The following is a 288,358-nucleotide window of genomic DNA, read 5'->3' on the forward strand; positions in this document are numbered from 1 at the left end:
AACATATCATCAATCAGGATTGGCGTTCTGAGCCACGTACACCCATCATATACAAATGGAAATAGTTGGTGCACATAGATTGTGTTTATGTTGTTGCACCCAAAGTCTGGAACATAAAACATATTCAGCAACCCAACGTGTTGAATCCTTGCTACCAACTTCATCAGGTCAACCCTTATCATTCCTGCTTCTTCGTAATAAATAGATTGGATGTACTTGCTAGGATCATATTAGGGATATTTGTTGCAGTCATCAAAATCCTAGTCCTCCATGCATAGTTGTGGAACCCTAGCCAACAACTCTCCCTTAATCGTCACTTCCTCTGGTAATAAGGGTGTAAATATCTTGTATTTGATAGAATATGGGTCCTTTGACACTTTTGAAGTTGGCTTCCTCGGTGGCATATAGGGTGGCAACTCGGAGATTGGTTCTACCTCGTCTACGCTAATATCCTCAATTTTGCCAGCTATTTCTTCCTCATCCAAATCTTGGGGCTCCATTGGTTGCTTTTGTTTATCCATTTTCTCCTTATTACATTGTTCTATGGGGATTTTCTTTGGTGATTTCCTAGCCAGGATCCTTTGGGGCTTCTTCTGCTTCTTGGCTGCTGCTACTATGGGAGTAGGTTTAGTTCTTGGTGATCTTGGTGTTGTAGTATGCACTGGATGATAGATTCTAGCCCTCCTCAGAAACTCTTATTCAGGCTCCTTCCAAATCCAACCAGACATGCAGTAGAATGCTCGGCTCACACTTAGGCGAAAAATCACACAACTACTTCTTAGTAAACAAAGTGTCTGAATGTGGAGTAGGGTGCCATATTTATAACCTTTTTCAAATTCAAACCACTCAAACCCCTCTTGATCCTCCTCATAAATACAGACTTGGTGGAAGATTTTCCCAGATATGCTCCTTAAATGCGTTTCCTCCATGCCTTTTAATGGAAAATTCCTTGTCAAATCAACCCCAATGGTCATATTCTGGATGAACTGCGTTAGAACCCTCCCTGCAATGCAGTTACCCCTTCTTTGTCGCACCTTTCTCCATCTGTGCCATCCTCCTGAATTTCATACAACTCTCATTCTTTGACAAGGTCCTTCATTGGCAGAGTACTTTATAGTCCTGTGCTTCCTTCCAACTTCCTGTAGCACTAAGACTGTCCCCCATTCATATAGTCATCATGCAGCCCCAAGGACATAATCGTCCCTATAGAGTTTCAACCTAGTCCCATTTACTTGCCCAACAAATAATTCTCCATTCAGCTTCGCGAGATGAACTGTGCCACCATCTGAGATATCCCTGATAACATATGGGCCTAGCCAATGCATCTTGAACTTACCATGGAACTTCACAAACTTACTATTGTACAACAAAACCAAATATCCATTCTTAAAAGTTCGCTTCTTAACATGTCGATCGTGCAAGGCCTTTTCCAGGGCTTTCTAGACTTGTTGGTGACATCCTGCAATAAAGCGATATTCTTCTAGTGCGAGCAGTTGTTCCAATCTTTCTTCCATAATATTGTTGTTCGCCATATTTGTGACTGTTGTAATTCAAAGAATTGGTACTATATATTCTGTCGACATTACAACTTCCTGTCCATACACCATTCTAAATGGAGTCTACCCTATCAAATTCTTGCAAGTAGTCCTGTATGTCCATAACTTTGTAGGTATGCACACATCCTAATCATTCTTGTTGATGTTGCACACCTACGTCAGAGCATTCTCCAAAATTTTATTAAAATCCTCAACCGTGCCATTCGCCTGAGGGTGATAATGCGTGCTCTTCTAGTGATGTACCTAAAACTCTTCTGTTAATGCTTCAATGGTCTGGTTGAATAAGTGTGTTCCTCTATCACTCATTAGGAACTTTGGTCACCCAAACCCCAAGAATATATATTCAAAGATGAAGTGCACAACAATGTTTTCACTGCAATCCTTTAAGGGTTGTGCCTCAACCCACCTGGTTAGATAATTCGTCGTAGTAATGATGTATCACGCACTAGTTTTCTTTCTTGGCGGATTGATTGGCCCCACAAAATAATTTCCCACTTATCAAAATCCTACAAAGTAACTTGTGGATTCAGCATCAATTCATCTCTCTGTGATGGCCTTCCGGTCCTCTGGCAAACATTGCAAGCACTACAATACTCATTAGAATCCTTGTGCATCGTGGGCCACCATATTCCTGCCCTCAAATTTTTTTGCGCAGTTTCTTTCCCTATGTAGTGCCCTCCCGTGACACCACCATGCACTTCTACCAAAATACTATGTCTTTCATGCTCAGGGACATATCTGTGCAATATTTCATCAGGGGCCATTTTATACAGATTCTGTAGAAATTTTGAATAATATAACACTTATTCACAGAGATTATCCTGATTATACACTTTGTGGAATGCATGCATAATACATAACCTCCTCTACTATTGATCATCAATTTGCAGTATTTAGAAACAATCGCATGCGCACATTGAAGCATCAATCACACATATCAACACAATATATCACGGGGAAAGCATACAGTTGAAAACCCTCAACTATCTGTATATTATATTGATTGAGAACATGTAACAATACATAGTACAATACTCCTCGCAAGTACTCAGTACTATCTCCACCTGTTACACACAAACTAGCTCAGATCTGAATCAATCACTGGTTCAAATCTCCTCTGCTACTTGCCTGCCTCCACTGCGCAATCCTGCATGAGAATGGCTGATCCAAACTCGTATTCCCTTGGCTGAACCACGCAATCCTCATTGGCAATACTTAATCCATTGATTGTGCAAATCTCATGCACAACTATAGTCACAACTGAAAATTGTCTTGCCCTTTCACTCACCTCTAACACTTATCTCCACTGAACTGTCCATGCATTGAGTTAACTGATGTATTCTTTAGTTGCTTTATGAGTTAATAATTAGTGAATTAATTATTAATTTAATTCACATCACTCATCACTAGTGTATTCTGCAGTTAGACTAAATACAACTAAGTCAAACTGAACACAACTCCATCAACTCCTCAATCAACTCCACCAAACTCAACCACTTGAGTTCTAACTAAAGTCCATCATGCAATAGCTCAACTGACCCATAAGAAAAGCGTATTTCCTTCTAGCAGTTGCATGTGCCACATCCGTAGCTCGAACTGAAGTGCTCCAAGAGGATAAGATAATGTTTATAGTCCAAATATTATTAAGAGCTAATAATATTCGACTGTTCTATTTTTAGCCTGGTAGTATAAAAATAGACTCCGCCCATATGTCTAAAAATAGAAGTCCATCTATTTTTACAAACATGACCAATCATCCACAAATAGCATCCTGCAACTCATAGACCATGATCCATATGTCTAAAAATAGACATAGTCTAAAAATAGACTTTGCGCCAAAAATAGCCTACGGGCCCACTTAGTGAAGGCGACTTCTTTTCACTAAGCTCCATCATCTTGTTGCATTTTGAACACTCCCTCTCAACAAGATATGGATTATCTGCAACCCCTATCCTACAACTCTGGAATGTTCTGCATGCAACACATTTGCCCGGTCCACTTGCTCCAACAACACTTGGAACAAAAACACTCCCAATTGACCACTCTGTTGGGCTAGGAACATACTCTGATGATGAAGCTCTACCTGCTGCTGACAAGTGCTCCCTCTCTGACATCTGCGCTACTGCAACATCTCCATGCATCTCGCACCATTACACACCTCTCTGTGCCACCTAGCACTGTGCAAAACACTTATGCCTCTCGCATTGCTGCAGCCTGCTAGCTATGCGCTGTCCTAGGATTCCCTACACTGTCGCTCTCTCTGCTTCTCCATCCGCATCTTTCTCTACCCAATCAGTCAGTTCCTGCTACTCCACATCGGGGCTCGCGTAGCAAGGTCTCATCCAAGAGGTTGGGTACCTCAAGGATCCTGCCCCTCCTCCTTGGGATGATCACTCTATATCGCCCCACCTCCTACCTGGAGGTATGGCTGCATGTGATCCCTCAGCCCACCAGGCTCGAAGTTTCCCCCTACTGGAGGTCTCTGCATGAGTAGATGTCTCTACTTGATCTCCTCTCAGCTTCCCTTGTTGTGGCTGCTCCACAACCTCCTGAAGCTGCTGCACCAATCGTGGCTCCTCCACAATCGTCTGAGACTTCTTCTGGCTCTGCATGTTGAGAGGTAATATACGCTCCCTCTCAACCACCAAGTTTCCATCAGTTGCCTCACTGCTCAAGGCTTTGCATGCATCTTGAACCTCAAGAGCATACAGGTTCTTGACCCGTGAACCAATCTGCTTCACATGTCTAGTGATGATGTGTCCAAGGAAAACCTTTCCCTTACTGAAGACTACATCATAGCCTCCGTCTTCCAGCATCGCGATTGACACCAAGCTTCTCTTCAGTCTTGGTACATACTTGACATCGGTCAAGGTAAGGTGAGCTCCATGCTCCCTCTGAAAAATAACCATGCCTACACCTGAGACACTATACTTCTCATCATTACCCATCGCTATGAGTATCTGGAGATCTTTCTCCTCCAAAGTACTGAACAAACTCTTGTCACCGGTCATGTGGAAAGAAGCTCCACTGTCAAGAAACCAACCACTTCCCACCATGGATGAAATCATGCATGCGAAGAGTGTGAAATCCAACTCACACTGTGAAGCAAGTGCCTCACCTTCAGATCCTTCCCCAGATCCCTTCTTGGATTTCCTCCATGGACAACTTGCAGCATAATGGCCCACCTCATGACAACGAAAGCATCGCACTTTCGATTTTTCAACCTTCTTCCCATCATTGGAAGAATTGGATTCAGAAAGAGAAACCTTCTCCTTCCCCTTCTTTGCTTTGGCAGCTAAAGCGCAATTTTCTTCATCAGATTCCTTTGATGAAGATTTGTCCCTGGTATTCCGCCTGATCTCCTCTTGCACAAGATCTGACCAAAGTCTCTCCCATCTTGGAAATTTCTCTCGACCATTGACAGAGTCCTGATAGGAATTCCAACTCTTCGGAAGACCAAGGAGAGCCAAGCTCACCAAGTCCTCATCATCTATAGTCACTCCCACACTTCCCAGCTCATCCCAGCATTGGGTGAACTTCGTGAGATACTTGGGCCTACTGTCTCCATTCTCACACTTAATGTTTCTGAGTTTATCCTTGAGTGCCAACTTCCTCTGGTCGCTCTTGCTTTGGAATAAATCTGTCAACGCTTTCCACATCAAGTATGGAGAAGCCTTTCCATGTAGGCTGGATACAATGTGATCCTTCATGCCCTCCAACAGAATCCTTCAACACTTTGCTGTCTTCTTTTGCCAAGCCTCAACGTGAGCAGCATCAGTAGGCTTTGGGACCTCAGCATCTATGAACTCCTTCATCCCATTGTCATCTAACACCGCCTCCATCCTGTCTTTCCATGCAATATAATTTGAGCTGCCTTCAAGTGCATACTCCAATCGCAATCCGTTGAAAGACATTTCAACTTTGACACCAAGAAAACCTACTGCAAATTCGAATTCCACCAGCTCAAAACTCAACCGCTTTTGATCTAAAATTCGTGAGAAAAAATTATTTCTCGTACAGAGATTGACTGTATGGGCATTCACCAAATATCTCACCTTCCAAAAGAAGGATGAATCCAGAGGCTACTTGGCCCGGTTACAGACTCTGCCTGAAGAAATAAAATGTAAACACTTTCTGAATAATAGATCTGATGATCAACCTGGCTCTGATACCATGTAGAAATTTTGAATAATATAACACTTATTCACAGAGATTATCTTGATTATACACTATTTGCGAAATGCATGCATAATACATAACCTCCTCTACTATTGATCATCAATTTGCAGTATTCAGAAACAATCGCATGCGCACATTGAAGCATCAATCACACATATCAACACAGTATATCACGGGGAAAGCATACAGTTGAAAACCCCCAACTATATGTATATTATATTGATTGAGAACATGTAACAATACATAGTACAATACTCCTCGCAAGTACTCAGTACTATCTCCACCTGTTACACACAAACTAGCTCATATCTGAATCAATCATAGGTTCAAATCTCCTCTGCTACTTTCCTGCCTCCACTGCGCAATCCTGCATGAGAATGGATGAGAATGGCTGATCCAAACTCGTATTTCCCTTGGCTGAACCACGCAATCCTCATTGGCAATACTCAATCCATTGATTATGCAAATCTCATGCACAACTATAGTCACAACTGACAGTTGTCTTGCCCTTTCACTCACCTCTAACACCTGTCTCCACTGAACTGTCCATGCACTGAGTTAACTGATGTATTCTTTAGTTGCTTTATGAGTTAATAATTAGTGAATTAATTAATAATTTAATTCACATCACTCATCACTAGTGAATTCTGCAGTTAGACTAAATACAACTAGTTCAACCAAGTCAAACTGAACACAACTCCATCAACTCCACCAAACTCAACCACTTGAGTTCTAACTGAAGTCCATCATGCAATAGCTCAACTGACCCATAAGAAAAGCGTATTTCCTTCTGGCAGTTGCATGTGCCACATCCATAGCTCGAACTGAAGTGCTCCAAGAGGATAAGATAATGTTTATAGTCCAAATATTATTAAGAGCTAATAATATTCAACTGTTCTATTTTTAGCCTGGTAGTCTAAAAACAGACTCCGCCCATATGTCTAAAAATAGAAGTCCATCTATTTTTACCAACATGACCAATCATCCACAAATAGCATCTTGCAACTCATAGACCATGATCCATATGTCTAAAAATAGACATAGTCTAAAAATAGACTTTGCACCAAAAATAGCCTGTGGGCCCACTTAGTGAAGGCGACTTCTTTTCACTAAGCTCCATCATCATGTTGCATTTTCAACAGATTCCTGATAATTAGAGAAAAAAATGTCTCTTTGACTACTAGTTCTTTCTTCTGTTGCATTGCATACTCCACAGGGGCTACTCTACTGGTCAAAAAGTAAATAATATGTGCAAAATGTTCATTAGCAACCCTTATCATGAAGAGGTGCACATTAGGCAATCCTTCTTCAGTGTTGGTCGATTCTTCACTAGTCTCAATTCTAGATAGATGATCTAGTTCGACGTTCAGTCATCCTATCTTGACTATTACTTCAAAATCATATTCTTAGAACAAAAATATCCATTTTCAAATCTCCCCCCCCAACACAAGCTTGTTCACCAAGTATTTCAGCGCAGAATGGTCCATGAACATCCTGAAGTATGCACCCAACAAGTAGTGTCTAAACTTCTACAATGCATACACCGTAGCCAAGCCTTCTTGCTCCGTCGTTGAATAATTCCTCTCCGCCTTAGACAATTTCTAACTCACAAATGTGATGGGGTGATTGATATCCCCCTATCCGGGCTGTGCTAAGACAACTCCCAAAGCTATACACAATGCATCCACATGAACGTGGAACACCTTCTTCCAATCTAGAAACACCAAGATCGACATATTGACCATTTTCTCTTTTAATACGTCAAGGCTCTTCTAACACTCATCGTCCCAACAGAAGGTGGCATATTTCTTGAGTAATTTCTCCATCGGTGCAGTGATCTGCACATACACCTTAATACATTTCTGATAATATCTAGTGTGTCCAAGAGTTGCGCATAGATGCTTCACATTCTTCGGTGGATCCAAATTAATAATAACAACGATTTTTGCAGGATACACTTCTTCAGGTTTAATGAGTTTTGCTTCTTCCTGCAGATATCCAACATCAATTCGAGGCTTGAGACATGCTTTTTCAACAATCCAAATACTGTCTAGCCATCAAAGTAAGCCTCCAAAAACTTGTGAATGAATTCTTTAAATGTTGTGATGACAACTCTAGAAAATATCATCGGTGCATTATTCAACCCAAATGACATGACTGTATATTGAAAGGAACCCCATTTTGTAGTGAATGTGATCTTACTCCTATCTTCCGACGCTATCTTAATTTGATGGTATCCAAAAAACCCATTTGTAAAGGAGTAGGCCTATTTTCCTCCTACATTTTCTAAAACTTCATCACTGAATGGTGTTGGGAACAAATAATGCATGCATGCATCATTCAACTTCTTCAAATCGACATAGATCTGTATTTCTCCCTTGTTCTTTTTCTCCTGTACTACCATTGGGCTCACCCATTCAGATTCTTCCACAGGTTTGATTATGTCAGATGTGACCATCTTCTCAAGTTCCTCCTTCACCTTCTCCTTGTATTTTTGGTTGAGCCTATACAGTCGCTGTTTTACAAGCTTCACATCAAGCTTCAAAGTGATTTTCATGATGCCCAGATCTCCCACAATGCCTTTTAACTCCATGAACTTTGATGGGAACAACTCATGGTACTCATGCAATAACTCAATGACCTTTCCTACTATATCTTCATCCCAGTAATCTCCTATGTGCGCTAACTTGGGCTCCACCTCTAAGCCTATGTTGACCTGCCATGTTTTAATAGGTTGCGCTACATTGGGTATTTCAACATCGGGTCCTACCACTACGCGTTGTCCTTATGACTTAGGAATATTAATGCTGCACGAATATTCCTTACCCTCCTCATTAGTCATATTATAGCATTCCAGTGCGTGCTGCAACTACGCGTTCCAGTCCAGTTGTACCCAATTCATTGGCTCATTGGGTGTCCAAAAAATTGTTACTTTAATTTCTTGAAGGGTATCATCTATACAATGAAAACCATCTTCAAAGCTAAAGGTCAATATAAAATTGTCCTTCATATCATTCCATTCGGCGGTACCATGGCACAACTTCATTTCAAGGTACCAATTCATTGGTATTGCATCCAAAGTGTGAACAAATGTATGTACCCATTTCGGTTGAGGTTCTTTGCCCCATGAATTAGTCCAATGAGACAAATGAATGACCAAACCTGAGCCTTGTTAACTTTCGGTACTCCCTCCAATCTCCTATATTATCCTTATGTGTGCTCCACCATCATGTAGGCATAGCCCTCAAGGCTATATCCAAGGCCTGGAATCGCTATTCTTCCAGTACGTTCCTTTCGAATTCATCTAGAAATAAACTGACATCACCTATTCCATCATAATATGGTAAATTGCATACCTTGGTTGATATGCAACGAAGATATTTTGTCATTCTATTACAACACGGAGTAAAAAATCCATGCAACTGGTTCTACCAGTTCTCCAATTATTCATCCAAGTCTGAATGACATGAACTATCCTTCTCCAAGCTTATCCATCTGTCTACGGTGGGGTTGATCCAATCCCCGTCGCATGCAGCTAACTTGTAAATGTGGTCAATATCTTCATCATTGTATTCTTCACGAACGAGTTATGCATAACACGCTCCTTCAAAGGGATCTAAGGGAATCATGATCCTGGTACTGTTCTTTTCAAATACCATAATCCTCCTTTTTAGATTGATTATGGTGTCCATATAAAAATCCCAATTGATTTCGAGAAAAGTCAGATATGGATTACTGTCGTCGACAATATCAATGACTTTGAAGTCTGCCTTCATACTTGCCCCTTCAATATCCACCATAACGCCCTACAACCGACCCATCGGGATAATCTTTTATTAATTGGCCATGCACAACTGAATTGGTGACCATTGCAGCTTTGGTTTCCCCATCTGCTCCGAAGTCTACTTCAGAAACACATTTTCATTCGATCCAAAGTCTGGAATCACTTGATCCATTTTAAATTCGCCAATCTGCATAGTTAATTGCATTTCCCGGCTAGTCCTTTTCTTATTTGTTGACTTTATTTTCTACACTTTGTTTAGGTTATGGCTTCTTTTTACTGGCATAGTTGTCAATCAGTTCTTGTAACCCTTCCACTACTTTTTGGTCTCTTAGAAACTTCATACATGTCTGTAGAAACAACTTCAGAACAGTTGAATCAGGGTTCTTCGCCGCAGTACCTACTTCAGGAGTGTCGTTTTGAGGTTCTAGTTGCTTCTGCATCCTTCATTTCGAAGCTCCTCGGTCTATGAAACTCTTTTTCACCTCTAAGAAAGTTGCCTTTTCCTTCTACAGATTGAACCCAATATTCTTCTCTCTTGCCTTCCTAACCCATGTATCTACCACAGGCTTTTTACCTTTTACTCTATCTTTGCCTGTAGCCACACCACTTCGTGTCACAATATTAATGCTTGGGTTATCTTCACATGACTCGGATCACATCATTTGTATATTGTGTGTAGGTTGCTGATTCTTCTTTCCCTACATCTTAGCCATTAAAATAGGGAAATCTTCTATCACATGGTAAAACTGTTTACAATACTGACATGAAGGGTGATTGGGATTCTAAAAATCTTGTGCATAATGTCCAGCTTCGCCATAATTATAGGATATGATCTAACCTCGCCCTCATCTAGCACCTCCTCCTCGACCGCGTCTGCAACCTTGGAATCCTCCACAAACTATAGGTGACCCATTATCTTCGTGCTCGCGACCTTCAGCTTGCATCCTATATGTTGGAGTTCGATCTACCATCAAGTCATAACTGCTATAATGGCTCTCACCATGTCCTACCGATCGACATAACTTACAAAATAATTGTTGCACCGTCTGCACATATTTCTGTAATAAATAACAATGATCGGTCGGGTGCTGGCCTGCAACTTGGAAAATACTACACCATACGCTCGGCCTAGTACTTGGTCCAACACTAAGCTCTGGACTTAAAGGATTGATACCTCTGCCAACCAAATAATCAGGATAGACAAGACACTGGTCCTTATAGTGAACTTCCTTTTTACACTTTAGGCACCATACTTCTGAGTGCATCTCAGACCAAACATCCTTTCCTTTCTTCAATTCTTGCAGCTCCATATGCAAGCTTTCCAACTGTGACTATCGGCGAAGCTTCTAATTGCATCATGATTTCTAATGCTTCCACTTGTGTCCCAATCTTTTGCTGCAATAGTGGTAATCTCAAGTCTGGCAATAACACAACTATATACCACTCTTTGTGCAGTTCATTAGAGATCTGGGAGTTGGCTTGTCCCATAAAACATTTTAACCTCTGATCTACATCCCAGGTAGTCTCATTGACAACTTTCTTAATTTCTTTTATTTCTGTAATACATTGTGACTATGACTTGGGCTTCTTAAACTCCATGTTCAGTGTGTTCTTCATCACAGCTAGTGAAGCAGTTGGATTCGACGTACTATACTTGATATACCACGACAATTCTCTATCCTGTAGCGTTGTGACAAGCTGCACTTTCTTCATATCATCGTCATTGATCTGTTGCACTTTCCGCAAAACTTTTGTGTTAGCCATGTCGAATAGTGGAGGTGGAGGTGGAGGTGGAGGTGTGAGTTTCCGACTGCGTCGCACCTCTAGGTGTACTAGGGTTGCTCCTTACTTCTTCACTTTCTGATTCACCCAATAATGGACTATACTCACCCTCAATAAAGTTGACATGATCTACTCTGAATATTTTTCCGCTTCGCGTAGATCCGGTCTAGCTTCTTTTAAAAATCAATCTATAGGCATAACACCCTTTTCACATAACAACATCTTAATCTAGAACGTTAAGGAATTAAGATACTTACATCATGGACTTTTGAAAAATTTGCGCTCAGCTTCACTATAGGATATTGTTGTGTCAATTGTGAATTCAGTAATGAAGCCTCCGAGGATACTATCGATCCAGTAATCAACAGCTTTTGCGACCTTATTTTCATACTCCTTAAGTTTCTTAATCATCTCTGGGGTCCATACAATAGGATTGTCATGTTTCCAACATGGCTTTTTTACATCTAGCTTTGAAATCCACCCATGCATCTCTTTAGTGAACGATGTGAAATAGATCTCATGTCATTCCATATAGATATACCTATGTAACCACCTTTCTGTGGACTAGCACAGATTTCTTCTTTCCTGTGCTGCAAATTTGTGCAACTTCCAATCTACCTAAATTTGGATCTCTTTTATAGTCAGTCGCCACATCACACATCTCTCAAATAGATTTTGGTCCTGGTAACATAACCATTTGTTGGCTTGAGGGGCTTAGACATAGGTTAAGAGTTCGCTACGCTAACTAGAAAAACCCTATACAACCGACCCTTTCGGAAACGAGTTGCTCGAACAAACCATATTCAATCTTGAGGCAGTATTGGGGGATGATAGAACCAGGTTTCTGCATCTAGACAGACTATGCAGTGTGGATGTAAGGTTTTTATCAATTTAGGGCTTAATCCAACCTTTGCAAACCGTTAACCTTATTGGTACAATCATAAAAAAAATTCCTACTTAACAGACTTGTGAGTTGTGCATAACTATTATAACATGTATTATTCATCATATAAAATAGTATTTGAAACTTCGTGATGCAATTGCAGAAGAAATGTACAAAACGAACCATAAACAGGCTAAACCACAAAAACTCGTGAACATAAGAAAATACACATATTTGTCTCAATTTCTTCTTTATTAGTTCAAGTCTTCATATATACAATATTCCTGACCCTGCACACACAGCTACAGGGGCCTACACATATAGCTACAGATTTACCAAGGTCTTTGTGCACATAGCTGCAAGAGCCTTCCCCTTCACACAAATACATAAAGATCTCATAGACTAAAACATATCATCTCATCAAATTGATTCCTTCCCTTAGACTTGCTAAAACATCCCTTTATATATTATTTTACCCTTACAGTACCATGGTCTGCAAACCATGGGTGGAGCTCAAAATACTCTAGATAATCCCATTCCTTTGCAAAAGAAGGGGCTTTAATTTGCCCTAAAGTCCCTTTGACTCTTAATACCCTGCATTAATCGCACTCCGCTTCTCAAAATGCGGAGTCTTTACATGACTCAGACAAAACTTAGACCTGGGGGAGCCCTACCCAACAGTGTGCCAGTGTCCAAGGACTAAAATGGCCAGTTTTGTGCCAGTGTCTAGGAATCAGAAAGCCTTAGATCAATGTGATTTGCACCCTTATGATTTCAGACTTGTGTGAACCAAGACAAAAGAGAAGAATAGAAGATGGCTTCATCAATGTGATAAAATGACCTTGAGGTCACTTCTATTTATAGGCTTTCTTGAGGGTCCAATTGGGGTTGAGGCTGACCTAACCAATTTCACATGTGCTTAGGGTCGATCCATTCCATAATACATGTATGAATAAAATAATTCAAAAATCAACTTCCGCTTGACAAAATAGGGTGATCTTTACATCAATTTTGGTCCTATCGAAAAGATAAAGTTAATGAAAGCTTCATATCAGTGATCTAAATTTTCCATGGTGTAATTTGACCCTAGTTGTAAAAATTAACACTCCCTCTCAACTAGGAAGAATTCCACCTGCCAATATCTGTGAGTTGATCTTCACATCATCCTGTCATGTTTTAACCATGCTTTGGATGTCTTTGCTTAACTCTATCTACTAAAAATTTCTCAGATATAAAAGAATATGAATCAGGGAGAAATAGATTCCACCCATACCAAGCAATAGGATAACTCATCATATAGGGGATCACATCTTCGACCATGAAACATCATCATGATGCTCATTCTCAACCCGAAACATCAAAAGGGGAGGAACTCTCAACCCAATCCTATTGCCTACCGATATTACCAATAATGACCCTCAATAGTCATGTGGTAGAACACCTGCATCATAATTGACTTGGGTTGTACACCCCAAGTACACTCTCAACTTGTTGGCAAAACGAGGAGCGGTATTCCCGACAAGACCTACTTGTGGTTATGATGCCAACTGGGGTATGCTCTGCAAATAACAGATAGGGGAACATCATTGTTCAATCCTATGAAGATAGGGGAGAAACATCTTCAACCCTATGGTAATAGATAGGGGAGTACCCTATTGTCCAGAGATCCCTCAACCCCAGGAGCTCTATATCTCCATTCCTCACCCTAGGAGCTCAAACAAGGTAGGAAGAGTTGGCTTAGTGTCCTTGATCAATGTTTCCCCTTATCTAGAGGGGCTACATCCATCAATCTAAGCTGCTCTTTGAAGACCAACAATTTTCCTTTTAGTAAGCCTTGGTCAGAATATCTTCAATCTGCTCATTTGTCGATATGTGATGGGAGTCTAACAACTCCTCTCTGCTCAGTCATGAATTGAATCAATGTGTTTACTGCATAACATATATATGGATAGGTGTTCACAAGGAACATTAGAGCCCCAATCATTTGTCTATACTCAGATGGATTTTCCAAACCGGGTCCTGCAACCTCTCCACATAATTTCTTGAAGTTCATTTCCATCAGTGTAGCCATGTATTTGCATTCATTCATCCCAAATATTTCCAACAACTTCACAAATATTTTCCTTGAGAAAGGAAAATCTCACTAGGCCTTTGCCACACCTCAAGGCCTAGAAAGTAGTGCATGAGACCAAGGTCCTTCATTTTGAATTCAGAGGCTAGCTCCCTCTTACATTCAATTATCAGAGTCTCACTACCTGTAAATAATAGATCTTCAACATTTAAAACCAAAATCAATGGAATACCTTGGACTACCTTGAAGTAGAGGTTGGGATTGACATTTCTTCTTGTGAATCCCAACTTCATTAAGTAACTTTTAATGTGTGCATACCAATCTCAGGGAGCTTGTTTCAAACCATACAATTCCTTCTTCAACCCGCAAGCATGTTTCTTCGATCTTCCACTTCAAATCCATGTGGTTGTTCAACATATACTTCTGCCTATAACATGCCATGTACGAAAGTGATCATTACGTCCATCTGATGAAGAGTTCGTCCTTGAATCGCAGATAGGGAAACTATTGAACAAACAGTTGTATATCAGGCCACAAGAGAAAATATGTCATCATAATCTTCTCCCTCTTTCTGAGAGAATCCTCAAGATACAAACCTTTCTTTGTATTTCTCAATGTTGCCATCAATTCCATGTTTGATCTTGAATAGCCACTTTGAAGTCACAACAGACTTCCCATTCGGTCTTTGGATGACACCCCATAGATCATTTTTCACAACTGATTCATATTCCTCAGCCATAGAATCCTTCCAAACTTGTTCTTATACTTCTTCTTCGAATGAGGATGGTTCAGCTTGAATCATAGTGCTCATGGCTGCAACATATACCTAATACTTGCATGGTTTCTTCCTTTCTCTAAATGATCTACGAATGGGAACATTTCTTTGAGCATTATGTAGAGTATCCTAGAGGCAAAGTGGTCCCTTCCTAGTAGGAGGATCACTTGGAGGAGGATCTAACATATCCATAGGCTCCATGGGATCATCATCCATGTCAAACTTGGGCACGGAAGGACCATCTAGAATATCATAGTCATCATTCTCTTCCTTGGGAGGAGGAGGTGGAGGAGGATCTCTTTCTTTTCCAAGAGTTGCATATTCATTGAAAGTTACGTCCCTGATAATTTTGACCTTCCTCTGACCAGGAATATATATTCTATATGCTTTAGAATTTTCACAATAACCCACAAACATACCTTTTCTTCTTGTATCTTCCAATTTGTTCCTTTGGTCTTTCGGCACATGAAAATATGTAGGGAATCCAAATACACAAATATGACTAATATTGGGCTTGACTCCTGTGAATATTTCTTGAAGGTTCTTGTTTTCTAACACTTTATTAGGCACCCTGTTTTGAACATATACAATAGTAGATGTGGCTTCTGCCCAAAGGAACTTTAACACCTTTTGATCATGGAGCATGGTACAAGCAGCTTCTGATATAGACCTGTTCTTCCTTTCAGCTAAACCATTCTATTCAGGAGTATATGGCACAATTATTTCCTTATTGATCCCTTATTTCTTGCAAAATGATATGGATCCATTTGACATGTATTCTCCTCCATTGCTAGACCTGAAGACTTTGATTCTCTTTCCTATTTTATTTTTTATCAAGGCTTTCAATTTCTTGAACATTTCAAAGGCTTCATCTTTGTGCTTAAGGTAGTATATCCATGTCTTTCTTGAGAAGTCGTCAATCAAGGTGATGTAGTAGATATGACCATCAATATAATGCACAGGCATCAAACCACATATATCAGGATGAATGAGATGGAGGATGTCATTTGTGTTGTTCTTACTAGAGGGAAGTGGTCCCCTTGTTTTCTTTCCACTTGAACAACTTGGACAAACTTTATCATGATGAGTTTTAACAATGGGTATACTGGAGACTAGTTTCTTCAATTTCGGAAGAGAATCATAGTGTAAGTGAGCCAGCCTATGGTTCCATAACTCGCTCAGATGATTGGTACTATGAGCCAATGCTAGAAATTTCCTTCGAGTGACTTTATATAGTCCTTCAAATCTCAATCCTAAGGTGAATGCATCTCTCATTATTGAATCAATAGGCCAAGTCAAAAAATTCCCTTTGATGAAGGAAACCCTCATCCCTTTATCTTCCAATGCAGATATCGATACCAAATTCTTCATTAATCCAGGTACATACATAACATCATGCAACAACAAAACTGATTCCCCAAAATTTAGCTGAAATTTGATGGACCCAAAGCCTTTCACGGGATGAGTGGAGTTGTCTCAAAGAATAATATTCAGCGTAATCTCTCTCTCTACCATATTAGAGAGGACTTCCATGTATCCAGGGAACTGATGAGTGGTCCCATTATCAACCAACCAACTATCCCACGAATCCGGTGGAGAAGAACTAGTAAGGGTAGAAATAAGAATGTATTCATATTTATTTACAACATTACTTTCATAAATAGGAGCCCTTGACTTCTTTTGAGGTGGATGATCTTCTTCACAGTTGCTTGAGGGGTCTCTTCTTCCTCTTTCATATCTTCTATCGTGATTATTACTTTGATTTTATTTTCTTCTTTTGTTATTATTATTGCTTCTGGTGTTGTAACGTGGCCTCTTTCTCTTCTTGGGACAGTTTCAAGAATAATGACATTTCTTCTGGAAATTGATGCATTTAATATGAGATAATGATCTGTCATTCCTTCCTTTTGTATTTTGAGAAGGAGGCTTCCTTGATGGACCTCCTTTTGCCTTCTTCCTTTTTTCATGAGTGATATATGCAGAGGGCTCTCCCTCTTCATTCTTTTGAATCCTTCCTCTTGCTACCATCCTCGATTCTTCTTGAGTACGCTTCCCAACAATTTAATCAAATGATAGAAGGACATTTTTATTGTTGATTGTAGTAATGAAGGTTTCCCAAATAGGAGGGAGACCTCTAAGAGTCACAACTACTAGTTCCCTGTCAGACACATTTTCTCCAACTCTCTGCAATTGATCTCTAAGGTGAGAGATCCTCATGATTTAATATTGAACAAATTATCCTTTGTTCATTTTGGTTTCCTTGAGTTGATCTTTCAAGGTGATGATATCATTCAAGTTGTTGATTTCATACATGCTGAGTATCTTATCATACATCTCTTTAGACTTTCTTAAATTCCCAACATATCAAGTAAATGATCTTGTAAACCATCAACTATAATTTGTTTTGCTTTGGACTCACCTTTATTGTACCTATTCTTGAGGGAAGCGGAAGAATTTTCTGGAGACTTAGGCATCCTTCCCTAGATGTATTCTAGAACATCATTGTTCTCAGCTATGATCTCCAATCTGACTTTCCATGCGGAAAAGTTTGATGCATCACCCAACTTTTTATGCTCCTTGAAGGTAGAGGAAGACATCTTGACCTTGACTAGGAAATCTTCTTTCTGATAAAGAGGGCTTCAATTCTTGTCTTATTTTGGGCTTACCCTCCATCTCAGATCTAATACCATGTTAATTTTTGTGATTGTCCTATGTTGTATCAATTACTTTAGCCCAATTTACTTCTTCATTAACAACTCATCCAATTAATAACAATGTAACCAATCATAAACTGTAACTAAAGATAGAATAATATATGCAGTGACAAAGAAGATAACAACACAACCATAAGAGACAACAAATTGGTCTAATACCAGGGAAAAACCCCACAAGGGGGAGAACCTTTCAAATCTTCTTCTTTAATAGATCATCATAAAAAGTTTTCAGGCAAGAGTACAATGAGCACAATACATATATTTGCAGTGGAGATTTACAAAACAAATCTACAAATCGACAGATCTATATACCAGTAGAGAGAAACCCAGATCTACTAGATCATTGAAGCCACCTGAAGCCAACTGTCAAAATCAAATTCAAAACCCTGGACGGTATCAACAAAATTGACTGTGTGCATCTGAAACTCATTGGACGTTGTCTCTAACACTGTGTGAGGGCATCTGTGACTACTTGGACGCTCTCAGAAAGACACTGTGCATGCATCCAGGGTCAAACTCACCCATATATGCTCCAAACCCTCAGACTCTCTCTTCGAGTTACTATTCATGCATCTGGGGTTGCTTGGATGCTCTTAGGACCACTCTGTGCGAGCGTCTAGGGACCGACACCTTAAGATCTGCTTCTAAAACCTTGGACACTCCCTTAAGATTTTTTGCTAACATTCAGGGTTCTCTGGATTCTGTCTTGACCACTGTGTGCTAGCATCCAAGGACTAACATTCCCATTTTTGTGCCAGCGTCCAGGAATAAAAAAGCCCTAGATCAGTGTGAGATCCACCCCTCTGATTTCAGACCCTTGTGCAAACTCCTTTCATCAGACCTGTGAAAACCAAGATAAAAGAGAAGAATAGAATATGGCTTGATCAATGTGATAAAATGAGCTTTAGGTCACTTTTATTTATAGGCTTTCTTGAGGATCCACTTGGGGTTGAGGCCGACCTAATGAATTTCACATGTGCTTAGGGTCAACCCATTCCATAATACATGTGTCAATAAAATAATTCAAAAATATACTTCCGCTTGACCGAATAGGGTGGTCTTTAGGTCAATTTTTGTCCTCTCGAAAATAGGAATTTAATGCAAGCATCATATTGGTCATCTGAGTTGTCCAAGGTAGAATTTGACCCTAGTTTCAAAAGTTAACAGGTAGATGCCTCTAGATCTCATTTGTACATTCGATATTGGATCTCTAACATTCCCAAGGAGATCAAGGAACCTTCGATGGAGTTTTCATCACTTTCCCCGATGAGTTTTTCTTTTATCGTTTTTTTGTTTGTTTTCTATCTCTTTTTTTCATTTCGCTTCTATGAGTGTTGTTTTGCTTGTTTCTCTTCATGGTTGCTGTAATTTTAACTTGTTTTAGCTTGTAGAAGTGTTGTTTCAGTTTTTCATTTTCCTTTCATAAGTGTCGCGTCGATTTTATTGTTTTTGCACACTGTCGATCGTCATTTCAGTGAATCTCCTCAAATATTTGTTTTTCCTTCTGTTTGCTAAGTTTCTATAGTTGATTCACATTGATCCATCGACACTTAGTTAAATCTATGTTTTAACTTTCATTATCTTTCATATTTCCTTGTTTCCGATACTTCCACCGGGAAAATTTGCACTTTCCCTTGGCCAGTTTTCACATTTCCCAACTAGGAATTATGCAATTCAGAAGCTCAAGTTGAGGCTTAGCCTCTTAGACTACACAATGTGAAGTACAAGCTAGCCCAACTATGCATTACGCAGTTCGAGAGCTCAGTTGGCCACCTTGGCCACTGAGACTACGTAATGCGCAGTTTCCAGTCATTGCCTAGGCTAGACTATACATTTCACAGTATCAAGCCTCAGGCTACACCTTGGATGTTGGGACTGAAGAATGCACAGTTCTCACAACTTGTCTCCCTCACTTGCTCAAAAACATTTCTCAATATTTCTCACTAGTTCACTGGTTTGCTACCTAATATTGATGTGAAGTTAAGATTGCAAAAGAGAATGTTTTAGTTCCATGACTTCCTTTTCTATCCCATAGGTACCACAATTATTGAGCACTTATCTCCAACAGTCACTTTTACTATGGCACCCAAGGGAACTACTTCAAAAGATACCACCAAAAGCAGTACCAGGGAAGCAGTTGAGCAAATGCCAGTAAACTTACCAGTATACTCAGACACTCAACTGTATGTAGAAAAGGACTCAAATCTTACATTGAAGAAAATTAACAAAGCTTTTTCAGCAAAGGACTTCACAACAAATCTAGAGGACCGACAGGTATACATTAATGTACAAATATTAGGGCTACACAGGGTTTCATGCAGATATCCAACCATCCAATGTGGAGATGTCATCAGCTAGATTGTCTCACATATTGATGTGAAGACGATGAATTTGAGGAGGGCCAACAGACGGGTACTTGCTACTTTTATGGTAGCATATTACTAACGTATGTACCATTTTCTTGAGCCAGAAACACTCATGGATTCACTATTCTATGGCACCAAAAACTATGTGGGCACGAAGGATGTTGTTAAGATATAGGTGAAGGAGCCATCAAAATTTTGACAAACACCGACCAACTCATATAAGACAAGGTATCTTAGGAGGGCCTATCAGCGACTAGTCATCTTAGCTTATAGAATCCATGGTCAATAGAGAAAAGAGACCTTTTCGGAAGGGTGGGAAATATTTCTGAACCAGGTTGTGAATGAAGGGAAGTTTCCCAACTGGTCAGACTTGTTGGCTCGACAGTTAAAGATCCATGTAGGTAATGCCCTGAATCCTCCCAATAGTGGGAAAGTGAGATTCTATCCTTGAAGATAGAGGAAGAAATCTTGACCTTGAATAGGCAATCTTCTTTATGATAAAGAGGGCTTCAATGCTTGTCTTATTTTGGGCTTGTCCTCCACCTCAACTCTGATACCATGTTAATTTTTCTAATTTTCCTATGTTGTATCAGTTACTTTAGCCCAATTTACTTATTCATTAACAATGCATCCAATTAATAACAATATAACCAATCATAAACTGTAACTGAAGATAGAATAATATATGCAATGACAAAGAAGACAACAACACAACCATAAGACACAGCATATTGGTCCAAGACCAGGGAAAAACCCCACAAGGGGGAAAGCATTTCAAATCTTCTTCTTTAATAGATCGTCATAAAACGTTTTTAGCCGAGAGTACAATGAGCCGAATACATATATTTTCAATACAAATTTACAAAACAAATCTACAGATCTACAAATCTATATACTAGTAGAGAGAAACCCAGATCTACCAGATTACTGAAGCCAAATGAAGCCAACTGTCAAAATCTAAGTCAAAACCCTGGACGATCTCAGCAAAACTGACTACGTGCATCCGAAACTCATTGGATGATGTCTCAGACACTATGTGAGGGTGACTGTGACTGCTCGGATGCTCTCAGGAAGACATTGTGCATGCGTTTGGGGTCAAACTCACCCATATATGCTCAAAACCCTCATACTCTCTCTTCCAATTACTATGCATGTGTCCAGGGTTTCTTGGACGCTCTGAGAACCACTCTGTGTGAGTGTCTGGGGACCAACACCTTCAGATCTGCTTCTGAAACCTTGGACACTCCATTAAGATGTTGTGCCAGCATCTAGGGTTCTATGGATGTTGTCTTGACCACTGTGTTCTAGCGTCCAGGGACTAAAATGCCCAATTCTGTGCCAGTGTCCAAGAATAAAAAAGCCCTAGATCAGTGCGACCTCCACCCCTGTGATTTCAGACCCTTGCACGAACTCCTTCCATCAAACCTGTGCGAACCAAGACAAAAGGGAACAACAGAAGATGGCTTGATCAATGTGATAAAATGAGCTTTAGGTCACTTTTATTTATAGGCTTTCTTGAGGGTCCACTTGGGGTTAAGGTTGACCTAACCAATTTCACATGTGCTTAGGGTCAATCCATTCCATAATACATGTATGAATAAAATATTTCAAAAATCAACTTCCGCTTGACCAAATAAGGTGATATTTAGGTCAATTTTGGTCCTCTCAAAAAGAGGAATTTAATGCAAAAATCATATTGGTAATCTGAGTTGTCCAAGGTGGAATTTGACCCTGGTTTCAAAAATTAACAAATAGATGCCTCTAGATCTCATTTGTACATTCGATCTTGGATATCTAACATTCCCAAGGAGATCAAGGAACCTTCGGTGGAGTTTTCGTCGCTTTTCTCGATGAGTTTTTCTTTTTTTAGCACACATTAGTTTTCTTTCACCTTGCGACATTTTTATTGGCAATGTGTTTTTGTTTGTGCTAGAAGAAAATCTTGCACACATTAGATTCCTTTCAAAATGCAATTTTGTGATTGGAAATATGGTTGTTTTTTCCTAAAAGTAAATCTAACATTTGTTAGATTTCCTCCACCTTACAATGTTGGTATTGGCAATATGTTTGTGTTTGCGCTAAAAGGAACCTAGCATGAGATATATATTTTTTTGACAAACAATGTTGTTGTTGGTAATATGTTTATGTTTATGCTAGAAATAAATCTAGTATGCATTATATCTCTTTCACCTTACGATGTTATTATTGGCAATGTGCTTGTGTTTTTGATAGAAGGAAATGTAGCATATGGTAGATTTATTTTCCCCTCCATATCATTTTTGGAAATATGCTTATGTTTATGCTATAAATAAATCTAGCATGCACTAAATTTATTTTAGATTGTTAGATTTGTTATGTGCTAGAAAAAAAACTCTAGAAAGTGTTAAATTTCTTTCAACTTGCAATGTTGTTATTGGCAATGTCCTTGTATTTATGCTAAAAGGAAATCTAGTATGCTCTAAATTTATTTTTCCCTAAAATGTTTTTGTTGATAACAATAACCTTATGACTATCGTAGAAGTAAATCTAGCATGCATTAGATTCCTTTAACCCTACAATGATTTTATTTACTTGTAGTGGTGCTAGAAGGAATGATATCGCACAGGTTGTCTTTTTTTCACCTTACAATGTGATTTTGTTTGTGCTCGAAGGAAATATGGCATATGCTAGATTTCTTTTTCCCTATAATGTTGTTGTTGGAAATGTACTTGTGCTTGTGTTAGAACTAAATCCAAAATGCACAAGATTTTTTTTACCCTGCAAAGTTGTTATTTTCTTATGTTTGCACTAGAACTAAATTTAAGATATGTTAGTTTTCTTTCACCTTGCATTGTTGTTATTGGAAACTTGGTTTTGTTTGGACTAGAAGGAGTTCTACCACATGCTAGATTTATTTTGTCCTGCAATATTGTTGTTGACAATGCTTGTGTTTGTGCTAGAAGGAAGTATAGCAAGTGTTATATTTCTTTCACTTTGCATTTTTTTATTAAGAATATACTTGTGTTTGTGCTAGAAGGAAGTATAGCAAGTGTTATATTTCTTTCACTTTGCATTTTTTTATTAAGAATATACTTGTGTTTGTGCTAGAAGGAAATATAACACATGTTAAATTTCCTTCACCTTGCAACGTTGTTATTGTAAATGTGTTTGCTTTTTTTCTAGAAACAATCTACCACACATTACATCACTTTGACCATGCATTGTTGTTATTGGAAATGTGTCGGTATTTGTGATAGAAGGAAATCTATCATGCGATAGATTTCTTTTGGCCTTCAATATTGTTGTTCACAATATGCTTGTATTTGTGCTAGAAGTAAATCTAACACTTGCTAGATTATTTTTATCCTACAATGTTGTTATATGCTTGTGTTTTTTCTAGAAGGAAATATAGCATACTTTAGATTTCTTTCACCTTGTAATGTCGTTCTTGGAAATGTTCTTGTGTTTGTGTTAAAAGGAAACCTAGTGTGCACTAGATTTCATTTTCCTTGCAATGTTGTTGTTTGCAATATTTTAGTGTTTCTACTAGAAGTATATATGGCATGATAGACTTATTTAACCTTACAATGTTTTTATGTACTTGTTTTTGTGCTAAAATAAAATCTTACACGTGTTATATTTCTTTCACCTTGCAATGTACTTATGTTTGTGCTAGAAGGAAATATGGCTTGCACTAGATTTATTCACCCTACAGTGTTGTTGTTGGAAACATGTTTGTGTTTGTATTAGAAATAAATCTAGTACACGTAAGATTTCATCCACTATAAGATTGTCGAAACATTGGTCACCGAAACCAAAGGTCTTCGTTGAAATCCCTTCCCATACTTGTGATAAATTTGACAAAGTTTGCATCGATCTAGTGACACCAAGCATAAGGCCATTGTCACAAAAACCTACACATCTTTGTAAGATGACCGAGGGCACGTGGGTCAAGTCTACCAATGTGAGGTGCTTTTCTCCAATCGTGACGCCAGCAAAAACGTATCAAGAACTGAGTAGTATCATCAGATGACTGACTGAAGTTAGTGGTAACGTATTGTGTCATCAGAACCAACATCGGAAGACTGTCATTGTCACCAATTTAACAAAAAGAAAAATTGAAAACAAAGCGCTACACATATCAGTGCGAGACTGAGATGATTTGAGAGGGCCAAAAGGGATGGGACATATGGCCATGTGCCAAATTGATAGTAGGGGTTAATCGTCAATGGAAAGAGAAGCCCCCCTCCTTTCTTGATACTGAAGTGGGGGCAAGGCCCTCACATTTTGTCAATACGGCGGTGAACTATGGGGTCGATGGATGAGATCCATGGAACTGAGCATGGGAAGTTTGAATGTGCCTTCCCCCGGGTGATGTCAGCAAGGGGGGTTCGCATTCCAATCGTGATCATCAAATCTTAGAGTGGACACCATTAGATCATGGGATGGGTCAATACAATTATATAGATTGGTTATATAAAAAATTATAATGCGTGGGGAAATCGTAGAGGGTAGGGTCCCAACCATACATAATAGATTCATTTATATTAAGTTACAATAGTTATTTACTACGGTGCGAGAGAATAATGGATAGGTTGGGTCCAACAATTTGAGGTATTTTACTAAATTTCTATTTCTTTCCTGAAAAATGTGTTGTATTCACATTTTTTTCCTAAAAGTTGTTTTCAAGATAAACAATTTGAAGGTGCAATGAAATAGTACCCCAAGAGGGTATTGAAGAGATAGGTTTTGTTATTTCTTCATTTCCTTAACTAGAGGAAAAGGGGGTTTCTACATGCAATCTCCTCATCTACATAATGTACTTGGCATAGTAGAAAACATAACTTGGTTAGATGATTTGAGTACCTAGACATAAATTTATTACTAAGAAATAGAGTTAAGAAATCTATATTTGGGGGTTATGACATAGGATCTAGGTTCCGTCGAGCACAATTTGTTATGGAGCACACTAGGCATGCTAGGTGTTGTAGCACAAATATCCTTTTGTTTGTTTTGTGGTGAAGAGTTTTTTTTTTAAATGCTAAAAAGAAAAGAAAAAGAAGCATGATTTTATGTTATGTATTTAAAGGTCCTAAAAGTTCATTGGCCATCAAATATGTTTTGACTTATAGCTTCACAAGTGTAGCTTAAAAGCTTTTAAAACTATATAAAAGTGGGCTCTATGCCAAAATTATTCTAAAGCATAAGGAGTGCACAAGTTTTAGCCCTCATTTCCCCGCGTGTTTGAGGCCCACCATCTGACAACATGTGAGGGTTCATACATATTGGAGTTTAAAACAAGTCGAACCCCTGCACTAGTGGTTTGTTGACATTGTTGATCATCAAATTGATGGTTAAGATTGAATGCAAGACCCCCCCTCTTCTATTTGAAACTACCAAAGCTAGTCCCCACGTAGTGGTTTACGGTTTTGAGAAAACCACTAGTCAAGCAAGCCTAGAGAAACAACGTTATTTTCAAGCATTCAAAGGGCAATTGAGCCTCTAGTTCAAATTATTGCATTATTATCTATGTTGCAGTGTTGTTCTAATTCTTAACGCATATCGAGTATGTTTAATTCTTCCTATATTTTCAAATTTTCAATCCTTGGTGCATTAAAAAATGATGAAAATTAAAGAACCCTGGTCCTATGAATCATAAGCCCCGGGTAAAATCTCTCTTATAAATCGAGAACCATACCTTTATGATTGAAAATTTCCACTTGATCTTCTAACCATTCATCAAGAAGTTGTGGGTTGTTTTAATAAATCAAAAGACCTCTTTCATTTTGTCCAGTCAAGGTTATATCAAATAATTGTCCCCAATATTTATGATTTTCGAGAGTTTATTAGTTGGTTGGGAGCTACCTACATCCCTCAATAGGATGTCATTATTTCTAGAATGGGAAATAAGGTCTTTCAAGTTACCCTAACCCTTGTTCAAGATGCTTTCTAATTCCTTGTTGATGAAAATATCCAACAATTCACTTATGAAGAGTTGGTCCAGATCTATAAGTCTTTTTCTCAGGGTGATAATGAAAACCTATTTAAATTTATTCTACCCTCAAAAATCCCAATTCCCTAACCAATTTCTTATTACCCTCTTCATATATTTTTTGAGGTTGCTCAACAAACCCTGTGAGTTATTTTATGTGTTCTTGGGGAAGGTAATAGTAAGATGGTCAATAAAAAAGAACTCAATATTCTCAGTCTGACATTATAGCTAGAAATTAACTTAGATTTCCCTACTTACATATCTCATGAATAAATCATTTTTCAATTACAACACTTTTCAGAACATTAGATGTTTAAGATATCCTTTGTATTTCTAGTTCACTTGTTTCTATATCTACATGCATCTAATTTTTCTCATATCAGCTTGAATATGTTGAATTTACAAAATCAACCCCAATCAGTTATCGATTGAAAAATGTAATCAAAAAGAAGGGGGAAAATGAAGGGTTCTCTTAGTTCCTAACTTATTTTATGTTTATTTCCTTCACTCTCCTAAGTGATCAACTTCCTCCTAGAATTTGGCTAGAAATGAAAGAATGTTTGCAACTCAGTGTTGATACAAGGGTAGGAGACTATTTTATTTTCAAAGATTACACAAAATGTAGATGGTATGGTGTAGAAACTCAACCCTAACAACTCCCAGTTTTTCTGGCAATGAGGATCTTCTCTTTGGAGTTTATAAGGCAAAGTTTAATGGTGGACCAAACATATTTTTTCTCTAGGCATAAAGAACATATTTTCAAACTTGAAAGAGACATAGTGGGGCCATTTATTGTGAATATAAGAAAGTCTATAACAAGTGGAGTACATGTTGCAAAATATGATTTTTCTAAAGGGAGAGACATGGAACTATGATCCTCACCATGTCATCTTATATAGGAGACTCAAGGTTGGTTTAAGACCTTACATGCATGACAATAGACCTGAGCTAGAAAAATTAGTCAATCAAGATGATTGGATTAGTGATTAATTTTTCTAGGATCCATCCTTAGATGAAACTAAAGAACAACAAATTATTGCTATTGAGACCCCTTCTTTGAAGGAGAAAGGCTTGAAGAGAGAAATTCCAGAACAATCAAATATTGAGATGGAAGATCAACATTATAAAAAGAGGGCTAAAGTAGGAGAAAAATCCCAGAGATTTAGTTAGACAATTACCTTCACAACAACCTGGCTTTGAAATGCATTTTCAAGCTCTTAAATGGTCACTTCCTCTCTCAAGTGCAACTTAAATAGTAGAACAGTCTATTGGGAGAGATCAACAAGAAATAGAAGCCTTACAAGAGGAGTACAATCAAATAAGAGAAAAGAGAAACAAGACGGAGAAGGATATGATGATACAAACATGGATTCATTCAACCTAGGATTATCAAACCAAGTTACTTTCAGGCATGGATCTTAAAAGGAATCAATTGAGATTATCATTTAGTCATCCTACACAATCTATTCCAGTAGGCCCATAGTTTAAAGCTATGAATGTGTATATTATTATGAATGAGGTTCCTCTACCAAATAATTTTAATTTACATAGACAAGCTGGAGAAATGATTTATAATGATCTTAATAAAATTTCTTTGACTATAAGTTAAGAAAAAAACTACTTCAGAAAATGAAAAATCAATTAAAATAAGGAAGATCAAATTAAATGCAAAGCATATGCAATTAGAAGAATATAAGAATTTCATAATGAAGTTGGGAGTGGATCCAACAAACAAAGAAGCTATCAAGGTTCTTCTACAAAACATAGAAACATAAATGCAATCATTGAGGAAAAAGACGAAAATGTCGAGAATTGAACATGTAAAAACAACATGAATTTTACAGGTAGAAAAAGAAAAGGAGAAACCGCTAGAAGAGCTTATACGTAGTTATAGTGAAATTACTAAACTATAAGAGAAGATTCAACATTTAGAACTATCTAAGAAGATTCATGTGTGTGTCACTTCCACTTCAAATGTCATAGATACTCAGGATCTTGTGAAACAAATGTCCAAAACATTATAAGATCTTAGATTATCTGAAGTAAAATTGGAGAAAACATAGGGAACCCTAGTAGAAGCAAAAGAACAGTTGAATATCAAAAAGAGGCATCTAAATTTAGCAAATGAAAGAAACAACAAATCGATACATGAAAAACAAGTTGCTCAAGAAAAAATCAATAAACTTAAGGCCAAATTGAAAGGGAATGCCACCCTGTTAGAAGCAAAGTGGATAGTTTGGGAAGAAATCATACAGGTGATGCAATCAATTTGGGAATATATTTGTATTTCGGAAAATAAAATAAAATAGAAAACTCTAGTAGAAAAGCCAGATCCAGTCATCAAAAGAATTAAAAATGAGCTGCAAGATAAAGTCCCAAAAGAAAAACAAATGATAAAACTCCAAATGAGCTCAAGGCACTAGATGTGGTTGAAATAACATCTTTCATCATAGAAGTAAAAAAGGTTATGAAGAAAAGCCTTCTTTGCATCTAATCCTCTAACTAACAAAAAGAAGTTCAGAATGTGATCTAAATGTTTAGCAAAAAAATTGACCAAAGAAAAAGAGTTGGAATGCCCAACTGTTGGGATCAAAATGGAACATTTATTTCCTAGGAATCATATGAACAGGAGTTAAAGAATTTGAAAAATGAAGTTAGCGGGCCTCATGAATCATTTAATCTTTAAAGGGTCGAACAATTGTTAACTATTTGCAATGTGACTTTTATATTCTATGGTTGGTGAAGACCCTATTCGTGTCCAAGCCAATTATACTAAGCACTCAAACTTAAAGATAAATTGATAAGAGATGCTTGATTATCCACATACAAAAAAGAAATTTGGCAAAGATGTGAGAAGATGATCTCACCTCCAGTTGTGGAACTAGAAGCTAGTTTATGATATTGTTGGGAAAAATAGTGAGAGGGGGGGAGGGGGTGAATCAATATTTTAAAACTCACTAAAAACTTTCAAATTATTATTCATATTTCTATACGTGACTTTAATTTAGTGAACTAGCATATGTAGGAGACTATGATGAGGATAAGTAGCGTATATCCAGTTAACTAACTTTTCAACTAATTCATCATTTGTTTAACTTGAACTAGTGCATTAGTACTTATTTAGACATTAATTACACAATAACAATGTGCAGTAAAAATAGAATAAACCATCACACATAAGCAATACATCAACATGCATGAACACCAGGATTTTTTAGTGGAAACCCAATGTGGGAAAAAACCACTGTTATTTTGGTCTTCGTCTTCATCTTTTATTATAATGAAAAACTTCTTACAATATTGTACTGGTCAAAACTCATACCAGCACACAAGAACCCACTTTCAGAATTCTACAACCTTCTCTCATTCTCCAACACCCACTGGAAGGGAGCTCCAACCCCCTAATCTCATTTACTAGCACCCATCGAAAGGGAGCTCCAACCCCCTAATCATATTTACCTGCTACCACTAGAAGGAAGCTTCGACTTCCTCACTGAAGGCTCTAACCCTCAATACCTTTGTGGACCACGTTTCATAATATTTTATACTGGATCCACTTGAACCAAAACATAAAATTTGTAGGCTCAAATCATTGTATACCCAATCATCAAAATAACAGACCACATATTGTTAATCACTAAAACCAGATCCTGTCACTACAACCACTGATCAATCATATGTCAGAATGTGTATGCTACTATTCTAAATAATATCCACATATATACACACTTTTCCTTAAGAAAACCTGCGTACAGATCTCAAAAGATTGAACCCCGAATCTATATCACTACACTACATATTTTTGAACTACACACATATCATCACATAGCAGTGTCATCTTTAGTCAACATATCATTCCATAAACTAGTCAACTCGACTAGAATTGTCTCACACAGATTATCATGAAAGAGACATCATTGACATATAGCAGCAAACATAACATAACAAGTCAGTCATAATCATCAACTCAGACTACAAAACCCTAGCATATGTATGTCACATTTATAAGACACTTCCACAAATGTACGTGCCTTTTAATCAGCATACCTACGTACATATCTATAGATACTACAAAATCGATATGCGACTACCCAGAAGCAGATCCGCGTATGTACACGATATTTCTGAAGAAAACTCAAGTATAGATCTATAACTACCGAATCATACCTTCTCTGCACAACAAAACATCATTAAAACCCTAGATCTCAGCATATACTGTAAAAGGCATACATCATATCATCATCACAAATCTATCAACTCATAAGAAGATTATTCAACGGGTAGTCATTTCAGATCTATAAAATTTGGTCCATCATCACACTCTCGAGTACACACTTATTTCAAAATAAAAAATTAATCAATAACCCATTACATGCACACACAACACTTTGATCTCCATCTGCTTATATAGCTTAGGCCTTTGCCAATACCTTAGGCCAATTTCGTAGTTATACCGATGATGTTCTTTGATGGGATCAAATGTTTGTTATCGTGCTCATTACTATGGGTCAATACTGTTATAGACATTTTTGTGCCTTACAGCTCTAAGCATGAAATGTCCATAATCCAAGGGATCCAAAGTCCCTAAAAGTGTTGTTCCTGCCCCTAAAGGAACAAGGTCAACCAATGACAGCTTCTCCCAGAAGTTCTCCACCAAAAACCACTCAGAACTAGTCAAATCAGGATCAATTCAGAAGCTCCACTAGCTGCCTGCGTTGCAAAGCACCCAAATTCACTGGCTAGGTGCGTTGCAACGCACTTGAATGCACTACCCAGGTGCGTTGAGCAGGAAATGACAAGTGGCAGAGTCATTCAACGAGGTGGAGAGACAATGGAAGCTTCCAGAATCTTCTCCAATGACACTTGCCTCACTGAATTCGACCAGTGATGAGTAAGAGGCTCTCAGTCTCCAAGTGGAAGCAAGAACTGACAGAGAGAAGCCACAAGTCAAAACATAAGCTAACTCATCCTCTCTGCTTACATCTATATATGGATCCCTCATCCCAAAGATCCAGAGGCTGGAATTTTGTACTTTGCAGAGAATTGTTGTTGGTTTGAGATTGAGATTAGTACATTGGGTGATTTATGCTTTGTTGGAGGTGAGGAAGGGATTCCTTTACTGGGAGGTAGATGCTGGATCGGGACTCACTTGGTTGTATCTCCTCTTGGACTTTCTTATCATATCAATAAAATTATTTGAGTTTCTCCTACATGCTGTGTATCAATGATGCTTTGTTATATTTGCATGTATAGCTTAGTCTGATCCTGAGCTTTTTATGAATGTAAATCTATATCTTCGTGTAGTTTCTCTCTTCTGTGATCTTGCAGGAATTCGGTGAAGCTGGGCCGGTAAGGGAGCAGGGAGCTGGGAGCTATTGAAGAGAGGAGCGATTGGATCAACAAACTAGCGAAAGACACAGGTTAGTTACATCCTTCCTCTTCATTTACATTTCATAAAGAAGAATACTCAAGTAGTTTTCCTTGTTTGTTGCTAAGGCACTATCACACCTTAGAGTGGGATAGGGGCGTTCTGAATAGATACTTTTCCCAACAACAAATTGGCGACTCCGCTGGGGATCGTATCTAGTTAGTTTATTTGTGTTTCTATTGTTGTTCTTCTCATAAACTTAGGAGTGGCGAATCGAACTGCATTTGCCATTTACAAATGCAAAGTAGAGATCTGCTATTCTAGTCCATTCACTGGGCCTGTTTATGATCTGAACAGCTGATCCACAAATGTTCTAACTGCCCTTTGTGATAGCTCTTAGTCCTCCTTTAAATCATCCTGCTAATTGTACCTTATTGATAGCTTTTATCCGGCCAAAAACCATAGATTAAACTGCAAACCGTGACCCAAAACCCAGAGAAAATTCTTGTTTCTGCTTCAGCGCAGGCTCTGTGAAAAGGTTCTGCATTTCAACGCAGGTCCCAAGAGGGCTACCTGTGCTGCAATTCAGTTTCTCTGTGCAACAGGTGCGTTGATCAGCCTTTGCCCTGTGCAGTTGTGGTTCTTTGCTTCATTTTGTTCAGTTTCATCTCTGATTTTTGCAGCCTGTTATCAGTGGGTGTACCTATCTGAAAACCCTTTTCTTTGCCTTAATTCCGCCTCAGTTGTATAAAAGAAACTGTACTTGTTTTTGTGTATTTGTTACATCATTTGCAGTTTCCCATTACAAAATTAAACTAGTCATACTGTCGCCCTTAGATCTAGACCTGTCGTAAGTGTCGTTTTGATCTTAGGAGTAAATTTGTTTGCTGTTGACAGTTGATTGCGCTTTTACTTTTGTCTTTTGGTTTGAATTTGTGTATTTCTAGTGTTGAAACAAGTGTTTACTTCAAAATCATAAAGTGTCGTAATCGTCTTTTTGATTTCAAAAAGAAGCTTGTTTGTGTTTTCACTTGAAATTGAATTCAAATTTGTACAACAACTTTCTTTTTAGGCATCAATATTAAGAAAGTGAAAACAAATACATGCATTTGTGCATTTGCATATTGATAGTTTGTATGGTTTGATTTAGGAAAAGTGCATTTACAGTGTGCTCTATGCTCTTTGAGAAAAGATTGTGTCTTTCTTTTCCCCTTGTAGCTAGGATTTTCATTGTTGAAAAGAGATAAATGCTTGCTTATCATCTTTAGACTGCATTTAGGAATTGTATCTACATCTCGTGGTGATCCAAAAAGGCAAACTTCTAAGAAAGATCAACCTAAAATAAATTGAATGAACTTAACAACGCATTGGAACTTAACGCACAACGTAGAGGTCTAGGCTAGAGACGTGTTCCGGCGTCGTAAAACCTGGTGACTGTCGGCCTCACTGATGGTTGGGTGATTCCTCCTGAGAGACGATAAGTGCCAGTACGGATTGTGCTCCCAGGTACCATCGAGTATATATTGGGAGACCCCTATAGGCATAAAACCTTTATCCATAGGAAGCCGTGTCGGCCGCCCTACTGATCGCAATGCACTGAACACAGCATTCGGGAAGATTGACCGCCCGTACCTTAAAAAGTATTCTGCGGTTTTGCGATTGGTTTGGCACACCCTCTACCTCAAACTCCAGAGCAGTCCCTTTCATTCCTTTTCAGACTCCTTAACGGAAAAGGTCCATCTAAGCACTTGTCACTTCAGGCTCATTAAAAATCGAAGGAGACTAGAGTCATCTTTTGTTTTTTCTCGACTCTTAAAAACTGAAAAAACAAGTTGTGTCTGAAGCGTCTAAAATTCATTTAATTCGGAAACATATTTCCCCTTTTGTATTTTAGTTGATCGAGTAATCCGCAATCGTGGAAGAAAGTCAATTGAAACCCCGTCGTTCGCGGAGGCTTACGAGTCAACCGTCTTGGTCTCCGGAATCGAAAACAGTACGGACAAAGCGAACTCGTTTAACCGGTTCGAAATCTCATATTAAGGTTAGAACAAGTGTTCCAACAACATCCGAGATTCCGGTTACTCCAAACATTTCTGGAAACCCTGCCTCTACAGAAGAAGTTCAACAGCCACAGAGGGACAGTGATACTGATCCTAGTCTGAGAGTAAACACTTGTGTTACTGAACCAGTTCCATCTGCAACCGGTTCAGAGAGTCTTGCTCTTCAAACATCTGTCTTTGTCAATTCAACCCCTTCTTCGGCACCAGAAATATTTTACGGACCTGACGGTCTTCCCCTTCCACCTGGTTTGATTGCGATAGAGGAAATTGTAGAAGATCCGCAAGCAAGTACTCCAACACATTTTGGAGTCGGGATCACTCTATTTCCTTCGACATCAGAAGTTAGTCTACCACCAGTGGAAGTTCCTGTAGAATCGCTAGGTAATCTTTTGGATAGACTCAAAATGTCTGAACAACCGTCAACATCTAGGACTGTGTCGACTGACACAACGACAACAGAACTCCCTGCAGTCACTCCGACAATGTTTGCCGGCGTACCATCTGTCCCGACTAGCTCACAACCGCTAGAAGGAGTCCATCCAGGGGCTATTTCGATAGTATGGTCCGTTCCTGTTTGTTCCTCCGGAATAATATCCAACAACTCTTATGTTGAAACCCGCGAAATTGATCCATTTGGAGGTCAATTTGGGCAATCCAGTCCCCAAGGGCAGACAATCCCCTTGAGTTCCGGATTACCACCGTATGGGGGGTAGTATGCCCTTTCATTACCTCCTGTGGGAGGATATCCATACGGGAGTTCACAACAGTATTCAGGTTATACTGGAGTTACATCAAGTGGTTGGGTACCTATACTACCCCAACAAACAAGAGTTGTGTATTCTATGCAACAATGTGTACCTATGTCGAACATCCCGACTACGCCAGCTATTGTGACAATGTCACAAGTTCAAACGCTGCCTGTTGTATGTCAACCTCAGATTTCTCAGGTTGTAATGCAACAACCCCTTGACCCTGTGACTCAACCACAATCGCCGACTGGTGGGGCGACAGGGGTCTAAACGGGTACAATTACCCCACACCTTGGTCCAACAGTTAGTATAGCGCAATAGAACATGGCTTCACAACCGTGGCTGGTGTAATACCAGCAACCACAATTCCAACAAGTATACCAAGGTTCTGAGCAGCAGATCTTTGCGAACAGTTGACAGCCGTACATTCAAAACGGTCAAAATCAACCACTTTACAATGGTCATGTCCACCAACCGTATCAGTCATACCAGCATCAACTACATTATGCTGGTATGCAAAGGCCAACTGCTCAGGCAATTCCATCATATCCTGGGTATGCTTCATCAAACCTAAATCAACAGTTACCATTCGTGGCAACTTTAGAGTTACCTGATTTACACCGTTTAACAAACGATCCAATTGCTTACGCCCCTTGGTGGCCAGCGATTCCACACAAACTTCCATCAGATATTCCTAAATTTAATGGAAATTCGGGTGAAGATCCATCGAATCACGTGATGACATTTCATCTATGGTGTTCATCAAACACACTGAATGATGATTCGACAAGGCTTCGCCTCTTTCAGAGGACGTTAACGGGTCCAGCGGAAAAATGGTATATTGAATTGCCTAGAGCTTCGTTCGACAACTTCAGTACCTTAGCCACAATCTTTCTAACCCATTTTCAATTACCGATAAGGTATGAAACGGGAACAGAACTCCTTACCAACTTCAAACAGACAACGGCCACTCACATATCTGATCATATACATGAGTGGCGACGCCGTCGCAGGATGGTAAAAACGTACGTTCCCGATCAGCTATTAGCTGAATGGTTTATCAAGTCTTTACTTCCTACAATCACGGAAGATGTGGCAAAGGGGGGAGTCGTAACAGAAGAGCAAGTCATCGCTCGTGCGCAATATCTGGACTTGGTCTATACTCAGTCTGGCACGTTGTACGACAAAATACCTGACGCACCTAGACCAGAATTCTCAATTCCTCCTCCTCCTAAATCAAACAATGACTCTCACGCCGGTGATGGCGTGATTGGCACGACAAACGCGAAATCGACAAAGGCTACGTCCAAGAAAGCCCGTAAGATTTTAGATCAAAATGCAAAATACGAAATTCTTGCTTCGGAAGTAAATGCCGTATCGACAGATAAGGGCAAAGAAACCAAACAACCAGGAAGCAAGAAGAAACAAAGCAAAGGGAAGAAGAAGAAACAGGGTGAGTCATCTCCTGAAAAAACTTCTTCAGACCCTCCTAGAAATAGGAAACCCCCCGCGGGATGTCACATATGTGATGAGGATCATTGGACCTCACAATGTCCATACAAAGCTGAGCTTAAAAGATTCTTTAAGAGTTCGAAAACCTCAGCTGTGTTAACTGATCCGTTTCCAAATCCAGGAACAAATCTGGTTGATAGTGGAAATGCTTCCCCGTCACAAGTGCTGATGCTGTCGATTTCGAAACAGCAAAATGATGCTTTGATTTCGACAAGGAACAAAGATTACGGGAATCCGCAGCTGTCGAACGACAAGGATAAAGATCAACCAAGTAGTTCGACAACAACTTCGACAGAAGTTGTACCTCCCATCATTCCTGAATTAACAATAAAACCGCCGAAGGGAGTAGTACACAAGTCGACATTTAATCCCCGCGCTAGAGCGGCGCAACATTATAATATAGTGGAAGATTTGGCCCAATCGCCATCCGCTATGTCGACTCTTGAAGTACTACAAAATTGCCCATCCCAAAGGCAGGCCTTGTTATCAGCCATTGGTGGGGTTGATCCTAAGGATTCCAATCTTGTATCCTTCGACCACAAAGGATACGATCCTCAGTTACCAGCCCAACTAGCTTTCCTTATTCAAGTGAAAGCCCTCAACAAAACTGTTCATCGAACAATTATTGATGAGGGGGCATCTAGATGTATTATGTCGATGAGTTGCTGGAAAACTTTAGGATCTCCAACCTTGTCGCGATCTTCGATGACATTAAAAGCATTCGACGGAAGGTCATATACCCCATATGGTATCTTAAATAACTTGAAAGTTGAACTAGGGGGAAAAACAGTAGAAATAGATGTTGAAGTCATCGATGGAAATCTTGATTACAACATCCTACTAGGAAGACCGTGGATATATGCCATGGCAGCTGTTATGTCGACCTATTTTAGAAAGATTGCATTTCCCTTTCAGGGGGGGATTACAATCGTCGACCAACAAAACTTCCTCCCCAATGGCTCACAAGTTACAGGAAGCATTCCCATGATCCATGGAAGCCCCCATTCGCTTCAGAATATCAGAGTAGGCCTACTAAAAGATCCTATACTAATGGGAACTTTCGCTCTTCCACCTCCAATCAATCTGGCGGAAGTAGCATCGATAGGAACCTGCAATATGATATCTTCCACAAATATTTCAGAAAACGATATCAACATGGATCATACAATGGTGTTGCCCCCAAGCCCAATAGAAGTATTATAGCAATCAATGTTTCTAGCATGGGAGGCAAACCCAAATCAACGCTCATCAAGCGTTTGGGTAGATAGGTCTAGAGAATATGGTACCCCTTCAGATCCTTGGTCGCGAGTGCATGGAACCGACGAAGGAATTGCTCAATCAATGTTGATTGAAGGGGCACCATGGAATGATCACCACCATCGTTCCCTTCTTCCGGATTATGAAGAAGATACTCAAGATGACCTTTATCATCCTTCAGTTTTTGAATTCCTATCAAATACTGTAAATACGGTGGATTCCGAGCGAAACTTATCCAACATTGAAGAGACTATAGCCATAAATATCTTGACTAAAACAGATGTTGTAGAGAATATTTATGTTGGCAAATGTTGTTCTCCTTCAGAACTGGAAATATATAACGCTCTTTTTCGCGAATTCATAGATGTCTTTGCTTGGTCATATAGTGAAATGCCAGGCATCGACTCGAGTATCGTTGAACACGACATTAAGATGTATCCAGATGTCAAACCGGTATGACAACGGCTCGGGCAGGTGCACCCCAAGAAAGCCGCTGCCATTAAGGCAGAAGTTGAAAAACTTCTCCATGCTGGTTTCATCTACCCAGTTCCTCTAACCGATTGGGTATCGAATATTGTCCCTGTTATGAAAAAACAAGGGACCATTAGAGTGTGTATCGATTATAGGGATGTAAATCAAGCTTGTCCAAAAGACAACTACCCTACACCCTTCGTCGACCAGATAATTGATGAATGCGCCGGATGCGAAATCTTTTCATTCATGGATGGATTTTCCGGGTATAATCAAATAAATATCCGCCCACAGGACCAGTCAAAGACTGCATTCATTTGTCCGTGGGGCACATTCGCATATCGAAAATTACCCTTTGGTTTAAAGAACGCAGGGGCGATGTTTCAGAGGGCAATGAATTATGCCTTCCACGACATCAAAAACATCGTTCAACCATATCTCGACGACCTTCCGGCTCATTCGCGAAAGCGGACTGATCATCCGCAGCATTTAAGAGCGATATTTCTACGTTGCCGACACTACAAGATACGACTCAATCCGCACAAATGTGTATTTTGCGTCAGTTCTGGTCGTTTACTTGGCTTTGTAGTCTCCAAGGATGGGATTCGTCTCGACCCGTGCAAGGTACAGGCAATCATAAATTTGCCTCCACCTTCAAATATGCTTCATATTCAGAAACTCGAAGGGAAAGCAAACTTTCTGAGGAGGTTCATTCCAAATTACGCCGAACTTGCTAAAGGTTATACGCGTCTTTTGAAAAAAGAGGCACCTCCAAAGCTCCAACAAACCAAGTTCAAATGAAATGGTAAAATCAGAGGTAAAAACACTTTTTAATTGCTTTTTACGTAGTTCAAAGTAAAATATTAGCGTTTTAATCTCATTTTCAAGCAAATGTTGTTCATTTCTAACTAGTTTGATGAAGCAATTGAAAGAACAAGTACTGTCTTTGAAAAAGCAAAGCTATTTATGGTAAAAAATCAAAACAAGACCATGTTATCGAGCAGTTTTAGTGCATAGTTCATGCTCGTTAAAAAATAAACATAAGATCGAGCAAATGTTTCAACCCGCGTTTAAGCTCGTTAAAAAATGAACTATCCTTCGGTAAATAACCACCGTGAATGTAACATTATCAGCCATTAAAGCCTTGGTCATGTTTGCACCGTCACCTCCACTTTTCCATTGGCCGATCATTCACCTCCATCTGATTGTTTACCCATTTTGAGGAACAGCTGCGAAGAGGGATTTCACTAGCCATCCTTGTGACACTGCCGTGATTGGAAAATTCCAACCCTTACCTGGAATCAGCTGCTACCCATTTTATCACTCGTTCCTCAAAAGACGAGTCTTCTTTAAGCTCTTTTCATCTGACTCGTAAAATATGAAAAGATTGCCGAGTTTTGGCCTTCCAGCTCGTTAAAGCGACCGGAAGTGCTATCCCTCCTCTAGATTTTAATCTTTTTGGACCTGAGGGATTATTGCACAAAAAGATCGAGCGCTTGTTTTGTTCGGCTCGTTAAAGCTATCGAAAATTCATCCCTTCTGTATTGTTTTATACTTTTTCGGACTTAAGGGATTAGATGACGAAAAAGGAACTCCGAAGTTAGCTTTACGTACCTTTTTAGACTCTCTAAAAATGAAAAGGACCGAGTTATCTTTGTCGTTAGACTCGTTAAAAACATTAATAGCGACAAACTTGTCTTTAGACGAGAACGAGTTTCACTATCGCTAGGCTCGTTAAAACATAGCGATGGGTTTGCCCGAAGGGAAAATTATAGAACAAGCATATGTTATCCTCCTCAAGCTTGACAAAAATAAAGAGGTACTGGTCAGCAATGACTGGGGAAAAATTGGGAAGAAACTCAAAGAACCTTTATTGGTAGCAAGTCGCTCTTGAACATGACACTTCCACTCCGTGCCTGAGTCGGGTTGGGTTGTTTCATTCACCGGTCACATCACCATGGTCTCGCCATACCATCCAACTTTGGGGTAAATGCTACCAATCCATCATATAAGTTTCGCCGATATGTTCAAGGGAAGTCATCCAGAGAAGTCAACCGTGTCCCATCCACTACCATACATTATACTTCATTCTTTCATGACCGCCACCCTGAACCATATATCATCAGATCGTTTTCACCTCCATCAAAATCATTTGCTCCGTTCCGTGTCATTGATGTGGGATTCATTAAGGCCCTCCTTTGACGGATCGCTTCTTGTCGACATCAGCTCATTATCCAAGAAGTTGATCTAGGAATACCCCCTTCAGTACTTTGAAGCTTGCATGCCTCAATGGCAAGTTTCTCACTTCTGGCGACAGGTATACATCAATGACCTAAGACTGAAAGATTTTGCGTGGTGTTCGACGCCAAGTCCTTTATTCACACCACGTGAATTGTACTTTAGTACCTTGAGGGTCATTATCATTATCGGTGATTCCTCTCGCGCTTGTTAACAGTTTACATCATTGACTGGTAATCAAGCGATGTCTTTCCATGTTCGACTTCAAAACATTTCTCACATGGATCGACTTGTACTTAGAGTGAAAATCGGACGAGATTGAAGACCCCGGATCTAGTTTCATCCATTCGGGCTGCGATATATATTCAAGAAAAATAAAAACATTGACATGTACAGCATTGCAGAACAGATAATCATCCTACCAAAAGGATGATGATTTCATTAGAATCGTCAGTCTACCATCAGACGATTGTCTGTCCTATGTACATAAAAAATGAATTTATAAAGCTGAGCATGGGAATGCCCGCCTCAGTTAGATCATGAAAACAGTATGAAAAATAATGTATTGTATTGTATCTTATTACAGGTCTCCTCCCAGCATTGAAAGAACTTCGGATCCTCCTAATAAAGCATTTCACCCGATAAACGGCCTCATACTTTAGGGGGCAACTGTTATAGACATTTTTGTGCCTTACAGCTCTAAGCATGAAATGTCCATAATCCAAGGGATCCAAAGTCCCTAAAAGTGTTGTTCCTACCCCTAAAGGAACAAGGTCAACCAATTACAGCTTCTCCCAGAAGTTCTCCACCAAAAACCACTCAGAACTAGTCAAATCAGGATCAATTCAGAAGCTCCACTAGCTTCCTGCATTGCAAAGCACCCAAATACACTGGCTAGGTGTGTTGCAATGCACTTGAATGCACTACCCAGGTGCGTTGAGCGGGAAATGACAAGTGGCAGAGTCATTCAACGAGGTGGAGAGACAATGGAAGCTTCCAGAATCTTCTCCAATGACACTTGCCTCACTGAATTCGACCAGTGATGAGTAAGAGGCTCTCAGTCTCCAAGTGGAAGCAAGAACTGACAGAGAGAAGCCACAAGTCAAAACATAAGCTGACTCATCCTCTCTGCTTACATCTATATATGGATCCCTCATCCCAGAGATCCAGAGGCTGGAATTTTGTACTTTGCAGAGAATTGTTGTTGGTTTGAGATTGAGATTAGTACATTGGGTGATTTATGCTTTGTTGGAGGTGAGGAAGGGATTCCTTTGCTGGGAGGTAGATGCTGGATCGGGACTCACTTGGTTGTATCTCCTCTTGGACTTTCTTATCATATCAATAAAATTATTTGAGTTTCTCCTACATGCTGTGTATCAATAATGCTTTGTTATATTTGCATGTTTAGCTTAATCTGATCCTGAGCTTTTTATGAATGTAAATCTGTATCTTCGTGTAGTTTCTCTCTTCTGTGATCTTGCAGGAATTCAGTGAAGCTGGGCCGGTAAGGGAGCTGGGAGCTGGGAGCTATTGAAGAGAGGAGCGATTGGATCAACAAACTAGCGAAAGACACAGGTTAGTTACATCCTTCCTCTTCATTTACATTTCATAAAGAAGAATACTCAAGTAGTTTTCCTTGTTTGTTGCTAAGGCACTATCACACCTTAGAGTGGGATAGGGGCATTCTGAATAGATACTTTTCCCAACAACAAATACCATGGCAAAGGCCCCCGATATTTAGAATTCCATGGTACAGAAACTATACACAACTTTGCTTCACTAAACCGGCGTATGTACGAGGTTGTGCTTCACAGAACCCACATACACTTATTCAAAATTTATCTTTATCATTCCTCTTTCTTTGAATTTACATTAAATCTATACTAGCCTGAATACTCATCCTGCTACCATCAGGTCAACATCTTTATTAAGTAGGGTTCCATCAAGGATAACACATTTGTCATAATGCCAACAATCTCCCCGTTTGAACTTATGGCAACCACTTTGGTGTTTGATCACCACACCTGTAGATACTTGTAAACACATATGTAGATATGCCAAGTTTCTCTCCCAAGTCACCAAGCATTCTCCAAACACCAATCTTCTCTCCCCCTTTGACATCAAGGGAAAAGGGCTAACCAATGCTAAAGGAATTCTTCTCTCCCTTTGTTGACATGAGCACTGTAGATCTGATTTGTTGATTATGAACTCAGAATACTAACCATTCTCCCCCTAAGCACATGCTCAATTTTTTGAATATATACAAAGAATTTCATGACTCTATTACTCAACTAGACATGACCTTTCCTATCACCAATGACTCATGCTTACGTTGATCACCCAACACAGTGGGGTTACATATTTGATTCAAGATTACATCACATGCCCAAAAAGATGGGATTACATGACTTGACCACAATAGTCCGGACATGATTGAATTTTACAGTGATTTATATCATAGGTCTTTACATGACCTTTACATCAAGAGACATATATGTAATTTATAACAAATACCAAATACCTTTAAGACCAAGATAGTCTTCAACAACCATCATATACTATGTAGGATCTGTACCATAGATAGAAACAACAACAACTCATCATCAATATGCAAGATAAGACAATGTAGCTTCAATATCATCAACCTATGACCAAGTATGCAGCATCAACAACATAAGTGAGAACCAATCATGCCATCATAACATATGGCAGTGAAGCATCATTCTTCAACAACATTAAAGTATGCCTTGTTTCCAAGTATCATCCAACAGATGTAGCAGTAGTATATCAATAACCAAGTCTTTATGAAACCTGCAGCAACATCATTCTCTTGGCCCATTATCTTTATAAAAGAATTGTCACATCAAAAACCATTTCACTAATATTCATCTCAAGTATTCATCCATAAGACCCCTTTCTGAAATATGTATGAACTCATCATCATCAACAAATCATAAGAATGTGAAATCAACCCATCTCCTTGATCTCATATCAACAATATCAACATTGTGTTCTCATGTCATGTGTATCACCATATACATGCATCACAAATTTGATCAACAACATTATTGACATTTTATATGCATCCCTTCAGGAAACATATAAGAATCATCCATATTTCACCATAAGCAACTTATACAAAATGACGACATCAACATGTAGTTATCATTCAAAACTTCAGCAAAATTACCAACATAAACACCATTATTCAACAAGGAATAATAAAGAAATCATAATGCCAACAATGCATTTATTAGAAGCATAGAAAATTCTCCCCCTGAACCTATGCCGATTGTTCACTGTCAGATCTAATCACGTCAGGTCATCCATCAGTTAGGTCATAAAGCATCTTCATCTATCAGCAAATTGATCAAAGCATCAATGTCATATTGTAGAAATTCATAAACCATCATTAGTCAATACCACTTCTAAGTAGCATCCTCAGACTGTAACCATCAACATCAGAACATGAAAGAAAAATAATAACTATATGAAGCATATCATAGCTTTTCCCTGAGCATGTCTTAATGTTTCTTCATTATAGGAAAACATATGCGACTGTCTATACCAGAAATCATGTAGGTACACTATTGTCCTTCATAATATCCTCGTGCATAAATTAAAATTTTGAAATTTCATAACCACAACTCCCCTTGAGCTTGTTTTGTCTATACCCTCTCACTGTTACTGCATAGATGCGCTATCATGAATATAAAAAATAGTCACGGGAGTCATCATTAAGACAACATATGTATTACTCCCCCTGAGATTACACATCTTTGATCCTGAGGACCTAATAGTCATATTCTACTCTTGTGAGGTTATGTACCTCACATCACTTCTACAGTCACTGTGAGAAGTAAGATTTAAGAACCAATGGACTACAGTAGGGTCAATCTTCCCTATGTTTATGACTGAGATTCCTTCTTCCTCCATATCTGTTTGCAATTTCTAATTATGTGCTAGAACTTATCCCATCTCTTGGTTATATTTTTTAACTACAATCAGTGGCCTTATGCTCAAATGAGTTACAAGAGAAACAATATGCATAAAACCATCCTTTGTGCCTAGGGATAGATCTTGACCTTGGTCTAGGAGATGTGTGACTTGATTTAGATTTCATTGAACAACACTATGATGGTTTTTGTGATCATATTGTGTATGATCATACCCAATGTCTCTCTTGATCAAAGGAGAGTGTTGTTCATTAATAATATTCTCTAGAGACTCATATACTTTTTCCCATTTGTTGATATTCTCATAATCTTCCTTTAGGGTCATAATTTCATATTCTAATGTTTCACAATGTTTTTCCTTTTCTTGAAGTTGTTTTCTTAGGATTTCTATTCTTCTATTGGTTGCTTCTAATTCCATATTTAACATGTTTATTTCCTCAATCATACTGTTTCCTTTTGATTCCAATTCTTTCTTAGCATTCCTGAGTTTATCATTCTCTTTTAGGGATTTCCTTGAATAATTTACCACACAACCATCTGATTCATTTAATGAATGATGTTTTAGAGCCAGAAGTACTTGATAGTGACTGTTAGAATCTGAATATGAATTTTCTTGGTCATCAGATATGCTACCACTATCTTCATTAGAGTAAAATGTTTTCTTGTCAAAGAACTTCTTTTTAGAACCATTCTTTCCATTTTCTTTATGATTTTATCTATAAGGACATTTGGATGCATAATGGCCTACTCTTCCATAAGAAAAACATTCAAAGGGAAGCTTACCTCTAAATTTTCCCGTTCCTACTTACAAATTTCTCACGAAGTTTGTTTCTTCCTCATCTGATATGTAGCTTGTGTCTTTGGGTGCTTCCTTCTGTTTTCCTTTATATGTGGCTTTAAAAGTTGTTTCTCATGTTTGAAGGACCAACTTTCCTCATCTCAAATGATGTCAATATTCCATGGAGTTGAACAAGGGTTAGACTTTTTAGATCTTGTATTTCTTCAATAGCAGAGACTTTGGAATCAAACTTCGGAGTTAGTGATCTCAAAATCTTCTCAACAATAGTAGCATCTTTTATTTCGTCACCAAGGTTTCTCATGGAATTAAAAATTTCATCTACTCTAAAGAAAAATGTTGTAATGCTTGCATCATCATGCATTTTCAGTGTCTCATACTGTATTCTAAATGATTGGAGTTTAGCACTTTTTACTTTGGTGTCACCTTCATAAATTTGGATAAGCTTATCCCGCCTTGACTTTGCTATTTTCAGTTTCATTACTTTCACTCATTTGGACTTGGCCAGACTTCCCAAGATGGAATTCACAACCTTTGCATTGCATTCATATTGTTTCTTTCCTACAATATCTGTGGGAATGGAGGTTGGATATTGATATCCATTTTCAACAATTTCCCATATATCAGCTCCCAACGTCTGCAAGTATGCTCTCATCCTAAATTTCCAAAAGACAAAGTTAGTTCCATTAAATAAATGTGGCTTGATAGAAAATACTCCTTCTCAACTACTCATCTTGATGGATCTCCTTCAAGTGATCAAACTTCTTCTTAAGGAACTCCTCTGATACCAATTGTTGGGAAAAATACTGAGAGGGTGCGGGTGAATTAGTATTTTAAAACTCACTAAAACCTTTCAAATTCTTATTCATATTTCTGTACACGACTTTAATTCAATGAACCAACGTATGTATGTGACTATGATGAGGATAAGTAGTGTATATCCAGTTAACTAATGTTTCAACTAATTCATCATTTATTTAACTTGAATTAGTGCATCGGTACTTCTTTAGACATTAATTAAACAGTAACCATGAGCAGTAAGAATAGAATAAACCATCACACATAAACAATACATCAACACACATGAACACCAATATTTTTAGGTGGAAGCCCAATATGCGAAAAAACCATTGTTGTTGTCTTCTTTGTCTTCATAATTTATTATAATGAATAACTTCTTACAATCTTGTACTACCGCTGACTCATTCCAACACGCAGGCACCCACCTACAAAAGGCTACAACCTTCTCTCATTCTCCATCACACACTAGAAGGGAGCTCCAACCCCCTGATCTCATTTACTGGCACCCACTGGGAGGGAGATCCAACCCCCTGATCATATTTACCAGCTACCACTGGAAGGAAGCTTCAACTTCCTCACTGAAGGCTCCAACCCTCAATGCCTCTTTGGACCACGTTTCATAACATTTCATTCTGGATCCACCTAAACCAAAACATCAAACCTATAGGCCATGTTTCATCAAATTTTCAGACTGGACCCACTACCATCATTTAAGCCCAATATCAAATAACAAACTGAAACCAATCACTGAACCAACTTAATCATTAAATCATTGAATAAACCAATTTTCGAATCTCAAATAACCAAAGTAGCTATATCATATCAAATCATTGTATACACATTCATCAGAATACCAAAACACATATTGTTCATCACTAAAACCATATCATGTCACTACAAACACTGATCAATCACATGTTAGAATGTATACGCTATTGTTCTGAAGAATATCTATGTATATACGAACTTTCCTTTAAGAAAACCTGCAAATAGATCTCAAAATATTGAACCCTGAATCTAAATCACTGCACTACAGATTTCTAAACTACATACAGATCATCACATAGCAGCATCATCTTTAGTCAACATATCATTCCAAAAACTATTCAACTCAACCAGAACTGTCACACACAGATTATCATGAAAGAGACATCATTGACATACATCAACAAACATAACAGAACAAGTCAATCATAATCATCAGCTCAGACTACAAAACCCTAGCATATGCATGCGACATTTATAAGACACTTCCACATATGTACGTGCCTTTTAATAAGCATACCCACGTACAAATATTTACATACTGTAGAATTGATATGTGACTACCAAGAAACAAATCTGCATATGTATGCGATCTTTTTGAAGAAAACCTGCATATAGATCTGTAACTACTGAATCATACCTTCACTGCAAAATAAAACATCATTCAAACCCCAGATCTCACCATATACTGTAAAAGACATACATCATGTCATCATCACAAATCTATCACCTCATAAGCATATTATTCAACATGTAGTCATTTCAGATCTATAAGATCTGATCCATCATCACACTCTTGGGTGCACACTTATTTCAAAACAAACAATTCATCAATAACCCATTACATGCACATGCAACACTTTGATCTCCATCTCCTTATATAGCTTAGGCCTTTGCCAATACCTTAGGCTAATTTCATATTTATACTGATGGTATTCTTTGACGGGATCAAATATCCATTGTCATGCTCATTTTATGGGTTGGTACCACAGTAAAGACCCCTGGTATTTAGAATACCATGGTGCGGAAACTGTTTACGATTTTTCTTCACTAAACCTGCATATGTACGCGACTATACGTCACAGGACCCACGTATACTTCTTCAAACTTTATCTTTATCATTCCTCTGTCTCTGGACTAATATTCAATATGTATTGGCCTAAATACTCCTCCCGCTACCATCAAATTGACATATTTATTAAGTAGGTTTCCATCAAGGACAACACATTTGTCATAATGCCAATAAGCATACCATATTCAATTTTGTCTTTATTTAGATAGTATTTCCAATTTCTCATTTATGAGAAAAAATTTGTATGTAAATAGTTTAAACACTCATTTAGTGAAAGTTAGTTATAGTAGTTAAGAGTTTGACAGTTACTTGATAACTGAAAACTAAATTTTTATGTATTATTTAAAGAGAAATGAATCTGTATTGAAAAGTCAGATTATTCTCTAGTTAGTTGAGAGTATAATTCTGATAGGTTAAGTCAGTTATGGCAGTTCAATTTCTATAACTGTCTCGACTGAGTGTATGTATGTATGTATATATATATATATATATGATAATGGATGTATCAATGTACTGTCTTTTATTGGCTTCTCAAGAGATCATAATATATTATACTGCTTTGTTGGTTCTCTATTGTTTTGTGTGTCTTCCTTTATTCTTATGTTGCATATATTCATGTGAGTTCTTGTGTCCTTTCTACTGGCAACCAGTGTGCACTATCTTCTAGAGTACTACAAGCCCATTGTACATAAATAGCTAGAGGGGATATTACTAGCTAGCATCATATACCCTATTGACAAGTTAGAATGGGAAAGTCCAATGGTCATGCAACCAAAAAAACATGATCCCACCATATTGAGAATATGTGTCGATTTTCGTGGGCTTAAAAAATTGACAATAACTAATACATTCTCGACTCCTTTTGTTGATAAAATAATAAATGAAATAGACATACCTCACTGGAGTAGAATAATTAATGAGAGAGAAAACACATCTAATTATGTCATGGGAAACAATAATAGACAACATGGAAGCTGGAGCACTCGAGTGGACAAGTCCAATCAATGCATGCCATACAATACTAGGGTCACATTGCAGTCAAAACCATGTCATCCATCAATTCAAATTATAACGAAATGAACCACTAAATTTTTAGAAGCAAGGAACCACATGGTTTACAAGAATCAAATGACATGGAAAAGTTAAATTAGCATGTGAAGAGATGCTTGAGGAGGGTGACAATAGTTATAAATTATGACACAATTAATTTGATTCCTATAAAATCAAGCAAACTATTATCCTTGCTAATTATTCTTTTGGAAGTCTCCCCGATTACACATTTTGATCTTGCAAAATTCTTAGAATTTCCAAGTCCTATTATTATACTAAGCACTCAAACTTAAAGATATCTTGCCAAGAGATTCTTGATTATCCACATCCATACAGAGAAATTTAGCAAAGATGCGAGAAAATGATCTCAACTCTAGTTGTGGAAGTAGTGGAGCCAAGAGCTAGTGGAATCGAAAGCTAGTTTATGATATATCATATTCAATTTTGTCTTTATTTAGATTATTATTTCCAATTTCTCATTTATGAGAAAAAAATTGTATGTAAATATTTTAAACACTTATTTAGTGAAAGTCAATTATAGTAGTTAAGAGTTTGGAAATTACTTGATAATTGAAAACTGAATTTTAATGTATTATTTAAAGAGAAATGAACCTGTTGGAGGGGTTGGTCGACTTAGTTGACTAGCCCTGTTATCACCCTAAAATCTTTGTCTCTAAGCTTTGGAAAGTTGCCTTGTTTCTAGTCCTAGTCTTATAATTTTTTAGTCATCTCATCACAATTAGTGTCATTCTCATTTACAAACCCTTCTTCTAGTCATGGTGTTAAAGGGTCTCTAGGTCATTTCATGCTTTAAGGGTTAGGTCATAAGGTTAGAAGTCTTTTAAGGTCATATCTCTTTTCCAGATAATGTTTGACAGCTTCATTCCATGTTATAGAAGCCTTACCAGGTGTTTAGAAGTCATATCTCACATCATTTTGAAGAAATTTTGAAACTAGCTACGAAATCACTGAACTAGGAGTTTTCGTAGCGCGCTACGAAATCCCTGAAAAAGCCTGTTTCAGCATAAAAAACTCTGCTTTCTGTGTTTACTAGTCAACTTCCAGAAGGGGTCCTGAGCATCTGAGAACTCAATTTTGAAAACTGAAAGAGGCTTTTCTTCCTAACATACCAAAATACAAAAACCTCTTTCAGTTTCTTCAAATCCGTTCTGAGGTGGAAGGAATTTATGGTTAAACTTGCGCTACGAAACTGCTGAAAGTCAAGCTTGGTCTTCTGGTTTTAGCAGTCTTTTTAAAGATCCGTTTATGGTCACTTGAAAAGGTATTTTGGAAAATTGAAGGATTTTTCTCTTCATCAACTCTCCCGCTACAATAACCTATCTCAATTTCTTCATAAGTGTTTTTAGTTGGGAGATAATAAGCTTTCTTTGAAACCCAAAATTCAGAGAATGGATTTTTCCTGTTTGACATGTGTGTTTCAAGGACAGATTCTGGACATCTGGAGAAGTGTTTTAAAAAACCAAGAGAGGTTTTTGTTCTATACAGCATGGAATACAAAAACCTCCTTCAGTTTCAAAAAATGTGTCATGTATGAGGAGATAAAGGCTCTGTCCCACGTGCCATTTTCAGGGATCCTAAACCTAAAAACAGGGAAACATGTTCCCTAATTTCTAGGGTTTGTCTTCAGCAGTCAGATGACCACGTGGGAGGCTTCATAAAATTCGACTTCTTGAGGTTGCAAGTTGTCAAGAATGCTTTAAATGCTTAGATAAGCTTTTTGTAATCATGATAAGGAGTTACACTCCTAGTTGTATTAGGTCTCTAGGACTGCTAGTTAGGTGTCATTTGCATTTAATAGTTAGTTTTAAGTATCAATAGGTGTCATAGTAGGATGAATTCGAGTTCCCCTCATACTGGAGGAGGAACCTCAGTTATTTAAAGAGCTCTATATATAGAAGAAGATCTAATGTACAAAGGGTTGAAGATTTTTCAGAGAAACTCCCTTATTGTGCTTTGGTGTAATACTTTGTTTCTAGTAATACAGTACTTGGCTTTGCTTCTCAGGAATAAGAAGGGATTGAATGTTCAGAATGTCTTGTGTTGTTCTTCTATCTTTATCTACAATGGTATGAATGTTTGATTACCTAGAAATCATTGATAGTGCTCTAACTTGGCTTTGCTTCTCAAGAATCAGAAGGGATTGAATGTTCATAATGTCTTGTGTTGTTCTTCTATCTTTATCTACAATGGCATGAATGTTTGATTACTTAGAAATCATTGATAGTGCTTAGCTTGATTAGCTTGACCTAGAGCGAATTTGAACGTTGAATCTCACTATTTACATAATACTTCATAATACATGATTATATGCCCCTTAGGATAGTTTAATTCCCCTAAAAGTGGTTCCCATCCTCAAACACTTTCCATGAGATTTGAACTTATAACTTGGTAGGAACTAAACTCCACACAAACAAATTAGTTTGCACTTCATCTTTCCTTTTAATTAACTTAACCTATAAGAGATTTGGACTTTTAATCTCCCTATTTATATAATACTTCATAATACCACCATCACCGATTAAACAACGCGAAAACCGGGAACTAAGAAAGTTTGAAAATTAATGGAATACCTAAATAATAATATAAAAAAAAAATATGAGAAGGCTTGCCGACGTGGGTATGGGTGTGAGTATTAATTAAAAATATACAATTGAGCAGTTTTGAACGTGGCGCCTAACTATATGTTGAACAGCTAGCTATATATGTGCATTCTTCGTCCTTCAAGATCAAGATTGGACAAGAGAGTGGATTCTTCGTAGATCAAGATCAGGCAAGGGAGTGCAGCGTTCGTACTTCAAGAAGATCAAGATCAGCAAGACCAGAGCAATAGAATTGTGAAGTGGTAATAACAACGAGTTGAGTGTGCGAAGAACACAAACATAATTATCATGGCGGCTGCTAATGGTGACGATGGGCAAACACAGATACACATAGACGAAGATCTGCACAGCAGACAGCTGGCAGTTTATGGAAGGGAGGCTATGGGACGCCTAGCCGGTGCAAATGTTCTCATCTCTGGCCTTCGAGGGCTTGGGGTTGAAGTCGGTATGTTTTTTCGTTAAAATCCTCGTCTTCATATCAATGAAATTGAAATTGGGAATCGTATTTTCATATCTGACATCAATGAAATTTAGATTGAGATTGAGGGGAAGTTTTTATAATTAAATTTTGGGTTCAGTCCATTTCATGACATTCCCTCCTGTTTCATGTTTTGAAGCCAAAAATGTAATCCTGGCGGGAGTGAAATCAGTGACCTTGCATGACCAGTCAAATGTTGAATTGTGGGACTTGTCTGCCAATTTCTATTTTACCGAAGCTGATATCGGCAAAAACCGGGCAGTTGCTTGTAGTAATAAGTTGCAGGAATTAAACACTGCCGTTGCAGTTTCAGTTTCCACTGAATCTGAGATATCACAAGAACACCTCTCTTCATTCCAGGTAAGTTGCTACCCTGTAAATTAAATTAGCCTGAAATCAAATTAAATGATGGAACTTCAATAGTAATGAATTGCATTTGCATTTGCAGGTGGTTGTGTTCACAGACATAAGTATTGAGAAAGCCATTGAATACAATGATTTCTGCCATAATCATAAACCGCCAATCGCATTTATCAAAGCTGATGTTCGGGGAGTGTTTGGCAGTGTGTTTTGTGACTTCGGGCAGGAGTTTACTGTGTTTGATGTGAATGGTGAGGAAGCACAAACGGGTATCATTGCTTCTATTAGTAACGACAATCCTGCTCTGGTTTCCTGTGTGGATGATGAGGAGAGGCTCCAATTCGAGGATGGGGATTTCGTTATATTCTCTGAAGTTAAAGGTATGAGTGAGCTCAATGATGGCAAGCCAAGAAAAGCGGTGAATGTCAGACCATATTCTTTCCACCTGCAGGAAGACACCAGTAACTTTGGACGCTATGAGATGGGTGGGATAGTCACTCAGGTAAAGCAGCCCAAGCTCCTAAACTTTAAGCCACTAAGGGAAGCGCTTGAAAATCCCGGCGACTTTCTTCTCAGTGATTTTGCCAAGTTTGACCGCCCTCCACTTTTACACTTGGCCTTCCGGGCTCTAGATAAATTTGTTAATCAATTTGGGCGCTTCCCCTGTGCTGCATCGGAGCAAGATGCCAGTAGATTCATTGATGTGGCAAAGGCTTTAAATGATACTGACAGCTGCCTGATTAAGTTGGATGCCAGTGCCATTGATGAAAATGTAAATGTATTCAAACATTTTGCAAGTGGTTCCCGTGCAGTGTTGAATCCCATGGCAGCTATGTTTGGTGGAATTGTCGGGCAGGAGGTTGTGAAAGCCTGTTCCGGCAAGTTTCATCCACTTTTCCAGGTTTTATTTCTTTGACACCCTACATACCTTTTTTATGTATTTCTCTTAAATATAAATGGAATTGTACCCTTTAGGCAGGGCAAGGCAGCGTAGCATTCAATTATTTATGGTCTAATACAGATTTCTATATTCTTGCCTGTGCAGTTCTTCTATTTCGATTCATTGGAATCTCTTCCTGTAGAACCCCTTGGGCCAGAGGATGTTAGGCCTTTGAATAGCCGTTACGATGCCCAGATTTCTGTATTTGGAAAAGAGGTGCAGAAAAAGTTGGAAGATGCAAAATTATTTGTTGTGGGTGCTGGTGCTCTGGGATGCGAGCTTCTAAAGAACTTAGCTCTAATTGGAGCCTCATGTGGGAGCCAGGGAAAGCTGACTATAACGGACGATGACGTTATTGAGAAGAGCAATCTTAGCAGGCAATTCCTCTTTCGCGATTGGAACATTGGGCAGGCAAAGTCAAGAGTGGCAGCATCAGCAGCCACTGCAATCAACCCACATTTGCAGGTTGAAGCAATGGAGAATCGCGTGAGCCCAGACACCGAAAATGTCTTTGGCGATTCCTTCTGGAACGGTGAGGTTGACGTTGTCATAAATGCTCTGGACAATGTCAATGCCAGGCTGTATGTAGATTCAAGGTGTGTTTACTTTCAGAAACCATTGCTAGAGTCTGGAACACTGGGAACCAAGTGCAACACTCAAACGGTTATCCCTCACTTGACAGAGAACTATGGAGCATCACGAGATCCCCCTGAAAAGGAGGCACCCATGTGCACGCTTCACTCATTTCCACACAATATTCACCACTGTCTTACATGGGCAAGGTCCGAATTTGAAGGTCTCTTAGACAAAACTCCAGCTGAAGCAAATGCTTTTCTTTCCAAATCACAAGAATACATAGCAGCAATCAAGTCTGCAGGGGATGCTCAGGCCCGGCAACTGCTGGAGTCGGTTGTCGATTGTTTGGTTTCCCACAGGTGTCTAACATTTGAAGATTGCGTTTCTTGGGCTAGAATCAAGTAAGTAATTAAATCCCCTTTCTATAATTATATATTTTTCATTTGCATCTTGCATTCCAGTAAATCTCAGCACAGTTTACAAAATGATCAAATTTCACTAAACTACATCTACAAATCACTGACTCATTTGAGGATTCAGGTTTGAAGATTATTTTTCAAATCGTGTGAAGCAGCTTACTTTCAACTTCCCCGAAGATGCAACTACAAGAGAAGGTGCACCATTCTGGTCTGCTCCCAAGCGTTTCCCAAAAGCCATCGACTTTTCTTCCCATGATCCCAGTCACATCTCCCTAATTCTTGCAGCCTCAATTTTAAAAGCTAAAACATATGGCATTCCCATTCCTGACTGGGCTTCAAATCCAAATTCAAGCATATTGGCGCAGGTGGTTGACAAAATGCATATTCCTGTTTTCGAGCCAAAAGAAGGGGTGAAGATTGTCACAGATGAGAAAGCTACAGATGTGAACCATTCTTCTACATTATATGATGATGATGCTGAACAGATTGACAAATTGATCACCACACTGCAACGTGGGGTTCAAAATCTGCCCTCAGGCTTTCGCATGAATCCTATTAAGTTTGAAAAGGTTATATTCTCTAACTTTGCTCATTAAAGATTCCTATTATGCTCTACTAATTACACAGGTTCTCCTCTGTCACAAAAATATCATGTTGGGAGGGTTTTGATGTTCCAATTCAACACTATCCATGGCAAGAAAACTGTGTCTAAAATTTTGGTTGCTTCCTTGCCATGCAGGATGACGATACAAATTATCACATGGATCTTATCTCTGGACTTGCTAATATGCGAGCAAGGAACTATAGCATACCTGAAGTGGATAAGCTCAAGGCCAAGTTCATAGCTGGACGAATAATTCCTGCTATTGCAACTACCACTGCCATGGCCACTGGTTTAGTGTGTCTGGAACTTTACAAGGTTATATTAGGCCACGACGTTGAAAAGTATCGCAACAGTTTTGCAAACTTGGCACTCCCTATATTTTCTATGGCTGAGCCTGTTTCCCCACAGGTAATTAAACATGGGTATCTGAGCTGGTCTCTATGGACCCGATGGGTCATACGTGGAAATCCAACAGTGCAAGGCCTCTTGGATTGGTTCCAGGATAAAGGCTTGGATGCCTACAGTGTGTCATTTGGCAAAACATTGATTTACAACAGCTTATTTCCCAACCACACACAAAGATTGGATAAGAAAGTGATAGACCTGGTAAAAGCCATCCCAAACATAGAGATATCTACGGATACTCATCATTTCGACGTTGATGTGTGTTGTGAAGATGATGATGGAGATGACATTACTGTCCCTATAATATCCATATATTTTGCATGAGCATTATTGGTAGAATTTTAAATTACGACTAAGCATTTTGAATTATAAATTTGGATTACTTATTGGTTCCTGCAAAGGATTGGAGCAATTGATTCATCATTATCTACCGATACTCATTATTTCAACATTGAGGTCTCTCATGAAGATGAAGATATATTTTACCTAGGCCTTTAGTTAACCCATAATGGCATAATTAGTGATATTCTTTGGTTGTGTAATACATTTTGGTTATTTATACCTAGTTCACTCACAATGGCATAATTAGTGATATTCTTTGGTTGTGTAATACATTTTGGTTATTTACCTGTGACAGATATTCATCATTTCAACATTGATGTGTGTAATCAAGATGAAGATATTTTACTCAAGTCTGATATTCTCTGGTTGTGTAATACATTTTGGTTATTTATCTGTTACCTATACTCATCATTTCAAAATTGATGCCTGTTATGAAGATGAAGATATTTTACGGAAGTTTTTAGTTAACCTACAATGGCACAATTAGTGATATTCTTTGGTTGTGTAATACATTTTGGTTATTTATCAGTTCTTGCGGAGGTTAAGGGATTACAGCAATGGATTTGTTATTGATTGCACATCAGTTACCAATTGATTTATTATTATTTTTGTATTAGTTATAATTTATCAGTATTTTTGTATTAGTTATAGTATAAATTATTAAATAAATATATTTTATATTTATTTTTTTTAAATATATTTTTATTATTTTTTTAATCTAAACTTTATTGTAAAACTGATTTGAAAATTAAAAAAAATAATAATAAAAAAATAGAAAGATCAACATTAAATAAATTTACTAGTCCCTCATTATCTATATATTTTTCAGTGACTATTCTTTAGTTGTGACTTTCTCTTTCAAAATGAATATTTTAATTTAACAATCTATCGTCACATGATACATTTTCATCATTTTTTTTGTAAAAAAATAATTTAACTTCTACTTGATGGCAGTTGTTAGTTGGCCATTTATACACCTGCATTCTAAGTTTTGCAAACACTCATATGATGAAACTACATGTTATGCCTATCCTAAGTGTAAAAATCAAATTTTGACTCATGTTTTCTTGCAACTTCATGGAGATTTTGTTTATGAGCAAGCATTAGTGAGAAATTCATTCTCAGATGATACATTTTCATCATTTATTTGTTTGGCAAACGCTCATATGATGGAAGTACATGTTATGCCTACCCTAAGTGAAAATCAAATTTTGACTCAGGAGATTTTGTTTATGAGCAAGCATTAGTGAGACATTCTGGAAACACTTTGTCAAATTTTGACTTATGTTTTCCACCCAACTTGATAGAGATTTTGATTATGAGCGGGTGTAAAGTTGGCTATTTCCAAATGATATTTTTATTAATATTAATTGATAATAAAAAAAATTAATATAAAAACATTAAGTTATAAATATATATATATATATATATATATATATTTTTTTTTTTTTCTTATTATGGAACTTAATTGAATGTTAGTAGATAAATTCAGTTCACAATTATATGGAACATCCATATCATTTACATTACTTGAATTTGAATTATCTTCATTAGACTAATCATCCAACCTAATGAGGACAAACACTTTCAAGTGTTTTTAAGTCATTTTGGACCTTCCTATGATGGTTTATGTTTCTCCATTGATTGAGATGGTTTTGCATTCCCATTTAGGTTTAATTTTTCAGTACTCCCAATCACATTGATGAATTGAACTCCTTATTTTGATGAACTGGTTGGATATTCTTCATGAGGGGAAGATGGTACTCAATACGTGGAATCTCATCATCAAACTCATGATATGCATTTATATCATGGTTGAATATATCCAGATGATTGTTTCCCATCTTGTAATTGTCACTATGAATTGTAATTCATGTAAATAATGTTGAAACATTGATTGGGTTAGAGGAGTGGAAATAAATCAAAGTTTGAGGAGTTGCTTGTAAAAGTGATTAAACTCAGGCTATTTTTTGGATCTTCCTATGATGGTTTATGTTTCTCCGTTGATTGAGATGGTTTTGCATTCCCATTTAGGTTTAATTTTTCAATACTCCCAATCACATTGACAAATTGAACTCGTGGAAACAAATCAAAGTTTCAGGAGTTGCTTGTAAAAGTGATTAAACTCGGGCTATTTTTTGGACCTTCCTATGATGGTATATGTTTCTCCATTGATTGAGATGGTTTTGCATTCCCATTTAGGTTTAATTTTTCAATACTCCCAATCACATTGACGAATTGAACTCCCTATTTTGATGAAGTGGTTCGATATTCTTCATGAGGGGGAGATGGTACTTCAAAAGGATATTTTAGAGATTGATCCAATATAGCGAATCCAACTTCAATGTGTGGAATCTCATCATCAAACTCATGATATGCATTTATATCATGGTTGAATATATCCAGATGAAATCCCATCTTGTAGCTGTCACTATGAATTGTAATTCATGTAAATAATGTGGAAATGTAAACATTGATTGCGTTAGAAGAGTGGACACAAATTAAAGTTTGAGGAGTTGGTTGTAAAAGTGATTGAACTCAGGTTATTTTGTTTCCCATCTTGTAATTGTCACTATGAATTGTAATTCATGTAAATTATATGGAAATGTAAACATTGATTGGGTTAGAGGAGTAGACACAAATCAAAGTTTGAGGAGTTTCTTGTAAAAGTGATTGAACTCAAGCTATTTCTTTATTTCTTTTATGTGCTACGACACCATGGACTATGATTGCATGAAGTATTTAGCAGGTGGAGTCATGGTATGCTATGGAATCTTGTAAGTAGGTGGAGAGATTGTGAGCTCTAGATCCTTAGGTGATATGGTTTATAGGCATTGGTGTGAATTCCCTTGAGCATTTAACTCCTTTGACTTTGAATTTGGCTCAGGGGTGGTTAGTTGCAAGAAATATTCTAGTGCATTTGGCCTATGGTTTGGTGGAGAGTTTAAGTCCCTCCTTATGTTACTAGCCTCTGAAGTTATTCAAATAACTATATCTACCTATATATGTCTGCCACTATGAATAATGAATGAAGTTGTTATGTGTTATAATGATTGTATCAACATTGTTATGGAAGAATGTGTTGTTGTTAGTTGTTCATTAGATGGTAATGTGCATGTTCACATGGTTTGAGAATTGTAGATCCCCATGGTTTCTAATATGTTCCCGAGTTACAGAGCTAAATACATGGTCTTGTATGAATGCTTGACGTGCTTAATTAAACCATTACTATGTGTGTTTTCCATTGTTTGACACAACCATGGATATCTGACTAATTAATATTGTTAATAGTTCTTATGCTATAGTGCACGTTTCATAAATGGATATGATAGTACTATGTGAGATCTATGATGTGGTTTAATATGATGTAGTTACATATAAGTTCGCGGAGTAGTGTTAGCCATGGCTTGGCTTGTTTTTGTGCTTGTTAAGGCAAATGGTGTTGAGCATTGGTCAAAATGAGCCCTATTAGACTTGTGATAGTTTCAAAGTCTACATAGATGAAGAAATGTCTGTCCCAGAGAGGGGGAAATATATGTCCTTAAGACAACGATATATCTCTGCGGGATGGGAAACTGCAACATTTGGAGACAAACATATGTACATTATGGGAGACAAAGGTATGTCTCCATGGGACGTGAAACTGTGATGCTAGGAAACAACAATATGTTTGTCCCGGGAGATGAAAAAATGTCTATACTAGGGAATGGAGACATAGAATGTTGCATGATAACAAATATACAGTTAGACCCAAAAATTGATTATAACGTGGAACCATTGAATTACATGATGTGGCGTAGCCTTGTGGAACCCCATGGCTTAGTTGGAGGTGGTCAATGCCACACAAGTAGTATAAGGCTATATGGAACGCCATGTGAGAATCCAAAGGATGTGGATTGGTGATGTGGCAAGGATGCTAATGTTGCATGTTGATAATGTGACATGTGGTAGGTAGAAATATCCCTTTGGATGGCTAAGTGGCAGGAAATTGAGTGACACTTGGCACCACAGAAGGATGCCATGTGGAGGGTGATGTCACTTTGAAATCAATATGTTTTCAGCAAGTCATAGAAGAGACAGATGATGTGGAGTTAGATGACATGGATGTCAGGTGGCGCCATGAGTCATGTCATTTTGTCTTAAGACAGAAAGCGCAATGCTAAAATTAGCATTCAAAGACAAATTATTGTCAGCGCTTTCTATTTACTGTTGAGTTTATGTGTGTGTCATAACTAAGATATGGGCATGTACTAATGGGAGTGTTAGATGGAGATTCATCAATTGGTTTACGTGAATAAGTCTATTGTGTTGCGGATGTTTTGGAGCAAAATTCTCTTAGTGATTTGGATTTGTGGCATGGTGACACTATTGTGTGGTGCCATAATGGGTGCCATGTTGGAACATGAGTGAGGTGATAGATCCAAGTAGGCACTCAGGTTTCCAAGTTGAAGTCCTTCTTTATGTGGCAGTGGTTAAGGGCCCGAACTTCAAATAGGCTTAACTTTCAATCCATGAGTCAAATAGAGGTAAAATTTATAATGTTGGAAATATCTTGACAAGATGGATGCAATGGTATTATCCAATGTGAATTCCACACACTTTGGGGAAGTAAAAATTTTGTAACCTTTTCTTCATAATGACACCATGGAGGTTTGATCCAAAATTCAGAATGAACGTTTAATGAAATGATTTGCAATCTAGTTTGTCTTTTAAGCAATGGATCATGATTGCAAAACCACACAAGAAAAGTAAATTTTGCAGGATTTTAATAATTAAAATGGACAATAAGCAACATCAAAACACAACAAATTGATGATGGATTTCACCCCTCCTAGGCTATGTCTCCGAGTCTAGCTTCCAATGGCGGTTTTTTATTATATGCTCAAATGTTCAAATACATCGACATGAAAGTACCAACTTGCAAAAATAACATTTCCATTACATCCAGAATGCCTGAAAAACCACGTGTAAGCTCTTATTGGGCTAAAAAAGGTTAAAAACTGCTTGATTTGAATGGAAAATGGCATCCATCCATGGAATTTACCCATCGTATTGTAAGTGGCATCCACCCATATTATTCATCCACCCATGGTATTGTAAGTGGCATCCACCCATGGTATTTTCTCGTGGTATTGTATGTGACATCCACCCATGGTATTCATTCACCCAACCATGGTATTTACCTGTGGTATTATAACCAAAAAAGGCTATAAGTAACAAGTCGCATTTTGTAAAAGGACATATTGTCCACCATAATGTGGCTTTTACAATTATTCTCTATATAATAAAAAATTCTTTGTATCAGATTCAAGTTATGGCTCCATGGGAATGAGGGGTTGAAGCATATTTCAGTTTCAAAATTTTGCAGAAAAATTCATGCAAGTGCTAAGACCTCCAAAAATCATTCTATAAGGTACAAAATAGCTCATTTTAAATTATTTTTCATTAGCTCAAATGGGTTTTTTGTGGAATTTGATTTCGATCCCCGGTTTGAGAGACATGAGCAATTGAAGTTACACATGTTTGGAACGTTGCGCAACTGCACATCCCATGAGTTTATGCAATCATTTTCTCACTCCAAAGGTCATGAAATTTCAAGTTTCTTATATCAATGGAAATATATCTTCAATATCTCAAATGGGTCTTTGACAGAATTTTATTTCATCACTTTTAGCGGAAGTTATCAGGAATTTTGTAGCAAGAGTTCTATAATGTGAAAGAAACCTTTACAACATCTCATTGGATAGGAGAATCTACAACATCCATGGTAACTTTTGTTACAAGTCTACAACACATTTATACTTTAGGTAGATCTCTGGTGTGGCCTGGTTCTGTACCCCACCCAAAATCCATGAATTTTTATATCTAGAGTAGCATTCAGAGCGGGTTCCCTTTGGAGATGTGCCCTCCCATCCCACTGTAGTAGGCACTTGCTTCACATTCATCAGTTTCAGCATAGCAACATCTTTCTTTGGTTATTTGGAGACGTTCCCTCCCACCCCAGGCTATGTAGGCACCTGCTACTTCATCAACAATCAACATCAAGGTTATGGGTTAACCGCACAAAACCCTTATCATCGAAGTCCATTTGCTAGGTTGCACACCGTTAGTATCACAGTTAGTCACACGCATTGCAGGGTATCTCTATCCTCGAATCTTCATTTTTCATGGTTATGTGTCATTCACAAACCCACGCTTCATCGAAGTCCATTTTGTAGGCCGCACAATGTTGATATCATAGTTGGTCACAAGCATTATAGGGTATCTCTATACTCAGATCTTTGTTCATCATGGTTATGGTTTAACCATACAAAACCATTCTCTTTGGCGGCTCTTCTTCATATTCAACAAAGGATTCTTAGGAGGGAACTTCACGCAATGTGGACCATTTCTTCTTAAGGAGGGAGGAATTATTCGAATGGAAAATGACATCCACCCATGGAATTCATCCACCCATAGTATTCATCCACCCATGGAATTTACCAATGGTATTGTAAGTGGAATCCATATGGTATTCATCCACCCATGGTATTTACCCACCCATGGAATTTACCCTTGGTATTGTAAATGGCATCCACCCATGGTATTCATTCACTCGTGGTATTTTCCCATGGTATTGCATGCGACATCCGCCCATGCTATTCATTCACCCATGGTATTTACCCACCCATGGAATTTACTTGTGGTATTGTAACCAAAAAAGGCTATAAGTAACAAGTCACATTTTGTAAAAGGATAGATTTCCCACCACAATTTAAACTTTTATAGTTATTCTTTGTTTTAATAAAAAGTTTCTTTGTGGTTTTGTTTATTGTGTGTTCACCTCATTTCTTTTGCCCCAAATATATAAAAAAATGAAATTCCAAAAGAAAAGAGGAGAACACATTGTTAACAAAGCCACAAAGAAACTTTTTATTAAAACAGAGAATAATTGTAAAAGCTACATTGTGGTGGACAATATGTCCTTTTACAAAATCCAACTTGTTACTTATAGCCTGTTTTGGTTAGAATACCACAGGTAAATACCATGGGTGGATGTCACATACAATACCATGGGAAAATACCATGGGTGGATAAATACCATGGGTGGATGAATACCATGGGCAGATGAATACTATGGGTGGATGCCACTTACAATACCATGGGTAAATTCCATGGGTGGATGAATACCATTTTCCATTTGTATCACTGCTCTGCAAAAACTCATCCTCTACAAAAATCTTGGCAACAAAGTGGTTCTAGCCCAATTGGTATGGCGCTATGTTTGTATTTGGGAGGTTCTAGGTTCGATCCATTGGGAATAGGAGGAATTGGCACGTTATAGTTGAAATGCTACATAAATTTTTTAACGCATGGGTCATATCCCTCTTTGTTACCCTAATTCTTCAGTCACATGGCATCATAATACTATGGGTCATGTGCCTTAGGCCACGCACCCTCTGTGCTTCTTTCCTTTGGTTCATTCAACGTATATGTGACTAGGGTTTTGTACCTTGTATGCTTGCAGTGGCCACATGCCCTATATTTCTGCTGATGGTCATGTGATACCACTGAAATCATGGGCCAGGCCGTTCGATGCGCCCATCAGCCCACCCATTCCCCCAACTGCTCCATGGTTTCATGTTAAATATAACCCACTAGCCTATGTTTAATAATAACATTGAGTGGTCCATTGGTTGGGTGTCCATTGCACATTTGGGAGGTCATGCATTTGATTCCTACAGAGGCTTTTCGATCGATCAACCAACTTTTGGCCTCATCCAAAGTGCCACATGGTACTCTAGGGTTGTGCCACGTGTCACTTTGTGATTGGCCCATTCTTCAAAACCATCAACCAATAATAGCATGTCAAGAGTCGTCATGAGACTGGCCCAAATGGAAGATTTTGATTGGTTTCCATACTGCCTGGTCAACATATGACATCAACATGACGTCATCATATAGACTACCATGTGGCATCCATACACTGCACAGTCAACCCTACAAGTTGACTTTTTAGTTGTTCACAAAAAGGTTTAGAATGCGATAACCTCCTGATACAGTGTCAGATTGAGGTAATTCAAGCGTCATTGGAATCAAAATGATGAGATCTATGATTTTGCACTAGTTTTAGGAGGTTTTGAGTACTTTTATTTTTAGCATATTTTTGATCCCTTGGATTTTTCCTCCCCACTGGAAGCTTTTGGACCACCAAAAGTATGTTTTTAGTTAGCAAGTAAGTGAGGGTACAACTCCCTCACTTTACCGATATCTATAAACCTTGACTTTATTGGATTGGTACCTTTGAGCCCCACACACAGATACTCCATATTACCCCTATGCGAAGGTCTTATCCTCTTATCAAGAATTGAGTCTTCCTGTAACTCATTTAAATATTCAGGAGAAAAATCTTTGATAGATGGAATCTGAACATTCTCTTCTTCATAAACAATCATATGAGGCTCATACAATCTCAAGTTTTCCACATTCACAATAGAATTAATTTGCATGTAAGGTGGCAAATCTAATCAAAAATATTTCTTACCAATCTTCTCCAATATTTTGAAAGAACCATATCTGATTGGCTTGAGCATTTTACCTTCACCTTGTAGTCTTTTGTTGCTCATGTAAAACCAAACTTGATCTCCCACTTGGAAATCATGATCAATCTAATGCTTATCATGTCTTACTTTGTACTTGGCTTGGATTTTCTCCAACTGTTCCTGTACATTTTGATGCACTAGCTGAATTTGTTCAATGAAATGCTTGGCTATTACTATGTCCATCTACTGCAATATATTTACCAAAGATGAAATCCAAAAGATACTTTGGAAAACAAATCAAACAAGCTTCAAATGAAGATATTTGTGTAGATGAATTCTTGGCATGATTGTAGGCATGTTGGATGTAATGCAAATGTTCATCCCAAAGTTTAGGATGCTTACCATAATATCCTCGAAGGAGATGCACTATTGTTCTCTTCACTACTTCTGTTTGGTTGTTGGTTTGTCGATGAAATGTTTTTCTCTTCTTCAACTTTCTGTCCATTAGTTCCCATAAACTTGACCAAAACTTCTTGATAAATCGAGAATCTTGATTGGAAATAATCAAAGTAGGTAACCCAAATGAACCCATACATTTTAGAAGAACATCTTTGTGATTTTTTTAGCTGTGACCTATTTCTTACATGGCATAAACACACATTTTGTTGAAACAATCCACTACAACATATAAATAATCATGACCTTTCCTAGACATTGGTAGTCCCCCAACAAGATCCATAGAAATAATTTCCTAAGGACGAGAAGGGATAGGAAGTGGGGTGTACAAACCTAATTTCCTATTGCTTGACTTGATAGTAGTGCACATAGAAAATCCTTTTACATATATTGATATAGTTTCATTCATGCGAGGCCAATAACAATACCTTTGTAATTATACAACTATTTTTTCTACACCGAAGTGACCAACAATAAGAGAAGTATGGGATTCCCTTATGACATTGATTCTTTCACCCCGTGGAACACATAACTTGCCAAAATGATACAACAACTTGTCATGAACTTGATAAGCCAACTCTTCACATGGTTTCCTTGAATCAAAGTTGCATAAACATCTTTAAAATCTTCATCTTGAGCATATTGTTCAATATAACTTTCATGCAGTATTGAGTTATGCTTAAGAATAACAAATGCATTAACAATAGGCCTTGATAACATATCTGTAACTTTGTTGTATATACATTTCTTATACCTGATTACCAAATGAAATTGTTGTAGGAATCTCGTTCATCTGAAATGCCTAGCTTGTTGTAGCTTGGTTTGCGATTGTAAATATTGCAAAGTTTGATGGTTAGAATGAATAATTGTTTCTTTACCCATCAAATAGTGCTTCCATTTCTTCACACTTTGTACCAAAGTATATAACTCTTTATCATAAGCTGGATAATTAATTACAACATTGGAAAACATTTTAGAATGATAACATATTAGCTTACCATGCTGCATCAAAACTGCCCCCATAACATATTCTCTTGCTTCGGTTTGAATTTCAAATGGCTTCTTAAGATCTGGAAATGCTAGAACCAACGTTGTACTAATTTTCTCTTTCAAAGTATCAAATGTGTAGTCTCTAAATTAAGTTTCTTGACAATTTCTTCAGAGATAAGATTAACTTGAGATCCACTATCAAATAATGTATCAACCTTTGTATTTTTTGTAATGACCCTGATATGGAAAATATCACTTCTTTCTTTATCATTTTGAGATCCAATAGGCTTACTGGAAGAATCAGTACTTGAATTAGAAGCTATACCTTTCATTCCCATGGTTGTGATTTTGGTTTCATCATCTAAATCAGATCCTAGATCTTGTTGAGTTGTAGCAGCATTCTTTTGTTTCCCCTTATTATTGAATTGTTTTTGTCTCAATTTTGGATGTAATTTCCAACATTGGTCTTCATCATGGCCATGTTTTGAACAATGCTTACAAGTAAGTTTATCCCCCTCTTTATTGATAGAATAATTCTTCTTTCCTTTGCCTTTAAATTTCCCCTTTCCTTTGTCTCCAGATTTAAAGGGTTTCTTGTTGGACTCTTGAGGAACATTCTTGCCTCTTTATTCTGAATGAGTCGCCTAAACATACTTCATCTAGATTGGTGGTATTAAACATAAGTATTGTATGTCTAAAATAACTATGTAATCCACCTACACACTTAAGGAGAGTATACTGTTAGGTTAAATCAACACCCAAGATTAAAGCTCTTGTCCTAAATTCTTGTGTGTAACTTTCGACACTCTGACCTTTAACTTGTCTAAAACTTTTCTAATCCATAATTTCTTTTTGCATATAAGTTGATGGATAAAATTTCCTTCTTAATGTAGCTATCAAATCATTCTAAGAAGAGATAATTTTACCACTTTTCTTCAAACTTTCTTGAGTTATGGCCTCCCACCAGATGAGGACTGCACCTTCTAAGCGAAGGGAATAAAGTTGGATATTTGTAACATCATCATCAATCTTTTGAATCTTGAAATAGACTCCAATTTGACAAACCCAATTATCCAAATTTTCAACATTTACTTCCCCATTGTACATTGGTAATTCAAACTTGACATCAAGCGTAATCAAATCAAACTTAACATATCCTCTTGGAGATGTAGGAGGAGTAGGTCTATGTGATGAAGGAGGTGAAGATAGAGGTGAACGAGGAGGTGGAGGTGGAGGCTTTCTCCCATTACCACCATTACCTTCTGGTTAATTAGAACTTTATCCTTGCAATGTCGTTGTTCTCTCATTGTATAACACTTTCAGCATCTCACTTATATCAAAAAAATCCTTTCTAAAATCTCTCTCATCATCAGACATCAATTCTTTTCCTTGTCCTTCTTCACGTGCCATGCCTTGTGGAGTTTGTGGCCTCCTTGAACCATTTTGAGAGTTAGATTCTTCAAGTTCTCCTTCTCCTCTTCTCAATTTAGGCCCAGTAAGCATTCAAAAACCTTGCAAATTCTGTCAAGCCTTCACAAAAACCTTTCTCTGATACCACATTGATCAAAAAATAAAAATGAAGGTTTCATGAAATAATTTGCAAGCTAGTTTGTCTTTTAAGCAATGGATTTTGATTTCAAAAGCACACAAACTAATTAAATTTTGTAGATTTTTAATAGTTAAAATGGACAATAAGCAACATCAAAACATAAAAAATTGATGAGGAAGTTCACCCCTCCTAGGCTACGTCTCCGGGTCCAACTTCCAATGGTGGAATTTTTTATTATATTCTCAAATGTTTAAATACATCAACATACAAGTCTTATATTGTAAAAATAACACTGCCATTGTGTCCAGAATCCCAAAAAACCCTTGTGTAGGCTCTTCTTGGGCTCAAAAAGGTTAAAAAATGACCAATTTAGGCTTCTTTTTCAAAAATTTCATGTTAAATCCTATGCAAAAAATCGTCCTCTGCAAAAAACTTGGCAACAAAGTAGTTGTAGCCCAATTGATAGGGCACCCCATTGGTATCCTGAAAGTTCCGGGTTCAATTCGTCGAAATAGGAGGAATTGGCACGTTATAGTTGAAATGTTAAATAATGTTTTTAACAGATAGGCTATAACCCTCTTTGTTACCTCCACTTTGCTGGTCACATGGAATCATAAGACCATGGTTCACAGGCCTTAGGCCACACACCCTCCGCGCTTCTCACCTTTGGTTCGTTCAATGTATATGTGACCAGGATTTTGGACCTTGGGTGCTGGCAGTGGTCACATGCCCTATCTTTCTACTGGTGGTCATGTGATACCGCCAAAATTGTGGGTTAGGCTGATCAGGTGTGCCTGCCATCCTGCCCACCCCCCAACTGTTCCATGATTACATGTTAAATATAACCCGCCAGCCTATGTTTAATAAGAACGTTGTGTGGCCCATTAGTCGTGTGCCCATTGCGCGTTTGGGAGGTCATGTGTTTGATTCCTGCAGAGGCTTGTCAGTTGATCAACCAATTTTTGGCCTCATCTAGAATGCCATGTGGCACCCTAGGATTGGGCCATGTGTCACTGTGATTGGACCATTTCTCAAAAATAACAACTAATAATAATGTGCCAAGTGTCGTCACAAGACTGACACAAAGGACATATTTTGATTGGCTCACGTACTGCTCAGTCAGTAGATGACCTCAACATGACATCATTGTATGGAATACCACATTACATCCGTACATTACACAACCAAGCTTGCAAGTTGACTTTTTAGCTGTTTTCCAAAAACTTTAGAACAAGATAACTTCCTCATACGGTGTCAGATTGATGCGATTCAAGCATCGTTCGAATTAAAATGAAGAGATCTATGATTTGGCACTAGTTTTGAGAGATTTTGAGTATTTTCATTTTTGGGCATATTTTTGATCCCCTGGATCAAGGTTGGTTTAGTTAAAAGCAACACCTCCTATTAGCCTAGAAAATCCAAGGGGATGGGAGGGAGAGTTACAAAGTTTCCACTCAAACACATTATCATTCTTAGTGGATTCAAGAAAAACCACATATATGGAAAAAATAAACTTTTTGCATATCCTTTTATAAAGATGATATGTCTGGGAGGTGTATGATAACCCCAAGAAGATGAAATTTCAACTCCTTGCACCTAGTTTGTTTATTTTCTTCTTAGATATTAAGGCATAGCTATTGGAACCAAATACCTTGACATGCCTTATTGAAGGAATACATCCATACCACATTTCATAGTGAGTATTGCTTCCAAGAGCATGTGTTAGACTCTTATTTTTGACATATATTACATGAAGAACTACATCAACCCAAAATGCTAACTTCATGTTATTGAAAAATAACTTTGAACATACCATATTCAAGAGTATCATGTTCATTCTTTATGCTACACCATTTTATTAAGGATTATATGGAATAATGGCTTGATTTTTATTCCATGTTAGTTGAAATTTTTAAATGTTTTAAAATATTTAATATTTATTTTCCAAAAAATAAACCCACACATACTAATGTGGTCATTGATAAAATTTAAGATATATTTATTTTGAAATTCAGATGCAATATGCATGGGACCACACAAATCATAGTGAATTAATTCTAGTTTTCTACATGCTCTTGAAGTGAAATCATGAAAATTTTGCACATTGTGTTTACTAAGGATACAAGCCTCACATTACTTCAAATTCCTTGGAATCATAGGAAAACTAGAAACACCATTTTTCTTTAGAATTTGAAAACTATCATAGTTAATGTGCCCAAATCCCGTATGCTACAAAAGATTGGAAGCTAATGCACCTTCATCATTGTGAGAAAGATGTGGACAATTGTGTTCACATGTAGATGCCCCTTTTAACATAAGTTTGATCTCATATTATTGGAACCACAAGTCATAATCCATGCCATAACCGCTGTGTATATATTTATATATAAACATGGGAATCTAACCTGGTTTGTATGAAATTGATGGGTCATACATGGAAATATAATAGTGTTGGTCTCTTTGGAATGGTTCCAAGCTAAAGGATTAGATGCCTATAGTGTGTCATTTAGGAATGCATTGATTTATAGCAACCTATTTCCCAACGAAAGAGAGAAGATTAGATAAGAAAGTGATAGACCTGGTAAAAGACATCACAAACATAGAGATATATATAAATAGTCATCATTTAAATATTGTTGCATGTTGTGAAGATGAATATGGAAATGATGTTACTATACCCTCAATATCCATATATTTTACCTTAGCCAATTAAATGACAAAGGGAATTCTTTGTTCTCTATGCAAGAGCAATATTAACAATATTGCTAATATTTAAATAACCACCAAGAATTTTAAATTAGTGATATCCTTTGGTTGTGTAATACATTTTGGTTACTTATTAATCCTTATTGAAAGAAAATGATTATATCAATTGATTCATCATTGACTTTGCATTATTTATTTATCTGTTTTCTAAATATAAAACATTACCTAAAGAATTTTTTATTTTTTATAATTTTATTGGTAAAAAAAATCTAACAAAATATTTAAAAATAAAACATATATAATGAAATTATTATAAAAACTTTTGTTTTCCCAAAAATTATATGAATGAAAAATATATCCCAATCTTCACCTCGTTCATCAAAAGAATGACAATTTTAAAATAGTTACAAATTATTGAAAAACAAATTATATTTCTTTAAAAATAAACACTACAGTTAATATAAAAAACCAACTAAGAGCGCCCAAATCCCACATATTATTAAGGAGGAAAATGAAATAGAAAACCTGTACAAGAAAATGAATTAAAAAAAAAAAGGCTCAGAAGTCCAAGGAGTGCACTTGAGTTGTAACATCCAAATAAATTAAGCCTCATTAATCCAAAGGATGAGATCTCCTCGGTTTTTCATATGTACTTTTGCTTAACTTAAAAAATTAGTGACCCCATTTTTAGAGAAGGTAAACCTTATTAAAAAATTAGCAAAAAATTAAATAGAAAAGTGAACCAGAGAGAGGAGAGTGAACCAGATGTAGTAAGAGATAGATTAGTAGGAACACATCTAAGTTTAAATTAAATTTCAAGGTAATATACGAAGAAAAAAAATCGCATTGCATTGAGAGGTGCTTTACAACTTAGTATGAGGGAAAATCAACTCTATTTTTTTTAAAGAAACGGGTAGAATTTTCATTATATAAACTAGAAGAGGGTCAGGTCCAATACAAAATTAAAGAGCATGCTCTTTGCAATATTCATTATTTTACATTAAAGTAGGACCTTCTTGCTACCAACTTTATTTACATATAAGCTTTGTACATAGCTAAAACTATAAACTTGCAAAAAAACTCGACAATATTCTATACTTCAACATAACGTAATTATAAAATTAAAACGAACATCTATCCATTGCTACTGGGGTCGATTTGTCGTTGTCAATTATTCAACACCATCCACTCCAGTATCTAGGTCCCGATTAGTAGTAGCGGCTGTAACACCAGCATTGTTGGAGACCATAACTTCCATGAATTGGAAGAATTCCTTTAAAACCCCGACTGCAACAGTTTCCACTTTTATTTCAATGTTTTCCACCTTCTTCTACACACTCAACACATCGATGCACAAACCTTCCATTTTCTTTTCCTAGTACTGATAATTGGGCATAAAGAACTGCCATGTTTTCATTTATCTCCTTCACAATTTCCTTAATCACTTGCTTACACGAATTGTCTACCAAATTATTGATGCCTTCACCACTGCCATTACCTGACCTTGTGCCTCCACCACTGCCATTAATTGCAAAGGCCATCTTTGCGGCAATCCGATTCTGAATAATCACTATCTTTTGGTTTGCCGATCGTAGCGAACTGCAATATATAATGGCTTGGTGAAACCCAAAATTCTTCCCGATTTTATGCTTCATAAATGCTAATCGATTCAGAATCATGTCAAAGCATCTACCCTCCATTTCCTCCACTTCCAAAATTAACCAGGAATTATTTGCGATGGTACCAGCCTCCCCTGCAAATGTAACTCTATTGTAGCTGTCGGTGAGTAACCAAGACCTTGACGCCCACCTTTCCTCGCACATGAAATTCAAATTAATGTTGCCACACCTGTGCCTTAACTCTTTACCTACCACCCCAGATCCCAATGCACTACAAGAGACCATTGATGAATTAACCATATTTACTACCGATTTGATACTCTGAAAACCCGTACCCCAATATTACAACGTCAACCTAGAGCAGTTAATACAGATTAGGGAATATGACATTCTTTAACAACTTGATTGATACTTAATATAACTTGCTCCAGATCCACCCCAACACTGGCTTGACCATCCATGACGTGGTTGTTGGCCTGCAACGCATGGTACAAATCCAACTTTTCAATTTTTTTTTTAATAAATAAATAATCATAATCATGATTGAGGATGATTCATCTTCGAGAAGGTTCTCATTCTCAGATATCTTAACACATTTTTGAATAATCATCATAGAATCATCAACTATAGTCAATATTTTGATACCGTTAGCCTCATTGATATTCAGACCCTGACAAAGAGAAAAGGATTCAACTTGATTATTCGTCGCAATGCCTAGTCCCCATGCAAACTTTATTTCTTTTTTTTCTTCGAGGTTAACAATTACCTCTCCTGCTCCAGCCTCCCCGTAAATATCTATTCTATTACACACATAGAAAAAACATAATTAAATGTCGACTTCAACAAAATAAAAGTAAATGTATAAATAATAAATATACAACATAAGCCCCAAGGGATAACTCAATTGGTAGAGTTCTCGTTGCTAAGTACCTTGGCAATTGGGAGGTCACAGGATCAAATCTCCTTGACGTCCTTGGGGTTAGGCCTGACCAGATAAGCCGACGAACGGGTAGATCCCTTCGGGTGGATCTATCCGGATTATTACCCATGGATGTAGTGGCCAAATATACAACATATAATCTACCATTTAATCACTCATTTTAAATCACTTTCTTGTTAAATTTGTCGATAAACATGAGTAGGTGAGAGAAGGATGACCTGATAAGATTTATTCTACTTACTATTTTAAATTTTATTTTACAGTTTATCCTATGCAACTTTTATACGTATCTCTACAATCATGTCGATTCATGAATTAGTGACATGAAAAACTAATTGTCATCACCTTTGTGTGTAGAGAATGGCCATATGAATCGATTTACTCAGCTGTAGAGAGAAATGTCAATTCAAGAAACACATGATAGATTCAGATTTTAGGGTTTTGTCTTGATTTAGAATTTGGTTTAAATTAATATATTTTAGGATTTAACGATTTATACAAAACCTGTACCTTGAACATCTAAGGCGTTCAAAGTTCTGGGGTCTGGAGACAACAAATTTCCGGGGGCATTAGTGTTTGCAGACTATAAATTTTGAGGAATTTTAGGATTTGTGAACTCAAAACATTTAGGGTTCTTACACTGCAAGAATCTATATGGATCTAGGTTAGAGTTAATATATATTTTTAATTAATTAAATTAATATATATTTTTAATTAATTAAATTAAATAATATATATTGGTCAATAATTTTATTTTTATTTCTTTAATACTTAAACTAATAATCTATTTGATTTTATCCTTAATCTTTAGGCTTTCTTTTTTATTATTATTCAAAGAATAATATTATTATTGGATTATTTTTATTTTTATTTTTGTTTTGAACCATGTTTTAAGTTTGACTTAAACTTATTATTTTCATATTTAAATCTAAATAATTTAATTTATATTATTTCATATAGCTTTTTATTCCAAATAATTTAATTCTTGAATCTTAATATTTGATTTAATATTTCACCCTAACTTAATAATAGATTTAATTTTAATATAATTCAATATAAATATTTGATTTTATATATTAAAATATTGTTTTATTAGTTCAATTTTATTCCTATTTATTTATATTTTAATAAAAAAAAATTTACTCAGTCTTCATCTAAGTATTTGACTTTTTCAAAATTTGACTTGAGTTAGTTTTAACATCCTAAAAATTCTTTTTCAAAGCTAGCTATTTAATATAGCTGTTAAAAATATTAAGGATCTTTACATTGTTTTGTCTATTTAATCTGGTGCCATGATATGATTCTCCATCTTGTCCTGATGATGAACCACACTGGATGGTTCGAAATGCGTCGATAAATGATCTCTAATGTGATTTTTTTCAAAAGATTTCCTAACACATAAGATATGGATGACATAAACCTAAATTATGTTAGTTCAAAAGTTGTTATTACTGTTAAGACACTCTCTGATGTGAAGGTCACCAGTTCGAAACTCTGTGGGAAAAAATCCAACAATGTTAAAGGTTTATGTGGCCCAAGCAAGGTGCGATCTCCAGGTGATTTTGACAGTTTAGTTGCCCTTGGGCGACATTTTATCAAACCACATGTTGACATGATGTAATATCTAGAGAACTCAAACAACTTAAAAAAAATTTAATGTGAACCAAAGTAGTTGTGTTTATTATAGTGAAATGGTTTTATTTTTTATTTTTATGTTGATTTGAAAGAATAAATATTAAATTTATCTGGACAATTTTAGGGTTTTAGGAATCTATGGTAGCAGTGTTGAATTCTTTGGTTAGACATGTGATTCAATTTAAGTTTAATAATTTAGATATTTAGTTAAGAATTATATTTAGGGTTTTAAGTATTCGTAGTTAGGTTTATACCTAAGGTCGTTTAGGAAACTTTAATAAATTAAACTACTTTGGTTCACATTAATAAATATGGAGTTTTTATTTCCTTTTGTCAATATAGTCTCAAGATTTATCTAAATAATCAAATAATCAAATGGGCTTTAGTTCATCAAATATTACACAATATTTTAACATGAATCATGTCAATGATTCTCGATTAACAAATTTCTTTGTTTGCAAAAAAGTAGGATCCTAGAAATACTCAACCTTTATTCAATGTGTTCTCATTGCATGTACTTAAATGAGAATGTTGCATTGAAATTGCTAATCACGGGTTACCCAAAAAATTGATTGTGCTTTTCGCTCCATATGAATTTTAGTGTAGTAGAACTAGAAACATATCATTAACATATATATGTGTGTTAGTAGTAAGGTAGATAAGGCTCTCCATAATTTCTCTATATTTATTTGCATCCTCAAATTAGTTCTCTTTTTGCAATGTTAGCTTCACATTTTGTTCAGTTTTCTTTTTGCAATGTTAGCTTCACATTTTGTTCCATTGGAGTAGAGAGGGGATTATAATCAACTATACCAAATTTATTCAATAACTCTTTAATGTACTTATATTCTTAAACAAATGTATTTTTTATATTCTAAGTTACTTTAATAGCTAAGTAGTAGCCCAATCATCTCAAAAACATTCTTCTTATTTTTTATGGATGAGATATATGTTTCATTGCTCCTTGTTATCAAAGTATTATCTACATACACCACAAGATATATAATAGTTTTTCCAACTTGCTTGACAAACAAAATTGTTTCATCAAGATTAAAATGCTTGAAATTGATCTTCAAAAGATGTTCATTTAGTTTTTTTGTACCATGAAAAAGGAGCATGCTTTAGGCCATACAAGGACTTGATGAGGTTACTTACCTTAGGTTCTCGAAATTGCAAAGAAAATTATTTTGGTTGAGACATATAGGAATCATATTTTGTATTTGCATCTATGCAATGAATATTCCATCTATTTTGTGTTCCCAAAGCTTAGACAATTTTACTAGATGGGAAAGAGTATCTTCATATCCATGCATTTTTTTGATGCAGATCCTTTCACCACAACCTGCTTTGTGATTTTCAAGTGATCCATCTAATTTATACTTAGTAAATTGATTTGATTCTAGATGGAGAATCCATCAACTTACATGTCCCATTCTTAACGAGAGCATCATACTCCTTCTATATATTTTCTTTCCACCGATAATGAGAAGTGACTTATTCAATGAAACTTGTTTCAATGTTAGTAGATAAATTCAATTCACAATGACATGAAATATCCAAATCATTTACATCACTTGAATTTGAATTATCTTCATAAGACCCATCATCAAACCTCATGAGGACAAATACTTTTAAGTGTTTTTAGGAGCCATTTTGGGCCTTCCTGTGATGTTCTATGTTTCTCCACTGATTGAGATGGTTTTGCATTCCCATCCAGGTTTAATTTCTCAATCCTCTCAATCACATCGTCCAATTGAACTCCATATTTTGATGAAGTGGCTATACCTTCTCATGAGGGGGAGATGGCACTTCAAAATGATATTTTATATATTAATCCAATATTGGGATCCCAATTTAGATATGTGATGTGGAAATGTTAAAAATGTATTAGTTTGGAGAAGTGGACAAAGATCAAAGTTTGAGGAGGAGGAGTTTCTTACAAAAGTGATTAGACTCAACCTATTTATTTAATAGGTTACCGGTTCCCTTATTGGGTTTAATGATGTGTACAATAGTTAGGGAGGTGGACTATCAACTTTTTGAGTGGAGGACAAGCCCCATACCATGGTTTTCCTCATGGGGTGTGTGGGTGGTCAACATGCAAGATATAGAAGAGGAGCTGGGAAGGAAAAAGGTTGGCAGGAAATAGAAGGGGGAGTTTAGATCATATGTGAGGAGGCATATAAACACAAGTTGCATGTTATGTGTGCATGGTATGTCAGAATGCACATGACATAGTGGTGAGATAAATTGTGGAAGGGGAATGCTCTAGAGCAATGTTGACGCAAGAGTGAGAGCATGCTGAGGAGTGTGGGTGAAGTAAAGGTAAGAAAGGAAAGGGTGGATATACTATGTATTCTAGAGGCCTACATGGTTGAGCAAGTGGAAACACTGTGTATTATGGACTCTTATTTAGCAGAGAAGAGACTTTGTGTGTGTTTGAATACCGACATGGTTAGCATGAGGAAATATTGTGGGCTTTGGATCCTTTTTAAACAAGTTGAGATACTATGGACTATGACTACATGAAGTATTTAGTAGGTGGATTCACAATGTGCATTGGATTCCTGTAAGCAAGTGGAGATACCGTGAGTTCTAGATCCTTGGGTGATCTAGTTGATTGGAAATGGTGTGAATTTCATTGAGCACTTAACTTAGATTTTGAATCTGGCTCGGGGTGGCTAGCTGCAAGAAATATTGTGGCGCAATTGGCTTATGGTTGGGTGGAAGGTTGAAGTCCCTCCCTCATTTGCTAGTATCTTAAGTTCATCAGATAAGTATATATTTCTATATATGTGTGGCACTGTGAATAATGAATGAAGTTGTTATGTCTTATAACAATGATTATATCAACATTGTTATAGATGAATGTGTTATTCTTGGTTTTTAATAATAATATGTTTATATGCATGTTCTCATGGTTTGAGGGAATTGCATATCCTTATGGTTTTTGATATGTTCTTGAGTTATAGAGCTAATTACATGGCCTTTTATGAATGCTTGATGTGCTTAGTTAAAGTAGTATTGCGTGTGATTTCCATTGTTTGACATGGCCACAAATATGTGATTAATTAATACTGTCATAATTTTTATGTTGTAATATATGTTTCCTTAATGAATCTGATAGTATTATGTGAGATCTATGATGTGGTTGCGAATGAGTTCAGGAAGTAGTGTTAGCCATGGCTTAGCTTGTTTTTGTGCCTGTTATTAGGCGTATTGATGGAATCATTTATCATTTTATGGATGTGTTATATATGAAAGGTTGGAATTGGAATGGAGCATTCATTAATGTTGCGGTAATGGTTTTGAGCATTGATCAACACTGAGAAAGCATTTGCAAAGCCATTAAACTCCTTTAGGATTATAATCCTAGTCATTGTAGAGAAACAACCTTTTATTTAGGAAAAATGAGCCCTATTAGATGATCCATATTGGATATTTGTATTTTTTCTGACCCATCTCGTTGCTTTCAAAGTGTAAAAAGTAGAGGAATTAGCTCAAGTGATTCATTTTAACCAGTGGGTCCCATTTTGGAAAAACAGGGTCTAAAACCTTCTAGGAGCATTTTGAGTCATCAAATGATATTTTTTGGGGTTAAAATTTTGCCACTTTAGCACCTCAATATTTCATGTTATTCTACACATAGATACATTTCCAACGACACAAGAATCACGTTAATTAGAGTCTATATGTGAGAGTCTATATTGTAACTCTAGTTAAGAGTTGAGGTAGTGAAACCTAACCACTAGTAGGCTATTGGGTTGTGTTATAATTGAGCCTAGAAAAATTAGCCAGGAGGGATTGGAGGTTTCCTGGATAAAATATTTTGTCAAATGTGCATGAGAGATTTTATTTTTATGTTCTCTATTTTCTACATAATTTTCATTCACATGTATGCACTATTAACAGTAAATCTACAAATCCAAAAATTTAATAAAATTGTAATAGTGCAAAATTTTCAGATTTTAAATATAATATTATCAAATTTGTTGTGATGAAGTGTCTAGTGGAATATCCATGACATATTATAGATCATTAGAATTTTGATAGGGTAAGACACTATGGAGATGAATAAATGTTTATCCCAGAGATGGGGAAACATATGTTTCGGGGACAGAGATATGTCTCTGTGAGCTAGGAAACTATGATGTTTGGAGACAACCATATGTACATTCCATGAGATAAAAGTATGTCTCCACAGGATAGGAAACCTTGATGCTTGGAAACATAAATATGCCTGTCCTATGAGATGAGGAAATGTCTATCCTATGGAATGGAGACATAGAATTCCGCATGACCAAAAAACTACAATTAGACCAAAAATTTGATTATAATGTAGAATCATTGAATTTCAATAGGGGGCACAACCTTGTGGGACCCCATGGATTAGGTTGAGGTGGTTGATACCACATAGGCTTTGTAAGGGTACGTAGAATGTCACCTGAGAATCCAAATATTGTGTATTGGCGATGTGGCAAGGATGCTAACATGGCACGCCAACAAAGTGACATGTGGAAAACATAAATGGTCCTTTGGATGGCCAAGTGGTATGATTTTTATTGACAGGTGGCATAACAGGAGGATACCGTGTGGCAAGGTGATTTAACTCTGACAATAGTATGATGTCAACATTTCATGGAAGGGACAAGTGATGTGGATGTTAGGTGACACCATGAACCATGCTAGATCGTCTTGGGATAGAAAGTGCGATGTCAAAATTGGAATCCATAGATAGGAAGGTTCCTATTAGTGCTTTCTATTTAGCACTGATTTTGTGTGTGTGGTATAACATAAATATGGGCATGGACTAACATGAGAGCTAGATGGGGATTCCTCCATTGGTTGACGTGAATAAGTTTGTTGCATCGTAGATCTTTTGGAGCAAAACACTCTTAGTGGTATAGAGTAGTAGTGTGGTGGCGCTGTGGAGTCCCATAATGGGTGCTACATTGGATTAGGAGTGATGTAGCATAGCCACGTAGGAACTTGGATTTCTATTTGGAAGTCCTTGCTGATATGGTAATGATAAAGGGACCAAACTTCAAATGGACATAACTTTCAATCTAGGAGTCAGATTGAGGTAAATTTTATAATGTTGGAAAGCTCTTAATGAGTTGGATGTGATGGTATTATCCAATGTGAGTTCCTCACACTTTTGGGAAGAATAAATTTTGTAACCCTATCTTCATAATGAAACCATGGATGTTGGATTAGTTAAAAGAAACAACTCTGATCAACCTGTGAAATCCAAGGGGGTGGGAAGGAGTGCTACAAAGTAGCCACTCAATAGCCTTATCATTGTTAGTGGATCCAAGAAAAGCAACATATTTGGAATTTTATTTATTTATTTATTTATCTCGTCATAATGATTATATGTCCTATGGAGATGTATGAGAACCCCAAGAAAATTTAATTTCAACTCCTCACATCTATTTTGTTTCTTTTCTTCTTATAAATTAAAGAACAACTAGTGGAACCAAATACCCTAACATGCCTTATCAAAGGAATGCATCCATACCACATTTTATAATGAGTATTATTTCCAAGAGCATGTGAGGGACTCTTATTTTTCTCATATATTACACGAGGAACTACATCAACACAAAATGATAACTTCAAGTTATTGAAAAATAGCTTTGAACATACCATATTCAAGAGTATCATGTTTGTACTTTCTACTACATGGTTTTATTAAGGATTTTATGGAAGAATGCCATGATTTTTATTCCATGTTGGTTGAAAATTTTAAACATTTAAAATGATTGATATTTATGTTCCAAAAACTAAACCCACACATCCTTATGTGGTCATTGATAAAAATCATGATATAATTATTGTCAAAATCAAATGATGCATGGGACCACAAAAATTATACTGAATCAATTCTAGTTTTCTACATGCTCTTGAAGTGAAATCATGAAAAGGTTGCACATTATGTTTCCTAAGGATACAAGCCTCATATTGCTTCAAAATACTTCGAATAGTAGGAAAACTAGAAACACCATTTTTCTTTAGCATATGAAAACTATCATAATTAATGTACCCAAATCTAGTATGCTACAAAAGATTGGAAGCTAATGCACCTTCATCATCATGAGAAAGATGTGCATAATTGTGTCTGATACAGGTGGATATTGATGGCCACCCTCCTATTCCACTTGGACCTGCAACACTATTTCATATCAGTTTCCTAATTTCCAGCACAATTTTCTATTATAGTAGTTTTCTATTTTGGCATTTTTTTGAACCTTGAACTTCTGGAGCCGTTTTGAGGCCCTAAATGATGTTTTTTGGCGAAACAGTAAAACGAAATGACTAAAACTTGTGTTTTTATTATAAATTTTTTTCCTAGGACAAATATTTCTAACATGCTATCATGCACTCAAACAAAGATCGTATGCCAAAGTTATGACCCCAATAAGTTGATGTTATAACTAATCCTAGCGAGGCCCACAAGATTTTGGAACTTCATTTCCTAGGGTTATGTTTTTGGATGTTGAAGGTTTTCCATTGTTTTTTGATGATAAAAAGTCATGAGAGCCTAATTGTAACTTAGTTCAAAAGGCATGTAGCCATCCCATCTCTTCTTCGAGATAAGCTACCATCGCCCAAGCTAGTTTGTTTCCTTTATGCCTGTAAACCATTTTCAGTTGTTGCTATTTATTAGTGGAAGTTATCTTTTTTTGTATCTTTGTGTTATTGTTTAAATGTATATTTCATTTATTTCCTTCATAAATCCATATCAATGGTATTGTCGGGCAAAATAATTATTCCTTTAAATGAGAGCAACAAGTCTGCTCTTACATTAATTATCAATCAGGTAGGTTGGAATTAAGGCTATCACGCAAAGTATATGCAAGGGTAATGCTAACTAGAAAAATGAATCTCAAACTAAGGTCATTGCACACTCAATATTAGCCAAAATTCAAGTTATTACACTCTTCAACACAACCAAAAAGGAGTCACACAATTGCAAAATAAACCACATTGTTACTCAACCAATCTCACTTAGAAACAACACTTTGGCAACCCATCAATCACTCAATCAAATTTTGAACACACAGATTCGAGGAAAGTGTAATCCAATTTGTAACAGAAAAGTAAATAACTTGCTGCTACACTAACAAGAGGGACCAATTGAGGAATTATGTTGTCACACCAGTCAAAAGATCTCTACTATCAATAACTCATAAATAAATCTGACAATAATGAAAATCACATAATTGAGAAGAAGTAATGCAAATAACTGCATTACTCTAACTAACCAGTGATCCCTGCTAAGAAGGAGGGACATTTCTCAGAAGGGGTTGGTGCACTAAGCAACACCTAGAGAAAGATATAATTCCACAAGGTTGTGATTTGCATTAATAGAACATCATGATTACAATGTTTTAGTGCTTTCCCCTTCCTTCCAATTCTATGCTTCTAAAATCTTTGCTGCCCACGAGGGCAAAGAACTCTCTTCTCTATAATTTTTAATTACAATAAGAAAATCATCATGAGAATCTTTTGATTTTCATGTGATCTTAAAATAAAAATAAATTTTAATAATTATACAACAGTTTCCGTGATAAGGGTGAATTTGTAACAATTTCCCTTAATTACAATGATTTTATAAAGAAATGTCTCAAGTAAGTGATCTGTATGCTCCATGAATATCTCCCGATAGTTGAATTGACTTTGACTTTAAACACTTCTAGATATGGTCCATATGATTAATTAGAAAAAGATAAAATGCACAAGGCAAACTATTCATGTAACAACAACAACACATGGAACCTTTGATCCAAATTGCTAAAGGAAATTGCAAGTGAAATCTTGTAACAATAACTTCAACCTACCGCTTAAACCTGAAACAACCTATATATTAGTTTTATGATAAAATCACCTAATATAGTATTTCTTATGCCAAATTATAAGCATAATTAGGTTACAAAAATGACATATGGAAAAGGACATACTTAGGTGATAAAAGGGTATTACAATGGTAAAATATGGTCTTGTTGGTCAAAAAGGAGGAAAAGAAATAAGAAAATAGATGCAAAAATATGATAATTCCATGGCCCATCATCTCCCACTAGCTTCATAATTTACATGTCGTCATGCAAACCCTTCTGACTAGTTCTTGACATGCATAGAGTGTAGTCTTGTGAAATCAACAATATCTTCTCCTCTGTCCTTGTAGCCTCGGGAAAGGACCAACTCTGTTTCCCGTATTTTATCAGAAGGAGGGTATGGATGATAATATTGATAGGTTGGAATCCAAACAAGAGGAAACTTGAATCTAAGTCCAATCCATCCTGCACCGCTTCTCTTAATACATTCCACATATTGATGAACTCTTGAGAGATCTTGCATAAATTATTGATAGCAATAGGGGTCCTCTTCCTTCAACTCATGTTGACAAAGATCCCATCTTAGATTACTCCCTTCTAATGCACTAGCTTTCATCCCCTATATATTCCTGAGGCATCTCCATAAGACCAAATCTTGATAATCCATTAATAATGTTTTGGTGTCTGGAAATTGCCATATCTTATTGCATTTATGTGCAATAACTTCAGCTAATTTTGGCTCATTTCTTATGCATAACCTTACTCACCCCTCATTGGTTGTTACAATGTCATATGCAATCTTCCATACTACCTGATTCTGGACAAAAGATACAAAAGCCCTGAATTGAACATCCCCCACATAAGGTGTAAAATTAAAATATTGATCTCTGAAACAAGCAAGGTCATGTAGATACAACTCACACAACAAATGCTGCTCCAAGAAATAGGCACTTTGAAAAGTTCCCAGGAAATCTTGAATTCTCCTTGTTTTATATGGTCTCTTTTCCTTAATATTTACAATTGAAATAGGAAATGTATTTCTTGCATATGTAAAGGATAATATGGAGAAGGGATCCTTCCACACAATAAACCATTAATGATTTCATAGATGAGTTCCTTCTCTTGCTATAACAACTCCACCTCCTCCTACAATTCCTTTACTTGCTCTATTTCCTAGTTCCTCTCTTTTTGAAAATTTACAAAATCTTGAATTCTCAAAGTTTCAGCCCATTCGTTATTAAGGTTGTTGACCATATCCTCATTTTGGTTAAAGAAAATAACTTTATCCTTGGGAAAAACTACTATCTTCTTTCATTTTTTCATCTCCCCAAGCAGAAATGTTGTTCTCAATAATTATTTAGGTTTCAAGTGAGTTGTTTTAGATGTTGTTAGAGATTTAGACTCAACAATCTCTTCTTTATCCGTTTTCTCCTCCTGTTGTGACATCTTAGCTGCTGGTTCTTGTGTAACAACAACATCGTCAATACGTTCTTATGGGGAAAAAATCATATTAATTTTATTCTTCCCTGTTTTAGCTACTGGTTCTTGTGTAATAAAAATGTCATAAACAAGTTCTTGTGGATCAAAAAACTGTGTTTCTTCTCCATGCTCTGCTTTGACTATTGGTTCTTGTGTAGCAACAATGTTGTCACCAGGTTTTTATGGAGCAACAGGTCAAAATTATTTGTATTTTTCTCCTACTTCAACTCGTACCAAGACAATAATAGAATCCATAACCCTGACTTCATTAAAACATTTTTTACACCCCTTACAAAATTTCATAGTTGTTTCAGTGGATGATGCCATTTCTATTGCTTCTGCTGACATGTCTAGTCCTATGTCCATCTTAAATTGAAACTGTTTCTCAACCACGTAAAGTTGTTTCCTTAACACCTAATTTTCCTTTTTCAAATTTTGAATTTGATGGAAAAGAGGTGAACTTCAGTCTTACATGGTGAGGGAGAAGCCTCTTGTTCTTCTGTCATTGGCTCTCCTTCTTTATGTTGTTCCTCCAATCCTCCCTTAAAATGTGGTGTAACAACAACATATTCAAATATGGGGGCATCTTCTTCTGCAAGCTTTTCTTGCTTCCCCCCATCCTATTTTTCCTTAGGCTTCTCTAACTCAATTGTAACAATATGTTCTTCAGAAACTAGGGCATCCTTTCATGCAACAACCACTTGCACCCTTTTCTTAGGGGTCCTTCCACCAATTGGATTTTTTAGGTTTTTCTTTTTCACCTTCAACATTTCTGAAGCATCCTTGGCTTCTTTAGGGGTCTTTGTTGTATCTATAGATTTTTTTTCAAGTACCATTAATGTTGTTTAAGTAGTTTGTCCTTCTGCTTCTTCTTCTTCCATAGGACACCCATGATGGCTCTTTTTTGATGATTCACTGGACACATCCACAAGTTCCTATGTTCATTCAATTTTTCCTCTTGAGGATGTACCAGTAGAAGTTTTAATAGAGCTCCACCTCTTAGGGTTTTGAAGAAAAGTTCTAAGAGATGCATCAAACCTAATTTTCTTAGGAGCTACAGTTGTTCTATTCTTAGGGGGTATGGCTACTTTTCTTTGCTTAGAGGCTACACCTGGTATTCTGTTGGGGGTTGTAACAACCTTACTCCTAGGGAGCATGGTTTCTTTAATTTCAGGTGATGTTTCAAAACTCTGCTCATGCTCCTCACTTTCATCATCCTCTACACCAGCACAAGGTCTTACTACCAGGCGATGTCATGAAATTCCTTTCTCCTATAACCAATGAATTATGATTAATTTAATAAAGGCATGGTTGGTCAAGGAAGTTTCTAGGTGTTTTCCCCTCGCACTACTTCTGCCATATGTTGAAAGGATTTCAACATATACAATGTCAGATTTATCAGTTTCCCTATCCTTAGGTGTGCGATCAATTTAAAATGGTAATTAAATATGATCCCAAAATGACCCTCATAGGTAATAAATTTTTGAATTAAAAGGGCTACATATCCCCAAGGGTGGGGAAGAGATGTTCTATAAAACTCCTACCCTTTGTCCTCAATTATTCTCCTTCCTACAAAAATACATCCTTGGCTAATGGATTCACCACTTTCCCCTTGCGTTTTCCTACTTTCCTTTGTCTTATTTTTCCAAATCCAATGAAAACTAGAATGCTCCCAGATTTCTCTAAGTGTGCAAGAGTATGAGAGAGAGAATAGAGAGAGAGAGCTCCAAGATAAAACTAACAAAAGGCTCAACTGACAAAAGCCATGAATTGATCCTCAAAATCCTTTTTATCATTGAGGCCTCTATTTTCTTCATTTTCCTTAAATCTTTCTTCAATTTCTTCCTCATGCAATTATGTGACCTTTCACCTTATTTTTCTCCAATTTTCCATTATTTCATAAATAAAATGCCAATTAATGTCTCTTTTCCTTTGTCAATTTCTATTCCAATTTCCTTAGCCATAATAAAGCGGAAGTGACACCCAATATGATGTTTTCCCCACCATTCAACTTGGAATACGTGTCTCATGACCTTAGTCTTATATATTTTTACATGGAAATTCAATCAGGGGCTATTGCAGAACCCTCCCCCTTGGGGGAACATCAACCTTAGTTTTCTATGATGCCTAACTAGAAAGACAACTGAAAACCAAAACATACTTCCCATGGAGCTTTATAACACGGTTCATTGCAGTATTTACAATGACCACCTGCTAAAAACATGACAAACATATCGTTTAATAGATATTTATAACACAACTCATTACGGTATTTATAATAACAAGCAAATCTACACTCATGCACATTTTATTCAACCAAAAAATAACCATACAGTCTATGGAGCTTTATATACATAACTCGGTACAATATTTACAATAATATACACATATACACATATGCACATTTTCTTAGCGAGCAAATAATAGGATACGATGCCTGCATTAGCAACAAGGGAATCCAGAGGCTCACACCTCCACCCTCAAAAGTAGTACTAGGATTCACGTCCTTCCTAGGAAGTCTAGAATCCAATGTCAAGATCAAAATATGCATCCGATTTCCAGTGCTACAATCCTTCGCCACTTTTCCTCTTAGTGAACAGTTTTTGACTCATTGTTCTAGGGCACACTCCCAATGTTCTTTTTATTGCATCTGGCAATGCTAATGACCAAAATCAAAGTATTCCTCTACCTTCCTTTCTCTACTACATAGCCACTCGGGAAATCTACTCACCCCCTTTCATGCAGTCACACATCTTCCAAGTTCCACTGGCATCCCCTTCTCTACTGCATAGTCCCTCGGGCGATCCATCCCTGGGCAAGGTTTCCTCACATCGGAAGGTCCAAATACCGAGGAATATCCTTGTCTAAAAACCATCGTATCGATCATAGCAAGCTCATGGAAATCAAGGGACACTATTGGGTACCAACGTCCCACAGTCTTAAATTCTTTAGCAACATACGACTACATTTTCTAATTTTTTTTTCAATGCTGCTAATTCTTGCAGTTAGTTCCATCCACCCAAACAGGGAATTTTCAACCATGGTTTCTTGTACCAAGCACATAAATTCAATTAGATTTAAAATAAATTTAAATAAATTTAAATCATACCTCATTGGTAGCTCGTCAATAAGGTACCCCCACAACTCTATTTACTTCTTGTCACAACAAGTGAAACTAACTTTTGATTAAATCACCGTGTATAAACATATCACATCTGGTTAGCTAAAAATTTAACCAACATAATAAAAATCATATATCACATAGAATCATGATAAATCAAAGTCATAGACCATACGCATAATAAAACTAAAATAAAATATTGAATATTCTTATCCTTTAATCGGTCCTTTGCTTCTATCTTTGTCCTTGTCCTTTCTGTACACACATCATATCGGTTAACACACCCGACAAGCACCCAATACTTCTCTTTTTTTTCAATCACATACACATACACACAATGTACACCACACACAACATACAACACCAAACAATACATAATCCAACACCTAGTGTACCCCACAACATAATATATACACCTACACTCGGTGTACGATACAATACATATATGTACACAAAGTACAACAAAACAAATATATATGTCACGATACAATGAATACATAATACACATAACATAGTACCACATGTATACAACACAACACGTATACAACACCACATGTACACAACACCACCTGCACAATGTGTACACAACACCACCTACACAACATGTACACAACACCACATATACACAACACCATCCACACAATGTTTACCCAACACCACCTGCACAATGTGTACACAACACCACATGTACACGAAACTACCTACACAATGTGTACACAACACCACTTATACAAAACATCGCCTCCATAATGTGTATACTGCAACACATGCATGTAGCCCCACATGTCCACATGTACGTAGCACATATGCACATAGCACCACATGTACAACATGCACACCACACCATATGTACACAACACCGCATATACAACATGCACAGAACACCATATGTACACAACACCATACGTACAACATGCACATGACACTATATGTACACAACACCACATATCCAACATGCACACAACACCATATGTACACAACATTGCACATAAAACACACACACAACATTATATGTACACAACACCACATATCCAACATGAACACAACACTATATGTACATAATACCACATATGCAACATGAACACAATGTACACAGCGCTACACATACAACATGTACACAACACTATATGTACATAGTACCACATATGCAAGATGAACACAACACTATAGGTACAACATGTACAAAAAATACACAATAGTAGTACTGTAAATCCAAAGACCGCACAATGAATCTACCAAGCAACCTTGCTTCTAGTGTCTTTCCATTATTCATGCTTGTTCCAACATGTCGCAGATCATATTGCTTGCATTCTACTAATGTATCCCTCAACATAACCTGTCCATAACATAAACATAAACATAGTATCATCACATAATATCAATTCATATCCACATGATACTAACCTCATAGATCTATCAGGGCTACTCTGCCCACTTGATTCCTCATAAACTATGGACCTCTTCATGCCATTCACTTGCATAAGCAATCATTCCTCCATAAGAATATCCCTGACAACCTGTCAGACACCATAATACATACATACAGGTATACATATAAACACTAGCATAAGATAATCATGATCCCTAATGACCTTTTTAGAAAATAGCATACGCACAAACATATATACATATATAGACATCATCATAATCATAATCACAACATTATTACCAGATATCATAAGGTCAAGGTTAAGAGAATTTCCTTTATCTATGCACAACATGGAGAATAACAGTTCCCAAAATAGCCAAGGCATCCGATGCCTCAAATCCATTCACCTTACCTTTTCTAGTTACCTTTCTCATGACTGTCCTATCACCATCCATTTACGCCAATGGACCCCACCAATCCAACTAGTTGTCATATTCTTGCCTTCAGCTACCCTTTACACATGCACTGAGATTCATCCGAGTCATACATTACCTGTTGGGTACCACACAACTCTCCCGAGCTCCATTAAATTCCTCTTTACCAAACCAATTCCCAAGACCCTCAAAACATAAAAGGAAAGAATAAGAAGGAAAACAAGAAGAAAACCATGAAAACCAATAAAAATACAACACCACAAACAAAGTGGCATAGCCATGCACCAGACATAAACAAAACTGAAAATAAAGCGCAAAAAATCACAAAGCACCGAAAGCATAAGACTTTCAACAGACACCATGACGCAATCCCCATGGTTCCCAATGCTTCCGAGGGAAAGCTCAACCTGAGCCTTCTTTGATATTTCGTAGCAACCTCTTTTTCCATGAAGTTCCCTGCATAATACTTCCATAAATGCATAACTGTCAGTGCATAAATAAAAATAACAATATACCAGTTACATTACCTCGTTATGTCAAACATGCTGCCTTGTAACTAAACTCATACACATATCATTTCTCAAGGGACTCCAATTCCTTGACGAATCCAGCCATAACTAGAAACCAACTGTTATACTTGTTAAATACATGTTCATGAATATAGCACATATCCACATAATGTTATACAAAATCAAGGTTAAGAAGGCTTCATGTATTCATGCAAAGCACTCATTCATTTAGAATTGTGGTTTCCAAACAATAGCCAAAGGAATTCTCACCCAATTCCTTTCTTTTACCTTTTACCTTGCTGCAATTGAGTCTTATTATGCACTGTCACATCACCCAACTATTAGTTATATAAAAAAATCAACTGGTACTTTGTTATGCTAACACTAAGCATGTTTCCCTGCAACTGTTCACACATGTCAGTCAAATGTTCCAAAGATCAAGACCTTGTATCTATTAATTTGAAATCAACCTTTAACAAGACTAGAAACCATGTCATAATCAACAATCAACTCATAATCATTAATCATAATAATACAACTAGCACCCACTTACGCTCAAGTTCATATCAACTGTCTCATCACATAATTTGTTATTACAACCATCTTAAAACAATATCATTTCTTCATGAAATCTTATAGACACATATTCATATCATGCAATTAATCAAACATTCAAACAACCTGTAAACATACCATGTTAGATAAACAAAATAGACTACATAATCAAACTCATACCTCAATTTATCTCAAGGGAGGCTATCACGTCTGCACAAGTCAGTCCATATTTGGAAAACACAATATCACAAATATATCGACTCATACCTAAATATCATAACCATAACAATCTGCATAAGCCCATATAGATTAGAATGATACATAACAACATCAATATCTTAAATGCAATGACCATAATCATCATGCATATGACCATAATGCATATAAGACCAAGTTAACTACCATGCATGAATAACCGACACACGTACATATGACCGCACTGATCAACTAACATCTATCATGCATGTAACCAAAAAAACAATAGAATGACATGAATGTACATAACCATAATGCATATAACAACCATTAATCATCATATATTCATGCAAAACTTATAATACCTATATGACGATCTATTGTTACCTCGAGGTCTAGTGCTGCAATGTCGCTCTAATAATCTTCTTCTCCTGCTTTATCTCAGCCAACATATCAACATCATAATATACCAACAACATGATGATGACACAAAATGCAACAATGCATATCACAATTCATGCATAAAAATCACATAGACAACTAACATGCATGCATGACAAACACATTCCTTCTATCCAATTCAAATGTTTGAACCTGGAAGCTTTGATACCACTTTGTAACACCCTGCTTCCACATTTACCCAAGCTCACTGGTCTATTGGGGTAAACATGTGATGAAGAGTTACTATGATATCATTCAACCTACTAAGTATAATTAAGGAAGTGGAATCGACAAACTGAAACCTTACTAACCTTCCTCGGGACCCACAGGACTAACATGAGCTAAAACACCCCTCCACGTGCCCAAACCCTGAGTCAGATTTCTTTTTCATTGAAATTGAATCCCAGTTGCATGAATCATCCTCCATCCATGTGACTATTGGCCTCTAGTCACATGCATAAGCCTCCAAGCTAGTGAATGTTGTCCTAATTTCCCAATTTTGTGCTTATAACCATGAAATTTGTGCCATCATTCCAAGGTTAGACTCCAGATCACTACCCAGAACTTGATGAAACTTTCCAAAACAATAAATGACACAAAGACGAAGCCTCTAACATAAAACTTGATCAAGGACTTGACATAACCAAGCCTAACCATGACAGTCATTTTGTCAAACATATGGCAACCTTGTAATCTATAGGTCATGAATGCATATCTTAACGTAGGGGTATGAAACTTATCTGAGATTAACCAAGAAGGTATAATTCCATCTCATAGTAGTTGCATACATTCATCAAACATGTCAAGAGCCATAAATATTATACAACATATAACTGAAAAAATCCAACATAGAAGCCATCAAATAACCAACATATAAACCATGGAAAATCAGCCATAATATAACCATCATAATCAATACATATGCTTATAAATCACAATAGAAAATGCCTCTTAGTAAAATATGAAAATGCCAAACAAGTTAGGGACTTCCACGTACCACCTGACCATAGATTGGGATGAACCAAATATTTATTTCAGCCAATCACTGCCATGCCATATTCCAATCATGAATGTGGGATCTCATGGAATAAACTAACCAAAACCAAACCAAGGCTTCAAGAGGCCAATCCACCTCAAATCTTAACCATGGATTCCACCTCAATGTTGGACATCACTAACCATCACCAGATTGGTCTCTACCCAAGCTATCTAGGGCTTCAGAGAATTTGTTCCAACCTAGCTCTAGGACTAGTAACTCAACCCACTAAGGGCTCCAGAGAATTTTTCCAACCAAGGCTTCGAGGACTAGTAACTTAACCCAAGTTCTTGTAGGGATTCCAAAGCGTTTGTCTAGCCAATGTTCCAGGAACTAGTAACTCAACCCACAACCATAAGGAACATGAGCAACAATTAGAAAATAAATGGAAAAACCCATAACACCATGGTTATCCAGGAAATGGAGAGGCTAGGAAAACCCACTATCAATCCAGGAAATCCTCCATGCCAATGAAACCTCATAACCAAGAAACCACATGCATGTACCATGCATGCCAAAAATAGTAATGAAACCATACATGTAACTCGATACCTACAAAGAAATCCTGTTTTTGTTGTTGACCCTGATGTTCCCTTGCACTTTCCTACTTTCCTTTTCCTTCATTTTCCAAATCCAATGAAAACTAGAGTTCTCTAAGCATGCTCCAATATTTCTCTAAGTATGCAAGAGTATGAGAGAGAGAATAGAGAGAGAGCGATCCAAGCTAAAACTGAGAAAAGCCATGAACTTATCCTTGAAAGCCTTTTTTATCATTGAGGCCTCCTCATGCAATTCTGTGACCTTTCACCTTCCTTTTCTCCTATTTTCCATTATTTCATAAATAAAATGCCAATTAATGCCTCTTTTCCTTTGCCAATGCCTTTTCCAATTTCCTTAGCCATAATAAACTGAAAGTGACACCCACTAGGATGCTTTTACTACCATTCAACTTGGAATACGTGTCCCATGATCTCGGTCTTATATTTTTTTTACATGGAAGTTCAACGAGGGGTTGTTACAAATGAAGTTTGTAAAGTCCAATAATACATTATTATAATAGGGTGAGGTGATTGTCCATCGAATGATTAATGATTCAGGTGAAATCATAGTGTATTATTTAATGTCATGATACACTCCTCACCCCCACTTATTGTAACAACCATCCTCGACATATGTATATTAGGGTAGTGATGTCACTTCTTAAGTACAAATCATACAAATAAATGACAAAAAAACAAACCTGTCCTTGGCTTACCGTTATGGTGACGTGGGACTGTCCTAGTCAAATTGTTGAGAAGATCTCCTTGTGGCACAAATTCAAAAGTGAAATTATATTGGTATGATGAGATGAAGGATCTCTGTTGTGACAACTGATACTGTATTAGATTCGAGACTAAACTATTATCTTGAAGCAGGAACAATGGACCTCCAAAAACGTCTTTGACTATAACAATGATGTCAATAACATACATATGAAATTGTAAACAAATTTAAAATATGGTCACATATTCATGTGTAACAACAAAATATTAATCAAGGATAAACTATATGAACCAAATGAGTCCCTAGTTGGATACATAACATTAAAACTTAAAATAGTAATTTAATGATTATGAAGAATTGTCACAATGATGTTACAGAGAAATAAAAAGGTGATGACCTCCAACAAGCTAGTTTTCGATCATCACAATCATCCAATAGTTCCCCAAAGGAGTTTTCACCATTGAACACTTCTTTTCTCTTATCATCATCATTATTATTATTATTTTCTCTTCTTTTTTTTATTATTAATTTTTCTTTTTTTCTCTTATTATTATTATTATTGGAAAAAAACTAAGTAATTGGAAGAACAAGACAAACCTTCTCTACACCAACAACTCCAAGGTATGGACTTTCAATTGAGACAATGTTCACAAATGAATCCTTAGAGGTAGGTTTATAATACAACCTGAGACAATGTCCATTTACTAGAAAAGATACTCGAGAAATACCAATGACTGTCAATTTTACAATCTTGTTGTCAAAGACTACTTCTACCTCATAGGGACCTTACCACCTAGTTTGCAGCTTACCCTTAAAATCCTTGAACCTAGAATCATAGAGTAAGGCCTAGCCACCCTTTTGAAACAATTTCTTTTTAATAAAATTATCATGCCATTTAGTACACTCCTATTGAATAATATATGTTCATTGCACAATAACCAGGTGATTTTCATCCAACTCATTCAACTATTTTAGCCTATGCTCTTGAGTTTATGTTAGATTTAAATCTACTTCAAAGGCAATGATCAATTTTTTAATATCAAACTTAATGGGGAAAATGGGATTATTACCCAAAAAAAATTCATGAGGGGAAAAACTTGTGGTATTTATCCAAGTTGTCTTGTAAGCCCATAATACCTTAGTAAGTCTCTCTAGCTAATCTTTTCTATGCCCTCACAAAATTTTTGTAGGAATAACTTCAAGTAATTTATTAGTACTTTCCACCTACCCATTTTCCTAAGGATGGTGGGGTGAGGTAATCCTAATGATGAACTACATATTTTCTGACAAGATCCTATATCAAATGAGAGGTAAATTATGCTCCTCCATTTGTTACTATTTTCCTTGGCACTCCATATTGAGCAAAAATTTCTTCAAACAAGTCTGAAACAACACAATCAATTTCCCTATTAAGTGTTATGGCCTCTACCCACTTGGTAACATAATATGTGCAAACAAGAATGTAAATTTTCTATTGAGATGGGGGATTGATCGATCCCATAAAGTCTAATGTCCATCTCTCAAAATATTCCACCACCATCTAGGGATGTAACATCATCTCATTTTATTGCGTAGGCTGAAACATTCTTCAATATCTATCATAGCCATGAAAATACTTTTTTTCATCTCGAAATCTAGTGGACCAAAAGTATCGCATTTGCAAAACCTTATGACCTATCCTTATATCTACAAAATGCCCTCCACAAGGTCCATCATGGTAGGCCTTGATGATATCATGGATTTCATCCTCTATCGCACACCTCCTAATTTGTTGATCAAAACTTGTGTGAAAGAGGTTTCCATCCACACATAAATATTTGGCTTTTGTGATACAATCTTCTTTCTTTCTCTAGGAGAAACATGATGAGGTAGCTTTCTTACAATGAGATAATTAGAAATATCTAAATAGTAGGGTGAATAAGTGGACACTACAAATAGATATTCATCCAGGAAAAGAATCCTCAATAGGATGATAATTAGTAGCATTAGTTAGCTTAGAAAGAAAGTTTGAAACAACATTATATTTTCTAGATTTATCTATGATAGTAATATCAAACTCTTGGAGTAACAAAAACCACCTAGTAACCCTAGTATTTGTAATATGTTTGTTCATTAAAAATTTGATAGTTGAATGGTTTGTATGCACACAAATTTGGTAACTATGGTATAGTGCCTAAATTTATTAATAACATGTGCAACAAAAATAAACCCCTTCTCCATAAAAATATGATTTACCTCCATGGGAGCCAAATGATTCCTGATGTAATAGATGGTCTATGGTTTATTTCCTTCTTTCCAAGTATAACTCCAATGGATGTATCAAAGGCAACTGTAGAGATGTGGAACAATAGATTCCAATCCGGTCCTCTCAAAACATGAGTTGTTGTTAAATGCTTCTTTAACTTTGTAAAAGCATTGTTACACTTATCAATCCATTCAAACTCCTTGTCCTTTGTCAATAGGGAAAGTAAAGGAAATGAAATTTTAGAAAAATTCTCTATAAATCACCTACAATAATCTACTTTCCCTCAAAAAATACATACCACATTTTATGTTTTATGAGTAGGAACTTTTAAAATTACCTCTACCTACGATGGATCCACTTGAATACCCGTGACAAAATGATAATGTCCTAGAACAATACCCTCATTCTTCATCATATGGAATTTTTTGATGCTGAGATAGAGGTGGGTTTGAATACAATGCTTAAGTACTTTTTCAAGTTTGTTCAAGGCTTCATCATATCCACTCCCATAGGGTGTAAAATCATCCATAAATATTTATAAATAGTCATTAACCATATCAACAATAATCTTTAATATTATCGGCTAAAAGGTTGCATGTGCATTGCATAGTCCAAAAGGTAGGACCCTATAAGCATAAGTACCCTAGGGGAAAGTAAATGTAGTTTTATCTTGATCTTAAGGGGAAATCTAAATATGATTGTAACCACTAAATCCATCCATAAAAGAAAATAATTTATTACCGGACTGAGTGTCTAGGACTTGATAAATGAAAGGTAATAGAAAATAGTCCTTTTGAGTGGCCTTATTTAGCTCCCTATAATCCACACAGATTCTCCAATTCCCATTTTTCTTAGGAACAATGACTAGTGGAGATATCCACTAGCTGTCAAAAATAGGATATATGAAATTTTCATCCAAAAGTTTCTAGAGTTCTTCCTTCACAATACCTTTTAAAGTTGGATTCTTTCTACGTTGATGTTGCCTGACAGACCAGGATCCTTCCTTTAAATAAATATGATGAGTACATAAAGTAGGATGGATACTCTTCATGTCTTTATAATCCCATGCAAAATATTCCTTATTATTTCTAATTAACAACACTATTTTTTCTCTATGTTCGACATATAAATTAGGATTAATATTAAGGGATTTTCTAGGCTCAATTTCTACATGTACACTTTTAAGACCATAAGTGGTAGGTATGTCATGTGTATCAGGCTCATCATGTTAAATTGTAGCAAGAAAAGGATTTATTTGACTTTTTACTTAGTCAAATGGAGAAATTTGAATTTCCACATCAACAGGATGACTTGAGTTGCAGTTAGCAGGAGTGACATGCCAAGTCACTTAGTTAAACCAGTCAATTCAAGTTTTTGGGCTAGAAGTAGAGTTGTGCATGAGTTGATTGCTAAGATCTAGCAATCTAGTGGATTTATAGTTAGTGAAACTTATTTATCTGAGATCTAGTCATGAATAGAGTCAGTAGGAGTTCAATTGAGTAGTAGCCTAACTCTTGTTATCTCACTGATATCCTAGTTAACTAGTGAATTTACTAAAAATAGCCCTAGTCATGCATGCAATTCGAATGTCCTAGTTGAGTGGAGGAAAAAGGCATCATTTTGATTATCAATGTATACTATTGAGTGTAAAGGTTTTGCATTGGAGTAGGTGAGAAATTTATCTTGGATTTTCACAGTGAAATATGAGATTTTTCTAATTTTTAGGAGCTAATTTCCTCAATAATTTCACAAGGAAATAGGAGGAAGTTGGAGGCCTATTTTAGCTAAGTGTTGGTGAGAGAAGGTAATGCAGGAGATCAATATTGCAGTGTAGGTTGAGCTTCAAGGATTAAAGTTGTCATTGTAAATAATCATTGTCTCATCTGATATAATACAAAACAGAGGAGGGGTTCATTGTGTTTGAATGATTGCATGTGTTTCTATTGTATGTTTTCCTTTTTGTAGATTGAGTAGAAGAAATTTGTGTCTATTTTCCTCAGTATGAATCAATTAGAAGCTACAAATTTAGAGTTATTTCTACATGGTATCAAGCTATTGAAGACTACATGGAAACCAAGTTCCAAATCTTCTCTGAGAAAAAATTTGAATAACATAGTTTTTGGAGTATATTTTCTTCAGTGCATGAATAATGTCTTTCAATAGATTGAGGCTTGAGTATGCATTGGATGGAACCTCAAATTTTTGTGCTATGAAATAAATAATGGAAGTTGTGATGGATGACAATGGAGTATGAGAGTACACACAAACTGATATTCCAAAACCAATAACATTAGATGCACAACAACTGGCCTAGTGGAAGAAAGGCACAACAAAATCCAGGAGGATTATCCTAGAGGGCGTAAGAAATCATGTGGTTTCAAACTTGCATGGAATGGAGACTCTATTTGCAATGTGGAACACTCCCATAGATATATTCCAAAGTAGCACTGATGTCAGGAAATTGGTATTGAGAGATAAACTCAGGAGAATTCAAATGTAGAAAAATGAAACCATTGTTTAGTACCTATCCAGATTCACTCAGGTCAACGATGAACTTGGAGTAGTAGGGGAAAATGTTCCATCATATGAAATTGTTAGCCTAGCATTCCTTGGCCTTCTGAATTCCTAGCACAACTATCAAGATTCAGTTAATGGAAGAGACAAGCTCCCGGATTGGGAGAGACTTTGGTCTAATTTGGTGTAGGAGATTAGAAGAAACATTAGAGATGGTGTCACATCCAAAACTAAAGAGGAAGCAAAATTTGATCTAGTAAGAAAAGGAAATAAATCCGAGGGAAAGAAGTCCCAAGGCAAGGCAGAATCCGTCCAAAAGTTAGAACCATGGAAGTAAGAAAGATCTCAGTAAAATTAAATGTTTTCACCACCATGTATATGGACATGATGCAACCAAGTGTCCATGAAAGTAAGCCATTAAGAAGCCTGCAGGAGCAATAGGAGGAGATGATCCCAAATCACAATTCGATTTGGATTTCACCCTCATTTCATGCATGGGAAGTCATGCACAAGGTAGTGTATGATATTTAGATTCTGGTGATTCATTTCATATGACAGGAAGTAAGGAGTTCTTTAGCAACTTAGAGGAGAAGGAACTACAATTACACATAGAACTCGGAGGTGATGGGAGCTATAGTACCAAATGGATTGGCACCGTCACCCTTAAGAGGGACTCAGGCTCTCATCTTCATCTAAATAATTTAATGAATGTGTATGGTCTAAGGGAAAAATTATTTTTTGTACCTATACTTGAATACCATGGATATGATGCGGTGTTTAGTAAGGGGAAAGCTTATCTGAAGCATGTTTCTACTGGACAAGTAAAACAAATTAGTGTTCAGGTTAAAAATATCTATTAGCTAGAGGTGGATGCATGTGCTGTGTTATCATTCTATATTTTTGAGGTTGAGGGAGTAAATACATTGGACAATATCAAACCACTTTTGAAGCTGGGATCTAGCCCCGCCAGCTTCAGAGAGGGATCTCTCTTTATGATTTAACTTGGTTTTTAGGCTGATCTTAGGCTAGTTATAATTATTCTTGGTTGTTTGTTTGAATTTGGTTGGTTGATCTGATCAAATTATTTACTTTCCATTGGGATATGGAGTTAGATAAAGCTGGATTTTGCATCAAATGTTTAAAAGAGTAATCACAGGGCAAGCTAGTTATGTTTACTGGATCCTTAAAATGAATTAAGAAATGGAGAAAAGGTGTGTTTAGTAATGACCGAAAAGAATTTAAGATTTTTTCAATCAGAATTTAGAAGAAAAACATACAGATTGTAAAAACAGTAAAAATAAGGTGTTCGATTAACAAATCTTATTTTTCACATTTCCTGTTTTACAATTAGGTTTTGATATGATTATTATGCAGGGAGCAACAATGAATACAACAATTACAATAAGAAAAATTTCACCAGTAAATTGTAGCACAAGAATCCTGTGAAAGTCTTTGTATTAATGACACTCTAGTTGTGTGGGAAAAGTACAGTGATCAATAAGAAGAATTACAATGATCAGGAACCGACCCCCAATACTTCGAATGAATGAAGTATTCAAATAAAATTTCCAAAAAGATTACAATGAATGCCACATTGACATGGAAATCTATTATTAACTAAAAAATAATAGAATGACTAATGTGACCAAAAGAGGTGAATTTGGTGAAGTGATCTGGATGTCTGGCACTATTTTTGCGGAGAATAGTTGCTGAGTTGCCACGATTTGGGTGTTTCACTGGTGGAGCTGATCTATTTATTTACTCTTGAAATGCACACAATTTATCCCACTTCTCTTCATCCGAGATAGTGATTTTTGTTGCCTTGTGGTAGATCTCATCTACCGCGGTATATCGAGAAAATGTGGGCTTTACCGTGAAAATATGCTTTATCTCATGCTGAATGAAAATAATGTTCTTGATAGCTTCGAAAAATGCTCTCCGTGTCATATCATCTTTAATGTGGGAAGATTTAGCTGTATCCTTTGAAATGTCGTTAAGCTTCTTTATATAATCTTCCCTGGTCATTTGTTTGTCAATAATTACAAATAAAGAAGGCGTTCCCCTCTTTGTCAATGCGTCTATTTTGCTGAAAAACCTGTTAACTACTATTTCCAAACTGTGACATTTTTCTGTAAGCTCCACAATCAAATTTTTCTTTGTAAGAACTTTCTTTACTTCCAAGATTGTTTCTGTCCTATCACCCACTCCAAAATCATCCAACTCATATCTATTTTTTGAATTTAGAAACTTGATGATGTTGTTAGCTGTGGCAGGCATATCTCCTAACTCTTTGTTAATAGTGGAAATGGCCTGATTGGCTCTCTCAATCAACTCTTTCTGTTCAAATATAGTCTAAATACATGGCGATATTTCATCCATGGCTTCAATAATATTGTTCCATATAATTTCCTTAACTTGAGCCAGTGTGTGGCCAATTGAGGATTCAGTTGCGGATTTCTGCCATGCTTCTATCTGGTTTTGAGCTCTCTGTAGCTCTGCTGCATGGAACGTTTCAGTCCTTGCCTTTTGGTCTTTTAGAACATTAACTTGAGCCTGTAATCTTTTAATTTTTTCTGTTTGGAGAGACAAATTCTCCACTGCACTTGCCAACTGATCTGCAGTATTCCCTGTGTTTGATGTAGGAGAGGTAGATGTACTGGTTTGGATAACTTGCTTCTAATCCTGTGAAGCTGTCGAGGTGGTAGGAGAAAGTGTAGTCCGATCACCTACTAGTGAGGAAACAAGTATCTATTTGGTGGTGATAATATCCTCTTGATCTGAATCCTTTCTTAGGTTTAGTTTGGAGTTGAGCTTGGTCCTCTTCCTGTACATGATTTTTAAGTCTTCGCTGGGAGTATTAGTCACTGGAGGTGACTCTTCTTCTCTGTTCCTTTTAACTATTTTCTCCTGTATAATAGGAGTCTGTAATGTTGAAGTTGATACCAATTTCTCCTCTTCCTCTTGTAGACTGTTTTCAGTCCATTCTAGCTTGTCCTTGTATCTCTCAATCTCTGGTCTGGATGTATGAAAATAAGCTGTAGATTTATTCTATACCCTTAACTTGGAGATGACCCCTAATGGATCATATGACCATGTGAAGCTGAGGCTGAATTGCATTTCTTTCAGCAATTTGTCTGCTTCTTCCCCTGCTTCCCTGCTGTTACAAATGTGAGGTCCTATTTGGGTTTTGACCTTGAACTGATATTCTTCTTGGTAGATACAAAATGAATCTCATAAACATTGAGCATTTTCCTGATGTATTCTAGGGAAAAAATCCTCATCGAGAGGAATTTTGGCAGTTTGTAAGGAGCAAGTTCACACCCATATATCCTTAGCTCTGTGTAATTTTGGTAAAGATACCAATCTCCTATCTAGACTTGGTCTAATAACTGCAAAAGTTTCCTGATTTCTTCACTGATTCTTGGATCTGACTTGCTACTTAGGAGGTTGATTGTTGGATGTACACACATTTCTATGAATTGTTTGTATGAATATTCTTTTTTCTCCTTCATTACTAGTGTAGTCCAGAAGATGACTGATTGTTGATTTCCCTCTTCATACAACTTTTGTAATGCAATCTTGAGGTTGTCTCCCTGAAAATACAAAAACATATATACTAACACTGAAGCATATTTAAATACTTCCTCAATTTTGAACTTGACAAATTTTTCATGGATGGAATCTGCAAGGAATTGGCTGAAGTTGAATAAGATGGAAGGTTTGGAATCTGTAGAGAAAATAGAAAGAAATCCTATAATGGATTCATCTACCCACTGATCTAATTAATAACCAAGGAGGTAGGAAGTGATAGTAATGATTTCCTTGGCTCTCTTTCGGAAAATGGAGGATGGATAGGGAGGAATTTTCTTGAGTAATGGGGCATCTTCAATAAAGAAAAGCTCAAGGGTTTTGGCTCTTTTTGCAAAGTCTAGTTTTTGATACAATTCAATAAGTGCTTCATGAGAGAAAGGAGTGGAATTCTCTATAACAGGAGCTTGCATCATTTGATCTATTGATTGGGCAGTTATGGTAAATAAAATGTCTCCTGTAAGGGCAATAACAACTCTTTGATTGTGTAGATGACAAGCATGACATTTCCTGACGAATTTAGGGGCATTGTGCGTGCGGGGAAAGATATAATGGGGAAAATTGGATTCCCACAGTCCGATATCGCCAGACTTATCAATGAATTTTTCTTCAAGCCAACAATACATTTCAAATAAATCAAATTCACATAGGGTTTCATGGATTTTGTATTCCATGTCTGCCAAATATATATGATGAAAATCAATTAGAGGGTGGATTAGAGGGCTTACAGGTTCTTCCTGTCCCTTATCTTTAGGAGGCATGATTGGATAGGCTAAGAAAATTGATGGAATATTGATTATGCAGGTTTACAGGGTGCAGAGAGGACTCTGATTTGAGCAGACAAGAAAACAAAGGTAGTAGTTTGAATGAAAGTTAGCTGGTGTGATCTTCAGGCGGGTGAAACTGTGCAATTTAAATTGGCACACTTGTCATAGAGAAATGGTATTGGTAGAGTATGATATCAGAATCCGTGAATGGGTGAAAGGTGGGGGTTTATAGTTTTCGGGCTTTCCCATTGATGATGGCACAAGTCCGTTATATTAACAGTTAAGTAATTAAATTACTTAACGGGTTGATTTGGAGGGAGAAAATGTTATTTGGGGGAGAAACAGATAGATGAGGTGGTGAGATGGGATTGGTAGGAGTGTAACGGATAGGATGGTGGTTTGGTATGGCGGAGAAAACATCCTTCGGAGGTGGGGAGGTAGTTAACGGTTTTGGCAAGGGGGGGTGCAAAAACATATAATGATGCCACGTTGCTGCGGGTCCAGTTTTGAATACTGCCCATTTCGGAGCCCCTTTGGATAGTGAGGGAGGGCCGAAACATAAACTTTAGCCATTAGATATGAAACAGGGATTTCAAATGAGGTGAAGGTGGCAGGGTTTTATCGTGATGTGATGGAGATATGGTGGGGTAGGGGAATGAATAAAATGGAATATGATTAGATGCATGGTGAGGGAGGTGAATGAATGAAATATAAGTGGAGGAGTGATTTTCAGGTGGTAAAACTTAGGAATAGTGGGATAATATACCAAATATCATTTGATATACCGAACCTTAGAAAAAAACCTTTATCCCTTTGCTTTTCTCCTGCACATGAAAATAATCTTTAACATTTGACTTAGGATAAAATTTTCATTCTTATTATGAAATCATCATTCTATTTCTACCTACCCTCTCATTTCAATTCTTTTTCTAAGCTAAAATTTTTCTTCTTGCTTTGCAGGGTGCATTTAAACTAGTAGAACCAGATCACTTTTTTATTATTATGAAAATCTACCTTATCTTATGACTTATCTCACCATCGATTCAGATTAAACTGTTGAATCAATTTTATTTCTACCTAGATACTGATTTACCAGGATTAAACTGTTTGGTAAATATTTATTCACTAACCTATTCAATAGAAATTTAAACGTGTTCAATCATGATTAAATTGCATGATTTGAATAGAAGTTTAGTCATTGTGGAATTCAAAAACAAGTTGCATACAACCTTATTTGATAATTAACTAAAAGAACTAACTTATCAGTAGTGTCATTTAAACTTGCAACACTTTCCGTATTATTTTCTATTTTTTCTTTTGTGGGGTTCTCATTTCACTTTTTATTTATTTATTTTTAACATACCCTCTTTTCATTTTCTTTTTTCATATATTTTTGGAAATCATTTGAATATTTAAATTATGTACAATATGAAATTACAAATACAAAATACTCAATCACCTTAAGATCCTATAATTTATAGGACCCTAACAGTGGCTCCAGTTGGGGATGGGACTTCTCCAAGTGAAGTGTCAAGAACATATGATCAATAGCCTTGAGTACTCCATGTCTGTAATGTCTTCATATGATTTATTTGTTGTTTTAAGATACTTTTAGTAGATCATCAATCCAAGCTTAGGGCTTTCACTGCGGGCTTTAACCTTTGTTAATAAGCTACCCAATCAAAACCATAAAGACTATGATATTTACAATGAAGTAAGAAAAATCTGTATGCTAAGAAAAGTAGTTCTTCAGCATCCTACTATTGACAAGACCTCCGGGTATTTCTGCTCCATCTAGCTCTTTAAGGAAGAATGCATTATTTCCCTAAAAGCATGAACAATATATGGCCCTTTCCAAAGATTATCAAACTTGCCATGTTTGCCTTTGTCCTCTCTCCTGGAATCCCATCTCAAAACTTTGTCCCCAATGTTAAAGTCATCAAATTTTGTTTTTTTCTCAAAGATCCTTTTAATATTTTCCTGAATAACTTGGGTCCCATTGCATACTTCCTCCCTAGATTTTTGTAGCTGGATAGTTTGATTGATCCTTCTCTGTACATCATTGGGTTTAACTTGCACTTCTTGAATGATCTTCATGACTGGAATTGCTAAGGAGGATGGAAAGCTACATCCATTCCATAGACCAATTGGTTTGGTGACATGCCAATTGATTTTTTAGTAGTAAGTCTGTCAGCCCAAAGTGCATTGACCAACTTGTTATGCCAAGATTTTTTGTTGTCTTCTAACATATTTTTGATAAAGTTTACCAAGATTTTATTTGAGGATTCAACCAACCCATTACCCCGAGGGTAATAAGTTGTTGAATGTCCCAAAGTAATGTGGTATTTATGGAAAAATTCAACCATCTTCTTAGATTTGAAGGATGCAACATTATCAGTGATGAGTTTTCTAGGACAACCAAATCTAGAGAGGATATTAGTCTCAAGGAATTTAATAATGATAGCATCAGTGGCAACTCTAGAAGGGGTGGCCTCTATCCATTTGGTAAAGTAGTCAGTGGCTCTAAGAATCCACTTATGTTGGGCAGAGGAAGAGGGATGAATTTCACCAATGAAGTCCAATCCCCATTGCTGGAAGGGGCTTTCAACAAAGATAGGCTTTAATAGCAAGGGTAACAATTTTCACTTCCCTAAAAAATTTGGCATTTATGGCATGAGGTGACTTGTTTGTGAATGTCAGGAAAAAGAGTAGGCCAGTAGAAACCAGCTCTAAGGATTTTATTGGCAGTGGTTTTCCAATAAAGATGTCCACCGCAATCTCCTTCATGGAATTCATACATAACTTTTTCTACACCATCCTTTAACAGGAATTTAAGTAAAATACCCCCAACAACTTTCCAATACACAACATTTTCTATAATGAAAAAATTAACTGCTTTTAACTTGAGAAATCTTTCCTTTGTTTTGGTCAAACCAGGAGGAGCATTTAAATTAAATAAAACATAAAGAAAGTCTGCATACTAGGGTGAGTTCAGAAATGCCTCATCAATTTGTGGAGTCACTCGTTCCTCTTGATTATCTAATGAATCAACAAAGTTAATGTCTAATGCATGGAAATTTGACTCAGCCATCAATTTGGCTAGTCCCTGACCTTTGATTAGCTTGATAGGCTTGATTTCTAGGTCATATTCAAGAATGACAACAATCCATTTGCCTCGTTTTCCATCAGGACCATTATGTGTCAAAATGTCTTTGACCACTGAATTAGGTACATAAGAAATAAAATGGGAATGCAAGATATATACTCAAAAATATTTTATTGCTTTAACCAATGCAAAGGCCTATTTTTCCATAATGTTGTATTTCAAAGATGCATCTCTTAAAGCTTTACTAAATAATGCAATAGGCTGCTCAAAACCTTCATCGTTTTTCTGCAGTAAGACTGTTGCAATAGTGTGTTCAGAAGCAAAAGATAAGATTATGAAATCTTTTGTAAAATATGGGCTAATCAACACTGGTGCTTTGGTCAATGCCTATTTAACTAAGTTAAAGGATTGTTTAGCCTCAATATTCCACTTGATTTTTGAATCCATTTAAAGCATGTTTTTATGTTTCTAAGAATTTCTACAAGTTTAGGAATGAATCTCCTTAGGAAATTTATTTTTTCAATAAAAGATTGAAGCTCTTTGATAATTCTTGGATGGCTGATTTTTATTATTGCTTCAATTCAACTGGGATCAATCCTAATTCCATCCTTGGAAATAATGTGACCAAGAAGTTTTCCTTCCTCAAGGCCAAACAATGTTTTCTTAGGATTTAGTGAGATGCCAAAGCTTCTACATTTTTCAAACACTCTTCTCAGATGTGCTAAATGTTCCTCATCAGTTTTAGAATAAATAGTAATGTCATCTAGATAAATCACAATAAAATGGCCAATTTCATTAGCAAAGGCAATATCCATTGCTCTTTGGAAAGTGGCTCCAGCATTCATTAACCCAAAGGGCATTTTCACATACATGAAAGTTCCCCATGGAGTAGTGAAGGGAGTTTTATCCCGATCATAAGGATGCAATAAGACTTGGTTATAACCCGAGGAACCATCTAATAAGGAAATTCTACTAGACCCTACTACCTTTTGCAATATATGATCCATTTTAGGTAAGGGTTAGTTGTACTTAAGGGATACCTTATTAAGATTTCTGAAATCAATACACAATCTGATTTCTCTATTTTTCTTTCTAGTAGGTACAATGTTAGACACCCATTTAGAGTATCTAAGAGGAAGTATAATTTTAGCATCATACATCCTTTTCACTTCTTTCTCAACCAAAGGAAACAGGACATGATTTATCCTATGGAGTTTTTGTTTGAATGGTTTTTGATCTTCCTTGATTGGGATTTTATGTTGTATGATACTCGTGTCATATGCTTTTAGATCCTCATAACTCCAGGAAAAGACATCTATCAACTCTTTGAAAAGAGCTATGTATCATTGTTTTGTGACAATAGGAAGTGATTTCGAGAGTTTTATCATTTTGGGATTCTTCTCACTACCTATATTGCATTCTTCTATGTTTTCCCCTGTGGGTTCCATTTTTGGCTTTTTTGCTACATCATTAAAATAAAAAAGTTCTTCTAATGGAACTAGACCCCTAAGGAGAACATTATCCTTAAGATGAAGTACTTCAAATTCTTCTTTTTCTGGATCTATTTCATGCAATTCTAATTTATGTACATCTTTATTGACTGAAATATTTACATCAGAATCATCAAATTGCTTATCTACACTAACATATTCAACAATCTGATTTTATACTTCACACTCTAAATCTGTGCTACTGTCTTCATACTCATCCTTCGATTGCAAAAAAAATTCAATTTGTTTGTCACTTCCAAATACCTGCCAATATCTCATATTATCGGGTACAACTGGACGTTGTTTAACTTCCAATGCATGTGCTAGCTGAAAAAGTTAAACCATTAGCCAAGACATTCTGATTTATGGCAATGACAAGAAGATCATATTCTACAAAAGTTCCTAGAAAGTCAAGCACGACATTGTTGTAGGCTCTCAACCTAGGATCTTTTGCAACATATTCTCCTTTGATCTTTTTTAGAATTAATTCAGAATCCCCCTTAACTGAAATTCTTTTAGCACCTAGCCTTTTCAATAATTGCAATCCTAAGAGAAGTGCCTCATGTTATGCTATATCATTGGTGGAATGAAAGTTGAGTTTATAGGAATGACCTTCTGCATGATTGGTCCCTGAATTGGACACCTAAACACCTGCCCCTAAACCTGCTTTGCTACAAGAGCCATCAAAGCTCATGTTCCAAAAAGGTTCAGTTTTAGTGTTTTGTTGATCAATTTGTGTTTGATTTTCATGTTTTTCATCAATGTCATTTTCTTGTTTAGTACCCTATGCATCAATGTACCCATCATTATAAAGAATGAAAGAGTCCAGGTCGGAATGAAGACAGTAAAGAGGATAGTTATGTGGTCTCTCTTGACTACTGACCATATACTTCATTAAATTTCCCTATACAGTCTTCTCTGTTAACCAAACAATGGTATAGTGGCATAAGTCATATCCATTTGTAGGGTTCCTTGTAATTTTGCTTCCCATGAGCATGACAACATCATGCCATACTTAGGGGGAATGTCTGCAACCACTATATCTAGCACTAGACTTTTAGTAGGGATTTGGGCTAAAGTAACACATAGGTCTTTGATAAGACCTAGGCATCTAACTTTGCTAGAATCAAAGGAATACAAATCTTTATATTGTCTAGTAATGTCAAGTCCTAGTTTTTCCATGACAGCTTTGGGCATTAAATTATGGGATGCACCTGAATCTAGCATAGCATTATGGAGAATTTTATCATGAATATTCAAACTGACATAAAATGGAGGGACTCCTCCTTCTTGTGGTTTGCCTTCAACTTCTGGCCCAAATAAGAGTTCAGGTTGATCATCATTCAGATTTACATCATCATTTTTCTCCCCAATGTTTAATGCTTTCATGACCTGAGTCCTGTATGTATTTTTGTTCATTAATTCAGTTAAGGGGATAGAAATTTTCAGCTTGGCAAGTTCATTTTCTATAATGAATGGTGTTTGATTCTTAAGCAGATTTGAAAAATCAGACTTGTCAACAATTATTTTTGTGGCCAGTTCTGTTTGTTGGCTGGTAGAAGGGAAATTAGTTTGATTAGTTCTGGAAGGAGTATCAATCGTCTTTTTCATAGTAGCTTTTGTTGGCTTCTTTCCAATATTTTCAATGATTCTCTTAGGAGGATTTTCTGTTGTTTTCTTGGAATCAGAATCAGAGACCTTTTTGATAAGATTTTCAGTATTCTTTTTATTGGCAGTATCTTGATTTTTCTTACTTCTAAGATTATATTGCCTATGGACTTCCATTATGGCATTTTCAAACCCTTGTTTGTATTCATTTGACTCTTGAGAATCCATTTCAGTTTGGGCTATAAGAAAAAGTTTTGCTTCTCTTAAGTGAGGAAAATTGTTTCATTATCACTTACCCCTAACAAATTTATTTGATTATCATCCAAATCTTCCACAATATTCCCCTCATCAGTTGTGTAATTTTCCTGAAAAGGAGGCCAAACTTGCTGGTCTAGACCCTTTTGTTCTCTTTGTTTAATTTGGGGAACATTCCTTCTAAAGTTTTGGTTTCTAGTTTGAGCGGAATTTTGGTTTTCTCTTGCTTGAGTTTGGTCATTAATGTTCACTCATTGCATCATTTGATTCACTACTATGACTAAGTTATCAATCTTATGGTCAACAACAGAAGTAGAAGGTTCTTCTTTTATGGTTACTCTGCGTTTAGACTTTTGTTTGGCCTTTTTGGCTAGGATGTTAGCTTCAACTTTAATTGCATTTTCTTGCATTTCTTCCAAATTTGTCGGGTCTCTCTCTCTAAGTTGATATTCCATGTCTACATCGAAAGCATCTGGAAAATCAGTCAGAGCTAGGCCAGGGGAGGGCTTGATGTCTTGTGTAATGGCATTGTAAACAATATTGAATCTTTCACAATATTCTTCCACAGATTCATTGGGTTTTATTTTCAACCTTTTATATTCATTTAGGAGCTGAAGTGGATTCTTCTTGATCTCCCATCTATCTAAAAACATTTGATGGAAAGCATCAAGGTTGGCTATACTTCCTACAGGTAAACCCCTAAACCATTTCTTGACATAACCTCCTAAGCTTTGGGCAAACAATCTCATTTTAACATCAGCTTCATCCACTTCTTGGAGGTTAAGCACATCATTCATCCTATCCACATGTTGTTGGGCAATATTAGCACCAGTATTATCAAACGTCATAATTTTGGATCGATAATCCATAAGCATAGCATTTAGCTGGCTTGTTAACACCAAAGGTACATACCTTCCTGCCATAATTGTCCTGGTAGATTGACTTGAGGATGGACCTAATGGAGGTGTCGTTTTGATAACTACAGGGATAGTAGGGATATTAGTTTGAGAGATCACAGGTATGAAAGTTGAAACTATGGAATGAGTAGGATTGGGAGGCTGTAGATGTACAAACTGAGAAGACTGACTAGACAAAGAGGCTGTTGCAACAGTTAAAACAAAGAATTCAACAGACTGCTGAATAAAATCTTCTTCAATAGCTTGGTCCAACACTGAAACTAGACCTTGTAATTTGTCAAATTGTTGTAAAGATTCAAGATCAGGATCTATTTCAAGGACTTAGGTTTGGGATATATATGGTTGTAGTATGGCTTTGTCTATGAAAATTTGATCTACAAAAGCCTCAGACTTTGGTCTAAACAAACTTTGATGGAAAGGAAAATCAAATTCTATGCCTTGTAAAGTTTCAAATTTCTCTGGGAGAGAATTAGACCTTGACAAAGGAATATTATCAGGGAGAGAATTGAATCTAGACAAAGGACTATTACTACCTTGACTCTCGGTAAAGATTCTCTTTCTCACTAGTTTCTCAGGGTCATCTACAATTTCAGCAGGGTTGGGATCAGAGTGAGATCTAGTGTAAATTCTTTTGGGAGCTAGGGATATGAAAAATCATCACACAAAAATCAAAATAAGAACCAATGATACAACAAATATATACAAAATAACAACCTCATATAATTTATTTCATAATGATACAACAATTGCTTATTGAAATACTGATTTTAAACCAGGGAATAATAATGTTTCAGATTAAAATATATTCATGCCTAGTATGGTCGCCACTATCGTTTTGTATTTTTGAGGTTGAGGGAGTAAATACATTGGACAACATCAAACCACTTTTGAAGCTGGGATCTAGCCCTGCCACCTTCATAGAGGGATCTCTCTTTATGATTTAACTTGGTTTTTAGATTGATCTTAGGCTAGTTATGATTATGCTTGGTTGTTTTTGTTAGGTGTGTGTTATAGACATTTTTGTGCCTTGCAGCTCCAAGCATGAAATGTCCATAAACCAAGGGCTCCTAAGTCCCTAAAAGTGTTGTTCCAACCCCTAAAGGAACAAGGTCAACAAATTACAGCTTCTCCCAGAAGTTCTCCACCAGAAACTGCTCAGAATAAGTTAAAACAGGATCATTTCAGCTGCTCCACTGGCTAGCTGCATTGCATAGCACCTAAACACACTAGCTAGGTGCGTTGCAACGCACCTAAATGCACTATGAGGGTGCGTTGAGCGGGAAATGACAAATGGCAGTGCCATTCCGCGAGGTGGAAAGACAGTGGAAGCTTCCAGAATCTTCTCCTATGACACTTGCCTCACTGAATTCGACCAAAGATGAGTAAGAGGCTTTCAGTCTCCAAGTGGAAGCAAGAACTGACAAAGAGAAGACACTAATAAAATCACAAGCTGACTCATCCTCCTTGCATACGTCTATATATGGATCCCTCATCCCAGAGATCCGGAGGCTGGAATTTTGCACATTGTAAGGAATTGTTGTTGGTTTGAGATAGATATCAGTGTATTGGGTGATTTATGCTTTGTTGGAGGTGAAGAGGGGCTTCTTTGCGGGGAGGTTGATGCTGGGTCAGGAATCATCGGTTGTAACTCCTCCTAGATCTTCTTGTATTTCAATAAAAACTATTTGAGTTTCTCCTCCATGCTTTTGTATCATTGATGCTTGTTACATTTGTATGGTTAGCTTAAATCTGATCCTAAGCTGTTTATGAATATAGATCCATGTCTTTGTATAGTTTTCCTCTTCTGTGATCTTACAGGTACTTGGTGAAGCTGGGCAAGTAAGGGAGCAAGTAGCTGGAAGCTGTCAAAGAAGAGAGGGATTGGATCAAAGGACTAGCGCAAGACACAGGTCGGTTCTTTCTATCCCCCTCTATCTTTAACTCATAAAGGAAATACAAAAGTAGTTTTTTCTCTGTTTGTTTCTAAGGCAGCTGTCACACCTTAGTGGGATAGAGCAGTTCTAAATAGACACTTTTCCCGGTAATAAAATGGTGACTCCACTGGGGAAGAATGTCTAATTAGTTTGTTTGTGTATCTTGTTTTTGTTTGTTTCATAAACTTATAAGTAGCATTCGAACTGCATTTGCCATAACAAATTCAAAGTAGACATCTGCTGCTTCAATCCATTCACTGGATCTATTTATGATTTGAACAACTGATTCACAAATGATCTGATTGCCCTTGTGATAGCTCTTAGACCCTCCTTAGATCTACCCCTGATTGTGCATTATTGATTGCTTTTACTCAGCCAAAAACCAAAGACTAAACTGCAAACCATGACCCAGAACCCGGACAGATTCTTGTTTCTGGCCCAGCACAGGTACTGTTAAGATTTCCTGCATTTTAGCGCACTTCCCGAAAGGGAAACCTGCGCTGCAATCCAGTTTCTCTGTGTTACAGGTGCGCTGATCAGACCAGCCCTGTGCAGCTGAGGTTCTTGTACTTCATTCTTTCCAGTTTTGTCTCTGAATTTTGCAGCCTGTGATCAGTATATGTCTGTTTAAAAACCCCTTTTCCTTACAGTTATTCCGCCTCCTTTGTACAAAAGAACTGTAGATGTTTTTGTGTGTTTGTTGCATCGCTTACAGTTTTCCATTGCAAAAGTACAATAGTCGTACTGTCATCCTTTGATTTATATCTGTCGCAAGTGTCGATTTCGATCATAGGAGAAACTTTGATTGCTGTTGATGGTCGATTATACTTTTACTTTTGCCTTTGGTCTGAATTTGTGATTTTCTAGTGTCAAAAACGAGTATTTATTTCAAAATCTTAAAGTGTTGTAATCGTCTCTATCTTTTGATTTCGAAAAGAAGCTTGTTTGTGTTTGTCGCTTGAAAGCAAATTCAGATTTGTACATCAACTTTCTTTTTAGCATCAATACTAAGAAAGTCGAAAACAAATACATGCATGTGCATTTTGCATATTGATAGTCTGTTTGGCTTGATTTAGGAAGGTGCATTTACAGTGTGCTCTTTGCTCTTTGTGAAAAGATTGTGTCTTTCTTTTCCCCTAGTAGCTAGGATTTTCATTGCAGAAAAGAGATAAAAGTTTTCTTATCATCTTTAGATTGCATTTTAGGAATTACATCTATATCTCGTGGTGAACCCAAAAGGCAAACTTCATAAGAAAGATCAACTTAAAATAAATTCAATGAATCTAACAACACTTTGGAACTTAACGCACAACATTTAGAGGTCTAGGCTAGAGACGTATTCCGGCGTCGTAAAGCCTGGTAACTGTTGTCCTCACTGATGGTTGGGTGATTCCTCCACTTTGAGACGATAAGTGCCAGTACAGACTTGTGCTCCCACGTACCGTCGAGTATATTTTGGGAGACCCCTATAGGCTTAAATCCTTTATCCATAGGAAGCCGTGTCTGCCGCCCTATCGATCGCAATGCACTGAACACAGCATTCGGGAAGATTGACTGCCGTACCGTAAAAAGTATTCTGCAGTTTTGCGATTGGTTTGGTACTCCCTCTACGTAGATCTCCAGAGCAGTCCCTTTCGTTCCTTTTTAGACTCTTTAACGGAAAAGGTCCATCTGAGAACTTGTCACTTCAGGCTCATTAAAAATCGAAGGAGACTAGAGTCATCTTTTGTTTTTTTCTCGACTCTTAAAAACTGAAAAAACAAGTTGTGTCAAAGCGTATAAAAATTTATTTTAAATGGAATATTCATTACCCTTTCCTACGTTGATCTTGGGTTGAGAAAATGGAGTCTACCAGCCAAGGAATTCCCCTTGGAGGAAATCCTAGTCCCTTCTCCTCTTGGGGAGATGTTGGTGCGCCCCATATGGCCACATTGTCACTTCCAGGACTAACAATTGGTTTGCCTGTATGGCTCTTTTCAACCTCTGTCGTTCAGAACACCACTATTCCTAAACAATCGAATCAGCAATTAGACGAGTCCAGAGTTTCCCACCAACCTTCTACTTCCTCTAATTCTTCCTCTCCTCCTTCCTCTTCGCTTGATGGGGCTGGTAAAGCCAAAAGTCAAGTTCCTAAGGAGAAGAAGGAAAAGAAGAAGAAAGAGAAGAAGAAGAAGGAGCCAAAGGCAAATGGTGGGAAACGAGTGTCCTCTAACGAAAATACACACACTGCACCGACCAGGCCTAAATCGCCATGTGTCATTTGCAAAGGAGGCCACTTTCACAGAGATTGTCCTTGCATCCCTCGGATATTAAGGGATTGATCTCCTAGATTGCACAACCCGGTGTCGTCAACCTCTGATGACCATGTTGAAAGTACACCGTCGACTAGTGAAAGTGAAGCCCCAGGACAAAAAGGAAAATATAGATTTCCTTGTAAACTGTGCGAAGGCAATCATGCCGTCCACCGTTGTCCCTTCTTAGACGAAGCTAAAGGAGTTTTGGATGATCGTCCGGTTTCACCGTTACGACTTCCTCGTGGATATTAAAAAACTCTTGCCGAGTTCGTCACTAGTTGAAAATCCGGCTGGCCCGCTCAGGTGGTCAGTTGAAGCACCTATCATTGAAGATAAACCATCTGGATCCATACCAGACGAAATTCAAAAGGTCGAGGCGGCAGTTGACCTGGTCTTGCCTTCAGAGGTTTCGTCTTCAGATGTTACACTCACTGGAGAGAATAAGGATGACACCGTCCAAATTCTTTTCATAAGCACAGACTCCAACGAACATGGGGGCAATTTACCCATTCCTTTACCACAGGAAGGAAGTTCGTCAGAGTTGTACCTGGCCGTCTATTCGGTCCCACCTCCAAGCAACCTAGTTGTCTCCTTCGACTGGAATCAACTAGGCAGACCCCGTTTACCAGCAAGCATACCATTCCAAATTATCGTTCAAATATATAGAATGGTTATGGTTGGTACCATCATAGATGAGGGGGCTTCTATGAGTATCCTTTCCTCAACTGCTTGGAAAGCACTTGGTTCGCCATTGCTTTTGCCTGAGATGAGAAATCTGACAGGTTTTGATAAAGGAACCAATCGACCTTTAGGGATCCTTCCCGATGTGCCCATAACATTGAGAGGGAAAACCATTCACCTGAGCGTAATGGTAGTTCAAGGACCCCTAGATTAGAATCTACTCCTTGGATGAAACTATATTTATTGCATGGGAGCCATTGTCTCCTCACTCTTTAGAGTAATGTGTTTTCCGCACGAAGGAAGAGTGGTCAAGCTCGTGGACCAGCTTTCATTTCCCGGATCATACAGAGCAAATAGTCATATACCATCCCTGAATGGTCTTTTCACGCAAGAAATGTCTCAATCTCCAGTCCGTCCTCCCGATGAGCGCGAGTAATTCGGAGGGATATGACTGAAACCCAGGGGGCATGCATCCTGGTCTGCTTCGGCAGGAAAACTTCGGGTATAGAGTAGGTTTCCGCGGGAGAATATGCCTAGTCTGTACCCCCGTCCGTGAGTGGAAGAGGGGGTTATTCTAGTACAAGATTCTCTTGTCAAAGTTATGTAAGTTGGCGAGCGCCGCCACTCACCTTTGTTTATCTCGGTAGACATCGCCGAAGAAGTGTTTTGTTTGCGCCGCGAATAGAACAATCTTTGGGTAACCTGTAAGAGGTAGGCCTCTCTCGGTAAAACAAATGTTTTAACGGACTAAAGAAGGGGTAACCTTGAAACTCTGTTTTATACCTGGGGGCATGCAAACCTTTTGGAGTGCAAGCAAAGAGCGACTATTTATTTTTTAAATTTTTAGGACCTCTAACCCTTTAAACTCGTAGGATTGGTCGTCTCCTAACTTGCATAAAGAAAGGATGTGGGGCAAAACTCTAAAAATTGCCATTTTTATATGAGACATTCTTATCATATGACTTGATTAATCGAGCAGTTTTAGCACATAGTTCAAGCTCGTTAAAAAATAAACATAAGACATGAGCAAATGTTTCCACCCGCATTTAAGCTCATTAAAAAATGAACTATTCCCCGGTAAATAACCACCGTGAATGTAGTACTTCAGCCATTAAAGCCTTGGTCGTGTTTGCACCGTCACCTCCACTTTTACATTGGCCGATCATTCACCTCCATTTGATTGTTTACCCATTTTGAGGAACAGCTGTGAAGAGTGACTTCACTAGCCATCCTTGTGACACTATCGTGATTGGAAAATTCCAAACCTTACCTCGAATTAGCTGCTACCCATTTTATCACTCGTTCCTCAAAAGACGAGTCTCCTTTAAGCTATTTTCAACTGACTCGTAAAATATGAAAAGATTGTCGAGCCATCGGCCTCTCCAGCTCGTTAAAGGGACAGGAAGTACTATCCCTCCTCTAGATTTTAATCTTTTTGGACCTGAGGGATTATTGCACAAAAAGATCGAGTGCTTTTTTTGTTCGGCTCGTTAAAACTATCGAAAATTCATCCCTTCTGTATTGTTTTATACTTTTTCGGACTTAAGGGATTAGATGACGAAAAAGGAATTTTGGAGTTACCTTTACGTACCTTTTCAGACTCTCTAAAAATGAAAAGGATCGAGTTATCTTTGTCGTTAAACTCGTTAAAAAGATTAATAGCGACAAACTTGACTTTAGACGAGAACGAGTTTTACTATCGCTAGGCTCATTAAAACATAGTGATGGGTTTGCCCGAAGGGAAAATTATAGAACAAGCATATGTTATCCTCCTCAAGCTTGAAAAAAATAAATAGGTACTGGTCAGCAATGACTGGGGAAAAATTGGGAAGAAAACTCAAAGAATCTTTATTGGTAGCAAGTCACTCTTGAACATGACACTTCCACTCCGTGTCCGAGTCGGGTTGGGTTGTTTCATTCACCGGTCACATCGCCATGGTCATGTCATACCATCCACATTTGGGGTTAATGCTACCAATCCATCACATCAGTGTCGCCGACATGTTCAAGAGAAGTCATCCAGAGAAGTCACCTGTGTCCCACCCACTACCATACATTATACTCCATACTTTCATGACCGCCACCCTGAACCGTATATCATCAGATTGTTTTCACCTCCATCAAAATCATTTGCTTCATTCCGTGTCATTGATGTGGGATTCATTAAGGCCCTCATTTGACAGATCACTTCTTGTGGACATCAGCTCATTATTCAAGAAGTTTGTCTAGGAACACCCCATTCAGTACTTTGAAGTTTGCATGCCTTAATGGCAAGTTTCTCACTTTCAGCGACAGGTTTACATCAATGGCCTTCGACCGAAAGATTTTGCGTGGTGTTCGATGCCAAGTCCTCTATTCACACCACATGAATTGTACTGTATTACCTTGAGGGTCATTATCATTATCGGTGATTCCTCTCACACTTGTTAACAGTTTACATCATTGACTGGTAATCAAGCGATGTCTTTCCATGTTCGACTTCAAAACATTTCTCACATGGATCGACTTGTACTTCGAGTGAAGATCGGACAAGATTGAAGACCCCGGATCTAGTTTCATCCATCCGGGCTGCGATATATATTCATGGAAATAAAGACATTAAATGTACAGCATTGCAGCACAGATAATCATCTTACCAAAAGGATGATGGCTCTATCAGAATCATCAGTCTACACTCAGACGATTGTCTGTCCTATGTACATGAAAATGAATTTATAAAGCTGAGCATGGGAATGCCCACCTCAGCTAGATCATGAAAAACAGTATGAAGATAATGTATTGTATTGTATCTTATTACAGGTCTCCTCCCAACATTGAAAGAACTTCGGATCCTCATAATAAAGCATTTCACCCGATTAACGGCCTCATACTTTAGGGGGCAACTTTTATAGACATTTTTGTGCCTTGCAGCTCCAAGCATGAAATGTCCATAAACCAAGGGCTCCTAAGTCCCTAAAAGTGTTGTTCCAACCCCTAAAGGAACAAGGTCAACAAATTACAGCTTCTCCCAGAAGTTCTCCACCAGAAACTGCTCAGAATAAGTCAAAACAGGATCATTTCAGCTGCTCCACTGGCTAGCTGCATTGCATAGCACCTAAACACACTAGCTAGGTGCGTTGCAACGCACCTAAATTCACTATGAGGGTGCGTTGAGCGGGAAATGACAAATGGCAGTGCCATTCCGCGAGGTGGAAAGACAATGGAAGCTTCCAGAATCTTCTCCTATGACACTTGCCTCACTGAGTTCGACCAAAGATGAGTAAGAGGCTTTCAGTCTCCAAGTGGAAGCAAGAACTGACAGAGAGAAGACAGTAATCAAATCACAAGCTGACTCATCCTCCTTGCATACATCTATATATGGATCCCTCATCCCAGAGATCCGGAGGCTGGAATTTTGCACATTGTAAGGAATTGTTGTTGGTTTTGAGATAGATATCAGAGTATTGGGTGATTTATACTTTGTTGGAGGTGAAGAGAGGCTTCTTTGCTGGGAGGTTGATGCTGGGTCAGGAATCATCGGTTGTAACTCCTCCTGGATCTTCTTGTATATCAATAAAAACTATTTGAGTTTCTCCTCCATGCTTTTGTATCATTGATGCTTGTTACATTTGTATGGTTAGCTTAAATCTGATCCTAAGTTGTTTATGAATATAGATCCATGTCTTTGTATAGTTTTCCTCTTCTGTGATCTTACAGGTACTTGGTGAAGCTGGGAAAGTAAGGGAGCAAGTAGCTGGAAGCTGTCAAAGAAGAGAGGGATTGGATCAAAGGACTAGCGCAAGACACAGGTCGGTTCTTTCTATCCCCCTCTATCTTTAACTCATAAAGGAAATACAAAAGTAGTTTTTTCTCTGTTTGTTTCTAAGGCAGCTGTCACACCTTAGTGGGATAGAGCAGTTCTAAATAGACACTTTTCCCGGTAATAGTGTGGAGCCTCATTATCTTCTTTATTCATAGGTATCACCGAATTGGACCCCAGTTTGTAATGTGGCAGCAATGCCACCCGTAATATTTGTGCTGCAAGGGGGGTCCAGTGGGGGTGGCTGTGATCTTTGGGAGCCCCCCCCTGGCGGGGGATCGAGGGCAGTGCCCCCAAAGCTAAAAATAGATGTAAAATTGCTTTGTAAAATGTTGTAATTTCGTAGTCAATCTGGGTCGTTCATTAGGCGGAGATCTGACGGTAGAAGTTATGTTTAATTTAGGGTTTTTTTCCTAGAAGGAAACCCCTCACTATATATGAGGGAATTGTATTGCATCTATGTAGATCTGTATTCTGAGTGTGAGAGAGAGAGGAGATTGTGTGAGAGTGAAGAGGGAATTACAACAGATCTGCTGTAAGTTGTATCTCTTCATTTTACTAGATAATATAAAAGGAAGGACTGGCTATTTCTCCGTGGACGAAGCCCAAATTGGGTGAACCACGTATATCTGTCTCTCTCTTGTTTTATGTGTTTTTAGTGTTTATATTTTTGCAATATATTTTATGTGCTCCATTCCTCTGTAATATATAATTTTCTAACAATTTTTTTGAATTTGGTTGATTGGTTTGGTTGGTTGATCTAATCAAATTATTTACTTTCCATTGGGCTATGGTGTCAGATAAAGTTGGATATTGCATCAAATGTTTAAAAGAGTAAACACAGGGAAATCTAGTTACGTTTATTGGATCCTTAAAGTGAATTATGAAATGGATAAAAGGCATGTTTAGTAATGGTGTTAAAGAGGGAGTCCATACAGGTTGTTAGAATTTTTATTTTTGTGGAAAAACCTGTGAACAGTTTTGAAACAAACGTTTCGGACTAGCTTAGTGAGTCCATCATCAGGGCAATGAGATTTGTATTTGGGAAGAGAGAGCGTGAAATTACGGAGCTTATTAATAGTTATTTGAAAAATATTTCTGATGTCTTCGTTTGTAGTCGGCTTAGAAATGATAAATTAATTAATAATTATTTAATTTATCTATTTAGATAAGTATTTATTTTATTTATTATTTATTTATTTAGTTTTAATTTATTATATTATTGTTTGTTTATATATATATAATATTATTATATATATATATATATATATATATATATATATATATATATATATATATATATATATATATATATATATATATAGATATAGATATAGGAGTTGTCTATAATGCGACTTTTTGGAGATTCCGGTGACGGAATCCGAGGAAAAATTTGAGGTTAAATCTTGATTTGTATTATTTAAAATGGTTTTTTAACTGCATATTTGGATTCAGCACCCTGAAAAACCCCTAGGACGCTTTGACTGTGTAGAAACTAGCTATCAAACTTGCGATTCCAATAAATTGCTGCCGGATTTTTACCAGAAAAACCCACCGAAAAAGCTTCCAAAAAGTCGCATTATAGACAACTGCTATATATATATATATATATATATATATATATATATATATATAATTAATTATTTAATTATTTTTTTTTTTTTTTTTTGAAATTTATATTATTTGTTTAAGATCCTAACTATATGTTAATTGTTTTACAGGAATCTATATAATTTTAAAGATTAGTTTTGAAAATTTATGTTAACTAATTCATTATGTGATTAAATTATTATTTAAAGGATTAGATAGGGAGTTAGCTATGACAGGTTATGTTTATCAATTTTAATTAACTAAATAATTTTGTTTTTTCTCCTTAATATTGATGTTTACTTATTTATTTATTCTTATTTTATTTATTTATTTTTAATGAATGTGTGTAAATCTATGTTTATTTGAAATTTATATTATTTGTTTAAGATCCTAACTTTATGTTAATTGTTTTACCGGAGTGTATATAATTTAAAAGATTAGTTTTGAAAATTTATGTTAACTAATTTATTATGTGATTAAATTATTATTTAAAGGATTAGATAGGGATTTAGCTATGATAGGTTATATTTATCAATTTTAATTAATTAAATAATTTTGTTTTGTTTTGTTTTTTTTTTTTTTTTCTTTCTCTTAATATTGATATGTACTTATTTATTTATTTTTATTTTATTTATTTATTTTTAATGAATGTGTGTAAATCTATGTTTATTTGAAATTTATATTATTTGTTTAGGATCCTAATTATATGTTAATTGTTTTACAGGAATGTATATAATTTTAAAGATTAGTTTTGAAAATTTATGTTAGCTAATTTATTATTTGACTAAATTATTATTTAAAGGATTAGAAAGGGAGTTAGCTATGATAGGTTATATTTATCAACTTTAATTAATTAAATACTTTTTATTTCCTTTAATATTGATATTTACTTATTTATTTATTTTTATTTATTTATTATTAATGAATGTGTGTAAATCTATGTTTATTTGAAATTTATATTATTAGTTCAAGATCCTAACTATATGTTAATTGTTTTACATGCATGTATATAATTTTAAAGATTAGTTTTGAAATTTTATGTTAACTAATTTATTATGTGATTAAATTATTATTTAAAGGATTAGATAGCGAGTTAGCTATGATAGGTTAAATTTGTCAATTTTAATTAATTAAATAATTTTGTTTTATTCTCTTAATATTGATATTTATTTATTTATTTATTTTTATTCTATTTATTTATTTATTTATTTTTAATGTGTGTAAGTCTATGTTTATTGCTTTTTTATTTTATTTAATAGGGGTTTCAAGGTGTCACTTACCTTTAGTCTGTCGTCTCTATTCATATTATTGGAGGATTTTTTGATTTCAATTGCTTCTTTTACCCTTCTTTTTAAATAATGGTCTTCCTTGTGAATTAACTTTGTTTGTTCCATGCAAATATAGTGTGAGGAGGAACAAGCATGCTCAACTAGACCAGATTTTTCTGACCTATTTCTTGAAATGTCATTAATATGCTCTTTTAGCCTAATGCCAAAGGATCTCCTTGTTTCACCTATATATATTTTGCCACATGAGCAAGGAACCGAGTAAACTCCTTTGTGATTTTTTGGGTCTATTAGGTCCTTGGCAGAATCTAGCATGTTTTTGATGGTGTTAGGGGGTGTGAAGGAAACCATCAAGTGAAGGCAACTCCATGAGTTTTCTCATAGATTTTACCTTTGAAGCTGAAGTATGAAGATTTAAGGCAAATGGCTACTAGTTCTACAGTTTCATGGTCTGTAATATTCTTCAAAACTTCTATGGCTTTATCTACTGGAATCATAGTGTAGAGAGACACTACGTCAAAGCTAACTAGGAGATCATTGTCACTAATTTCCAGGTTTTTAATCCATTCTATGAAAGAAGCAGAATCTTTGATATAAGAGGGAGTGTTACCTGATAAAGGTCTAAGCTTGTTTGCAAGGTATTTTGCTAACCAATAAGTGGGTGATCCTATGGTGTTCACAATGGGTCTCAGAGGAATTCCAGATTTATGGATTTTGGGTAAACCATAAATTCTAGGGATGATGGCACTATTGGGTATTAACCTGTTCTTAATAGTAGAATCAAGAGAGGAGTTTTTGATTTTGTTACTAACTAAGCGGAGAATTTTGTTGCTAGGGTCCTTGTTAAGAATTCTATAGGAGCCACTTTTGTTAAGGTGTTCTTCCATCTTATTATCATAATCTGTCACATAATAAATTAGCTAACATAAATTTTCAAAACTAATCTTTAAAATTATATACATTCCTGTAAAACAATTAACATATAATTAGGATCCTAAAAAAATAATATAAATTTCAAATAAACATAGATTTACACACATTCATTAAAAATAAATAAATAAAATAAAAATAAATAAGTAAGTACATATCAATATTAAGAGAAAGAAAAAAAAAACAAAATTATTTAATTAATTAAAATTGATAAATATAACCTATCATAGCTAAATCCCTATCTAATCCTTTAAATAATAATTTAATCACATAATAAATTAGTTAACATAAATTTTCAAAACTAATCTTTTAAATTATATACATTCCGGTAAAACAATTAACATAAAGTTAGGATCTTAAACAAATAATATAAATTTCAAATAAACATAGATTTACACACATTCATTAAAAATAAATAAATAAATAAATAAATAAAATAAAAATAAATAAATAAGTAAACATCAATATTAAGGAGAAAAAACAAAACTATTTAATTAATTAAAATTGATAAACATAACCTATCACAGCTAACTCCCTATCTAATCCTTTAAATAATAATTTAATCACATAATAAATTAGTTAACGTAAATTTTCAGAACTAATCTTTAAAATTATATACATTCCTGTAAAATAATTAACATATAGTTAGGACCTTAAACAAATAATATAAATTTCAAAAAAAAAATTAATTAATTAATTAAAATATATAATAATAATAATAATAATAAAATAAATAAATAAATAAATAATATATATATATATATATATATATATATATATATATATATATATATATAAACAATAATATAATAAAATTAAAACTAAATAAATAAATAATAATAATAAATAATAAATAAAATAAATACTTATCTAAATAAATAAATTAAATAATTATTAATTAATTTATCATTTATAAGCCGACTACAAATGAAGACATCAGAAATATTTTTCAAATAACTATTAATAAGCTCCGTAATTTCACGCTCTCTCTTCTCAAATACAAATCTCATTGCCCTGATGATGGACTCACTAAGCTAGTCCGAAACGTTGGTTTCAAAACTGTTCACAGGTTTTTCCACAAAATTAAAAATTCTAACAACCTGTATGGACTCCCTCTTTAACACCATTAAGTCCCACCATGGAAGGGACATAATGAACAATGCTTTAAATTTTGAGAAGATGAGAATCTCCAGAGCTAGAAGTATTTCAAATCTCATATTTCTAAAAGAATGTAGGGATAAAAACCTCATTCCAAATTTCTCCAAATGTAACCATCCCCTTAAATGAGGTCAGAACATTTCTGTCTTCAATGATCTCAGTAAAATCCTCATCAAACATGAAATCAAATTTACCAGAGTCCAATTAATTAAAATTTCTGAAAAACTTCTAAGATTGCATCTTGTGCTAGCATCAGCTCTTCGTTTTGATCTCTGGAAAACCTTGGATGCCTTCACCTTCGCCAAAGCTGAAAGGATTTTTAATTACAACTTAGCAAAGAAATCCATAAAGCTTAAAAACCTGGGAAACGTTGACTTCATCTTTAAATCTTCATCTCAGACGCAGAAAATAGGCCATGAATATAACTACACTTACCAGCACAATGTTAACCAGCATTATGATGCCACCATCATGCAGTTGGACAATTTGAAAGACCCTCTGACAGCGCAGTCTGATTTTAATATCGTAGAGAAAGGTAGCGACTTTAACACTCCCATCTCACAAGGTGTTCTTTCCAACATTATAAACAACACGCATACCAACATAATGAATAGCCTGAAAGACACCCTGACAGCGCAATCTGATGTTAATATCGTAGGAGAAGGCAGCCCCATCACGCAAGGCATTCTGTCCAGCAATGAAAACAACATGCAAAAAGAATGCATTAAGCGTACCTTCTCGCAATTGGACAGCCAGACAATGCAGATTAGAGTCGATGAAGATTCACTCAAGAAATTAAACAGCGAGATAGCGCAAGGGATAACTAAAGTTGCAGAATACAATACGCAGAAAGAAGACATCGATGATATCCAACACGGCGCTCCCATCAGACATCACGCTCTCACCGATACTCAGGTTATTTATAAGCAGATAGATGGCAAATCGCAGGTTGAAGATACTCTCACACAAGTAAACAGCCAGACAGCGCAAGGGATAACTAATACGCAAAAAGAAACTGTTATCAACCTCTCAAATCTGGCATTAGATGACAATTTGAAAACGCTGCTAGAAAAAGGCCCTAATTTTTCTTTATCTCCAGCAAAAACATCTGTGCATGATATCATTAGTAACATTGAGGTCATCATCAGAAACACAGATCAAAATGTTGCAGAAGAAATAAGACAAGACGTGGCTAGAATTCTCAGAAATGCCAGACCTCCTCCCAGCAACATCTCCAAAGAAGAATCCATAGCTTTAAAAAACATCAGGAAGAACAAGGACATCATAATTTTAAAAGCAGATAAAGGAAATTCCATTGTTATTATGGATAGGATAGATTATGATAATAAGATGGAAGAACACCTTAAGAAAAGTGGTTGCTATAGAATTCTTAACAAAGGACCTAGCAACAAAATTCTCCACTTAGTTAGTAACAAAATCAAAAAATCCTCTCTTGATTCTACTATTAAGAATAGGTTAATACCCAATAATGCCATCATCCCTAGAATTTATGGGGTACCCAAAATCCATAAATCTGGAATTCCTCTGAGACCCATTGTGAACACCATAGGATCACCCACTTACTGGTTAGCAAAATACCTTGCAAACAAGCTTAGACCTTTATCAAGTAACACTCCCTCTTATATCAAAGATTCTGCTTCTTTCATAGAATGGATTAAAAACCTGGAAATTAGTGACAATGATCTCCTAGTTAGCTTTGACGTAGTGTCTCTCTACACTATGATTCCAGTAGATAAAGCCATAGAAGTTTTGAAGAATATTACAGACCATGAAACTGTAGAACTAGTAGACATTTGCCTTAAATCTTCATACTTCAGCTTCAAAGGTAAAATCTATGAGCAAACTCATGGAGTTGCCATGGGTTCTCCTTTATCTCCTCTGATTGCCAATTTATATATGGAATATTTTGAACAAATGGCCCTTAAATCTTTCCCCTTTACCCCTGATGAATGGAAAAGATATGTAGATGATATTTTCGCTAAATGGAGACATGGTTTAGATAAACTTAATGAATTCTTATCCCACTTAAACAGCCTCTCAAAACACATTATATTCACTATTGAGATTGAAAAAGACAACTAGCTCCCCTTCCTAGATGTCCTCCTTACCAAGAAAAATGGCAAACTAAGACACCAGGTCTTCAGAAAACAAACTCACACCGACAAATATCTTCACTCTAATTCCCACCACCATCCGAAGCAAAAAGTAGGTGTCATCAAAACCCTAGCTACCAGAGCTTCAAGAATCTCTGACCTTGAACATTTAGAAGAAGAACTTAACCATCTCTACAAGGTCTTCACCAACAGTGGCTATCAGAAAAACATTATCCAAAAGATATTTAAAGAATCCACAACCAATACCCAAAAAAGGAAAACTCTGGAAAACCCTAGAATCTCCTTACCCTATATTAAAGGAACCATTAACAAAATCGCCAGAATTCTCACGAAGCATAACATTATGGTTTCCTTCACACCCCCTAACACCATAAAAAACATGCTAGATTCTGCCAAGGACCTAATAGACCCAAAAAAATCACAAAGGAGTATACTCGGTTGCTTGCTCATGTGGCAAAATATATATAGGTGAAACAGGGAGATCCTTTGGCATTAGGCTAAAAGAGAATATTAATGACATTTCAAGAAATAGGTCAGAAAATTTGGTCTAGCTGAGCATGCTTGTTCCTCCTCACACTATATTTGCATGGAACAAGCAAAATTAATTCACAAGGAAGACCATTATTTAAAAAGAAGGGTAAAAGAAGCAATTGAAATCGAAAAATCCTCCAATAATATGAATAGAGACAACGGACTAAAGTTAAGTGACACCCGGAAACCCCTATTAAGTAAAATAAAAAAGCAATAAACATAGACTTACACACATTAAAAATAAATAAATAAATAAATAGAATAAAAATAAATAAATAAATAAATATCAATATTAAGAGAATAAAACAAAATTATTTAATTAATTAAAATTGATAAATTTAACCTATCATAGCTAACTCCCTATCTAATCCTTTAAATAATAATTTAATCACATAAGAAATTAGTTAACATAAAATTTCAAAACTAATCTTTAAAATTATATACAAGCATGTAAAACAATTAACATATAGTTAGGATCTTAAAATAAATAATATAAATTTCAAATAAACATATATTTACACACATTCATTTTTTTTTACAAAATTCAGTTACTATATTCATGGCTGAAAAAAAGAAGAGTTAGTTCTCCTAAGGTACAATATACTTCTGGTGATTTGGACCAAAGGAGTTACAAAATGGGATCTCTCCTTGATCCTTGTTCTGCTAGTTTTACCTCTAAAGCTTCCGGAGCTGCTATAGACTCTTACATAGTGAAATAACCAAAATTTACATTTGCATAACATCTTTAATCTATTTCTATGTGGCTTATCTGCCTTGCTGTAGACTCCTTCGGATTTGGGTCCGGTTCTATCTGCTTGGCACTGGAGGAACTAGTTACTGCCTTGTTCCTTTTGTCCATCATATACTGCAGTATTTCTATGGATTCCTCAGCATGGATACACCGATTCGACAAATTTCTAAATTGATCGTGAAGAGAGGCTACCCTATGCAGAAAGAGATCTATCTCTGCTCTGTATTTGTCATTGATGGTGCGATATTGATACTCCATTTTGGTCTCCAGGTTCCTGAACTGATTGTCCAAGATGCGTTGTTGCAGCCTTACTTCTTCTAGTTCATCTTGTAGGTCCGTACAATCTAGGCAATCCTCGGAGCGAGCCATGCTTGCTTCAGGTTTGTTGCTATCCAAAATCACTGCAACATAAAAGGAAATAGAACACAGAAGAACACGAGCCTGCTTGAAGGTGCATATGGTCAAACGGGAGCAAAGAGGAGCTGTCCAGAGGTTATGACTAACGCAGGTGGGGTAGTAATAGTTTCTAAGGGATGAGCAACAGATCGTTAAGGAAGACAAGGCAGAGCGGACCTCAGAGACCAGTCGCTCGCGGAGGCAACAAGGAACAGAGTAATGAAAATAGCGATAAGAGGGACAATAAATAGGAGGAGAATGCATAGAGCGAAGGCGGGAAGGGAGCATGCTTATCGCACTGAGGAGATAGTGTATCTGCAGAAAGGACTGGAGAAAATCCTGCTCGACTCGAGGATTGGGTCCGAGAAGACATTTACCGGTTGGGATGTTGAGACTTTCAATGCCCTTGAGTGTTTTACGAACTTCATATCTGTTCCAAATCTTTATACCATAAGCTGCTCTGCTGACGGCCGAAATCTCATGATTCATCTCAGTGATTCTGTCAGTGATGCGGTGCTTGATGCTAAGGGGATGTGACTGAGTCATGGCAAGGGTTGGAAGGATTCGCTGGAGTTACAGCTCAGGATACCGATGGGTCTTTCACATGCTTTGTTGGCACGTTCATCAGCTTTCTTATTCAGTTTACGGAGAATATGATAATATTTAATATCTTCCATTGCCTGATGAAGGATCTGGTTGCGTCTGTTGATTTGCTGAAGGAGAGTATTTGGTGTGTTCTGCTGATGCACCATAAGGTGAATGACGACTGAGGAGTCCCCAAATACCTTCGCCTTTTTTATTCCTAGCTTGCTTAACTGGATTAGGCCCTGGAACAGAGCTAATGCTTCAGCTCTGTTGTTAGAGTTCTTCCCGAGACCCCATTCATAATGGAGAATACATTCTCCATTGGCATTACAAATCAACCCTCCTGCTCCGGCTAGACCTGGGTTTGACTTGGATACCCCATCGAAGAATAAGTGGAAGATGTTACAGTTGCATATCCAGTTAGCAAATTCTTCTTCTTTTAATCTCAGTTTCCATGCACTGACTTCTCCTTTTGTCTGAACCTCCCTCCTGCGGGCTTCCTGAGCGTTGGGATTGTTCTCCAAGATGTAACTGATTAAGTTTCGCTCCTCTATGCTATAGTTTGCTGCATCAATCTTGCCGGTGGTGTTACTTGAGATTGTTTCCAGAGCGAGTGTTTTAGCTTTGTGGCAGATTTTATGAATGCTTGAGCCTTTATCCTGGAAGACTTTATGGTTTCGAGCAAACCAGATGCGCCAGAGTAGAGTGTGTGGGAGGGTGTTCCATACACTCTTCACCAAACTACTTCTTTTTTCTTTCCAGGGGAAATCTTTTCTCCATTTATATATTGTCTCTGCTATAGTGCGCTGGGGTTCCCAATTTGTATTTCCTATTGAGGCCATTTTCTCCCAACAGCCAACGGCTACTAGACATTCTATGAATAAATGGTGCATCGTTTCCTTTGATTTGCAACAGTTCGGACATATGGATGGACCAATAATGCCTATTCTTCGTAGATTTTCAACTGTTAGTATTTTACCTTTCAGTAAGACCAAGATGAAGAATTTTATTTTTGGAGGAGCCTATGTTTGCCATACTATTTTCCAGTGATTCCACAGGCTTATTGGATAGATGTTATTGCAGAGGTATTGATGACCGACTTTAACTATATAATTTGTTCCAGTTGCATCCCATCGAAAACCATCCATTTCGCCTTCTTGGATGGGAGCCTTAATGTGAAGGAGCATCTTCAGAGAGTTGAAGCTAGGTTCTAAGGCATTGGGAAGCTCAGGAAAATTCCAGCCAATCCAAACATGGGAGAGGGAGTCCCATCTTGAGATTTGAGACAAATGGTATAATCCTTTATTGTTGAGCCAATTTATAACAGGAATGGCCTCTACATTCATGACCAGAGGTTGCTGCCCCAGAATTTTGTCTGTTCCAAACTTAATGCTGGTTCCCCCGCCAGGGACTCTCGAGATGTTTTGATGCATAAATGGAAGTGCCTTCTTGCAAAGTTTCCAGATTTTTTTTGATTCTCTGTTAGGAATGTTGGTGTCTAAGAGTTGTTGTCTTGGACAACTCAAGTATTTTACCTCCAGTACCTTTTTCCACCACATTGTAGGCCCTGTGATCAGTCTCCATATAATTTTTGCGCCAAATGCCAGGTTTAGGAGCTTTGGTGATCTGATACCAAGCCCGCCTCTATCTTGGGATTGGATTACTTGCTTCCAACTAACTAAGTTGAACTTGTTCTTATCAGTTTTCCCCCCTTTCCAGAGGAAATGCCTGAGAGCAACTTCCATTTTATGATGAAAAATAGCCGGAGCTTGATATAAAGAAAAGCGATAGATGGGAAGAGAAGCGATACCTGATTTAAGGAGAATAAGCCTGCCTACAGGATTAAGCCACATTGTACCCCATTGCTACACTTTCCTCTTAATCTTGTCAAGGATTCCATTCCAGGTTTTGGCCTTCAAAGGCCCCAGGCTCATAGGCATACCTAAATAGGAGAAGTGGGTCCATTCCAGGTTGCATGTGACTCCGAATATGCTTGCAATTCTGTGTATAACATGATTTGCAGTGTTCCATCCATAGATGCAGCTTTTGAGCTGATTGACCTTGCCTCCGGAATATTCCATGAATTGGTTCAGGAGTTTCTTGAATCGCCTTGCTATTGTGGTAGATTCCCCCCCAATTAGCAAGGTGTCATCAGCAAACTGAGAATGGTTAATGTTTCTTGCTCCATTCCCAAATTTGACACCAATTATGAGCCCCACTCTATGATTGTAATATAAAGCTTGACTGAAGGATTCAACCATGAGGATGAACAGATAAGGAGATAGGGGGCAGCCCTGTCTTAGCCCCCGAGAGGATTGGAAAGCTTTACAGGGCCTCCCGTTGATCAGATGGGATATCCAGGGCCCAGATATGCAGGCTGCAATCATGTTGATGAAGGATGGCTCAAAGCCCATTTTGATTAAGACAACAAAAAGGAAGGAATGCCTTACTCTGTCAAAGGCATTTTGTAGATCCAGTTTTAAGAAAAATCCTTTTTCTTTCCTAGATAAGCTTGAGTGAATGGCTTCTTGGACAAGAAGGATGGAGTCGGTGATATGCCTGTTAGGAAGGAAACCTCCTTGATTTTTAGAAATCAAGGAGGGAGGAAGAGGTTTGAGCTTGGTTGCTAAGATTTTGGATATAATTTTATAGGACGAGTTACATAAAGGAATGGGTCGGAATCTTGAAAAGGAGGAGGGGCGGTTTTCCTTGGGTATGAGGGCAAGATAAGTGGAGTTAGTGAATCCTCCTAACTTTCCTTTTTTCAGTACCCACCGGATCATTTTTATCAGGTCCTTTTTTATCATTGTCTAGTACTCCCTAAAGAAGCAGATGAGAAATCCATCCGGTCCTGGAGCCTTGTCAGGATGCAAGCTCCAAATTGCTGCCTTGACCTCCTCTTCCTCTATTTCTTTGCTGAGCTTGTTGTTCATCTCTTGAGTAACCCCTTTGGGTAGATGCTGGAGCAAATCAGAATAATCTTCTTCCTCTTTATCTTCAGTTAGTAGGTCCCGGTAATGTTTAGTGGCAGCTTTCTTTATAGTTTCCTGAGTGCTGTATCGACTTCCTTCAATATTCGTGATTATGCTTACAGTATTCCTGAGCTTTCTAAAAATAGCTTGTTTGTGGATGTATGCTGTATTTTTATCTCCTGATTGAAGCCAAAGTTGCCTAGATTTTAGGCGCCATTTTATCTCTTCCTCCCTGTTAATTTGGCTTAGTTGTGCATATAAGTTGCCTTCATGATCTTTGTTTTGCTGAGATAGTCCTTGTGCTTCTATTTTTTGTTGAACATCTTCTAGCTCTCTTTTGACTTTCTTTTTGTTCTCTTCTGGTTCCTGATAGTTGTCCCTAGCCCAATCTTTTAGTGCCTGCTTGACTCTTTTTAGCTTTGATTCCCAAATAAAGCTTGGTGAGCCTTCGACATGTTGGATCCATGTCGTTTGGACCACTTCTCTAGCTGCTGGCATCCGGTTCCAAAGAGGGCTGTATTTAAAGGGGATGGGACCAAGAGGGAAGTGATTCTGCAGAGTCAACGTAATAGGGTAATGATCAGAGGCCGATGTGTTGAGAATATTAGCGTATCTCGCTAAGAAAGAAGAGAGGAAAGCTATATTGATTAGAAATATGTCTAATCGTTCCATTATGTTACCAACACCGATCCTTCGATTGCTCCAGGTGTATCTGCGATTTTTGGGGATAACATCAACTAAATCGTGCTCCTGGATGATGGTTTCTAGCCAACCTCTGGAAGGATCTGGAGTGAAAGTTCCTCCTCTTTTTCATTGGTGTGAAGGATCAGATTGAAATCTCCTGCAACTATGAGATTATTGTTTTGTTCCCCTTCTATGCTTGCCTTCAGATCGTCCCAACATATTTCTTTTTCTCTGTAATGGTTGGGAGCATAAACGTCCTAAATGGTTACTATTTGACTGTCTGTTCTGTTGTCGAGGGTGGTTTTGATCCAGTTCTGATGAATGTTTGTAGAGCTGCAAACCCATTTGTTGTTGTCCCATATGGTTACAATGCCTCCGGAAGCTCCTCTGGCTTCACTGATGCTTCCAAAAAACTGTGTCTGCTGGCTTATAATTTTTTTCATCTCATGCTGATCTTGTTTTGTTTCCTGTATTAGCATGATTTCTGGTTTTTCATTATGAATTAGTTCTCTGAGGGCAGCTAGCTTGGAGGGGTGACCTAAACCCCTGCTGTTTCAAGAGAGAATTTTCATCATGAGACATTGGGCGTGCGGAGAGGTGCTCGCCTCTCTTGGCCTTTGCTGCTTGTTTCTTTTTCTTGATGCCCAAGAATGAAGGATTCTATTGGGGTTTGCATGCCCATAGCTATATCTTTTTGGGCGCTCTCATCCCTCTGTTGCTTGGCTGATTTTCTGCCCGGTCCCTGTTTTTTCAAAACATCACTAGCTGCTCCATGTTCCTTGGAAGAACTTCTGGTAATTCTAGATGAAAGGGTATTAGGAGGGGGCTGAGAGGAGATGGAAGGAGATTGCTGAGAGATTGGGGGTTCAAAGGAGGGGTTGTCGGGGGCAGATTCTACCTCAGAGAGGATAGCGAAGGGATTGGTAGAGGGAGGAAGGGGCGGTTCTGGGGGTTGAAGATCTGAGGGTGAAGGGAAAGAGGAGGAAGGGCGTGGATTGGATGGTCCAGGGATTTCAGGATCCAAAGAAGGCTTGGAGGGAGGGGATGGTTTCTTCTTTTTGATAGTTTCCCATTGTCCATCTTGCTCTTCATTGTCTACATTAACAACTTTTGTGCATCTATTAGCGAAATGTCCGTATTCGTGACATACCTTGCATTTAAAAGGAATATGTTCGTAGTCGAGCTACTGGATATGGCTCCAATCGTCCACTTTCAGTTTTATCGCTTCCGGCAATCCTCGACCTAGATCCACTTCAACACAGATCCTTGCACATGCTTGCATGTTGTCCTTGGGCTCACTGCGATCGATGTACTTGCCAATAGTGTTCGCTATGGCCTTGACCGAGTCATCCCCCCAGCAGTGCAGAGGAAGGTGAGGTAGGCGAACCCAAACTGGAACAACACTTGGGATGTCTAGTTCCGGGTCGAAATCTGGGGTCCATTTGTTGAGATAGAGTCCCCTTGAGTCCATGAAGTATGGCCCGTTCCTGAATATGAGATCTTTGTCCTCCTTTGATTCAAAATGAAATGTGTAATACCCTTTGCCACAAAATCGGATGGATATTTTTCCTTGGATCTTGTCTGACCAATTTCGCTCGACCCATATTTCAACTATTCTAGGCGATGGCCAAAGCCCTGTAAACTGCCCTATTAATCCTTTCTCGGTAAGGGAAAGTGCTGCCATATGGGGAATAGTTGGCGGCAGTTGAACTTCCTGCAGCACATCGAGTTTCTTGACAAATTTCGTGGTAACAGGTCTAGGTCGTTGCGGGGGAGGGACTTCACCACTTCAGAGAAAGCTCTTTGCGGATCAGGATCCTCGTGGGATGGATCCGAAGGGCCCATGGCTGGGCCAAGGCCCAGGCCGAAGTAGATCTGTGTTCAGAGGCACGCGGTTCAGGCAAACACGCGGAGTGCAGCAGCAGGAGTTGGACCTTTTTAGATTTACACACATTCATTTTTTAATAAATAAATAAATAAATAAATAAATAAAAATAAATAAATATGTAAATATCAATATTAAGGGGAAAAAAAGGTATTTAATTAATTAAAGTTGATAAATATAACCTATCATAGCTAACTCTCTTTCTAATCCTTTAAATAAAAATTTAGTCACATAATAAATTAGCTAACATAAATTTTCAAAACTAATCTTTAAAATTATATACATTCCTGTAAAACAATTAACATATAATTAGGATCCTAAACAAATAATATAACTTTCAAATAAACATAGATTTACACACATTGATTAAAAATAAATAAATACAATAAAAATAAATAAATAAGTACATATCAATATTAAGAGAAAGAAGAAAAAAACAAAATTATTTAATTAATTAAAATTGATAAATATAACCTATCATAGCTCAATCCCTATCTAATCCTTTAAATAATAATTTAATCACATAATAAATTAGTTAACATAAATTTTCAAAACTAATCTTTTAAATTATATAGATTCCAGTAAAACAATTAACATAAAGTTAGGATCTTAAACAAATAATATAGATTTCAAATAAACATAGATTTACACACATTCATTAAAAATAAATAAATAAATAAATAAAATAAAAATAAATAAATAAGTAAACATCAATATTAAGGAGAAAAAAAAATTATTTAATTAATTAAAATTGATAAACATAACCTATCATAGCTAACTCCCTGTCTAATCCTTTAAATAATAATTTAATCACATAATAAATTAGTTAACATAAATTTTCAAAACTAATCTTTAAAATTATATACATTCCTGTAAAACAACTAACATATAGTTAGGATCTTAAACAAATAATATAAAAAAAAAATAAAAATTGAATATATAATAATAATAATAATAATAATAAATAATAATAAATATATATATATATATATATATATATATATATATATATATATATATATATATATATATATATATATATATATATATATATAAACAATAATATAATAAAATAAAATTAAAACTAAATAAATAAATAATAATAATAAATAATAAATAAAATAAATACTTATCTAAATAAATAAATTAAATAATTATTAATTAATTTATCATTTATAAGCCGACTACAAATGAAGACATCGGAAATATTTTTCAAATAACTATTAATAAGCTTCGTAATTTCACGCTCTCTCTTCTCAAATACAAATCTCATTGCCCTGATGATGGACTCACTAAGCTAGTCCGAAACGTTGGTTTCAAAACTATTCATAGGTTTTTCCACAAAATTAAAAAGTGTTTAGTAATGATCGAAAAGCATTTAAGATTTTTTTAATCAGATTTTAGAAGAAAAACATACAGATTGTAAAAACAATCCAAATAAGGTGTTCGATTAACAAATCTTATTTTTCACATTTCCTATTTTACAATTAGATTTTGAGATGATTATTATGCAAGGAGCAACGATGAAGGCAACAATTACAATAAGAAAAACATCACCAGTTGTTATAGACATTTATGTGCCTTACAGCATTGAGCATGAAATGTCCATAATCCAAGGGATCCAAAGTCCCTAAAAGAGTTGTTCCTGCCCCTAAAGGAACAAGGTCAACCAATGACAGCTTCTCCCAGAAGTTCTCCACCAAAAACCACTCAGAAACAGTCAATTCAGGATCAATTCAGATGCTCTACTAGCTGCCTGCGTTGCAATGCACCCCAATACACTAGCTAGGTGCGTTGCAACGCACCTAAATGCACTACCAGGGTGCGCTGAGCGGGAAATGACAAATGGCAAGCTCATTCAACGAGGTGGAAAGACCATGGAAGCTTCCAGAATCTTCTCCAGTGACACTTGCCTCAATGAATTCGACTAGTGATGAGTAAGAGGCTCTCAACCTCCAAGTGGAAGCAAGAACTGACAGAGAGAAGCCACAAGTCAAAACATAAGCTGACTCATCCTCTCTGCTTACATCTATATATGGGTCTCTCACCCAGAGATCCAGGAGGCTGGAATTTTGTACTTTGTAGAGAATTGCTGTTGGTTTGAGATTGAGATTAGTACATTTGGTGATTTATGCTTTGTTGGAGGAGAGGAAGGGATTCCTTTACTGGGAGGTAGATGCTGGATCGAAACTCACTTGGTTGTATCTCCTCTTGGACTTTCTTATTCTATCAATAAACTATTTGAGTTTCTCCTACATGCTGTGTATCAATGATGTTTTGTTATACTTGCATGTTTAGCTTAATCTGATCTTGAGCTTTTTATGAATGTATATCTGTATCTTTGTGTAGCTTCTCTCTCTTGTGATCTTGCAGGAATTCAGTGAAGCTGGGCCAGTAAAGGAGCAGGGAGCTGGGAGCTACTGAAGAGAGGAGCGATTTGGATCAACAAACTAGTGGAAGACACAGGTTAGTTACATCCTTCCTCCTCATTTACATTTCATAAAGAAGAATACTCAATTAGTTTTCCTTGTTTGTTGCTAAGGCACTATCACACCTTAGAGTGGGATAGGGGCATTCTGAATGGATAGTTTTCCCAAGAACAAATTGGCGACTCCACTGGGGAACGTATCTAGTTAGTTTATTTGTGTTTCTAATGTTGTTCTTCTCATAAACTTAGGAGTGCCGAATCGAACTGCATTTTCCATTTACAAATGCAAAGTAGAGATCTGCTACTCTAGTCCATTCACTGGGCCTGTTTTTATGATCGGAACAGCTGATCCACAAGTGCTCTAACAGCCCTTTGTGATAGATCTTAGTCCTCCTTTAAATCATCCTCCTAATTGTACCTAATTGATAGCTTTTATCCGGCCAAAAACTGTAAATTAAACTGCAAACCGTGACCCAGAACCCAGAGACAATTCTCGTTTCTGCTTCAGTGCAGACTCTGTGAAGAGGTTCTGCATTTCAACGCAGGTCCCGAGAGGGCTACCTGCGCTGAAGTTCAGTTTCTCTGTGCTGGGGGTGCGCTGATCAGCCTTTTCCCTGTGCAGCTGTGGTTCTTTGCATCCTTGTGTTCAGTTTTATCTCTGTTTTTTGCAGCCTGTTATTAGTGTGTGTACCTATCTGAAAACCCCTTTTCTCTGCCTTAATTTCACCTCAGTTGTATAAAAGAAACTGTATTTGTTATTGTGTATTTGTTACATCATTTGCAGTTTCCCATTACAAAAGTAAACTAGTCATATTGTTGCCCTTAGATCTAGACCTGTCGTAAGTGTCATTTTGATCTTAGGAGTAAGTTTGTTTGCTGTTGACAGTTGATTGCGCTTTTACTTTTGTCTTTTGGTTTGAATTTGTGAATTTCTAGTGTCGAAACAAGTGTTTACTTCAAAATCATAAAGTGTCGTAATCGTCTTTTTGAGTTCAAAAAGAAACTTGTTTGTGTTTTCACTTGAAATCGAATTCAAATTTTGTACAACAACTTTCTTTTTAGGCATCAATATTAAGAAAGTGAAAACAAATACATGCATTTGTGCATTTGCATATTGATAGTTTGCATGCTTTGATTTAGGAAAAGTGCATTTACAGTGTGCTCTATGCTCTTTGAGAAAAGATTGTGTCTTTCTTTTCCCCTTGTAGCTAGGATTTTCATTGTTGAAAAGATATAAAAGCTTGCTTATCATCTTTAGACTGCATTTAGGAATTGTATCATACATCTCGTGGTGATCCAAAAAGGCAAACTTCTAAAAAATATCAACCTAAAATAAATTGAATGAACTTAACAACGCTTTGTAACTTAACGCACAACATAGAGGTCTAGGCTAGAGACATGTTCCGGCGTCGTAAAACCTGGTCACTGGTCGCCTCACTGATGGTTGGGTGATTCCTCTTGAGAGACGATAAGTGCCAGTACGGATTGTGCTCCCACGTACCGTCGAGTATATATTGGGAAACCCCAATAGGCATAAAACCTTTATTCATAGGAAGCCGTGTCGGCCGCCCTACTGATCGCAATGCACTGAACACAGCATTCAGGAAGATTGACCGCCCGTACCTTAAAAAGTATTCTGCAGTTTTGCGAAAAGTTTGGCACACCCTCCACCTAGATCTCCAGAGCAGTTCCTTTCGGCCTTTTTCAGACTCTATAACGGAAAAAGTCCATCCCAGCATTTGTCACTTCGGGCTCGTTAAAACATCGAAGGCGACTAGAGTCATCTTTTGCTTTTTCTCGACTCTTTAAAATTGAAAAAGCAAGTTGTGTCTAAAGCGTCTAAAATTCATTTAATTCGGAAACAAATTTCCCCTTTTTTGTATTTTGGTTGATCGAGTAATCCGAAATCGTGGAAGAAAGTCAATTGAAACCCTGTCATTCGCGAAGGCTTACGAGTCAACCGTCTTTGTCTCCGGAATCGAAAACAGTACGGACAAAGCGAACTCATTTAACCGGTTCGAAATCTCCTATTAAAGTTAGAACAAGCGTTCCAACAACATCCGAGATTCTGGTTACTCCAAATATTTCTGGAAACCCTGCCCCTACAGAAGAAGTTCAACAGCCACAGAGGGGCAGTGATACTGATCCTAGTCTGAGAGCAAACACTTGTGTTACTAAACCAGTTCCATCTGCAACCGGTTCGGAGAGTCTTGCTCCTCAAACATCTGTCGCTGTTGATTCAACCCCTTCTTCGGCACCAAAAATATTTTACGAACCTGACGGTCTTCCCCTTCCACCTGGTTTGATTGCAATAGAGGAAATTGTAGAAGATCTGCAAGAAAGTACTCCAACACATTTTGGAGTCGGGGTCACTCTATTTCCTTCGACATCAGAAGTTAGTCTACCACCAGTGGAAGTTCCTGTACAATCGCTAGGTAATCTTTTGGATAGACTCAAAATGTCTGAACAACCGTCAACATCTAGGACTGTGTCGACTGACACAGCGACAATAGAACTCCTTGCCGTCACTCCAACAATGTTTGCCGGCATACCATCTGTCCTGACTAGCTCACAACCGCTAGAAGGAGTCCATCCAAGGACTATTTCGACAGTATGGTCTGTTCCTGTTTGTTCCTCTGGAATAATATCCGACAACTCTTATGTTGAGACTCGACAAATTGATCCATTTGGAGGTCAATTTGGGCAATCCAGTCCCCAAGGGCAGACAATCCCCTTGAGTTCCGGATTACCACCGTATGGGGGGTAGTATGCCTTTTCATTACCCCCTCCGGGAGGATATCCATACGGGAGTTCACAACAGTATTCAGGTTATACTGGAATTACGTCAGGTGGTTGGGTACCTATACTACCCCAACAACCAAGGGTTGTGTATTTGATGCAACAATGTGTACCTATGTCGAACATCCCGACAACACTAGCTATTGTAACAGTGTCACAAGTTCAAACGCTGCCTATTGTATGTCAACCTCAGATTTCTCAGGTTGTAATGCAACAACCCCTTGACCCTGTGACTCAAGCACAATCGCCAACTGGTGGGATGACACAGGTCCAAACGGGTACAATTACCCCACACCTTGGTCTAACGGTTAGTATAGCGCAACAGAACATGGCTTCACAACCGTGGCTGGTGCAATACCAACAACCACAATTCCAAAAAGTGTACCAAGGTTCTGAGGAGCAGATCTTTGCGAACAGTGGACAACCGTACATTCAAAACGGTCAAAATCAACCACTTTATAGTGGCCATGTCCACCAACCGTATCAGTCGTACCAACATCAACTACATTATGCTGGTATGCAATGGCCAACTGCTCAGGCAATTCCATCGTACCCTGGGTATGCTTCACCTAACCTGAATCAACAGTTACCATTCGTGGCAACTTTAGAGTTACCCGATTTACACCGGTTAACAAACGATCCAATTGCTTACACCCCTTGGTGGCCGGCGATCCCTCATAAACTTCCATCAGATATTCCTAAAATTAATGGAAATCCAGGTGAAGATCCATCAAATCACGTGATGACATTTCATCTATGGTGTTCATAAAACACCCTAAACGATGATTCGATAAGGCTTCGCCTTTTTCAGAGGACGTTAACGGGTCCAGCGGCAAAATGGTATATTGAATTGCCTAGAGCTTCGTTTGACAATTTCAGTACCTTAGCCATGACTTTCCTAACCCATTTTCAGTTACCGATAAGGTATGAAACGGGAACGGAAATCTTAACCAACTTCAAACAGACAACAGCCACTCACATATCTGATCATATACATGAGTGGCGACGTCGTCGTAGGATGGTAAAAACGTATGTTCCCGATCAGCTATTAGCTGAATGGTTTATCAAGTCGTTACTTCCTACCATAACGGAAGATGTGGCAAAGGGGGGAGTCGTAACGGAAGAGCAAGTTATCGCTCGTGCGCAATATCTAGACTTGGTCTATACTCAGTCTGGCACGCTCTATGACAAAATACCTGACGCCCCTAGACCGGAATTCTCAATTCCTCCTCCTCCTAAATCAAACAATGACTCTCACGCCACCGATGGCGTGATTGGCACGACAAACGCGAAATCGACAAAGGCTGCCTCCAAGAAAGCCCGTAAAATCTCAGATCAAAATGAAAAAGACGAAATTCTTGCTTCGGAAGTAAATGTCGTATCAGCAGATAAGGGCAAAGAAACCAAACAACCAGGAAGCAAGAAGAAACAAAGTAAAGGGAAGAAGAAGAAACAGGGTGAATCATCTCCTGAAAAAACTTCTTCAAAACCTCCTGGAGATAGGAAACCCCCTTTTGGGTGTCAGATATGTGATGAGAATCACTGGACGAAAGAATGTCCATACAAAGCTGAGCTTAAAAGATTCTTTAAAAGTTCGCAAACCTCAGCTGTGTTAACTGATCCGTTTCGAAATCCAGGAAATAATCTGGTTGATAGTGGAAATGTTTCCCTGTCGCAAGTGCTAATGTTGTCGATTTCGAAGCAGCAAAATGATGCTTTGATTTCAACAAGGAAGAAAGATTACAGGAATCCGCAGCTGTCGAACAACAAGGATAAAGATCAACCAAGTAGTTCGAAAACAACTTTGACAGAAGTTGTACCACCCATCATTCTTGAATTAACAATAAAACCGCCAAAGGGTGTAGTACACAAGTGGATGTTTAATCCTCGTGCTAGAGCAGCACAGCATTATAACATAGTGGAAGATTTGGCCCAATCGCCATCCGCTATGTCGACTCTTGAGATGCTACAAAATTGCCCATCCCAAAGGCAGGCTTTGTTATCAGCCATTGGTGGGGTTGATCCTAAGGATTCCAATCTTGTATCCTTTGACCATAAAGGATACGATCCTCAGTTACCAGCTCAACTAGCTTTCTTTATTCAAGTGAAAGCCCTCAACAAAACTGTTCATCAAACAATTATTGATGAGGGGGCATCTACATGTATTATGTCGATGAGTTGCTGGAAAACTTTAGGATCTCCAACCTTGTTGTGATCTTCGACGACATTAAAAGCATTCGACGGAAGGAAATATACCCCATATGGTATCCTAAGTAACTTGAAGGTTGAACTAGGGGGAAAAACAGTAGAAATAGATGTTGAAGTCATCGATGGGAATCTTGATTACAACATCCTGCTAGGAAGACCGTGGATCTATGCCATGGCAGCTGTTGTGTTGACCTATTTTAGAAAGATTGCATTCCCCTTTCAAGGGGGGATTACGATCGTCGACCAACAAAACTTCCTCCCCAATGGTTCACAAGTTACAAGAAGCATTCCTATGATCCATGGAAGCCCCCATTCGCTTCAGAATATCGGAGTAGGCCTACTAAAAGATCCTATACTAATGGAACTTTCGCTCTTCCACCTCCAATCAACTTGGCAGAAGTAGCATCGATAGGAACTTGCAATATGATATCTTCCATGAAGATCTCAAAAGACGATATCAACATGGATCATGCAATGGTTTTACCCCCAAGCCCAATAGAAATATTGTAGCAATCAATGTTTCTGGCATGGTAGGCGAACCCAAATCAGCGCTCATCAAGCGTTTGGGTAGATAGTTCTAGAGAATATGGTACCCCTTTAGATCCTTGGTCGCGAGTGCATGGAATCGACGAAGGAATTATACAATCAATGTTGATTGAAGGGGCACCATGGAATGAACGCCACCATCGTTCCCTTCTTCCAGATTATGAAGAGGATACTCAAGGTGACCTTTATCACCCTTCAGTTTTTGAATTCCTATCAAATACTGTAAATACGGTGGATTCCGAGCGAAACTTATCCAACATTGAAGAGACTATAGCCATAAATATCTCGACTAAAACAGATATTGTAGAGAATATTTATGTTGGCAAATGTTGTTCTCCTTCAGAGCTGGAAATATATAACGCTCTTTTTCGCGAATTCAGAGATGTCTTTGCTTGGTCATATAGTGAAATGCCAGGCATCGACTCGAGTATCGTTGAACACGAAATTAAGATGTATCCAGATGTCAAACCGGTAAGACAACGGCTCAGGCAGGTTCAGCCCAAGAAAGCCGTTGCCATTAAGGCAGAAGTTGAAAAACTTCTCCATGCAGGTTTCATCTACCCGGTTCCTCTAACCGATTGGGTATCGAATATTGTCCCTGTTATGAAGAAACAAGGGACAATTAGAGTGTGTGTCGATTATAGGGATGTAAATCAAGCTTGTCCGAAAGACAACTACCCTACACCCTTCATCGACCAGATAGTTGATGAATGCGCCGGATGCGAAATCTTTTCATTTATGGATGGATTTTCGGGTATAATCAAATAAATATCCGCCCACAAGACCAGTCAAAGACTGCATTCATTTGTCTGTGGGGCACATTCGCATATCGAAAATTACCCTTTGGTTTAAAGAACGCAGGGGCGACGTTTCAGAGGGCAATGAATTATGCCTTCCATGACATCAAGAACATCGTTCAACCATACCTCGACGACCTTCCGGCTCATTCGCGAAAGCGGACTGATCATCCGCAACATTTAAGAGCGATATTTCTACGTTGACGACACTACAAGATACGACTCAATCCACACAAATGTGTATTTTGCGTCAGTTCTGGTCGTTTACTGGGCTTTGTAGTCTCGAAGGATGGGATTCGTCTCGACCCATGCAAGGTACAGGCAATCATAAATTTTCCTCCACCTTCAAATTTGCTTCAGATTCAGAAACTCCAAGGGAAAGCAAACTTTCTGAGGAGGTTCATTCCAAATTACGCCGAACTTGCTAAAGGCTATACACGGCTTTTGAAAAAGGAGGTACCCTTCGTCTGGGATCAGGTTGCGCAAGCTTCCTTTGATGCTTTAAAAGATTCTTTAATGAAAGCATCATTAATGTACGCCCCCGATTACCAAAGTGATTTTAACCTGTATCTGGCTGCAGCAGATACGACCATCTATGGTTTTAGTTCAAGAAGTCGATGGAATTGAACACCCTATATATTATTTAAGTAAAAACTTAAATGATACAGAAAGTAAATATTCTTATGTTGAAAAACTAGCGCTTGCAACTGTTCAAGCGATACAAAGGTTTCGACACTATGTCCTCTTTCGGAAAACTACCATTTTGTCTGATTGCAACCCCATGACTTATATATTGTCGCGACAGTTGCTGGGGGGAAAATATTCAAAATGGATAGCAATCCTTCAAGAGTTTGATCTGGAATTCGTAAAATCCAAATCAAAGAAAGCTCTAGTTTTTGTAGAATTGTTATGCGATCTCCCATCGTCGTCCAACGATGAAACATCCGAAGAATCGATCGTGGACGAGAATTTGTTTCTGATATCCATAAGCAATGAGTGGTATGGAGATATAATAATTTATCTCCAAACCCAAAATTTTAGGCCCAACACCTCTCACTCAGAATAGAAACGTATACGATACCAAGCAAAAGACTACATGATCGTCGGTGATACACTTTACCGTCGTGGTGCCGATACAATTCTGAGAAGGTGCCTCACCCATGAGGAGGTTGAGAAAGCTCTGAATGATTGTCATTCAGGAGCTTGTGGGGGGCATCAATCTAGTTATGCTACAGCACAAAAATTTATACGAGCAGGATACTTCTGGCCAACCATGTTCAAGGATTGCATAACCGCAGTCAGAAGTTGCCATGCTTGTCAAATTTTCAATAGCAAAACCAGAAGACCACCCGCACCTCTACAGCCAATAGTTGTTGTTGGGCCGTTCGCCAAATGGGGCATCGATTTCATGACATGTAACCCACCTCGACCGGGGGGCATGGGTATATCATAGTCGCAGTTGACTATTTTACCAAATGGGCCGAGGCGATGCCTACATTAGATAATACTGGTGAAACAACTGCCCTTTTCTTTTTCAATCATGTAGTCGCCAGATTCGGCGTACCACAGGCTATAGTCACAGATCATGGATCGCATTTTCGCAATCACATGATGCTTGAATTAGCTGCCAAGCTAGGATTGTCTCACGACAGCTCTACTCCGTATTATCCGCAAGCCAACGGACAAGTTGAAGCAATCAACAAGGTCCTGAAGCGTATGTTGCAAAGAATGATCGGAGTTCACAAAAGAAGGTGGCACCTAATCCTGTACTCAGCCTTGTGGGCTTACCAAACATCGGTAAGGAATGCAACCGGGTTCACACCCTTCCAACTGGTATATGGCCTGGAAGCAGTCTTACCAGTCCAGTGCGAAATTTCGTCTTTTAAATTCGCAATCGATCTCCTCCCCGGAACTTCAGAAGAAGAGACCCGTTTCTTGGAGTTAATCCAATTGGATGAAACCTGTCGTGATGCTGCTTTGGCTAACGAAGCCCATAAGAAACGAGTCAAGGCGCAGTTCGACAAAAATGTCAAACCCCGTGTCTTCTCAGAAGGTGACTTGGTCTTGCTTTACGACCAAGAATCTGATAAATTGGGAGCAGTAAATTTAATTCTTTATGGATGGGCCCCTATACTGTTAAACGAGTGTTAGCAAAAGGAGCCTACGAGTTAATGGGTTATGATGGAATTCCACTGGCGCAACCCCGCAACGGGTTGTACCTCAAGCATTACTATGCTTAAATAGTAACCAATGTGCTTTTGTTGTATTTTGTTTTCGCTAAAGTGTTCGTTTTGGTCGAATAATCCACCTTTTTACATTTATTGCAGATGTCAAACCTTTTGGAGACGTGTGTTGGATATGCCGACGGAGCGAGTTGTAGTTCGCGGAACCTGTCCTCCGCAGCCTAGGCCATTTTTGATCCAAGCGGCGAGTTAGTAAGTTTCAGAGGTGTATGTATCGGTCAATCAACGAATAACATCGCTGAGTATAGCACGTTGATAGAACTTCTCTCTGATGCCATCACCCATGGTATACGCCGACTAATCGTCAGGCTAGACCCACAACTCGTAATACTACAACTCAATGGTATATATTCCATCCGAAATCCAGCTATTTATCGCATGTTCCTAAGAGTTAAGATTTTGGAAAGACAATTTGATTTTATTCAATATCAACATATTTCCAGAAACTTAAACACATTAACCGACTCATTAGCAAACTATGTGTTAGATAGACATTTGCGACATTTATAAAAAGAAACACATCATCAATGTTTTACATGTGGATCACATAACTCAACCAGAATAAAACCCCGAAAATCAAAATATATATAAGCTGTTTATGGTTTACATATAATGTTCTGTAACGAAGACAAAATCGGTCACATGACCCAAAAACTCAAAATGCTAGGGGGCACCCTAGTTTAATGATGCTCGTGATAGCACGTCACAGCCTGTGCGATCATGCGTAAGAGACGAGTCCATCGTCTAGGCACACCAGTAGTATGCCGCTGCAACTGTAAAGGTAACTCGTCGATCCTCACATCTAGAATACTGAGAGTAAGGCTCTCAACCTGCTCCTGCACAGCTGTGAGGGTCTCGGCCACATCAAGGTCGCGAAGAATAACCCTCCCGGCAGCCTCTCCTGCTGGGGCAGCGGCTGGCACTCTCAGGCGAACTACTGGACGAACAGGACCAACATCTGCATGTACACATGAGTTTGATTAAAGTCTTGATAGAATAAAGCACAAGGACATTATAAATAAAAACAGTAAACAATGATATGGTCGAAGATTTTACCAATAGCACCCCACTGCTCGCCATCTGGCAGTACTAAATCCGGATCACCCCGGAAGTCCATGCCAGCATATGGATACTCAGAATAGACCATCTCCTGACGATCAAACCACCTGAAGAAGGTATCAGAAAAAGAAATCTGAGATTGACCAGCATGCCTAGACATGTGGTCAACCCATCTCTGCATGCGTGGTTCAGTAGGAGAAGGCAAGTCGAGTGCAATGTACTGTGGCTGCATCAGTGGTATCTTCTCCAAGGCAAAGGCAGTCAAAATAGAACCGAACCCAAAGTTCTTCAGCCTCCCATCCTTTATCTTGGTCAACTGACTCTTCATCACAAGAAGTACTGCATCACACCAGTTGAATATTTTCGGTTGGAGACACTCCAAGGCATGCTGCATATAGGACCTGTTGGCTACATGAAGAGATGCACTCCCGGCCATCCTACCAAAAGTGAATAGGATAGACCCGAGGGACCTGTCAGCGACGTCTCGGATGATGATCTTTCCGTCTTTACTCGGCTGAGATCCTTCCCTGCAATACTGCCGGACATAATCTCTCACAGAGTCACTCCCTCGGGCCGAACCTGACAAAGAAATGGGGGCACCCCGCCGCGACAAGCCAGTCAAGAAGTAAATATCTACTGCAGTCAAGGGGATGGATTTGCCCCTAATCTGGAAAACTTGGTTGATAGGATCCCAAGCATCAAGCAAATACTGCAAAAGGTTGATCTGTTGTCTCATGCTAGAGATGCGGAAGAACTTCAGCAAACCACAGTTCCGCAGCGCGTTCACTGTAACAGGATCATGTAGGGAAATCATGTCCTCTTCTTCATGTTCTCGTTCTCGCCATGTAAGGGTCATTTTTCTCCAATATCTCTGCAAAAACAAACAAGAGAGGAGATTAGATCCTAATTTTGATGAGAAACAGGGATAAATTTCATTAAAAAACTGTGCTATATCTTTCCTCTCTGCGCCCAACGCACCTACACAGGTGTTATGGGTGCGTTGAATGTCAAGTCACCTTCATGGTGACCCACTTTCAGCGCATGTTTCGACATGCCTAGGGTGCGTTGATGGCAGAACGCTCCCATCAAACCCCAGGGGCTCAGAAAAGCAGGGACTGAAGCACACAATGCAGAAAAGAAACCATGAAATGAAAGAGCTCAGGTTTAGCTCCTACCTGGTCCAGACGGCGCCGAGAATCGTCCACAGAATCTCCCGAAATCAGCTGATGAAAATCAAGGGGGAAGAGGCACCTCCAAAGCTCCAACAAACCAAGTTCAAATGAAATGGTAAAATGAGAGGTAAAAACACTTTTTAATTGCTTTTTACGTAGTTCGAAGTGAAATATTAGCGTTTTAATCTCATTTTCAAGCAAATGTTATTCATTTCTAACTAGTTTGATGAAGCAATTGAAAGAACAGTACTATCTTTGAAAAAGTAAAGCTATTTATGGTAAAAATAAAAACAAGACCATGTGATCGAGCAGTTTTAGCACATAGTTCATGCTCGTTAAAAAATAAACATAAGATCGAGCAAGTGTTTCAACCCGTGTTTAAGCTCGTTAAAAAATGAACTACCCTCCGGTAAATAACCACCGTGAATGTAACATCATCAGCCCTTAAAGCCTTGGTCGTGTTTGCACCGTCACCTCCACTTTTCCATTGGCCGATCATTCACCTCCATTTGATTGTTTACCCATTTTGAGGAACAGCTGCGAAGAGTGATTTCACTAGCCATCCTTGTGACACTGTCGTGCTTGGAAAATTCCAACCCTTACCTGGAATCAGCTGCTACCCATTTTATCACTCGTTCCTCAAGAGACGAGTCTTCTTTAAGCCCTTTTCATTTGACTCGTAAAATATGAAAATATTGCTGAGTTTTGGCCTTCCATCTCGTTAAAGTGACCGGAAGAGCTATCCCTCCTCTAGATTTTAATATTTTTGGACCTGAGGGATTATTGCACAAAAAGATCGAGCGCTTGTTTTATTCGGCTCGTTAAAACTATCGAAAATTCATCCCTTCTGTATTGTTTTATACTTTTTCGGACCTAAGGGATTAGATGACGAAAAAGGACTTTCGGAGTTAACTTTACGTACCTTTTCAGACTCTCTAAAAATGAAAAGGACCGAGTTATCTTTGTCGTTAGACTCGTTAAAAACATTAATAGCAACAAACTTGTCTTTAGACGAGAACGGGTTTCACTATCGCTAGGCTCGTTAAAACATAGCGATGGGTTTGCCCGAAGGGCAAATTATAGAACAAGCATATGTTATCCTCCTCAAGCTTGACAAAAATAAAGAGGTACTGGTCAGCAATGACTGGGGAAAAATTGGGAAGAAACTCAAAGAACCTTTATTGGTAGCAAGTCGCTCTTGAACATGACACTTCCGCTCCGTGCCTGAGTCGGGTTGGGTTGTTTCATTCACCGGTCACATCACCATGGTCTCACCATACCATCCACCTTTGGGGTAAATGCTACCGATCCATCACACAAGTGTCGCCGATATGTTCAAGAGAAGTCATCCAGAGAAGTCAACTGTGTCCCATCCACTACCATACATTATCCTTCATTCTTTCATGACCGCCACCCTGAACCATATATCATCAGATCATTTTCACCTCCATCAAAATCATTTGCTCCGTTTCGTGTCACTGATGTGGGATACATTAAGGCCCTCCTTTGACAGATCGCTTCTTGTCGACATCAGCTCATTATCCAAGAAGTCGATCTAGGAACACCCCCTTCAGTACTTTGAAGCTTGCATGCCTCAATGGCAAGTTTCTCATTTCCGGCGACAGGTATACATCAATGACCTTCGACCGAAAGATTTTGCGTGGTGTTCGACGCCAAGTCCTTTATTCACACCACGTGAATTGTACTGCAGTACCTTGAGGGTCATTATCATTATCGATGATTCCTCTCGCGCTTGTTAACAGTTTACATCATTGACTGGTAATCAAGCGATGTCTTTCCATGTTCGACTTCAGAACATTGCTCACATGGATCGACTTGTACTTAGAGTGAAGATCGGACGGGATTGAAGACCCCGGATCTAGTTTCATCCATCCGGGCTGCGATATATATTCAGGAAAAATAAAGACATTGACATGTACAACATTGCAGAACAGATAATCATCCTACCAAAAGGATGATGATTTCATCACAATCATCAGTCTACCATCAGACGATTGTCTGTCCTATGTACATAAAATGAATTTATAAAGCTGAGCATGGGAATGCCCGCCTTAGCTAGATCATGAAAACAGTATGAAAAATAATGTATTGTATTGTATCTTATTACAGGTCTCCTCCCAGCATTGAATGAACTTCAGATCCTCCTAATAAAGCATTTCACCCGATAAACGGCCTCATACTTTAGGGGGCAACTGTTATAGACATTTTTGTGCCTTACAGCATTGAGCATGAAATGTCCATAATCCAAGGGATCCAAAGTCCCTAAAAGAGTTGTTCCTGCCCCTAAAGGAACAAGGTCAACCAATGACAGCTTCTCCTAGAAGTTCTCCACCAAAAACCACTCAGAAACAATCAATTCAGGATCAATTCAGATGCTCTACTAGCTGCCTGCGTTGCAATGCACCCCAGTACACTAGCTAGGTGCGTTGCAACGCACCTAAATGCACTACCAGGGTGCGCTGAGCGGGAAATGACAAATGGCAAGCTCATTCAACGAGGTGGAAAGACCATGGAAGCTTCCAGAATCTTCTCCAGTGACACTTGGCTCAATGAATTCGACTAGTGATGAGTAAGAGGCTCTCAACCTCCAAGTGGAAGCAAGAACTGACAGAGAGAAGCCACAAGTCAAAACATAAGCTGACTCATCCTCTCTGCTTACATCTATATATGGGTCTCTCACCCAGAGATCCAGGAGGCTGGAATTTTGTACTTTGCAGAGAATTGTTGTTGGTTTGAGATTGAGATTAGTACATTGGGTGATTTATGCTTTGTTGGAGGAGAGGAAGGGATTCCTTTGCTGGGAGGTAGATGCTGGATCAGAACTCACTTGGTTGTATCTCCTCTTGGACTTTCTTATTCTATCAATAAACTATTTGAGTTTCTCCTACATGCTGTGTATCAATGATGTTTTGTTATACTTGCATGTTTAGCTTAATCTGATCTTGAGCTTTTTATGAATGTATATCTGTATCTTTGTGTAGTTTCTCTCTCTTGTGATCTTGCAGGAATTTGGTGAAGCTGGGCCAGTAAAGGAGCAGGGAGCTAGGAGCTACTGAAGAGAGGAGCGATTTGGATCAACAAACTAGCGGAAGACACAGGTTAGTTACATCCTTCCTCCTCATTTACATTTCATAAAAAAGAATACTCAATTAGTTTTCCTTGTTTGTTGCTAAGGCACTATCACACCTTAGAGTGGGATAGGGGCATTCTGAATGGATACTTTTCCCAACAACACCAGTAAATTGCAGCACAAGAATCATGTGAAAGTGTTTGTATTAATGACACTCCAGTAGCATGGGAAAAGTATAGTGTTCAATAAGAAGAATTACAATGATCAGGAACCAAACCCCAATACTTCAAATGAATGAAGTATTTAAACAAAATTTCAAAAAGGATTACAATTAATGCCGCATCGACATGGAAATATACTATTAACTAAAAAATAACAGAATCATGAACATAGTTAACGGGAACTATTACCTCAAAATGGGTACTTGAGCCCAAAAATCCCAAAAAAACATGAAAAAACAACCCAAAAATAAAAAGTGTTGATTCTGCATCACCATTTTTTTCAGAGTAAATTTTCAATATTTTTTCAAAATAACAGTGAAAAACAGTAAAAGCCATTTTGTTTGGTGCAAAAAACACCTTGAAATCGAAAAGTGTTGATGTCGAAATAAGGTTTTTTTTTTTTTTTTTTTTTTTTTTTTCAGGGTAACATTTTCAACATTTTTTAATAATGACGTTAAAAATAAAATATCCTGACTCTGAAAAACTTTAAATTTCAAATGATTTTCAAGCATGACATTAACGACAAAATATCACGTCTTTGAAAAGCCTTAAAATTCCAACAACTTTTAAGCATGACATTAAATTTAAAATATCACTTATCTGAAAAACTTAAAATTCCAACAATTTTCAAGCATGGTGCTAAGAAATGATATTTATAATTGTTTTCAACCATAATATTAAAGATAAAATATCACGAGTTAGAAAAATATTAAAATCTTGACAATTTTTCAACCATGGAATTAAAACCAAAGATTATGACTACAAAAGAATCTTAAATTTTCAAAATATTTCAAGCATGACATTATGGAAAAATTTTATGACTAAAAAAACTTTAAAAATGAACGCCTGAATGAAAGGGTTATTATACCAAGAATATTTTTTTAAATGCTAAATGTATAGCGATTTTGAAATCTTGGCCTATGACAACTTGATACATTGCAAAAAAAAAAAAAAAAATCAACTATCAAATTGACATGCAGTGTAGGTGAGCTCAACCCATTGTAATGAAAAATTAAAGACCAACCATGAAATTAACACATTGTGCAGACTTGATTCATTATAACGAAAAATTTAAAATCAACTATCAAATTGCACATAGTGGGATCGGGTTGCCAGACAAGCATCGACACTGACACTACAATCAATATATATATGAAAGAAAGATACAAAAAAAAACAAAAATTTAAATATTGAAAAAAAAATAAAAAATAATAACAAGTAATAAAACATAAAAAAAAAACATGACAAAATAAATCAAATATAAAAAATATATAGTGATAACATAAAAAAACTAAAATGTAAAAAAAATTAACCATACTATGTAAAATTAAAAAAGAAAAAGAAAAAAAAAAGAGTAAAATAAAATAAAAATTATTAAAAAAATAAAAAATAAAAACACCATTTAAAAAAATGCTAAATAATTACATATATATATAGATATAGATATAGATATAGATATATATATATATATATATATATATATATATATATATATATATATATATATATATATATATATATATATATATATATTCAAATTTAAGCTTTTGTGATCCATAATTTGTATGATAGAAATATTTTCGGAAAAATCACATCAGAAGAATTTCGTTGACGTGTTTCGAACCAGCCAGTGAGGTTCATCGTTAGGACAAGTCGAATAATTAGATCATGGCTTCATGTTAAATAGGGATAGCAGAACTTCAAACGGCTAGGTTTGACTGGAAAACGACTATGTTGGACCAGGCTGGACAAACGATTATAATCTACCAAGAATAGCTAGATTTGACTAGATAAATTATTTAGTGAAAATAATATTATTAGAATAGTTAATATATGTATTTTTAATAATAATATATTTTAATGACTAAATATGAATATTTATGGTTGGTTAAGTAAAATGTTAACCAAATTTGTTTTAAAAGTAATCAAAATGGGGACTATAGTAACCTATATTAAAAGATATAGGGATAATTAGTAAAGTTCATAATATTAAATATTAATATTACTATTATCATAGTAATTAGAGTTTGGGTGATAAAATTTTTATTAGTAAGCTATCTAAAGGGAACTTAAACCTATTATTAAATTAAAGTCATTATCTTATCAAAGTTAACGTTAACTCATTTAGTTAGTCATAACAAGGACAATCTCCTAAAAAGAACAAGACAATAATAGAGGGGAGGGGCAGGGAAGGAATGACTAGGAAGAGAGGGCAGGGATCCAACAACTACTGATTTTCTAGCCGTCATCTCTATTGAGATTTCTTGGCCTTTTTTCAATCTCAATGGCTTCCCTAAATTTTCGGTGATGAAACTGAGAAACCTTAGTAATGACCTGGGATTCTTCAATACAATCATGAAGCCCAGGTCATTGCTAAGGTTTCTCAGTTTCATAACCGAAAATTTAGGGAAGCCATTGAGCTTGAAAAAAGGCCAAGAAATCTCAATAGAGATGACGGCTGGAAAATCAGTAGTTGTTGGATCACTGCCCTCTCTTCCTAGTCATTCCTTCCCCGCCCCTCCCTTCTGTTATTGTCTTGTTCTTTTTAGGAGATTGTCCTTGTTATGACCAACTAAATGAGTTAACGTTAACTTTGATAAGATAATGACTTTAATTTAATAATAGGTTTAAGTTCCCTTTAGATAGCTTACTAATAAAAAATTTATCACCCAAACTCTAATTACTATGATAATAGTAATATTAATATTTAATATTATGAACTTTACTAATTATCCCTATATTTTTTAATATAGGTTACTATAGTCCTCATTTTGATTATTTTTAAAACAAATTTGGTTAACATTTTACTTAACTAACCATAAATATTCATATTTAGTCATTATAATATATTATTATTAAAAATACATATATTAACTATTCTAATAATATTATTTTCACTAAATAATTTATCTAGTCAAATCTAGCCGTTCTTGGTAGATTATAGCCGTTTGTCCAGCCTGGTCCAACATAGCTGTTTTCCGGTCAAACCTAGCCGTTTGAAGTTCTGCTATCCCTATTTAACATGAAGCCATGATCTGATTATTCGACTTGTCCTGACGATGAACCACACTTGCTGGTTCCAAACGCGTTGACGAAATTCTTCTGATGTGATTTTTCCGAAAATATTTCTATCATACAAATATATATATATATATATATATATATATATATATATATATATATATATATATATATATAAAATAAATTAAAAAAATTCAAATTAAAAAATAAAAAAATATTAAAAAAAACAATTAAGAAAAATAAAATAAAAAAAAACAATAAAAAAAACAAATAAAAAAAAAGGAATTAAAAAAAATGAATAACCCTACACGACCCCTTCCCTCACCCCACCAGCCTCCTCAACCTCGGACCTCCTCTCTCACCTCCCAAATTATTGCTCGAAGAAGTTCTTGAGTGATAAAGGAATGGGATGCTAAATAAGGTGGGCATCAACGAGTGAATCATCTTCATCCAACAATCACTTTAGAGGTTCCACCGCCTTAAAGGTACAAGTTAACTTTGACATTCCTATATTTGAAGTGAAAATAGATGCAGATGTTGTAGATAGATTGTTAAATCTGATGGAAGGATATTTTTCAAACCATAAATTTTCTGATAGGGAAAATATCACTTTTTCACTCCTCAAAGCGCCCCCCCCCCCCCCCCCCATGCCCATGTCAAGGACTCGTGGGAAACTTATTGTGAAGAGAAGGACGAGGAGAAGCCCTCGCTACTTTTAGCTACACCCTCTTGGAGTTCTTCATGAGATTCCATCAAGGAACAATATTTCCCTATCAGGAGCTATGAAGATAAGTACATAAAATGGAGCACACTATGGCAGGAAATGGGCCAAAACGTGCTAGAGTTCATGAATGTTCTTCATACCCTATGCATGAAGATGGTTATCAAGGATTCTTAGTGGCATTTGGTATTCAAGTACGGATTTTTTTCGCACAAATACATCTAGGAAGAAATGGAATTCCTAAGCATCTCCTCACTTAGCACAACATACTGATATGCTCTTAAGATCAAGCATACATTTTAATAGAAGAAGAAAGACTTTGGATATGTGAATCCGATGCAGGAAAAAGGCACCTCCAAAAAATAGAACAAAGGAAAAAGCCAAGGTGGAGTGACCTATGACAACCCATCAGAGCCACACGTGAAGAATAGCACCACGAAGATGAAGAAGAAGACATGAAAGTGGTGTGAGTTCCACAAGAGCCCCACCCACAACCCAAATGAGTGTTGCACCAATCAGTCACTGATGGGCGAGATAAAAGATTCAAATGCAGATGCATGTTCTAAATATGATCCAAAAAATGACAGGGGGAACGACAAGGGGAAACTGATTATTGATGCATAACACAATGCCACCATTTCCACCACCAAGGTCCAGAAATCAAGCTCGAAGATATAGAGGAGGGGGAGCGTCTCTTCCACTAGAAAATGTGGGTGAAGGGTTCTCCGCTATGGTTCATTGTCGACATTGGGAGCCAAAAAAACTTCATCTTGGTAGAGGTCATTAAGCGTTTGGGTTTGTGGATCACACCACACCCACAACCATACACCACCAGGTGGCTCCAACAAGGACAAGATCTCCACATCAGCTAGCAGTGCCACCTTCCCTACAACATCAAGCCCTGCATGGATGAGATATTGTGTGATGTTACTCCTCTTGAAGTTTTTGATGTTTTATTAGGCCAACCATACTTGTGGAAGTTTCATGTTATGTATGAGTCCATACCTCGCATTATTATTATTCTTTGGGTTGAAAACTATATAGGATACCAGAGGTAGCCTTGCCTACCACCATTTATTTGTTCTCTACTAAGAAATGCAGTAAGATCATCTCCCAGATTGAAATTTTGTTTTCATTATAATTTGCTCTAAAATTAAGGGGAATATTGTGGCCACATCCATGGCCCCCACAAAGGGTTCCTTTACGCAGTAGAAGCAAGTTGATAAGGTCATGGAAGAGTATAAGTACATCTTCTCCCCATCCATAGGGGTACCTTTGCACTGTCTCTTCAAGCATTTGATCGACCTAACTCTTGATGTACCTCTACCTAATGGGCCAATATATCATTGCTCTCTTCTAAAAAATGTAGAAATCAAGTGGCAGATCTAGGATTTTCTACAAAAAGGGAACATCTGACCAAGTTCCTCACCTTGTGGGAGCCCAATTGTACTTGTACAAAAGAAGGATGGGACCTCGAGACTCTAAATTAATTACCAAACACTGAATAAAATCACTATTACGAATAAGTATCTGATCCCACATATTGATGATCTTCTTGACCAACTCAAGGGGGCCAAGTACATTAGAACTATTTATTTGAAGAGTAGCTATCACCGAGTTCCAATAGAACCCATAGATGTGTGGAAGACTACCTTCAAATCTAAGGAGGGCCTTTTTGAGTGGTTGGTCATGTCTTTCGAGCTAAAAAATGCGTTGCAACTTTCATGAGATTGATCAATGACATCTTTTAGCCTTTCACCAACTTGTTCGTAGTTGTATATTTTGGATTACATGCTCATATTCAACAAGAGTTGGGAAGAGAACATGTAATATATTGGACAGATCCTACAAACCCTGTGATAGAAACAACTATGTGTCAAGTTGGAGAAATGATCCTTTGGCATGAACCACGTCCAATATATGGGCCACATCATTGATGAGCAAGGTGTGCATGTGGATCCAGCTAACATCTAAGTCATTCGAGATTGGCTAACCCCAACAACTCTAATAGAGCTTTGTATATTTTTGTGCCTTTCCAATTTATGTCAAAGATACATGTTGGGGTTCTCACATATCACTTGGCCTTTTAGTCAAGTTACCAAGGGAAAACCGAAAGATTTTTTTTTTTTTTTTCTTAGTCCCAACAGAAGGAATTTGTTGAGTTGAAACACCACCTTTTCTTTGCTCCAGTACTCACTTTGACATACTTGCAAAAACCATTTGAGATTGAGACAGATTCCTTCGACTATACTATTGGTGCAGTTCTCACCCAAGAAGGGCATCTAATGGCCTATCATAGTGAGACACTCTCCAATACATTTTAGAAATGCTCCACCTATGATAAGGAGGTGTATTCCATCATGAATGTTTTTTGGCAGTGGAAACATAGCATTCTTGGGAAGGAGATGATCATCCACACAAATCACAGACCGATTTAATTTATACAGACACAAGGGAAGTTGAAAATGATTGCTATCATAAATGGTCTACATATCTACAACAATTTCACTTGAAAATTAAATACAAGAGGGGAAACACCATTAATGTTGTAGGTTTCCTTAGCCAACCCCCAGTTGTGGCATTTTCCACTATTTTAAATTCTTGTGGGCACGAGACTTATGGATGGATACAACTGTACAAAAGTGATATAGAATTTTCCACCATATACCAAATGTTGATGGATGGCAAAAAAGTACCATAATTCTACCTCCAGGACACACTGATATTGATCCAGGTGGATGTTGGTGGCCACCCACCTATCCCATTTGGACCCCCACAATTATCTCTTTTAGTCTTTTCAGTTTCCTAAATTGCAGCACAGTTTACTATTTTTAGCAGTTTTTCAGGTCCTGAACTTCCGGAGCCGTTTTGAGGCCCTAAACGACGTTTTTTTGGGAATCTGGGGCAACATGGGTCCATGGACCGATGTTGCCTCCCAAAGTGGTAGTACTTGGATAGATCTTTCTAACGAGCTATCATACGCATCAAACGGAGATCGTATGCCAAAGTTACGACCCCGGGAAATTGATGTACCAATTTACCCAAACGGGGCCCACAATTTGGCGTTTCATCTTCTAGGGTTAGGTTTCGGGATGTGAAGGGTTTTCCATTGTTTCTCAACAATAAATAGGCCTTCGAGCCTCATTGTAATACAGTTTTAGAATAGTTCAGAAGCATGTAGCCGCCACATCTCTTCTCAGAGATAAGCTACCATCGCCCTAGCTAATTTATTTCTATTTCTGTTTGTAAGCATATTTCAGTATTTTCCATTAATGAAGTATTATTTATGCTACATCTCTGTATTTATGGTTATCGCATCTCTGTATTTATGGTTATCTCTGTAATCTATTGCGTTCCTGTCTAAATCTGGATCAGTGGTATCAGAGCAGTCTGCTTTTTCTCTGTTTTTCTTTGCATGTCCCCAACGAGGTCAGGATATAAGGAGTTAGGGCTTGAACTGGTCGAACCTTTGCAAGACCAGCCTCGCAAATCCCAATGGCCTCCCATGGCGGATGAGAAGAAAGACGAGGGGGCAGGAGATCCTATCAAAATCTTGCTCGAAGAAGCCCTCGAGCGACAACGGAACGCGATGATGGATAGCTTTGCGCAGATCCTTCAACGGCTACCCAGAGGTGACGCATCGGCTTCCAACAGCGACTCTGGAAAGGCCACACCGTTTAAGGTACAAGTTAATTTTGAAATCCCCATTTTCGAGGGTCAAATAGACGCAGATGCCGTAGATAAATGGTTAAATCTGCTAGATGGGTATTTTTCTGTTCATGAATTTTCAAGTCGGGAAAAGATTGTTTTCGCTCTTCTCAAAGCAGCCCCCCACGTCAAGGACTGGTGGGAAACCTACTGCGAGCAGAAGGATGAAAGTACAGGCTCACTATTTTCGGCCGCACCCACTTGGAATGATTTTCGGGATGCCATCAAGGAGCAGCACTACCTTGTCGGAAGCTATGAGGACAAATACATCAAATGGACCACATTGCGGCAGGGACGAGACCAAGATGTGCCGGAGTTCACAAACATTTTTCATACCCTTCGCACATAGTTGGGTATCAAAGATTCTGAGTTGCATTTGGTACTCAAATACCACGGCTACCTACACAGATACATCCAGGAAGAGATGGGGTTCTTGAACATCCCCTCACTCGACACAACATACCGATACGCTGTCAAAATCGAACAAAAGTTCAAACAGAAGAAGCGAGACTTTGGATCTGCAAATCCGAAGCCCAAAGGACAAAGCCAAGGCGGGGTGACCCAAGACAACCCGTCGAAGCTGCAAGAAAAGAACAACACCACGAAGTCGAGGAAGGACACAGGAAAGTGGTGTGAGTTCCACAAGAGTCCCACTCATAACACAAGTGAGTGTCGGACCAAGCAGTCGCTGGTGGCCGAGTTGAAGGCTTCCAAATCAGATGCATGTTCCGACCCTGAGCTAGAACCCGACAAGGGGAATGGCAAAGGGAAGCAGATCATTGATGTGGATCCCAGCGCCACTGTTGCCACCGCCAAGATCCAGAAAGATGAGCCCGAAAATCCAGAGGAACGGGAGCGTCTTTTCCACTCACAGATGTGGGTGAAGGGTTCACCACTACAATTCATTGTCGACAGTGGCAGTCAAAAGAACCTCATTTCAGCAGAGGTCGTGAAGCGGTTGGGCCTACCGACTACACCACACCCACAGCCGTACAGTATCGGGTGGCTTCATGAAGGAAGAGATCTCAAAGTTCGCCAGCAGTGCCGCCTTCCCTACAGCATCAAGCCCTTCACAGACGAGGTATTGTGTGATGTTACACTTCTGGATGTTTGCGATGTATTATTAGGCCAACCATACTTGTGGAGGCGACATGCTGTGTATGAGTCCAGGCCTCGTGCTGTCATTATTTCCTTGAATAATTCATTATACAGGATACCGGAGGTAGCCCCACCTACCGCCACATCTTTGATCACTACCAAGAAAGGCAGCAAGCTCATATCACAGACCAGGAAGTTCATCTGTCTGGTCCACCCCCAAAGTAAGGGGAAGATTGTTGCTACATCCATGACCCCTGCAAAGGGTTCCTCTACGCAGCAGCAGCAGCAAAGGGATATGGTCATGACAAAACACAGGAACAACTTCTCCTCACCCACATGGGTACCACACAAGTTTCAGGTGGGCAACAAAGTCTGGTTGCATATGTAGAAAGAACGCCTTACCAGAACCCATCAGAAGCTCAAATCACTCCAACATGGTCCTTACAGCAGTACCAAGGCTATGGGGAACAATGCTTTGGAGCAGATCATTCCTCCATTCCTTCGCCTGCACCAAATGTTCAATGTGGACCATCATCGACCATGCTTCCCACCATCACTGGACACATCAGAGATTGCAGGACAAGTTTAGCAGATGGAGGAACTCAATGCAATGGGGACCATTGCTTCCTAAGGGGGGAGGAATGATCCAGGTGGATGTTGGTGGCCACCCACCTATCCCATTTGGACCCCCACAATTATCTCTTTCAGTCTTTTCAGTTTCCTAAATTGCAGCACAGTTTACTATTTTTAGCAGTTTTTGAGGTCCTGAACATCTGGGGCCGTTTTGAGGCCCTAAACGACGTTTTTTTGGGAATCTGGGGCAACATGGGTCATGGATCGATGTTGCCTCCCAAAGTGGTAGTACTCGGATAGATCTTTCTAACGAGCTATCATACGCTTCAAACGGAGATCGTATGCCAAAGTTATGACCCCGGGAAATTGATGTACCAATTTACCCAAACGGGGCCCACAATTTGGCGTTTCATCTTCTAGGGTTAGGTTTCGGGATGTGAAGGGTTTTCCATTGTTTCTCAACAATAAATAGGCCTTCGAGACTAATTGTAATACAATTTTAGAACAGTTCAGGGGCATGTAGCCGCCACATCTCTTCTCAAAGATAAGCTACCATCGCCCTAGCTGATTTATTTCTATTTCTATTTGTAAGCATATTTCAATATTTTCCATTAATGAAGTATTATTTCCGCTGCATCTCTGTATTTATGGTTATCGCATCTCTGTATTTATGGTTATCCCTGTAATCTATTGCGTTCCTGTCTAAATCCGGATCAGATATGCTACATAGGGTAGCTTTGTGTTCCTTCAAGGAAGTGTGCCATGCTAATTTGGGTGGCGCACTACAATTGGGTAGTAGGACATTTTTGTTTGGAAAAAAAGTGGCAATACTACAAAATAATTTTTATTGGAAAAAAATCTAATAGGATGTTGGAAAATATATCAGATCCTGCACTTCTTGTGCCATCGCCAAGACAACCATTAAGAATCAAGGCATGTACACTTATCTGCCTACTCCTAGCTAGCCTTGGGAATCCATCTCCATGGATTTTATGTCTAACATTCTTTCTACCAAGCATGGTAATTTGTGGTCATTGATAGATTTTCTAAGATGGCTATATTGGTTGCTTGCAAGATGAGTATCATAGTAGAAGATATTGCCAAACTCTCCTTTGAATGAGTGTGGGTACATTTTGGGATCCTGTAGACCATTATATACAATTAGGACAACATGTTCATGAGTGCATTCTGGTCAATTCTGTGGTCATTGCTAGACACAAGTTCGATATATCGATTTCATTCCATATCCAGAATGATGGCCAGATAGAATTTGTCGACAAGATGATAGTGGACATACTACACATTTACAACTCTAAACATCCATGGACATGGGATGAGATTCTTCCATATGTGAAACAAAACTATAATAGAGCTCTCCATAAATTGACTAGACATAACCCCTTTCAAGTGGGCTTGGGATTACAACCATTGTGCCTAATTGATGTTGCCATGACTCTTGTGATTACACAGGTAGAATATACACATGTATAGTCTAAAACTGATCAAGCCACCAAGTTTATTGAACACATCCAAGACATCCACCAACAGGTTCATGATATCTTGGATAAAGTCAATCCCTAGTATAAACAACGTCATGATCAACATCATGTGCCACACAAGTTTCAAGTGGGAGACAAAATGTGGTTGCATCTACAGAAGGAACGGCTTGTCGGAGCACATCAGAAGCTTCAAGCATTGTTAGGTCCCTATAATACTAGTGATTCCCCTATTACTATTGTTGTTGTATCCCTTATTGTTATTTTTGTGCCCCTATTGTCCCCATATTGTTATTATTGTGCCTTTATATTATTATTGTTAGGTCAGCTTTGGTTATATTGTGACCTCTTAGACTCCCATATACAGAAAGGAGATTTTGTCAATTGAATCATCTAAGAATTTTTCATTTGTGTAATGTAAAGGAGGTTTCGTCGTCGAAGATGCTTATTTCTATGGTGTTTATCTGTCTTTTCTATCTTTTTGTGAGTTGGTTTCATAACAAGCACTTTGTTACAAGCCTTAAAACATCACCAAGGTTGTGTATGACAATGCTTTTAGGCTAAGTATTTGTCCATTTCTTTGCTTTCACCCCATATTCAAAGTGGACCAATTTTGGCCATACTTTCCACCATTGTTGGACACATCAAACATTGCTAAGTAGCTGACACTAATAGATCTCAATCCAGATTGCATCGAATAGGAAAAAAATGATCAGATCATGGAAACAAAAATAAAAAACACTTGCCAAAAGAGGATCCAATTATATTGCGTTCTTATGCTAGCCAACTCCTACACTAAGGCAAGTGGCTCACCAAGGACCAAATTCAATAGAAGTTTCCCCATCTCATGGAGGCACTCAATGCAATGGGGATAATTTCTTCCTAAGGGGGAAGGACTAATTGAGGTGGATATTGGTGGCCACCCGCTTATTCCACTTGGACCCCCAACATTGTTTCCTTCCATTTCCTTTATTTCTAACATACTTTCCTATTTTCATAGTTTTCTATTTTTGGCATATTTTCGAGTCCTGAACTTCTAGAACCATTTTGAAGTCCTAAACGACATGGTTTGGGGAAACAGGAAAACACAAGGTCCACAACCTCATGTTTGCATTTGAATGTTGTCATCCTTGGATATAACTTTCTAACATGTTATCGTGTGCCAAATGAAGATCGCATGCCAAAGTTATTACCTTGAGAAGTTGATGTTTCAACTAACATGATCGAGGCCCACAAGCTTTTGAAGCTTCATCTCTTATGGTTAGGTTTTTGGTTGTTTAGAGTTTTGCATTGTTTCTTGATGATAAAAAGGCCTGAGAGTCTCATTGTAACTCAGTCCAGAAGGCATGTAGCCATCACATCTCTTCTCAGAGATAAGCTACTATTGCCCAATCTAGTTTGTTTCCTTTGTTCAAGTAAACAATTTTCACTAGTTTCTATTTATTAATGGAAGTTATTGTATGCCATATCTCTATGTTTTTGTTTAAATCTATATTTCATTTCATTCCTTCATAAATCCATATCAGTGTCCCCATGTATCTATCCCTTTTAACAGAGTTTGAAGTCACATTATTGGAACAGTGGGTCATAACCTATGCCATAATTTTGTATATGTATATAAACATGGGAATATAACTTGGTTTATATGAGATCTATGGGTCATACATGGAAATAAAACAATGAAAGTATTGTTGAATTGGTTCTAAGCTAAAGGGTTAGATGTATATAGTGTGTCATTTAAGAAAGCATTTATTTATAACAACTTGTTTCCCAACCACAAAGAAAATATTAGATAAGAAAGTGATAGACATGGTAAAAGACATCATAAACATAGAGGTATCTACAAATAGTCATCATTTTAGCATTGGTGTCTATTATTAATATGAATATGGAAATGATGTTATAATACTCTCAATATCCATATGTTTTACCTAGTCCAATTAATTGACAATGACATTATTTATTCTCTATGCATGAGCTATCAATAGTACAAAATGGATAATTAGTTACTAAAAAAACAACTAAAATTTCCATATAAACGACCATTTTTCAGTTAGTGACTAGTAGTAGCTAATTTACAATACCTTATAACACAACCAACTTTCAGTCATTTTTAGCTTAGCCATTAATTTGTTGTCTCAATTTCATCATTTAGTAGTATACATAATCATAAATTTGGTCATTAATTTAGTCATTAATTGCCACAATTAATGACCAAATATACAACAATATATTACTATGTGATCACCCACAAAAACAAGTTAATGACCAAAAAAATATGACCAAAAATGTTGGTCTTGTTATAAGATACTATAAATTAGCTACTAATAGTCATATATATTCAAATTTTATTCATCGTTTGAAACCAATTAATAACCAAAGAAATATGACAAAATTTTGGTCGTGTTATAAGATACTGTAAGTTAGCTATAACAGTCATATATATGAAAAATTTAGTCGTCATTTGTAATCATAAATTTATCATTTGTGGTAGTCGTTTATCTTTTTTTGGTAGTTTCATATTAGTTATATAAATGACTAATTTAGTAGTTTATATTGATTTCATTTACTTTCATTAATAATCATTATAAACAACTAATTTAGTCGTATATTCATTTTATTTGTAATCGTCATTAGTCAATATAAACTATTAATTTAGTAGTTTTATGTGTTCATTATTAATCAACATAAATTAATTAGTATGATTTTGTGACTAAATTAAAAAAAGAAGTCATACAATGTGCAAGTTTATGTAATATAAAAATGCAAAGTTACATATGTTAATTACGATACTAAACAATATCAAGTGTAACTATAAATAATTTCAACCACATAAACTATATTATATGAAATGTCAAGTATTACAATATGAGTTTCCAACTTAATATTGGTTGGACTAGAATTTATACATGAAATGTTGTTTCATTACTTCAAAACACTATCATTTTGTTTCTAAGGTATTGCAGGTGAATTCACCAACTCCAAAAACTTGACCTTTAGTCTTTATGTGTCTTATGTGGGATATTGGCTCTAAGGGTATTACTAGACTGATTCTCTTTTCTGTCTCTTTTTGTGTTTGTCGCTTTAGTGTTATTGTTCTACTCTTTCTTCAATTCTTGCTTCTTACCATCAATATTGAGTTTCTTTTTTGAAAATAAAATAAGATACACTGCAGAGTGTAAGCCATCAAAAGTCATGAACACTAGAAATATAAACTAAAGTAGACTATAAAGGATTTATATGACATATACCTCAGCATCAACAATGTCAAATCCATTTTCCCCATAAAATCAAGAAACTTGAACAAGTTTTCTCCAATTTGGAGATAATGGCCACTATGTGGCCAGATGACCTGTATAAAAAAAGAAAATAAAATGTCACCATAGAAAATAACACCTTAGTAACTCAGTATTCAAGCTTCAGGGAAAGCTTAGGAAAAATGATGCCAATAAGTTACATGCTAAAATGCTCAAGTTATAGATAATTTGTGAAAACAAATAGTCTGAGATGTGATGTCTAATCCTTGTCATTTTATTCAAAACAACATTTCATTCTCTAACGCATGAACTTGGTCAAGTATATAAACAACATGAAAGTAAACTTTTCTAATAGCCATGAAAATATTTTAACACAAAACAACTAAAAGGATTTCAATCAATATCATGTAATACTAATTTCATCTTCAGGATTTGGTTGTTGTTTAAATGGACATGATACCAGGTATTTTCAATTTCATAATTTAAAGACAAAAACCAAAATAAATGTTCAAAATACAATCAAACAATAAAGAGAGGATATCATGGAATGGACATTGCAATTATAAAAAATTTGTTTACCTGTCCACTGATGTCTTGTATGGAATTCTTAAAACATTTTCTTGCCCAAAATAACCAATGAGGTGAAAGATTCACAACATTAAAAACCATAGTAATCCCTACTAGAAACATTTCCAAACTCGATGGCTTACGTTTCTAAAGTATCTCCACCAACAAATGAATCATATCCAAGTCATGCTCTGCATTATCTCCCCATCCTTTTTCCAATCACATTTCTTGTAACCTTCCCACACCAGAGTCAAGTAAAAATCAACAAAGGCATTGACATTTGTTTTTTATATTTTATCTATAAAATTTGAATCTAACAAACTTTTAACACAAAACATCTATAATACTAATATTATCTTCAAGTTTTGGATGTTGTTTAAATGGATATCATACCAAGTATCTTAAATTTTATAGTTAAAAGGAAAAATAAAATCAAAGTAAAAGTTCAAAATGAAATAAAAAAATAAATAGAAGATATCATGGAATGAGTGTTGCAATTATAAAAAGTTTTTTAACCTATCCACCAGTGTCTGGCATTCCTAAAACTGCTTGTCCAAAATAACCATGGGGTGAAATAATCACAAAATTAAAAAGCATAAGAATCCTCCCTAGAAACATTTCCAAAGTCAATGGATTAGGTGCCTAAAGGATCTCCAACAACAAATGAATCATATCCTAGGCATTCTCTGCATTGTCTCCCCATCCCAATCCTATTTATTGTAATCTTCCCACACTTGAGTCTAGTAACATTCAAACAAAAGATTTTGTATTTTTTAAGAAAAAAATGGATATTTGTCAAGCACACTAACCGCATGGTACAAATACTCATAAATATTTGCAGAAAATAATATTAAAAGATTTTATATTTTTGTAAAAGGAAAATGGAGATTTTTCAAGTAGGCTAATTACATGGTACAAAAATTGTTTTTGCAAATGTATCCATAAATACGGTGGATCTTACTCATAAATATTTGCAGAAGATTTATCAAGAAGGAAACATGTACGACTTTGGAGTCCTGCTTGTGTGAATGTTTGACATATTTGATGCAGATTTAGTTTTGTTCTTATTTATTTGGGATTTGAAGGCCCTTCATCTAGTGAGCTTATAATAAGAGTACCTCTACAACCATAACCCCTACACGAAGTTTGTGTCTGACTGCTTCTAGTCCTGCAAGTTGCTACAGATGCAAAATAATAGAGGTCATACCCACAGAGTATAAATTTACAAAATTTGATTGTTAACCCAACCATTGTGAGTGTGAAAGGAACAAGTTTATTGCTCGGAGCATTTGGAGGGCCTAGAATATCACCTCTCTACTATCTGGAGTTGGCCTTCTAGTTTTTTATATATGATTGTGATTTTACTTATGGTCTCTTTCTTTTATATAGGAGTCACTTTGGACGTCCCACTTTCTATGGAAATCATTGTACCTAAAACAGTCTCATTTACATACTTCAATAGTCATTTGTTTGACATTAATACATTTATCTTATATTTTCTTATTTTATCTTATCTATTGGCCTAACATATCTAGAAATTGTTTTACAACCAAACAAAGATGCTCAATACATACACTAATACAATCATCAATCATCCAAGTGAAGCTTAAGATATCAATTTAGGCATAGGAAGCAAAAGAAAACAAATTTCTATTGAATAACCAGCCTTGAATAATACTTTTGAAATATGATAACATAAACAACCAAGAAGAAGGTCAACACACTTCGCTTTCAGCCCCTCAACAACTAGAAATAGCCCGCTATAACAGTACAATATGGTGCCCAAGAAAGAAGGAATAAATCAGAAATGAAATGATGATGACCTTGGGTGCAAATCAGCCCTGAATATTTTTTTAGAATAAAGCTTCAAACCTGCAATTTTATCTTCAACCCCAAATATAGGTTTCTACACAATTTCTCCATAATGAATTATTTCCAATGGATAGGAGGCCTCCTTTTATAGGCTTTCTTTACACTTTATATGGAATAAAATATAAGTGAGTAATCCAGAATTTCCTATATGTGGGATGCTCCAGTAAGCAAGCCTTCATTATGACCTTGATATAATCAAACCATCCAAGTGTCACCCTTCTATACGTAATTGTCCACTAAAAGATTGTTTTTCCTTAACATTTATGCCTTTCTAGAGGCTTCTCCATGTAAGAACCCCTTAAAATAGGGTTGATTCATTATAAATAACATTATAATAATGCCAAACATATGCATACAATTTTGTAAGAAACACAAAAAATATTAAACTACAAATGTATCTAAAAAAGGGTTCCATCAGTACAACAAAGATTAATTAAATTAAGGATGCACTTTAAGTTTCAAAAAGAAAATAAAAAATAGATATTAAAGGCTCAAATGTATTTAAATATGTATTAGAAAATGTTATAAAGTGTTACATGTTCTAGCCCTTAACATCCACCATGTTCAACAACATCCTCTGTAGAAGCATCCAACATCCCAACCACTGAAGAGTGCATGAAGACTCTCTCCAGAAATATACATTTTGTATATTTGGCTTAAGATCTAGAAAAAATGAGGTGCACTATTCAGATTATTTTATGATGATACTCTAGATTCCTCAATGATATCTTCAAAGTAGCCAACAATTACACTCATCAAAGAAAAAAATATATTAAAGAATTCTTAAATGTCAATACTGTTTAGGTTGAGGAATTGCAAGTTTTTTGAGAACATCATAACCAATGAATGAGTTTCACATGATAAATATTGCTATACAAATATGGAAGCTAAAACAAACACATTCAAAAATAGGAAAAGAATGAAACAACTATGAGAAGTGACCCTAAATATAAGAGAACCAAAAAGTACCAAACCAGGAACATAGACACAAGAATCAAGATATTTCAAATTTATGCATCAACTATAATTTCATATTTCCCAAGATGAAACAAAACCCAAATAATAAGATCCATCCAACTTATGATTGTCACAAGCAGATCCAACTACAAATTTCTTCCACTCATATAGGTAGGAAAACACTGTAAGACATGGATCATATTGGGTTACATGGCTTCTCACTAATCAAGGGAGTGCAATATATATTCTTGATATTTCCATCGTGATCAGGTAGGAAACTGCCTCTATTTGATTCATTTATTGTGCTTCACCTTTGTAAGGGAAATCCAACTAGTGAGAAATGTGTGTTATGAGCATAATCATATTGCTTTCCATCCAAGCAAGGATCTTTGACAGACCAAAGTATAGCCTTGTGCACTTTTCTATAAAGTGAAAAGGTGGAATGGTATGGGAGACACCAAGAAAGGCTTTGAATTAGGTATTGTTGGGGTATAATTGATTATATAGTGCTAACCATTGGAGGAGGGCCCAAATGCGAGGAGGGTTTACTGGTAATACAATATTTCCTATAAGTACGACTACCCAATGCATGCATAATATTTGATTCAATTATCACATAACTTAAGTTCTTGTGTAAGCTTACATCCATGCAAACTTAGGTGATATCAATTGTACTTCTGTAATTAATGTGGGGAACTGCTCACTAACAAGAATTGTCAACCCACACATGGTTGAACTAAAGGATTAAAGGTAATGATAAGATAAGATAACATAACATAAGATAATTACGTTAATGTCAAATAAATTACCACAAAATTATGTCAATGGGATTGCTAAGTATAATGAACTCAATACAAAGGAGGAGTACTAAAAAGTCTCTTATATAAATAACAAGAAGTAGTGTATCAACATGAAATCTATAAGGGAAAGCACGAGAACACCCTCAGATTCAAGTGCAGGCAGGCACAATAGGAGGGATATGTGTATAGGCAAAGAATCTAGGGAGTAAGTCATGATACACTAGATTTTCCTCTCCAAACATTAGAGGTTGAATGAAGGAAACTCAAGATAGGATGATGCCCTGAAGAAGATCTAGGGGAAGATTTGAAGCCTTGTCTATGCGGTTGTGTTGCTACTATAACTTGCTACTAATGTTTAGGTGATTGGATATGCATATTGGTAAGAGATCTAGTATGAGACGTCTTTGACATCTATAGGGAGGGGGAGTGGTACCTATGGTCTATGATGATCTGGAGCTAGAAGAAATGTTGCCATCCTCCTATCTCTTAGTGCACCTAGCTGATGCAAGGACTATGGAGGAGGTAATCCACTGAACATGATTCATCTTAGGAGGAGACTAAAGAGTGTGGGTACAAAGTTTGAGGGCCTCGGGATAGTATTCATAATGGATTAAGAAAATTTTTCAAAAAGAAAAAAGTTGTAAAATAATTGTTAAATATCGAAACACACTAATGCCCATATCCACTGATGTTGATAACCTTAAAGCTCGATTCAAACATGGAGTCACAACATAAAATAAGATTTCAGAGCATAAAGGGATAAATAAGTTGGCTCAACCATTTCTGCTAAGGAGTAATGTCTAGGGAGATTGTGGGATACATTCTCTCTGTGTCCTGTAGGGTTTAGCAGTTTCCATTGCAACAACAGTTAATAACACCTTCCATCATGGAAACTGGAGTGGGGGGGAATATGGGGGCATTGAAAACATACCAATATCCTCGCTCTGAGAGAGTGGAATTATTTTTATAGAAAAAAATATATATATGATTGTAGAAGTGGCCTGACCTAGTCATTCAAGATTCAAAAAGCTAAATAAAAGCAATTGAACTAGAGATGCAATAGACATAAATTTTGAAGGGGGTTGTTGATCAAAAGAAAATGGAGATACAAGCATTAAAATATGACAGAACAAAATATGAGCAATTGAAACAAGGTAAAAAATACTCACTTTTGTCTATAATAAGTCATCAAGACAACTTCAAAAAACTATTAAAAATAAACAATAGCTCAATTTTTTTGGTGAGGATTTGTGGGGATTTCTTGAGCTCCTAAGCCAAATTCTCTAAAATATTAAAAGGTAAGAATCTGAACCATGTAATTTTAGGCAAATTAGGGAAATCTTCAAGCTGATTTAGCTGAGTATAAGGAATTAAAGCCAAAATATACACACTATATTTTCAACGCTTGTAAAGAATCCAATTAAACATGACCCTAATCAACAACAATATCAATGTAGGTATCAACCTAGGAGCAATTGACTAAAGTATCAACAATAAATATTTCATGTGTCTTCTTTATTGTATCTTTCCTTTTTTGCTAGCTTTTTAGCATCTAGCAGTGCTAAAGACACTCCCATAATCTATAGACAACTGGTTGAATTTTCTAGTACCATTGAACTATTTCTTGTTCCTCTGTTGGATATTAACAAGATTATTTTATCTTATTTCCCATTGTTATGTAATGGGTTCCAGTCATTTATTTTTATAATATATATGTTTTTCAAAGTCTTAGATTAAAGTTGTTTCAGTGTGGTTTGTAATATGTTAGCTATTTTTATTCCTCAGACAAGAAAGAATGTTGGAGTATAAGGAAGACAATTGGAAGATTTAGACATTGACACATAAGTTATATCTCAAAATTGATCAAAGTCAACAAAAATAGGTTATGAATAAAGGTTTACTGTTAGAAAATTTAAGGCACATCCTACCACTTCTCTTGTATAAAAGCATAAGTTGATCATAACCAATGAGTGTCCATTTTTACCCATTATTCTATTTAATATTAGGTTGATTGTGCTTATTTCTCTTGTACATCTCTAGCCAACACATTGGGTTAAAATTTAGTATATGTTAATGTATCCTCCTCTAAGCAAAGCTTGGTGTCTTTTTCAGGCATGGTGATTCAACGGTTAAAGTAAAAAGACAGATAGAAACTAGAGACTAGGTGGAAAACAAAGAACTAAGAAGTTTGCATAGAACAAATTAGAAACCAACATTGAGCATGGAAATTTAGAATTCAATGCATCACATTGAAGATTCTCATAAAATCCAACATGCCACTCCATTGATAAACAACTCATAAATGAAAAAACCTTTCATAAAAGCATACACTCCAAAAATACAAACCTGAGAAATGAAATACTCCACAATTTCACATTGTGCAAGAGAAAATACCTGTCACATTAAAAAACTAAAAGTGCTACAACTAAAAAGGTGAAAGACTAGGATATAAGCTAGACTAAAGTATTCCACATAACAAGCTAGAAATATGCTCTTAGAATAAGGCTCATAATTCAATGAACTAGCCATTTTGCATCATGCCTAAATGGAAATACAAATAAAAACATACTACTGTTGTTCAATATATTCTTGATTAGGGTGAACCAAGAACTTCCCCTTCTTTAGCGAGAATATTTAGTGAGGCCTCAATTTTTTTTCCTTTTGTAGAACCACTAGTTTGTCCATCCCCTTCTTGAAGCAATTGATGTAAAGAGCTCCAAAATGAAGATAAGTTGGTTGGGAACATAATTCCTTATGTTGCTCCACATACAATGGCCCTAATACAAGAAACATATGACGATGTATAAACTTGGTTGCCTTCTAATTTCCCCTGTACTTGAATATACACATAGCTTACAAAAAAAAATCGCCAAAGGAATGCGCACAAAACTTCCAAGATAAATTTAAAACAAAATGAAAAAAGGTTTAAAATCCAAATGGAAATAGTGGAACCCCCTCCTCTAAACACTCACACAAGGACAAGAAATATAATCATTGTCCAATTCCTATTTGATTCCAAAGAACATAGTGGAAAAATTGTTTCCCAACAAAAATAGGGTGTGGACTAGTTGTGGTCCACATAGTGATGCTACAGTCGTGGCTTCCCATTGCTATTACATTATATGGTGATGAATCCTTTGAAACTAACTTCACTTCACCATTAGCACATCCATGCATATATTAATATCTGTTTTTTGGAAAAACAGTAGGGTTAAAGGAAGTAATATTAAACATATATTTTAATGAGGCAGAAAGGCACATGATTGTTTTGAGAGACCCTCCCTTTGGATATATCTAAATTTGTAAATCAACTCCATCCCATGAATGAGAAAACAATAATGATATGAAGTAATTCAATTATGGAGGGAGATGAAGGGGAGGGTAGAATAGTAGAATTCTTAAAGTGGGAGTCAAAGCATTTTGTATATTGTGAAGACAACAATGTTCACTAGCAGAGGCATCACATGTAGAATCACATGCTGAAAAGGCCAAACATTTTATAATTTTCAGCTATTGTTTACATGATTTAGTGAGTTAAGGATAGACTTGAATGGTTATTTATATCCTTTTATGTGGATCAGTATACTACTGGATGTTATGGATGGAGAATTGGAGGAAATGAGACAAAGTAGGTGATTAACTTTAATTCATGCATAAGACATTTAATGACTTACGATTCACACAATGGAACGTGAAGGGCAAGAGATCTGACCACTAGCCCTATTCCATGACACATACTACAATCTCGACAATGGTGTTGCAAAGATTTGTTTAAATTATGGAAACCAATATAGTTTGATTTCCCATGGTTTCTTCTTGATTGGCACTAAAATGGAAATCTAGGAAGAATGACAAACTTTAAGATGATATTCACATCCATTTTTTTTTTAATTCTTTCTCAATCAATGGCTCTAATGTGGGATGTACCTTTCTTAATTTACACTAGATAAGTTTGACATGTTGTAGGGAAGTGACATGCTAAATTATCCTTGTATCATATGCTCTTAGAGCTTCATAGATCCAAGTGAGGACATCCCTATATTGTTTGAACAATTGCATCTAAGCTTCTTTTTTTGCTTCTTAACAACAAGTTCCAAGGTTGATGTTCTAAATATCTTTTTTCCGTGACAAAATTAATTGGCTCATAATTCATAATAGAATTATTTGTTTTGACATTTACAGATTTTCTAGATCTACTCCTTTGGTAATTGAGTTTTTCCTTAAATTTCTCATACCATCTTGACAAATCTCCATAGCTTTTGAATTCTCTTCATCGTTTATTATTAATTTCTTAGACACGCCCTCACTAATCAAAGAATTGGATAAACTATTGATCGTCATTGAACACCCACAAGTTAGTGACATTGCTTGGGATTAAAGGCTTAAAGAGGATTTCGATAGAAATTTGTTGGTAGAATATCATCTAATAGAGCTAGCCTAGAAGAAACTTTAGATAGAGTGTTCACAAATACAATCATAAATTGAGGAATTGACACAATACTAAAAGCATAAAATTCAGTAATCAAGCTTTGTACCTTAGATTGGCAAATCTCCAAATGCAGTAAAAGAAAATGGATGGAATTCTTTACCTTCCATAATATTATTTTCAAACCAAAAATTTTAAATGTTTCACTTTCAAATGAAGAATTTTTCAAGGCCTATAGGAAATAAGGGTATGTTTTTTGTAGGGATCAATCAATGTATAGTCTTTCACTACACCCTCTTGTAACATAGAACCATCATAAAACAATGTCTAGAAGTTGGTTTCTAATTAGGATAGAAGATCTAGCACTATCTATATCCACTTTCGTACAATTTTCATCTTCAATTTCTAAATATAGGTTAGAATATCTAGCACTATCTATATCCACTATCATACAATTTTCATCTTCAGTCCAAATGCAATGAAGGAGTTCAAACTTTGTATCTGATTGTTTTGATGTATAATTATTTAAACCAATCTCAAGAGAGTAATTCTCAATAATTTCCTATCTGAACTCTATGGGTTCATTTTATCCCTCAAGTTCAATAAACATGTCTTTAATGTAGGTTTCCTAATCAATTCTTATTTTATTTGACTATTCCTTCCATGGTAACCACAAATGAGAGTGATTGGTGGGGAAGTATCCCTGTAGATTTTGAGAGCAATCCCTTCTGAGAAATAAATCATAAGTCCCATGAATGTCAACAACAATAACTATATTTTGACAAACTTTCATATTATAAATCATTCTCATCAAAACATCCTTCAATCCATAAATGATTTACATCTGACTTGTCTTATTGAATAACGTTGGTATAGTTTTTGGTAGGAGTAGCATTAATCTTTTTGCAAACAATATTGGGAATTACATTACAAGATCTTCCTCTGTCCACTGAATAGTTCCACATAATATAATTAAATATTTTCAATGTTAGAAAAAGTTGTTATTTGTGACTTTGATTGTTTTCTTGCAACAACAACATTCACAATAACTTTCTACTTTGTTTTAGACACCTGTTTTCTATCATATTTCTCCTAGTTTTCTGCATGTTTCTATTTTACTTCAAATTAGCTATTGTTTTCTAAAGTGAGAAAGGTAATGTTTTTAAGGTATTCTCTCTGACAAGGAATGCTACAGATATCATTCATGAAGATGTTTGCTTTTGTTTTCATGTCCTCAATACCACTAAATTCCATGGCCACTCTATTCCACTAGATTCAATATCACGGTGACCTTTTTAGCTATTGTAATGGATTCAGAGATAATAGAAATTGAATGAAAATGTGTTTTTCCATAAGCCCCATTAAAAAGGTAAACAATTTTTTTTTCAAGATTTTTGTTTCAACATTTTAAGTTTGGAGTAATTAATAAAGTGAAGTGGCAGAAGTGTTTAATTAAGTCATGTATTTTTATGGTTACATAAAGGTGGTTGTGTAGCTTATGTCTCTCTTATGACACATAACACTTATAAAATATTGAGTACAATGGTGTTTTGAGTATGTATCAAATATCTGTTTTGTCTCTACTACTTTTCTGCAAAGGTTATCGACAAAAGCATATTGTTGAAACTAGAGTTGTTTATATTTTACAACTAATGATTTTATCCCTTGGATTTTACAGATTAATTTTTGTGGATTTTTCATAAATACATCATATTTTTCACCTCATGGCCTGACAGTATAGTAATGTCAAACTTACAAAAGAAAAGGTTTTAAAAATAGGAAAACAAAAAAATGGGCTTTTCAACATATCTAATATGGTATACCATTAAAAAATTAACGTATTCAATAGGATCCAGATTTAATGACCAAACTGAAGATAACAGAAAAACAAATCAATATTAGCCCATTGAACATTATACTTACTAGAAATTAAATCCCAACCACGTAATTGTTATAAACACTTTGGAAGTCAACATAAAGAAGAACATTTCAAATTAGAGGAGAACATGCAGAAGTGGAGAGTTGTACCATCCAATGTTGTGTTTGGTACATGACCGATAGCTTCCTTGAAATCATTTGCAACAAACATTTGTTTATTATCTTTTCCTCCTACCTCTAAGTGAAAAGGTCCCCATGACTTGCCTAGATGCATTTTTCCTTTTCCTGTCAACTTGCAATTTAAAAAGACGAAGCCTGAGTCTTTCGACGCAGACATTCTCTTCTGACCCATATATGCGCCATGAAGTTTAGGAATGGCATGTAGCTGGCATCTTTGCAGTTAAAAAACCAAAAATTGTATATTATTATTTATCAGTGCCCAGCTATATTGAAACATAAAAATAAAAGCAATTGAAAGACAAATTTTCCATTGCCTGATAGAGAGATTTTCCATTTTCGAATACGAAGTCGACAACACCCTCAATGTAATAGTTTTGAAAATAATTCCTCTCATTGTCGTCTAAAAGGTGTCCTAATACCCCAGAAATATACAATTGTAAAATGCACAACGATCTCCCGAAACCCTCAACGCAATAGCTTGATCATCCGCATTCTCATCACCCTGACCATATGAATTCCAAAAAACTCTATTTTTTTTAAGGTAAAGTCATATCATGATTTACTATGATTATAACTAACCACTCCATTGTATCAATTTTTTTTTCAAAGATAAAAACACTTTTTTCTATTGTAAGAGAAAGTACACGAGTCTGGGAGAAGTGATTCTCCATTACTATCCTAAAACAGAGAACAAAAGGACAAAATGCATACAATCTATCCCTTAGCAGAACACTGGAACTAGGGTTGCTCGTTTGAGCTTACAAAACTGCTTTTTTCGGGTGCTGAAATGATATGATGAAAGAAAAAACCACTAGCTTCAAAAATCAACACTTACAAATGCTGCAGAGGGAAAAAATCCACATAAAACCAAAGGGAAAACAGGGGATACAAATTATCCCAGCAAGTAGATTTTTCATCTTAAATATGAATGAAACCTTCCCCTATTAGCATCTTGAGATCAATTTGGTTGAAAATAATTTGATCCGGGATAGAGCTACAATCCTGTTTTGAAAGATAGTCGACTTCATTGTTTTTTGTTCTGCTAATGTGCTGAAAAGTTAAATGATGTAAAACCTCTGATAGAGCTTTGATGTGAGCCTTCCATGACTTGACAGAAGCAAAGTTTAAGGAGCCCCTTTGTTTTCCCATTCAATAACTGATTTGGAGTCTCCAAAAACACAGAGGGACCTGAGATCAAGAGAGCAAGAAGTTTGGCCCGAGTATTGGTACCCAAGCCACAATACCAATAGAATCTATAAAAGCACTCAGGGTTGATGTGGATGGCCATGCCACATCCACATCAGGAGATGGACAAAGGAGAAGGAAAAATTTGCATGGATGTCAAAGGAACTAGAATTTTAGAATAGTAGGAGAGGATGCTACAACAAGTTCTCCAAATATTCGCAAAAATGTGTTAAAAAATGAAGGCATTTCTAGACTTCCAGATACCCCAAATGATAAAGAAAGCCAAAGTACGATGAATTTTGCAGTTCAGTCTCCATTGACCAAGGTAATAGGGGACATTAAGATCCTATCAATCAGCTGGATAGTTTATCATATGGAGCACCCCATTCCACACTTAAGAGGCAAAGGGGCATAGAAAAAAGAGGTGGAATGAATCTTCTCTAGAGGAGAGGCAATGACTACAATGACCAGGGCCATGAAAACCCTTCTTGCACAAGATTTCCTAGGTGAGGATGCGATTGTGGGAAACAAGCCATGAAAAACATTTGAGTTTCAAAGGGAAATTCCATTTCTAGGCCCTGACCATCCACGAGTGAACCTCATCTATCTACGGGTTGTAGAGATGCAATTTTATGCTTCCTTTACATTTACTCTCCCTTTCATTGATCCCCCATACCATATCAACCTATTATCTTTGCGGAATAGAACTATCCTATAATGTTTTAGATAGGAAATTTAAACTTTCCATTCCAGAATCATTATTTCAGGAATCTCCAACTATAGCTCATATTTCGAGTCAATGTGATAAGAAGAGGAGAGGGAAACAATTGCTAAATATTTGATTGCAAATAATCCCATGTTATTTAAGAAGATGATGAGATCAGGAGATAGTAGGTGTGGGCCATTCATACCTGCAAGTGAATCTAGGCCAATTTGTGGAATGGATCTAGAGCCAACTGCCCATATGAGATTTCCAAAATACCAGTGCTTTGTGGACAAAAGGTTGCGCCAAGAGTAGGAGACCTGTGAAGGATCAAGAGCCCCATCACACATCCAGAGAATGAACTCCCGATTTTGTAAGTATTTTGCACGGATAACTTGTTGCTAGAGGCCTTCACTGGTGACTGCTCTCCAGAAGTTTTTTAGTAAAAGAGCCAAGTTGAATAAAGCGATATCTTTTGTCCCCCATCCACCCAAGGCAGTGGGAAGGTTAATCAGTTCCAAACTTGCAAGGTGAATTTTCCACTCTCTTTGAGTGCCCGCCCATAGAAAACGAGATGTGATTGAATTTAATTTCTTGATCACACCCTTTGGGAGCTTGAAAATATGCATCCAATATATGGGGATGCTATGTAGGATTGATTTAATAAGAAAAATTCACCCCCCAAGTGAAATCAAGGTGTGAGCTTAATGACTAAGCTGCTTCTCAATTTTGTTAGTGAGTCAATCCCAGTCCCAGATTTTGTAACCATTTGGTTTCAAAGTGAAGCCCAGGTATCTGAAACCAACATCCATGTGAACAATTTTGACCCCAAAAGTGGTAGCAATCTGAAGAGTCGATGTAGCGTTTGGGTCATCTGTAATGAGAATGGACTTGGATTTATTCATATATAGTCCTGAGGCAAGATCAAAGTCCTGTAGGAGACCATAAAAGGAAGTCCATTCTTTGGGGTCCGGTTTACCAATTTCCATCAGATCATCCACAAAAAACAGGTGAGAGAGGATGACTGTTGACACTATTCTACAACCTGTTATGATGCCCTGTGATCAAGAATATTTGGTTTTCTTGTTGAGTCCATCTATGATTATGAGGAATAAAAGTGGGGACATCGCACAACCCTATGTAACTCCTCTAGATACTGTGAAATTTTTTTAAGGAAGGTTGTTGATCAAGATGGAAAAGGATGCAAACTTTATACATGCTTTGATCCAGTTAATCATTGTTTTGCCCAAACCAATCTTCTCCAAAATCATCCACAATAGTTCCCAATCAACACAGTCAAAATATTTTGTTAAGTCAATCTTCATGAGACAAGCATCCATTTGGTTTTGTTTATATAATGAATGGATTCTTGGGTGATTGCAACCACATCTGGAATTTTCATGTGCTTAAGAAAACCAAATCTATCGTCAGAAATATATTTGGACAAGAAGGGTTTAAGTCTGTTTTGAAATTGTTTTTGAAATACCTTTGTAAATAATATTGCATAAAGAAATCAGGCAATGTGGAGGCGAGCAAGAAAAAAATCAGGAGTGTTCACCAATAAGATTTTGATATGGGACCCACTATCCAGAATGATGTGGAGGCACGCTCAAAAACACCTCAACCGATGGTCATGGTCCAAAATAAAGAGCTCATGAGAATAGTCCAATAGGATAGTGCTAGGTGGAAGACCAATCATATTTAAGAAAGAGAGGAAATATCTTCACAATGATTGGCTGGTCAAAAAAAGTGTGGCCTATGGAATCCCCAATTGCTTGATTGGATCATCAAAACCACCACCAAAAAACCCCCAATGTTAATTATGTGAGGTGTCTAGGGGAGGTAGGCCATTTATGAGCCCAAAACATAATTCAAATTTTGAAACTTCTCAGGTCTGGTCGCTGCTAGTGCACCCACCAAAAATAGTTGTAAGAAATTAATAGGCTTGAAGGGGAAATCAAATCCCACTGAGAGAGTTGTTGTTATCATGGAAGGGGAATGTGCAATGTTCCATGCTATCAGAGGAGAAAAAAGCCCCTTACCTTCCGCTCCAAGGAAAAAAGAATACTTATGAGGGAGGATTTAAGAAAATATTAAGTTGTCACTCCATAAATGCTTTGTCGATTTAGGATACCAACCACCAGATACCCAATTAATGCAGTCTTGATGCTCGTTTGAGATTGACGGATCCCTAGGATGATGTGGAATAAAATCAGTCCAGGGTTCGATACTTCGGAAAGAAAACTGAGACCCTGATATGAAATACTTCAAGGATTAATAACTGTAGGTTTTAACCTCGTACATAAATTACCTGCATATGGATTCTAAAACACAAAAAAGAAACAATGCAAGAGCATAACACATAAAACACATATACACAGAGATTTTCCCCTGGATCGCAAAACTGGGAGTACCAGCTTGATTTTTCATTATGTTCCTTTCAATGTTATAATACATATTTATACATGCTAAAGCATCCAATACCATGGACCGAAAACCATCGCGTCCAATACCATGGACTGAAAACCATCGTGTCCAAGAAACATGTGCAAAAATCATGCACAAAACCATAAGTGGGTCCGCCCAAGCTAACATAGGGTCCAAAACCAAAATTTTCCGGGGTGTTGTCCTAGACCCCATAAAGTGGGGTTACAAGTACACCTCAAACCCCTTATGACCCCCCCTCGCTACATCATCAATGCAACAAAGGGGGTGCTCTACCCCCCGTCTAACCCCCTGGTTAACTACGTGGGCTAGTCGTGGAAAGAATATAACACAACCCAACATTCTCCCACTTGTTGTTTTCTTTCCACAGGGGGCCACATGAGAGCTTAGTCATTTTTCCAGCCCTGAAATGCCCATTGTTTCTCTACACCAAGAGAACTTCTTAGAGCTCACAGATTTTGTCAATGCATCTGCAGTATTCTTCAAAGTGTCCACCTTTACCAGCAACACCTTTTTTTCTTCTATAATATCCCTCACAAAGTGATACTGAACATCAATGCGCTTTGTCTTTGAATGATATGTAGGGTTCTTTTCCAAGAAAATTGCACTTTGGCTGTCACAGTCTATCCTTATAGCTTCCTCTACTAACCCCATACTTGAACACAATCTCTGGCACCAAACTACTTCCTTGCTTGCATGAGTGGCTACCATGTATTCTGCCTCTGTAGTTGATAGTGCCACTACAGATTGTTTCTTACTTATCCAACTGATTGCACCTCCAAATAGGTTAAACACATACCCACTTATAGATCTTCTCTCATCCAGTTCTCCAGCCCAGTCTGCTGCAACAAAGCTATGGATATCCAACACTCTGTCCAATCTTGGTCTTCCTTGGTAGCACAAACCATAATCACTAGTGCCACGCAAATACCTAAAAACCCGCTTCACTACTGTCCAGTGCTCCTTCCCTGGTTTTGACATAAACCTGCTCAGTACTCCCACTGCATGTGCAATGTCTGGTCTAGTACAGACCATTGCATACATCAGGCTACCGACTGCACTTGCATATGGAACACGGGACATTTCCTCTTCCTCTTCTTGTGTCTTGGGACACTGTTTAGTAGATAACCTCACACCTACAGGAATAGGAACCTTCACTGGTTTACTATCCTGCATATTAAACCTCTGCAGTATTGTCTTTACATACTTCCTCTGGTTTAACTAAAGCTTCCTCTTTGTATGATCTCTTTTAATTTCCATGGCCAAAATATAGTTTGTAGCACCAAGATATTTCATGTCGAATTCGGAGGACAATTGGGTCTTCAAATCCTGGATAATTTCTTTGTCATTTCCAACCAGCAACATATCATCCACATACAAGACCAGATAAATAACACGGTCACCAATTAATTTAAAATACACACAGTGATCTACTTTGCTTCTGGTGAAGCCAAGTCCCTGTATAAATGTATCAAGTTTCTAATACCACATCCTTGGTGACTGTTTTAACCCATACAAAGACTTCTTTAACTTGCATACTAGTTATTTCTTACCCTTCACCGCAAAGCCTTCAGGTTGCTTCATGTATATTTCCTCTTCTAGACCCCCATGAAGAAATGTTGTCTTCACATCCATCTGTTCTACCTCAAAATCAAAAGCAGTAGCAATAGATAAAATTAATCTAATGGAAGTCACCTTGGCAATAGGAGAAAAAATCTCACCAAAATCAATTCTTGGCACTTGGGAATAACCTTTTGCTACCAACCGAGCTTTGTATTTCTTGACCTTTCCTTCTGCATTTGTCTTCTTCTTGAACACCCATTTGCTGCCAATGGGTTTCCTTCCAGCCGACAACTCCACCAGATCCCAAGCCTCATTTTTGTGCAAAGATTCCATTTCATCAACCTTGGCCTCTTTCCAGAGTTTTCCATCCTCTGAATCCACTGCTTCCTTCACAGTTCTGGGATCATCATCAGTAACAAACAAATCAAAATTTGACAGAAAGCAGATGGACTATACGTTTCTGGCTGCCTTCTTTCTCGAATTGATCTTCTCACAGCCAGAGTTTGTGGCTCTTCATCTTCTGATTCCTCCTCTGCTGTAGAGTTTGATTCTTCCTCCTTTAGCTCAAACTCTATATTCTCTGGTTCCTTTGGTTGGAATTCATGTTTAATAACATCTTTCACCTCTCTAAACACCACATCTCGGCTGTACACAACCTTCCTTGTTACTGGGTTCCAAAGCTTATAACACTTTAAACCATCCTTATACCCAGTAAAGATGCACTTTTCAGATTTACTATCCAACTTGGTTCATTTCTCCTTTGGAACATGTACATATGCATCACATCCAAATACCCTTAGATGTGAAAGAGAGGGCTTCTTACCAGTCCATACCTCTTGTGGAGTCTTATCCTCCAACGTTTATGAAGGTGACCTGTTGACCAGGTAACATGCATTATCCATCGCTTCTGCCCAGAATTCCTATCCTAACCTGGCACCAGTGAGCATGCTTCTTGCCCTTTCCATGAATGTCTTGTTCATTCTTTCTGCAAATCTATTTTGCTGAGGTGTATATGGAGTAGTCTTCTGCCGTGATATACCACACTATTCATATAATTCTTCAAATTCCTTGCTGCAAAACTCCCCACCATTATCTGTCCTCAGCACCTTTATCTTCTTCTCTGTCTGGTTTTCCGCTAGAGCTTTAAATTCTTTAAACCTGTCAAAGACTTCATATATCTTCTTAAGGAAATATATCCATGTATTCCTTGAGAAGTCATCGATAAATGATACATAGTACACAGACTTACCCAGTGATGGAACCTTCATAGGTCCAAACACATCACTGTGCACAAGCTCTAATATCTGTTTCGCCCTCTTACTACTAGAGGGGAAACTCACCCGATTCTGCTTCCCATATACATAATTTTCACAGAAATCAAAATCCAGAGAGACATTACTCATACCTTCTACCATGCCTTTACCATGAAGTATTCGAAGGCCCTTCTCTCCAATATGTCCAAGCCTTTGATGCCACAACATGGTCTTCTCTCCGGAGACCACTAGATTTTCTGCTCCACTTTTAGGAACCATAGAACTATTGCACCCATCAATAACAGTGCTACCTTGCAGCTTGTACAGAGTTCCAATCTGAAACTTCCCGCATCAATACCAGTGCTCCCCGAACCATTTTGCAGGTATCCTTCTCGAACATTGTTTTTACACCTGCATAATCTAGCTTGCTTACAGAAATTAGATTTTTGGCTAATGCAGGAATATGCAGAACACCTGGAAGCGTTCTAACACTTCCACCTTGCAACATCAACTTTACTTTTCCACGACCAATGATTCTAGCCTTCCTACCATCCCCCAAGAAGACATCACCACCATCATATTTCTCATACTCATAGAACCAATCTGTATGGGGAGTGAAGTGAAAGGATGCACTTGAGTCAATCAACCATGCATCATGATCTACATGTGTACTTGAAGAAGCCAAGTACACATCCCCACCTTCATCTGAGGTGGTTTTTGCCTCTTCAGAAGGAGCCTCATCAGATCCCTTTCCTTTGTCAGGAGCTTTAGATTTACAGTCCCTTTTAAAGTGGCCTTCCTTTCCACATTTCCAGCACACCACCTTTACAGGTTTTCTTGGAGATCTAGATTTAGATCTCCCACTCGATGACTTATTTTTGTTTCTGTTCTGGGACCGTCCTCGTACAGACAAGGCATCACCATTTTGGCTCTCCATATTTTTTCATCTCATCTCCTTCATCAGCAAGGCTGAGACTATTTCATCAAACTCCAAGGCAATTACATTGCTACCTATTGCAATAACCAGACTATCCCACGAATCTGGTAGAGAACACAACTAACTGACGCACTTATCTTCATCTGAAATTTTAATATCAACAAATGCTAACTGGTTTACCACAGTATTAAATGCATTTAGATGCTCTATCATAGAGTCTCCATCTTTCATCCTCAGGTTATACAACTTTTTCCATAGGAACAGTTTATTCACCAGAGACTTAGATTGGTACAAAGTCCCTAACTTGTCCATAAATCCTTCGCCATAGCTTCCCCCGATACATTCAACAATACTAAATCTGAGACACACAATCGTATTGTTCTTTGCCTTGCGATCCAACTTCTTCCATTCTTCATTAGGCATTCCCATTGGTTTAGTACCCAGGTCTACCGCGATCCACTGATCTTTATCCACCAACAGATCCTCCATCTTGAGTTTCCACAACTAAAAAATCTGACCATTAAATTTCTCGATCTCTATCTTTCCGCTACTCACCATCTTCTTTCACCACCAGAATCGATCTTGCAGATCTCCCATTTAACAAGATCTACCACAGGCCCGAGAGAAACCCCTCAGTAGCAAAGGCGTCCCCTTGAAGCCAAATCTGCTCTGATACCAAATGTAGGTTTTAACCCCGTACAAAAATTACCTGCATATGAATTATAAAACACAGAAAATAAATAATGCGAGAGCATAACACATAAAACACATATAGACATAGATTTTCCCCTAGATACCAAAACCGGGACTACGAGCTTGATTTTTCATTATGTTCCTTTCAATGTTATAATACATATTTATACATGCCGAAGCATCCAATACCATGGACCAAAAACCATCGTGTCCAAAAAACATGGTTACGGGTACACCTCAAACCCCCTGTGACCCCCCCTTGCTACACAATCGGTGCAACGAAGGGGGTGCTCCGCCCCACCTCTAACCCCCCAGTTAACTACGTGGGCTAGTCGTGGAAAGAATATAACACAATCCAACAATAACCTTCCATGGGGTTTTCAGCACACCATGTTAATAAATGAAACCAGTTGAGATTTATCCATGTCCAACATAAATGAAAATTCCAACCAATGCAGTCTTTTAGGATTTCTTCCTGATTGTTTGGCACCTCTGTCCCCCAAGTGCATAACATTTTTCTCCACAATCACCTTATATGTGTTATGAGTCTTCTATTGGTTTCCCACATGCAAACATCCTTTGTCTGAAGTATAGTTCAATCATATGCCTCCATTATTATCTGGTAATGAAACTTTCATAGAGCAATAATGCTTTTTGTAGACAGGAATAAATGTCTGGATGGGGAACAATTCATGCCGCTTCATTTCCCATATGTTGTACAAAAACCTTCGGTGGGAGTTTGACACCTCTATCCCCCAAGTGTAGAACATTTTTTCTCCACAGTCACCTTATATGTGTTATGAGTCTTATATTGATTTCCCGCATGAAAACATCCTTTGTTTGAAGTATATTTCAATCATATGCCTCCACTATTATCTAGTAATGAAACTTTCATAGAGCTATAGTGCTTTTTGTAGAAATGAAGAAATGTATGGATGGGGAACAATTCATGTCGCTTCATTTCCCATATGTTGTACACAAAAATTCGATGGCAGGGGGTGCTTCCTTCATTTTCTAGATTACATATTCATTTGACCACTAAGCTCAGTAAGGACCAACCAATTCTCTGCAGCTAGACTCTTCTGGATTCACTCATGATCCATATAAATTCTCCCCTTTTATCTACCAATCCACATGACAAAAACTTCTAACTTTATTTTTTATTCTCTAGTTTAGTGACAACTCCCTCTACACCATCTCACAACCTCTTGTAGTTATGTTTGGGACTTTGGTTCAACATCCTAGAAATCTCAATGTCCAGTGCTTTCCTCTTATTCGTAGGAACATGCATGCCATAACATAAAACTACACAATGCATACCTGATATTTAAAACATGCTTAAGCGCACACTCCACAACACCAAGCAATAGAAAAAAATAGCATAAATTGCACCAAGCCATTTGAGACAAATCCTCCATTGCTCCATTGTTCAACTTTCTGCCATAGCTTTCTTTCATGCTAAAATTCATGAGACCTTATCTCGTAATGCTGCAAATAGTGGAGAATGTGCTCAGTGATGTGAAATTCCTTCTCACTCTTGATATTTGGAATGAGTTATTGTATCGGAACTTAGTCATGGAAGGTGCAAATTATCCATGATTGCAATAGACAAACAAGTGTGTATGTGGTCTCAACTAAAAAAAAGAACTCATCGAAGCTCGTCATCTATTTTTTCAGAGGAGAGAGGCATATCATAGAGTAAGAAACAAGAGAGAATCAAGGCACTGAAGTTTGACCCAAGCATAAACCAGTTGTTGGTTGACTTCACTGAAGAATCCCTTCTATGCCAAGTGAATAGAGATTACCAAAACACTCAGTTTCAAATCTAGTAGACCCAAAAGGTTCAAGAAAATTTAATGGAAATGCATAAAGGGTGGAATGTAGGCTGTCCAACCTAGAAAGTTGATGGTTCAATGAGAAAGAATGAATGAGCGGTATCAACTTATAGTAGGAATCCCAATGTTTTTCTAGCCAACTTATACTAGGGAGCATTGTGGCTGCATAGTAAGTGGATGGAAAGATCAACTAGGCATCCTTTCTCACTTAGATACTAGGGATCCCAATTTTTTTTGATTCCTACATTATATTTTAATTTTGTATGTTCATATATTAATAGTTTGAATGTTGAATCAGAAAACCACATTGTTACATATGCCAATCCAACTAAATATTGCAATCATCATGATCATGTTTATGGTAAACTGAACTCAATAATCGGAGGGAAATATGAGAGAAAATAAAACGATTCTTAAACTATTCCTTTTGTTTTGCAATATTCGTATCCATTATCGATTCTTATGGATGGTAGAGATCTCATACTATATAAAATTGCCGAAGATTGAAGAAATGGAATGAGTATTTAGAAGATTAGCTAACTTTTTCATTTTTGGAGACTTAAATATTAATGGTTTCTTTGTAGTGTTCAAATCAATTTGAACGGATGGCAGAAAGGAAATAATAAATAAACTTGCTAGGAATAAATAAATGGAATGAGTATTGAACAAAGTGGTTAAGTTTATAGTTTTTTGAGACTTTGAAATTAATAGGAGATGCAATGCAAATGGAAAAGGAAAATGTAGTCTGTTGTTTTAAGCTAGAGAGCTGAAACCAACGAAGATGAGGGGAACATATTAGTGCTCCAAAAATTAATATAAAATAGATGAGTGGTGTCTCCCAAAATTAAAATTAATGATATTTATGGCCAGTCTAAAAAGAATTTCCATCAAAATTCTTATATACTATTAACCACTCCTTGTGAGGATTCATATGACGATAGTGGGATAAACCACTCCTTGTTAGGATTCACAATCTTAGAAGTCGACATCAATTAAGATAACTAACCTCAATTGTGATATATCTTGCTCTGAATTTGAAGCGAGCACTGTCACCATTCCCAAGTCATATGTCCCACCACTCGATTTCTCTTTGGCATTCCATGTTATGATGATGTTTTTGGTGCTCGATCTCCTGAGACTTTTGAAGGGATTCCCCTTAGGAATAGTCACCTTCTCCTTGCATGGTACATAAAATAATGAACCATCATAAAAGATTCCTATCTCAATAGTATTTACTCCTTTGATTTCATCAAATATCAGATTTATTTTCAGAAGAAAGAAAACATTCCATGACAAGTGGTATGAAAAAAGTTCTGCAAAATTATACCTAAATCTAACTTCATTTGGATTGTAAATTTCTAAAATATCTATATGTTGAATACAATTTCTAAAATCTACAATCAAGATAAAAATAATGCAACCATACACAGGGATAGATGTGATTCTGTTTCTTTTATTTCTCTGTTGGCATAGTACTAAGAATATTTTGGACTCAGCCCAAATGATTGTGTGAAATTTAATATGAACTTTCAGTTATTTTCTCAGCTATAGTTTATCAGTTATGTGTTTTGGGAATATTTTCTAGCGTAATTGGTCCAAAATTCAACATGAATTATTGGAATCATAAGTGTATGGTGTCAACATTTGGAAAATAAAGTATCTCTGTAATTTTTCACAGTGTTGAATCCACCTATAAAGTAATAAATTCATTAACTCATTTTTAGAAAAAAATATATAAATTTAACCCCCCAAAAAATTACTCTCCCCCAAAACTTTAGACAATGCCATTTTCTCCAGGGAATTAAAATCACTTCCAAATAAGCTGTTATAATTTTTCTTTCATTGTTTACTAACCTATAAGTGCCTGCCTTCACATTAATGGTGACACGATTCTTATTATTAGATGGAATTGAATCAATGGCATCTTGGACAGTTGTGAAATCACCCATACCTTTCTTCTTATCCACTGTAATCACACGTGCATTGATAGACTTGAAAAGAAGCCCGATCAGTTTTCAAGACCAACTGCTGAAGAAATCTGGAAGTGGGCCTTGATGACGGTCTATGTAGGTAGTGCCAACCATGGCCATAAAAATGTATCATCCTATGTGATCTTCTTCCTCGGGAGAATTGCAACCATGGCTCAGATTTCCACTTGCATAGGTGACTGTAGGACATGAACGAGATTTAGGGCTACGGAATCTAGGTGCTTCTCCTTGAAACAACACCTCCACCTCTTCTTGGCCTCTCTGCTTATTGTCAGGACTCATGAGGTGCATTATCAGAGCTAAATATCAAAAGAGCCAAACAAAAAAAAAGGGTTGTTATAAATCCCTCTTGCACACTTAAATCTAAGTTCTTCCAAAATCTAACACAACATAGGCTAAAGAAAGAAAAAAATAGAGCACGGGGTGATTTGAGTGCTGAATATCTAATATCAACACTGAACATAACAAAGGTTAAAGATAGCAAACACAATCCAGATCAAATGATGCTGCTATGAGTTGTACTTTTGGAATAATGATGGTTTTTTTTTGTTTCAAGGATCTCAATATTGTTGAAAAAGCTCCTCGTCTATTGCACCTACATATATAGCATTCCAAAAACTCCTCATCCATTGTGGCAAAATCTAAGTGCCGCTAAAATATAGTTAATTTTTTAGTGCAAAACTTAATTTTTTTTATTTTTTTTGGGTGGGGCTTGGCGCTTATAAGGATTTAATTTTCAATTTTTTTTAGAATATTTGGATTTTCAATACTTAATCTACTTTTATATTAAAAAATTAAAATATTTAATCAATTAAAAATAATTTTAGATTATGTTTTCAAATTAAAAATATTTTTAATATTTATCAATAAAATCAAAGTGGCCCTTGGATGGAATAAATCGCCAATATTTCTTAGTGTTCATGCATTTGAAGAATATTGCCAATTGTGTTTAGTGTTCAAGTTAATGTAATAGAATGAAGAATGATTAACCTCCTAGGAGCACAAGAGGCCATGATTATGTGACATCAATGATGAGAAATGTTATTAGAATATGCCAAAAGAGATCAAATAATATGCAAAAAAATAAAAAAGTTAGGCCTCCTTACTCACCTACAATGTTGTGATCCTCCTATAAAATATAATAAAGGTATTCACATCTCCACACATACATATAACAAAAGGAAATGAGAAAAATGAGGGAAAATATAAATCTAACTAGGATATAAAAGATGTCTTTGGTATTTGGTAGAAGGATATGAATCTCACACCTCATAGACATAATTGAATCCTTCCTTTGAGGTGATAATTTAAGGAGAGGATAAAACAAAGTGTGAAGAAACTATGATTCTCAACACAAAGAAGCATGTGAGTGAAAAATGTCATAGTAGGCTTGAATATAATCCTTTCATTGTTTATAGGCTTTGGCAATATAATGCAACTTGTTGTTATAGGTTAGGGATACATGAAAACCATCATAGAGTGTGTGGCTATGATGGTGTCCTTCTTTCGTTTTTTCATATTTGTCGAAGCGTTCCTGTTAGGATAAAGATGCTTGAGCTTGGAAACTAGAATCAGAAAAATTATGGAAATGTTGTTGGTGTATAATATAAATTCCTTTGCAAATGAAGCCTACTTGCATGTCATGTTGGCGAACTAGTGATTAGAACTGGTGCGATAAAATATGAATAGACACATGACACAAATCTTGAATGTAGTTTAGGCTTATATTTTGCTTGGCTGGAAAGTAAATTACTATATCTTCAAAGTAGGGCATTGCTTTTTGGTTTTGTTCTTGAAGAAGATAAAGAGTAATTTTCAAATTTTCCACACAATGAAGGATGTAGTACTCTTGAATTGATAGTTCATTAACAACTTTACTGGTTCAATTTTATGGGTAGTTGAGGTAAAGGGCTCTTTGCATGTTTCGTACTTGAAGAAGATAAATAGTAATTTTTTATTTTTCCACACAACTAAGGTATTACTCTTGAAAACTAAGGTATTAATCTTGAATTGATAGTTTATTAGCAACTTTACTGGTTCACTTTTATGGTTATAAGTTGGGGTAAAGACCTTTTTAGAAGACGTTTTTTTTAGGCTTTTAGGAGTCATCACAATTAATGTAGGGAATAAATTATAGATAAATTTATATATTTATTTTAATTTTTTCATAATTATTAAAGAGTAAAGAAGGTATAAATATATTTATAAGTGTTGTTGTTGTTGTTGCTTTTTTTTGTTTTTACAATGTTAAATTAGGTGTTAATCCAATATTGAGGAAGATGGTTTGTTTTACTATTCTCCATAATGTATTATTCTCTTTGTAGGTATTCTTCATAATGTATTTGACTTAGTTGTAATAATTTGAATTTATTTCCCTATGAATGTGATCAAAGTATATACACTTGAGCGTTCTAATCAACTTCGTAACTCTAATCATCTATTGATCCAATAAAGAAATGTTCAAGGAAGTATAACCTTTCGCCCAATTTATAATAGCCTTTGAATTCCCTATCACTTGTAAGTTCATATTGTTGAAGTGACACAATGAAAATGAATAACATAAATTACTAACTTTTATTATTATAGTACTTTTTAAGTAGTTGCATTTTTGTTCCTAAACTAAATTAGTCATTCATGTTAGTCATTTTTAGTTGCATTACTTATTATCTAGTCGTATATTTTAACCCAAGACTAAATTAGTCATTTATGTTAGTCGTTTTTAGTTGGATCACTTAAGATTGCTCATTTTTGGTAGTATTTCACTTGGAAAAGTTGTGGTGACTAACCTTTTTAGTCATCTGGTCACTAATTTCATCATTTTATACTAGTGAATATTAACAATATTGCTAATATTTAAATTGCCATTGAGCATTTTAAATTGGTTATATCCTTTGGCCGTATAATATATTTTTGTTACATATTATTCCCAAATGAAGGAAAATGACTAGAAATTGGATCATCATTGACATTGCATTAGTTATTTATCTATTTTCTAATAAAAAAACATTTGGTAAATATTTTTTTAATTTTATGATATATTAAAATTTTATTTTTATATCATTCCATTGGTGAAAATAATCTAACATAATTGAATCTAAATTTAAACTATTTATTATATATTTTCTAACTTATACAATTTAATTTAATTTAATTTTTAACTATTTATTATATATTTCTAACTTCTACAATTTAATTTAATTTATTTCATCATCCATTAAATTAGATTATATATTTTTTAATATTATGTTTTACAAAAATATATCTATTACTATAAAAAGTTTTACATTGATAACATATTATGGCCATATGATAGAACCGACATAAAGATGGACATAGATAAAATAGGCCTAAGGATGGCCATGAAACAAAGCACAAAACACATATATAAAACAAAAAATCAGAAGTGGAAATCATAGAGCTTGGGACCGATCACCAATGCATCCTTTCTTTTTGTTCTTCTTTCCTACTTTGATCCAACATTCTAGTGGTGTGGCTACCAAAGATACCTTAAGATTGTTCTGACAATATAAGGAGGAATCCATGCCAGAGTTGGAGGGGGCTGATTCATGGGTGCACTTCATGGCACCCGTCAGAGTATTATTACCAAGTTCGTCTCTTCTGGATGACAAAACTTGGATCTCCTGACATCCTTCATGAGGTTTTTGAAGATCTAAATTTTGGGCCTTCTCTAATGGGGGAATTTTGTCATCAGAATCATCATCTTCCTGATCCGAGGAAGAGGAATCCTCCTCTTCTTGAGGAGGTGGGATGCATGGCTTCCATGTTTTAGATATGGGTTTCCATTTAACTGGTTTTTGAGAACAAGAGTTCTGAAGATGACTTGTTTAATGGCAAATTCGATATCGAAAATAAGTTTTCTCATATTCTAACCATTTCGTCTAGTGAAAATCACTTATTTTTAACTTAGTTTTATCAGGCAAGCCTTTGTTGATGTTCAGTTCTACACAATTCCTTTCACAGGTGAAGACTCCACACTAGCCTTATGAGGGATCTATAGCCAAAAAAGGACCCAAGGTGTTTCTAATACCCAGAAACATTGAATAATGCGATAGATGGGCTGGAAAATTCGGGAGCCATAACCAAATGAGTAGATTTATGATCACAACTGTGGAGGGGTCAATAAATGGGACAAGGGTATTAGGAAGAGCCTAAATTTTCCCCAAAACAAAGGCACCTTGGAAAGATTATTCAAATAATTTGCGTCATTGTAAAAAATGAGGACAAAGAAACCCTTCGAACAAAAGAGGACCTTGCATAATTTGGTCCAAGTTGAATGGATCCATCGGTAAAACGGATGTTGTAGATGACGATGACCCATTGAAATGACAGGTGAGGCCATTTCCTGCCAACTTGTAGATTCCATCCAGATCTAGATGAGTTATTCCCACTAAAGGGACATGCTCAAATTTTTCTACTATAAAAGAACCTGGAACAACCTGGTCCTGAGCTGCCTTACATGAGGTAAGGGGGCATTCTTGAGGTAGAATTGCACTTTGGGGAACCTGGTTTTAGATCACGTCTTTATAAGAGAAGGTTTGGGAAGAGGAAGGCTTTCCCAAAGTTCCCCCACGCAGTCGAAGGGTCAAGAAAACTGTGTTAGGTCCCTATAATACTAGTGTATTCCCTTATTATTATTGTCATTGTACCCATTATTGTTATTGTTGTGCCCATGTTGTCCCAATATTGTTATTATTGTGCCCCATAGAAGCCCACTATTGTTATTGTTGCACCCTTACATTATTATTGTTATGGCGGCTCTAATTATATTCTGACACCTTAGACTCCTATATATAGAAAGGATGTCTTCTCATTTGTATCATCCAAGAATTGTTCATTTGTGTAATGTAAAGGAGGTTTCCCCCTTGAAGAGTTTACATTTTAAGTCACTGATCTATCTCTTTCTTCTATTTTGTGAGGTGGTTGGATAACAATTGATATCAAAGCTTTGGATTCTAGGGTTTCGCTGCTTCAAGCAGGTCATTGTGGCATATTCGCTATAACACTTTTTCCATGAATCTTAAGAAGATGAAATTAAAACCCAATTGAGAAAAAATCTGGATGAATTGCATGACTGCGTTTCAGACCTTGTCTTGCTATAATGTCGGAGATATGAACTGAGGAAGTTAGGGTTTTTGCAGGCTCCCGAATTATATCTCAAATAGGTCACCTTGGGAAAATCATCATAACTTTCTCTCTAAGAATCTGATTCAAATTTTGTCAAACGTGACAGAACACAAACAATTTTTAGTTTGTTGGGTATCATTTTCCAAACATAAGGTCGAAACAGTCACCCGTGGCACATCATACAAGTTCGATCTACGAAACCTGTCTATAATTAGCTCATCATGGGTGATTGGGCACAATTCTTTCTTCGGGAATCCAATTGTGATCAGACTTGCAGATTTGGAAAGAAGACTCAAAGGGCTATCAGAGGATGAAATTTCAGAACTTGGAGATCAGAAATTACAGAGTTATAGGCATTTCAAGATCGAGCTCATACAAAGTGGGAAAAAAAAGGTGTATAGTTTTTTTTTTTAATTTGCATAAGTCTTGTTTGAGAAAGTAGTTTGAAGTGATTCAAAGGGAATTGTAAAGCATAATTATTATTCATCTATGAATCTAAGAAATAGAATGGAAATGCCTAGTAAGAAACCCGAAATCTCTACTATGACACATGAAGAAGAGGAAGAAATGCAACATGATATATCAAAATTACGAAACCAAGTGCAAAAAATTTCACTCTCACAAAAAGTAACTGAAGCTAAGATAGATGGTTTAAATAATGGAATGGAAGCTAAGATGTATGGCATGGAAGCTAAGATGGATGGTATAGAATAAAAACTTAAAGGCAACATGGAAGATTTGAATATAGATTTGACAAGGTTGCTACAAGAAATGCTTACTAATGACGAAAGGGTAGTAAAGGAAACTCGTGATGAGAACAAAATAAATGTTAGTCATGATTTTACAGACTCTAAAGTTGGATTGAAGACCCACCATGTTCCAAATATCGATATGAGGAAGTTTGATGGCAAGGATCCCATAACATGGATACTATAGATGGAGCAATATTTTGATCTCCATAATGTGCAAAGCACACAAAAGGAACACATTTCAACTTTATATTTGGAACCCAATTAGTTTGTATGGTATAGATGGCTTTGCACTTGTAAATAAATTGTCACTTGGGAATTTTTTATAGAAGAAACGATAGCACATTACGAGGATACAAAAAGCAATACCCCTACTAGCCAATTGATAAATCTCAAACAAAAGCGTTCAATGGTGGAGCACATTGAGAACTGCCAAAAATTGAATATAAGGGTAAAAGATATTCCAAAGGAGCATAGGATTGATGTGTTCATAGGGACTTTAAATTATAACATCCAATAGAAGGTTCGCCTTTGGGAACTTGATTCATTGGAGAAGGCATTCAGGTGGCAAGAAAAATTGAAAGAAAAATTATGGCAACAAGGAAGCCTACTACTCACAATTATAAATATGGAAATGTTGTTTCCCCTAGCCTTCCACAACCTACAAGGTTGGAACCACAATAATTGGAAGAAAAAAGAGAAAAGGGCTTTGTTACAATTGTGATAGCAAATACACTCAAGGTCATAAGTGTGTTGAGAAGAAATTATTTTACATAGATTTTGAAGAGGAGGAAGAAAAGGAAAAAGAAACATCAAAAGAAGAGGATACACACTAGGAATAAACCCTAGAGAAAGAATAAATGAAGCCAACTATATCTTGTAATGCATTGGCCAGAATTACCTCTCCTCAAACTATCAAGATTGAAGGACATATCAAGAAGAAAAAGGTAATAGTGTTGATTGATTTGGGTAGTACCCAAAAAAAGGTAATAGTGTTGATTGATTCGAGTAGTACCCAGAATTTTATTTATTGTAAGATAGCCAAGGAATTGAATTGCTTCCTATATCCAGCACCAGAGTGTCAAGTGATGGTTGCAAATGGAGGAACCATAAATTGCTCTGGAAAGTTCCATAATATCAAGCTATCCATGGGAGAATATGTGTTGAATAGTCCAATGCTTTCCATTCCAATGGGTGGTGCTGATGTTGTACCAGGAGTCCAATGGCTATAATCTTTGGGTACGATAACTTTTCATTTTCAAGAATTTTTCTTGAAATTTGTTTCGGAAGGAAAGGAAGTTGAATTAAGGGGTATCAAAGGGAAATCGAGAAAGGTAATAGCTCTAACGCCATGACAAAGCTTCTAAAGAAAGAACAATGAGGTTTAATTGCATAGTTATGTTCGCTAGAGGTTCCCACATTGGAATCATCTATTTCTCCAGATCTCCAAAAAGTCTTGGACAATCATTCCAAGGTATTTGAGACTTCCAAAGGCCTCCCACCTATTCGTGATCATGATCATGCTATTCATTTGATTCTAGGAAATGTTCCTCCAAACATCAGGCCTTACATATATCCCTATGCCCAAAAGAGTGAAATTGAACGTATGGTTGCAGAAATACTAGAGGTTGGTATAATTCAACCTAGTCAAGGTTCTTAATTTTTCTCTAGTAGTATTGGTGCGCAAGAAGGATGGATCATGGCACATGTGTCCAGATTATAGGGAGCTCAACAAGCTCACTATTAAAGACAAATTCCCCATTCCTGTCATTGATGAATTATTGGAGGAATTTCATGGAGCAATTTACTTCACCAAGTTCGACCTTCATTTATGATGTCATCAAATCAGAATGAAGACTGAAGACATTCCTAAAACAACATTTAGAACTCATGAGGGTCATTATGAATTTTTGGTCATGCCTTTTGGCCTTACCAATCCACCTTCTACATTTCAAGGTTTGATGAATTCAATTTTCAAACCCTTCCTTAAAAAACTTGTGTTAGTATTTTTTGATGATATACTAATCTACAACAAGTCTTGGAATGATCATGTTCAACATGTTGACAGAGTGCTCAAACTATTGGAGGAGAAACAATTATATGCAAAAACCTCCAAGTGTTTCTTTCGAGTACAAGAGGTGGAATATTTGGGTCATATTGTATCTCATGAAGGTGTTAAGGTAGACCCTAGAAAAATTAAAGGCATTAAGGAATGGAAAATTCCCACATCCATAAAGCATTTGCAAGTATTTCTTAGGTTGACAGGGTATTATCTCAAGTTTGTTAAGAATTATGCGAGAATAGCGGCACCTCTAACAACATTACTGAAGACAGATGCATTTTCTTGGACTCTAGAAGTAATGAAGGCCTTTGAACATCTTAAAGAGGCAATGTGCCAAGAACTGGTCTTAGCTATGCCAGAATTCACAAAAACCTTTATTGTGGAAGGTGATGCCTCAGTAAATGGAATTGGTGTTGTTTTAAGGCAATAATAAACACCATTGCTTTCGAAAGTCGTCCAATCAAAGGAAAATATTTATGCAAAGCTATTTATGAGAAGGAAATGTTGGCAATACTACATGCACTTAAAGCAATGACAACCTTACCTAATGGGAAGAGACTTCAAGGTAAAAACATATCATGATAGTCTTAAATACCTTTTAAAACAAATACTATCTTCAAAAGAGAAGCAAAAATGGGTCACAAAAATGTTGGGTTATAACTTTGAAATCATCTACAAAAAAGGGAATAAAAATGTTGTTGCAAATGCACTCTCAAGAAAGGATGAGGATGTGGAAGCATTTCTTTGTGCCATTTATATTATCTAACCAGATTGGATATATGAAGCAAGTGATGAATGGAAGAAAGACGAAGAAGTGTTGGCACTCATTCAAAAGTTGCAGCAAGATCCTAGTACATCTGATACATTTAGCTGGAAATATGATTTTTTATGGTGCAAAGATGGCTTATACCTCTGTAAGAATTCCCAACTCAAACAAAATATTCTTAGGGAATTGCACACATCTCCCTTAGGAGGGAATTTAGGATTTTTAAAATCTTACCATAAGTTTAAGAAGGAATTTTTTTGGGATGGCCTTAAATCTGATATCCAAAAGTTTTTGGCGGAATGTTTGGTTTGCCAAAAAAATAAAGTTGGGACAATTAAGACCCCAGGTCTATTACAACCTTTATCCATTCCAAGTCAACGTTGGGAGGAGGTTTCAATGGATTTTATCATAGGTTTACCGATGTCTGAAGGAAATAGTGTCATCATGGTGGTAATTGATAGACTTACCAAGTATGCAAACTTTTGTGCATTATCTCATCCATTTAAGGCCAGCATAGTTGCTATTGCATTTATGGAAACAATTCAAAAGCTACATGGAAACCCAAAACAAAATTATTTTCTTGTTTGGGTACTCAGTTAGCTCATAGCTCATCTTATTATCCTCAATCTAATGGGAAAATTGAGATAGTGAACAAATGTTTGGAAGGATATCTCCATTGCTTTGTATATGATAAATAGACATAATTGGTCAAATCGCTACCTCTTGCTGAATGGTGGTATAAAACTTCCTTCCATACTGCAACAAAAATGACCCCATTTATGGTGCTTTATGGATATCATCCACCGTCCATCACATCATATTTAAGAGAAAATTCTAAGCTTCAAGCAGTGGAAGATCACATCGAACATTAACAAAAGATTGTGCAACTCTTAAAGGATAACCTCACTTTGGCGTAGAATAGAATGAAACAATAGGCAAATCAACATCGTAGCGAAAGAAGTTTTGATGTAGGTGATTGGGTATTTCTACGGCTACAACCATAAAAAAAATGTCCCTCAAGCAAGCTAAGAAGGATTATAAATTATCACCAATGTATTATGGTACGTATAAGGTGTTGCAAAAGATTGGTACTATGGCATACCAATTGGAACTTCTTGCATCTTCCTGAGTGCACCTAGTTTTCCATGTTTCATGCTTAAAGAAGGTTATAGGTGAAAAGCTCCGAATTCAAGTAATATTTCCAAAGCTTGACGAGGAAGGAAAAATCATATTGGAACCTGAAGCAGTCACAGAAACAAGAACTCGACCACTGTGAAATCGATCAATTTCAGAGTATCTCATCAATTCTACATGGAAGGATGAGAATTATATAGAAGCATCAAGAACTACTAAAACGTTGAGGAAAACACTTTTTTGAAGGAGAGGGGCATGTTAGGTCCCTATAATACTAGTGTATTCCCTTATTATTATTGTCATTGTACCCCTTATTATTATTTTTGTGCCCATGTTATGCCCATATTGTTATTATTGTGCCCCATAGAAGCCCACTATTTTCATTGTTGTGCCCTTACATTATTATTGTTATGTTGACTCTGATTATATTGTGACCCCTTAAAATCCTATATATAGAAAGAAGGTCTTGTCATTTGTATCATCCAAGAATCGTTCATTTGTGTAATGTAAAGGAGGTTTCCCCCTCGAAGAGGCTACATTTTAAGTAATCGATCTATCTCTTTCTTCTATTTTGTGAGCTGGCTGCAGAACAAACTGTGACATCCCTATATATATTATAAACAAAGAGAGGAGAGATATCTTCCATTTTCTTACCTTTGAAAAGAAGGTGTTGTAATCCAAAGGGTAACCCTCTTTTGAATTCTAATGATAGCTTGAGGTCTTTTCCCAGATCTATAGGCCTAACCCAAGAAAATATTGAACACCCAAAAACTAGTCTAATCAAGATTTGAAGAGGGCTCAGAAGATTTGATGCGGTGATAGGATCAACCTTCTCACTAGTGGCTTCCCCAATAGTGATATGATTTAGAACCCCCGGTAAACTCTCATTGCAAGGCGTCATTTCGTAGTTGATCAAGACCCATTTGCACTGAATGTCTAGGCCATGGGTTTCATCTAGAACTAAAAACGACACTTGTGTCTTGCCAATGGTCTTGAATTGCATGGAAAAAGGTTGATCGAGGCAATTTCCCAAAATGCTTGAAGCCAAGACTGAACCCTGTGAGCGAGCCCTAGCATTTGAAACCCTAATGTGATGTCGTTGACTTACATTAGAGAACTTTTGAGGTCTAAAATGGGCCTCCTAAGAAAAATGTACAACCAAAATAAAATTTATAAGAACCAATAGGATTCAAGATGATGATGTCAACCATGGGGGATGATTCACAATTTTTGGGATAAAAAAATAAAAAATATTAAAAAATAATAAAATAATATGACTACCTTTTCAGCTTGTATTTTTAACTTATCTCCCTAACTTTTTACTCAAATTTCAAGCGGGAGTACTTGTTGGATGGAAAATTTAATTCCTCATCCAAGGAGTCCCATGTTGCATACTTTTGATGGACCCTACTATATGAAAAATGATATATACATGAAAAAAAGTGATTGCAATCTTATACCAAAGCATCTCTAGAATGATGTCATTTTTTTTTTTTTTAGAGTTCATCTTATGCCAAATCATCTCTTGAATGATGTCAATTGGTGAATCTATGACCTGAGTAATTCGTTTTCATCTCGATTAGTGCATAGAACAACCATGTGAGCTAATTTTCTTAGCTATATAGAGAAATTCCAATTTGGGAAACACAAGAAAGATCAGACTTAAGGGTTGATGGGAAATCAGAGCATACACAACGAGTTAAGAGGGAAAAATTAAAATACAACTCAGAGAATCGGAGTGGAGCACATCAGCTTTAGACAAAGACAACAAAATAGATAATTTATTATAATTTCATGGACAAGATAGACTCATCATAAAACTGGAAGAAATCACAAGCTTTGGATAACTGAAGGGCCTTGCCTTGGCTTGCATTGCTCAGGCAGAGGAGAGATTACAAATTTATAGATGGGTGAAGCTCTAGAATTCTCCAATTCTGTCATGTGGAATACATGATTACACAGTGGGTAGTGTAGTAAGTGGCATCGGTGGTGTGGGTGGTGGACAGTTGAGGATGGTGAGGTTGGCGCCAAAAATTCTTTTAATTTGGCTTCATGTTTAACATTATCCCACTCGATGCCGAATGAAGAATCTCGAATCAAGTCACACCATATCCTACCCTGTCTCTACATAGCTCATGTTTATTTCTTGGTAGAATATTTATGAGCATATAAGTAGGGTTCTTATCTGTATGGATCTTTTCCAAAGATAAGTGTCCTTCCTCCAACACATGCCAGATCCAATGGTACATTAATTCAATGTGCTTGTTTTTTGAGTGAAATGCTAGGCTTTTCACCAAGTGTATGACACTCTAACTATCACAATATAACAAATACTTATCCTACTTTATTGCTATCTCTCCTAGGAATCATTGCATCCATAACTTCTCTTTACAATCCTTTGTTGCAGCTATGTACTATGTCTTTGTTGTAGAGAGAGATATTATTCTTTGTAGCCTTGATACCCAAGATATTGCTACTCTTGCAAATGTATACAGATATCCTGTAGTGGACTTTTTGGTGTCCATATCTCCAACCATATCTGCATCTTTAAATCCTTCAAGTAGAATCTCATTATGACCAAAACATAAGAAACAATGACTAGTACCCTTGAGATACCTCAAAATCCATTTTACTTCTTGCCAATGTTGTTTTCTTGGATTGGAAAGGAACCTACTCACTACTCCCACTGAATATGCAATGTTTGGTCATGTACATACCATGGCATACATCAAGATTCCAATTGTTGAAGCACGAGGAATTATGCTCATCTCTTCCTTCTCCTTATCATCAATAGGACATGACTTAGTACTCAGCTTGAAGTGAGTTGCAAGGGGTGTACCAACTAGCTTGAAATCCTTCATATTAAACCTATCAAGCACCTTCTTGATATATTTTTCTTGTGACAACCACAAATTTTTGTTTTTCCTATCACGCATGATCCTTATGTGCAATATTATTTTTGTTGGACCCAAATCCTTCATTGCAAATTCACTGCCCAAACATTTCTTCAACCTATTGATCATATTCTTATCATGCCAAACTATTAACATGTCATCCACATATAACAATAATATGATATATTTTCCTTGATCATACATATTAATATAGACACAACTATTAGCTTTGAACCTGTGAAAACCATGTTCCAACATGAATGAATCAAATTTCTTGTACCATTGTTGAGGTGTCTGTTTCAACCCATAGAGCCTCTTCTTCAACCTGCAAACTAGGTCTTCTTTTCCTTTTTCTATGAAGCCTTCTGGCTGCTCCATATAAATTTCTTTCTCCAATTCACCATGAAGGAAAGAAATTTTTACATCTAACTTCTCACATTCTAAGTCTAAAGCAACAACAAGACCAAGAATGACTTTAATGGATGACATTTTGACAATAGGTAAGAAAATTTTAGTGAAGTCAATACCTTATTTTTGGGAAAATCCTTTTACCAGCATCCTTTCTTTATACCTCTCCTTATTTTCATTACCTTCATGCTTAATCTTGTAAACCCATGTGTTTTGTAAAGCCTTTCTACATTTTGGAAGATTTACCAACTCCTAAGTTTTATTTTCTAGAAAAGAGTTGATTTCTTCCTCCATTGCTTTCTTCCATTCTTTATTGTGCTTAGCTTTACAAGCCTCTTGAAAAAAAATAGGCTCACCTTCATCAGTCAATAAAATATTGTTTTACGGAGGATACCTTTTTGAAGGATTATGAGGCCTAGAAGATCTGCGAACCAACTTTGGTGGTACATTACCAGGTTGAATCTCCTGTAAAAGTTTCTCCAAGATTCCTTCTTCTTGATGTTCATCATTTTCCACTTGCTATCCTTCCTGCTCCTAAATTTGATGTTCATTTTCTTGCATTGGTGGGATGTCTTCATTCTGCTATTCAAACCCGTCAATAACTTTCTTGACCTCCATCTCACCTACATTTCCCTTAAACATTTCTGACTCATTAAATATAACATCCCTACTTCTAATAATTTTATGTTTTACTAGATCCCATAGACGATAACCAAATTCTTCATCTGCATATTCTAGAAAAATGCATTTCGTAGATTTATCATCTCGCTTAGTTTTATTTTCTTTGGGAATATGTACAAATTATTCACATCCAAATATTTTCAAATGACAATAATTCAACTTCTTACTAGTCCAAACGTCTTCAGGGATGTCAACATCGAAGACTGTACTTGGAGATCGATTTATAAGATAGTAGGTTGTCCTTACAGCTTTTGCCCAAAAATGCTTCTCCAAACCAGAATTAGACAACATACTTCTCACCTTTTCCATAATGGTGCAACTCATCCTTTCTGCGACATCATTTTTTTGAGGAGTACTAGGCACAATTTTTTCATGCTTTATGCCAAACCTGTTAGAATATTCCTTGAATGCATTTGAGAAATATTCTCCACCGTTATCTATTCTCAAGAACTTGAGAAATTTGTTAGTCTCTCTTTCAACAACAACATGGAATTTTTGAAATATTCGAAACACTTCACCTTTATCTTTCATAGGGTAAGCCCAAACCTTCCTGGATGCATCATCTATAAATGTTACAAAATATGATGCTCCTCCTAATGACTTGATGTTAACAAGACCGAACACACCTGACTGTATCAATTCTAACAAATTTCTATTTTTGTCACGACCACCTCTAAAGAATGAAACTCTTCTTTGTATACCATATATGCAATGATCACAAAGATCAAGATTATAATATTTCAAGCTTGGAAATAAAATAATTTTTAAGATTATAAGATTACCAAAGCTTGTGGAATAAACTTCATCATCTAGCTGTCCCATAGAGATCAAACTCATGTGCATTTCTGGTACATGCCTAATATGTTTCAATAATATATCTTGTCCATCCTTCATCTTGATATGGACATCTCCCACTCCAGCAATACTATAAAATTTTTTATTCCCAAAATGCACTCAACCATAATCAACAAGATTATATGCAACAAAATTATATTTGCACGAGGTTACATGGTCAGATACCCTAGAGTCAAGGATCCAATGAAATCTACTCCTTTATGTCTATAAACATGCATTTTTTACTGAAACAGTAAATAACACATCACCATTTGTGACTACAACAACTGTCTCACCTTCATGTTTGTTGGATGACTTGTGGTTTGTACAGGCCGGTTTCTGATCCTTTTGTCCTTTCTTCCAGCCTCGACATTCTTTCTTCATGTGCCCAAGTTTGCCACAATGAAAGAAAATGAGCCTACCCCTTCTTGATTTCGTTCGACCTCTTACCCTTGAACGACCTTGTCAGCCTCGATCGATTCTCCTACCATAATCAGCGAGAGCTTCTCCTCCCTAGTTTTTCGTAATTGACTTGCATCATAGCTCCTCATTCATTAAATTACTACTGACATCATCAAACTTCAGGGTCCTTGTAGGTGCTGAAGTTCTCATAACTACAATTAAATTTCCCCACCTGTATGGAATAGAACACATTAAAAAATAGCTCTAATTTTATCATTTAGAATGATTTTAATAAAGGAAAGTTGACTAGTAATAATATTTAATTCATTTAAGTGCTCAACAACTGAAGCACTCTCGTTCATCTTGAGATTATAAAAATTATTCATCAAGAACACTTTTTTTGATGTCGTGTTCTTCTCATATAGAGCATGGAGCTTCTTCCATAATCCTTTTGTTGTCTTTTCCCAAGACACATTGAAATACACATTAATTTCTAGATGCTCGTAGATTGTTGTAATCGCCTTTCTATGTGGCTTATTCCATTCCTCATTTGTGATGAATGAGGGTTTCTTTGTTACACCCTCAATGAGAAAACACTGATCCTTTAAAATTAGTATATCCTCCATCTAAGATTTCCATAGGGAAAAGTTAGCCCTACTCAATTTTTCCATATCAGTCACTGTTGTTGTCTCCATTCTCAATAAAGTTAATGTGCAAAAAATCAAACTCCTCTTACAAAATAAGACTTTACAAAATAATATTTTAATTATTGCACCTTTAAAAAAAAAAGTCAAAAAATTAATCTCCTTTAATTAAAAACCAACAATCAACCTCTGTACTTCCTTTCTTTTCAAATTTAACAAACTATACTTTTATTAAAAATAACATCAAATCCAACACTAAAAATGTGCGGGGCCGACAATATAATAACTTTAAAATAAACACCTTCACACATACGTTCACTTCGCACATGCATGCTCGTTTGAAAACTTACGACATAACACTTCACACATACGTGCTCATTTGAAAACTTATGACATAAAATGGGCCACCATCCAACTCCGCATTTTTAATGTTGTTCATTTAAACAAGCACAACCACATATCACAAACATACACGATCCCGTACCATTCCACTCGTCATCCCCTCCACCTTCAAGAGTTCTCTGGCAGATAGTAAACATTTTCCAAAGAAGAAATCGTTGGTGGAGAGCTGAGCTTAAACATCGTCACATTAGGTGGCATGCACAAGATATATTGACCCTCCCTGAGGAGTGTGGGTGTCGAAAGAGGCCGTAGGTACTAGAGGTCGCAAGGTGTGAAAGAAGTCGCTGAATTGAAGGGACCAGAGAGAGTCCTCTGTTATGTTAATGATGCCTTCGCCAATGAAAAGTCTAAGACACTGACCGAGAATAGTCCCAACACAAACCTGTAAAAGGCCACTTTATTGCACAACGATTTACAACCACTTCATTAATTGTGTGAGGGCAGTGGTTCAGATCATGAACAACTCATAGACAATGCCAGTGGTGGACGTTGCCGGATGGGATTCTGCCGATGAGGAGATCAAGAGGGATATCAGGCGTCAAGTGAAAGATCATGAATGCTCTAATACCAGTTGATGGGAAATCAGAGAATAAAATGTTAAGCTCCATTAATTTTTTTTACCAACCGCTGCCTACAATTATGGAAGTAAATTGCAGTCTTTCCTTAATTTCTGGAAACCAACTGCAGTAATTTCCTTAAATTAAGGAAATCAACTGCAGTTAATTAATTTTCTTGTTGGGAGCTTCTGAAGTGGTCCATTACTCCATCTGGAGTTCTCTACCTTGATCTGTGGAACACCTGACACATAGCCATCAGAAGCTTGATGGAAGCTTGGCTATAAATTTATCTGTTTGGTCCCCAAGCTAGCATCTCAATCCCCTTCAGTTTTTACACCATCAAGCTGAGAGAGCAGAGCTTGGAAGTGCCTTCAGATTTCTTATCTGCCTGCGTGATTTCTAATGATGTTCTTGACTGCTAAAGTTAATTGGAGCGGATGAGAACACTGAGCACCGTTAACAAAAGGCTTCCCTAAAAGGAATAGACCGGACCATACCAGACCACAATGCACATCAATTACGGTTACAATTTTTCAGTTGAACGACTGGCATATACAGCGTGAGATCCTCTTAATGTTATGCACGTTTATTTCGCTTTACATCATAGAAAGTGCAGTTTGCCTTTTTTAAAAGTGAACAGAGGCAGGGTCTGGGGTTAGAGCATACGCCTTGTATTATATTTCATACAGTGCTTAGATCGGTTTCTTGAGCGCCGTGTTTTCCACTGAACTGCAACATCAAGCTATTACTGATCAACAAAGGAGAAAACACATTAGAAAGTCTGGTATTGAAGCATGATTAGCATCAATGGCTGGAGGTATTTATTCTGGGCATTAAACTTTCATTTTTTTTATTCTTTAAAGAATTTAATTCTGTATGTAAAGAATCATTGTTTAAGCTTTCATTTGGTATCAGAGCCTTAATTTATCTCTGCCTTGATGTGTGCAAATTTAATCTTGTGAGGAATTATTGCCTTAATTTACAGTAATACTGATATTTATTGGAATCAACAATTTTTTAAGCTTTTCAGTATATTACAATATGTGGATCAGAAAACTGATTATTGTCAAAACAAGATGGTATTTGACATCCCCTTACAACATTAAATTTTGAGGACCATCTATTTGGGTTATAAACTCAATTGGATTACAATTATTTCAATAAAGTAGCTGAGGTTACGTTAATCCCGACTTTCATTTTGTTTGTGTCAATATAACGCAAGTCGAAATGTGATGGAAACCGTGGGTCTTTCTTCTCCCCATTTGATGGACGGTTAAACGTCTGACCATAATATTTCAATAAAAAAATAAAAAAAAAAAAATAAAAAAAAAAAAAAAAAAATTATTCATTCATGCATAAAACTTTCTAGACTTTAGGCTAACAAGAAGGAATGTCACTTATAGTTCTGGTTATATTAGTATGGAGCAATATGGAGTTTATTTAAAATATTATTTAACTTATTCTTTTCACTAAACATTTTTTTTTTTTACTCTGGTTAAAGAAATGTTTATAATTTTATAAGAATTTTTTTTAAGAATTTCATTAGTGCAGTAATTGTTTCCGCTTTCCATATTTTTTTTTTAATTGCTTCATATTAAACTTGTATACACCATTTCACGTAGTATGAAATGTAAAGTGCTGTGTATATTTTTGTTTATGCAATTTAAAATAAATAATGTCTAGTGATCCATATAATTTTAATTGATTAGAGAATAGCCACAACATCTCTAATTAAATAAAATTATATATTATGTTTGGTTAGGATCACATAAAGATTATTTAGACATTAAATTGTAATTAATTATACTAAATATAATAAATTTTATCCCACAGGAATTTTTATTATATTTATGTAATTAATTAGGATAAAATTTCATAATTTACCCACAAGAATTATGAATTAATAGTTTTATCATAAAGTTAAAAACTATGAATAATTGAATCTGCTTGAATTAAAAATTTAGCCCACAGGAAATTTTTGGGTCATTAGATTCAATTTTGAGCATGATTTACATTGGTAAAACATGAAATTTTATTAAGCCTCAATTTTAACATAAGCATGTGATTTTTAATTTTGATGCAGTTGTACAACCTGCAAATTTCTCTGAAATTCGTTGTGATATCCATGAACTTAAGGGAGATAACTATAAGGTTTAGAAGGAGAGGATTCTCCTTCATTTGGGGTGGATGGACATAGACTATGCTATTAGGAAAGATGAACCACTGGCACTCACTAATACCAACACTGCAACAGACATCATGCTTTATGAACGTTGGGAGCGATCCAATCATCTAAGCATGATGTTCATTAAGAATAAAATTTCAGCTGGTATTCGTGGTTCCGTTGATCAGCATGAAAAGGTATGAGACTTGTTGAAAGCCATTGATGATCAATTTGTCACTTCAGACAAGGCACTAGCAAGCACCTTAATCATGAAGTTCTCATCCCTAAGGCTCACCAGTGTGAAAGGTGTGCGCGAGCACATCATGCAGATGAGGGACATTGTGGCTCAATTAAAGAAACTCGAGGTTGAAATATCGGAGTCTTTCCTAGTGCACTACATCCTGAACACTCTTCCACACCAATATGGACCTTTCAAAATCTCATACAACACACATAAGGATAAATGGTCAATTAATGAACTCATGACCATGTGTGTCCAAGAGGAAGAGAGACTGGTGATGGAACTGGGAGAAAGCGCAATGTTGGCAACACGTGGAAAGGGAAAATCTCAAGTCAATCGGAAAGGGAAAGGTAAAGTACCTCTCCAAGCCGATATCAAGAAGGATTCCAAGTGCTTCTTCTGTAAAAAGAAGGGACACATGAAGAAGGAATGCGCCAAATTTCAGAAATGGCTTGCGGACAAAGGTAATTTGATCCCATTTGTTTGTTATGAATCTAATATGGTTAATGTTAATATTAACACATGGTGGATTGATTCTGGATCAACAATTCACATTTCGAATTCCTTGCAGGGTTTGCAAAACCTAAGGAAGCCAGTGGGAAGTGAGCAAAGCATCTTATCAGGAAAAAAGATGGGCTCGCATGTGGAAGCTATAGGAACATGTTGTAGTGGCTTTGTTTTAGAATTAGAAAAGACCTTTTATGTTCCAAGTTTTTCTAGAAACTTGATTTCAGTTTCAAGGCTTGTACCTTTTGGATATTCCTTAAACTTTTCAGAAAAATCTTTCAGTCTATTTTATAAATCTGATTATGTTGGGAATGGTATTTTGTCTAATGGTATTTACCGCATTAATTTACAAAACAATGTCACTTATGATTCAATGCATGTTCACACTGGCACTAAAAGATGTGTTATTAATGAAGATTCCTCTAAATTATGGCACCGAAGACTAGGTCATATCTCCATAGAAAGAATTAAAATATTGGTAAAAGAAGGGGTACTTAATACTCTGGATTTTACTGATTTTGAGACTTGTGTGGACTGCATAAAAGGAAAGTAGAACAACAAGACAAAGAAAGGTGCCAATAGGAGTTCGGACATATTAGAGATCATACATACTGATATATGTAGTCTAGACATGGACTCACATGGTTATAGATACTTCATCTCCTTTATAGATGATTACTCATGATATATGTATCTCTACATGCTTCATAAAAAGAGCGAAGCATTAGATGCCTTCAAGATCTTTAAGGCTGAAGTAGAGAAACAATGCGGCAAGCAAATTAATATTGTGAGATCAGATAGAGGTGGAGAATATTATGGTAGATACACAGAAGATGGACAAGCACCTAGGCCATTCGCTAAATTTCTTCAAGAGCATGGGATTGTTGCCCAATACACCATGCCTGGTTCACCCGACCAGAATGGTGTAGCAGAAAGAAGAAATTGAACATTATTGGACATGGTGCGGAGTATGCTTAGCAACTCCAATCTTCCTAAATCCTTGTGGACTGAAGCACTTAAGATGGCAGTGTATATATTAAACCAAGTTCCAACCAAGGCGGTTCCTAAAACACCATTTGAATTATGGAAAGGTTGGAAACCGAGTTTGCGAAATATGCGTGTTTGGGGATGCTCATCCTAAGTGATAATTTATAATCCACAAGAGAAGAAGCTAGACCCAAGGACCATTAGTGGGTATTTCAATGGATATGCTGAAAGGTCTAAAGGTTATAGATTTTATTATCCATCTCACAACACTAGGATTGTGGAATCAAGAAATGCAAAGTTTCTTGAAAATGACTTGATCAGTGGGAGCGATCAAACCAGAAACATAGTTTCTGAGAAGGATCATTCAAAATCTCAACCTTCCATTTCAGGTGATAGATTGGTTATTGTTCATAGCACCCCTCAAGTACAAACTGGTGTTGTACAACCAATTGTTGAAGTTCCACAAGCTGCTGACGATATTCCAGTAGATCAAGGAGTTCAAGAGTTGCCAAGAACTTTTGAACAACAAGTTGAACCACATACTTCTCAAGAAGATGATGGTACACCATTAAGAAGATCTACTAGACCAAAGAGATCAGCAATTCCTAATTATTATGTTGTGTATCTACAAGAATCTGACTACAACATTGGAGCCGAAAATGATCCCGAGTCATTTTCACAAGCCATGAGTTGCAAAGAATCAGAACTATGGTACAATGCCATGAAGGAAGAGATGAATTCCATAAAGAGTAACGAAGTCTGGGATATTGTTGAGTTTCCTGATGGTGCAAAAGCCATTGGATGTAAATGGGTCTTTAAGACAAAGAAAGACTCATTGGGCAACATTGAAAGATACAAGGCAAGACTTGTTGCTAAGGGATTCACTCAGAAAGAAGGAATCGACTACACGGAGACTTTTTCTCCTGTATCTAAGAAAGATTCCTTGCACGTTATTATGGCATTAGTAGCCCATTTTGACTTGGAGTTGCAACAAATGGATGTGAAAACTACTTTTCTTAATGGAGATCTAGAGGAGGAGGTTTACATGAAACAGCCTGAAGGTTTCCCCTCTAGTGATGGTGAGCAATTGGTTTGCAAGCTCAAGAAGTCATCATATGGTTTAAAACAAGCATCCCACTAATGGTATTTGAAATTCCATAATGTAATTTCTTCTTTTGGTTTTGTAGAAAACATTATGGATCAATGTATATACTTGAAAGTTAGTGGGAGTAAAATTTGTTTTCTTGTTTTATATGTGGATGACATTTTGCTAGCAACCAACGATAAGGGTTTGCTACATGAGGTGAAACAATTCCTCTCTAAAATTTTTGATATGAAGTATATGGGTGAGGCATCTTATGTCATTGGCATTAAGATCTATAGAGACAGATTTTGAGGCATCTTGGGTCTGTCACAGGAAACCTATATTAATAAAATTTTAGAGAGATTTTGGATGAAGGATTGTTCACCAAGTGTAGCTCCGATTGTGAAGGGTGATAGGTTCAATTTGAACCAATTCCCGAAGAACAACTTTGAAAGGGAACAAATGAATAACATTCCATATGCTTCTGCTGTCGGAAACCTAATGTATGCTCAAGTCTGCACAAGACCTGACATTGCATTTGTTGTGGGAATGTTGGGACGATATCAGAGTGATCCAGGTTTAGACCACTGGAGAGCTGCAAAGAAAGTAATGAGGTACCTTCAAGGAACCAAAGACTACATGCTTATGTATAGACGGACGAACAACTTGGAAGTAATTGGCTACTCAGATTCTGACTTTCCTGGATGTGTTGATTCACACAAACCAACATCAGGTTACATTTTTATGATGACCAGTGGAGCTGTATCATGGAGGAGTGCCAAGCAGACCTTGATTGCCACTTCGACTATGGAAGCAAATTTCGTCTCCTGTTTTGAGGCTACTTTACATGGTGTATGGCTTAAGAGTTTCATTTCTGGGCTTAGAATTATGGATTCTATTTCTAAGCCATTGAGAATATATTGTGACAATTCAGCTGCCATTTTTATGGCTAAAAACAACAAAATTGGGAGTCGAAATAAACACATCGACATTAAGTATTTAGCTATAAGGGAACGTGTTAACGAAAAGAAAGTGGTCATTGAGCATGTCAGCACTGAGTTGATGATCGCCAATCCTTTGGCTAAGGGCATGCCACCATTTAAATTCAAGGATCATGTAATGAATATGGGACTTGGTTCCATTATGTAGCTTCCCATTGTATGGACAATGTTATTTTAATGAAATTCTTAATTATTGTGATGCTTTTTCTAATATTTATGTGCACCTTAAGTTGATTTGAGAAAATTCATTTAAGAAGGACCAAGAATAAACATAAGGCTTATTCATTAAGAAATTGTTGCGACATAAATTATAATAAGAATAAATACATAGTAATACATGGAAGATAATACTCATCATTAGAGAACTTATCGTCATGATTCATGTATCTATTACTTAATACAGATTATCAATGGGTTTTAAGATGAGACACTAAGTTTGGAAGTATGGACCAAGTGGGAGATTGTTAAGCTCCATTAAATTTTTTTACCAACTGTTGCCTACAATTATGGAAGTAAACTGCAGTCTTTCCTTAATTTATGGAAACCAACTGGAGTAATTTCCTTAAATTAAGGAAATCAACTGCAATTAATTAATTTTCTTATTGGGAGCTTCTGAAGTGGTCCATTACTCTGTCTAGAGTTCTCTACCTTGATCTGTGGAACACCTGACACATAGCCATCAGAAGCTTGATGGAATCTTGGCGATAAATTTATCTGTTTAGTTCCCAAGCTAGCATCTCAATCCCCTTCAGTTTTTACACCATCAAGCTGAGAGAGCAGAGCTTGGAAGTGCCTTCAGATTTCTTATCTACCTGTGAGATTTCTAATGATGTTCTTGGCTGCTAAAGTTAATTGGAGCGGATGAGAACACTGAGCACCGTTAACAAAAGGCTTCCCTAAAAGGAATAGACCAGACCATACCAGACTATAATTCACATCAATTACGGTTACAATTTTTCAGTTGAACGACTGGCATATACAGCGTGAGATCCTCTTAATGTTATGCACGTTTATTTCGCTTTACATCATAGAAAGTGCAGTTTGCCTTTTTTAAAAGTGAGCAGAGGCAGGGTCTGGGGTTAGAGCATACACCTTGTATCATATTTCGTACAGCACTTAGATCGGTTTCTTGAGTGCCGTGTTTTCCACTGAACTGCAACATCAAGCTATTACTGATCAACAAAGGAGAAAACACATTAGTAAGTTTGGTATTGAAGCGTGATTAGCATCAATGGCTGGAGGTATTTATCCTGGGCATTAAACTTTGATTTTTTTTTATTCTTTAAAGAATTTAATTCCGTATGTAAAGAATCGTTGTTTAAGGTTTCATACAAAACGGGTTCAGAGGGAAAAATTAACACACAACTCAGATAATCAGAGTGGAGCACATCAGATTCAGACAGAGACAACAAAACACAAAATTTATTATAAATTCAGAGAGAGGACAGATTGATCCTAAAACTGGAAGAAATCAAAAGCTTTGGCTTACTGAAGGGCCTTGCCTTGGCTCGCATTTCTCAGGCACATGAGAGATTACAAATTTATAGATGGGGAAGCTCTAGAATTCTCCAATTCTATCATGTGGAATGCATCACTGTACACTGAATGGAGTAGTAGGTTGGTGTCGATGGCGTGGGATGTGGACAACGAGGTCGGCGCCGAAAATTCTTTTAATTCGGCTTCACATTTAACATTGATTTGAAATTGGTTCAAATTAATATTTCATTTCAGGTTTTCCAATTTCCACTGCACCTGTAACTAGAGCATTAAGACATCCAAAGTTCTGGGGATTGCAGACACTAAATTTTCAGGCGCTTTACAGTTTGTGGACTCCACATTTGAGGGCTTTTAGGATTTGCGGACTAAAAAATTTAGGGTTCTTACACTGTAAGAATCTATATGGATCTAGGTTGGAGTTAATATGGATTATTAGAGTGTAAAGGTTGTTATTAAAAACTATCATTGCAGCTTGTTGCTTTGGAGTAGCCTTTGATTCCAAAGTCATGAAGCCATTTTCAGTAGAGCGGACTGTAATGTTGGATCTGAGCTCTAGGGATGTTGAACCTCAGCTCTCGGTTGGGTTTGATAAACAAAATTGAATTGAAAATTTTGGGTAATTGATACCGTACAGAGACCTAGGAAATCTATATCAAAACCCAGGAGCTATAGATGGCCACACTTCCGATTCCTGGCTCTACTCGGTGCAAGGATTATAGATTCTTCGAGAGTTGCCGCGTGGGTATATTAGAAACCCACTGTGAGAACTTGGTACCGGTGATGGGCTCATTTAAAAATAATGGATGCAACCAAGAATGGAATTTGGTTGTAACTGGGTGATCTATAGTTAAAAAGATTGCAAGACTCAAAGATCTTTCTTTAAATATATATATATATATATATATATTTACTTGAAGAAATAGTGTCTGGAGTAGCTCTCAAGTAGGATTGGACCACAAGACCTTCTTTTAACAGGAAAAAAAACAAACTTTGAATATTTAAAACTGTTACATTTAGCAAAAATACTCTGCACCCAATTCTACAGCTACAGATCCAGCGAGGATATCAAACAAAGAGAACACATGGAGACCAAACATTTGCACCTAAGTGCTGGATCACATCCTTCAGACTTCTTCTATTGTGAAGATGATTGAGGAGGTGTAAAAACCTTAAATTTGACCTATGGACTTGTTTTGAAATTCCAAGATGCAACTAATTTAGACATTGGAAAAGGTATTATGGCCTCACACACACTATCGGCTCCTCTTATCCAACATCTGCATGGTAGAGGTATGTTTCATTTCTCTCACATTATCTCTAATTGGGTTTCTTCTATTCATATTCAGTCTCGGTATCATGCAAAGGACGTTGATATTACGGGTACACTGGCTACGGAATGGGACCTCTACATTAGTCAGGTAGAGGCCGCCGGAATCTACCTCAATGATGAGATGGACAAGATGACTTGGGAAGGCAACACTTCCAAGAGACAAATTTCAGTTCGAGATATATACAAGCATATCACCAACCCATTTACAATTGCTGAGGTCCCTAACTTGCTACATAAGATTTGGAGATGGGAGGTGCCATTAAAACTCAAATGTTTTGGATGGTTGGTCCTCCATGATAAAATACTCACTCGGAGTAATCTCATAAGTAGAGGCTTCTATGGATTTGGTATCTTCCCGCTTTGTATGCTTTACTCAGAGGATGCTTCACATCTCCTTATCAATTGCCCTATAGCTACAGATATTTGGCACACTGTATTGCACTTATTTCAGATTGATGGCCAATGGACGCATCTCAACTTGGAGGCATGTTTCAAATTATGGTTTACTATTCATCAAGAGTTATGTTCCCTATATTTACTATATGGGGCATATGGAAATGAAGGACCAACAAGATTTTTGAACACAATAAGGTGGACATCAAACAAACTTCCCTTGCAATAGCAACATATTTTTCAGAGATAGGCCCCATAAAGTGAGACATCAAAAGGAGACACTTCATCTCACAGGATGTTTGGAGGAAATTTGTTGTTGACCTCTTTGATAGCACATGCAACAACACTAAATGTGGATGTGGTGCTCTCATTGTTAAGGAAATAGGGCATTACTTTCATTTCTGGTGGGAAGGTGGTAGCGGCACCAACAATGGGGCATAAATTATAGCACTTTGGGATCTCCTTTACTCCACACTATGGTTCAACATCAATGACATGAAGGTATTTAGAGACTCAAAAGGTTGCATTGTTTGGATCAAACACTGCTTTCAGCTTCCAAGGATGTCATACTGAATAAAGGGCATTTGAACTATAGTGGGTTCCTTTCAGCACATCTCTTTTGCACACAATTTCCGGGAACAAAACCATGTTGCAGATATGCTATCCAAAATGGACGTGACAGGAATACCAAGGGTCATCTCATATGCTTCATACATTCATGACAACAAAATTGACTCCAAGAGTTTTAATATCTTCTAATCTTACTAAACTTTGGGTTTGATTACTTAACATGTTTTTGAAAATACTGTTCATGCTTGTAAAATGTTATAACTGTTTATATTGCATGGTTTTTAGGTTGAATAAAGCTGAAAAGACTGAACCCATGTGAGAACAGAAAGAACAAAACTTCATTAGGTGAAGAACTATGTAAATAAACTCTCTTTTTTATATATAAAGGCAGCATATTTTTCCTTCGGGAAAAGAACTAACCTGGAGTCAAATTACCGTAAATTAGAAATGCCAAAAACACAAGATTATAATCCGTTTTGAAATTCCAAGGTGCAACTAACCTGGAGTCAGATTATTGGAAATTAGAAATGCCGAAAACGCAAGATATAATCAATTTTTAGGGTTTTGTGTTGTTTTAGAATTTGGTTTAAAATTGTTCAATTTGCTGGCATCCTTTCCTCTCGTTTTTTTTTCCCCTTAATGTCGGCAAATCTTTTATCATAAGAAGAATGAAACCAGCCAATCCTGGAAGTGATACAGAATTCGCTATCAAAGACTAGGGGATCAGTAGTGATACAAATCAATGCATGATTTAAACTTCTGGTATCTTAATCTGAGTGAAGTTCTAGGGTTCCCTCTAGTACATGAGCAACCCACTCTTAATTCTTCGGACGAGACTGTTGCAGCCTCAACAAAGAAAGCTTATTATAAGAATAGCGAGATTCGTAAGCCGACATCTTTTGGAAATGCATTTAGAAGGGCTTGCTTACCGATGCACAATTTATGGTTAGGAAAAAAAATAAAAATAAAAACTGATTATTGAACTGTTCTGATCATTGAAGTGTTTATTTTTTTAACAGTAGAAATAAATTCAGTAACATCAAGAATTCCGAATTATCCAAAATCCAAAATTTTAATAATTATAATCTAGATTTCCAAACATTTCAACTAAATTTGATCAAACTCTTACGATAGTTTCCATTATTTTCTAAACTAAATTCTAACCCTGTTAGACTACTCTATTTAAAATTAGCAGCGAAAGAAAGAGTGGAATCCTCTTGGAAGTCTTCAGTGGAATTCCTGCCGACAGACATAGGAGAAAGTCTTCCTCGGATTGTCATTTGAAAAATATCGAATAACATTGAAACAGGTTAATATATGCTTTTCCGTGGCCTTTGATTGTAGGTCAACCATATCCATGATGATGGAAGGATCCGATCCTTAGTCCAGCGCATAATGTTCTAGACATCAGCACATTGTTAAAAAAATATTTGTCACATGCTGAGATAAGTTTTTGAAAGCTGTTGGACAGTAGTTATATTTGTAAGTATTTTTGCAGGTTGCGTTTTTATTTGAAGATGGAAGCACTGAAGCCATACCGCACGAACCATTCTGCAGCAAGTTAAGAAATTTAATGAAATTTAGTAAATACAGGCAAGAATTTACTATGCGACTCTTGCCCATACTCCACAAACACCTGGGCCATCACTATCCACACTCAACAATAGTAGTGTATTAATGTATTTGATAAATATGGATGTAAAAAGCATTTTGCAAGTGATAGAGAAAGAGAGAGAGTCTGTGAGGTAGGGAGGAGAAAATTGTGGAGCAAATTTTGGTGGGTGGTGAAAACAATGGTTACTGTGTGTTACTGCGAAACCCGTGGTGAAATATAAATCATTACTTGGTGAATGAGCTGCAGTCTCATATGAATGTATTTTCATGAATTAGAATTTAATCTTAAGTTTTATTGTGCTTCATATGAATGTATTTTCATGAATTAGAATTTAATCTTAAGTTTTATTGTGTTTCTGTAAGCTTACTCTGTTTTGCTGTGAGTGAATTTTGTGTTTTATTAAGCTTATGCTCGAAATCCTTTTTCTAACATGGTATCGGAGTGGGTGAAATTAAGTTAGTGTAAAAACAACTATTTTTACTAGCAATTAAAATTAGCATATTTTAGCATATTTACCACCAGGTAGAAAGTTTTTTTACACCGAGAAATGGAAACATCAAGCACAAGATTTACTAATCCTCAAATACCTCACACTGAGAAATGGAAACATCAAGCACAAGATTTACTAATCCTCAAATACCTCACGATAAAAAATATGATTATTGGGCTATTACAATGAAGACCATGTTTTCTTCTCAAGACATTTGAGATTTGGTGGAGAATGGCTTTCAAGAACCAAGAGATGCAACAACATACAATGTACTGGAGATTTGTTAAGAGACAACAGGAAGAAAGATGCAAAAGCCCTCTTTTACATTTTTCAAGCATTTCATGAAATTGTTTTCCCAAGGGTTACAACAGTGACGAAGTCCAAGCAAGCATGAGACATCCTACCAATGCATAGCAAAAGTCAAGATAACAAAGCTGCAAATGTTGAGAAGATACTTTGAAACACTTTATATGAAAGAGTCTAAGAATTTAGACTCATTTTTTGCACATGTAATTGGGCTAGTTACTCAAAGCAGGTCTCATGGTGAGACACTTGAGGAAAGAAGAATAGCTGAGAAAGTTTTGAGAAGTTTGCCAGCAAGGTTTTATGCCATTGTTGTGGCCATAGAAGAGACATAGGATCTCTCACAGTTCTCATTGGATTAGCTTAATGTATCACTAATTTCTCATGAACATAGACTGAATAGATAAACAAGCTCCTCATTGGAGCATGCTTTCAAGACACAAGTATCATTTGGTCAAAGTCGAGGCAGAGGAAGATCATATGCTAGAGGAAGAGGAAGAGGAAGAAGTCCACATAGAGGTGGAAGAATTAGCCCTTCAAGCTCAAATGGAAGAGGCACAAATCGAAATCCAAGTCAAGGCCCAAGCAAAAATCAAGCACAAAAGTCAGAGGTATGATAAATCTCAAGTTCAATGTCATTACTGTAAGAAGTATGGTCATTATGAAAATAAATGTAGAAAGAAAAAATATGACATTAGTAACAAACCAAGTGTAAATTTCACAAAAGAAAGTCAAAACCATGATAACATGTTTTTAGCTTGTAATGTAGCACAAGAAAAACAAAGTGATATATGGTATCTAGATTCAGGGCGTAACAACCATATGTCAGGAAACATAGAAATGTTTTCCAATCTAGATGAAAGTGTGAAATCTAAAGTGACATTAGGGACTAATAGCAAAGTCTCTGTCATGGGGAAAGGAAGAGTTAATATCCTAACAAAGAAGAAGGAGAAGAATTACATCTCAGATGTTTACTTTGTCCCCTGTCTGAAGCATAAGCTCATAAGCATTGGGCAGCACATACAAAAGGGCTACAATGTCTTTTTCAAAAGTGATGTGTGCACAATTTTGGATAGACCTCCAAGAAGACAGTTGATTGAAAAGGTTCAGATGAAAAGCAATAGAATGTTTCCCCTAAAAATAAGATCAGATTTGTAGAGAGAAGGTGCACAAGCACAACTCTCAATGAACTCACTAGAGGATGCAAGAAAAGATGCAGCTGTCTTACAAGTAAACTTTCAAGCAGAGGTCAAAGATGAAAATTGGATATAGCATTTGAGATTTGGACATCTCAACTTTGAGGTTTGAATTTGCTGCATAGGAAAGGCATGGTGAAGAGACTACCACTCATAGAAAAACTGGACAACCTATGTGAAGGATGTATCTTGGGCAAACAACATAGAGAGACATTTCTAGTAGGAAAGTCAGTAAGGGCAAATGCACCTTTGGATATTGTCCACTCAGATTTATGTGGACCAATGCAGACACCATCAATTGGTGGCAGCCACAATTTATTGACCTTCATAGATTACTACACAAGGAAGACATGGGTTTATTTCCTAAAACAGAAAAATGAAGTGTTTGAGCACTTTCGCCATTACAAAGTTCTTGTTGAGAAGCAAAGTGGACACTACATCAAAGTCCTTAGGACTGACAGAGGTGGTGAATACATCTCAAAAGACTTCCTTCGATTTTGTAGGGAGCATGGAATTCACAAGCAATTTACAACAAGGTATACACCTCAGCAAAATGGTGTTGCAGAAAGGACGAATAAGACCATTATGGAAATGGCAAGGAGTAGGATGAAGGCAAAGCATTTGCCAAATGATTATTGGGCTAAAGTTGTCACTTGTGCAGCATATATCTTGAATAGATGTCTAACCAAAAGTGTCTAGAACATAGTTCCTGAAGAGGCATGGAGTGGAAGAAAGCATAGTGTCACTCACATGAGAGTTTTTGGATGTGTGGCATATGCACATGTCCCTGATGAGTTGAGGAAGAAGTTGGACAACAAGGGCAAGAAATATATATTTGCTGGATACAGTGATGAATCCAAGGCATACAAACTCTACAGTTCATTAAACAAGAAGGTCATAATCGGCAGAGGTGTGTAGTTTATAGAAGAGGAAGCGTGGGATGGAAGTTTAGAAAAGACAGTCAATGTCAAAGCATGTATAGCACATGAGAACAAAGAAGAACTAACAACAGCAAGTAATTCCTCAACAGTGACTCCCTCTACTCCTATTCAAGTGCAATAAAGCACACAGCAAGCAACACCATCAAAAAATAATATAACAGTTTCGCGCAGTCAAGAAAGCGCTTCTCCAAGCACGTCGCAAAGTGCAACACCAAGTGACATGTCAAGCCCATCTTCAACAAGCACAAGAAGACCAAAATTCAGAAATTTAAATGAAATTTATGAGCAAGATGAAATTGATAGTAGGGCTGGGCTGAATTTCTTATTTTTCTTGTTTTGTCATGTAGATGATCCAATCCATTTTGAGGATGCATTCAAAGAAGAAAAATGGGTTGCGGCAATGGAGGAAGAAATAGATGTAATAGAAAGGAATGACAGATGGGAGTTAGTGAACCTTTCGAAAGGAAAACATGTCATTGGAAGGAAGTGGGTCTATAAGACCAAAATCAACATTGAGGGAAAGATTGAAAGGCACAAAGAAAGGCTAGTCGTCAAAGGATACAAGTAGCAACATGGAAGAGATTACGTAGAGACGTTCGCGCCAGTCACAAGGATGGAGATAGTGTGCGTAGATGTGGCGATTTCCACACAACATAAATGGAAAGTATATCAAATGGACGTAAAATCAAGATTCTTGAATGGAGTGCTGAAAGAGGAAGTGTATGCTGTGCAACCGCCTGGTTATGAGGTAGAAGGCCAAGAAGACAAAGTGTATTGGTTGAGGAAAGCTCTTTATGGGTTGAAGCAAGCACCACGTGCATGGTATAGCAGGATAGATGCCTACTTGTTGGACAATGGTTTTGACAAATGTGGCGATGAACCTAATCTCTACATCAAAGAGAGCAATAATAAGATTCTTATTGTTGTCTTATATGTAGATGATTTGATTTTTACATGTAGTGATGATTTCCTCATCACTGATTTCAAACAAGTCATGAAGAGTGAATTTGAAATGACTGACTTGGGAATGTTAAGATATTTTTTTGGCATAGAAGTGAACCAAACAGAAAATGGTATTTTTATCTCTCAAGCGAAGTATGTGGCAGACATTTTTGGAGACATTTAAAGTGCAAAATAGTAAGCCCACACCAACTCCAACTTTCATGGGGTTGAAGTTAAGTAGAGAAGATTGCAACAACAATGTCAATCCAACATTATACAAAATCATGATAAGCAGCTTGATATATTTGACCGCCACTAGGCCATATATAATGTATGTAGTAAGTTTGGTGTCGAGGTTCATGTAGACACCCAAGGAGAAACATTAACAAGCAACGAAAAGGATTCTAAGTTATGTCAATGGGACAAAACAATATGGCGTTTTCTACACAACAACAAGTGATTTTAGGGTGGTTGGTTACACTGATAGTGATTGGATAGGAAGTGTCGATGACAGAAAGAGCACGTGAGGATATGTTTTCCATTTGGGTTCTAGAGCCATTTCATGCGCCTCCAAGAAGCAGCCAATAGTGTCACTGTCAACAGAAGAAGTTGAATATGTTATAGCAACAACTGCAACGTGTCATGCAGTTTGGATGAGAAGGATGTTGAGGGATCTTCGTCATGACCAAGAGGGAACGACAACTATTTTCCACGACAACATCTCAGCAATTGCATTGTCAAATAATTATGTCTTTCACAAGAGGACCAAGCATATTGATGATAAATATCATATTATTAGGGAGTTGATTAACAATGATGAAACTGTGTTATAGCAGTGTAGGTCACAGGAACAATTTGCTGATATCTTCACAAAGCGATTGGCACGTGAAAGTTTTGTTTATCTTAGAAATTGTTTGGGAATTGTCAATGGTGATGATTGTGATTAAGGGAGAGTGTTGGAAATATTAATCCCAACCACTGCGTTAAACACCCCGACAACAACCATACTCGTCAAAAGTACCATACTTGTCAAAAGTATTTTTGCAGGTTGCGTCTTTATTTGAAGATGGAAGGACTGAAGCCAAAACAAAAGTACTACGCGAACCATTTTGCAGCACATCACAAAAGTTAAGGAATTTAATGAAGTTTAGTAAATATGGGCAAGCATTTACTGTGCGACTATTGCCCATACTACACAAACACCTGCTCGATTACTGTCTTCACTCAACAACAACAACTTATTAATTATTTGCTCTGTCATGTATTAATGTAAAATTGTATGTTGAGATAAATATGGATGTAAAAGTCATTTTTTAAGTGAGAGAGAGAGAGAGTATGTGAGCTAGGGAGGAGAAAATTGTGGAGAAAATTTTGGTAGGCTCATGAAAACAATAGTTACTGTGTTTTACTGTGTGTTACTTGAAACCCCTGGTGAAGTGTAAATCATTGTAAACCTTTGTTTTTACTTGGTAAATGAGCTGCAGTCTCATATCAATGTATTTTCATGAATTAGAATTTAATCCTAAGTTTTATTGTGTTCATCCAAACTTACTCTGTTTGTGAAACTCCTTTATTCTGCTTCTCCCCTTTACCTCTCCATGTAAATCCTTTTTTCTAACAAAAGGAGAGTGACAGGTTCGGAAATCCATCCCATAATTCGCTGGACTGGATTGTTTCATAGAGCTTATCGAGACCTTCGTCTTTTGGATAGTAGAGTTAAAGGTGCACACAATTTTTTGTAATTGTGATTCTTTTAAAAGATTTGAAAGACAACCTCTGAATTTCCTTCCTTTATTTTCATGGATCTCTAATGGTTTTTATAAGTATAGAGTAGTTGGTGAAGTGTATATAAGATTAACAAATTCAAACATAATGTAACTAGTATACAATACATTTAGAAAATAATTAAAACATTGTGATTCTAATTTCATATTATTTTAAATATAAATATAATATAAATAACAATTTATTGAAAAACAATTTGGATGTATTTTAGCTTGACATCTATTAAGTGCTGAGAGGATAAATTTCTGGAAGTACAAATCTTCAAATTTTGTGTTAGAAGATGAGATTTGAGTTTAATCGTTTTAAATGATGAAAACATGGTAAAAATATACCATTCTAAATAAACAAAATAACACCAAGTGAATCTCTAATTTAATGTAGTAATATATTATCCCTAAGAAAAATATGATTAAAACATCTTAACTTACTTTAATGCTTAAGTAGTATAGAAAGTATCCCATGTGTTTCAAGTAAAAACATTCTTCACTTACTTTTTTTAATGGATGAAATATATTCTTCATTCTTTCTAATTATTAAAATATCATCTACATAGCCCATTAGACGTACAACAATTTTTCCAACGCAAACAAAGTTGTATCATAAGATTAAAAATCTTGAAATTGATGTTCACAACCTGCTCATTTAGGTCTGCAAACCATGCATAAGAAGCTTTTTTTAGATTCTTGACTTCCAAAACGAATCCTTGAAGTTGAAACATGTAATTTTTTTCATCTTTGCATTTATGTGATGTATCTTCCTCCCAACAATACATGAATAATAGCTTATCTTTTTATAAGAGAAATTTTTTGTGATAGTCTATGTAATTAAAACCATTTATGAGATCTCTTCATTTTCAAGCTTTTCCTAGTCTCGCTCATGGACATGTGGGTTATGAGCCCAAAAAATTTCTTCATCTTATCCCCATAAAATCTCGCACCATCAAAATTTCTAGAATTCAACACTCCTTCTATGTTTAGGACTCAGGTCTTTGGTCCTCAATGAGTTAGAAAAGTCACGCTACTTGTCGTTTGTCTTCATGCATTTTAGGTCCTTCTACAGGTTGCTGGTCAACACCACACATGTTTACCCTCCGTCGGCATATTCATACCTCCAATGCACTTGAAAATTCCTTGTAACTTCGTTGGTACATTTCTCTTGCTGGTACATTTGGTATCAACTCGGCCTACGACTTTGGTCTATTTGTTTGATTGATTAGAATAACATCACATAGATGGGTACCTACAATAGAATAACCTAGTACTATAACTCTCCTGCATGTAGGTGTTCGCGATTGATGGACTCACTCTCATCTTACTCCATCGACCTGTGAATCACAATTATGTTGCAATAGTAATAAGTGTAGGGTGTGGGGATTTCAAGCTCCTCTAACATAATATGCAAACATGTTTAAAAATCTGAGGCCTAAAGGGTCACAAAGGCTCTATTCATGCTGGGAACATATACTAGAAATTCACACACATGAAAACACACAACACAGAACCAAACATTAGTAATTAAAACCCTTAAACTATTACATGGCGCCTCTTGGCTGGCAAGCGAGCCTGTTCATCATTAGATGGTTTCCACTTTTAATGCTTGAATGCTACAACTATAAAAATAACAAAATGATGATAAAATCATTGAAAAGATATGACCTAATCCCTAAAGTGTTCATGATATCTAGAAACTGGGAAAAATCAATGCATTTGAGGAAATTTTCCCCTCATGTTAACATCCGCTTTCTAGAAGCTTGTCTTTTTGGTTGATTTTCCATAGGGGAGTCCAAAGGTACACAAATTTATGACCTCCTGGTCATATGCATCTTATCTTCTCACAACAAATTTAATTCATGAGATGCAACTTACGTATGTAATAACAAGTCTCCACCTTGTTGCACAATACCTCACCAAACATTCTCTTGAGTTTGGGCTTTTCGCATCTTCCTAGTTACCTTCTACTCCCGAGTTTCGGATTTTGGCATCTTCCTAGTTCCCTTCTCTGAAACTCTACGAGAACTCCTTGCTCTAGGCAGTTGAAATTTTCTCACCTTCCTTTGTTGTCACCAGATCTTCAATCACTTGTACCTTCTTTCTTTGCTTCTCCTCCAAACTACATGCAAGAATATTTTGCACTCTGATACCACTTGATGAGAATTATTTCTGGGGTCTCTTTATTTTCAATATTTTTCTGGTCTTGCTCCTGGACGTATGGTTTATGAGCCCAAAAAATCTCTTCGTACTATCCATTGTTGCCATTAAATCTTGCACTATCCAAATTCCCAAAATTCAACGCACCATTCTATGTTCAAGACTCAAGTCTTTATTCCTCCACAAGTTACAGAGGTCATTCTACATGCCCTTTGCGTTCACGCATTTCAGGTTCTTCTGTAGGCTGCTAGTTAACACTGTCAGGGCCTAAATCTACCTCAAGCTGAGAAAGGTAGAATCTAGGGTAACATCAAACCACGCTTAACCTAGTAGCTAGCCCTACCAGGTCGAGAGAGGGCTCTCTCCTTGTCAATCTCAGAAGAATATGGTTATTAGGGCTGGAGATGACTATTTATAGACTAATTTTAGGCTAGGTATGTGCACAAATGAGTTTGAATGAGTTTAATGTTGGTTTGCTGGCTCAAATATGAAAGGCAGATTTAGGTTCGGGGAATGGACACAGTCTTGTAGAGATCTCTATGGGGCGAGGTAGGCAAATGGTTTAGCACTTCAAATTGAGTGAGATGGAGAGCTTTTAGATTGGTGAGGGCATGAATGTCTCAGGGATCCTATTCAAATAGATAAAAACATAAATAACTAAACAAACCCTAGGTAGAGCACTGAAACTCAATGAATTCTACCTTTATCCTTGTTTCATTTAGTTAAGATGAACATAGAGAGATGATGGCATACATAAAACACATGTAAACTTGCAATTACAGAAAGAAAAACAATACCAAATCAAGTTGCCACAAGAATCCCATAAAGTGTTGCAAACCCTGGTGGTGAGCTCCAGTATTGTAGCAATAATGCTACAACTCCTGGAGCTTCCTATCTCTAATTTTATCAACCCGGTAGTTCGTACAAACTTGGAAGCGACGGTGCTGTATGCACAAGTACTAGCTCTTGTCGCAGCTGTCACTTGGTCAGCTGGCACAAGTCCGCTAGGGCTCAAGCCAACTTCTATATGCTCTCAGAAGAAGCTTTCTAAATGATGGATGAAGGCTATCTCAAGGGAAATTGATCTACTTTGCAAAAATGAACTGAAAGCCAACCAAAGCATGGAAACCCTAGTAAACCCTAATCTGACTAGTTTAACCTCTATGGTGCAATAGTGAGAGTGCAAATGTCTAAAAATGATGCCATTACTTCTAATGATATGAAATGCATGAACTCAAACTACTTCCATGAAAAAGAACATTGTTTTTGTATTTTTGCTTAAGTGGTTGGAGTGATTTTGGTTTTGTTTCTTATTAGGGTTTGGCTGTGCAGAGGTGGTGCGAAGGGAGAGAAAGCTTGGGAAAGGTCAGGAGGGCTAGGAGAGGTCCCAGAGGGTCCCTAACATCAGTCCACAGAAGTCTACAATGTTCAGGTGCTCGGCAACCAAGTTTGTAGGCTTCTACAGGATGTCTGCAGGGGATCCTACAGGAAACTAAGGAATTCTACAGGAAGTCTGCTACCTTCTACAGGATGTTCTACCGTGGGAGTTTTGGGTGATGGTGAAGTGATGGAGCGGAATGGGTGGATAGGTAAGGTGGAGATGGAGCTTGTGATGACACAGGGGCAGAGAAATAAGATGGAGAAAGAGTGCACGAAGTTGGTTGGTGGATAGAAGGATGGCAGCAACGAAAGGTCAAAAAAATGAAGTTACGTGGCAATGGATGAGTTGGAAGGTAAACGAGCTGAACAGAGGTCGAGTAGGTGGCTTGAGGCGAGGTTAAGAAGAAGAAGAAGGAAGTGGAATGATACTGAGCAGTGTAAATAAAACAAATTGCTTATGTCTTGCACCAAAAACGAGAATTCATTAACCAGTGCTACCTGTGCTATTAAACCAATGAACAACAATGTAAATCATGAAGAAAAGTCGTGCATGGAGGTAGAATGAAGAAGTATGGCTCTAGAGCAAAATGCATGGAAGGATCCATGATTAAAACGACTGTGTTGCAGCTTGCATAAAAGTAGGAAAAGACTGCGTTTTTTTGGTGGTTGGTATAGACTGCACCCCAATCCCTAAACAGAGATGGCAGTGAAGGCACTAACAACCTTTTCTTGGAGCTCCAGTGAATTACAAACCTCCTATTCTAATCTAAGCAACTGAAAGTGATTTAACCATAAGCTAATCCTACTCAATCTCATTAAAGAAATCAAATCAGCAGACTGTGTTCTTGAAATGCATATCAAACAAGGAAACAAAGTGCTGGAAAGAAAGGCAAATAACACTACAAGAAGAGGAGATCTATTGCTCTCAGGTTGGGCCCTAACCTGAGAGCTATAGCTCCCTTAAAAGCTCAGAATTAGATCCAAATCTGCTTGCCTTTATTCATAATCAAAAGTCTAATGTCATGCCAAAACTAGCTTACAAAAACAAACACCGAGCTGTGCTCAGAAATTACAATATCAGTCCAAAAGTTCAAAAAGCTCCTAACAAAGGCTACGGCCTTCATATTTATACACAATGAAGATCAAGCTGGCTTCCTCCATTCGTGGAGCTTGGTTGTCCAACTGAAAGTCAAACTGCTGTAAACTGCTAATCCTGTAGAACGTGTTGGCTGCCTTTAAGCTCGGTGGGGAGAGCTGTTGGAGCTTGGAGTTAAGGTGAAAATCACGAGGAAGGTCATCAAGACTGTGGAAAACCTCCCTATGAACCCGCAATGTCACCTTTGCTGTCTCCTTGTCTCCATTTGCGTGGTCTTTTGCTCTCTTTAATGCCAAAAACCTGAAATCATCATGTATGAGCCACATAGATATAATGCCTGCCCTTCTTCCTACAAACAACACGAATATACTAAGAAATGAATGCATAAGTGATAAAATATGAATGGTTGAGCAAGGTAAGTAGGCTAATATGAGCCCAAATTGTACCAAAAATTGGGGCTCATCATCACCCCCTAGCTAAAATATTTGCTCATCCTTGAGCAACTTAGTCCAAATCTTCATCCTTCATTGCTTTTACCGCTTCCCTTACATCCCAAGCCTCTGTGGTAGTGTCCTCCTTGCTGATATGAAACCCTGCTTTCCGGTTCACCTCTTCCCATTGTTCACTGTCATCCTCCTTTGTATTGCCTTCAGTCAACCCTAGCAGTAGTGGTGGGCTGAGTTTAAGGCCAATCCAGCTGGCCTGGAGGCTTTGCATGGATTTCTTGTAAAGGTCTACCCTTGCCAAAGCTTCCCTCATCCGAATTGGGGTATGGTACTCTCGGATTTTCAAACTTTGTGCCAAGGTATTCTATCTGCATGTACATGCTTGGGCAGCATTTTCTCCTAACAATCTTTCCATGTCTTCAAAATGAGCTATGGCTTGGGCCTGTTGGTCCATAAATCTCAAGGAAGCTATGGGATCAGTAGACAACTGTTGGTGTGCTGAGATGAGTGCAATCGGATCCTCTGGTTCTGCTCGAATGAACAGTGGCTCGCTCAATTCTTGGTTCATGACCGATTTTGCTTCAGCTGCTCTTTGATCCTCATGGTTCAACCATGAAGCGAACGCCATCAATTGCATATCACCCAAGGCAATTTTGGGATCCCAGGAGACTTCATTAGGCAAAGCCAAATTGTGGAGGTAGAACTCTGCTAATTTGGCTTTGTCTTCTGACGAACTAGTACTGCACAATTCAGAAAATTGTTGTGGGTTTTGGATCTGAGAAATACCTCTTTGTGCCAAGGTATTTATTTGGAACTGCAGCCATTGATATTTTAAGTACAATCCATAGGATTTTGCAGGTTGTCTGCACTGTATTGCCTCCATGGCCCAGCTGGCCATGCAGGCCAATTGTGCTTCCTTTTGCTGCAGCTGTTCTTTTAGAGCTTGCACTTCAATTTGTGCCTGCTGTCCTGCTTCCTGTAGAAGTGTCATTGGCTCTTCAAGACCGGTGGTCAGCTCCTTTTTGCCTTGTTGTTCTTCTGTGGTGTCTTTGGAGGATGTACCTGCCCCTGCCCTTAGTTCCTGTAGCTGCAATCTCAGCTTCTGGTTTTCTTCCTGTAGAAGCACACGTTGGCAATTGGCCACATGCTTAGCCATGGTGAATTCACTCCTGACCTCCTTGAGTTGCTCTTGTAAGGGGCCTATGTCCGCCACCCCCTTTGACTTGGCGATCTGCATCCATGTGTGGGTACGGACTCTTTCTTCCTCCAATGCAAAAAATAGGGGTACAGTAAATTTCTGCGGTATGATTTTGCCCGCCTCTAAAAAGGTGTAGTATGAACTCAGACTAGGCTGAGGGCTCGGATCTGGTATATGTACTTCTTCTGCCTCTTTAGGTGGCTCTACCTCACCCTCCCTTGGTGTTGATGAGGGTCCTTCTCCTTCCCTCTTTTACGTTTCCTGTAGCCGGGCCAGAGTGTCCTGTAGAACATTTTCAGCTTCCTGTAGCCGAGTTTTTTCAGTCAACAGGTCTAACCTTTCTTGCCACGTATTTTTCTTTGGACTCCCCTTCTCGTAGGTTGTTGTTATCCTTGAGGGGGACTTTTCCTTGGGAGAAGCAGGGGTATCTTCGATGACAATCGGGCTGCTGGACGGAGGCTGTGGCTTGCCCTTCTTTATCCTAACACTTCTTCGAGCTTTAAAGTATAGAGGGGTCTCCATCTTCCTCTTTTATTTTGGCTTAGGTGGCGTGCTGAGGCCAGCTAATACAGCTGCTGCCTCCCTTGCCAGAATGTCCACCTTCTTCTCCTTGGGTTTCACCTTTTCAGGGCTTCCTGTAGAAGCCCCTGTTTTGGTAATTTTCGGGCTTCCTGTAGAAGACCCTTTTGCCAATTTCGGGCTTCCTGTAGAAGACCCTTTCTCTGTTTTCGGGCTTCCTGTAGAAGCATGTTTCTGCTTTCCTGTAGACACGGGTGTCGCCACCTTTGCTTGCTTTGCTGCATGGGTTTTGCTTTTTGGTTTGGTTGCAGGTGCTGATGAGGTACTTGGGCTGATGTGGACCACCTCAGCTTTGTCCGTTCTGCTCTTCAACCTCTTTTCTCTTGCTGACAAGATGGGTGTGCCACCTTTTTCTTTGTCATCCTTTTCCTCATGCTTCTTCTTTTGTTCTTTCTTCTGCACTATGGTCAGGGTCTTCTGGCCTTTTTCTTTCTTTCCCTCGGCCACTGCTTCTTTTTCCTCACTGCTGGAGGAACCCGTTTCTTCAATCAACATTTTTATGTCTCCATCTCTTGTCAAATTCCTGAATGATTCCCATGAGAGGGGAACCTTATATGAATGAAGCGCATCCTCCACAAGAAGTTTGATCAACCCATGGTGGGCTACCTGATCTGGTATGCCTTCTTTTAACTTTGTGGCACACTCAATTAGGGACTGTAGCAGGAAATAAGGAATGCTCAGTTTCTATTCTACAGGAAGATCAATCAGGTGCCTTAATTCAGTGAGCAACCGAAAGTGATACACGTACACGATGCTAAAACGGCCTTCACAGGTTATATACTTCATGATTTGCAGGCTGACTTCATTCCATGGTGGCAGCAAGCTGGTTCTTCGCACCCCATTTTTGTCCTCCGAGAATTCCTCCTCCAGTGGAAAGAATTCTTTCTTGGCCTGCTGGCTCAACTTCCTTTCTTCCTTATCCCATGGCAAACCCATCGGAAGTTCAGTAATTCGACTGATATATTGCGGGGTGAGCTTGAGGCTTAGACCCCTGAAGTTCACTGTGGCCAGTGTCTTGGATTTCGGCTTCAGAGCCTGCAAAAATTCTTCTGCCACTTCATCATCGTAACCCTGCAATTTGTCACAAAAAGATATCCATTGAACCCGTGTGAAGAGCTCCACCACTTCCTGGTTTTCCCTTAACTTGGTTGAATCAGTGGGTTCTCATCTAATAAACCCACCCGGCATGATAAAACAGTTTCCTTAACCAGAGGTGGTGATTGTGGAAGAAATTTGGTTTACTGAGACAGAGCGTAGAATGTCATGCACATAATCCACAAAACTTATCCCTGAGGAACTTATCACAGTTTAATTACTCGACATCCTGTAGAATGACAGTATAGGCACAGCAGACAACAATTTCACCGTTTTTCTATGACCAGACTGTGGACGACAATTCTGCCACCTTTAATAACCAGTGCATGAAGAGTTCAGGGTTACCTTTTTAATTTGCCACCTTTTTACGTGAGGCACCCGCTTTCCTGTAGAAACTGCGTTCCTGTAGGATGACAGCGTTCCTATAGAATGACAACGTTCCTGTAGAATGACAGCGTTCCTGTAGAATGCAGCGCGCGATTTTCGGGAAGACTGCAGTCGGTCTGCGCCTTGGGTGTGCTTCACAATCGTTTTGATAGCCAAAGGCTCGGCGTATCGAACTGCAGAAAGGTCAGGATAACCGCTCGAGTTCAAAACGGTGGTTGATAAATGCATGAGTGTAATCTAGCCGATTAGATTTTGAATTCGGCAGAATCCGTGGCGCGGGGGTGAGTTGTCCCCGCCGGACAGTTGGGTGACGTCATCCCATCATTTAACTGCGCGTTCACTTGCTGCCGCATCAATTCCCGCAGATCTGCCGCCGCATCTTCTGTTAAACTCGTTTTTTTCGACGAGATTGCTCTCACGTGCGTGCTGCCCATTCTTTTTGTCATGGCCGCCACCCACACATCCAACTAGACCATTGACTAGCTGACGTGGCCGGCCAAATGGCCATACGGCCGCTCAACCCATTCACCTTTACACTTAGCAATCAATCAAAGTAACATTCATGCAATCTGATGGAAGGAAGGGTCGAGACACTTACCTGCGTGGCTGCACATGATGTTTCGGTTCTTTGGACGCTGATGAGTCGATTTACCTGCTGCTGGCGAACTTACACAGGCCCGGAGGTCCATGTTCACAAGCTGCCGACGATGGATGGGATGCTTTAGTTGCATGCGCCCACGTTTCATTGCATATGGCCTGCGCTGTGAATGGTATCCACTCTAGCAGGCTTAACTGTTACAGGACTCCCGCGGGATGTCTTGGAACAGTTCTTCCTCCTTGGGTGCATGCTGCACGACGATGGATGGCCTCACGATCACGCTCCCGGAGCTTCTGGATGACTGTGATGAATATGGTGTGAGATCTCTAGCGTTTTTTCCATTTACAATTTGCTTTTTCTTGAGACTCATCGATTTGCTTTGCTGGTGCAGGTAACTTCGTTGCATGTCGACAAGGATGGTGGAACAAGATAACAGCAATGTGCAAGGGTGACAACAGTGGCTTGCATGCGTCCAAACCAACCCTTAGCCGTTAGATCTCCTCATGAAATGAATTTTGGCCCGTTCTGAGCTTCTACAGGAAGTTTCCTGTAGAAATACAGAGCTTCCTGTAGAAAGGTTGCATTCTTGTAGAGAGTCTGCACCTTCCTGTAGAAAATCTGCATCTTCCTGTAGAAACTCTGCATCTTCCTGTAGAAAATCTGCGTCTTCCCGTAGAAGACTCAAGCTGTAATAAAATTGCACATACCTTGGAGAAAATGAGTATTCTTGGAGGAGGTGTTGGTGAGGAGTCCTGACTGTATGATGAGGACCCTTGGCTTTGAGTTGAGAGGCTTCCTCTCCTCCATAGAACACCTGCATGCAATTTTACATAATGAATCTGCTGACCTTGTTTTTTTTCTTGTGTTTTTTTCTTCTTTTTTTTCTTTTGAAAGATAATAGGGGCGCCTCATTGAGGTTTTCACCCTTGCCATCTGCCTTAAGCGCCTCAAAGAGGTTTTCACTCAAGGATCTTTTTCCAATCTTTTTTTTTTTTTTTTTTGAAAAGACAATAGGGGCGCCTCAATGAGGTTTTCACCCCTACCACCTGCCTTGGGCGCCTCAAAAAGGTTTTCACCCAAGGATCTTTATTATTTTTTTCTCTTTTTTTTTTTTTTTAGATTCTTCAGGGTATGCCCAAAGTAGAGGCAGAACCCTTCTCTATGACCAACACTGCCTTCTCCATAGTTTTGATGAACTCTTGTCTTGAGGGAGGCTCCCTGTAGATCTTCAATCGATGCCCATTGACAAGCATGGGGATGGCTTCCTCATCAATGGTCCGAATAAGAACAGATCCATTGTCATGACATTTTTCCACTAAATATGGCCCTAGCCATCTGGTTCTCAGCTTTCCCTTGAAATCTTTGTATCTGGAGTCATACAACAAAGCCCAATCTCCCGGCTGAAATTGCTTGTCATGGAGATGTTGGTCATGGCACACCTTTCTCTGAAGTTGAACCACTTCTGAGTGAAGGAGGGCCTGCATTCGGTGCTCATCTAGTCCATTCAGCTGCAATAACCTTTCTTGTTGTGCATGGCTGAGATCTAGGTCCAGCTGAGCTGCCATCCTCAAAGTGTTGTATTCAAACTCAATGGACAGCAAAGCTTTCTTCCCATAGACCAGCTCATAAGGTGTGAAGCCAGTGGTGGTCTTCCAAGTGGTGTTGTAAGCCCATGTGGCTTCAACCAGGCGATCTGCCCAGTCCTTTCTGCTGCTGCTCACCACCTTAGTCAAGATCCCTTCTAATGCTCTATTAGTGACTTCCACCTACCCATTTGCTTGAGGGTGATAGGGGGTGGAAGTCCTATGCTTGATCTTGTGATGAGCTAGTAGATCTTCAACCAGGTTGGAGGTGAACTGGCTCCCTTGATCAGTGACCAGCTCTCTTGGATAGCCAAACTTATAGAAGATGTTTTCTCTTAGGAACTCGGCCACCTTTTCTTCTGTTGCTGCTTTGATTGCTTTGGTCTCTGCCCACTTTGTCAGGTAGTCAGTGCACACAATGATGTAAGACCTTTGCCTCAAAGGAGGGTTGATTGGGCCCACAAAGTCCATACCCCACTTCTCAAATGGCTCAAGAGTCACCTGAGGTTGGAGAGGCATCTCATCCCTTTGGGTCGGTTTCCCCATTCTTTAGCATTGGTCACACCGGCTGACATATCTTCGAACATCCTGATGAAGTGTGGGCCAATAGTAGCCTGCCTGCAGGATCTTGAAGGCAGTTCTCTTTGCTGCAAAATGTCCTCCACAAGGCCCATCATGACAAGTGAGGAGGATATCAAAGACTTCCTCCTCCCTTACACAACGCCTTAAGATCTGATCGAGGCCAAGCTTGAACAGATTGCCCCCGATCCAAGTAAATGAGGCACTCTTTCTGATGATTCTGCTCTTCTCTTTTGAAGATAGGTGTGGAGGGAACTGTGCTGAAACAAGGTAGTTTCCTATATCAGCAAACCATGGAGAGAGTACTGAAATAGAAAATAGATGTTCATCGGGCATCTGGTCATCCACTGTTCCATCCTCATCTGCAGACAAATCCACTCTAGATAAAAAGTCAGCAACAACATTTTCTCTACCTAGTTTGTCAACAATGGTGAAATCAAACTGCTGCAATAAAAGTAACCATCTAATAATACGAGCATTCACATCTGGTTTATTCATTAAATATCTAATTGCAGCATGGTCTGTATGTACAAAGGTTTGATAACCAGTAATATAATGTCGGAACTTGTTCAGTGCATGGACCACAACCAAGAATTCTTTCTCGGTTACAGTGTAATTCAGCTCAGCTTTGGACAAGTTTTTGCTGACAAAGTAAATGGCATATGGAAGTTTTTGCTCAACTTGTCCTAATGTTGCACCTATGGCTTTGTTCGAGGCATCAGTGTGGATGTGGAAAGGTAGGGCCCAGTTTGGACCTCTCAGGATTGGGGCTGACACCAACTTGTCCTTCAATTCATTTAAAGCCCTCTGACAATCGTCAGTCCATTTAAACTCCACATATTTTTCCAACAGGCCAAACAATGGCGAGGCTAGCTTGTTGAAGTCTTTAATGAATCTCCGGTAATATCCTGCTAATCCCAAGAAACTCCGAACATCCCTTACCTTTTGAGGAGGTGGAACCTTCTTGATGAGAGCAATTTTGTTAGGATCCACTTGTAACCCTTGGCAAGAAATGGTATGGCCTAGCACGGTCCCTTCAGTCATTAGGAATTCACATTTTTCAGGACTAAGGGACAAGTTCATCTCAATGCGTTTGGTTAGGACTTTTCCCAGATTGGACAATGCTTCCTGAAAGTTGGACCCATAAGGAGTAAAGTCATCCATATAGATTTCCACTGCATCATGGACCAGCTCCGAGAAGATGCTTAAGACAGCTCTCTGGAAGGTAGCAGGAGCATTGCATAGCCCAAAGGGAAGGACTCGGTAGGCAAAGGTGCCCCAAGGACAAGTGAAGGTGGTCTTATCTTGGTCTTCCGGGCTGATTTGGATTTGGTTGTACTCGCTAAACCCATCCAGGAAAGAGAAGAACTTCTTTCCTGCCAGTCCATCCAACACTTGATCTATGAAAGGTAGAGGGAAATGGTCTTTCTTGGTAGCTTTGCTCAGTTCTCGGTAGTCCACACAGATTCTCCATTTCCCATTTTTCTTGGGAACCAACACCAGAGGGGACACCCATTCACTATCTGAGATGGGGTAGATGAATCCGGCATCCAATAGTTTTTGCAATTCTTCCTTGACAATGTCCTTAAGGGCTGGATTCATTCTCCTCTGGGGTTGCCTAACCGGCTTACAATCCTCTTTGATGTATATGTGATGGGTACAGACCGAAGGATGGACTCCTTTCATCTCCTTATAGCTCCAAGCAAAAGCATCTAGGTGACTGGCCAACAGGCTACACAGCTCCTTTTCCTGGGAAGGAGATAGGGAGGAGCTGATCTTCAACGTTCTCTCAGGGCCGAACTCCACATTCTTGACTCTGGGAGTGACAGGGTTAGTTGTACAGAGATCCACTAAGGCGCTAGCTTGGGCATCCTCCACCAATTTCTCTAAGGATAGAGCACTGGAAGGTGGATTCTGGATCAAGGTCTCGATCAAGTCATCCTCGGTTGGGGGGTCTCTTCTAGTGGTATCTAAGGTGCACAGAGGTGCTGAGTACACCTCATCTTCCTCTCCTTCCTCTAACCAGAGTGGTAAGTCATGCTCTAAGGAGGGTTGGGCAGGAGGGTATAGGACTAGCTGTTTGGACATAGGACCATTTTTGATGGTCATATTTCCTGCATGGAAACTTATGTAAGCATCTTCAGTGGCTAACCAAGGCCTTCCCAAAATGAGAGGATATCCAGTAAGCTTTGCCTTGGGTTGCAGAACCAAGAAATCTGTAGGATATTCCCAAGAGTCGATAGAGACCAAGACATCCTCCACAATCCCTTCGGGAGTCACAGTGGAGCGATCTACTAATTGCAGTACTGTCGAGGTCTTCCTCAAGGAACCCTGAAGATTGAGTTTGAGCATGGTATCCCTGGTCATCACATTAATGGAAGCCCCCAGATCAATCAAGGTGTGAGGTATGATGGTGCCATTGATGTGGACATCTACTACAGGACTTCCAGGATCTAGGTAATTTGGGCAAATGACTTGTCCTAACATAAGGTCAGATAGTTGTCCTATGACATTGATGGTTGAAGCATCTTTCTTCCTCCTACCTGGGTGTTTGAAACACTTTTCCTTAACCAGTTTGTTGTATATTGGCACATCCTTGATGGCTTGGAGTAGTGGTATTTTTACACACAACTGCTTGAGCTCACCCAGAAGCTCATCCTCCTCTGGGTTGGGTTGTGTGGTGGCTGTCAGTCTCTCACGAAAGGGTGGAATAGCCTTTGGTTCACTTTCTTGTTTATCTTCCTCATCCTCTGGGGGAGGAGGTTGGCGATCTGGTAGAGTCTTTCCAGATCGAAGATTGATCTCCTGGATCTCCACAGCATAGGTAGGGCATGAGGTTTCCCTAGTGTATACCTGCTGGGCCTGTCTATTGTTGGGGTTTGGGTTCGGTTGAGCAGGCATTTGAGGTTGCCTTGGAGGAGCAGGAGGTAATGGCTGAGGTTGAACTGGTGGTGGAGGCAAAATGGCGGGAGGAGTATTGTACTGGGGCCTCCACCCCGACTGAGGTGCATTCCACTGAGGCTGTGTCTGGGCATGTGAATGATATGAATGAGAAGTAGGTTGAGTAGGGTACTGAGGTGGATAAGACCATGGAGGAGGCATGGACCAGGAAGGATGAGCAGGGGGACCCCAGGAAGGCATAGGAGTCGATTGGTTGGGGCTGTAATAAGTTTGAGGTGCCCCTTGCATTCCCTGCTGATAAGGTCTAGATCCTTGTGGCCTCATTTGGTTGAGGTAATAGAGAGGTTCAGTGGGAGCTTCTGTCCCTTGATACATGGCTTTAAACCCAGGTAAGGTTGGAAACTGATTTGTGGGATGGTCCTCCTCACAAACGAAACATACTTCAACCGAATGCAATGGGCATTCGTTCTTAGGGTGTCTCCTTGTGCACCTAGGGCAGAAAACAACCAAGGCTCTCTCAGCTTCTTCTTTCTTCTGCTGGATCCTGAATGTGTCCAGCTGCATGGCAATGGTTTGCCTCACCTCACTCTTGAGATCTTCTAATTGATTTGCAAGCTCATGTTTGGAGAAAGGGACACTAGTTGAGAGGAGGTTTCCTCTACCTCGTTTCTGAGCTGCCCTGGAGTGGTTTCTAAACACAGTCTTGATGTCCTCATAAGGCAGTTGGTAAATGTCCCCCCCAGCTAACATGTGAAGGGTATCTAAGAGGTCTTCAGGGACTCCTCGGAGCAGGACCAACTTGAGGGATTCAGGGTCAAGTGTGCACCTGGCCCGCTTATAGCTAAGTTGGAACCTCTCCTCATAATCCTCTAAGGACTCATCATTTCCCATGGTCATCCGAAAGATTTCTCCCTTGGTTTCCTTAGACCTACAATAATCCCTGTACTTCGTATTGAAAGCTTGTTGCATCTGAGCCCAAGTTGTGATACTATTCCCAGGTAAGCCCATGAACCAGCGTAATGCTGCATCCTTAAGAGTTGAAGGGAAGAGTTTCAGCTTTTGCTCATCTTCAGTATAGTCATAGGTTCTACAAAGGACAACAAACTCAAACAGGAAGGTATCAGGATCTTCAGTAGTCAGTCCATGGAAGTGAGGTAAGGCGGAGGGGCTAATGTTCTTCATTTTCATCTCTCCATTGGTCTCTCGGATGGGGAAGGCACCTTCTATTCTCTCATCTTCTCTTCTATTGTCAGGCATAGCTTCAGATGGAGTGGTCTCTAACTCTTCTTCTACTATAGGATCTTCGTATATCTCGGGATGTTCACCTATAGGTTCTTCTGGATCACTGTCACCAAAGAAGAGAGAAGGGTGACTCAGTGATGTGGTGGGGGTGTTGGGTAGGAATTTGCCTGATTTATCTCGGTTTCTACGAGGCATGAAATGGAAAAGACTTTTTTTTTTATTGCTTTTGCTTTTTTTCTTTGGTACCTGCAAAACTGAAACAGATTGATCTACAACTAACTATAAAAGATGCAGAATTAAACTGAAAGCAGGAAAGAACTAATCTACTTTGCTCAAATGAAATTGCAGGAATGGAAATGCTAGTCTACGCTTGCAGAATTGAAACACTAGTCTACGCTTGCAGAAATGAAACACTAATCTACGCTTGCAGAAATGAAATGCTAGTCTATGAAAGAAGGAAATGCTAATCTATGAAAGCAGGAAATGTCTATGCTACTTTTGCAGAATGGAAATGAAATAAACTACTTAGCAGAAGGAAAGAGTAAGAAAATAGAAGAAAAGCAACAATTACTAATACTCTGATGCTTCCCCGGAAACGGCGCCAAAAAGATGGTGGGCTCCAGTATTGTAGCAATAATGCTACAACTCCTGGAGCTTCCTATCTCTAATTTTATCAACCTGGTAGTTCGTACAAACTTGGAAGCGACGGTGCTGTATGCACAAGTACTAGCTCTTGTCGCAGCTGGCACAAGTCCGCTAGGGCTCAAGCCAACTTCTATATGCTCTCAGAAGAAGCTTTCTAAATGATGGACGAAGGCTATCTCAAGGGAAATTGATCTACTTTGAAAAAATGAACTGAAAGCCAACCAAAGCATGGAAACCCTAGTAAACCCTAATCTGACTAGTTTAACCTCTATGGTACAATAGTGAGAGTGCAAATGTCTAAAAATGATGCCATTACTTCTAATGATGTGAAATGCATGAACTCAAACTACTTCCATGAAAAAGAACATTGTTTTTGTATTTTTGCTTAAGTGGTTGGAGTGATTTTGGTTTTGTTTCTTATTAGGGTTTGGCTGTGCAGAGGTGGTGCGAAGGGAGAGAAATCTTGGGAAAGGTCAGGAGGGCTAGGAGAGGTCCCAGAGGGTCCCTAGCATCAATCCACAGAAGGCTACAACGTTCAGGTGCTCGGCAACCAAGTTTGCAGTCTTCTACAGGATGTCTGCAGGGGATCCTACAGGAAACTAAGGAATTCTACAGGAAGTCTGCTACCTTCTACAGGATGTTCAACCGTGGGAGTTTTGGGTGATGGTGAAGTGATGGAGCGGAATGGGTGGATAGGTAAGGTGGAGATGGAGCTTGTGATGACTCAGGGGTAGAGAAATAAGATGGAGAAAGAGTGCACGAAGTTGGTTGGTGGATAGAAGGATGGCAGCAACGAAAGGTCAAAAAAATGAAGTTACGTGGCAATGGATGAGTTGGAAGGTAAACGAGCTGAACAGAGGTCGAGTAGGTGGCTTGAGGTGAGGTTAAGAAGAAGAAGAAGGAAGTGGAATGATACTGAGCAGTGTAAATAGAACAAATTGCATATGTCTTGCACCAAAAACGAGAATTCATTAACCAGTGCTACCTGTGCTATTAAACCAATGAACAACAATGTAAAACATGAAGAAAAGTCGTGCATGGAGGTAGAATGAAGAAGTATGGCTCTATAGCAAAATGCATGGAAGGATCCACGATTAAAACGACTGTGTTGCAGCTTGCATAAAAGTAGAAAAAGACTGCGTTTTTTTGGTGGTTGGTATAGACTGCACCCCAATCCCTAAACAGAGATGGCAGTGAAGGCACTAACAACCTTTTCTTGGAGCTCCAGTGAATTACAAACCTCCTATTCTAATCTAAGCAACTGAAAGTGATTTAACCATAAGGTAACCTACTCAATCTCATTAAAGAAATCAAATCAGCGGACTGTGTTCTTGAAATGCATATCAAACAAGGAAACAAAGTGCTGGAAAGGAAGGAAAATAACACTACAAGAAGAGGAGATCTATTGCTCTCAGGTTGGGCCCTAACCTGAGAGCTATAGCTCCCTTAAAAGCTCAGAATTAGATCCAAATCTGCTTGCCTTTATTCATAATCAAAAGTCTAATGTCATGCCAAAACTGGCTTACAAAAACAAACACCGAGCTGTGCTCAGAAATTACAATATCAATCCAAAAGTTCAAAAAGCTCCTAAAAAAGGCTACGACCTTCATATTTATACACAATGAAGATCAAGCTGGCTTCCTCCATTCGTGGAGCTTGGCTGTCCAACTGAAAGTCAAACTGCTGTAAACTGCTGATCTTGTAGAACGTGTTGGTTGCCTTTAAGCTCGGTGGGGAGAGCTGTTGGAGCTCGGAGTTAAGGTGAAAATCACGAGGAAGGGCATCAAGACTATGGACAACCTCCCTATGAACCCGCAATGTCACCTTTGATGTCTCCTTGTCTCCATTTGCGTGGTCTTTTGCTCTCTTTAATGCCAAAAACCTGAAATCATCATGTATTAGCCACATAGATATAATGCCTGCCCTTCTTCCTACAAAAAACACGAATATACTAAGAAATGAATGCATAAGTGATAAAAGATGAATGGTTGAGCAAGGTAAGTAGGCCAATATGAGCCCAAATTGTACCAAAAATTGGGGCTCATCACCTGGTCTATCCTTTTGCCAAACTGCTGAAATGGGTGTACAATAATGCTCAAAGAATTCACAAGAGTCCAACCTTTACCAATGACTGAAAAAATACTAAATATAGGCAACAAACAACTCATGCTAGGATTTAGGGGTCGAATTCATGAGTTTAGGAGTTGTTTCAACAAGATCTAAACTATGAACTGAAAAATAGGCAGTGGAACAGCTTGCCTCTAAAACCTAGGAAACTAATTCATTTAGTTGAAACTACCTTTTCATGATGAATCTACCTCTATGAGTGAAAATTTAACATATTGACATCATAATCCATCAAGTAACATCAAATTACATCATGATTTTGACTATTAGAAAGATAAAAGTCAAACTGAGAAGAAACTAGGCGAAAAACAGAGTTTTTTGGCCAAAATGAGAAAATTTCACCCTGTGCGCCGCGCTCCTGTCCCTATGCGCCGTGCTACTCTGTAGTTGATTTGGGAGGCCTTACCGTGCACAAAATTTTCTCCAAGTGGTCTTGTTGGAAAGTTCTTCCTGTCTAATTTCCAGAACAAGTGAAATTTCTGAATTTAGTCTCCATTTGCCCCTCCAAAAATGAGTTCTCCCAACACTACTTCCTGTTTGGCCAAAAAGGGGCAGAAAGGTCATATTTGAAGTGTTTTTGACCTTTTTGGAAGCTCAAAACTTGTCAAAATTTATTGGCCATGTGAGAGGATTCATATTTCTCCACGAGGAATCCAAAAATGCTGAGTTTTCCTCAAAATGAGGTCCCTAGCAAAAGTGCGCACCAGGTGGCGCAACACACAAGGCAGAAAAACCTGCTTTTTAGACCAAAAATTCAAAATTTGCAAAAAATTTCCCAAATTTCTTGAAATTTTGGTTGAGTGTCCTTCATCAAGTGCTGTGTTGGGATAAGGAATCCTCAGCTAGTGTTTGGAGTCTATCTTGCTCTTTTCTCTTCCTCAATGCTTTCCTCAACTTGGCCTTCAAAATCCTCATTCTTTCTTTGCACACCTTGTTTCTTGCCAAGTAGTGGTAGGCCATGTGCCTCAACATCTTTTTCTCTCTCTTGGCCTCCTCCAACATCCTTTCCAAGTCCATGTTTGTCCTCTCAAGCCAAGACTCATGATCAGATTGAATTTCTTGTTCAAGTGTTGTCAACTTGGTTTTCCTCCTCTTGGCAGCTTGCCAGTTTGCCTTTATGTTTTGGAGCTTCATAATGGTTTGTTGATCCTCTAACTATTTGTTTCTCTGCTCCAAATAGTTGATTATCCACTTGCTTCTTTCCAAGTTGAGAGAAAAATGATCAATGTCATTTTGCTGCTCCCGAATGATCTCTTTAAGCTTTGAGCTCAAATCGGTGTCATCATCCTGGATAAGAATGAAATCTTCCTCTTGACCTCCTAAAGGTTCCTCATCATGTAATGGCTACTTACCCTTTTCCTGTACCTGCTCTGCTGATGAAGGAAATGAGACCCCTTCCACCCTAGGTGGAGATAGTACTCGTTTTGCTGCTGTAAACAATCTCCTAGTGCCCTTTTGGTATGTGACAAACATTGGCACACTGGTGGTTTGTGTCTCATGCACGTCTTGCCAATGTGAAGGCTCTCCTGCCTCATTAAAAACTGATGGGGGCACTTGAGGACCTATGAAGACCTCATGTGAAATGAAATCCTCCCATGAAACATTCAGTAGACTAAGCTGATGCAAAACCACAATTTTGATTAGTGCAAAGTGATAGATGCTGTTATATTGCTGATGAGGAGGATTTGTTTGCACTAATGTGGTCATCTTCTCAATATTCTGGCAAATGAAATAGTGGAGGTTCATCATCCTCACCCTAGTAAAGTGCATCAACAGTTTGATATGATAGGTGTAAAGACGAGAAAATCTACCCTCACAGCTGAAATATTTAACTATGAGTTTCATCAAGGGAGCATATGTGTCCTATAGATACCTGAATGGGAAGACCCTACTGACATGTCTCTAAAAACTAGCCTTGATATAAGGCTCATAATGATCTCTATCAGCCAGCTGCTCCTTATTCCACTGTTCATCTACATTTGGAATACCAGTTGCTTGAGCTATAGTTTCATGTGTCAAGGTGAATGTCACACCTGCCAAATTGACTTGGCCATTATGAAGATGGAGCACGAATAGTCTGGCAAGCTCATGGTGTTATTTGACATTTTCCACCATCTCAAAAAATTGATAACAATATTGATGTTGGAAGCACGTGATGGCAAGAGGACAAGCCAACAGCTCAGCAACTGAAGTAGGCTCCTCCTGGTTATGTTTTCCACTCTTATGAGGTCTCCTTGGTGCATGAATTTCTCTAGAAGAGTCACTGATTGTTTGCTCATTTATGTCAGGGACTGTGTATGAGAGGTTGGGGATTTTGTTTGTATTTTTTTGGGGGAATGAAAGGGTTTAGGGAATAATATTTAGGGTTTGGGATAAATGAAGGTAGGGATTAGGGTTAGTAGTTTAGGGAATAGGGGAATAGGTAAGCGTGAATGAAAGAGGGAGGGAGAAAATGAAGTGAGGGAGTGAAAATGATAGGGGTGGGATTTAGTAGCAAAAACAACAATTTGTAAACCCTAGACAGTGTTTTTTCAACAAACTGTGCAAGTGACTAGGGTTTCAATATTTCCCTATTAAATCACCATGAACACTAAGAAAAACTCATGCATTGGGCATATTGGAGTGTGAACTTACTTGTGCAATGAGGAATTTGTGATTTGAGAGCTTTAGAAGAAGATTTGAGTGCAGTTCGGGCGTTGTACACTGGTGTGCCGCACCACCTCACAGGTGTGCCACATTGCCTCAGTGTGTCACGCCAATACAAAATTTCAACACAAACCGTGCTCTGTGTGTGCCGCACTGGCTCGGTGTGCTATGCCTTAACCTAGGTGCGCCGTGCCTTAACCCAGGTGTGCTGCGCCTGCAATTTCCCCTGTTTTGAATGGAAAATCACTTTCTCATATTTGAAAAAGCGAATGCACTTGCACTCCTTTACTTTTGGCATGCAAATGAATCTCTTTGATATGAATACACTTTATATAGCAATCATTTTAATTTTTCACTCAAGAAAACCCACCTTGCTAATGTTTGACTTTCACTTTCTTTTTGAAACTCTGTTTTTGGGCAGTTTGCTTTACTTTTTTCCTTTGATGGACTAAATACTTTGGCATTTTGTTCTTTTCTAGGAACTGGAGTTGCAGAGGCTTGGCAAGGTGACGAGGGCTGCCTCTTGAAATTATTACATAAGGAAAAATTAAATTACATAAAATTTAGTACATGAAACATAAAAAACTTTGTTTTTCCATCATTGAGCATGTGATTATTGAAATTATTCTTGTTGAGACTTTATTTGACCTCCTCATGCACCTGCTGACCATTATTGACCATTGACAAGACCTTATTGACAAAACCCTAGACCTAATGAGACCTAAAACCCTAGAAATGACTTTTGTAGATTTAAAGACAAAAAATGACTACAGATGATCTAGATGTATGAAAATAGGCCAGCAGGTAAAGAACATGAGTGAAAATGTATAATATGCCACTACCAACAGATGATCCATGACCCTAATAGAATGCAACTGATCAGATGAGACACCTAACATGTAATGCAACAAGAGAATTTGATCACTGATGGAGGGATGAAGATACCGATGCTAACATTGGCTCCAATGGGGATGGTAGCTCCTTGGAGGTGCCAAGAACTACAGATGTCTGGAAAGCAGACAGTGCCTTCTTCCATTAGGCTATGTAGTCAATAACTTTGACAAACCAAAATTAATAACTTGACTCAATTTCAGGATTGAAATCCAACTCAAAACTGACCAATTTCAAGACTGAAATCAACTGAAAACTTGACTCAAACAATCCAAACCAAAACTGAAATCAAAACTTTAGTTTTATAGCCTTCACTTCGGGCCCCAAACTGAATGAATGATTATAGTACACAATTGTAATGAGGGAAATAAAATGGTATATACAGTGATACATATGATAGCAGAAAACATTTCAGAGATGGTACCATTTCAGCAGTCGACCATTGACCAGCCCACCTAGACAATCTTCTCCATCCATTTCTTTCAGTAAGAAAGCATTTTGACCCCGGGATGCAACAATTCTGAAAGGTCCTTTCCACAGGTTCTCGAACTTTCCGTGTTTGCATTTGTCTTCGTTTCGGGCATCCCATTTCAAAACTATGTCTTCAATTTGAAACTTGTCCACTTTTGCCTTTCGATCATATATCTTCTTGATTCTCTCTTGGAACTTGAAGGTATTCTGAAAAACCTCCTCTCTAGTTTGCTGTAAATGGATCATTTGATTGATTCTCCGCTGAAAATGATCTTCCTCGTTGCCAGGTTCCTGCAGAAGTTTAACAATCGAAACTACGAGAGATGTAGGGAAAACCGTGTCAACACCATACACGATCTCGAAAGGGGACATGCCTATTAATTTTTTCTGACTTACTCTATCTGCCCATAGTGCATTGACCAATTTCTTGTGCAAACTCTTCTTCTTTGTTTCCAGCAGCTTTTTGATGATGTTGACTAATGATTTATTTGAGGATTCCACCAAACCATTACCTTGTGGATAATATGCAGTTGAGAGCCCCAAGGCAATTTGATATTTATTGCAAAAATCAATCATATTTTTAGATTTAAAAGTTGTTGCATTATCTGTGATCATCTTAATAGGACAACCAAAACGTGACAAAATATTGTTCTCAAGAAATTGAATTATGACCGAATGAGTGGCCTGCTGAGTAGGAATCGCCTCAATCCATTTAGTGAAGTAGTCTGTCGCTGTAAGGATCCACTTATGCTGTGCTGAAGAAGTAGGATGGATCTCACCAATGAAATCTAAACCCCATTGCTAAAACAAAGCACTTACTTTAACTAGTTTAAGAGGCAAAGGCTGTAATTTTATCTTACCTTGAAAAATTTAACATTCGTGGCAGCTTGTAACAGTTTTGTACACATTAGAAAAGAGGGTTGGAAAATAATATCCCGCTCTCAAAATTTTATTGGCTATTGTCTTCCAAAATAGATGACCTCCACAATCTCCTTTGTGAAGATCATCCGTGACCTGTTTTGTTTCTTCTTCAACAAAACAATTCAACAAGACACCACCAGGATCTTTCCAATAGAGTGCATTATTCATTATACAAAACTTGGCAGCCTTTAATTTGAGGGTCCTACTTTTGTTCTCAGCTAGTTCGGGTGGCAGTGAAAGATGTTGGAGCACATAAACAATATTCGAGTACCAAGGAGAAAGAAGAAACATTTTAGCTACCTGAACAAGTGAACTTTCCTCGTCTTCTTCGGACATAACATCAATGAGATTATATCCAAGGCATGCAAATTAGATTCCGTCATCAATTTGGCCAGCCCCTATCCTTTGATGAGCTTTGTTGGTTTTATCTCCACATCATATTTTAACAAAGCTGCGATCCATTTGCCTCATCTCTCTTCCGGATCTATTTGCACTAAGACATCTTTAACAACATCATTAGGGACATAAGCAAGGATGCGAGAATGCAGAATATAAACTCGAAAATATTTCAATGCCTTTACCAAAGCAAGAGCTTTCTTTTCAATAATATTGTACTCTAAAGCTGCATCCCTTATCATTCTACTAAAAAAAGCAATTGAATTCTCAAGCTGGTCTCTTTTTTGCATTAAGACCACTGCCATAGTATGATCCGAAGCAAATGAAAACAAAATAAAATCTTGGGAATAATCCTGGCTAAGTAAGATTGGAGCTAAAGAAAGGGCTAACTTTACCAAATTGAAAGACTTGATGGCTTCCTTGGTCCACTTCACTACACTATCTTTCTTTAACATGTTTGTGATTTCCCTCAAATGTTCTGCAAGATTTGGCACAAAGCAACGTAAGAAATTCATCTTACTGTTGAATGATTGGATCTCCTTTTTACTTAGTGGAAATCAATCTTATGAATGGCTTCCACTCGATCTGGATTAATGCGGATTCCCTCCTTGCATATGATATGACCAAGAAGCTTGACTTCATCCATGGAAAACAAGCTTTACTTTGGATTGAGAGATATGCCATACTTTCTACACCACTAAAATACAATCTTCAAATGATAAAGGTGCTCTTCATCTGAACTAGAAAAAACTGTCAAATCATCAAGATAAACAACTAAAAATACATCTTTTTCATTTACAATGCAATATCCATAGCCCGCTGAAAGGTTGCACCAACATTATTTAATCCGAAAGGCATCTTGACATAATGGAAAGTTCCCCAGGGAGTGGTGAACGTTGTTTTGTCTCTATCATCCTCATGGACCAGAATTTGGTTATAACCAGAATACCCATCGAGTAGCAACATGCGGGATGCTCCAACTACACGTTGAAGTATATGATCTATCTTGGGCGATGGATAGTTATCTCTCAAGGATACTTTATTCAGATTTCTGAAATCAATACGTAATCGAATCTCACTTGTTTTCTTGCGCACAGGCACCAAATTAGAAATCCAATCTGAAAATCTTATGGGAATGACTGTACCAGCTTTGTATAATCGATTCATTTCATTCTCTATTGAGGTCAGTAGCTTTGGATTTATCCTCCTTAGCTCCTGTCAAAAAGGCTTTTGATCTGGCTTGATCGGGATGATGTGCTGAATTATACTCTGATCATATGCCTTCAAATCTGAATAGTCCCATGCAAATACATCAGTAAATGAAGAAAATAAACTAATGTTTTTTTCCTTTACCTTTGGAGGCAAGGCCTTTGATAACTTGACTATTTTAGGATTTTCTACTGATCCAATGTTTACATCCTCAACTCCTTTCTCGGTTGGTCCCAAAATCGGTTTCCGAGCTACATCATCTTGATCAAACAACTCCTCTAAAGGTATTATACCTTTAGGAATGACATTGCCCTTGAGCTGCAAGACTTCCATCTCATTTACTTCCATATCTGCTTCACCATCATCATGTTATCCATCTGTAGAAGTGTCTTTGTACTTGCCTTCATTTTTCAGAAATTTCTCGATCTCTTTATCATCTTGAAAAACCTACAAATATCTTTGATTATTAGGGACAACAGGGCGATGTTTCACATGAATCTCAAACTTATTGTTTGAATTCATCGGAATTTTCAAATTACTTGCGGCTGTTGCGAGAGAGTCTGCAATAACATTCTGTACATGAGGGACAGATGTCAAAGTGTAGTCTGGAAACAATCTCAAAATATCTAACACCGCACTCTGGTAAGCTCACATGCAAGGATGCTTAGCTTGGTATTCACCTTTCACTTGCTTGATAACTAACTCGTAGTCACCATATACTTAAATTCTCTTAGCATTTAACTTCTTAAGGATTTTCAGACCAACAATTAAAGCTTCATATTCAACCTCATTATTTGAACAATCAAAAGCCAATTTATACAAGCATACCCTTACATTACTTACCACTTGGTTTGGAAGAAATGTAGGGCTACGTATCCAAATGCCAATTCCATCACCTTCCCTACCTACCGCACCATCAAATTCCATGCTCCCCAAGCTGGCTTCATCCTCCAAATGCTGAAATTATGTTTGCTCTTCTTCTTTTATTTGTTGTCCATCAACTTTTTGCTGCTGTCGGAAGGCTGATTGCTCAGCGATACTATCAAGTTTTCGTCTTTCTTGGTCTAGTACAGCTTTGAAATTTTTAGTGATCTTTGGAATATCTTCTACTTCAACTACTTGACTATTTACATCATTAAAACTATCAGAATATAAAATAAAAGATTCCAAATCAGTATGTACATAACTGATTGGATGATTTATAGGTTTCTCCTTACTACTGATCATGTACTTCATCCTTTTCTCCTGGGTATAATTTCCTCAACTAAACGTACATGGGAATAGTAGCATAGGAGAAATCAAGTTGCAATGTCCCTTTGAGTTTTTCTTCCCAAGATCTGGAAAGAAGCATCCCAGATCTAGGAGGAATATTTGCCACAACCACATCCATCAAAACATTCTTCGTCCGAATTTGATCTAAAGTGACAACCAAATATTTAATAAGCCCAATGCATCTGACCCTACCAGAATCAAAGGAATATAGATCATGGTACTTGCAAGTGACATCTAAACCCAAATTTTCCATGATTTCTTTAGGCATGGGATTATGAGAGGCTCTTGAATCAAACATGACATTGTGCAATACATAGTCATGCAATCTAAGGCTGATGTAAAAAGGAGCTACATCACTATCCTCAGACTAACCTTCTAACGTTGGCCCAAAGATAAGTTTGGGCTGATCATCCTCCACATTTACCATATCAGAAAATGGATCCAAATTCAAAATCTGAGATACCTGACCTTTATAGCTACTATTCTTCATTAATTTAGTCAAAGGAATTGACAATTTTAACTTAGCAATTTCATTTTCTAAGCTAAAGGCTAATGTTTTCTATACCTCTTTGACTGGAGCATCCTTCTTTTCAGTCTTCTCCTTTGATACAATTGGTTGATTTGATCTTTCATTTGCTAATTGTGTTTCGCTAGTGGTAGGATCAGCTACTTCCTTTCCTTTTCTCTGCACTATTGGAGAATCGTTCTTTGGCGGTGATACTTCCTTCATTTTTTGAATTGGGTTAATGGGAAATTATCTACTCTTGAGTGAATATTGTCACTTTTGGGTTGTCAAAGCATTCATGAAACCCCTCTGATATTCATCAGACTCTTTTTCAAGAATTGTTTCATTTGGCAAAATAAAATATTCATCTTTTTGTACAACTGGGATTTCTGAATACTCTTTATCTTCGGTGATATAAATGGGTAGATCATCAGGTGTAAAGAAATGATTCTCCTCACCAATTATGTTCTCATCATCATTTGATTCTGGACCATGTGAAAAATTCTGTTGTAAAGGTGTCTTTACTTGCTGTTGTGCCTCTTGATCTTGTGCTCTTTGTTCTTGTTGCTTGATTTTGAATTGTGGTTGCTGCTGACCACGGAAGTTTGTATTTCTGACTTGTGTTTCAGGCTTATCAGCAATGCTGAGCCTATCAAATATCTTCTTGATCTTGTGAAGCAAATGATCAGAGGAAGAAGCTTCTTCTTTTATAGTCACCTTCTTTTCAGCCTTTGCTCTAGCTCTCTTGGCAAGTAGATTTTCCTCAACGCTGACTACAATTTTCTGCATGTCCTCCAATGTAGTCGGATCTCTTTCTCTAAAATGATATGCCATGTCAGGATCGAAGCCATCAGGAAATTTAATCAAATCCAAGCCCATAGGTGGCTCTATATCAGCAGGAATTTCATTGTAAACAGTATTGAATCTGACACAATAATCTTAGACACTCTCACCAACATTCCTCTTGATGTTCTCATATTCCAAAAGGATTTGAAGAGAGTTTTTCTTTACCTCCCAGCGATCCAAGAATTGTCTCTAAAGATTAACCAATGTAGTGATACTTACAGCCGGCAAAGCTTTGAACCACTTCTGCACTTCACCTCCAAAAGTTTGCACAAATAATCTCATAGTCACATTTTTGACATCAATCTCATGAAGGTCAAAGAAACCAGTCATCCTATCCACATGTTGCTGAGATGTGGTACTTTGAAGAGTGCCATCAAACAATGGGATTTTGCTTTGGTAGTCAGCAGGCATGGCATCCAAGTTTTGAGGCAACACAAGGGGTGCATATCGGGCAGCCATTGCTCTAAGTGGATTTACAACTAGCCTTGGGGATGTAGGAGCAGTTGGAACAATGACAGCAGCTGATGATGCAATTGGTGTATGAGGTGTCGAAGGAGGTGAGGAAATACGATATGCTTGAGGTGTTGATGTGGTTGATGGAGGAGAAGAGACAGGAGGTCTCTGATTTGATATAGTGGGCTGCACAGGAATGGTGGGAATGAAAGGAGGTTCGGTAGGATTTCCTGAACCAGATGCAATTGCGGATGAACCAAGAATTGCTGATGTGGATTCTAAGAACTCGGGAATATTTGAAGCCACAATGGAAGTTTGAATATTCAAGATATAACTATTAATTGATTTATTTTCCCTTTCAGTTTCAATATCTTTAACAAACTCTAGATTTAGGAGAGTAGAATCAACAACACTTTCAGATTTAGTCTCAAACAACGATAGATCAAAATGTTTGTCAAACTCAAGATCTTCGAGATATTCAAAAACAATGGGACACGAATGAGATTTGAACACAGGAATCATAGAACTTTCTTGTCGGAGAATTCTTGGGATGAGATTTGGGTTTTCATACACAGGAGGAGGATCAGGATCAGGATTGGCCCTGGTGTATCGTCTAGAAGCCAGTGTGTTTAATTATTCCCAAAAATCAAACTGAAAAAATCAACTTGTTCAACCTATCAAATTCTAAACTCATCATCCAAATTCTAGAATTTCTTAATGATACTAGGGTAATCATTTAGATCAGATGTTCAGTTTATAAACTAGACCGAAGATTGACTGAAGCAGCATTCATCTACTTTTGCTAATGCAAAGCAAGAGCGATTCAAAGGCTACCTAGCTAACTTCAGGCTCCATCTGTAGTCTACAAAGCAAAAAAATGATAATAAAATTTCTTCCCCAGTATGGTCGCCACTATGTTAGGGCCTAAATCTACCTCAGGCTGAGAAAGGCAGAATCTAGGGTAACATCAAACCATGCTTAACCTGGTAGCTAGCCCTAGCAGGTTGGGAGAGGGCTCTCTCCTTGTCAATCTCAGAATAATATGGTCATTAAGGTTGGATATGAGTGATGTATAGACTGATTTTAGGCTAGGTATGTGCACAAAGGAGTTTGAATGAGTTTAATGTTGGTTTGTTGTCTCAAATGTGAAAGGCAGATTTGGGTCTGGGGAATGGACACAGTCTTGTAGAGATCTCTATGGGGCGAGGTAGGCAAATGGTTTAGCACTTCAAATTGAGTGAGATGGAGAGCTTTTATATTTGTGAGGAGTTGGAGAAGGCATGAAAGTCTCAGGGATCCTCTTCAAATAGCTGAAAACATAAATAACTAAACAAACACTAGGTAGAGCACTGGAACTCAATGAATTCTACCTTTATCCTTGTTTCAATTAGTTAAGATGAACATAGAGAGATGATGGCATACATAAAACACATGTAAACTTGAAATTATAGAAGGAAAAACAATACCAAATCAAGTTGCCACAAGAATCCCATAAAGTGCTACAAACCCTGGTCTATTCCTTTGCCAAACTGCTGAAATGAGTGTACAATAATGCTCAAAGCATTCACAAGAGTCCAAACTTTACCAATGACTGAAAAACTACTAGATATAGGAAAAAGGCAACTCATGCTAGGCTTTAGGGGTCTAATTCATGAGTTTAGGAGCTATTTCAACAAGATCTAAACTAAGAATTGAAAAGTAGGCAGTGGAACAACTTGCCTCTAAAACCTAGGAAACTGATTCATTTAGTTGCAAACTACCTTTTCATGATGAATCTACCTCTATGAGTGAAAATTTAGCATATTTACATCATAACACATCAATTCACATCAAATTACATCATGAGTTTGACTATTAGAAAGAGAAAAGTCAAACTGAGAAGAAACTAGGCGAAAAACTAAATTTTTTGGCCAAAATGAGAAAATTTCATCCTGGGCACCATGCTACTTTGGAACTAATTTTGGAGGCCTTCCCGTGCACCAAATTTACTTGAAGTAGGCTTTTTAGAAACGAATGCCTATCTACTTTCCAGAATAAGTGGAATTTCTGAATTTGGTCTCAATTTGCCCGTCCAAAAATGAGTTCTCCCAACACTACTTCCTGTGTGGCCAAAAAGGGGCAGAAAGGTCACTTTTGAGGTGTTTTTGACCTTTTTGGAAGCTCAAAACTTGTGAAAATTTTTTGGACATGTGAGGGGATTCATATTTTTCCATGAGGAATCCAAAAATGCTGAGTTTTCCTCAAAAGTAGGTCCCTATAAAAAGTGCGCACTAGGTGGCACGACGCACCAAGCAAAAAAACCTGTTTTTAAGGCCAAAAATTCAAAATTTGCAAAATGTTTCTCAAATTTCTTGAAATTTGGGCCGAGTGTCCTTCATCAAGTGCTGTGTTGGGCTAATGAAGACTCAACCAAGATTTGGAGTCTATCTTGCTCTTTTCTCTTCCTCAATGCTTTCCTCAACATGGCCTTCAAAATCTTGATTCTTTCTTTGCACACCTTGTTTCTTGCCAAGTAGTGGTAGGCCATGTGCCTCAACATCTTTTTCTCTCTATTGGCCTTATCCAACATCTTTTTGAAGTGAATGTTTGTCCTCTCAAGCCAAGACTCATGATCATCTTGAATTTCTTGTTCAAGTGTTGTGTACTTGGTTTTCCTCCTCTTGGCAGCTTGCCAGTTTGCCTTTATGTTTTGGAGCTCCATAATGGTTTGCTGATCCTCTAACTATTTGTTTCTATGCTCCAAATATTTTATTATCCACTTGGCTCTTTCTAGGTTGAGAGACAAATGATGAATGTCTTCTTGTTGCTCCGGAATGATCTCTTTGAGCTTTGAGCTCAAATCAGTGTCATCATCCTGAATAAGAATGAAATCTACCTCTTGACCTCCTAAAGGTCCCTCATCATGTAATGACTGCTTACCCTTGTCTTGTACCTACTCTGCTGATGAAGGAAATGTTGGAAATAATATTGAGAGGGGGGGGGGGTGAATCAGTATTATCAAATCAATAAAACTTTTACATTTCTAGCATATATCTAGAATACTTATGATTCAGTTAATCCAATAAATGTTGATGTTTAGTTAGTGCATTAGAACTTAATTAACCATATGAACAACAAGAAGGTGCAGTAAAACAGAACATATCATCACACACAAGAAGCACACATGAACACCATGATATAAGGTGGAAACCCAATGTGGGTGAAAACCACCTGCTGCATGTCATCTCTATCTTCTTTTAATAATAAACTTCATTTTACAATAGTTCTGTACTGGTGCAGTCTTATACCAATATGCAGGCTTCTACCTGCAGAGGGCTACAACCCTCTCTCATTTCCCAGACTCTCCTGGATGGGAGCTACAACCCCCTTAGCTCTTGTACTAGCTAATCCATTTACTAGTACATAGGTACCTACCTACTGAATGCTCCAATCTTCACTCGTTCTCTAGCTGCTACTAGAAGGGAGCTACCACCCCCTTTGCTCTTGTACTAGCTGATGTACTAGTTCGTAGGCGCCGACCTACAATCTCCTTTCATCCTCCAGGGACCACATTTCATACATTTTCAGACTGGATACCCTTGAAGCACAACACTATAATCTGGAGGCCACGTTTCATCCAATTTTCATACTTGACCCATCAATATCAGTGAAGCATAAAATCAATCAATACTAGCATCATCAATCTTTGAATCACTAAAACACTGAAAACCTCTCAAAAACACAGTCACCAGAACATAGAGCAGACAACAGAACTCTGCAATAACAATGAGACCCAACTGCAACTTCAAATATCATACTTCATAATGTATACGCTACTATGATGAACCAAATCCAGGTATATGCACGCTTTCACCAAAGCCAACCCGCGTACAGATCTATAAATATTCAATCATGACTTGTAGCTATTTCAAACTTAAGTTATACCCAGGTCAGAACATTACAAGCGTTAGTATACAGATCTAGAATAAGCATGATCAACCATATAGAGATAGTTCATTTCAAACCATTTGATCCCGATCTATCCTTAGATCTTGTTGTCCATCAACCAGTGAGATTCCTCCTTAGCTCAGATCAAGCAATGCGTCATGAACCCAGAACCTGCATACTGAATCTCATCCTTCATCAGATAATCAAGACTTTTTGAATGCATTTGCCTAATGATAATCTTCTCCTTTTATAGTATTAGGCCTTACTCAATATCATGGTCCAAAACCATTGAGGACCAATACTGGGGACCCAATACCTAGGTTCAACACTTCGGAGGCAATACTAAGGACCAAAACCATAGGTCTAAATACCACGAACCCAAAAATAAGATTTCCCACATGTACGCGCTTTTCCGTGCATGAAAGTGCGTGCATACGCATACACGACTTTTGGTTGGCAATCCCACGTGTATATGCGCCATTGTATTAGTGAAGCTGCGTGTATAACCTGTGTGTATACCCTACTTGGTATATAGTGAACCTGCGTATATACGCGACTTGGTACATAGTGAACCTGTGTATAACCTGCTTGTATACCCTACTTGGTATATAGTGAACCTACGTATGTACTCTGAACCTGCATATATACTCTTCTTTCATCATTCTTTGTAGTCTGATCATCAAATCTTTGCTACTGATCTGCTGCAATATGATCTGTCATTTGTGTGATTTGCCATCAAGGACAACACTTGTCTCATAATGCCAACAATCTCCCCCTTTGGAATTGATGGCAAAGCTAACTTGTCATACTGAGAACTGTCATCTGATTCCTTTGAGCTGTTCGGCATCCCATGCATTCAGTCACATCTGATATCTCTTCTATGGATTCATCTAGTTCTAAATAAGTGAGATGTTCTTCTACGAGTGGGTTGCCATCAAGTACAACACATGCATCATAATGCCAATAATCTCCCCCTTTGGACTTGATGGCAACAACACCAAATCACTCTCCCCCTTTGACATCAAGGGAAAAGGGTGAACCAAGATATTCTCTTTCCTTGATAAACATTCCGTTGTCCATACTCCCTCTGAGTACCTACTGAAATCTCTGAATGAGCTCTCCCTTTGTATATACCAAGGTGTACCAATCTGACCATGCTCCCTCTGAGTACATGCTGAAGTCTCTCATCTGCTGAAGTGTGCCATTCATGCTCCCCCTGACTATAAGCAAGGTCTGCAAAAATATGTTCTACAAGAAGGAACATGACTCTATACATCATAAGTAACCTTCCTAGCACCAAAGACTCATGCATACATCCATCTCCCAACCAAGTGGGGATATACCAGAATTGACTCATCTACCCAACCAAGTGGGGATACACCAGAAGTTTACATATGAAAAATAAGTACATTACATTATTCATCCTAGGCATAGTGGGGAAACCAACATAAGCCGTTACATGGCCTTGATGACATAGAGACGAAATATTTAAAACAATTCTATGAAAGTCATTAGCAGCATCTGTCAGTCATCATTCAGATTAGCAACCATGTTCTCCGTCTGCACTTGTTCCACCTGAAATCAAATCAAACCAACATATACGAGGTTGTATCCACAGAAACAAGCGTATATACGTGGATCCTCCTCATGAAACTCGTGTACAATAACTTCGAGATCAACAACCTATCTCATCAACAAGATGATCTTATATATCATCCATGTATCATCACTTGGGAATATCTGCATCAATCAACATATGTCAGTATCAACCTATCATCATATAGGTAAGAACTCATCATCATCATGTCTCCAATAATGCAACTTTGAGTAATCGTCCATGTATCCAGCATAGCATTGTGTATCTTGATATCATCAACAACATCAATCCTCATCCACATGAGCGCCAAAGAACTATAGGAGTCCTGCAACATAACTGTATTATATGATCTTTATTCATATGACGAAAACAACATATGAGTAACTCATCATCAAGTGAGGAGGATGTGTATTCAAGCTTTGTACATCTCCTTATCCTTATGAATATCACCATGTAAGCACCATATATGCATCATCAAAGAATCAACCATAAATCTGATCTGAACATCAACTATGTAACCCCAAGAATCATATGAGACCATATCATAGCAAGATATATCATTTAGCCATATAAGCATCATCACCAAGGACTACCAACCATAATGCCAACAATGCATTATTGAAAGTATATGCTCCCCCTAAACCTATTCCATCTTGTTTACTGTCAAATCTGATCATGCATATATCAGCAAGAAGTATCAAGGCATTATCATCATCAAGTTAGGATAAAAAACACTTCTAAACATCTTACAAGTGTCAAGGCATTTCCACACATCATCAGCAGATTGTAACCATTATCAAACAGAGCAAATAATGGACTGAATCATATCAAACCCCCTTTTTGAGCCTGTCCTCACTGCTTTTCCTCAAACTAACATATACGCGACTGTGCAGTGTCAAACTCACATATATACGCGACTTCCCTTTATCCAACTTGTGTATGAGATTTAGGACACTGAAGTTTTACACTTTCAGCTCCCCCTGAGTCTGTTATGTTTGTATATGGTGTTGTGCCACATCTTCCTGACTGTACTTCCTTCTTCTTCCATATCTTCAAGTGTGATGATGTTTTTTCCTTTTGGTATGGTGCTCGTACTTTGTTCCTACATTCCTTTGCTATATGTCCAAGCTTGTTACAGGCATAACATCTTACCTGTTTCATATTCCTTTTGTAGCAATCAACAGCTTTGTTACCAAACATATTGGAAGAGAAAAATATCCCTTAAAGTACCTGGACCGTGATGATCTTTCTGTGTGATGGTCTTGAACCATTCTTCTTCTACATCTGGATGCAACATGTCCAAGATTATGACATACATAACATTCAACATTATTCATCGGAGGAGTAAAGGATTTTCTTTGAACAATTTCTTTCCTTGGCTATTGATGGGGTTGACCTCTCATCTACTTGTTGAGAATTTCAGATTTATCATTAGATTCCCTTGTCTTACTTTGTGAACTAGATTCTTCTTCAACAGATTCATGAAAACCAAGACCAGCTTTGATAGCAGGAGATCTTTGACTACTAAGAATATCATCCAAGATCTTAGTACTATCTTGAAATCGTAAGAGCTTATCTTTTTCTTCTAATTTATCTTTTAGAATATTTACCTCAACCTGATGTTGCTCTTCCTTTTCAAGATACTTCTTCTTCATGTTTTCTTCAACATTTCTTCCTTCTTCCAACTGATGTCTTAGATCAAGAACTTCATTTTCTTGTTTTTGGAGTAGTTATTTATTCTGCTTCTTTGATTCTTTAAGATCTTCCTTTAGCGCGACGATCGTAGCTTCAATCCATTCATAGTAACTGGATCTATCTCTGAGTTTCTTGATTGTTGTGCTTCTTTCATTTACTTCATTTCTTAATGATGTCACTTCATTCTGCAACTTTTGATATTTTTCCTTGAATAGCTTCCTTACCTTGTTACCTTCTTCTAGTTGATCTTTTAGTCTAGTAGCTACTTCCTTGAAGGCACATTCCATTTTGTTCAATAGATCTTGTTGATCTCTAATTTGTCTGTTAGCCTTTTAAATTTTGCCTCTATTTGATATCTTTCTTGCTCACCCATAAGAGCAAATTCAGTTGTTTTGCTATCGCTTTCATCGTCTTCAAATGGGTAAATAGATGTATCACCAGAGGATAACAAATTCATACCTGATAGATCTTGTTCATCTTCATTCTGAAGTGATTCTGAATCTGAAGTGCTTCTTCCACATAATCCCCAATCGATGCTTCCACTGTCATAGTTCTTCATAGATGTCTTCTTCTTCTTAGGTGCTTTCTTCTTAAGCTTCTTTCGCATTGATCTACGAATCTCCTTCAAGCGATCAAGCTTCTACCAAAGGACCCGCTATGATACGAATTGTTGGAAATAATACTGAGAGGGGGGTGAATCAGTATTATCAAATCAACAAAACTTTTTCATTTCCATACTTAGATACATATACACTACTTTAGTTAATAGAACCCGCGTGTATAGCAAATGTGTCTAATGCAACTAGCGTATATCCAGAATACTTATGATTCAGTTAATCCATTAAATGTTGATCTCTAGTTAGTGCATCAGAACTTAATTAACCATATGAAAAGTAAGCAAGTGCAGTAAAAGAGAACAGATCATCACACACAAGAAGCACACATGAACACCATGATATAAGGTGGAAACCCAATGTGGGTGAAAACCACTTGCTGCAAGTCGTCTCTATCTTATTTTAATAAGAAACTTCATTTTACAATAGTTCTGTACTGGTGCAGTCTTATACCAGTACGCAGGCTTCTACTTGCAGAGGGCTACAACCTTCTCTCATTTTCCAGACTCTCCTGAATGGGAGCTACAACCCCCTTAGCTCTTGTACTAGCTGATCCATTTACTAGTATGTAGGTACCTGCCTACTGAATGCTCCAATATTCACTCATTCTCTAGCTGCTACTAGAAGGGATCTACCACCCCCTTTGCTCTTGTACTAGCTGAAGTACTAGTTCGCAGGCACCAACCTACAATATCCTTTCATCCTCCAGGGACCACATTTCATACATTTTCAGACTGGATACTCTTGAAGCACAACACTATAATCTGAAGGCTACTTTTCATCCAATTTTCATACTGGACCCATCAATATCATTGAAGCATAAAATCAATCAATACTAGCATCATCAATCTCTGAATCACTGAAACACTAAAACCCTGTCAACAACACAGTCACCAGAACACAGAGCAGACAACAAAACTCTGGAATAACAATCAGACCCAACTGCAACTTCAAATGTCATACTTCATAATGTATACACTACTACGATGAACCAAATCTGTGTACATACGCGCTTTCACCAAAGCCAACCCACTTACAGATCTATAATTATTCAATCATGACTTGTAGCTATTTCAAACTTAAGTTATACCCAGGTCAGAACATTACAAGCGTCAGTGTACAGATCTAGAATAAGCATTGTCAACCATATAGAGATAGTTCATTTCAAACCATTTGATCCCGATCTATCCTTACATCTTGTTGTCCATCAACCAGTGAGATTCCTCCTTAGCTCAGATCAAGCAATGCATCATGAACCCATAACTTGCATACTGAATCTCATCCTTCATCAGATATTCAAGACTTTTTGAATGCATTTGCCTAATGATCTTCTTCTTCTTTTATAGCCTTAGGCCTTACTCAATACCATGGTCCAAAACCATTGAGAACCAATACTAGGGACCCAATACCTGGGTTCAACACTTTTGACGCAATACAAAGGACCAAAACCATAGGTCTAAATACCATGGACCTAAAAATAACCTTTCCCACATGTACGCGCTTTTCCGTGCATGAAAGTGCGTGCATACGCATACGCGACTTTTGGTCGGCAATCCTGCGTGTATACATGCCTTTTGTATTAGTGAAGCTGTGTGTATAACCTGCGTGTATACCCTACTTGGTATATAGCGAACCTGCGTATAACCTGCTTGTATACCCTACTTGGTATATAGGGAACTTGTGTATGTACTCTGAACCTGCATATATACTCTTCTTTCATCATTCTTTGTAGTCTGATCATCAAATCTTTGCTACTAATCTGCTGCAATATGATCTGTCATCTGTGTGATTTGCCATCAAGGATAACACTTGTCTCATAATGCCAAGAGGAAACGAAACCCCTTCCACCCCAGGTGGAGATAGTACTCGTTTTTCTACTGCAAACAATCTCCTAGTGCCCTTTTGGTATGTGACAAACACTGGCACATTGGTGGTTTGTGTCTCATGCACCTCTTGTCGATGTGAAGGCTCTCCTGCCTCATGAAAAACTGATGGGGGCAGTTGAGGACCTGTGAAGACCTCATGTGAAATGAAATCCTCCCATGAAACATTCAGTAGACTAAGCTGATGCAAAACCACAATTTTGAGTAGTGCAAAGTGATAGATGTTTTTATATTGCTAATGAGGAGGCTTTCTTTGCACTAATGTGGTCATCTTCTCAATATTCCAGCAAATGAAATAGCAGAGGTTCATCATCCTCACCCTAGTAAAGTGCATCAACAGTCTGATATGATAGGTGTATAGACGAGAAAATCTACCCTCACAGCTGAAATATTTAATTATGAGTTTCATCAAGGGAGCATATGTGTCCTGTAGATACTTGAATGGGAAGACCCTAACGACATGTCTTTGAAAACTAGCCTTGATATAAGGCTCATAATGATCTCTATCAACCAGCTGCCCCTTATTCCACTGTTCACCTACATTTGGAATACTGGTTGCTTGAGCTATAGTTTCAGGTGTCAAGGTGATTGTCACACCTGCCAAATTGACTTGGCCATTGTGAAGATGGAGCATGAATAGTTTGGCAAGCTCATGGTGGTATTTGACTTTTTCCACCATCTCACAAAATTGATAATAAAATTGATGTTGGAAGCATGTGACAGCAAGAGGACAGGCCAATAGCTCAGCAAGTGAAGTAGGCTCCTCCCGGTTATGTTTTCCACTCTTATGAGGTCTCCTTGGTGCATGAATTTCTCTGGAAGAGTCACTGACTGTTTGCTAATTTATGTCACAAGAAGAATCTGACTCCATGTTTTCCAATGCTTGAGTTTTCTTAGATGAATATGAAGAGATTTTAGAGTGACAATAGGAATTTGCTGCTAAAAGATAATATTTAAAGAGGGACTATGTATGAGAGGTTGGGGATGTTGTTTGTAGGTTTTTTGGGGAATGAAAAGGTTTAGGGAATAATATTTACGGTTTGGGATTGTTTGATTAGGGTTTGGGATAAATGAAGGTAGGGATTAGGGTTAGTAGTTTAGGAATAGGGGAACAGGTAAGTGTGAATCAAAGAGGGAGGGAGAAAATGAAGTGAGGGAGTGAAAATGATAGGGATGGGATTTAGCAGCAAAAACAACAATTTGTAAACCCTAGATAATGTTTTTTCAACAAACTATGCAAGTGACTAGGGTTTCGATATTTCCCTATTGAATCACCATGAACACTAAGACAAACTCATGCATTGGGCATATTGGAGTGTGAACTTACTTGGGAAATGAAGAATTTGTGATCTGAGAGCTTTAGAAGAAGATTTGAGTGCAGTTCGGGCGTTGTAGACTGGTGCATCGCGCCACCTCACAGGTGCGTTGCGCTGCCTCAGTGTGTCGTTCCAGTAGAAAATTTCAACACAAGCAGTACTTCATGTGCGTCGCGCCTGCAATTTCCCCTGTTTTGAATGGAAAATCACTCTCTCGGCTTTGAAAATGCGAATGCACTTGATCTCCTTTGCTTTTGGCATGAAAATGAACCTCTTTGATATGAATACACTTTATATAGCAATTATTTAATTTTTCACTCAAGAAAACCCACTTTGCTAATGTTTGACTTTCACTTGCTTTTTGAAACTCTATTTTTGGGCAGTTTACTTTACTTTTTGCCTTTGATGGACTAAATACTTTGGCATTTTGTTTCTTTTGCAGGAACTGGAGTTGCAGAGGCTTGGCAAGGTGACCAGGGCTACCTCTTGAAATTATGACATATGGAAAAATGAAATTACATAAAATTTAGTACATGAAACATAAAAAACTCTATTTTTCCTCAAAACAGGGTTTTGAGGAAAAATCAATCACTGAGCATGTGATTATCGAAATTATTGTTTCTGAGACTTTATTTGACCTCCTGATGCGCCTTCTGACCATTATTGAGCATTGACAAGACCTTATTGATGAAACCCTAGACCTAACGAGACCTAAAACCCTAGAAATGACTTTTGCATATTTAAAGACAAAAAATGATTGCAGATGATCTAGATGTATGAAAATAGGCCAGCAGGTAAAGAACATGAGGGAAAATGTATAATATGCCACTACCATCAGATGATCCATGACCCTAATGGAATGCAGCTGATCAGATGCGACACCTATCATGCAATGCAACAAGAGAATTTGGTCACTGATGGAGGGATGAAGATACCGACACTAACAGACCCCACACATGTTGACCCTCCATTAGCATATTCATACCTCCAACACATTTTCCAATCCCTTGTAGCTCTCCTGGAACATTTATATGGTCACCAAAATTTGGTCTCAACTTGACCTACAACTTTGGTATGTTCATTCAATTGATTAGAATCCCATCACATGGTTGGGTACTCACAATACAATGACCCAGTACTATGACTCACTTACATGCATGCATTCAAGATTGGTGGAGTCTCGCCTTAGTCCATTGGCCTCTTAATCACAACGATGTTGCAATAGTGATAAGTGTAGGGTGTAGGGATTTTTAGCTCCTCTAACATAACATACAAAGATGTTTAAAAATCCCAAGCCCAAAGAGACACAAAGGTTCTCTCCATGTTGGGCACATATACTACAAATTCATACACATGCAAACACACAACACAAAATAAAACTCTTTTAATTAAAACGGCTAAACTATTACATGGTGCCTCTTGGCAGCCATGTTCATCATTAGATGGTCACCACTTTTAATGCTCGAACACTTATGTTTATAACAATAACACAATGACGATTCGATCATCGAAAGGTTCCAATCTAATCCCTAAAAGTGTTCAAGATCCGTAGAAATTGGGAAATATCAATTCATTCAAGGAAACTTTATCTTCATGTTCACATCTTCTTTCTAGAAGCTTTTCTTTTTGGTTGATTTTCCATAGGTGGGTTAATGCTCCTGCATTAGTATACCTTTTTAATATGCAAATCCTTTCACCACAACTTTGCTTTATTCTTGTCAAGTGATCCATCTAATTTGTACTTGTTCTTGTAAACACACATGTAGCTAATTTATTTGGTTCCAAATGAATGATACACCAACTTCCATGTCCCATTTTTGATGAAAGCATCATGCTCTTGCATACTTCTTTCCACTGATAATGAGAGGAAAATACTTCAAAGGAATTCATAGGAATCCAACTTTCAAAATGTGGAATTTCATCATCTAACTCATGATATGTCTTTACACAATTGAATGTATCCAAATGATCATGTAGCTACTCAATAGCCTTATTCTTAGTGGATTCGAGAAAAACCACATTTTTGGAAAAAAATAAACTATTTTTTTATCTTATCATATTTGTTTGAGGTATTTGAGTGCTCTAAGAAGAAGCACTTTTGACTCGCACCTAGTTTGTTTCTTTACTCAGGAATTAAGGAATAACTAGCAAAACCAAATAACCTGAGATGGCTTACCAAGGGAATGCATCCATACCACATTTCATAAAGAGTCTTATTCCGAGGAGAATGCGATGAACTCCTTTTTTAACATGTATTACACATAGAACTACATGATCCCAAAATGTCAAGATCCTATTCTTGAAAAATAGCATCAAACATACCATATTCAAGAGTATCCTATTCATTCTTTCTATTACACCATTATGTTGAGGATTTTTTTTGTTGATCTAAACCATGGGGATTTGAACTTTGAATCTCATGCTTTACATATACTTCATAACAAGGTGATTTCCAATTGAGATGCACCCTGTGGGCATTATGTTGAGGATTACATGGAACAATGATTTGTTTTTTATTCCATGTTGGTTAAAATTTCTAAATGTTTAAAACTTTTGAGACTTATGTTCCAGCGAATACACCCAACACATCCTAGCGTACTCATCAATAAAATCCATGATAATATTTATTACCAAAATTAAATGTAATAACCATGGGGCCCACAAATCATAGTGAATTAATTATAGGTATTCACATGTTCTTGCAGTGGATCATGAAAATTTTGCTCATTTTTCTTAAAAGTACATGTTTCACCTTCCTTCAACTTCCTTAGAATTTTGGGAAAAAAAGAAATACCATTTTTCTTTAGCATATGAAGACTATCATAGTTGAAATGCCCAAACACAACATGCTAAAAAAAAATGGCAACGAATGTACCTTCATCATAGTGAAAAATATGTCCAAAATTATGTGCCCATATAGATGCCCTTTTAACTTCAATAATTTTCCAACCTCCCCTACTATCATGATGACCATGTTGTGGGGAGACCTCCTTATTTCAAGGATTCCATCAAACATGTGATTGAAATAACCTTTATATTGAATCTGTACAGAGGTAGAAGTTCCTCTACAGCTCGGGAAAATAAGGAACACCATGCAAAAGAAATTGGAAATCTACAAAATTTGAGCGAGATGGTGCCAATCTTATAGGTTCAAGATTGGATCTATCTACAATGTATAATGCACCTTCTATAATTTCATTCAATTATTCAAAGAATTCTTTCTGAAATTCCATGTGAAAAGTAGCATTGGTCACAGGCAACCAATGATCTCTCTAATAATTAAATGAAGCTTTGGACAAATTATTGTTTATGCTAATGTTTCTAAAAGCAACCACCAATTGCCATGTTTATATTACCCCCATGGTGGGTGAAGGATCCCGCTGCTTGTCACAATTATGAACACGACATCTGAAATTAAAGGCCACATGGAGCAGCTTTCATTTCCCACTATGTCCGACCACATTGGTTTAGCTTTCATTTCCCACTATGTCTGGCCACATTGGTTTAGATGCTCATGCGGTGAGAGCCTTCATGCACCTTGGGTCGTCGTACGCCACCTCCTTCTGGCTCACTGTCTAATTATTTCCTTCAATTATTGTCTGAACATGCACATCCTATCCATGGCAAGGGAGATGCATCATCGCACGTGGGTTTCCTCCTTTAAGCGCCTCTCTGATCTTTGCGAGCAGCCATGCAATTCTCCCTGTATCATCAATAGTGCCCATTCATAGTTATCACTCCTGCATTTCGTTTAATTGCGGATCATTCTCTAGCTGGCGCGACCTTGGGTCTTTACTTGTTCTCTCGGAGATTGAGAATTTATGTGTCTATACATGTCTCGTTGGGCGCTATTCAGTCCCCTATATTTGCATGGTAGCTCGGGGGCTTCCTTTGGCCTTCCAGACTCGCGCTCATGGTTCACCTCTCCCGCTGAGTTCTCTACTCTCTTTCTGTTCATAGGCTTCTTTGATTGGTTTCCCAGTTCACATGTTTCTCTCTTCCTGTTCTAGAACGGGCTCCGCATCTAAGCTAATGGGCATCACTGGAATTATCAAATCATGGCTTGCAATATGCAAGGGTTTATCTGTAGGGATTTTGCATATCATTCGGCCCCAGTTACGCTTACCAAGGCCCCTCCAGCAGTATGCTCCTCCCAATTGGTCTTCTGGTTGCTCACAGCTATTAAGGGACATCTCATAGGTTGTTGGCACAGAGAGGTGGAAGAAAACGTAGACTAATAAGTGCGGGCCAAGGTCCTACGGTTTGCGGAATCATGCAGTTCATATCCTGCGGAGTACCGTTGCTCGTGGTCAGTTGAACCTCGCGGCTGGTTAATGCTCGTGGTTTGTTGATGCTTGTGTTCCGTCATTGCTGCTCATGGTCCGTCGACACTGTTTGTTGTCCGTTGTAGCTGCTCGTGGTCCATCGATGCTACTTCTCTGGGTGGCTTTTGTTATGGCTCGATGTTTGGAAGACTCATGTCATTATGCAGTGACGGTTTCAGTTTTAGTTGTGTTTAGGTGGTTTATTTTTGTGTTTTTGAAGATGGTAGGTTTTTTTAAATTGGCTTAGCTTTGTATATCAGATACTTGGAACTCTTCTTGGATTTGGGAAATGTTTTCTTTTTATCCACTGGACGAGTGTTCAAGTAATCTTAAGTTTCTCAAGCTGTGATACTCTGCTACTTTCCCGAATAGGCAGATCGCGGAGATAACTATCATTGTATTGCTTTTTTTCAAGAAAAAAAAAAAAAAAAAACAAAAATTTATATTAAAAATGAATATTAATTTTAATATTAAAATTTATATTAAAAATGATTATTAATTTTAATATTAATGAGAAAATTAAAGTTTCTTTTAATTAAATAAATATAAATTATTAATAATTTTTTTTTTAATTTTAATTAATAATCTCAATTATAATTGGTAATCTTTTAATAAAATAAAATATTTATTAAGATTAAATGATAATAAAAATTAAAATCAAAATTCAATACCAAAGTATTATCATCAAGTTATTTTAATATCTTGGATTCCTGGTTATGTAATGCCTTAGTAGTATTGAAGGTATCCCATGTGTTTCATGTCAAAACCATTCTTCCATTTTTCCTTCTTTATGGATAAAATATATGTTTCATTTTTCCTTGTTATTAAAATATTATCTACAACCACCACAAAACATACAACAATTTTTTCAACTCCTAATAAGGAAAATTGTTGTATCATCAAGATTATTTTTCACATATATTACACATAAAACTACATCAACCCAAAATGCCAACTTCATATTATTGAAAAATAATATCAAACCTACCATATTCAACAATACCTTATTTTTTATTTCTATTACACCATTATTTTGAGGATTATATCAAAAAAATGGATTGATTTTTATTCCAGGTTCATTAAAATTTTTAAATGTTTCAAATGCTTGAGACTTACGTTCCAACAAATAAATGCAACATATCTTGTGCATTGATCAATAAAATTCATTATAATATTTATTACTAAAATTAGATGCAATATGCATGGGGTCACACAAATCATAGTGGATCAGTTATAGTTTTCCATATGTTGTCGAAGTGGAATCATGAAAAGGTTGGTCATTGTGTTTTCTAGGGATACAAGTCTCAAATCGCTTCAAATTCCTGGGAATCATAGGGAAACTAGAAGTACCATTTTTCTTCTACATACGAAGACTGTTATAGTTGATGTGCCCAAATGTATCATGGTACAAAAGATTGGGAACTGATGTACCTTCATCATAGTCAGAAACATGTGTAGAATTATGTATCCATGTAGATGTCCTTTTTATCTTAAACCATTTTCTATTCTCACAATACTATCATAATGACCATGTTGTTGGAAGACCTCCTTATTTGAAATATTCCATCAAACATGTGAACGGATTAACCTTTCTATTGAATGTGCACAAGAGATAGCAAGTTACTCCACAAGTTCCTCCACAACTCAGGAAGATAAAGAGCATCACACAGAAGAAAATTTCAATATATACACAATTTGAGCCTAATGGTGCCAATATTCAAAGTTCAAGATTGGATCTATCTACAAAGCCTGATGTACCATTTATATTTTCATTTAATCATTCAAAGAAATCCTTCCAAAATTTCTTGTGAAATGTAGCATTAGTGTTAATGTAGATGTCATCTTTTAAGCCCATACTTCTAAAAGCAACAACCAAATGACATATGTATATTATAAATTAACATTATTTTTAATACTAATGAAATTTAAAGTTTTTTACCTTTAAATAAGAAAAAATAAATATTTATTCTTATTTAAAGGATAGAAATTGTTAAGAATTTTTTAATAATAATAATAATAATAATAATAATAATAATAATGTTGTGAAAAGTAGCATTAGTGTCAATCAACCCCAAGAATTAAATGATGCTTTGAACAAATCATTGTTTATGCTAATATTTCTATGAGAAACAACCAATTGAATGGATTTAGGAGTTTCACCTTTTTCTTCCTTTTTCTCATGCTTATATTTGATTTTATCCCATGGATTTTTAGATCTTTGATTCATGTCCATTCTTACCACAATGAACATAGTGAATATTAAACCTGTAACCTTGATTGTGTGTACCCTCCAAAATTATTCTTTCCATGTCCTCTCTTGCTACCTTCTATCCATAAGAATCATGTGATTGACTCTTCCCTTTCTGAGACAACTACATAATCTCCTAAGTGGGATGAGTTATATTATTTATAAATTACCTCTTAGATTATGCAATTTTCTCCACCAAAGAATAAAAATTGAGGGAATTTATTCGTCCACTAGCTTGAAGTGATTTAAGATAGTGAGAATATGTGAGGTAGAGGGCCTCGATGAAGATGATGAGAGAAGTGTATATCTCCACTCTAGTAGCATCAACATCATGCATGCTATGATTATAGGTATATTTTACATTTGGATCATGGTTTGAACACCAAAGAACACTTTTCATAGGGTGCATCATAGTTTCTAAAGGCTTATTTATTGAAAGAGTTTTGCTGGGTGGAGTAGGGAGGGCTAAATTTTGAGAAGAATAACCATTCTTAGGAGTCTTATAGTTCTTAGCTTGTGTTTCCACATGCATTACCTTGTCACATATGAAAATATTTTCATGTGATGGGCCTCCTAGTTGATTCTGACATGTTTTTCCCCTAGGAAAAGGATAAGGTTAGCATGAAACCATTTATTATCATTCTTGGATTGGGAATGGATGCATCAAAACATGAAGATGCTAACCATTTAACTACTATGCAAAATAGTGATGAATATTACTATAAAGAAATTTTCTGATGAATCTCATCTATCCTTGGGAATCATGAATAATATGGTATCCTTGCCAAATATTACAACGAAACTTGTTCTTCATATTCTTATCATTGGTTCCCTGACTCATTGTGGTTTGACATTTAATAGTCCCTTGGGTATTTTTCAAAGAATTTTTATGTTTTTTTTTTTTTCATCCAAGTTCTTTAAGATTCTTTGATGATATGGATTGTACTAAATTCTCCTTAGATATATGCTTAAGGACCATAGTAATTTGAGTGGTGGGTATAATAGGTGGTGGTTTTAATGAAACTATCATTTGACGTAATTGCACAACTAACTAACTTACAACTTCAATGGATATGGAACCAAACACTCCCTTAGGTTGTGGTATCAAGTTCACATGAGGAGGATTAGTTAATGGAAAAAGAGTGATAGGATTGATATCACATAGGGTGTTGAACTATGAATAAATCATTTTAAGTTGTTGGGCATGATAATGGCCCTCTCCTCAATATATTCTCATGTCATTGAAACACATTTGAAAAGTTGGTGTTGAAAAGAATGAGCGAACCGATATTTCAACATTTAATAAAAAATATTGGTCCTAATCAATAATTTACATTACCTCCACTCATGAATATGATCACTTTTTCGAGTATATGTGTCTTACCTAAAGTTATATAGGATATTAGTTATAATATGTTGCAAAGGTAACTGGAAATGGTTCATGAACGTATTTGAAAAAGTATCATATTCATGATATGATGCTTGGTCAAGTTCAATATACCAATCAATGGCATCATTGGTCAAGGAACACTAGAAGAGACACACATGAATACTATCATCCACTAAAAAGTTAGTTAAACACCACAAATATTAAATAGTGATATGTATGATAGGGTTCTCTCCCATCTTTCCATTAAACCTTGAAATATTGGAAGGTAGTTTCATAGACATGGGTGGCCAACTTGGGCCATGGGATATGGGATCAGACATTATTTTGTCCAAATACATCAAGTCAAGTGATTCTAGAAATGGTAATTGATTCTGATCCAATAGATATGGGGTAATATATGGTACACTAAACATACCTTGTGATCCTCCCATAATTATTTTCTAGAGGTTGAATGGTTAAGAAAGGGGCTATTACTCCTAACATTCTAGGTGTTGGACATAGTGTTTCCATTGATGACAATGAGTGTCATTTATTTCAATGGGTAAGTCAAAGGAAAAAAGTTGCTAAGTATGATAATTCGATGATTTGAAATATCACATCAAAGGATGACATAGTGGCTCGAAGTTTATTGATTTTTTGTTGAAGATATGATGTTAAAATGAATCTATAGATGGTGTGGTTGGATATTACTCTTTGAGACCTTTCCAATGGTATATCACACTTGGTCAAACTCTTCATGAATGAGAAGATAAGTCACTTTGTAGGTGGTAATGGAAAAAAAGGGAAAAAACACCAAATTTGTTAAATGTTATACATATTCAGATCAGATCCATGTTCTCATGTGTAATAAAAAACATATGGTGCATGTACTTGTGCATTAGTTAACTGGATTAAAATTAATGAATATCAGGGAAAACATGGCCATTGAAGATTTCATGAATGAATGATGGAGTGATAACTTGTGCGAGGTTTAACAAAGGTCACGCTCCCCATGTCATTCAACCTATACGATGCTGGACCAATGAATATATGACACATGGCAGTTGGAGATGAATTCTAGGTAGGCACCCTTAGCTCAGGTGATCTGTGATGTGGCTCTTTGGTGTGGAAACGTAGCTTGTAGGGCTGGATTGGCAAGGTGGAAAAATAATGACACGTGGTAGTGAGAGATTGATAGAATGATGATAATGTGGACATATGTGATGTGGCAGTATGATGATGATGTAGAAGCACATCAAGGTGCTATGTGGCATGCTCATTTGGCAATTTGGTTAGCCAATAGGGAAGAATTTTGGTGATGTGTGGAACCACTTAGGGAGTGTCATGTCTCATTGCTGACACCGTGATGATGTACTAGGTTTGACTATGGACCCTAGGAATGGATCAAATAATGTGGTCACATGGATGGTTTATATAAATGCAAAAATTCAACGTTATATTGACCTAAGCTTCAAATTTATGATGGCTTTAGTCTAGCCTGAGGTCACCCACACACACGTGTGTGTGTGTGTGTGTGTGTGCAAGTGTGATGCGAAGAGTGTGTAATCATTCATAAATCAATATGTTCTAGTTTCAACTGTATGGAGAGGCTCAAAGGCCATCTGGTTTGTAGTGGATGTTGTGGCACAAATTCCATCTAGTTTACAATGGATGGTGAGGCATGCATACTATCTAGTTGGTGGTGGATGGTGAGGCTCGAAGGAATATTCATTTGGAATTTAATGCACATTGTGGAAAAATTACATTTTGATTTGTAGATTATAGTGAGGTACGAAGGCATATCAATTTGTTTGGCATTCAATACACACTGAGGCCCAAAGGTATTTTTGGTTTGTAGAGTATAGGGAGGCACGAAGGCATATCAACCCATTTGGCATTTAATACACAGTGAGGGCCAAAGCCCATTTTGGTTTGTATAGTATAGTGAGGCATGAAGGCATACCAATTCATTTAGAATTCAATACATAGTGAGGCCCAAAGTTCATTTTCATTTTCAGAGTATAGTAAGGCTCGAAGACATATCCATTTGTTTAAAGTTCAATACCTAGTGAGGCTTAAATGCCATTTTAGTTTGTAGAGTAAAGTGAGGCATGATGGTGTATAAATTTGATTTGCATTCAATACACAATGAGGCCTAAAGGAAATGGATCTATGTCACATAGTGAGGCCCATAGGCATATCTCATGAAGTCGAAGGCGTTGGATCTATGTTACACAGTGAGGCCCAAACACATAGTTCGTGAAACCGAAGGTGTTGGATTTGTATAGTGAGGGGTCCATAGGTGTTGGCTCTAGGTTATATGGTAAGGCCCATAGGCATTAGATCAATGTTATATGGTGAGGCTTATAGGAATCCAATAAATTCGGTCCATTTGATTCATATATAAAGTGCTAATGAGATTGGTAATCCACCATTTCCTTATACTGAACCCATCATACATTCTTCCCACAGGAAGTCAACCATAAACAACAAATAGCAAACCACATCATCAAAATGTGTTTAGAGTCCACAATTCCAAATACATTCAACATGTCCATAGCATGCTTCATCAATCCATACAAAATTGGGAGGCACATATTCCCATACAACTCCTCATCATCCTTTAGAGGATCTCGTACCAGTAGGGATGGATTGTTGAATCACTTATTTGAGCACTTGGAACACAATGGTGCTCCACAAAATAATCTAGCTAAGGGCATCATTCTCACCTTTGCATACCTTATCATTCCCTTCCATCATCATATGTTGGGGGGCGATATCTCATGCTTGGGGGCATGACAACCCCTGCCACCTTCTCACTTGTTTAACATAAGTCTCAACCTAGACCCCAATGATCCAGGTATGGTCGAGTATCCTCTAATTCCTTGGATAGTTTGTCCCATCGGCCTCTCAGAAAAGCCATATACACATTGCATATTGTAGATGCTTGATACTATACCTTCAAACTTTCTAGTCTGTGTGATGCCACACTGACCACTCAGTCCTCATGTTTGGTTTGGTGGGCAGGAATGATCCTAGACCTTATCTAGTAGATCATTTTTGCATTGCTTCTCATACCTTGATTCTTCACTAGGAACCACCCTTCCAAGAAGCATTAAGGAAAGTTTATACAAGTAAAGTCACCTACCTGAAACTCATAGATCTGAATTCCGATGGAAGGTTTTTCTGCTATGATCTCCTCAAGATTTAGGGCCTTATCCTCCTCTCCAAATTATCCAATAGTTTACTATGAAAATGAATTGGATTTGGGGGAAAGAATCCATTTTATAGGAAAAACCCTATTTTTTTCGTCACCTAGTCCAATCAAACTGTAGCTCGGTTTGATGAATCATCAACACCATTGGAAATCTCTCACCAAGTTGTATAATGGGTCTCTTTTATTTTTGGTAATTTGACACTTCACCAGGAAGCCATTTTTTCCATGAGGTCTCACTTTATCGTGTATTAAAATCAAATTTCTTCATATGATCCGCATGTATTCTAGTACAACTTTTCCTTTGGGTTGGTTGGCTCACGTGTAAATTTTCTTCATGAGTAATCATCATCTACTCATGTTTTTAAGGTTCCCTTTGGGCCTCCCCCATGTTGGAACATCATCGAGTCACCATTGTTCAAAGCATTACAGATGAGTCACCCTTGCATCTATGGAGTACGTTATGAGTCCCCTTGCATCTAGTTACAGTGTCCCATACATGTTTTTTATCGTATTCATCCCATTTTTCTCATTTTGGCCTCCATCTATAATGTTTCATCTCTCAAATGATTCCATTTAAGTAATTGACCATCCCCTCAGGAATTGCGTGAGTCACTTCCAGGTTAACCATGCATATTATTCTATGACATGGAAATTCGTCAGCCCACCACCCATATTTTTTCCTTCCATCATCATCCCTGGTGTCAATCCATCAGTCATTTTAACATGATCCCTCGTGCCTTTGTTGAGGACCCCTTATTGCATCAACTCTGGTGAACCCTCTTATGTTGACTTCAACACATTTATTCCAGAAGTGTGGTCTAGAGAGTGGTGTACCTTGGTTCCATCCTTCATATTTTTTAACTTCCATAGATAAAGAAAATGGAATCATCATTTCCCTTTTACTTGTTTGTTTCTGACGTGCCCAACCCCAGCTCATTATCGCATGGTCAAGAATCGTAATGGTCTGGTGATCCAGGAGATTGTACCAGTGTTTCCCGGGTATGTGTGGTATGTTCTAGAGCTCATGAGGGGGTGGCCCTTCATGTAACCCCCCACATTCCCACATGTTAGTAGATTATGCTCCAGCCTTAGATGTAGTTCCATAGATTTGATGGGTTCAGTTTCAGTCGCTTGCAGTGCCCACAACATGCATGTCTCCTTCATATGCTCCGTTCAGATATTCAGATCCATTTCCTATTCAAAATGACTTCTTTGGTTGTGATCCCCCCTCACCAGGTCCGCTTGATGGGAATTATGTCTCATGTACTCATATGTTATCGTATTCAGTCTTGTCCTATGTGTTTCAAGGCACATTATGTATATGGGATTCATTTTATTATTTTCTAGCCCATTGATGCCAACATATAATGTATTATGTACTTTGTTGCTCAGACCCACATTGTTGGGTGCATGATTATTATTTGTACTCAGTTATATTGGTGGGTAAGTGTATGCCTCCCCCACCTCATTTGAGATCATGTACTCAAAGTAAAAGGAGACCTATATCAATTTAATAGGTCTTCCCCCCTCCATTCCTTCATCCTTATTTGCATTACTTTAGTTGTCTCTCTCTCTCTCTCTCTCTCTCTCTCTCTCTGACTCCCCTTTGGTGTCTCGTGGAAGTGTAACCTACAATGTATCTTTGTTATACAATTTTCTCCTAACACTTGTACGTTGGGGGGAAATTCGTTATCACCTAAAAAATTATCACCTAACCATTTCTAACTAGGTGGATCGAACTACACCATGTAGGATTATTTTACCAAGGTAAATCACTTTCACCATGGGAAATAGTTTAGTAAACTATTTTTATTAAATTGTTTCTGATTAAAATTAAAAAACCCCATGAGAATAAATTGAATAAATCATTATTTGTTCAATTTTCTTTAGGAGTAATTATTAAATAATTATTTGATAAGTATTCCTTGTCACATTTGACTAAATCAACTAGGAATAATTAAATAAATCGCTATTTATTTATTATTCCTTAATTCTATGTTTGGAATGGTTGTTAAATCACTATTTAAGATTTATTTCAATTTCATACCTTTCTTAATCCTCACGAAATAATTAACAAATAATTTTCTTTGTTAATTATTTCTAAATAAAGATATTTGACCATTTTGAATATCTTTTCCCTCTCTAAAAAATATAATGAAGTATTCCTAACGATTAGATCTTGATTTGGTCAATATTATTTTATTATTTTCCATTTTTGATATCAACCCAATACGTTGTTATAAGCAAGATGGTTTTCCATTCATTCTTAACCATGATCACTATCATTGCCACCACTATCGTCACTTTGCATTCGAGCTCCCATTTGAGTTCTACTCTTTTGTTTTGGGTTTTTTACACATTGAGAGAGAAAAACAAATTGCTAAAGCACAAGGCCATCAAAGGACCCATCCCATGGAGGGGGATTTTCAAACCAATGTTGTAGATGTCCTTCACCAAGTATTTTTTAATAAAACATAATTCATTTAACAAAGTCTTCTTCTATTACGTTATTACATCAGATATTTCTTGTTGTTTCCTATTTTGGATAGTATACAATGTTGTTGTTGCAGGGCTTTCTCATTTTTTTTAATTGTAGATCTGAAGAGTAAACAACCACACAATGTTGTTAGGGTCACGTGTCACTGGTGACTTAAGTGAAGTATTTTTGGTACACTCGCTAAGAATTTTCATACTAACATGACAAATAGTATTCGTCATCATCTCTTCTATTATTATAAAAATTCTTTTACATATTATTCACTGGACACCACCAGTGTGCAAGCCATAACTTTCCAATCATGCAAGTCACTACTCGCTTTAGAAAACAAATTATATGATCTTTGTAGGCCACCAATTTCAAGAAGACACCACTCCCTCAACTTTGCAAGCCACCACCTACTGGAAGCCACCACTCACAATATGTCTTACCCAACCACCACTGGACTATCTAGCTACCACTGAATGGAAGTCACCACTCCCAAGTTCTCATGACATTACGTGAAGGATGCCACTACACCTTGAATATGCATGCCACCACTTGCCACACTAAAGGACCCAACCTTGAAATACATCTCATGGACCTCATTTCATTTATTTTAAGACTATGGTCCATATAATCTACATTCAAAAAAACAATGAGCCTCTTTTCATTCGAATTTCACACTGGGATCACAATGTGTGATAAGCGCATATAACACATTCTCTACCCCAATCAGTTAACTGATAATGTAACCAACACCATACATAAAAATATTGCGATATCAAAACAAATTTGAAGCATACACCAAATCCCCTACATACATACTCTCAATACATCAACATCATATTAACACACTATAATCCAAATCTCAACAATATTATACAATAATCATACAAGCAATGGCTCTCACACACACATGGCCATATTAGCAAATCAAACCCTCACTACAAAAATACAAACAATATATAAAAAATAATACAAATACATAATAATGTCTCCACCCCTACAATCACACATATATTAGTCACATAACAGGGATCTACTATATGCTCTTTATCCCTTAGCCATCAAACTCTAATCCAAAGTTTTCTACCATTAATTGACCTCTGCTACAACTCCTCCATGCTCTATATTTTTCATCAAGATCGAACTCTGCCTCTGCAATATCAATGACTAATAATGATCTCTTCATTCACCTTATTGATCTTCGCATTCTCTTTCCATTTACCTCTGTGTGCTCTTTTGCTATAGGAGCTCGACCTCTTGCCTTTACATAAACCTCTACTCTCGAATATGTGCCCTGTGTAACCCTATAATGATCCCTTCACTCATATATTTAACCTATTCAAGCCATTCTCTCCACTACCTGATAAATAAAATAATTCACACTTTAATCATTTATTTTAGGTGGATATTAAGTCAATTTGAACCATCTAAGAAATACCACGATCAAATACCTTGTTGCAACCATTGAAAATTACTGAAATGCACACAAAATCTAGAGAACTCCACTCATAAACAGTAATGCGAGTCTCCCATTCATGAAGAGAGTTACTAATGTTGGTAATGCAAAAAGAAATTGTGTTACTCTAGCTCCCAATGCATGTTTCCTTCATGTTACCTATGTTACCATATTTTCAAGCCTCTGCTCCTCAAAAAATAATCTTTAAGTGTCTCCAAGGCCTGTAAGGCCTCCTACACCTTCTCCAAACCCTGACATTCCTTCTCCAACTCCTTTTCATCAATAATAACATCATTATAAGAGGATTAGAATTCCAAAAACATATGCATCAAGTGAGGAGCATGAAATCCTAGTTGTCCAACCACCTAGCATGGATCAACAACTCTGCGTCAAATCGGGACCTCTGCATCAAATTAATGAAAGCTCATGTCATAATAGATTATCATACTAACCACAAACCATGAGAGCCACCATCATCAAGTTGAAATCAATGATCATACAACTAGTACTAAGTCCCTATTGACATCAATGGAAACATTATAATGCCAAATTTGTTTTGAATTTGTTTTGGTTGTTTTTTGGCCCATGATTTTGCCAAAAGCAATTTTCTAGCACATGGTGGTTTTTCCCATGGTTTTGTAGTTTTGTTTCAGGAAGTATAGTTCGATTGGAATTTCATATTCCATGGGATGTATATTTGATTGCAACACTATATTGATAATATAATGAAAAGAAATATATTGCAAGTTTTCCTAGGTTTGGGTTTCTAGGATAAAATCTATGTGTAGAATTTATGTGTTTTCCATTGTATCTTTCTTTATTTATTAAGAATATATTTACAACAATTAATTGTATAAGGTTAAAAATTGCACATTCCCCTACATCTTCATGTAGGCTACCACACATTGTGGAACTTGTCTCCATGTTTTTACATCCCAAATAATTTTAACATTCTTTCAGGAAGTGTACAAAGATTCTTTTTGGAAGCAAGGAACTCATTCATTTTCATACCTCCTACATGGCGGAAGTCCCAAGTCACCCTTGGTTGGAGCACTTATTTTTACACCCCATCCACCCAATACTAATTTAATGTTGTACTCTTCACCACTACTAACCAGAATAGCATATTGTTGTAGACCTAACTCACCTAGTGAAATCTACCATTCGTCACTCACTTGGTTGTCCTCCGAATTCTAGGGGCTTTCCTACCTTAGTTTGTTTTGGGTACCAACACTCACACAATAATAAAATATTGGGACGTTTATATCCTCCATAACATTCTTTCAACCTCAAACATTGTTTCTTTTTCACCATTCCATGGTTTTATATCTATATAAAGTCTCAATTAGATCTCTTTGAAAACCACCTTTCCATACATTTGTGTCTTCCTTCTTGTTGCCATTAGCTCTCACTTTCTAGGAAAGAAGTAATATCTTAGTTATTATTTAAACTTAGTGTGAAATTTGGATGAAACAATGGAAGTTGTCATTTCCCATTGATTTCATTTACACCCCTGATGTTTGACATTAGCATTGTTTCATGTTGTGAAGTGTCATACTTTTTGAAATTTGTAGTTTCTCAGTTGGTTGAACACCCATCTATCGGGATAAAACCTCTGTCAATAGTTATATTAACTCTCAATCATTCCTCATACATGGGGGCATATGCATCAACCTTACCATATATTAGAGATTCCACCGAGGGTGAAACAATCATCTACTACAATAGTAGAGATTATGTTCTCAACATTCTTGACAAGATTATTCTTGTGCACCAATGTAACCATAGTTGTTGAATTCACGATCATAACAATGGGACATGATTTCCTCATATTTGAATTTTAAATACTTCCTTTCAATAGTGGATTTTGTGATTTCTTCTTCAAGACCCCCTACTATTCTCTAAACAAGGATTTCCCTCCCAAGAAGTTAGCAGGAGCCACAAGTAGCTAGAAAACCATGATGTATATTAGCTATACATTTTCTCCTAACTTAACACATCAGGGGAAACTACTATTACTAAAATATTGTACACTCAATTTCATTAGATAAGGGTTCCGACACTGAATAATTACATGTGAAAGTGTACTAGTGAATGTTGTAAACATCACATGTTGAGAAAAACTAAAGGTTCATAGGGTTATCATTTAAAATATCCATCTTCACAAATCCACCTCACTACTTTTTCGTGGATCACCTGGATGTTTCTATGATAGTCACATGGATCCATAGAAGTGACATCTCAATGGTCTACAAACCAAATAAAATTAGATTGGTAACCACCAACTAAGAGGAAAAGGTCAAGTATCTTAGTATCAAGACACTACACTATTTTAGTTGGATTAAGGAGCCTCCAAAGAACTCCCTTTATCTCAGAATGGATCATTCAAAGATAAAATCTCATCAATGATCCAAGCAGACATAATGAATGGCCTTTGGGACATAAATATCACTATATTTGGTACCAAGACAAGAGCGAATCCTAGGAAAAATTATGCCACCAAATTGTATAGCAATCTAACATTTCATTATGTTCATAGACCTCACTATTGAGAGCTACTGCATGACTTCTTTGAGGAGAGATCATTCATGAAAGGAGGGGAAAAGTGGATATTTCAGTAGCAGAGTCATCAGGTCCATTATCTTATCAACTCTCTTTAGTGTCGCTAGGATCATTTTGTAACTCTTTTCATGAAGAAATAATGAGAATTCTTTCTTCCCTACCTCTATTGTTTTTTTTCGTTTATTTTTGTAACTAATGATATTGTTTTGATTTACCTTGTTTCTTCACTTGTTTATGTGTTTTTAATGCTAATCATTTTCTTTTTATCTCCAAGAAAGGAACAAAAATCATGTAATAGATTGGATTTTGGCACACCATTTATCAAAAATATGAGCAACAACTACAAAAGGAGAGTATTCATTCTACTGGTTAATAATTCCATAAATTTTGATTTTTCTCTATTCTATCTCAAACAATTACCTTTATTTATTTACAATATTTGATCATATATATTTTTGAAATGTCTTATATTTATAAATCCAATCCATGAGCATGCTTTCTCTTTTTCTTCTAGGTTTCTAGATATTAATTGGTCCACAAGAGTAAAATCCTAGTCATTAGTGGGTGAATTCCTTTAATTTTATGTTTAAGTATCAATATTTTGTAAATTTATTTAGGGAATTACTTTATTCAAACTTAAAGTATGTAATATTAGTTTTTACTATGGAGGAGATGTATTTCTAGGAGTGCATATCATTTGTGGTTTCTAGAATTTTAAATAAGAAGTTAAATCTCATGAATGTTATCCTATTAGTCTTTATGAACTTTGAATGAATGAAACCATTTTAGATCTCTTTAAAAATATAGGTAATTGCTTTGCTTTATGTCCATTAATTCACTTAATGTATATTTTTTTCATAATATATGAATGGATGTGTATAGTTTTGAGTGTGTTGGAAATTTTTTGAGTATGTTTTCTCATTGACATGAAGCTCAAGGGGAGCTTGTTTAACATGTTGTAATTGATTTCAATGCTATCGTGTTAGATGTGAGTTGTCATTGTTTTTTGAATGTAAGTCCTAGATTTATTTCATCAATGGATTTACACAATCCATATTTGAAGGCCTTTCTTCTTTAGTTCCTTAGTCAGAATGAGAATGAAAAGTGTATAGTTTTCTAGCCTTCTCAAATGCCTTTCCAATCGTATATGGAATTTAGTATAACTTCCATATATTGGGAAGAAAAATGGGTTGAAAGTGAAGTAGTGTAAGCAAGGTTCTAGCTGGGTCACAGTTCCAAAAATACATGTGTATCGAGTGTGGGCCCCTGATACGATCAACATGAGTCATTATTAGCGAAAGCCAAAAACACAAGCTCAAGAGGGAGATTCGATGGGATACAAGCTAGGCTCTCATTCATTGCTTTAAGTCACAAAGAGCCCATTGCTAGGTTCTCTTGAGATTAGCACCCACCAGACATCAGAACATTGTTGGTGGACCCCAATTGACGTGGATGCTAGGTGGTTTGGATGAGATGGACATAGCATGCTAAGATAACTAATGTGGAAGCTTATTAGCATGACACATGGAAAGTGGATTAGGAATTTTAAAAGGGATAAATGGAAAATTGGTGAGATACATGTGGTAAGCACACCTATGCAGGTGACATGGAAAGGTGGGTTCCATATTGTACTTCCAAGTTTGAAGGGTTTTGCAACCAACTGCAAATTTGGTCGATAAGTGATGCGTTGACAATAAGTATAAATCTATGATAATTAAAAAGAAAGTTCACTATCATATGACATGTTCATTTATCGGACCACCAAATTGGAGGTATTTTCACAACATAGTGAACTTAGGGGACGAGTGGTAGGTGGTAGACAAGAAATAATATACAACATTTAATGATGAATATGGTCACCATCATGTGATGTATTTGTCTGTCGTATCACTAGTTTTGGGATGATTAGATCTATCAACTTGACTGACAGGAGGTGATATGATAGTGGACTACCCTAAGTTCATAACCCCCAGTTTAAGTGCTAGGAGATAAGCTCCTTAGCGCCTATTAACCATTGAAACCTCCATAAAAGATGGTTGATTCTGTGGTTATAGATCCCAAGTCACATATATGACAAGCTTGGATTTTTGTATAATGATAAAGAAATGAATGCAATCCTAAGTGGATTGTATAAACCTAATTTTGTTAAGGTCACACACTTAAACAAACCAAAGAGATATGGGAGAAGCCTGATAATTGATACGAAGGCAATAGAAAGGTAAAGAAGGATAAACTCCAAGTTTAAAGAATGAAATTTGAATCATTGGAGATGAATTGATCCGGATCTTGGGGGGAGGCGGTTTCCATTCGGATCATGAATGAGGATGATGACATATCCAAATTATTTCTTCACATCGATGAAATAATTAACACAATAAGAGGACTTGATGAAACGATGGATAAGTCAAAAGGTAATAAGATCTCTTCCTACCATATTCAAATCCAAATTATCATCTATTGATGAGATATAAAATATTAGCACATTAACAATGAATCAATTGCATGGAACATTAAATTCCTGTGAAATGAGAATTGAAAAAGGGAAGATATATATTAGAGGAAGCACCTTTCAAATATAACAAGAAGAACAAATAAGAGAAAAAGACTCAATCTGTGGATCTAATGAAGAAGAAGCAAAGTGTTTTAGAATGTTGAAGAGATATTCTAGCAAATACAAAGGTAAGTTTCCTTTCAAATTTTTCAATTGTCGAAAAGTAGGTAACTATCCATCTAAATTATCACATAAGAAATAAAATAATGAATATGAAAATAAAGAAAATGATGAGTATAAGAGAGTCAAGAAGGGAAAAATCTTAAAGAAGAAGAACTTCTATACCCAAAAGGACAATGTATCCTCAAAGGATGAGGATGAGAAACATTCTAATAAAGAAACGATGAATGGTTTTATGTGTATGGCTATAGAAATAAAATATGAAGGTAAATATGATTATGTATTAGAATAACAAGAAGCTATAGTATATATGGATGGAGAATTAGTTAGTGTCTTAAAATAAATACAAAAGCTCAAGAAAAATAAAAATAAGCCTAAAGAGTTGTTGATGAAATATGAAAAAGAAAAGGATGAAATTGAAGACTCATCAATTCTTGTTCTGAAGGTGGAGCTGGAGGAAGCCAATAAGATGAAAGAAACTATTTTATAAAAATTGAAAGAGAAGGGGAAGGAATGTGAGAAACTAGATGATGAATTTGTCTCTATTAAAAAATAATTAGAAAAGACCCAAGGTCGACTCAACTAGAATTTAATATTTGTTAAAGGATCCAAGAAATTGGATGACATCATGAGTGTTCATAGATATGTCCTCATTAAAAATTGTCTTATTTACTGAGGAGAGACAAGCACCAAGAATTTTTAAGGAAAAGAACATAAAAGCTACAATAGTATCAAAGGATGGCACACTAAAAAAATTCTAAGAACCATAAAAATGACTTCAAAAATTAGTAGAGGCCTCATTAGGGCAATAAAAGAAGAAGCATAAGATATTTCTCTCAAAGGGCATCTACTTCTAGGTGTCAAAATCTATTTTATGGTCATTGTTTTTCATGAAAAAAATTGGTCATAGGGTTGTCAACTGTAGAGATCTAAGATCTAACCAATTCAAAAAGGAATATTATAAATCCTCAAAGAATAGGGACAACATATATGCAAGTTATCATAGGAATCCAAGAAGGAACAATCCATTTTATACTTTACTAGATCATGTTGAGTGTTGTCAGTGTATCAAATTTGGGCATAAGGTAGCTACATGTAGAGGAATCAAATTTAGACTAGTCCCTTAGACCAAGAGAATAGGAGAACTCATAACATGGAAAGAGAAAAGGGATGAAAGGAAAGAAGAATGTGGCATTGTCTTGTATTCCTAGAACCAAGGCATCCATTATTATGTGGGCAATTGATGCTCCAAACATATGACTAGTGATAAGAGTAAATTCTTGTCACTGAGAGAAGAGAAAATAGATAATGTTACCTTTGGTAAAGATGCTCTTGGAAAAATCATGGGAAAATACACAACTAGCTTGGAAAAGAGAAGAGGAAAGGATAAAATTTTTCTTTTTATGGATGGAATCAAACACAATTTGTTGAGTGTGAGTCATATGTGTGACTAAGGGTATGTTATTACCTTTCACTCCAAAGTTTGTGAGATAAACATGAAAAACACATTGAAGGTAGTAGTAAAGGCTATGAGAAATCCAAGTCATCTGTACATAATCAATGAGGGAAGTGAGAACTGTTGCATGGGGAAAATTAATGAAAAATATCTATGGCACAAAATATTGGGACACTTGAAATTTGATCATATAGTGAAACTAAACAAAAGTAAAGTTGTAAGGGACTTTCCAAAGATTTGAAAGTTGAGAATTATAGTTTGCAAATCATGTTAATTTGGTAAAAAAATTTGAGTACCCTTCAAGGCTAAGGAAAAATCATCAACTAGGTGTCTTTAGCTAATTTATGTAGACTTATGAAGACCCTCAAGAACAAAAACCTCTAGTTGAGACTAATTTTTTCTATGCTAATTATTGATGATAATGTCATGTTGACTTGGGTTGCATTTTTGAAAGATAAATCTAAAGTGTTTGGTAAGTTCAAAGCTTTCAAATCCCTCATTAAGAACCAAAGCTATTATCAATTGAAACACATAATACATGATAGAGGTGGGGAGTTTACCTCATGTAAGTTTGAAGATTTTCATGAAGAAGATGGAATATAAATACAATTCTCGATTGCAAACACCCCACAACAAAATGGTGTGGTGGAGAGGAACAATAGATCAATGTAGCATATGGCTAGAGCAATGGTGGATAAGAAAAATATTCCAGACACCTTTTAGGTTGAAGCTATTAATACAACACTTCACATATTGAATAAATATCACTTTAGGCCAAACAATGATAAGACTCCCTATGAGTTGTGGTATGAAGAACCAACTTTAATTAAGCACTTTTAAGTCTTTAATGGTGAGTGTTGCATTAAGATAAATGATGACAATCTTGGAAAGTTTAACGCTAGAGTGGATGAGGGAATATTTCTAGGATAATAAACCACGAGAAAATGCTATAGAGGCTATAATAAGAATTTTTACAAAATAATTGATAGAATTGATGAGAAGGTGGATGAAACTTTACCTCCAAAGGAAAAGAAATTGTGACATATCAGGCCAGTTGATTAGATCAAAAATGAATATGAAGATGAATAACATGAGTATTCGAAAGAAGAAGAATAAGAATAAGAAGAGAAGAAGAGTTAGCATGCACTCATCCAAAAACCCCTTCAAGGTATTTACAAAAGAATCACCCTGTAAATCAAATTGTTGCTGATATGGAAGTAGGAATACAAACTAGAAGAAAGCTAAAAAGTACTTCTATTCAAGCACATATTTCTATGCTATCCATGACTAAACAAAAAGGTTTTTTTTTTTTTTATGCAAGCGAAGGTAAACATTGAATATATGCCATGAAATAAGAAATTAGATCATATTGAGAAAAATCATACTTGGGAATTAGTTTCAAGACCACTCCATAAAAATGTTTTTGGCACAATATGGGTCTTTAGGAACAAGCTAAATGAGGATGGAAAAGTTGTTAGAAGGCCAGATTAATATGAAAAGGATATTCCCAAGTCAAAGGAGTATACTTTGAAGAAACGTTTGCTCATGTTGCAATATTAGAGGAAATAAGAGTGTTTTAATCATTTTTCTCTCACAAGAAGGTTAATTTTTTTCAAATGGATGTGAAATCAACCTTTCCAAATGGATTATTGGAAGAGGAAGTTTATATAGAAAAACCTAAAGAGTTATAGTTGTCATAAAACATAAATGATGTCTGAAATCTTAAGAAAGCTTTTAATGGGATAAAGAAAAGAATCAAGAGCATGATGTTCAAGATTGGAAAAACATCTACAACAACAAGGCTACAAAAGATGGACAAATGATAGTAATATATATATATATATATATATATATATATATATATATATATATATATATATATATATATATATATATAAAATATGAAGATGAGAATATTTTATTTAGTATTGTTTATGTTGATGAAATAATATTTGGAAGTGATGCAGACATACTAAGTAAAAAAATTGTAGTTAAAATTAAAGTTCGGTTTGAAATGCCAATGTTAGGAGAACTATCCAATTTCCTTGGTTTATAGATTTCACAATTATCCATAGGAATGCTTACATCCAAAATAAAATACCTTAAGAAGATGTTGAAATTTTTTGTGATGGAAGAGAATCACCTATTAGCACTCTCATGGTTATTGGGTGTAAGTTGAGAAAAGATGATGAATCATCTAAGGTCAACCAAACAATGTTCAAATCAGTGATTAGTAGTCTCCAATACCTAACAAAGTTAAGGAGAGACATAATATAAGCTATTGGTGTAGTATCAAGGTATCAATCAAGACCTAAAGAGATCCATATATTCTCATCCAATGAGTTCTCCCACTAAAAACTTGAGTAAAATCATGGGGAAATAAGTTGAAAACATGGATTGAAAAAATAGTTTTTTTTTTTTACCTTTCTACTAAAAAATGGTGAGTCATCCCCTATGGCTGACATCATCATATTGAATCCTATTGTTTCTTTATAAAGTTGAATTTGTTTGTACATTTTTGTTTTGAGGTCCAATTTTGACATACAAAGCTTCCATAGATCCTTTCCATATAAAACAAGGCAGTTGTTTGGTTTTGTAAGGGATAGTTGCATGCCAAAAGGTCACGACAAAGAAAGTAACATAAGATCAAGGGAAGTTGCATGATAATAGATAGTAGAATGTACTTAGGGGATTTATTGGTACATATATCCATCACTTTCTTTTCCAAATTAGGGAGAATGAGATCCAACCCAATTTTCCATTGATATCAAACAGAGAGAGTGATTTTACTTTGGACTAGACTAGTATTATTTGGAAAGTGACCAAAAATCCTGAGAGAGTGAGGAAATAGAGTGAGAAATCAACAAACTATAAGGACAATATCCTAACAAGGTGAGTGTTTAATAAGGGAAGTTAACTCCAAATCAATCAATGCCTAGAAATGTCTAGTGTTGTTGTCATAAATTCCAAAAGGGGATATTATTGAGTGTATTGGTAGATTATTGAGTATGTGTTGTCACTGATGTCAAGTTTAGGGAGGGCTTGTTGAACATGTTGTCATTAATGTCATTATTGCAGTCCTCGATGTGAGCTGTTATTATTTGTTTAAAGTAAATTTTTAGGTTGATGTCATTGATGGAGTTACACAGTCCATATTTTAACACTTTTCTTCTTTAATTCCTTTGTCTAAATGAGAATGGAAAATGTACAATTGTCTAGCCTACTCAGGGACCTTTTCAACAATATATGGAACTTTTCCTAGCTCTCATAGAATGGGAAGAAAATTGGGTTTAATATGAAGTGGTGTAAGTGAGGTTGTATCCAGACCAGAGTTTTGTATACTGTGACGAAAACATAAACTAGTGCAAGAAAGGTTTCATCTTAGTCATGGTTCTAGACATGCATGTGTGTGGATTGCGAGCCCTTCATCAAAAAAGCATAAGCCATTATCGAATGAAATCTAAAATAAAATCTCAAAGGGGAGAGATAACAAGCAATAAGATAAGCTCTTAGTCATGATGTCAAGTCATGGAGAGCCCATTGGTAAGTTCTCTTTATATTAGCACCCACCAAACATTGGAACATTGCAAGTGGACCCCACTTGATTTGAATTCTAGGTGAGTTGTATGACATGGACACTATGTGTTAGGATAAATGAAATGGTTCCTTGTGAGCATTATTGGGTTGTGAAAAAGGTATGATTTTCCTCTTTATTATTTTGGCTGATAATATGTTTTATAATGATTTTACTTTCATTTTGAGGATATTTGGAAGAAAAGGATAATTGAAAATAGTTGAAAGTATTGTCGATTTATTTAAGTATTTTAGATGTTATAAGTCTTAATTTAAGTTTATTTGTGTGCAGAATGACTTGATTGGACAAGAATTGTTTCTTAAGATGAGTGGAAAGTGCTAAGTATGGACACTAATTATCTTAACTAGGGAAATTCAAGCTAGGAATATGCACAAGACAACTCAGGGAGAGAAATATTTCTATTTGAACTTTCGATGATCATGACGATCAAAATTGAGGATCTCCTTATCCTTAGGATAGCTCCATTTACTAGCATTTTTATGTAATATATAATTCAGTGGCGAATAGAAATGGGGGGAGACTTTACTTTTCATTCTTATAGAGAAACTGAGAACAATGATTCAACCCTGAAGTGTTATAAATGATTTTGTAACTTATTTTGATATTAATGAAGAGTTATAGATTTTGCATTAAGTTCATTTATTGAGTTTCTTACGACAATTCCTTCTCGGGACCTCAGGCCCAGTCACTAGAAGATTTACTGCTCAATTGTATTATTCTCATTTAGTCTCTTTGTGAATATTGGTTATGCTATTTCCTTTCACAGTGGGATGTGGATTGAATCTTATGTTTTATAATACTACTACTTTTCCTAAATTTGTTAAATGCATTTTATGAGATTAAAGGTTTTACTGAGTAAGTTTACTGAGTTACTTAAGCTTTGCGAAACTTTCAAATAACGGTGTGATTCAAATAATTTTCCTTTATGCATATTATTATGTACAAACATTGTGAATTTGATTATTGAATCTAGGTTAATTCCTTGATGAGTTCAGAATTCTAAGTAATAGGAAGTAAACTGGTTGATGTGTGAATAGTTTATTTCTGCAACGATTGGATAAATTTAGGACTTCCCGTGAGTCTTTTGTAGTAATATACGCTTAAACTTTGATCCTCTAGGATTTTATCTTGCACATAATGTGCTGACAACCTTGAAATAAAAGACGAATCCCAGGTTGAGAGAATTAATGTAGGATTAAGATTGATTTTTAGAAGTCATCTTAGTTACCCAAAAATCATGCCACATGGAAAGTGGATTAAATATTTTTAATAGGCCAAAATGGAAAGTTAGAAAGTGACACATGGATGACACACATGCGTATGTGACATGGAAAGGTGGTTCCCATATTGAATCTCCTAGTTTGAAGGGTTTTGCAACAAAATGTGAATGTGGACAACAAGTGGTGGGTGAAAAATAGGTAACAATCTATGATAACTAATGAAAAGGTTCACCATCATATGATGTGTTCATCTGTCAAATAGTCAAGTTAGAAGGCTTTGAAAACCATAATAAACTTGGGAAACAAGCAGTAGGAAGAAGACATGAAATAATTTGCACCACTTAATGGTGAACATGATGACTGGCATGTGATGTATTTGTGTATTGTATTGCCAATTATGGGATGATTGTTGGCCGATAGGTAGTAATTTGGTAATGGATTAGTATAAGGTCATAATTTCCACTTTTAAGTACCACCAGCTAAGTTCCTAGGTGCCTATCATCCATTAGAACCTTTTTCGACAATGGTTAATCTTGTGGTTATAACACCTAGGTCACATGCGTTGGTTAGATACAAAGCCTGAGTGATAAGGTCAAAATTCATGGTCTCTAGTGACAATTCTATCATAAAGAATAAAGTAAAAATTGGAGAAAATTTTAGAGGTATTAATATATCAATAGAAGAAAAATTACGTGAAGCATATTCAACTCCTCATGCAAATAAACTAGCCGAAAATTGTTTTAGATGAACATAATAGTAGGATTTAACAATGAATACAAAGAAGAAGCTATTTAGTTGAAAGAGGAATGTTCAGTAAATCTATAGAGGGTATATTGGCTAAAAGCTAAAATTGTCGTGCAAAGCTAAGGAAGGAAGTTTGAATTGATGAGAAATTAAAGAAGAAAAGATCAAAGAAAGGAATCAAATTTGAGTATTAAATTGTGTTAGTGTGATATTTTAATTAAAGGGACATAGATTCGAGTCTAAAAATGAATGAAAAAGTGATATAAGTGGCTAAAGGAAGTGGTCACTTGCATGTTATGGGTTTAGAATCTCCGTTAGGTTGGTTCCTATAATGACTAGGGGTTTGGTACCTCCAACAAGATGGTGCCCACAAATAGTAGGACTTGGTGCTTCCAATAAGTGGGTGCTTGCAAATAAAAAGGGGGTTACTGCTTCCTATTGGTTGGTGCTTACAAAATTTGATATAAAGTGAAGTTGGATCTTGCATTTACATTATAATTAAAATAATAGTTGTGTTTTCTCCCATATGGGTTTGCACATAAATATCTTGTGTCCAATATTTGGGTGATTGGTCCATTTTTGTATTGTTGAATAGGTGTGATTGGCAAAACAATTGTTAAAATTTTTACATATTGATTCAGCCCCCCCTCAATATGTAATATTAATTTTTACTATTGAAGATAATTATTTCTATGAGTGCATATCATTTGTGCTTTCTAGAATTTTAAATAAGTAGTGAAATCTCATGAATGTTCTCCTATGAGTCTTTATGATATTTTAATGAATGAAACCATTTTATAGATATCTGAAAATTTGGGCCATTTCTTTACTTTATGTCTATTAATTCACTTCAAGTATATTTTCCTCATAATGTATGAATGGATGTGCATAGCAGAATGAACTGGTGAGATGACCTTTAGTTCTACTATTTTCTATTGTTTCCTTTGTTTCTTTCAAAAACCACCTGTGTTGGGTTGTGTTATATTCTTTCCACGACTAGCATAAGTAGTTAATTGGGGGGTTCGAGAGGGGGTGGAGCCCCCCTTCGTTGCACCGATTGTGCAGTGGGGGGGTCACAGGGGGTTTGAGGGGCGCGGGTAGCCCCTCTCTATGGGGTCCTTGGCGGCACCGAGTGGAATTTTTTTTGGACCCTATATTAGGTTGTGCGGACCTACCTATGGTTTTGTGCATGGTTTTCTCACATGGTTTTGGATGCGATGGTTTTCGGTTCATGGTATTGGATGCTTTGGCATGTATAGATATGTATTGTAACATTGAAAGGAACATAATGAAAAATCATGCTGGTAGTCCCAGTTTTGGGACCCAGGGAAAAATCTCTGTGTATATTTTTTTATATGTGTTATGCTCTCACATTTGTTTACTTTTCTATTCTTAGAATTCGTATGCAGGTAATTTTTGTACGGGGTTAAAACCTACATTTGGTATCAGAGTTGTTTTGGATTCAAGGGGATGCCTTTGTTGCTGAGGGGTTTCACTCGGGCCTGTGGTAGACCTTGTTTAGTGGGAGATTTGCGGGATCGATTCTGGTGGTGAAAGAAGATGGTGAGCAGTGGAAAGATAGAGATCAAGAAATTTAATGGTCAGAGTTTTAAGTTATGGAAACTCAAGATGGAGGATCTGTTGGTGGATAAAGATCAATGGATTGCGGTAGATCTAGGTACTAAACCAACGAAAGTGTCCGATGAAGAATCAAAGAAGTTGGATCGGAAGGTAAAGAGCACAATACGATTGTGTGTCTCAGATTCAGTATTGCTGAATCTATCAGGGGAAGCTACGGCGAAGGCATTGTCAGACAAGTTAGGGACTTTGTACCAATCTAAGTCTCTGGTGAATAAATTGTTCCTACAAAAAAAGTTGTATAACCTGAGGATGAAAGATGGAGACTCGGTGACAGAGAATTTGATGTCATTTAGTACTGTGGTAAGTTAGTTATTGTATGTTGATATTAAAATTTCAGATGAAGATAAGTGCATTAGTTTGTTGTGTTCTCTATCGGATTCGTGGGATAGTCTGGTTATTGCAATAGGTAGCAATGCAACCACCTTGGATTTTGATGAAATAGTCTCATCCTTGTTGACGGAGGAGATGAGATGGAAAAATATGGAGAGCCAAAATGGTAATGCCTGATCCGTATGAGGACGGTCCTAGAACAGAAACAAAAATAAGTCATCGAATGGGAGATCTAAATCTAGAGGGAGATTGTGGTAAACTAAAATTAAAAGTACGGACACGAATGAATTCCTCTAGCCCAATAATGGGTTTAGCCACAACAGATACATTCTATGGAAGATTTCCTTAGGTTAGATTTTCTTGCTTGCTTGCTCCAACAATCTCTCACTTCCTTCTTCAAGTTCTTGAAACAAGTAAACAATAACAACACACAAACATAATAATAGACAAATTCCAATTCAACCTACTTAATGAGTCAAGAATCATCAAGAAACGAATATGTAATATTACAAAAAAATTAGGAAATCAATCGATAGTTGCATATATTAATATCAAAGAGAGATTACAACCATTCTTCTTGACATCGTAGTCTTCCTCTACCAAGACCAGGTTCCCACACACTTCTGTTAGCACTCCATGATGGCTTAAAAAAACAATAGTTTAAAGTCTCTTCCTTTTAGAATTTACTCCAAACCAAACACACTTCTCCCTCACACAACTAGATGGCTATAACTACTAATAACTTGCTTGTCTAATAAAAATAGTATACTCACACTCAGCCAACACCCTAACTAGCTTATGCTTGGGAAGAAGGTAGGTTTATATAGGAAATATGGATGGGAGATGGATCCTCTTCTCATGAGAGAAGGACTTATCCCTTGAGGTAGTTCCACCATTATAAGGGAAAGGAGCCCAAACTATCATCCTTGACCCCATCCAGCCAAACTATTTACAAGACTTCTATTACGGAGCTTCTAGAGCTGGAAGTTTCAGCTCTAATTTAAAGAGCTTTCCATAATAGGACCAGCGTGACAGGAAGATAGCTTAGTCACACCGATCGGCATGGGGAATAGTGCTAATCTCTACACATCGACAAGGAGGAGACAAAGGTCATTAGCGCTGGCCTTGTAAACTGAGGAAAACAAAGTTTCAGGGGAAATTGTGCAAAAGGGAAATGATCTTCTCATGAAGAGGGACATAATGGGAGTTTCTTCAAGAAGGAAAAGCATGCGGGTTTCACTGTAGAGGTCCTACGGGATCAAGTAATGGGG

At 37.1% G+C, this 288,358-nt stretch overlaps 2 protein-coding genes across 2 annotated transcripts; one reads left to right on the top strand and one right to left on the bottom strand.

Annotated features, from left to right (window-relative positions):
• Positions 1-50,947: 50,947 nt before the first annotated feature.
• Positions 50,948-55,076, top strand: LOC149167507 (ubiquitin-activating enzyme E1 2-like). The gene is made up of 6 exons (XM_089431543.1): positions 50,948-51,242; positions 51,415-51,635; positions 51,724-52,536; positions 52,681-53,552; positions 53,692-54,139; positions 54,310-55,076. The coding sequence occupies exons 1-6, from the start codon at positions 51,086-51,088 to the stop codon at positions 54,901-54,903; spliced, it is 3,105 nt and encodes a 1,034-aa protein (XP_089287669.1). The 5' UTR covers positions 50,948-51,085; the 3' UTR covers positions 54,904-55,076.
• A 73,872-nt stretch (positions 55,077-128,948) lies between these two features.
• Positions 128,949-129,782, bottom strand: LOC149167508 (uncharacterized). Its single transcript, XM_089430504.1, has one exon. The coding sequence runs from the start codon at positions 129,780-129,782 to the stop codon at positions 128,949-128,951; it is 834 nt and encodes a 277-aa protein (XP_089286630.1).
• Positions 129,783-288,358: the final 158,576 nt, after the last annotated feature.

Source organism: Pinus tabuliformis, chromosome 5_1 (assembly GCF_031772625.1).
Source record: "Pinus tabuliformis cultivar Carrire ecotype Pingquan chromosome 5_1, CPIR1, whole genome shotgun sequence".
Classification (NCBI taxonomy): Eukaryota; Viridiplantae; Streptophyta; class Pinopsida; order Pinales; family Pinaceae; genus Pinus; species Pinus tabuliformis.

Excerpts from the sequence above, each read along its gene's own strand:
- LOC149167507 (XM_089431543.1), top strand. The coding sequence starts at position 51,086 with ATGGCGGCTGCTAATGGTGACGATGGGCAAACACAGATACACATAGAC. Across the intron at positions 51,636-51,723 it reads AACACCTCTCTTCATTCCAG|GTGGTTGTGTTCACAGACAT; the intron begins GTAAGTTGCTAC and ends TTGCATTTGCAG. Across the intron at positions 53,553-53,691 it reads GTTTCTTGGGCTAGAATCAA|GTTTGAAGATTATTTTTCAA; the intron begins GTAAGTAATTAA and ends TTGAGGATTCAG.
- LOC149167508 (XM_089430504.1), bottom strand. The coding sequence starts at position 129,782 with ATGGAACGATTAGACATATTTCTAATCAATATAGCTTTCCTCTCTTCT.